The sequence below is a fragment of the Hyperolius riggenbachi genome, chromosome 2 (genome assembly GCF_040937935.1).
Source record: "Hyperolius riggenbachi isolate aHypRig1 chromosome 2, aHypRig1.pri, whole genome shotgun sequence".
Classification (NCBI taxonomy): Eukaryota; Metazoa; Chordata; class Amphibia; order Anura; family Hyperoliidae; genus Hyperolius; species Hyperolius riggenbachi.
The window spans coordinates 484961119-485188420 of record NC_090647.1 but is presented as its reverse complement, the minus strand read 5'-3'; the positions used below and the strand labels follow the sequence as shown (position 1 = coordinate 485188420).

The window sequence follows — 227302 nt, the reverse complement described above, 5'->3', positions numbered from 1 at the left end:
TAGATTGTAAGCCTTTGGGCAGGGTCCTCCTCCTTTTGTGCCCTACCTGATCTTGCACCTCCATTACTGTGAACCCATGCTAGGCATCTGAGTGAACCTAACTTTGCCTAATCTCCATGCTCTATCCAGTGACTGACTAAGCATTACCTGGTACTCATACTATGCTGTGTGATCTGGTTTTCTTGTATTCCTGTATTGTCATATTGCTGTATGTCACCCCTAAATATTGTCTGTAACCTAAATGAATGTTCAGCGCTGCGTAATATGTTGGCGCTTTATAAATACAATAAATAATAATAATAATAATTGTATACATAATGCGGGGCTGTACTATGTGCACAATGCACACTACATAATTGTGTATGCGTAAGTACAGGAAAAATTGCCATGCACAGCTTGGACACAGCAGGGTGCCCACATCTGTCACCCTAAGGACTACAGTGCGATGTGAAAGTTTGGGCAACCTTGTTAATTGTCATGATTTTCCTGTATAAATCATTGGTTGTTACGATAAAAAATGACAATAAAATATATCATATAGGAGACACACACAGTGATATTTCAGAAATTAAGTTTATTGGATTTACAGAAAGTGTGCAATAATTGTTTAAACAAAATTAAGTAAGTGCATACATTTGGGCACTTGTCATTTTGTTGATTCCAAAACTTTTAGAACTAATTATTGGAACTCAAATTGCCTTGGTATGCTCAGCGACCACTGACCTACATACGCAGGTGAATCCAATTATGAGAAAGAGTATTTAAAGGGGTCAATTGTAAGTTTCCCTCCTCTTTTAATTTTCTCTGAAGAGTAGCAACATGGGGGTCTCAAAACAACTCTCAAATGACCTGAAGACAAAGATTGTTCATCATCATGGCTTAGGGGAAGAATACAGAAAGCTGTCTCAGAGATTTCAGCTGTCTTGTTTCCACAGTTCGGAACATATTGAGGAAATGGAAGACCACAGGCTCAGTTCAGTTCAAAATCTCGGATAAACAGAAGAGACGAATGGTGAGAACAGTCAACCCACAGACCAGCACCAAAGACCTACAACATCATCTTGCTGCAGATGGAGTCACTGTGCATTGTTCAACCATTCGGCACACTTTACACAAGGAGATGCTGTATGCAAGAGTTATGCAGAGGAATCCTTTTCTCCACCCACAGCACAAACAGAGCTACTTGAGGTATGCTAAAGCACATTGGGACAAGCCAGCTTTATTTTGGAATAAGGTGCTGTGGACTGATGAAACTAAAATTGAGTTATTTGGGCATAACAAGGGGCAAAATGCATGGAGGAAAAAACAACACAGCATTCCAAGAAAAACACCTGCTACCTACAGTAAAATATGCAGGTGGTTCCATCATGCTGTGCGGCCAGTGCAGGGACTGGGAATCTTGCCAAAGTTGAGGGACGCATGGATTCCACTCAGTATCAGCAGATTCTGGAGACCAATGTCCAGGAATCAGTGACAAAGCTGAAGCTGCGCCGGGGCTGGATCTTTCAACAAGACAACAACCATAAACACTGCTCAAAATCCACAAAGGCATTCATGCAGAGGAACAAGTACAACATACTGAAATTGCCATCTCAGTCCCCACACCTGAATATAATTGAAAATCTGTGGTGTGAGTTATAGAGAGCTGTCTATGCTCAGAAGCCATCAAACTTGAATGAACTAAAGATGTTTTGTAGAGAGGAGTAGTCAGAAATACCTTCAAGCAGAATCCAGGCCCTCATTGGAACCCACAGGAAGCGTTTAGAGGCTGTAATTTCTTCAAAAGGAGGATCTACTAAATATTGATTTCATTTCTTTTTTTGTGGTGCCCAAATTTATGCACCTGCCTAATTTAGTTTAAACAATTATTGCACACTTTCTGTAAAACCAATAAACTTAATTTCACTTCTCAAATATCACTGTGTGTGTCTCCTATATGCTATATTTATCTGACATTTTTTATCGTAACCACCAACAATTTATACAGGAAAATCATGATGATTAACAAGGTTGCCCAAACTTTCGCATCCCATTGTATAGCTCACATGTGGTACTTGTTATGTGGAGAGAAAAATGGGGAGATAAATTACTGGCAGTTAAACTCCTATGGTAAAAATCCTGTGGCAAGGCTGGTTGTCCTCTGTACACGCTTTCCCACGTCTTTATGCTCTGAAAAACATTCGAACACCAGCAGCATAATGTAAATTGCGGGAACACATTGGTATTAGTGCAATCTGGTGTTACCTCAAATACAAAGTGTGTGCTGCATATATAAAGCTATTGAGCATGTGAAAGTTAATAGAAGCTCAAGAAAACGTTATCCAAATGCAGCTACGCGATTCCATTGCATTTTTCCTATTTCTTTTTTTAAATTAATCAGCAGAAAAAAACACCAACACAATTGCATTGTATTATAAACAACTGATCGCACAAAATGTGCAGAAATACATGCAAAACACGCTTTGATGTAAAATGTTATTGTGATTGCCATTTGCGGTGGTAAACTAGCCTTACTGAGGTAGGTAGAGCTTACTGAATGGACTAAAAGAGCCATTTACAACATACAATAGGTAATTTACTGATCAAAAATACTGAAAGTGGAGTTTCCATAGCAACACCTCTGAATAGACAGAGCCAGAATCAGTAGAATATGGAGGGTATTGCCACAAGAAATGGTACAGTAAATGCCTTATTCAGTACAGTTTCATGAGTGCTGTCCTAAGGCTCCTGCCCTGAGCAGTTAATCACTTCTGTAATAAGTGAGTACAGTCCTGTTCAAAAGTGTTGAGACTGTCAAAAATATTGGACATTAGAAAAGTTGGTGCTTAAGTTTTTATAATAGCAATTTGCATATACTCCAGAATGTTATGAAGAGTGTTCAGATGAATTGCATAGTTCTTCTTTGCCATGGAAATTAACTGAACCCCCAAAAAACCTTTCCACTGCATTTCATTGCTGTCATTAAAGGACCTGCTGAGATCATTTCAGTAATCTTGTTGACTCAGGTGAGAATGTTGTTGAGCACAAGGCTGAAGATCATTATGTCAGGCTGATTGGGTTAGAATGTTGTTAACCATGGTGACCAGCAAAGAAACGCATGCAGCCATCATTGCGTTGCATAAAAATGGCTTCACAGGCAAGGCTATTGTGGCTACTAAGATTGCACCTAAATCAACAATTTATAGGATCATCAAAAACGTCAAGGAAAGAGGTTCAATTCTTGTTAGGAAGGCCTCAGGGCGTCCAAGTAAGTTCAGCAAGCGCCAGGATCATCTCTTAACCTCTTGCCGACCGCGTCACGCCAGTAGGCGTGGCCGCGGCGGCAGCCCCAGGACCGCCTAACGCCAATTGGCGTAAAGTCCTGGTGCTCTGTTTTGCAGGAGATCGCGCGCAGGCTGCGCGCGCATCTCCTGCTTGGGGGGCGGAGCTCCGCTATTGCCGCTCGGGAGACTGTTAGACGGCGTGATCGCCGTCTATTTACTCTGTGCAGCGCTGCGATCAGCAGCAGCGCTGTACTGGTGACAGCCGTGTGACACGGCTGTCCCCCTGGGGGACAAGAGAGCGATCGGCTCTCATAGGCAGAAGCCTATGACAGCCGATCGCCGTAATTGGCCGGCTGTGGGGAGGGAGGGAGCGAGGGAGGGAAGGGATTTAAAGGAAGAGGGTTTTTAAAAAAAAAAAACAGCAACACAAATATTTATTAAAAAAAAAATAAACATGGGGGGAGCGATCAGACCCCACCAACAGAGAGCTCTGTTGGTGGGGAGAAAAGGGGGGGAATCACTCGTGTGCTATGTTGTGCGGCCCTGCAGCTTGGCCTTAAAGCTGCAGTGGCCTTTTAAACTAAAAATTGCCTGGTCACTAGGGGGGTTTAGCCCTGCAGTCCTCAAGAGGTTAAAGAGGATTCAGCTGTGGGATCGGAGTGCAACCAGTGCAGAGGTTGCTCAGGAATGGCAGCAGGCAGGTGTGAGTGCATCTGTACACACAGTGAGGCGAAGACTTTTGGAAGATGGTCTGGTGTCAAGAAGGGCAGCAAAGAAGCCACCTCTCTCCCCCAAAAAATAAGGGGCAGATTGATCTTCTGTAGAAAGTATGGTGAATGGACTGCTGAGGACTGGGGCAAAGCCATATTCTCCGATGAAGCCCCTTTCCGATTGTTTGGGGCATCTGGAAATAGGCTTGTCAGGAGAAGAAAAGATGAGCGCTCTCATCAGTCCTGTGTCATGCCAACAGTAAAGCATACTGAGACCATTTATATATGGGGTTGCTTCTTATCCAAGGGGGTGGACTAACTCACAATTTTGCCAAAAAACACAGCATGAATAAAGAATGGTACCAAAACCCCCACCAACAGCAACTTCTTCCAACAATCCAACAACAGTTTGGTGAAGAACAATGCATTTTCCAGCACGATAGAGCACTGTGTCATAAGGCAAAAGTGATAACTAAGTGGCTCAGGGACCAAAATGTTGAAATTTTGGGTCTATGGCCTGAAAACTCCCCAGATCTTAATCCCATTGAGAACTTGTGGACATTCCTCAAGAGGCGGGTGGACAAACGAAAACCAACTAATTTTGAGAAACTCAAAGAAGTGAGTATGAAAGAATGGGTTGCTATCAGTCAGGATTTGGCCCAGAAGTTGATTGAGAGCATGCCCAGTCGAATTGCAGAGGTCCTGAAAAAGAAGGGCCAACACTGCAAATACTGACTCTTTGCATAAATCTCATGTAATTGTCGATAAAAGCCTTTAAAATGTATAAAGTGCTTATAATTATATTTCAGTACATCAAATAAACAACTGAAACTCAAATCTACAAGCAGTTTAGCAGCAAACTTTGTGAGAACTGATATTTTTGACAGTCTCAAAACTTTTGGCCAGGACTGTAGATCTGTTATGGACAAAACCTGAAGTCTGGTCACTTCGTGATCTGGCTGGCCAATCTGAGAAGTGGGCGGCAGCTGCTGCCAATACACACACAATGCTTCCTTTTTTAGACCTTGGCCAACCAAAAAAGCAAAATGACCGGACCTGGCCACTCTTTTTCTCATTCTTTTAAGTTAGCTATAGCTATACTCTTATTATTTTAAGTTAGCCAATAAATGGTATCATCCTGATTCAAAACTTCTTTCTTTTACTGATGGCTAACATGGTACAATACTCCACTGTTATGTTTATATGAGCAGCACTGATACATGTTTATGGCAAGTTTGTAAAACAAGTAGATTTTCCCTTTAAATGCTGTGCAGTGTAAATCAAAATGAGAATTAAAAGGTGCAATCCCACCACCTAGTGGCAAAACATGAGCGTACATGACATAGCAGAGTTCCACATATTTCAAAGATGGTTCAGTATCCCTCTCGCTTTATATACATCAGTACTACAGATGATCAATGAGATGCTTATAATTACAACTTGCATGGAAATTTAAACAAAAAGAAATAATAAGCTTTGAGCTTTTTCAACACTCTGTATCAGGTCTTGTGCATCATGTATGAAGTTTAAAATAAAGCTGTACTCTCCCAAAGAAAAATGGTTACTTGCATGTATGAGCTCCGTGTATGAGAGTGGCCACACTGCGCAGGCGCAAAGTACGGCCCACTCCTGTGCATGGCACAGCGCTGCTTGTGCACAGCTTTTGTCTTCATGCACAAGCGGATGCGAGCTACTGTGCAGTGCGCAGAGGGGAGTGAGGACACGAGGATGAAGATAGGTTGTGGATGATCTGGAAAGCCTCTGGAGCATGCAGAAGCTTCCCCCTACCGAGGTAAGTATCTAACGCTATAGCGTCTTTTTCTGATTGCAGGTTTTAACTGTGGCATAGCTAGAAATTATGTGGCCCCATAGCAAAGCTTTCATGGGGCACTCTTTATCTATACCTCAGTCCCCTACCCTATGGATATAAATTGATTGGCAATTTACATTCTCGTGCAATCCACACTGCATATAGTCCATGGCCACTGATAGTCAGAGGGTGGAGGAACACAAGAAAGTTAACAGTGAATACATCAAGTACCACCTGGGCCCCCTCTGCTCCATGGCCCCGTAGCAGTTGCTATGACTATTGCTACGCCTCTGCTTTATATCCAAAAATAGTGAAATGAAACTGCAGGAAAGTTCTATTAACAATCAGCTTTACAGATGCAATAACTTTTTTCATAAGTTCATTTTCACTTCAGGTTTGCTTTAACTTCTTGCCGATTGTCATGGACGCGGCAGCAGCCACAGGACCGCGCCACGCCTATTGGCGTGAACGGCCTTCTATGCGGCTAGCGGATCCCGTAACTTCCTCCAGTCAGGGTCAGTCTGCGCAAGAAAAGTGCACTCTCTACGTATCTTTGCAGCGGTGGCTGGAGAGATGCATAAAGAGCAGACTTCTCTTATGCCAGACTGGCCGTGACTGGAGAAAGTTACGGGACCCGGTAACGGAGCTGCGGGCGGCGGTGTGGGAGCGGTCTGAGCTTATGTGGCTGGAGGAAGCCCCACATACATATAAAACTTTTACCTTTCATCAGCCCTGGTACACTTTAATCAGTGTATACAGCTTGCAGACCCCCAAACCCTGCCACAGGCTGGGCAGAGGCCCCTGGTGTCTACCTGACTCGGTACTGTTGTGTGCTCCTATATTTTCATTGCCTGAGGAAGCGGGTTCATGCCTGTGAAACGCGTTGCAACCCACTTTGGAGTATACCAATAAATTGTTGTCTATTAAAACAGACAGTTTCCAGTGTGTGCTTGCAAGGGGTAAGTCCACCACTGCCTCCTAAGCAATTTTTAACCTTTTATTATTGTGCTTTTATTCTTCTGGCGCCTCTGTTCTCCTGCGTAGTTATTATTTGTTTGTCAGTCTAGAGAAAGTTTCCTTACTTCATGGCCTAACCGTAAATGACACAGAAATAAATGTAAAAATCAGTGTTTTATACAGTAGAGATGAGTTAGAATATCTGTCAAGTTTTTGTTGCTGATCTTAACTTCCTGATTCTAGATCCACAAAGGATCCCATTGGCGCCTCAGAGACAGATGAGGAAACACTTCCCTGGGGAAAACAGACAACTCTGGTCTCTGGTTAAGGGTGCTGCCTTCAATGTAGGGTTCAAGGCTTTAATGCTGGCTCAAGCCAGAACTAAAAACAGCAAGGAGTCTTTGGGCAACCCTGAAGTGCTTTGAGTCCACCAGGAGAAAAGTGTAATATTAATGTTATATGTCTTATCTACAAATAGTTATAAACCTTTTCCATCGACCAGCATTTTACACTCCTAGCATTTCAGTGCAATTACCATGTGTCTCTGGCATTTTCACTGTCCGCTATTTCCTGCAGGAACAAAAATGTGACCCATCGATTTGCAAACTCAGGAAAAATGCAGCATGCAGTGCGATTGATCAAAAATATAATCGCACCAGTGGAAAAACTGGCACTGCAATTAACATGTTAATCATGGTGCTTTTGCAATAGTCAAATCGCCTGCGATCCAAAAATGCAAAAGGTGGAGCAGAGCCCTAAAGGTAGCCATACACTGGTCGATTTGCCATCAGATTCGACCAACAGATAGATCCCTCTCTGATCGAATCTGATCAGAGAGGGATCGTATGGCTGCCTTTACTGCAAACAGATTGTGAACCGATTTCAGCCTGAAACCGATTCACCATCTGCTGAGCTGCCGCTGTCGCCCCCCAGGCCCCCGCATACATTACCTGAAGCCTGGTCCCGGGCATCTTCTCCGCATCGGCTCCCGGCGGCCGCGGCGGGCATCTTCTCCGCATCAGCTTCCGCATCCCGGCATCCGGCATAACTTTCTGTCACTCCAGTGACAGCGGAAGTTCAAATAGAGCGCCCTCTATTTGTACTCTCGCTGTCACTGCAGTGACACAGGAAGTTATGCTGGATGCCGGGATGCTGAAGCTGATGCGGAGAAGATGCCAGCCGGGAGCCGGGAGGTGATGCGGAGAAGATCCCGGGAGCCAGCTTCAGGTAATGTATACCTGCGTCGGTCGTACGCCGCTAGCGATGCGCTCCTTATCCGAGTCGATCGACTGTAATTTTCCGCACGTTAAGATCGACGGGACCGATCTATTTTGGGCTGAAATAGATCGAAAATTAGCGTGTTGCGTGAACGATTTGATAGTTTTGTCGATCGGCGGGTAATTGGCCTAGTGTATGGCCAGCTTAAATCTCTTACCAGCAGCAGAGAGGAGATGGGTGTGGTCAGGTGATCAGCTCTACGTTTGCATGGTAAGACTAGCTAATGTCCCTCCCAGCCACTACCATACTACCTCATGTGAGTGATGATAGTATAGAAGACTGCTGTTCAGTCTAACCAAGCAGTGCCTGACATTGGTACAGGAAAGCAGTTTTGTAAAAATAAATAAATAGTGCGAAAATGGTTTATGTGCAAATCAAAACATTTTTGTGCATTGCAAACTATGATATAATTCAGGAAATATATCATAATGCTTTAACGTGTACCTAAGTCGAATGGACAAAAGGATTTTTACATACCTGCTCCCCGATGTTCTCCCAGTCCCGTCTGTTGTGCTGCTGTCAGCCCCATAAAGTCAGCAACTTGGCTCAGGCATCGACTTCTGCACATGGCCAACAGTGTTCTGTGCATGCGCAGCTCGTTAAAACTCTAAGGGCTGGGACCCACTAGGGCAGTTTTGGCAGTGTTTTGGGATCGCTGACAATTGCCGGTGATTCCAAAAAAACGCTTTGCCAATCTATCTAAATCTAAATGGTTGGGAACCCACAAGTGCGATTGAGATTAGGGTTAATCGCAATCGCAGGACATGCAGCATTTTGAGTGCAGAAGAGGTCACAAGCGCTTCTCTGATTGGTCCTAGAGAAGCACCTATGACCTCTTCCTTAAGGGGGTACGGATGGGAGCTGGACAACAGGACACTTGGTAAGTATAATAAAGTTTATTTTAAAAAAAAAAGGAACTCTAAATGGAAGCGCTGTACAGTTCACTGGTTTACTGTACATCGCTTCAAAACGGAGCAAATCAAGATTGCCCTGGTGAGATTTAAAAGGGCTACTGCGATTCCTAGTGGGCTCCAGGCATAACTGTGCTTGCACAGTAAGCTCCCAAATACGGGAGCAAGATGGAGGAGGCCCGCAGCTCGGATAAACCCAGCTGGATCGCGTATTTTACAGTAGCACAGCGGTGGGGTCCAGAAGGTCATAAGGGCCCGTTCCCATTGTACGCAGTGCGATGCGGCTACATAGACGCATCGCACCGCGGCTGCACTGTAACCAATGCACAGCAATGGAACAGTTCCCATTGCGTGCTGGTTGTGTGGAGCGGAGCGATCCGAGAATATACAGAATGCTGCAGGTTCTCACACGGCCGCATCCACCCGCCGTCTCCTCATATACACTTCCGCATCTCCCGATGTACAAGTGAAGCGAATGGGAGCGGTAGTGATGGGTAGCCGCATCGGCTCCCATTTGCAAATGGAAACGGACCCTTAAGGGAGCAGATGGACTACAGCAGGCTGGAGGAGGCCCCAGGTACGTAAAAAATCGTTGTAAAAATCATTTGTAAAAGGTTTACTAGAAGAATGTAACCAACAACATATGTGATCTTCAGTGTTCAGTCTTGTTTCTGTTGGACCTTGTCTTTATTTCTGTTGGCAGTATCAACAGAATTACCTAAACAGCGGTATAGCAAAGCAACCACAAGATGTCACTGTAAAATGTAAAGTGCTGCAATGATCTCTATGGTATTATTTTCATGTGTTCATGCTGTGTGTTTCTCACTGTTCTAAGGCCTTGTTCACATTGCGTTCGGCTTGCATGTCTGTCCGTGGTGGGCTTTTTTTTCTGCGTTTTTTTTGTAAGCGTTTGCTGGCGATTTTCTGCGCGTTCGCTCGTTTTTGTGGGCATTTTTGTAAGCGCTTTTGCAGAGCGCTTCTGTTTTTTGATCTGGAAAAAATAAATACAATGTATTTTAAAAAAAAGACACGCTCACGCAATCGCTTGCCCAAGCGATTTTGTGAGCATTTTGTGTTTTTCTTATACCTTCCATTGAGGCAAATCGCCTCAAAAATGGCCCAAGTGGATCGCAAACAAACTGCTCAGATATGAACTCTCTCATAGAGAATCATTGCACAAGCTCTTTCAGGGCGATTTTGAAAATCGCCCACGCTTATAATTTAACAAAAACGCCTATAATGTGAACAAGGCCTTAGTAAGCTGCATTTCCTGTTGGTGGTGTATATTTTACCTCTGCCTGTTTTTCTTCAGTAAAGAGTTCTCATTTGTTATACTGGTTGCCTATCTGCGTTTACAGACCACTCTTCTCCATCAATTTCTATGTCCAGATTGTTCTTAGGCAGCCTCACCATGCGTCTTACAGTCACGTCCCTCAGGTTCAGCTGTAGTCTCGCTACCCGTGTCTACAGTCCCGAGGTTTTTCCAAATACATTCAACACAGTTTAAAATACATTTAATAAAAACAAACCGATTCACAGTTGAGTTGTTACAGTTTTTATTTTTCGCCATGGAGGGCCAGCAGCACATGCTTTTGCAAGTAAAAAAAAAAGTTCAACTGGCAGCCATGTTTGTTATGCTACATTAGTCAGTGCACAAAGATTCACAGCGAACAACATAAAACGCCGCAGTTCTGTCACGTACGGGCAGTTTGATATGAGAGGATATAGACACTGAACAATATTTAAAAATATCTGTCTATTTTCATGTAAGGCAAATGTATAGATCAATAAGAAAATATAAACTATGTAAATGGGCCACAAAGTGCAATTGCTTATAGAGGATGATATAACATGGCATGAATGTCTGAGGTAAAATGGCAATCCCTTCGTTGTGTAACCTGACAAAGAAAATAACAGAATGCCAATAATGATAAAGTAATGATAGTCACAGAATATGAACCATGTCCGATTCCCATCAGCAGATTATCCTTATTTCTTAAAGGGAACCTAAACTGAGAGGGATATGGTGGCTGCCATATTTATTTATTTTTTGAATAAAACCGGTTGCCTGGCAGTCCTGCTGATCTCTTTGGCTGCAGTAGTGTCTGGATTCTTGATCACACCCCTGAAACAAGCATGTGGCTAATCCAGACTTCAGTCAGAGCACCTGACCTGCATGCTTCTTTAGGGTCTATGGCTAAATGTATTAGAGGCAGAAGCTAGGCAGAATAGCCATGCTATCAGTATTGTTTAAAATGATATAAATATACCAGCCTCCATATTGCTCTCAGTTCAGATGTGCTTTCAGTACCATTACATGTCCCTATGATAAGAAACTGGCATCCACCTGGACTTCCCACTACTTAGCATCAGTTATAGAATGGTTTGTGGGCACTGGTGCAACAATTTATATCTACTCCCTGTGGACATTACAGCCTGGAAGGTTCCATAGGGCCATGCTGAGCATGTCAATAATTCTGACATGCAAACTGTATGCAGTTTAGAACAGTGCCAATAAATATTGACAGGAAGTGGATTTGATTGGTTCAATTCCAAGCTGCATACAGCTTGCATTAGACCTGCGTGCAAGTTAGAATTATTTATGTCTGCAAAACAGTATTCCTGCAGTTCACACTGGAAGGTGTGTTAGTAAGGATGAGCAGACAAAAGTAAAATTCAGTTTTGCCTGAGCGTTGGTGAATGTGGACCACGACAGAGAGGAACTCATTTTGGTCACTGTCTCTGGCCACAGCGCTCCATGCCCCCTCTACATCCTCCCGATACTTCCTCTTTCATAGCCGGAAGTGTGGAGTGTTGCAGCTAGAGGCGGCGACCAAGGTGAGTCAACTCGCTCTGCTGCGGCCTGTGTCCAACGCTCATTTCTGCTTTCGCCTAGTCAACCTCAGTTGTGAGCTTCTGCTTACCTATCCTTCTATATTCTAACTTAGTTATCGGGACTGGTGTAAGAGGTATCCAACAAAGAGAGTTGCTACAAGGCTCTGTATATAATGCTGATTACAGGAAAGATATTGCAGTTTTAGAGCAGGTGCAGAGACGAGCAACTAAACTGATGTGAGGGATAGAAGGTCTCACTTACCAAGTAAGGTTACATAAACTGGCTTTTAAGGGCTTGCTCACACTAAGAGCGATTTCGCTCTTTTTTTAGCGCTGGCGATTTTAAAAATTGCCTTAAAAGCGCTAGTGCAATGTTAGCTTATGTGAGTGTTCTCACATAAGCAATGAGCTTTCTATCCAATCGCAAACGCGACTCCTGCACCATTCTCTGAGCGTTCAATAGAAAGTATAGGGAAATCGCATGAAAAAGCTATTTGAATTGCGATTTTCCACTCGCTTTTAATGAATAAATACATTGTATTTATTCATTACTGGGTCAGAGCGTTCACTTCCTGATTGATGTCAGGAAGTGAAAAAAAAGCCACTTAAAAGCGCTAAGAAAAGCAATTTTCTAACCGAAAATCGATTGGAAAGCGCTTGTAAAAGCGCTTCAAAAAAACCCTATAAATCGCTCAGCACTTGCGATTTATAATGTGAACTAGGCCTGAGTCTGGAGAAAAGACGCATTAAACCTTTGCTAGTTTAAAGGATACCCGAGGTGACATGTGAAATGATGAGATAGACGTGTATGTACTGTGCCTAGCACACAAATACCTATGCTGTGTTCCTTTTTTTCTTTCTCTGCCTGAAAGAGTTAAACATCAGGTATGTAAGTGACAGTTCCTTTTTGAGTCAGGACTGAGTCAGACTACAGTGTAACCCTCACTGATAAGAAATTACAACTATAAAACACTTTCCTAGCAGAAAATGGCTTCTGAGAGAAGGAAAGAGATAACAAGGGTCAATAATTCATAGATTTTAGCTCTGGCATACTTCAATGAATGTGTCATTGAGCAAAAACAATAAAACAGTAAACACTTAAAAAGTAGATTTAAAGATAAAATAAAACGGTGGAATATCTTAAAAAGTAATTTTTTTAGGAGAAGGAGGATAAATACATGTGTTATTTAATTCATTTATTTTCACCTCGGGTATCCTTTAACCTCAGCCAAGGCAGCTGATAACAACCAGGTCTGCCAAGAATCTAGCGCCTGAGCTAGCAATCAGCCAGGTGGATCGACTGGGCGGAGCACTGGCCAAGAGCACTGTTCTCACTCACTCACTCCGCCCACTGTGTGATGTTCCTCAAGTGCTGCTCCATCGGCCCCCCACCCCCGCATAGCAAACAACGCATTGCTTCAAGTCTGTACAGCCTCCTCCCTGCTCTGTCACCAAGGGATTGAAGCCAATACAAAAGCTTGTTCCTAGGTTATCCCGACATGATTTGAGTATGTCAGTTTAGTCGTATTAAAGGTAAAAAGGTAAAACTACTCCAGTTGAGAAAATGCACTTAAATCCCATTTAACTACTTGAGGACCCTGGGCTTACACCCCCTTAGTGACCAGGCTATTTTTTGTAAATTAGGCCACTGCAGCTTTAAGGCCTTGCTGCAGGGCTGTACAACTCAGCACACAAGTGACAACCCCCCCTTTTCTGCCCACCAACAGAGCTTTCTGCTGGTGGGGTCTGAACCCCGCCGGCATGTTTATTTAATTTTTTTATTTACTTATGTTTTTTTTTTTTTTTTTATAAATTGCTCTATTTTTTTTAATTTTTATTTAGTACTAGACCTGCCCTCCCTCCCCCCGCCAGCCTATGACAGCCGATCACTCCTGAGCCTGCAGCGTGCGCATTGGTACGCCTGACCTCCTGCACATCCCCACCCAAGGACTTGACGCCATATGGCATTAAGCAGTCCTGGGGCTTCCGGCGTGAGGCGGTCATTTACCGGTTAAACCCAAAACTAAGTGGTTAACTTCTGGAAGTTTACATTGTATTACTTATGGCACTGCATTTTCTAATTTAAAATGATTTTCATAGCTCTGCTTGCAGGTGCATAACTAGAGTTATTTTTCCTGCCTAGATTGGGACTGTGCTCTCGTCTCATAGCCGTCTATTCCAGCATCGGACAACTTTGCACAATCACAGGTCACTCCCCCAGCTTTGGGCCCTTGGACATGGGGTTGAGAGACCTGACTACCACAAGGAGCTAACTGGACTCCGTTTCCCACATCAGGATTGGGTATAGTATGGCTTTTTGCTGTGTGCCCTCTGCTTATATTGAGCTGGCTGCAACTTTCATTTGATGTACAAATGCTTGCTACAATATCCGATTGAACTGCCTGCTGGCGGCTGCTGCACTAACTCTCCTTGGCCTTGCTGGACATACTGATCCACCCTGCTTTACTAATCCATACTGACTTGCTGATTGTTATTATACAATTGATTCTATTTCCATCATTTACCTCGTCTGTCCAGACATTTTCTTGGCAGGTTGCTTTGGGATCCCTGATCACATTAGGTGATCTTAGGTAGTGGTATGATTGGATGTATGGATGGTTGTCGTATGAGGCCTGTTGGCAGTACATACTGGTGCTTTTTTTAAACTAACATTGCTTGATTACATTAATAAATTTTGAACTTTTTCACTTTATTATGAATTTTTGTGATCTGTGACATATGCCCTCCCAAACCCCCTATTTCCTTCATTTTTACGCATAACTAGAGTGGATGCCCCCCACCCCTGTGAAAACTTTGTGGGGCTCTATTCTTCAGGGCCGGTGCTACAATAGAGGCAAAAGGGGCAATTTCCCCAGAGCCTGTAGGGCCCCCAAGGTGTCTCCCCCCAACTTAACTGTTGCTACCCAGGAACCCTGCAGAGTCTTCAGCAGAACCATGGGGTGTCAACCCATGGCTCAGGGGTCCTGGGAAAAATTTGACTGCAACAAAGGGTCCCTACTGCCGATTTTTGGTTGGGGAGGTGTCTACTGGGGGGCGCCTTTGGTAATTTTGCCCAGGGGCCCCAATGTTACTAGAACCGGTCCTGCCATTCTTAACAAAACCTGCCCCCCCAAGTGTGACCTACTCCCGCGGCCCCCGGGCCTTCCTTAAAGGGACTCCGAGCAGTGCAGAAACTATGGAAAGATGCACATCATTTTAAAGCTCTCTTTCTCCTCTTTCCAATGATATATAAACCGCCGCCCTACGCCTTTTAGTTTTCGCTATTTTCGCGATTGAAATTGCCGCGGCCGCGATTTCGATCGATGTAGGTGTCGTCAGAAAGAGGAGAAAGAGAGCTTTAAAATGATATCCATCAAGCCATAGTTATATTGTATTACACAGGACGACTTTTTGTCAAAGTCAGCAGCTGCATTCAGCAGAATGGAGCTGCTGACACTGGGGAAAGTGTCGTCCTCTGTAATACAATATAACTATGGCTTGATGGATATCATTTTAAAGCTCTCTTTCTCCTCTTTCTGGCGACACCTAAATCGTTGCCCTACACCTTTTAGTTTTCTCTATTTTCGCGATCGAAATCGCGGCCGCGACAATTTCAATCGCGAAAATAGCGAAAACTAAAAGGCGTAGGGTGGCGGTTTATATATCATTGGAAAGAGGAGAAAGAGAGCTTTAAAATGATGTGCATCTTCCCATAGTTTCTGCACTGCTCGGAGTCCCTTTAATGAGAGCGGTGCAGAGGGCACTTACTTGTGTTGCTGTGGCTCCCCTCCCTTCTCTTCACTCTGCGGCAGCACCAGCTTTCCTCCGTCAGGCCCCAATGTCACCAGTATCTGAGCCTTAAACGGGAACTGTCGCAAAAACCTTAAAATTTAAAACACATACAGATAAGAAGTACATTTCTCCCAGAGTAAAATGAGCCATAAATTACTTCTCTCCTATGTGGCTGTCACTTACAGTAGATAGTAGAAATCTGACATTACCGACAGGTTTTGGGCTAGTCCAACTCTGCATAGGGGATTCATAGCATGGCCTTTATTCTTTATAAAGACACTCACTGAAAAATATTTATACAAAGATGCTGGCCAGCCTCCCTGCTCGCTGCACACTTTTTGGCAGTTGGATGGAGCAACTGCCATTCCTTAAGTGCTTTTGAAAATACAGAAAACCCTGAACTTCCCCCCCCCCCCCAAGAGAAGATGGGCTAGTCCAAAATCTGTCGGTAATGTCAGATTTCTACTACTTACTGTATGTGACAGCAACATAGGAGAAAAGTGATTTATGGCTCATTTTACTCAAGGAAGAAACATACTTCTTATTTGTATATGTTTGCAAGTATTTTAAATTTTAAGATTTTTGCGACAGAGGTCCTTTAAGGAGGGATACTGGGAGACACAGACACACTGCAGAGCGAAGAGGAGGGAGCAGAGCCCCGGTGACACAAGTATGTGCATGCTAAGCTGCTCTCAATAAAGGGGAGGGGGAAGAGTAATGGGCCCCCTTAGCTCCTGCCTCCCCTCCCCCATGAGGGGCTGTTGTTTACATGTGCTTGATGTACACCTATCCGTATATTTGTAGGACCGCAGCACCGGGTAGCTTCCATAAAGTGGGGTCTTAAATGCTCATTTCCTGTAAACTACAAGACTGCATGCTGCCCTTTTGTCACTGCCTCTGTCACCTCCCTATGCAACCAGCTTCATCCACATTTTCTCCTGTAATGCTGAAAAATGTACTCTGGCCTCTATTGCTTTTCCTACTTTGGAAGTCACATGGTCACTTCTGATACACTTACCTACCAGTTAAATCTACAAAGTGCAGGACACTAGCTGTAGTGCACTTGCAAGCACATTTAAATCATAAAAAATATATTTTGTCTACAACTTTACTTCTATACATTGTTTATATTCACTTAAAGGGGAACTGAAGAGAGAGGTATATGGAGGCTGCCATGTTTATTTCCTTTTAAGCAATACCAGTTGCCTGGCAGCCCTGCTGATCCTCTGCCTCTAATACTATTAGCCATAGCCCCTGAACAAGCATGCAGCAGATCAGGTGTTTCAGACTTTAAAGTCAGATCTGACAAGATTAGCTGCATGCTTGTTTCTGATGTTATTCAGATACTACTGCAGAGAAATAGACCAGCAGGGCTGCCAGGCAACTGGTATTGATTAAAAGGAAATAAATATGGCAGCCTCCGTATACCTCTTACTTCAGTTCCCCTTTAACAACTCAATTATTACCTATTACAGTTCGACTTGTTAAATTTTGAGTGCAATTAGGCTTTCAGCTCTGTGAACTACAAGGGTTAATGGAAAACACTTAATTTTTAAGCTTGGTTAGCTTGTTTCTATGTGTGTACAATTACATGGTGCTACTAAAGGAAACTGGCAGGCGTGTCAAAATGTGCTGCCAGTCAATAGATTAGTACAGGTGTTAACAGTGAGTAAGAGATCTGCTGCTCTGTGTTCGTAATTATTGTTTTCCTTGCAGCAAGATGAGAGTTTATGGGCAACTTAACGTAAACTTAAAGAGGAACTCCAGTGAAAATAATGTAATAAAAAAGTGCTTAATTTTTACAATAATTATGTATAAGGCCCGGTTCACATTAGCGGTGGCCGTCCGTAATCGCCGTGCCGGAGCCGGACCGCTTGCAGAATGGACGGAACGGACGCACGGCAATAGCAATGAAAGCCTATGCGTCCGTTCACATACGTCCGTTCTGCCGGACCGGATCCGGACCGGATCCGGACTCCGGCGTCCGTTCCAACATGCGCTATTTTTTGGTCCGGCTCCTCCGGCAGCCGTATCCGGGGCGGAGCCGGACTGCACCATCCGGCCAATGGAAACCAATGAGAACCGGAGAGCGCACAACACACTGGCTACAAAAACCGGACGTTCTACCCCACTTCCTATGCATTTTGGATGGGGACCACATGGGCCCAGCGTTCAGGTGGGGCAGCAGCGATTTCATGCTGGAGCTCTAGGCAGCAACATGTCTGATTAGTCTGATAACGAGGAGGCGAACAACAGAGAATTCCCAGGTATACGAGTAAAAAATGCCTGGATCCATGGTCCCAACTGCAGTCTCTGTATCCACGGATGGTCTCCACACGTCCACCTGTCTCCAACAATGACCCCAGACCCTTCTGCTGACCTCCCAGACCCCAGGTAATAACAGGTTGTTATCTCCTTAAGAAACCGGATCCGGACCGCAACCGTGTTCACACCGCACGGAAACCGGATGCAAACGGACCGGATCCGGACCGGATCCGGATAGGAACCGTACGGATCAGGTCCGGTCCGGATACGGTGCGGTCCGGACATCCGGTGCGGTTTTGACAAAACCGCAAGTGTGAACGGGGCCTTAATGATTTAGTCAGTGTTTGCCCATTGTACAATATTTCAAATCCCTGATTTATATTCTGACATTGATAACATGGTGACATTTTTACTGCTGGCAAGTGATGTAGCTGCTGCTTGCTGTTTTGGCAGTTGGAAACAGCTGTAAACAGCTATTTCCCACAATGCAACAGGGTTCACAGACAGGAAACTGCCAAGAGTACGTACTCAGAATTTCTTTGTGGGAGGGGTTTCACCCCAATATCAGCCATACAGCGCCCCCTGATGGTCTGTTTGTGAAAAGAATTAGATTTCTCATGCAATAGGGGGTATCAGCTACTGATTAGGATAACGTTCAATTCTTGGTCGGAGTTTCTCTATAAATAAATAATAAGAAGTTGAAATTACTGTCAGTGTTTCTGTTTTGGAATCTTTTCAACTGGGTACAAACCAAGATGGAAAGTTAAAGCGGACACAAACTCTTGCACAGCACACAATGAAAAGTCTTTATTCCACATACAGTTGCGGAAGAAATTCATTTGTTCAAGCAAATTAAGGTGTCTAATTAGTTCTTCTCAGCAACTGTGAATAGACTGCAGGAGAACCTAGGCAGCTTTGAGATGTAACCCTTTGAGTGCTTTTGCAAAGGTGAAACCAATTAAAACTTCAGGTTTTTAGGGAATTTCCATAAATTGTAATGAAGGTTTTTGTTTTCCATAGCTTTCCAAGCTTATTATGCTGTGGCTTATATTTTAGAGCAGAAAGGAAGTTCTGAGTTCAGTTCCACATTAATTTCAGTAACATCACATTACAGCAAGACCTGTGCAGCACTGGTATAGGTGTGTACATTTGCATCGACTTCAATTTAAAATGTAATTGCCCAATAAAGGCGTACATAGGCTATGCTTCTTTTCAGGGGCGTAGCAATAGGGGGTGCAGCGGTAGCGACCGCATCGGGGCCCTTGGGCCAGAGGGGCCCCGAAGGGCCCTCCCTCAACTACAGTATTAGCTCTCTATTGGTCCTGTGCTGGTAATAATCACTTCTATAGATGCTTTAAATAGTGGTAATCATTAACAAGCTGTTCCCCATCCCCTTCTAGCACCTCAGACACTGTAGTTGCCATTGGCAGGTTTTGGTGCGCCGTATCAATTGCTATGTATAGAGTGCCTGGGGGGCCCCATTGTAAAACTTGCATCGGGGCCCACAGCTCCTTAGCTACGCCACTGCTTCTTTTGCCATTCATTGGGGGGGGGGGGGGGGGGGTTTATACCTGAATTATTTGTACAGATTTTTATTGTTTACAACAATGTTTACTGTAGTTTTAATCTTATAATGCAGCGTAAAATTTACGGCAGATTTTACCGTATGGGTCTGCAGAGTTCCCAAACGCTTGTTTGTCTTTCTAGTATTGCTGTCAGATTTTGTAAATTCATGGCGCATACATTAAAGATGTATCATAAATTCACTGTGCAGCAATATTTGTTACAGATCTCTGAGAAGATATTATTGTTGTAGCTGATAACGGTTACATACGCAGCACCTCACATTATAATCACTGAGCACATACTGTTTTTGCTGTCTTTTGTCAGGGATCCAAAATACTGTATACTGACATCACTGGGGCCCACTGCCAGCTAAAGGCCGCAGTTTAGGTTATGCATTCAGCATAACTTAACAATCTCATTAAAGTTAAAGTTTACTTTGAAAGCACTCTGCGAAGTACCCTCCGATCAACAGTGCAAATAGTTTGTGTGATTGATGTCACCCTTTCTAGCAGTTTCCTCAGAGCAGTGTGGCAGGGCTAATGTTTACATTGCACTGACAGAACTGGAGGCATTGCCAGTGTCTTTATCTTTATGTCATTGCATTAAATTAAAAAAACGGCTATGTCGGCTAGCAGATTTGTAAAAGAGGCCTTTCTTCTGTTTACTGGAAAGTACCTTCACCTCCTGCTTCTCTCTGGTCTGCCCACAGCGGATCTGCCAGTACCAGGTTGCTGGAGCTGCACAAACGGCTCCCAGAACTCAGTAGCAGACAGATGGGGTTTCTTGGTAATTTAGCGGTGAAGCAGCAAGTAGACAAGTGCATTGTGCCAGAGCCGGGCTGTGTGTCTGGCCACCTTTCTGTGAACAGTGACAGGAGAACGGAGACACTGACTGGCAGCCACAAGCCACAGTTTTGCCAGCCATATGTAAACAATTAGCCTTACTCTACCCAACAAGACTGCTGTCATATATAGTCACCAGGATGAGTTAGTGACTCACAGGATGCTTTAAAGTAACCTTTATCAATAATGCAGATACAGTAGCGTAGAGTCCAAAAAAGAAGTACAGCCCCTAAAAACAGGTGGGGATTGCCTGAAGCCGGATAAGTGTGCTTTCCAAAAATAGCACAAACCACCCCCCATGCAGCAGAAACTACTTACCGATCCCCCGGGAGCCATCGTCTACACTTCCTGTCGCTCCCAGCGGCTTTTCAACATCCTCTGTGTACAGCTCCCATATGTCACTCACCTGACCCGCATTGGGTCAGGTGACACACCAGGAGCCATGAAAGGATGCCAAAAAGCCGCTGGGACCTGCAGAATGTGTAGAAGACTGCACCTATATATACTATAGTTTATGCCCTACAAACCCCTAAAAGTTCTGTCCCTGCTATTCCCCTCAGGCATGCCAGCTAGATGAGACTTCTGGTTGCGAGTTCCAAATAACAGGGACTTTGCTGTAGTTTGCTTAATGGAGTTTGTTATCTCGGGGTGAACGCGTGTCAGACAAGACACTATATCCAAAATGGGCAAAGCTTACCACCCTCCGCATTACTAGTCTAGTACTCTAAAGTTTTCTGGAAATAATAAAAGGTGAACTTGCACTTTTTGTGAAGCAAGTCATTTCATAGAAGGGGTCACCAACCAGTGATGAGTGAAAATGTCAATATTCTTTTCACACGAATTTTCACGATTATAATGGAAACTTTGATTTTTGAAACAGGAATCAAATTCGAAAATCTTTTTGCTTGGTTGACAGAGATGAGGTTCCTGGATCAATAGGCATTGCATGGAATCATGGTAGTCCTAATATGGAGTAAAAGGAAATTAGGTTCATATTTATTTTTGCATTAGCAAGCACATTTTAAATACACCCTTATTTTCATAAACGAAAATTTGCATTTTTCCCGTTACTTTCTTATATGTATTTTAAGTGACCATATTGCAAAACTACATTGCATACAAATATAATTTTTTTAAAATTAAAAATAGCATTTTCAGTGGGAAAATGACTTCACTGACTCAACATTGTCACCACATAAGAATCCAGTACAAATGATGTAGACTCCTGTGTGGGATGTCCGTTTCACTGCTTGTATACGGTTCAGGCAGACATCCCTTCCTCAGGTGCTCTGTTACTGAGCCTGTAAAGGTGTGTATAAGCAATGAATGGGAGATGGCACACTGGATTCAGTCTACAGTGTTGGAAATATTTCAGATTAGGAGACCCGATGGTGAATTATTCTTACTGATGGTGACTGTGCCGCATAATTATGGAATTACGCTGGCTCATGTGCAATGGGACAGAGCTACAGCATTAAAGCTGGAAACCCTCCGGATCCCCGCTGCTGCAGCACTCAATAGAGCATCCACGTTCCCCCTCCCCAGCACACCAGAAAACAGGTAACGTGCTGGGGGGCATGGGTGATCCCAAAAAGGATTGGAAAGGGTTAATAGAGGCCTGCAGATAATGTTTGCTACAACTCCATAACATTTTTAGGAATATAGCCATAGCAGAGCATAGAACCTTTTCCTTCATCAGCCAAGTGTGATATTAGTACACGTCAGTCCTACTGACAAAGCTACCAGAAAGCTCTGCAAAGCTCTACAGCTTTTATTCAGCCAACCATGAAACACAATAGGCCGCACCTGTCGTTCGCTCTCAGTGGGGCTACCAATTAGTGGACTGAATCATCATTTATAAGGAGACTCATCTGTTGGCCAGCAGCTAGTAATGCCTGTGAATGAATTGGCAGCTTCCCCCCCAGGGGTTTATGTGACCAGAACATAGCAGATGGGAGACGCCACATGTATGACAAGTGTATTTTACAATCACTGCATATATAATGTTTCTATGGAGAGATTTGCAATGAGACCACCAGAGTAAAATAGGATATGAGATTTTCCACGATTACGAGGCTTAAGTTGCTTTCAGACCAGGTTCTAAGTAGGTCTAAAATTGAATTCTACGTGTATCTAAAATGTCTTGCGTCAGCCAAGCTAGCCTGTTTCCCCATTGAGTCTGCACTTGAGTCTGCACTTTCATTCACAATATCTGAAAATAATAAAAGCAGGATATAGAACAGAGTGACTCCTATGTGCTTCTAATTGGCCAGAAGTACTTTGTCCATTGTAACAATTTATACAATCTTGCAAGCTATAGGCATTGGCTGTGATGTCGGGCTGCCACGTCGCCTGGTGATCAGTCATAGCATCCTGATGACCTCTCTGCGTGGATGAAGATGTAGGAATCCTTTAGCACTTTGGAATAAAGTAGTCTTTATCTCGAGTCCCTCAGAAATAGCTTTTTCCTGGGTAAAGGGCCTCTGCAGACTCCTCTGACAATGAAGAGCGTGGATCGGGGGCCATTCTTTAGGAGTCCGTGTACTGGCTCCAGCCCCTCCGGTAAAACGTAATCAGGTTTGCTTGCTAGGAAACAGGGCATGTCATTCTTGAAGTGCATTCTGGGTCAGGTGACGGAATCTCAGTCAAGATCAGGCAGTGCCATTGGACAGTACGTGCAATTGGTTTTCCAAATTTGATATACGCTTCTCTTGAGACTCGACAGTGGCTCGCAAGCACTTGATTTCTTCAAGAAGATCGTCTAAGGTAACTCGCTAGTGGAAATAAAGAACAATTATTAGCGCCTCAAAGAGTTAAGTCTATAGTGCGTAAAGCAATAGTTTCTGTGAGGGGCTGAAATATGCCCACATGGGAACAGCTCCATAAATCACAACACAATATTCTATCATTGCCTCATCTCACACAGCAGAACAAAGCTTCGAGAGACAAAAGCCACCACACGGCTTGCAATAAAGGCAATCACTGAACTAAGACCTGCAACAGAGAGTGTCAAGAGAAGAGCGCCAAAGGGCTATTGCCTGAAGGAGGATGTAGCTTCACATAAATCCCTCAGTATCGCGTACAATACAGTAAATCGATGTTCAGCAGAAAGAAGGCCGCTGTTGAACAGGAGGTGAATTTTAAAATGCAAACAAACACAAAAAGTGCCCCTAACTGGGCCGAATCTTCAGTGTTAAATATAAATGTGCTAACACAAACATAGAGAATCTGCAGGGCAAAGTGAGATTAAAACATTGTGAAGATGGAGTACCAGTGCCACTCTTCCTCTTGTGGGTATGCTGTCTTCTCAGACTGCTGCAAGCTCACCCTGCCCTAGATTGTGTGAGTGCGTAATAACACATCCGTGTTAAACAAACCTGAAGTGAAAATAAACTTATGATATAATGAATTGTATGCATAGTATGGATAAGGAATAGAACATTAGTAGCAAAAAAAGGTATAATATTTTTATTTTCAGTTATATAGCTTTTTTTTTTTTAACATTGCATCACTCTACTAATGCTCTATTTCTTAGCTGTACTACAAGTACAATTCATTATCTCATAAGTTTATTTTTGCTTCACGTTTGCTTTAAAGAGACACTGAAGCGAAAAAAAAATTATGATATAATGAATTGGTTGTGTAGTACGGATAATTACTAGAACATAGTAAGCATAGTAAGCAAAGAAAATATTCTCATATTTTTATTTTCAGTTATATAGTGTTTTTTATAACATTCTCTAATATTTGCAGTTTACACACTACTCAGCATTCTAAATGATTTTACAGAGCAGCCCAATGAACTATTGAATTGTCCTCTGTAAAGAAAAAGAAGATACAGTGACTGACAGCTGACATAATAAGCTTCAGAATATAGAGCTCTCTGTGACTTTGAAAGTCGTGGAGCTCAATGGCTCTTTTGCATAGATAACAACTGGAGTTTCTTAACTTTTCCTGTACTGTAAACAATATTAGACTTAGGTCTCTGCTCCTAATGTTTTATTTCTTAGCTGTACTACACATACAAATCATTATATCATAATTTTTTTCAGTGTCTCTTTAAACAATATTAAACAGCAATGCCTAGAGGCACATTTGTCTTTGTTTATTTGTTTAATAGCCAACCTAAGTCCAATGTCACATGGGGGTGAGTCCTACACTAGAGACATGAATGCCAGTGAAAAATCACTGACCTCTGCATTGCTAGTAGCATTTTATTTGTAGCAATGTAGCAGTGCAGTGCTCCATCCATTGCTCAAAAACTGGCATTCAGTCACTGAGCAAACTAAAGGTGACCACTAATGATTCAATTTGCTGAACGATCCTTTGCGAACACTCTACAGAAGGAAAGGCATCAGGTAATTAGAGACAGTGCGCTGTAATTTTAGCAGTGTTTCCGCATAGCATGGGTTTCATAGATGGCACAACTTGGGCTTGATTCACAAAGAAGAGTGCAGAGAGTGTAATGCCCTGTGCATGCTATGCAGCCATAGCGTTCGCAGTAAAATTACACTGTGATTAGCTATTGTAAAGGGCGCTTCATTACTCTTAATGAGCGCTCCACTGAACCCGTCCGGAGCCCGGCGGGTCCTGTAGCTTCAAAGTACGAGATTCCTGCACTTTGATTGGCCCTATAGGCTGCCTGTCAACTGTAGGCTGTGCTGTAGCAGCACAGTTTTGTGAATCAAGCCACTTGTGTTATGTGCACAACATAAGCATTGTGCTGTGTAATGTGCGTTGTAGCAGCAACGTAGACATTGTGTACATAATGCAGGTTGCGCTGTGTTTTACAATGCATGCTACGCTACTTCCATAAACAGCTGTAACATTGCAGTTCACAGCAATGTTATCATTGTTTAGTTAATAGCCCTCTACAGGGGCGTCGCTAGCCCTGTTTTGGGGGGGCACGTGCCCCCAATCTATCCTGGGGTGCTACGGATCTCCGCCCGGCCCCCTCTGGCAGCGGCTCCCTCCAGCCGCCGCCGCCGCGTCACTCAGACCTCAGGATCAGGCGGCGAGCCGGCGACCAATCGTGCGGGCGCTAGGACCCAGCGCCCGCACTGATATGCGGAAGTGACATCACTTCCGCATATCGAGCGGGTGCGTCCAGCGCCCGCTCTTACTGGTCGGGTCGCCGCTGATCCTGAGGTCTGCTACAAGGTAAGGGGGGTGAGGGGAGCAGCGGCGGCGGCGGCGGGGGGCCTCCCTGGCACTCACTCACTCCCTAAAGGGGCTCCCTGGCACTCACTCACTCCCTAAAGGGGCTCCCTGGCACTCACTCACTCCCTAAAGGGGCTCCCTGGCACTCACTCACTCACTCCATAAAGGGGCTCCCTGGCACTCACTCACTCCCTAAAGGGGCTCACTCACTCCCTAAAGGGGCTCCCCCTGGCACTCACTCACTCCTTAAAGGGGCTCCCTGGCACTCACTCACTCCCTAAAGGGGCTCCCCCTGGCACTCACTCACTCCCTAAAGGGGCTCCCTGGCACTCACTCACTCCCTAAAGGGGCTCCCCCTGGCACTCACTCACTCCCTAAAGGGGCTCCCTGGCACTCACTCCCTAAAGGGGCTCCCTGGCACTCACTCACTCCCTAAAGGGGCTCCCCCTGGCACTCACTCACTCCCTAAAGGGGCTCCCTGGCACTCACTCACTCCCTAAAGGGGCTCCCCCTGGCACTCACTCCCTAAAGGGGCTCCCTGGCACTCACTCACTCCCTAAAGGGGCTCCCTGGCACTCACTCACTCCCTAAAGGGGCTCCCTGGCACTCACTCACTCCCTAAAGGGGCTCCCCCTGGCACTCACTGACTCCCTAAAGGGCCTCCCTGTCACTCACTGACTCCCTAAGGGCCTCCCTGTCACTCACTCACTCCCTAAAGGCCCTTCCTGTCACTCACTCACTCCCTAAAGGGCCTCCCTGTCACTCACTCATTCACTCCCTAAAGGGCCTCCCTGTCACTCACTCACTCACTCCCTAAAGGTCCTCCCTGTCACTCACTCACTCCCTAAAGGGGCTCCCTGGCACTCACTCACTACCTAAAGGTCCTCCCTGTCACTCACTCACTCCCTAAAGGGCCTCCCTGGCACTCACTCACTGCCTGAAGGTCCTCCCTGGCACTCACTCACTGCCTGAAGGGGCTCCCTGGCACTCACTCACTGCCTGAAGGGGCTCCCTGGCACTCACTCACTGCCTGAAGGGGCTCCCTGGCACTCACTCACTGCCTGAAGGGGCTCCCTGGCACTCACTCACTGCCTGAAGGGGCTCCCTGGCACTCACTCACTGCCTGAAGGGGCTCCCTGGCACTCACTCACTGCCTGAAGGGGCTCCCTGGCACTCACTCACTGCCTGATGGGGCTCCCTGGCACTCACTCACTGCCTGAAGGGGCTCCCTGGCACTCACTCACTGCCTGAAGGGGCTCCCTGGCACTCACTCACTGCCTGAAGGGGCTCCCTGGCATTAACTCACTGCCTGAAGGGGCTCCCTGGCACTCACTCACTGCCTAAAGGGGCTCCCTGGCACTCACTCACTGCCTAAAGGGGCTCCCTGGCACTCACTCACTCCCTAAAGGGGCTCACCCTGGCACTCACTCACTCCCTAAAGGGACTCCCTAAAGGGGCTCCCCCTGGCGCTCACTCACTCCCTAAAGGGGCTCCCTGGCACTCACTCCCTAAAGGGGCTCCCCCTGGCACTCACTCACTCCCTAAAGGGGCTCCCTGGCACTCACTCACTCCCTAAAGGGGCTCCCCCTGGCACTCACTCACTCCCTAAAGGGGCTCCCTGGCACTCACTCACTCCCTAAAGGGGCTCCCCCTGGCACTCACTCACTCCCTAAAGGCCCTTCCTGTCACTCACTCACTCCCTAAAGGGCCTCCCTGTCACTCACTCATTCACTCCCTAAAGGGCCTCCCTGTCACTCACTCACTCACTCACTCACTCACTCACTCACTCCCTAAAGGTCCTCCCTGTCACTCACTCACTCCCTAAAGGGGCTCCCTGGCACTCACTCACTACCTAAAGGTCCTCCCTGTCACTCACTCCCTAAAGGGCCTCCCTGGCACTCACTCACTGCCTGATAGTCCTCCCTGGCACTCACTCACTGCCTGAAGGGGCTCCCTGGCACTCACTCACTGCCTGAAGGGGCTCCCTGGCACTCACTCACTGCCTGAAGGGGCTCCCTGGCACTCACTCACTGCCTGAAGGGGCTCCCTGGCACTCACTCACTGCCTGAAGGGGCTCCCTGGCACTCACTCACTGCCTGAAGGGGCTCCCTGGCACTCACTCACTGCCTGAAGGGGCTCCCTGGCACTCACTCACTGCCTGAAGGGGCTCCCTGGCACTCACTCACTGCCTGAAGGGGCTCCCTGGCACTCACTCACTGCCTAAAGGGGCTCCCTGGCACTCACTCACTGCCTAAAGGGGCTCCCTGGCACTCACTCACTGCCTAAAGGGGCTCCCTGGCACTCACTCACTGCCTAAAGGGGCTCACTGGCACTCACTCACTGCCTAAAGGGGCTCCCTGGCACTCACTCACTGCCTAAAGGGGCTCCCTGGCACTCACTCACTGCCTAAAGGGGCTCCCTGGCACTCACTTACTACCTGAAGGGGCTCCCTGGCACTCACTCACTACCTAAAGGAGCTCCCTGTCACTCACTACCTAACTGGAGGCGCCTGTCACTCACTAGCTAACCTGGGGGTCCCTGTCACTCACTACCTAACGTGGGGGCTACCATATTAAGGGGGGATTCTGCCTATTTATGTGAAATGCTGTCTATTTATGTGCCTCATGACTGCTGAATTTGTCTTGTTGGGAGCCTTATGATTTGTTGGGGGCCTCAAGATTGCTGAATTTGTCTTGTTGGGGGCCTCATGATTTGTTGGGGGCCTCATGATTGCTGAATTTCTTGTTGGGGGCCTCATGATTTGTTGGAGGCCCCATGATTGCTGAATTTGTCTTGTTGGGGGTCTCATGATTTGTTGGGGGCCTCATGATTGCTGAATTTGTCTTGTTGGGGGTCACATGATTGCTAACTGCGAGACTATGGGAAAAGCTGAATCCTTATCATATGAGACAATAGCATTAAACCTACTTTTTTAGCTTTTTAAAACAGAAAATAAAACTGGGAGGTTCTAAAAAATTGAATACATTTTTCAGGAGTAGGATGGATGAAATTGTTTATCTTCACAGTTTATTTTCAACTTGGATTTTCCATAATGTTCATGTATGAGTTAAAACGTTTGTACAGTATTTAGTTTAAATTGCGGTTGCCACTTTGCGATAGATAAGTGACTTTTGGGTTGCAGTTTGGGCACTCGGCCTCCAAAAGGTTCGCCACCACTGTCATAATCTAATATCCCACCATTGCTAGGTTCATGTAAATTTGTTTCCACCCGGCCGTTACCACACCTATATTCTGGTCCATGGCCCACCCATTTTTCGGTGCGGCACGATAAGCATGCCGCACAACGTGATCCTCATATTTTTGGCACGCTAGCTGCAGTGTGCTGAATTCTGCTGCCTACAGTATGTACAGTATATGCTGTTCTCTAGTTGCTGCACTCTGTGCTGATTTACCTCCAGTGTGTACAGTGTAAGGTGTTACTCTGTGCCTTTACTGATTGTAAACCAGCTATATTGTATGCTGATCCCTGCTACTTTCAGTATGTACAGTATTAGCTGTAAAGCCTGGTACACACATACAATTTTGATTAGCCAATTTTAGCTCTGTTCATAAAATTCATTGTCTGTTGGCCCACTTACTGCATGGGGGTGGTAAAATAGGGGATCAGTAATTGACCAATCAAAATTGTATGTGCGTATACATCTTTGATCTATGCCTATACTGATTGTAAATTATCCAAATAAAGGACAGGGGGCTCCATCCAATATTTCGATGGGCAGGCCCGTTATCTGTAGCTTACACCACTACTAAGTTCATGTACATTTGGCCCCACCCATGGCCACGCCCACTCACCGCATGGCTACGCCTATTTTTTGCCGCGGCGCATACAACTCCCCGCCTGGTGCCCACAGGTGCCCCCGATCTCCAAGGACCCTAGAAACGCCCCTGGCCCTCTACATGGCCACATTTCAGGTTTGGTTTTAAGCCTTTTGAAGGAATTTGTACATAGACTGCACAGCGTGTTTCTCCGTTGCCCTTCAGCCATTTTCTGCTGACACAGAGAAGACGCTAAATAATCCAGTACATGCTCTAACTTACTGTGAAGCCGGAGTCACAGGAGGAGTAGCTTCTACGGGGCCCAGTTGGAGGTTTGTTATCCAGAATGTTTTTCTTGGTGACTTTCAGCTCCCTGTTTTTGACAGGAACATATCCTTCCCTTAGTGATACTAATATAGGGTCAGCGGTCTCCCCTGCAAACCATTCCTCTGCATCCAGAGCAGGCTCAGGTCCTGGGGTGTCTGGGTAGAGATCATCCTGGAAAAGGTCCGACTGTAAGAAAGAGAATATTCAATCATTGCACTGGATGGTGATCAGTAAATGGTCATTCCTATCCTATCACACAAAGGGATCAGCATATGACACTGCTAAGAGGCCCAGTCTGTGGCAAGAACTGGACCTATAGGCATAGTCAGAGCTCCTTTTTAGATATACAAGTATTACTGTTACTTGTAACTTTATGAAGTGAGGGTTATTGGTTGGGCTGGGATATGTATGCTTCAGTGAAGCAGTAGCGGCTATTGGTTTTATAGGGTACAGCGTGCTTAGTCTGGCTATAGAATAACCTACTGCTGAGGCATAAACCCAGCACCTCAAAAGGTGAATTGACTCTAGGGTTATAGGTTTAGGCATTGTTTGAGTGGGTTAGTGTTAGGGGAAAGGTTAGGGAGAGGTTTAGAGTTGACAAGATTAGAAAAGGTTAGGTGCTTAGGAAAGAGTTTGGTTTGACGGGGATTAGGGTTAGGCACCAGGCAGGAATTAACATTAGGGGCAGGCCCAGATTTACATCACAGGAGCCTATAGGCACAGATATCCTGGCACTATAGACTTCGCCCTCCATCAAACTGCACCCCAAGTGTACTGGCTGGCCCCGCTGTCACTTCTCCTTTATTTAACTTGCCAGACATAGGTAGCTACAGGTGCCCCTTAGTATTAGGTAGCCTGAGTTATGTTTGGTATTAAGTAGCTACAGTTGCCCCGACTGAGGGGGGATTTACTCAGTGGAATGCCGAGACCCAGATGAGTAACCTCTTGTTTACACTATCATCACATCACGTCTGGACTACTGCAATGCCCTTTATGTTGGCCTCCCCAAAAAGGACCTGCGTCGCCTGCAATTAGTGCAGAATTCTGCTGCCAGATTGCTAACAAACCAGCCTCGCCACTGTCACATTACACCGATCCTTCGCTCACTGCACTGGCTACCAGTAGAATGGAGAATACTCTTCAAGATTGGACTGCTGACATTCAAATCCCTGCACAATCTGGGCCCTGGATACATGAAGGACTTGCTGAAGCTGCACCACACCTCTGACAACCTCAGATCAGCAAGTTCTGTAAACTTGGTCACTCCCAGAGTGCACCTCAAAAAATCTGGAGATAGAGCCTTCTGCCATGCTGCCCCTACTCTCTGGAACTCCCTACCACACCCAGTAAAGACAGCACCATCCCTGGAGCTATTCAAATCCAGACTGAAAAGCCACCTGTTTAGCCTGGCATTTCCAGATTTATAAAATGTCTTCCTCTGTACTACGATGGTCTGAGCCATGCTTATGCGCTTTGAGTCCCACGGGAGAAAAGCGCTTTACAAATGTTATTTGTTGTTGTTGTTGTTGCTGTCACTTCTCCTTTATTTAACTTGCCAGACATAGGTAGCTACAGGTGCCCCTTAGTATTAGGTAGCCTGAGTTATGTTTGGTATTAAGTAGCTACAGTTGCCCCGACTGAGGGGGGATCTACTCAGTGGAATGCCGAGACCCGGATGAGTAACCTCTTGTTTACACTATCATCAGGACTCTGCATAGGGAAGGAGGGAGAGAGGCACTAAGGGAGGGGAGTGAGCCGGACTTTCCACTATCATGCGCCTGTAGGCATGTGCCTACAGTGCCTTATGGTAAATCCGGGAAGATGTTACAGTGGGAGGAGGGTAGGGTAATGTATTAGGCATTAGAAGAGCCAAGGCCGGATTTATACCTGTTTGTGCCTCTAGGACATGTATGTTGTGGCTTCCCATTCCATGTGCAGACCCCTCTTCTATGTATATCATCCATGCCCCCCTCTTTTATGAACAGCTCCTTTGAGCATCAGTTTCCTTTTTCATGTGTTGCTCCCCATTTTCAGCCCCCTCTTTATGTAGAAACCCCTCCTTCATGCCCAGGTGCTCCCTTGGACTAGAGCGGCCCAAGGCCCTGGCCTGTGTGGCCTTTTTAGAAATCCGGCCCTGACAAACACTTACACAAAAGCCCTGTTACAAAGCTGCTTGTAGACTTCTGAAAACAGCACATTACCAATATTCTATCGGCATCATACAGCGCTCAAAATAACAGAACCTCTTATAAACATATGCACTGTCCTATATGCTGGTCTACTTTCTTTATTTGGCTTTAGCTCTGCCTTACAGTCAGTAGATTGTGATGCATGTTAAGGCTCCATTTGATGTTTGCATAAACCACTCTGCATTTAAAAAGCAATAAATCTAACAGGGATTTGCTCACACTAATAGACTGGAGCCAGAATACATGATGGACTGCTCTCTACGCTACAAGTTTAATGTGTTGGCAGTCTTGTTTATATAACTATTATAAACTGAAACATCAGAGCAACATTAGTACTTTGCTGGGGCATCAACACTTTCATAAGTAATGACAGCCGTCGAGGTATACAGTATTTATTACGTATTTAACCACTTCCTGACCGCCCATAGGCGGCAGAAAGTGCGCATGCACATGTGTCCCCCCTCCCCCTGTGGCACCTGCAGGTACCTCCCAATACTCTGATCTGCAAAACAGATTTTTTAAAACATCTGTTTTGCACAAAAAAGTGCCAAAAACATTTTAAAGTGTTCGTTTTGCAGGAAGTGGTTGATTTGTAAATGCACACAGAATTTGCACCATATGATTTTGCACATATTTACAAAGCGTGCTTTGAGGCACTTTAGAAATGCACAAGAATACAACAAACCGGGGTGACATGTGACATGATGAGATAAACGTGTATGTACAGTGCAAAATATATTACCGTAATAATCAGGCTGTTTATCTTTTTTTAGTTTGCTGCCTGACAGTTTTAATTTTCAGGCACGCAAGTGACAGGTTCTGTCTTGTTGGTATCATTCATGTTAGGAGTATAGCAAACCTCGTTAATAAGCAAATTACAGCCATAAACGTTTCCTCCTTGGCAGAATACAATTTCTGAGGGCGGGGAAATATAGAAAAAGGTCAACAGTTCACGTATTTTAACTCTGATACACTTAATGAGACACTGAAGCAAAAAAAAAAAAAAAATTATGATATAATGATTTGTATGTGTAGTACAGCTAAGAAATAAAACATTATCAGCAGAGATATGAGTCTAATATTGTTTCCAGTACAGGAAGAGTTAAGAAATTCCAGTTGTTATCTATACAAAAGAGCCACTGAGCTCCACGACTTTAAAGGTCGCAGATAGCCTGTCTTCTGAAGCTTGTTATCTCAACTATCAGTCACTGTATTGTTTTTTCTTCAGCAGAGGACAGGTCATTAGTTCACTGGCCTGCTCTGTAAAATCATTTAGAATGCTAAGTTGTGTGTAAACTGCAAATATTAGAAAATGATGCAATATAATTGAAAATAAAAATGTGAGAATATTTTATTGCTACTAATTGCTACTAATATTCTAGTAATTATCCATACTACACAACTAATTCATTATATCATAATTTTTTTTTTCCGCTTCAGTGTCTCTTTAATAGGCTGTCACTAAGCAGAGATAATAAAACATTTATTCTACTTTGAAAATGTTTAAATATAAAATACAACCATGGGATATCTAGAAAAAAAAGTTATCTTTAGGAGTAGGAGGATAAATACAATTGTTTATCTCATCATTTTCACCTTGGGTTCACTGTAAGGGCTACAAGCTGGCTAAAAATCTCATGGTGTATTCCCAGCATAAATTACAATTTTTAGCTGTTACTTACAGAAAACAAAATTAAATCATTGCATATGTATTGACCTGTAATGCTGGGGGGTCATACTTTCTGAAAACCCAGCGCAACAAGTCTAAGTAGCTGGATAATGGAAGAGGCTCCACAGATGGACACAGGAGTAATGAACAAGGGAGCAAGATTGCCCAGAGCAACTGCAGCTCTGGGCCGCCTATCAGGCTAGATGCTATGTGATACAATACACAACAGACATAGTCGGTAACAGGCTTGGGTCATACACGTTATTTCAGATGTCAGTCGTATTGAAAGGATTAGGCAGATTCGTAGTCAAGAGGCAGGCAAAGGTCGGTACACAATACAATATTACAATAAAACAATACTGACTGACTAGAGTACATATATATTGTGCTGATGCGCAATATACAGTATGTAATGTAGCTCTCAAATAACTCACTAGCTAAGGCACAAGTAATGACAATTAACAAGACAGACAACAGACAGACAGACGGAATGCTCAGCCAATCTAGTCGCTGTTTCAGCGACAGCAACATTCACACTGAGATAGACAAGACTAACAGGTTCGGAGCGAACTAATGGCATCCGCTGCTATAGTTCGTCCTCAAGAACAAGGCTAGAAGGAATACTACCAGTCACCAACGTGGTGCTAGCAGAATCTAACTATCAGGATCAGAAGGACTTCCCTGACCCCCGCAGGTCAGCAAACGTCCAGCAGACATGACAATACAGAGAAAGGCATTATACATTTACAATAACAACTTTCACAGCATAGACCCAATGACAACTCAGAGAGCTGAACGCTATGTCGGGCGGGGTCTGAAATGGGAGGCAGACTTTTATGCTGTCATCAGCCAATGGATGCAGGTATGCAAATCTCCACACAGCTGAATGGTGGTCATTCAATCCTGAGCTGGTTTGATTACCATTTGCTAGCTGAAAGACTAATATAACAAATGCATGCAGTGCTATGCAACAACATGTAGGCAGAAAATCCAGGGCTATCTGGCTGGAGTTCAACTGCAGCAAACCATAGGAGGAATCCTGACAGCATCCTGAACTGCAGAGTGATTGCAAATGGCAATAAGACTCACTGCAGATGCGCAACCAAATGCAAGAAGACAAGTCAGAACTGCCCAGTTGCAGCTCCACTGCAAGCGACAGAACATGCTACAGGAGAGATCTTGACATGACCATTGGTATTCCACTGATGTCTATGGCACATTGCAGTAGGACACACAGTACAGTGGATGGAGGCATTGGCTGAGTGCAAACTCTCCAGCAGCTCTCTACTATCCCAAGATTCCTGGGGCTCCCTCCCCACGTCATTGGCTACTCTGCATCATGTGATACAGAGAGCCAAGAAGTGGGTTCTTTCAGAGCCAAATACATTATGTGTAGCAATCATAGCTACTTGATGTATGGATTGAAGATTTCCATTTGCACTCAGGTTGAAGTGAGACATTTCTGGAAGTCAATGCTAGACACACCTACTAAATTTAAAGCTTAACATACCTACTGAAAGGTGATATGCCGGGATGTGATGACACGGCTTACCTTTCTTGGTACTGTCATGACAATAGGTTCACACTTCCTCTCATGCAGCTTGTAAAACCTGTAAAAATGTATAAAGCTTTAGTATTAGCCAGTGAAGCAGTCAAACCACTTGAAGTACAGCATTCCCCTTTCCCCCGCAGACAAGGCGTAGAGGGATGTATGGAGGACACCGAGGTTCAGCACCTGCGTTACTGACAGGAGGCTGGACATATGTCTGGAGCAGAGCCGGATTAAGGCTAAATGGGGCCCTAAGCAAAGTAACTGATTTGGGCCCCCCATCATGTCGTAATAGAATCAGAAGATGCAGCTGCACAGCAATATGTCGCACACACCGGGCAGCCGAGCTACTGGTTGCTATGGGCAACAGCATGCTTTCCTCTGTGGGTGCACAATGCAGGGAATAGCAGCGGCAAAATGCAGAGTGAGAGATGAATGGCTGGGACATTTGCACTCAGGGGCTGGGGCACCCCTGTGAAGAGGGCGCCAGATATCACAGCAGCAGCACTTTCCCCCTGCATCTCCAGCCTGGCAATAGCAGAAAGCTCTGGACACCGCCAAACCAGAAGCCGTTCCCCAGACAGAATTACATAACCACTCCCACCACCGAACAACCAATTTCCTCCCAAACTAGACAGCCACCATGCAGCCTCCATCCCAGTGAATACGATAGTCCAGCAGAGAAGGCAGCCGCAGTGGGGGAGAATGACAGCACCAGATGAATCACATTCACCTATTGCGATCCAAGCAATAGAGGTCCCGTCATCCGGAGCCCATCTGTCTCCTCTAGAGTGCTGCCGCTCTGTTACTACAACTATTACTACTTCCTACTTCATGTCTGATCTGAGAATCAGGAAGTTCAGAGCGAGCGGCTGCACTGTAGAAGAGACAGATGGGTTTCAGATGACGGGATCTCTATTGCTTGGATCATGGATAGGTGAGTGAGCGTTTGCCATCTGCTGCTATCATTCTTGCTGCAGCTGTGGTTCTCTGTGGGAAGGGAGGGTGGAGTGGGCAGCGGCAGAGTGGACAGTAGCAGGAGGGGGACCTAGGAGGAGAGCCTGGCTCTGAAGACAATCAGCAGCGCACGGCATCATTTGACAAGACAAATAACATTTATATCGCGCTTTTCTCCTGGTGGACTCAAAGCGCCAGAGCTGCAGCCACTAGGACGCGCCCTATAGGCAGTAGCAGTGTTAGAGAGACTTGCCTACGGTCTCCTACTGAATAGGTGCTGGCTTACTGAACAGGCAGAGCTGAGATTCGAACCCTGGTCTCCTGTGTCAGCGGCAGAGCCCTTAAAGGGACTCCAAGCAGTGCCTGTGGATATGCCTTTAAGCATACCCACAACTAATTCATTACATCCTCACACCTACCAGCATGATGTTTGTAATTATATCCCCCTGGGTTCCTTATATTTCATTGCATTGTGCTGAATCGAGCTGCCAACTTTGGAGAAAAGTCATCCTGTGGCCGTGATTTCGATTGTGAAAATATCAAAAACTAAAAGGCATAGAGCAGCCGTTTATATATCTTTGGAAAGAGGAGAAAAAGAGCTTTAAAATGATATGCATCTTTCCATAGTTACTGCACTGCTCAGAGTCCCTTTAACCATTATACCATCCAGCCACCGCTGACTTTGGAGAAAAGTCGTCCTGTGGCCGCGATTTCGATCGCGAAAATATCGAAAACTAAAAGGCATAGAGCAGCTGTTTATATATCATTGGAAAGAGGAGAAAGAGAGCTTTAAAATGATATGAATCTTTCCATAGTTACTGCACTGCTCAGAGTCCCTTTAACCATTATACCATCCAGCCACCGCTGACTTTGGAGAAAAAACGTCCTGTGGCCGCAATTTCAATCGCGAAAATATCGAAAACTAAAAGGCATAGAGCAGCTGTTTATATATCATTGGAAAGAGGAGAAAGAGAGCTTTAAAATGATATGCATCTTTCCATAGTTACTGCACTGCTCAGAGTCCCTTTAACCATTATACCATCCAGCCACCGCTGACAGGATGGCAAGGGCTGGTTTATGTGCTAATGGGGCCCCTTTGACTCTGAATGGGGCCCCAAGCGACTGCTTTTGTTGCCTGGTCGGTAATCCGGCCCTGGTCTGGAGAAAGTGGCTGCACAATGCTGAGAAGGAATAACAGCAAGCTCATGAATAATCAGAACTCCTAGGAGTGTGTATCTATTTTAAGAAAATATTCATGAAAATACTTTGTCTTTCTGCAATATGGTCAAAGGAAACAAATTTTATTTCCCATGAGAAAAATCGCGAGAAGGCAAAAATCTGTTATTTTAGAGAGTAAATTCATGAAAAAAATGCAAAAAATTACAGGTGTATTACAAAATTATTTGCAATGGTATTTTACCTTGAAAGTTGAATTTTACATTATTTTCATGAAAATAAATGCAAAAACAATATCGGCTTTTTCGCTCATCCTAAAAAAACAAAAAGCTGTCTTACTAATAACAGAGATCACCCACTATTACTATAAAGCAAGCTAGCCAAGTTATATGTGGGCTTCAAGAACATGATGACCCAAACCAGAAATTACATTAAAATACATTTTTATTTTATTTTTTACAGAAAAAAGGTTCTATTGACAATAAATTACATTTGGTCAGGGAAATCTGATTCTCTGCCATAGATCATCAACCAAGACTAATTACCGCTTATCCACCTTTCACGTTCCACAGCCAAGACAGAGGAGCACACAAACATGGAGCACACAAACATGGAGCTGCCTCCTACAGCCTTCTCTACTCAACCCAAGGCTAAAATAGACATTTTACCTGGAGTTTGGATTAAGTAACATACTGTCAAATGTAGAGTATTGTTTAATGATGTTATGCCTTCTAATATTAATTCAAGTATTTCTCTTTTAAGATGAAAAGGTGGGATGCAGGTGTTGGCCAGATTAAATACATACAATGATGATTAGATGACCATTTACCAAAACCGTGTTGAATAGAAGAGCCCTGGATGTAGAACGGGTCACACGGTAGATGAGCAGCGGGACAGAAGCCAAGGACAGTTTAGCCATTCAAATTTCCTTACTCTATGCCAACCAGAACCAATAAATATTTAGTCCATCCTGTGAAAGAGGATTCCCTGAAGACCTTTAAGTAGAAGCACAGCTTTGATCTTTAGCTTGTTTCCAAATTAAAATGGCACCTGCATTCATCCCTTTCTTGGACATTACATAACTTAAATTAAGCAGATGATCTTATTCAAACCTGCCCTGTACGGTCAAGCAGTGAATTGACTGGCATCACTTCATTCTCCCCTCCATCCTGAACTCTGTAGCTCAACTCATTACCCATTTCCCTCACTACTAAAAAGCTTTTCCTCTGTTCTACCTCTAACAGCCCATCACAAAGATGGTACAATCCATACGTCTAACCTGAACTCTGTCACTCAACCCATTTCTTATTTTTTTGACTACTAAAAAGCGATTCCACTCCACCGGTCCTACCAGTGACTGTCCATCGCAAAGATGGAAAAGTTCACATTTACAACTCTAGCCTACAAAGGTCTCTCCAAACCGCTCCCTCCATACCCTGCTTACTACTTCCAGATACTATTTAAATATGAGCTCTGTACATAGGTTTGTCCTCTCCTCCACTCCACTAATACCAGTGCCACCTCTCTGATGTACATGTCTATTCACAGGTGCCTGTTTTAGAACTCACCCGAGAACGCCAGAGGCCCTTGGAAGTTTCAGATAAAATGTTTAAACTTACCTCTTCAGGCAAGCACATAATGACCTGGGATATTTTATATATATATTATTATAATCCTACATAATAAAACCCTAATTGTCTCTGCGTCACTGCACGTGTGCAGCAGGGCAGCGTTGGGACAGGAGGAGGGAGCCTGCGGGCGTGTGTGCGGCGGACGCATGTACACTAACGTGGCGGTGTCACAGAGACCTAGAGTCCGTTTTTTTAATGGGCTTAGGTCTACTAGTAGTATATAATAGTCTTCACATTGACCATCTCTGGTGCAGATGTTATAGTCACATACCACTGAAATCTGGTGTAACACAAACTAGTGGATATGAAGTAATATCTGCAATTTTCATTAATCAGAAGGAATTTAGAGAACCACATCTGTCCTTTTACCTATATACAGTATCATTACCTACCATCAATACAAAAAAGGTAGCTTCACCCGGACACCTTGGTCCATTCTAGAAGATGTCTCATCAAACTTATGGAGCACCTTCTTCAAGTGAAATAAGGTTGAGAAGATTCCTCAACCTTAGAGATGAAAGTTCTGTTACAAGGAATCAAGTATATTCTAGACCAGAAATACATTATTTACACCATAACCTGGGTGCAGGGTACCCTCCACAGAAATCTTTCCTGCCACCTATGATCTTCTCATCTTACCTGGCGATTTCACATTTACTGACATCCAGGCCTCTCTTTGGCATGAACCCCATTCCTCTCTGAGGTTCCTTACTGCTAAAAGTACTCAAATAATGGACAAAGGGAGCTTCAGAAGTAATTTCAAAGTAACGAATGCTGCTGTCACCCTGTAACAAGAAAATTGACCTTTTTAATAATACAGTATACAAGAATTGTTGCCACACAGTCACTTGTGGTGGTATACAATTAGTTACTATGGCCCTCATTTACTACGGTTGGACAAAAAGTGGTAAAAAAAAATAAAATAATTTAGCAGATATGGATTTGTTTTTACTTTTTTTTTTAATCATTGGTTTTATAGTTAGTTTTAGGCACTTACTGTGGGTGGAAAAAAATACTCTGCCACAGAGACCAAACCTCCATCCACCCAACTGCCATGAATACAGAAGCCACCGAGGCAAGACAGAGGTGTAACTACTGGGGAGAACCTGCCGAAGCCACACAGGTTAAGACTGATGTTACAACTGATGACAGACTGAAGTGAAAGTAACTCTAAGGCACAGGCTATGATGGGCAGATTGACCATTGACTTCTCTGATTGAAGAGAGATCTGTTGCCAGCCCATATACCGCAGGCCAATTCCTGATCAATTTCAGCATGAAATCTCTTGGAAATCAGCCTTCCCTACCTTGCAGGCCACTGGTGCTGTCCCTCCTATTGTAAAATGTGCCCCCCGATGCCTCATGCATGCATACTCTACCTGTCGTGCCCACTGCTGGCTCTGTCTCTGCATTCTTCCTCCCATACATGCGCCCCACGTGGTTGCCAGTGCAACGTGAATGCGTGGTCACACACGCACCTACGTAGACGCCGGCAACCACGTGGGGCGCATGTATGGGAGGAAGAATGCAGAGACGGAGCCAGCAGGGGCACGACAGGTAAAGTATGCAAGCACAAGGCCCCTTTTTTTCATTAGGGGGACAGCGCCAGGGGTTCCGTGGCTTTTGTTGTCATATTTTGTCCCGATATAGCACACCGTTACCACCATGCACCCGATTGAGCAGATCGGCTGTACATCTTATAGAATGTCCGCTCAATACATGCGACCAATTTGTTGATCGGGCAAGTTTTCTGTAGTTAGAATAGTTGAGTTGGAGGCTTGATCGCCGGCCAAGCTTCCTGATGTATGGCCACCTTTAGTTTAGTCACTTTTTCTGAAATAAAATATTCACTTAAAATAGAAAGTTTGAAAAGGGACAAAGAAACAACAAATCTGGATATATTTGATGAAGCAACACTTACCTTTCCACACAAGTAAACTACACTGGAGTCGGGGTCATAGAAAGGAAGCAGCACCCCATTACTGGTATCCATTTCCTGCAATGCTATTGGCTCTTCAAAGTTACTCTGTGCGCAACAGACACAAGAATGATGTCAGTGCAAAATGTAAAGAAAAACTTTCTGCTTCTACTGGAAAGCACTCAGAGTTAGTCGGACACCAGTCACCAAACAATGGGCATTCTTTAGTTACACAATATTCCACAGGTGTCATTCTAATAAACAATGTTCAATGTTAATGTGGAAATTGAACACTACAATCCCTTTAGTATGAAAATGTAAATAAACTTAACCCAGCAACATAAACATCTGTAGTAATATCCACGGCTGTTTTTAGGCATAGGCAACCAAGGAAGAAGCCTAGGTTGACAATGAAGCCTGGGAATTATTTTTAGCAAACTGTGTTTTATAACATTCTAATACAAACTGCCCGCTCCATTAAGACAGGGTTAGATGTTAATATTAACTAAATAGACACTGCTGATTAGGATGACAAAGGAGGCCTGAATCCATAACCGTGATATGACAGGTGCTATGAATGTCGTTATTAAGCTGAAATTATTATAAATATTGGTCCATACTAATTTTTGTGACTCTTCTGGACTTGTAAAGACCCAGACTGTACACATAAACAGAATGTTTGTCTTATAAAGTGGCTACACTTCCCTCATAGCAATTATATAAAGGGCTTGTTACGTGAGTGTACCCTTCATAGGCCTATAATTTATGCGTATAACCTATCAATTTCTTATTGGTGCTTTACAAGATGAGGTGGCATAAAAATTGCCAGAAATGGCCAAATGGTCACAGCTATTGCTATCTGTTACCTGATCTATGTTAAAGTGTGACACACCTTTGATGGATGTCGCCCGATGGGCATCGGGATCCGATCCCCTTGGGTGACATCGCTGGGCTGCACAGAAGTGAAGCTGTGTAGCTGATGATGCGTTCTGTTGCTATGCGGGGGAGGATGGGTGATGTAGAGTGACATCACGTGGCTGGTGGGGGAGTGGCTTCTTCAAAGCAGTCGGCCATTGCATGGGTGAGTTGATCTGCTGGGCAGATTATTTGCGGGTCAGATGTCGGGGCCTCTGTACACACACCTAATTATCTGCCGAGGCAGGCGTTATCGACTGCCTCAAGTGTGTGTACAAAGCTTTAGGCACCATTTACACTTAATCAGTTGCTCTCAGTTATAACTGAAAGGACAACTGATTTTCATAGTAATATCCATGTTTCCCTATGGCTCAGTTCCCACCATACAAAGATTTTTCATAATGCACTGCTATGGAGAAGAAAAAAATGTGTACTAACTGATTAAGTGTAAATGGGGCCTTAGGCTCAGTCCACACTTGTTAGGTTGCAGATCGGATCCTGTTTCAAACGGAACCATTTTTCGGAAAAAAATTCTTCTCCGTTCTTCAAAAAAAGGGGCAAGAGCTGGAGGGGGTAGCAGCCAGGAAGGGGCATTGCGGGAAGTCATGCCGTGAGCAGAGGAAGGAAGGTAATGCTTCCCTGCTCCCTCGCTTAGTATTCCTTTTACATGTGACTGTTACCTATATTTTGAGAAGAACAATTGTAACGCCAGACTGGACTGGTGTCGGACACGCACATGATCAGCTTGAGGTGGTGAGAAGAAGGCTATGATACCACCAATTCATGCCACCAGCCAACCAACCAAGGCACTCCTATGGTGGCCATACACAGAATAATTTAGGTGAAAGGTGTATCTGATCAGTTAAAGTGGAACTAAAATTAGATCTTCCTCTCTGCTGTAAAAGATAAGCCACAGCATTTGTGGGGGAAAAAAAATCTTCATTAAATTTTATGAAAACCCTAAAAAAAAAACCTAAAGCTTAGGATTTGGTTTCACTTTGCAGGGAGCACTGAAGGATCAAGCCTCAGTGTTTACTGAATAGGAAGAGCTGCCTAGGCAGTGCTCCTCTGCAGTCTATTCAAAGCTGCTGATAAGAACTTATTAGACACTTTAATCTGGCTAAACAAAGAACACAAAGCAGTGAATTTCTTTAGCAACTATATGTGGAATAAAGACTTTTCACTGTGTGCTGTGCAAGAGTTTAGGTCTGATCTAAGTAGATCTAATCAGCACTAACCAAACAAAGCAACAATTACATCTAAATTTGGAGAGATCAAAATAGCATAGAGTTCATTTTAATAATTCAGTGCATGACAACCATTAGACATATGCAGGGGCATCTTAAAATCATTGCTTTATAAGCACATTTAAAGGGAATCTGAAGTGAAAATAAACTTATGATATAATGAATTGTATGTGTAGTACAGCTAAGAAATAGAACATCAGTAGCATAGATATAAGTCTCATATTGTTTACAGTAAAGGAAGAGTTAAAACACGTCAGTTGTTATCTATGCAAAGACAACATCAGATAAGATTTTACTGCAGGGAGGTTTTACGGGGTCATTAGCTCTGCTCTGTTTCATAGTTAAAAATGCAGAGTGTAATTTGTGAACTGCAAATATTACATAATGATGCAATGTTATAAAAAAGCTATATAACTGAAAATAAAAATATGAAACTCTTTTCTTTGCTGCTAATGTTCTATTAATTATCCAAACTACGCATACAATTAATTATATCATAAGTTGTTTTTTTTCCGGTTCAGTGTCACTTTAAGGTAGTGGAAGTTTTACACTTATTTTCAAAATTCATTGTAATCGTGGATGCACATAAAGCTGGTATTCCTCTTTAAATTGTGTTATTCTCTAGATGGCGTAACACAGGTCAGCGTTCAGATGGACTCTTTGATGTTTCAGGCATGAGGGGTTATATTACAAATTGGCACTAGAAAAGCTGTAACAAGTGCGCTAAGATCAGCAACAAAAAATCAGCATACAAGAAGATTAAAATAAACGATTTTATTTTGGTGACATGGTGTGGGTCTGAGTCACTGCATTCCTATTTCCTTACACAGTTGCAGATTTGAACATTACATTGGCGATATATTCGGGGATGAGCGGCCCATGGAATGTTCCCTGCAGGACATCTCCACAGATGAAGATGATTTAATTTAAGGAGCCATGGAGGGAAATAGAAAGGCTATTTTGACATATTCTATTTATGTTCTGCAACGGGACATGACAGCATGATTTTTGGATACGCAAGTCAGTTTGTCACAATATTAGAAAGCGTTTGACACAATAATCATGTTTCCTTTGGCTGAGTTAGGAGAACATCCTTCTGTGCAACAAGTCCACAATATACTTCTGCTCACAGCCTTCTCATTTCTATAGAAGTTATTGTATTGTTTTATTGTGACACTTTGTAACCAATAGAATAGAGTAAAAAATATTTTCAAAAATCACACATTTTCAACTTCACACTAGGTTATTTTTTAGCTTATTTGTCACTCAACACAGTTTGTTTCAGCTGTTAACTTGGTTAATGTTGGCATACCCATCATGCATTGCTGCATGTTCAGAGATGTCTGTAAAACACCATGCTAGCACACTGCGGTCTAAACCTAGAAATTGCACTGCTATTGTACACTGTAAACATGAGGACCTCTGTAGAAAAGGTAATGTCCAACAATGTCAGGAACAAAAAAACAAAAAAAAACTTTGTCAGGGCCAGTGCTAAAATGGAGTTAGTCTGGACAACTGCCCTGGACCCCGAACTCTCTAGGGACGCTGAAACCAGGACTTACGAAGGTCAAAACATTTTCACTCTGAGTACAGTATTAATATATTAGGGCCCACATTCATTTTCTCCCAGGGCCCCATTTTAACTAAAATTGTTCCTAAATAGTAATGGTCATGTCTAGGAGGATTCATGTAGTAGCATGTGGTAAGGTGATAGATATATAAGTATCTGATTTGCTAGTCGTGATCATGTGCTAAAACAGGATGTCAGCATGACAGCAAATCAGAGCTTTGCAAATCTATCAGGTGATCGAACAAAGCACAAGTTTCTCTCACATAACCATCACTATTCCTAAGCCTTGTATATTTGTCCAATTAAAGGGGCACTGTAGTGAAAAATTGTAACATTTTAAATATGTGCAAACATAAACAAATAAGAAATATTTTTTTTCCAGAGTAAAATGAGCCATAAATTACTTTTCTCCTATGTTGCTGTCACTTACAGTAGGTAGTAGAAATCTGACAGAAGCTAAAGGTTTTGGACTAGTCCATCTCTTCATGGGGGGGGGGGGGGGGATTCTCAGGGATTTATTTATTTTCAAAGCACTTAGTGAATGGCAGTTGGTCTGTCCAACTGCCAAAAAACTGTGTAGTGAGCAGGGAAGCTGGCCAGCATCATTGTTTAAATCCTTTTTGGGGAATATCTTTATTAAGAGATGAGCTAGTCCAAAACCTGTCACTTCTGTCAGATTTCTACTACCTATTGTAAGTGACAGCAACATATGAGAAAAGTAATTTATGGCTCATTTTACTTTGGAAAAAAAAGTACTTATTTGTCTATGTTTGCACATATTTTAAATTTTTTGCCATAGTGCCCCTTTAACAGCAAGATATCTTCCATTCACATTCCTTTTATCATTGCATTCTGACCAATAAGTGGTAATAAATTAACTTATTTATTAGAATATTATTAGGTACACACAGACATTAGCGTCACCAACAAAGGCCAACATATTTTGGACTTTATAGTCCTGAATGATGGCTGAGGATACAGAAGCAGGCTGAGATCTAAGGTAATGATACAAAAAAGTTGTTGTTTTAAGTAGTTGGTCATAAAAACCTGACCCAACCGGCAAGAAACGTTTTGGACTGCGACCTTATTCAACAGACCAAGACACCCAACACTCTTAATTTGAAAATGCATGAAATAATTGAGTAAGCCATGGCCCTGAAACTGGCTCGATACAGTCAAGGGCTGACCGTTACATCACCTAACATAAACAATTGCTTCTGAAGTGTACCAGCAACACCACCATCAATTAGCTTTTTCTCTGATGTTTCTAATCAGCTAGTTAAGGTTTCAATGTGATCATAATATTAAGTGATAAATGACAACAACCTCAATACCACCAGTTTAATTCTTCCCACCAAGTGTTTGGCTTCACCCTCTGCTCCATATTAAAGTTTAGAGGAGGCCACTGAGCAAAAGCCAGATACTGATTATCCTGGAGCAAGGTGTGGACCATGTCCCCCTCTGCCAGCATAATATCAGGAGAACCTCCATTGTGATGGTATGGATGATCTCCACCCTGGATCATATTCAGATGTGACGGATTCCTCACAGTATATCAGGATAGCAAATCTTTCCTGATTGCTCCTACAAAGTGCTTTGCATCATACATTTCCTATAATTAGAAGCGTTCCTCACCAAGTGACTGAGATTCCAGCAGATCTCCAGGTACAGATCTGATGACCAGCCCTTTATAGCTACATTAACAAACTGGTGATCTTGGCCCTGTGCTCTGGAAACAGTGACAATAGCAATGACATTCTCTGGGTTTAGAAAGCCTGCTGTCATTACCGGGTCCCATAAGCCCAGTTCTCTCTGACTCATCCGTGTAAAGCCAGTTGTAAAGATATTTCCATCTCTGGTAAAGATGGCTCGCATGGGTCTCATCCCCTCGTGGGGTCCAATCTTCTCCTGTAATGGTGAGGGGGTAGGAAGGAAAACAAATTGGTCACAACATGTTTATATACACAAAAGCTCATTGTCCTGGCAGGAGACATAAGACAGCGTGTTACTGCCTCTTAATCCTCTGGAGTTACAGTTACCAAGGTGACCCTGGATGGAGAATTAACGCCGACCTGTCAAGGACCCAGAAAATGCCGGTCTCTCTGCCAATATGTTCTGCTCATTGTGTTCAAACTGCAAAGACAGCTAAAATTAACTGATCCATTGCTGCTATTCTATAATAACCTCATAGAACCATGAACAGAAAATGCCCATTGCCAGAAACGGAGATTAAGCATGCAGTGGTCGTGAAGCAGGCTTGGCGTGTGAAACCAGAAGGCCCCTTTCAGTGCATTGCGGTACCCATTTTTAACACAGGGTAACGCTGAAGAAATGAAAGTTTATGGAACATTTCATACCTGATGCGATACGCTGGAAGTATTCTATGTTTTAATATAATCCTTTAGGAAATCTGATGCAGTGCAACCCTATGGGCTGTCAATCTAACACCGCTAATGCCCTGCCCTTGATCGACCTAGATATATCATCCTGTCCAATCACTACTTTCGAACAATATTTCAAATTGGTCAAAAGTCAATTGATTGGACATTTTGGGGGAATTGATTCCCAGTAGATCGATTGCATCTGCCAGGAATCGACTAGTAAAATCGATAAGTGTATGGGCACATTATTTATGTAAACTACTGGAATAGCTTCATAAGATTTCACTTTCACAAGGAATAGATAGTTAAGCTCATCATACAGCAGCAACTGTGAAAATGTGTTCATTTTAAAGGGAACCTAAACTAAGAAGGATATGGATTTTTCCTTTTAAAATAATACCAGTTGCCTGACTCTCCTGCTGAATACTTTTAGCCACAGCCCCTCAACAGATCAGGTGCTCTGACTGAAGTCAGACTGGATTAGCTACATGCTTGTTTCAGGTGTGTGATTAGCACTCCTGCAGCTAAATAGATCAGCAGGACTGCCAAGCAAATGGTATTGTTTAAAAGGAAACATCAATAAGCCTCTCAGTTTAGGTTCCCTTTAAACATCCAACTACATACAGTGGAGTTGAAAGTCCTAGCCTCCTATTTTTAGTGCATAGGATACTGATTTACATCAATTAGCAACACAAAATGGTTCCTATCTATGCCAGCCCCATTTTCGTGGGGCTGGAAGAAGCTCCAGGTAAGTAAATGAGAACTTTTTCTATTTCTCTTTAAGGCCCTATTTACACTTAATGCGTTGCATTGGGTTACAATGAATTGCATCACGTTGCGTCGCTTCCCATTTTGGCGATGGGATGCAACACTACACAACGCTCCGCAGCTCCGCAACGTATTAAGTGTAAATAGGGTACTATATTGGTACATGTTTCAGTCATCAAATTAAACTCATTGTTTCATACACTCTGCCCATCATTGTTGGACGCCAGAAACATGTTCCATACTCAGCTGTGTTCACAAAGGAATTTGGGCAGATTAACTTGGGTACGATAGTTTAAAGGAAACCAGAGACGTCCTAAAAGAAAGATCTTCTGGGCATGCACGGACTTGCACATGCACAGATGAACCCGGCTGATGCAATTAGCCAGTTACTGGGGCTAATTGTGGCTGAACGGCAGACCATGGGCGGACGGTGAGAGACTCAGGAGTTCTTATGGGGCAAAAGGAAGCCCCAGGTAAGTATCAAATCTTTCTTTTAGGACGTCTCTGGTACTCTTTAAAGAGAATCTGTATTGTTAAAATCGCACAAAAGTAAACATACCAGTGCGTTAGGGGACATCTCCTATTACCCTCTGACACAATTTCGCCGCTCCTCGCCGCATTAAAAGTGGTTAAAAACAGTTTTAAAAAGTTTGTTTATAAACAAACAAAATGGCCACCAAAACAGGAAGTAGGTTGATGTACAGTATGTCCACACATAGAAAATACATCCATACACAAGCAGGCTGTATACAGCCTTCCTTTTGTATCTCAAGAGATCATTATACACAGGCAGTGTGCATAGAGGGGCCAGGAAAGGGAAGATGCATCACAGAACCACAACACTGAAGAACTTGGCAGCCTTCCAGACACAGGCTGACAAGTCTGACAAGAGAGAGATAAGTTGATTTATTACAGAGACAGTGATAGTATAAAGTGCTGCAGTAAGCCAGAACACATTAGAATAGCTTTTGGAACTTGTAGGATGATAAAAAACAGGATGTAGTTTTTGTTACGGAGTCTCTTTAAGGTACAAGGGAGATTCTGTTACTCAAGGCCTGTACACACGGGCTGATATTAACCGTCAGGATCAGATCCTGATCCTTCAGGTGATATTGCTGGCAGTGGCGGCTCCAGCTTCAGATTTTTTGGGGGGCTCAAAGGGGGCACGAGGGCTGGCAGCCTGGGCTTGGGGGGGGGGAATTTGCGCGGCGATAATTTGGCCGTGGTCATGATGTCATGTGGGCGGGGCTAACTGTAATGTAGTTGTACCAGCTAACGTAGTTACATGAAAAAAAAATTAAGTAAACGCACATAATGACAGGTAGCCTTTCACCAGTAAATGCACATAAGAATCAGCTTTTCAGCAGTTAATGCACGTAATGACAGACAGCGTTTCCTCATTAAATGCACATAAGAGACAGCTTTTCACCAGTTAATGCACATAATGACAGACTGCGTTTCTGCAGTAAATGCACATAAAGGGACAGCTTTTCACCAGTTAATGCACGTAATGACAGACTGCGTTTCCGCAGTAAATGCAAATAAGAGCCTGCTTTTCACCAGTTAATGCACGTAATGACAGACAGTTTCCCCATTAAATGCACATAAGAGCCTGCTTTTCACCAGTTAATGCATGTAATGACAGACAGTTTCCCCATTAAATGCACATAAGAGCCTGCTTTTCACCAGTTAATGCATGTAATGACAGACAGTTTCCCCATTAAATGCACATAAGAGACAGCTTTTCACCAGTTAATGCATATAATGACAGACAGTTTCCCCATTAAATGCACATAAGAGACAGCTTTTCACCAGTTAATGCATGTAATGACAGACAGTTTCCCCATTAAATGCACATAAGAGACAGCTTTTCACCAGTTAATTCACATAATGACGGACTGCGTTTCCGCAGTAAATGCACATAAGGGACAGCTTTTCACCAGTTCATGCACATAATGACAGACTGCGTTTCCGCAGTAAATGCACATAAGGGACAACTTTTCACCAGTTCATGCACATAATGACAGACAGCATTTCCCCAGTAAATGCACATAAGAGACAGCTTTTCACCAGTTAATTCACATAATGACAGACTGCGTTTCCGCAGTAAATGCACATAAGGGACAACTTTTCACCAGTAAATGCACATAATGACAGACAGACAGTGTCCCCAGCATAGGTAGCCAGGTGTATAGATGTCCCCAGTATATGTAGCCAGGCGTATAGCTGTCCCCAGTATATGTAGTCAGGCTGGTGGTGGTGGTGGGCTGGGGGCCCCAGGGCACCTCAAGCCTGACTGGTGGTGGGCTGGAGGCCTCATGCCTGCGTGGCTGGTGGGCTGGGGTCCCAGGGAAGCTCAGGCCTGGCTAGTGGTGGTGGGCTGGGGGCCCCAGGGCAGCTCAGGCCTGGCTGGTGGTGGTGGGCTGGGGGCCCCAGGGCAGCTCAGGCCTGGCTGGTGGTGGTGGGCTGGGGGCCCCAGGGCAGCTCAGGCCTGGCTGGTGGTGGTGGGCTGGGTGGAAGGGCTCAGGCCTGGCTGGTGATGGTGGGCTGGGGGCCCCAGGTCAGCTCAGGCCTGGCTGGTGGTGGTGGGCTGGGGGTACACTGAGTGGGGAGGAGGGTACCTGTGGGTGGGGAGGAGGGTGCCACTGGGTGGGGAGGAGGGTGCCAGTGGGTAGGAGGAGGGTGTCAGTGGGTAGAAAGAGGGTGCCAGTGGGTGGGGAGGAGGGTACCTGTGGGTGGAAAGGAGGGTGACACTGGGTGGGGGAGAAAGGTGCCAGTGGGTAGGAGGATAGTCTCAGTGGGTAGGAGGAGGGTGCCAGTGGGTGGGGAAGAGGGTGCCAGTGGGTAGGGGGGTCGTCAGTGGAGGGGGGAGAATGCCCGTGGGTGGGGAGGAAGGTGCCCCTGTGTGTGAGGAGATTGCCCTGGGGAGAGAAGACAGGAAGAAAATGATCGAGGCGCCAGCCGAGCTAATAAGGGATTCGGAAGCCTGCTTTATTCCTCCCTCCCTCCTCCCTTCCTATGAATGCCCCCACCTGCTGTGAATGTCCCCCCCCCCCCCCGTAGGCAGTGTGTGCGGAGCAGAGCGGTGCGGTAGGTCCTCTTACCGCAATCCATGCTCACCGGCAACTAGTCTCTTGCTTCCTGTTTACCATGACGTCACAGAAAGCAGGCGACTAGTTGCCGGTGAGCATGGATTGCTGTAAGAGGACCTACCGCTCCGCTCTGCTCCGTCCGCACACACTGCCTACGAAGGGGGGGGGACATTCACAGCAGGTGGGGGCATTCAGAGGAAGGGAGGAGGGAGGGAGGAATAAAGCAGGCTCCCGCATCCCTTATTAGCGCGGCTGGCTAACAGACTTGCGGTGGCCACGGCCAGCGGGGGGGGGGCTTTAAGAGGGGCTAGCAAGTTGCCAGCTGGGGCTGAAGCCTGGGCAAGCCCCAGTGTAGCGCCGCCACTGATTGCTGGGCTGGGCTGTACAGATCAGGAGTAAGCTGTACAGCTGACAACACATTCTGTTGCTATGCGGGGAGGTGCAGATGTGACATCACTTGGGGGGCAGGGCGAACAGCATGCCCAAAGCTCGGATGAGTTGATCTGCCGTACTGATCACTAGCCGAGAGGCGATCGCTTGTCGGATGCTGCTGTGCACACACTGGATTATCGGCTGTGGCGATCCTTATCGACCACCGCAGCCGACGTGTGCCCAGAACGTCACATGTACCCATCAAGAAGCATCAGATCAGTTTGAATGCGTGATAAGATGTGTAAAGCTTTGATTTGCTGATCCTGATCATGTACTAAATCAGGATATGATCACAGCAAATCAGAGCCGTACAATTCTATCAGCTGATAAAACTGATCACATGCTTCTGGGAGAGTTCTACCACACATGAGCAACTCTACCTCTAACCTGCTCCATTCAGAGGCTATCTAAGCAGCCATCAGGATCAGACAAGCACAGTTGCAAAGCAATTGGCAGAGAACAGTATCAAAAATAATGACATTTTTTGTTTAACTAGAAAAGGCTATTGGGTCTCAACCTGGCAGCTCTTGTGGCTGCCTCGCAAGCGCTTTGAGTCCGACAGGAGAAAGGCGCTATACAAAAAAAGGAATTATTAAAGGAATTATCAAGTTTTTATGAAAAAGCATGTTGCACTTTAAGTGAAAAGATATTCTTTTGTGTCATGGATTGGTAGGCATTATGGGTCACCTTGGTATGTCTGCACAGCTCAGGAAATCAGTACACATATATACACATGTATTGGTAGGTAAAGTAAATAAACATGCAGAACACCTTCTCATACCGGATCCCACAGTGCCAGCTGCCGCTCACTCATCCTGCTGAAGCCGGTGGTGAATATTTTGCCGTCAGACATGAAAATGGCCTTGACCGGACGAGCACCTTCGTGTGGCCCGCTTTTCTCCTAGTTTTTTATTTTTTGGGTTAGTGGGTTAGGTTCAACACAGCAAATCAAAAACGCAAACATGCATGGAAATTAGAGTCATATTAACAAGCACATCACAATTACAATTTAGTTATACACTCAATTTAATCTCTAAAATTATTCTTCAAAGTTTCTAACAAAACAATTTCATCAACCAACCTATTATAAGGCCTTTAAATAAAAGAAAGAGGTTAAGACCATCAAAAGATAACAAGCTACTGTTGGAAGAGATCACATGGAATAACAGGTTTAGAATCCTATTAGGAAGCTTCCTCCATTCATAGCTTTGGCCTGATCTAAGTGTTAAAGCTTTGGGAAGAAGCAACCAACCAGGAGATGGGGTGATCTGAAAGTGAAGGTCTGGCCGGCAAATCGGTGAGATCCAGCGCTGAGACGGTTTTCTCACCAGATCAGTGTTGGACAGTGGTGTAGCTAAGGAGCTAGGGGCCCCGATGCAAGTTTTACATTGGGGCCCCCTAAGCACTCTATACATAACAATTGATATGGCGCACCAAAACCTGCCAATGGCAACTACAGTGTCAGAGGTGCAAGAAGGGGATGGGGAGCAGTTTGTTAGTGATTACCACTATTCAAAGTATCTATAGAAGTGATCATTATGAGCACAGGACCAATAGAATGCTAATACTGCAGCTGAGGGAGGGCCTCTCAGGGCCCTTCTAGCCCAAGGGCCCCGATGCGGTCGCAATCTCTGCACCACCTATTGCTACGCCCCTGGTGTTGGACACTGGGGGCTTCATTCATTTTAATATTGTATTGAAGAAAGTTGTGCCAAAACTATCTTGGAAGTGAACTAACGAGCTCTGGGACTGGCTCATCATCAAAGAACAAAGTGTTGACATAGTCTGTGTAATCCTGTCCCACCTAATTTTGGCTTATATAGGGGTATCATACTAAAAACTTGTACAGGGTGCCATGTTGCAGCACATACTATCATTTAACGGGAATCTAAACTGAACCTAAAAAAAAGCCCCCAGCAGCCGCCCTGGAAAGATCCTCTGGTCCACTGCAGAGGCTCAGTTTTGTTTTCAGCGACTGGGGTAGTTGATAGCCACTGCACATAACGCTCGCGGCGTTAGCGTGATCAAGGACGCGCATGGCCAGGGGCGCAGTGGCCACTGATTGGGCCAGTCGTCGAACATGAAACCGAGCAGCTGCGGGGGCCCGGAGGATCGTACCGTGACAGCACAGAACTGGCTGGGCTGAATACATTTCTTTTGACAAATCAGACATTTTATGAATACCAGTGTTTCTTAACATTACTACAGAATGTTATCCTCCATGAAAAATGCCCAAAGTTTATTTCTGCAGCTGAAGCCTTTTCACATAAAATGGCCTGTATACTGGCACTTTAGATCAGTGCTAGGCAAACTTTACGCAGCCCTGGCCGCATTCTGCGGAATGCGGGCCACATTCCTGAAACTCCCTCCCTCCTTCCTCCCTGGTTATACGCTGGCATGTCCCGACGTAGTGTCATGTGACGCCCTGTTGCCATGGAGATGCCACGCAGGATTCGGCAATCAGGTGAGTTTCAAGTTCCCACTTACTGCCTGCTCGCGACTCTGCAGGGTGGGAGGGGAGAAGGAGAGGAATCTGGCTTGCCTGTTGGTGAACCGGAGTTACAGCACATGCCATGCGGGCCGGAGTTTGCCCAGAGCTGGCCTAGATGGACTCACCAAATGTTCAGACATATGGTCACGGTCACTGAGAGTATAAAATGACATCACTTCTACGAATATGCATAATTAAATTTGTTACAGCATGTTTGTTGACGTAGGATGTTTAAAGTGAACCTGAGGTGAGAGACATATGGAGGCTGCTATATTTCTTTAATTTTTCATTTTAAACAATGCACTTTACCTGGCCGTCCTGTTGATCCAGGGTCTCTAATATTTTTAGCCATAGACCCTAAACAAGCATGCAGATCAGACGTCTCTGACTCAAGTCTGACTGGATTTGCTGCATGACTGTTTCAGTTTTGTGATATAGACACTACTGCAGCTAAATAGATCAGCAGGACTGCCCAGCAACTAGTATTGTTTAAAAGGCAACAAACATGGCAGCCTCTATATACTGTATCTCTCACCTCAGGATCCCTTTAATGCTGTACATTTCAACTAAGCAGCTATCTATCTACATGGGACTTTTGCTGAAATGCTTGTCTAAAACTCCACTCTCCTATTGAGCTATTTTTATACAATAATGACTTGTATGCTAAACAATGGTGTTTCGGCTCACAGTGCAATTGTTTGCGCAACCCATCCTTTCCAATGTTTTGAAAAGGATGTGTTTTATAGACCCGGTTCTCAACACATAGTACAGGGAGTACTTCTATTGGGCACAGGGAGTACTTGTACTTGTTGCAGCCAATTCATTATAGTAAGATGTAAAATAAAAAAAAATGATAAAACCTAAATAAACAAACCTGAATACATATTTTAGTTAATTTAAATCTAACCTGTGATTTAAGAAAAAAGTTAGATACTTACATTAGTTAAGGGAAGCCTCTGGATCAAAGGCTTCTCCAATCCTTTTTTTAGCCCACCGCAGCTCGCAGGACCCTCTTCTTCACAACAAGCATGGCCACACTGTGCAGGCGCACTGACAGCCCATGCATGCGCAATAGCTTGGAGTCACTTGTGCACTATTACTACACAGGCTGTTGTGCAGCTCCGCTTATACACAGACGGGAACGTGAACGCACAAACCTATCGACTAGCCCTTGTCGAATACGTTCAGGTTCAGATAGTCCTAGCACTGAAATGGCGAGCTGGAGGCTTCCCTCTACTAGAGTATCTCGGGACCGCGAAAGTGAGAATCTACACCACATCTACAGCTCTCTATCTCTGATATGCCGTATGGTGTAGATTCTTACCGCAGTCCCAAGCTGATTACTGCTTGCTGCGGCCTCGGTTGGCATGTGACACTCAAGCTTTCCTCCTAGGGGTAAGGAGCCAGTTTCTTTGGCTCCTTACCAGGTGATCACTCTGAGCCAATAAGGGGCCAGAGCGATGCGGTCCAAAAAGAGTTAATGCATCAGGATGTGTTAGAGAAAAATCAAATGTGTCAATAGTTTTAAAAAAGAGAGGATGGATCTACAAAATGTCTAAAATATATCTTTATTGAAATACATTTGACTTGAACTGACTATAAGACTAGTGGCCCTGTGGTTCTGCACTGCCTGTACCAGGTAATGCAGACATGTTTTTTGTTTTTATGTATCATGGGGTACTTCAGATGGTGTTATCCAAAAAAGGACACGTGCTATGATAATGTTTGGAAACACTGGTATAGAACTGGTCTTCTGCAGGTAGTAAACTACAGCAGGTTAGATAACTACTTCTTAGAAAATTTGGGGTCTGGACTGCATGAGACCCCCAAAGTGAATGTGTTGGCATAAAAGGGCTCCAGAGGCCCCTCCCCTTGGGAGAAGGGTGCTACATTTGGCTACCTATACACCTTTGCCCTGAGTGTTATCTAGCCAAAAAACTGCCCTGTTTTTTGTACATCCGTTTCATCCAGAATTCTGAATTCTGATCACTCTCGTCATGAAACGCATGCAAATCATGCACTCCACATAAAGATTTCAGCTTTCATTACACAGAAAAGAACAGAACATTAAAGTGCAGGAAAGGAATAAAAACATAACAATATAGCAGAAAAAGAGAGGAACATCTGCCATCTAATCACAAGCATCTAATGATAGCCAATTGACATACCAACAGTAGTAGTTAAAAAAAGATTAATTCAGTGATCAACAGAACTAAAACATATTTAAAAGGAATTGCAGAATTTAATTTAGAGAATATGAAAGTATATGATAAGCTAATTAAGTGACATTTAGTGAAGTAAGTTGCCGATAAAATTACAGGGCAAATCAATCAGGAGCAATAGGGCAAGAGTCTCCATCTTAAACCTTAGCTCACAATTTGATCTAACCTCTAGTTCCCCAAATAATCTTTGAAACTAAAATCATTCACATATCTGGGATGTATAAACTGAGCTAATTATGAAAAATATGGAATAAAAGTTACAGCTAAAATTATGTATTTATATGATGATTTAACTGCTGCCACGCTTTACACAGTTTATAGTCATGTGGGTAACTGTTGCCCACTATCATAGTCTAATTTATCTAGGGGCTTGGATGCTTTCCTTGCATTGAACAGCATCCATGGCAATACAGTAATTACTAGGTAATTCCCGGCAAGTGTCAATCCAGGGATTTTATCAGATTGACATCTGGCGTCGGAAAGGATTTTTTTTCCTTTTAGGGCTAATTGATCCAAGGATTGTAAGGGTTTTCCGCCTTCCTCTGGATCAACTGAGATATGTGAGGGTGCAAGTTAGTGTTGTAACATATTTTCTAGTTGAACTCAATGGACGTACTGTTTTTTTTTAACCAACCCAACTAACTAACTATTAAAACTTCAGCACCCCCCACCCACCTGATCTGAAGCCACCGATGTCCCCTACGTCACAGCTGCAACTGACACATGTAAGGGTGCGGGCTAGTGTTAGTATTGTGCTAGTACCATACTACTGGTTGAACTTGATGGACAAATGTCTTTTTTCAACCCGACTATGTAACATGTTTTTTGAATCCATTCACTAGTTCCAGATATGTACGATCTGGTTTTCTAAGGACTGCAGGTTACTGGAGAGTCTACGTGACCTGAAACACGTGGCTGTATTAAAAGTGATCTGTTATTCGAGGACAATAGTTTGCCACCCTTTTCTAGGTCTTAGCATTCCACAAGGTGGAGAAATTAAGAAAGAGGTGCACAAGGAATCTGGAGAGCAGAACAATGTATAAGAGACCCTCTTGTCATACAGCTTAGTCACCTCCTCTCACTCCTGCTTCCAGGACTTCTCACGTGCCTCACCTTTCTTTTGGAACTTTCTCCCACAGCCTGTCCATCATGCTCCAAGCCTGGAAATTTAAATGTACTTCAAGACACACCTCTGCGACAAGCCTATAACTAACTCTCTTCCTACTCTGTCTACATGCTGTTAGTGTAAACACAGTATAAATATGCTGCCCCTGTAATCTCTGCGCCTAATGCAAATGTTTCACCTCGTTTCATGAGAGAACCGGCCATACTTCCAAGGCCTGCTGCGGTGGCACAGAGCAGTATTTGACTGCTACTGCGGGTGGGGGGAAGGGGACAGCACTGGAACAAGGGGACTGTAAGAGGGGTAGGAAGGCTCTATAGGGCCTTCCCTCTCCATAGGTGAGTCTCTGTTTTGTTTTGTTTTTCCAGTTAACATTCACTTTAAGGCACCTGACCTATTTTGTGAATAGTTATTTGTCTAATAGTCATTGGTCTACGGCGAGGGATACTGAAAGGCTGAGATTTTTCACTTGTGAACGCGTGCATAAAAACAACATACAATGCATTGACTTGAATTTAACGTACAGCTACTATTTCTTGCTTCCTAGGATCAATGACTCGCAGTTTCTTATCCTTGCAGGTGGTGGCGATGAGGCTCCCGTTGTAGTTCCAGCAGATGCTGTAGATGAGGTCACTGTGCACTTCGTCTAAGGTAATGAGAGCCTCACCAGTTCCAACATTCCAGATAATGATAACATTATCGCTACCTAACAGGAGAGGAACAGATTCATAAGCTTCACCAGTATCCAATTTGTCATGCAAGATGGTACATTCAGCTAATGCCGGCTGCTGCCCCAGTTCAGCTGGGGAAACATCTGAGAGAAGGCTTAGAGGAAGCCATCATTATTAGCTGCAGCCCTAGATAGGCAGTAAGGTCTATAAAAAATAGTAGCAAAATTCCACATATTCCCACTAGTCCTCAGAACTAAAAATTGTGTCGTGACATAAAGGTTCAAACACCTATCAACTATCTTTTAAAGCACTGAAATTTCTATAAAGTGGTTTATATTTAGTAATGCATATCTCATGGAATATATATTGGAATAACACTGTACCTGAAGATACATCCCAAAACAGGAAACATTCAGTAACTAATAAACAGTTGTAGCACATAAAGAAATATGATGAAAATCTATTGAAAAAGGCATGTTACCATAACAACGCAGGCTTTACCATGGCACTAATGCGTTACTGCCATTCAGTGATAAGGAATACCTAGACAGCTGATAGTGACCCAGAACCACCTGGCAGGTTTTATAGTATAGTGCCCAGTATGGGTAAGTAGTGCCCCAGTATAGCTAGTATAGTGCCCAGTATAGCTAGTATAGCACCCTAGTATGGGTAGGTAGTGAAGCCCCCCCCCCCCCCCCCCCCCCACGGCCGCCGCTCTCGTCTTCGCAGCATCTTCTATTACAGCAGTAAGCAGCGCGCCTTTGCTTAAAGAGAACCTGAGACAGATGGAAAGAAAAGATATACCTGTGGCTTCCTCCAGCCCCTTCCAAACTTATTGTTCTTGTGGGAGAGCTGGCAGGCACTCGGGAAAAACTGTAGTTAACTGGAATAAAAACACCCAGTAAACCATGTGCTCAAGACGTAAGCAAAGTGGATGCAAGCAAACTGGAAGACAAAGAAAGTCTGGCACTATGGTTTATTCGTGCAGCAGGTGGCAAAATAGGTGATGTAACATACATTCAAAATGCAGCATATGTGGCTAGGTAAGTATCATAAAAAACATCACAAAGTGTTGCGCTGTACCTGGGTGTGGAGGAGGTAGCAGGTGTGGGCGCCAAGAAGGTGCACGGTCCTTACGACCGTTTCGCTAGGCGGCTGCCGAGCTTCATCTGAGGTGTGCACAAGTGACTGGAATGACAGTGGGGCTTTAAATGCGCGTTTGTTACAAATACGCGCTTCCGTGACGCTGGGAGGACCCACCCTCGATGAGTGATTGGTCCAGTGTACTGCTCCAATGAATGGTAAGTGGGAGGTGCTCAGCTACGGAGGAGAGGTCGCGTACATGCGTCATGCAAGACGCAACAAACAGCGGCCAATAGCTGAGCATCTGGGAGGCGCCCAGCTACGGGAAGAAGGTCGCGTACATGCGTCACACAGGACGCAACGAACAGCGGCCAATAGCTGGGCATCTCAGCCCACGAAAAAGTAAACAAAGGCTGCAATGGCTTAACATCAGGCTGACAGTCGCCGTGGCAATCTGAGCGGCCCCGACCACATAAACAAAGTGGTTAGACACGAACAGAGAGCCACAGCGAGCGCAGACCTGATGACAAGCAAGGAGTGAGCCAATCAGTTGCCGCAGCCAACAAAAGGTAGCGTGGCAACCCGCATTGGTCACTAGGAGTGTGGAATGATTTCGCACACTGGGGCTTATTAGCTAATAATTAGGATGCAGCAAAGGGGCAGAAAAATATACCTACCTCCTCCACATCCAGGTACAGCGCAACACTTTGTGATGTTTTTTATGATGCTTATCTAGCCACACATGCTGCATTTTGAATGTATGTTACATCACCCATTTTGCCACCTGCTGCACAAACTTATTGTTCCTTTGCCGTCATCCACCGCTTCCTGGATCTTCTCAAATTGACCATGGAAAGTCCTCCGGTTTGCGGCAAAATGCGTATGCTCATCCCCGCCACACGCATGCTCCTGTGGCCGGGAGCATTCTGTGCCTGCGCTGTACTACTGATGGACTGCGCTTGCACCGACTGGAGGACTTTTCGGGGCCAGTTTCAGAAGATCCAGGAGTCGAAGGAGGGCGGCGAGGAAGCAACAAGCCTGGAGCCGCAGTGGCCATCAACTTGCGGTAATGAAACTGAGCTGCGGCAGGGGACCAGAGGATCGTTCAAATATGGCACGGGCACAGGGAGGCTGCAGGGGGCTGGCAGAAGCCCCAGGTAAATGAAACTCTTTTTTTGGGGGGACATTACAGTTTCCTTTAAAAAGACCAAAAAGCCCTCTATTAAAAAGCAACACTAAATGTAATTTTGCCTTCTTAAAAAAGAAGGTATTTGCAATAACTCAGCTGTAAGTGAGGAACTGTGGTTTCCCATAATACATCACTCCCGTATATGTAAATCATCTCTTTCTGCCCTTGAAGGCAAGGCTGCACACCCAGAGCCGCTGGTATATAGTGAGCCTGTCCAAAACTGGTTGTATGTATGTTGGATTGGTGTGGCTCTATTAAATGTACTAGCAGCTACAGGTTCACTATGATGATTTGCATGTGTTGCATCATGGGAGATCACAGTTGCTCTCCTACAGCTGAATTATCACAAATACCTTCTGTTTTAATATAAAAATGTAAGATAAAAATTACTTATGCCAGTCAGTATGTGCTTTTAAAAATAAAGAAAACCCTGAGAATCCCACATGAAGAGATGGATTAGTTCAAAACCAGTGAGATCTGTCAGATTTTTACTACCTGCATTAAGTGACAGCGAAATAGGAGAAAAGTAGTTTATAGGTAATTTTACTCATATTAATATGCACAAACATATATTTTTTACAATAGTGGAATCACACTTGCCCTCTTTCTGCGTCATGCAGCTGCAGCATATGAAAAAAGACGCAAGTTGTCCATCTTCTAGACACGAGCACAAAAACACAGACAATGAGAACCGCCCATTGAATTGCAAAGGATGCCCATGTGAGCACAATCCCCACAGTGCTGAAAACACATACATAGGTGACAAATGTGCTCCGTGCCTGGCTCACTTCTCTTACTGTACTAAACTTTACATAGACAGAAATGTTTAATTTTGTATTTTTCTTCATACATTGACCCATATGCCATTCACTTTTTCTTCTGAGTTTTCTCAATACAATACAATACAATACAATAACATTTCTATAGCGCTTTTCTTCCATAGGACTCAAAGCACTTAGGCTCTCTCAGATTCAGTAGTTGATAGTAGGATGAAGTATTTACACAACACAAGTTATATTTCTGCAAATGCCAAACTGAACAGGTGGGTTTTCAGTCTGGATTTAAACATGTCCAGGGATGGAGCTGTCCTGATCTGCTGAGGTAAGGAGTTCCAAAACGTAGGAGCAGCATGACAGAAGGCTCTGGGACCAAAAGTTTCCAAGCGGACTCTGGGTATGACTAGATTATTAGAACCTGTGGATCTGAGATTGCAGGGATTGCTACGCAGCTGCAACATATCTTTCATGTATTCAGGGCCCAGATTATTTAGTGATTTAAATGTCAGTACGCCGATCTTGAATAGGACCCTCCATTCTATAGGTAGCCAGTGAAGGGAGTGCAGGACTGGCGTTATGTGGCAGTGACGGGGTTGGTTAGTTAGCAGTCTGGCAGCAGTATTCTGTATCAGCTGTAGGCGGTACAAGTCCTTTTTTGGAAGGCCAGTGTAGAGAGCATTGCAGTAGTCCAGTCGGGATGTGATGAAGGCGTGGACTAAGGTTGGTAGATCTTCTGGCTGCTATGTGTTATTTTCATAACTCCTATGTGCATATTCACAGTGGGACGCTGCGGTTTAATGCGATGTTAAAGTCGCAACGCGTCTGCGTTTAGAGGTAATGCACTGCAAGCAGTGAGTTACCATAACGCAACATTTGTCAAGGCGACGTTAACGCCGCACTGTGTACGGCCCATAGGATTATCATTGCAGTGCGGTAAACTGCGCTATGAGACTTTATAAGTAACGCAACTTCACAACGTGCCCCTGTGAGTGCGACCTAAAGCCACCATCAAGCAAGAAAATACTCAGAATAATTTTGATAGTACTTTTTCACCAATGTTTGGGTAGTTTTTTAATTGTAAAATGCTGAAAATGTAATTTAAAGAGAAGATGAAAATTACTAGATAACTCAGGTGAAAAAGTGAATTACATATGGCCCATTGTCTTTTATTAGCCAAGCTTGTGCAAAGTATTACTGTACCTGCGCTGAGCAGCACATTGCGGGCTGATGGATGCCAGGAGATAATGCCCACTCTCTTTGAGTGACCTTCTAGTGTCACAATGGGTTCTGTTATCGACCGAACTGGAGTATAATCTGGAATCTGCCAAACCTGAAGTCAGAAGAATTAAGAAAAAGAGGTTGATACAGACATAAACATTATTATTACAATGCTAAGTGTAAGAAAATCAATATCTTTTTGTTAATTTGTTGTACAAAGTTAATATGCGATCATATTCCATTGGATGTATTGTACACCATATACTACCAGGCGTATGGTCAACTTTGTTATTTACCTGATTTAAAATATATCATACAATACTGACTATTTAGTCTGTAAATGCTCAATATTGATCATATTTTATCAAAAATCTAATAACATACGGATTGGAATGTTCATTTTTTTTTTCAAAAACAGATGCACTGCAGACAGTAAATTTACATAACTTTCAGCAATCTTGTCCTGTAGTTGCATATGACTCCAAGGCAGAAAATCCTAACCAAATCCTAACCACTTTATAGCAAACAGTGTCTAATTGATCCAGTCCATATCTACTGCAACACTTATGATGGCCTTAGAGGGAACCTGAAGTGAGAGTCATATGGTGGCCATCATATTCATTTACTTTGAAAATGATACCAGTTGCCTGGCAGTCCTGCTTATCTTTTGGGCAGCTGTAGTGTCTACGAAACACTAACAAGTATGCAGCTAACTGTGAGGAAACGTGGAAAAGCCGCCGCAAGTACTCAGAGTGAGGCGGCTGTTTCCGCGTCCAACATGGCGGCACAACGCGGAGAAATCGCCGCATGCCGCATGGGCAGAGCGGTGGAGTCCGCGTTGGATGCGGCAGATTGCGCGCATGACAATGTTAATGACAGTGTGGTTGGATGCGGGGAGGCCGCCGCTTGCTTGGAGAGCAGCGCGGCGGGTCCCGCGCCCAAGTCAGCAGATACATTGCAAAACATGTCTGGTGTGGCTGGGACTGATAGTCCACACAGGTTCAGAAGGACGCGCGCGCGCGCTGAGAGGCAGAGCTTATATGACAGCCAGAGGAGAGTCAGCTGACCAAGCTGGTCAGCTGACATTTTCACCAGTTTTCATTGGTCCAGCACTTAAGGGTGGCGCTGGAGAGCGCTATAGTATATATACTGGGTGCTGGTCATTTCTCTGGTGTCTGGCGTTGCGATCACTACGTGGTAGCACTCAGACCTTGTCAGTATCTGTGTTCTAGATCAGTTTCCAAAGGTGTTGATGATCACGGAGCTCACACCTTAGCTTAGGAATATTGTATTGTATTATTTGTTATGACCTTCTGCCTGCCTGACAATTCCTCTGATCTCTGATTCTGTATCTTGCTATTCTGATATCCTGTTGCCAAACTCTGCTCGTTCCTGGACTCTGTATCTGCCTCCTGATTCTGTACCTTGCTATTCTGATACTCCGTTGCCAAACTCTGCCTGTCCATTGGATTCCGTATCTGTCTCCTGAATCTGTACCTTATCTGTCTGTGTGTTAACAACCTGGCTTGCCCGACCTCGAGAACTGGCCTTACTGTTAGAGGCAGTTACCAGACCTGTTAGTGTCACCCTCACTGGTGTCACTCACTCTCTGTCCTTCCTACTCTCAGCCTAGCTCCTCCCCCGGGAGAGTCTAGGCTAATGGAAGGAACATACTTCTGTGCAGTATTCCTTACTGCTTCTGTACCTACTTCTGAGGTGCAGTCCTCAAAGTATTACTGTCGCACCTAAAACTCTCTTGTCTCAGGTGTCCAGAGTTTAGAGATATATCTGATTATCGGTGATACTGCAGATCATCAATAATCGGGTATATATCTGCATTCTCGGTGATACTGCAGATCACCGGTAATCAGACCCTCTCTGTGTTACACCGATCGTTACACTAATCTAGTCAGACTTCAGTCAGAGTAGCTGATGTTCATTCTTGTTCCGGGCCTATGGCTAAATATATTAATGGCAAATGATCAAGAGGACAGCTGGACAATTTGTATTGTTTAAAGAGTTAAACTGTTAGGCATAAAATAAAAAATCAATTCTCTATTATTATATGGTAAACAAATAAGGATGCTAACCAGGCAATTCAAAAGTTAAAAACCACTCTCTTTTCTTCTCAATGGAATATCATTTATCAGGTCCCCTGGCAAAAGAGAAGTTGCAGTGCATGCTGGTTTTTTTCTTCTTAACTTTCCTCCCTTTTTCTCCTCAGACATAACTAATGCAGCCTGAATGGCTGAAGTTTCTTTAACGCCGATTGTCCCCTCCCACAGCTCTTTTTCTCTCTGATTGGCCAATATTTGTGCTAAAAAGCTGAGAAAGTGATTCAGCTGAAATCCGATCCATACATATAGGGATCTGTATGGTCTGCAAAGTCACACAATGATTTGCGACGATGCACTTCTTACTGCAGAGCTGTGTGGGAGTGTCTGAAGACAGGGAAGGGGACAGGCAAGCATACTATATCAGAAAGAGGAGAGGAAACAGAGTAAGGGAGGAAATGACATCAGGATTGGCTTCAAACACAGGGATTCCAAAATGGAAACGGACAGAAACAGAATTCTCTTTATATAAGTTATAAATTTACTGAACTCAAAATGTGGTCAGTGCAATACATATTTTATGTAAGTAGAGCAAAGAGCAAGTATTTATCTACTAATATATGTGGTTTTTTTTCTGAGATAGTATAGCTAACAGCTCCTCTTTAAAGGTAAATAAATATGTCAGCCTCCATGTTTTCCTCACTTCAGGTGCGCTTTAAGACTAATTCACAAGCATGACTGAACTATTATATATTCAGCTCACTTTGGTTCCCTGTAATAGCAGAATTTGGAACCATGCAGTTGACCCAAGGGGATTTTACTGCATATCACAAAAGGGATGCTCCGATGTACAGGAAATGGATGGAAGCCACCCACTGTCCAAACTGAACACTTGCCGCTGCCTGCAAGTACCCAGCAGATCCTTAGGAGCAGCTTACGCACTGTGTATGCACCATGGTCAACTGCCCCGTGAGCCAGCCTGTAGTTTGGATTTGTAAGTCAGACACTGCATGTCAGGCGTACAAGCAAAAAGGGCGCCTGGAAAATTGGGAGCCAGAAAAAAACACTAGTAGAATATCAGTAAATGTACCAATAGCAGTGGTGTAGCTAAGGAGCTATGGGCCCTTGTGCAAGTTTTACATGGGGCCCCCCAAGCACTCCTTACATAACAATTGATACGGCGCACCAAAACCTGCCAAGGGCAACCACAGTGTCAGAGGTGTAAGAAGGGGATGGGGAACAGTTTGTTAATGATTACCACTATTCAAAGTATCTATAGAAGTGATTATTATGAGCACAGGACCAATAGAGAGCTAATACTGTGTTTGAGGGAGGGCCCCATTGCCCAAGGGCCCCGATGCGGTCGCTACCTCTGCAACCCCTATTGCTACGCCGCTGACCAATAGTCTACTATTTTGCCGTGTAAATTCATAGTAGATAGTAGAGTTGATAGTACAATATCAATTAATGATACCGATATTTTACTACAGATAAACTTAACCCTAATCTCCAACAGGACCCACCTCCGATGCCTAACCCTAACCCCCCTCCCTGATGCATAACCCTAAGCAACCCCTCCCCCCGTGATGCTTAATCTTAAAAGACCCCCCCACACCCCCACAGGACTAACCTAAAAAGTCCCCCACTGCTGCCTAACCTTAACTGACCCCGGCCAACCCCCCTCCTGCAACAAAAAAACTAACATATTAAAGGCATCCATAGTAATTTCAGTTCTAGGGGGAAATTGTGCCCCAATACAATAGCTGGCACCAGGTTATTTCATTTGTCTTGAGTATTACAAAAGTCACTGGCTTCAGGGTAAAGTTCCTTACAGGTAATTTTACTTTAAAACTATGGGGAACAATAGACACTCTCTCCCTCTACACTCTATGGATGGTTATCACTCTTTTTTTTATAAATTCATAGTGCAATGATCTACTCATGATTTGTCTCAGTACTTTCTCCTGTGTGACATTTTTATAGCTACTCCTAGCCTTTGTTTAATTCCCGTACAATCCAAACGATATAAAACATTTAATAACTCTCAGAGATCAGAAGACATATAATACATCGTCATAGCGGTTGTCCTTCTTTGGTCAACAAAGGGGGAAAAAATCCTAACAGACATTGTACATGCCTCAGGTATGTCCATAAAAAAGGCTTTTTTTCCATGCTATGAAGACAGTTCCACTGCAGGGGGGATTGTGGGTAAAGAATGGTATGCAAATGAGGATACTATGCACACTATTGTTAATCAAAAGTGCTTTTTAACGAGTTTTGTCATCCATCAGAGATGAGCTATTTTTCTGGCATGTGGCGCGCTCCCAAGTTTATTCTGCAGAGTTCACAATAAGAAGCAATGGAGAGAAAAGCCCAGCTGTAAGTGTGTGGATTTACCAGGTCCCAGTCCAGACCATGCGAGTCATGGGAGATGTACCACTGCAATGCAGACTTGCTGTCTATGTAATTCAATAAACTTAAATGACAGAGGTGGGGAAAGTACTGCTGTCTTAATTACTTTGCCTGCAGTCCCCCTATAAAGTATCCTCACTAATGAGATGGCTGATTAGAAACTATATAAAAGCAAGAGAATATGAACCTTTATTTGAAGGTCCCCCAGTGGGAAATCAGTTACTTCTCTAAGTGTTTCCATATGTTGGGCCCCACTGGTAGACAAACAATTGTTTCCCCAGCCAAGCTGATCTCTCATGGATTAAAGGTACACATACATCACGCGATGTATGGAGGGATCCAATATGATCAGAAAGGGATTTTTTGCCTGCCCATACACTGCACGCCAATTTTAAATAGATTTCTCCACCGGCTCGACTCCTGGCCTCCTTCGTTGTCCGGTGTCACCGCGAGGGCCTGCACCACAAAACATGTAGGACGTCACTATATGCACCAGTCACCTGTTACAGATGCTCGCTGTGATGCCAGGCACTGGAGAAGGCCAGGAGTCCCACTAGTAGAGAGGGGAGTCTTTATACACTGCACACGGCACAAGGGGCATAGATACACTTGGGAGGACACAGCCCAGGGGTTCATCGGTTGTCAGGGTATCGAATGCTGTTACCACCGTGCATCTGATCGAGCCCTGCAACCGAAATTTTACAGCATGGCCTATCGATCCTGTTGACCCATATCAGCTCGAAATCAATTGAAAAATCAATTGTTTGGCCATATTGCAGCACTGATGTTTCTCCAATTTAATAGCAATATTGATACGGGAGGTCGTTCGGCCTTCAAAACCGAGTAATGTATACAAACTTTTAATGACCATTATCTAATGTATGTGGGGGAATTGAAGATATGAGTTTGTTGCTTAAACGTTTGATATACTGTGTATGTGCAGTGCATTCATGGCCCTTTTTGGAAATGCTACCGCCCTGGCTGCTGAGATGACCATCTGCCTCTAATACTTTCTCAGTAACAGGCTCAAAACTAGTATGCAGATGCAGCAATGTAGCTAGAGAGCTCTGGGCCATCCTAAAGCACTCTATACATTACAAGTGGTACTGAGCACCACAATCCTGCCCAGGACAGCAGCAGTGTCAGTGAGGTGTAAGCAGGGGAGGGGAACAGTTTGTTAATTGTTACTGTTATTCAGAGCACATACAGAGGTGATCATACCAGCATAGCTCCAGTAAAGAGCTACCTCAGCATTTGAAGGCCGGCCTAGTGAGTCCTTCAGATCCAGGGGCCTCCGGTGCAGTCCCAAACCCTGCATCAGCTATTACTATTCCACTTTGCAGTTCAAGTGTTCTTTCTGTACTGGCTGCATGCTGGTTCCAGATGCAGAAACCCACAAACCACTGAAGCAAAACATGCAGTAGCTTTATAAAAGTAGACTTGACTGCAGGGCCACTGACAACTGCCGGGGACCCCCCACGCCGCTGGACCCCACATCTGTCATGACAGAATGCAACTGACTCGGCTTCTCCAGTAGGGAGGGGAGCTGCTGGGTCAGGTGGTGAAAAACCACCATTGGCAGTGGCATGTTGCATTGGTCCGAGCGGATGGGCACCGTGACATGCACCATGCACGCGAATACAGGCGGAAGTGCACGTGGCCAGTTCTGGAAGACAGCAGTGGCCAAGAGCTGCATGCGGCCCTACTAGAGGCGGCAAGCCGATACAAGCAGCGATTGGTGGATGAAGCCCATCCTTTCCTGTTGTGAAGTGCGGCAGCCATCTTTGGGGGGGGGGGGCATCGGGGGCTGACTTTGCTAGAGGAGAGGGCCCCAAGGTACCTTTGCCCTGGTTAAACCGGCCCTGCTTGACTGACCCTAATTACTTCTATGAAAACTTAATTACATAGCTGGTTTAATTTCTGAAAGAGCCCCTACAACACAGGAGTTCCATAAATGTATTCACTAGATAGGTATCCGCTCCAGAACAAAAAACATGATTTAGGATCACTTGAGGGAAGAAAGAGAAATGAGCTCAATAAAACCATAATGACTTCAGATGTCACACTGACTAGGCAACATGAATATACCGTATTATGATGTGTAATGATGCCAACCATGTCCAGCCCCAGTAATATACATACCACTTGTGAAACAGCAATGTGTTTATGGATGAAGTACTGACTATGCTGGATTTTGTCCATTACGGTATATGAGAAGAGTATGTATTATGTATTACTTTTACTCAAATATAAAATATGTACTTTATACGGTTTAGTGATGGTAATGGAAACACACACGCCTTTCTACACAGCTCTTTAGTGATGATAATCCCCAGTATGCTGGCTCTCTTCTTCTCCAGCCTTATGCCTTGAGCATGCTCTGAAATAGCCCAAGCTGTGGTGAGTGTGCTATTTTTTAAACTTTTGCGAAGTTACACATTGGGGCAAACACAAATTACACACTGGGGATTGGTGTTTGGGGGGAAAGAAAGGGGGAGCAGAGTTGAGGGCCAGGACAGCTTGGGGGAGAAAAAGAGTTTCTGTGCCTGGAAGTCCTATTGGCGATAGACCTGAAGCGGCCACTGGATGGCAGTTGCTGGGGTAGGACGGGTCTTTTGCGATCCTCATGGCCCTGGATCACAGTCTGGAGGAGTAAATGAGGTATATAGATGGGAGGTAGGTCCCGATAATCTACTCTGTGGCTTTGATAATTCTCGGTAGCTTGTCACGGAGGCGCCTGCGAACCATACAATGATAGAGAAGCATAGATGTAGATCCCACATTTGAAAGCCCAGCCTAAGACACTCTCAAATGTTTTATTCCCAGTGAGAAAAAACACAACACTATTCTTATGCAGGCCGAACAGGTATGGAAGTGTGTAAATAAAATATACAGTGACAAAGGCACCGGGAATCACAGCCCTTTATGGAATAACCCCCATTTACCAGAATTTTGCTCTGTGCCCGATCCCTCCTTTTGGATATCCAAAGGTGTGGTCTTCCTTGGTCATATCACCTCAAAAGGTCAGATCCTCTCATTTTCCACGATTGCAACTATACATTCCATTCCCCTGATTCAAGAGTTCAGATACTGGCAACTGAGACACGCTTTTCAGAAACAATTTCGTACAACCCCTGTCCAGTTATACAACTCCCTTATCATATAAATGATTAAAAATGGGCCTATTAGACATATGGTTGGTGAAATATATAAAATAATTGAAATATATAAAACACTCTTATAGATTATGGTGCAGAGGAACTTACTACACCCTCACAGAATAAATGGGAGGCCTGCGGATTAGACATCGAAGATGATGACTGGGATGATACACTTTTTGCTCCCAAAAAGGTCTCCCCCTGTATTTGAGAACGCATTTCGCAAATTTATATACTCCACCAAACCCCTAAGCAAGTAGCTAAATATAACACATAGCAACCTGACACATGTCCCAAATGTCAAGCTAATTCCCCTAGCTTTTTTCATCTAATTTGGGAATGTCTATCTGTTTCATCCTTCTGGGCTCAAATCATTAAATTTCTACATGATAAGATAGGCTGCCCCATGAACTCTGACCCCATTCTCTGCCTCCTTGGTGTAATACAAGATGAAGCCCTTGATAATTCTTTAAAAACCTTTCTATCCGAAGTCCTGTTTATGGCCAGACAAGAAGTGGCCTTTATCACCCACGTCACCTTCTTTTGAAAACTGGATTAAAAGAGTCAGTACTGACTTACCATATAAAAAAACTTGTATACCTACATAGAGGCTCAAGTAAGAAATTTCATTTATTTTGGGACAGATGGAAAAATCGGTAACTCATATTTCCCCTCATAATCATAGAAATTAGAGTTTTTGGATACATCTTTGCCCATCCCAAATCGTTATCAGATCTATATTCACCTGCCTTGACCTATCATTCCTTATAATGTATACACCTGCTGCCATGCTCTTCCACGTGTACAACTACAGCTGGAGCTGTTTTGCAAAGAAGAATGGGCAAGGATTTCAGTCTCTAGATGTGCAAAGCTGGTAGAGACATACCCTAAAAGACTGGGAGCTGTAATTGCAGGAAAAGGTGGTTCTACAAAGTATTGACTCAGGGGGCCGAATAATTACGCACACCCCACTTGATAGTTATTTATTTGTAAAAAATGTTTGGAATGATGTATGATTTTCGATCCACTTCTCACGTGTACACCACTTTGTATTGGTCTTTCACGTGGAATTCCAATAAAATTGATGCATGTTTGTGGCAGTAGTGTGACAAAATGTGGAAAAGTGGAAAACTTCAAGGGGGTCGAATACTTTTGCAACCCACTGTATAAATATCATATATATATATATATATATATATATATATATATATATATATATATATATATATATATATATATATATATATATATCATGTTACAGTATACTACATGTTTTTATTACAGAGTGAATTATCTTCACCCCAGTTACAGTTTCTCAGCATGTGACAGGTAGCTCCCTCCCCCCTCAGCCTCACAGGCTGCATCACAGACAAGCTGAAGCTGAGAGTAGAGACGCTGTCTGTGAGAAATAAAGCACACAGAGCCTGCAGGGGGCCTGCATAACTTGAATTCATTAGAGGCAGCCCATTCCTCCCTGGGTCAACAAAGCTAATTATATACATATATATAATTTTTTTTATTCCTAGTTTAGTTTGAGTCTTATGACCAAGCTTGTTAGTTTGTGTGGTTAAACTTTGGTTTTATTAAAGTTAATAATTTATGGTCATTTACCAATTAATTTAAACTATAATAAAAGTGTCTGCGGCCATTTGATGGCCATTGTTTGCCTGATACGTTTATTAATAAATTAAGTTATGTAATAACTATGTTTCAGGTAGTTGCTGGCTGCACTCCCATGACTCTGGTCTCTATAGGGAAGAAATGTAAAGGCTAACTCACTGCTTAACCTTGCAGTGTCAATATTTTCACTCTCAGAGGAGCTAAGAGTGAGGAATAACCCTTTGCTTTCTGAAGGAAGTGTCAAAATCTAGTTACAATCACGAGCTACAATTATGAGCTTTGTAAAAAAATAATTAATTTTCAGAATTTCCAGAAAACAATATGGCAGCCTGCGTGAAACAGTGACAGCACGTTATGCAACTGTGGACAGAGTGGTGAAAGGACACTGTACATCTGTAAAACTGTTATTTGGTATGTAGAACATAGCAGAGATTAAATGAAATGTTGGCTTCAATGGTAAATGGAATGAGTAAAAATAAATGAAGTGGCCATACCTGGGGCTTTTTTATTAGTGCCCCCCCCCCCCCCCCCTGCCCAAACATAGCTGAAATAGTACTTCTTACCATGTGAACTTATGACTGTGCCTGTGAGCAGATCATCAGACTTCCCCTGCACAAGACCAAGCTAATACTGCACCCAAACCCCCCTGCCTCCACTGTACAAAACAGGGTGCAGGTGACTGACAAGCCTCTCTCACAAATGCTCATTCCACATCCTAGATTCCGCCAACGGCTGCAGAACGGTTTGATGAAGCCATGGCAAGGCTGGTTCTAGACTTTTTGCTGCCTGAGGCAAACTTATGAGGATGGAATAAATTAAAACTCTGGCATAATATTCAATAAAAATGTGTTGTCTTACTTTTTTTATCCATACAGTTATGATATTTTCTTTTGTGCACAAGTAATATTGTCTGTTTACAAATGACAAGGTCCCAAAGTACATTTTATCTCGCCTGAAAGCTGCCATCACATTTTTTTGCATAGCTGCTATAATTATACTGTATATTACAAAGTATCAAGTGACCATTTCTCCCCTCTCTCTGTTTCTGCTATCCGTACAGCTGAGTTTCAGCTCTGCTAAGAACGTTTACTAATCGTGGCTGATGTGGCTGAAACAAAAGACAATGTAATCACTACCTCAGCATTGGAAATAAGCTTTCCACTGAAGATGAATGCGCTGCGTTTTAAATGTTTGAATGCTATTCTGCTACCAATTTTCCCTTGTAGTAGATTTTATGCTGTAAATAATATTTTAGAGCAAAGAAGTGATACATTTTATACCACTTTAAGAAATGTATTTTAAGTTTACTTTATCTACTAGACAGATTGCAAAGGGCCATAAAATGGACTGAAATGGAAAGTTCCAATCCTTTGAAGTTTTTTGTTTCGGGCACCCATATGTTGGTACAGGTAACCCCTGTGAAGGGTTGTATCATCTCTAGAGGACCAATAGCAGAACACTTTTTTCCCCATGCTCTTTTTTTCTTTGGCTCATTCTACAGCTTAAATCCCTCTCTTGTTCTTCTTTCCCAAACAATCCCAGCAATTGCCTGGTCTGGATTACTGAAAAATCCACAAAGGCCTAGGCCTTGATCGGATGGATATGTTAGAGGGGTCTCTAAATACAAAAGAGAAGGCTGCAAATGGAATGGGATGTTGCAAATGGGGAGCAACACACTGAAAAGAGAAGCTGCTGCCCAAGAGACATTATACATTAAAGAGTGGGGCTGCAGTACACGGATGTTACATATGGAAGAGGGGAATAGACATAGAATGGGAGGGTGGCTGCTGCACATGGAAAGAAAGCTGTACCGGGGCAGACAAATTGTATATCTGGCATTGGCTATTGAGGAGCTAATCAGGCCTGTACATTCATACAGTGGCTGAATAGTGTCCTGGTTAAGGGCACCGCCTTTGGCATGGGAGACTAGAGTTCAAATCCTGCTAGGGTCAGTACCTATTCAGTGAGGAGCCCTTATGCAAGACTCCCTAACACCGTAGGGTGGCCTCTTGAGCATGTCCCAGTGGCTGCAGCTCTTGAGCGCTTTGAGTCCAACAGGAGAAAAGCGCTATACAAATGTTTGGATTATTATTATCGAATTAAACCATTTTCTTTGCATTTTGCTGACTTAATGGAATAATTTCTCTGCTAATTTCACAATCATTGGAAAACATGCATAAATGGTAATAGGGCATGTTATTCGCATTATGAACTGCAGACTCATGTTTTCCTGCTGTTCAGTTACCCTATTCCTTTGTTTTTGACCATTTGGGTTGAGTAATACTTTAAAATGCCATCTCATTAGCATGGCGCAGCTCAAGCTAAGGATTGCACATTCTGTCCCCTACTAGCAGACACTATTTTCCATAAATCTAGGCTAGGTTGCAGGATCACTGTGTTTTCTGGTGTTCTCCACCTCAGTGCAACCTAAGTAAATTAGCCCTATTGTTTTCCCACATCCTGAAAAACAGAGTCTATTATTTTAATGCTGACCCTGCCTAGGCGAGGTGGAGTTAGTGTAAAGCTATATGGTGATTGCTGCAGTGTGTGCTGAGCAGAATTTCTCCATGTGGAGGAGACCAGCATGCCATTTCCATACACTGGAAAAACTGTCCAATGGCAGCCACAACCTAAGGAATTAATAAAGATTAATAATAGAACACTATTGGCCCCTCCACTAGGCTCAGAACAGCCTAAAGAGGAATTAGCATAGGCGCAGCCATGCATAGTCATGAGAAGAAAGTAAGAACAACCCAAAGGTGAATAAATAAAACAAATACCTTGCACAAATTTCATCTTGAATTCAACTGTGAAATTTCATTTCATAATGTTTTATTAAAATAACTCCTCCCTCTAGTTACAAAAGTTATGTTTTATTCATTAAAAATGTTGCCATATGCCTTATTTACAAGAAAACTTATTGTCACCTTTATAGTACAAGAGCCTGCCATCCTAACTTCACACCTACCTGTGCACACCATCCCCACCATACTGCTGGCCATGCCCCCTTACATGAAGGTTGTCTGGGTGACAACCGGGGTTTGGGAGTATACCCAGCATACTACCGTATTGGCTCATGATATTGTCTGTCATCATGTTTATTGAGGTCCTAGGCCTACACTTCTCTTGGTGCATTACTTTTTCATGCAGGTTTACTATATATTATTTGAAGTAGTATTAAAGGAAAACTTAAGTGTCCTAAAAAAAATGACTTGTACTCACCCGGGGCTCTCCTCAGCCCCCTGCAGCTGAACGGTGCCCTCGCCGTGTCTCTCCGATGCAGCTGGACTCGCCGGCGGCCACTTCCGGTTTCGCCGTCACCGGCCGACAGGCTGGGAACGCGGCTGGTTAGCCGCGTTCCCTTCCGCAATAGCATTAAAGAAGGCGCTATTGCGTCCGGGAACGCGGCTAATCAGCCGCGTTCCCAGCCTGTCGGCCGGTGACGGCGAATCCGAAAGTGGCCGCCGGCGAGTCCAGCTGCATTGGAGAGACACGGCGAGGGCACCGTTCAGCTGCAGGGGGCTGAGGGGAGCCCCGGGTGAGTACAAGTCATTTTTTTTTAGGACACTTAAGTATTCCTTTAAACTCAGCATTTAAAGGTATTACCAGACAAAATCAGTGTGGTAGCAGAGCAGCATTCAAACAGTTGAATACAGTACTTTCTTCTTCAATAGGAAGCTTAGTGCGTTGCCGAACTTGAAGAAGTGATTAAAATAGTAGCTGATAAGAAAACAATTTTATAATAATAATATTATATATTAATATAAACACTGCAAGCATTGTCTCAGCTAAATACAAGCCAAAAATGAAGACAAATGTTTACTAAATACATTGTAATATATAAATACAGCAGCTATGCAATAAATTACAAAGGCAGCTGTCAATGCAGATAAACTGTACTTTGGGAACTTGTAATTTGTAGACAGGCAATAATACTTGTGCAAAAAAGCAAATATGATAATTATGCAAAAAAGCAAATATGATAATAAAAGGTAGGAAAACATATTTTTATTGAATGTTAAGTCAGAGTTTAATCTGTATTTAAATTAAACCACCTTGACTAAAAATGTGTAATTAGTAATAACAGCTCTTTTTTTTATTTATAGCTCTTTAAAATCACAGCAGACAGTGACATGGGTGGCATGTAGGTACAGAGAGTAACCCCTTTATCAAGCTGTGCTATCATACAGGTAAAAGCACAATAAATCAGTAAAGCTTAACCACTTAAGGACCAGGGGATTTTTCAGTGATCGGTGCTGCGTGGGCTGTACAGCCTGCAGCACCGATCAGGAGTGCAGCAGGGCGATCAGACTACCCCCATTTTTTCCCCACTAGGGGGATGTCCTGCTGGGGGGGGTCTGATCGCCGCCGGCTGCATTTGCTTAGCGGGGGGGGGGGGGGCTCTTCAAAGCCCCCCTCCGCAGTGTTCTGCGCCCTCTCGCCCGTTCCCTCCCTCTCCCTTCCGCTCTGAGCGGCGCAGGACGGATATCCGTCCTGCGCCTGATAGGATAGGCTTCTGCCTATCAGATGCCGGCGATCCCCGGCCATTCAGAGGCCGGGGATCGCCGATCTACGTCACGGCGCTGCTGCGCAGCAGCGCCGTATTGATGTAAACAGCGGGGATTTCTTCCCCGCATGTTTACATTATGCGTGCGAGCCGCGATCGGCGGCTCGCACACTGTTCACGGAGGCATCGAGGATCGAGCGGCCGTTTCCATGCTATACCACTAACGACCCGCCGACGCCTATCGGAGTTAGCTGGTCGTTAATGCAAATGCAGAGAGAAACCTGGCCAATCAATGCAGTCTTCAGCTCCATTAGACCTAATGCAGTACATGATTCCAAAATATTGCTATATTTATCAGTGCTGCACAAAATGTTTTTTTGCAATAAACTGGTATTAAATATTATCTTTCCACTTTAATTCCAAAGTCAGTTCTATCATAAACTGAAGTTTTCTAGCTTGGAAGCTGTACTCTGTGTTAGAATAGCGAACTCAAGTATTTCCTTTACCTGCATGAGTAATCAGCTGCACAAAGAAGGAAGTCAGCAGCCATGGATAGTCATGTGAAACAACCAATGGATAGAAATGTTTGATTGTTTTACATTATGGTATATAAACATGCAGATATTTATCTTAGTTTTAACAATGATGGATTAGACTGATAAAATATAAGTATAATATGCGTTTATATTTTGTAGTCCAAAATGCCCACACATTTATAAACAATGCAATGGAATGTTTGCGCAGGCTGTGCTGTTAATTCAAGAAGTGGTAACATACTGTTTTCAATTTGTTGTCAAGCAGCTGTATTCCAGTAAGTACCTTTCTCTAACCTTCTCTATCCTCCCTACTACCTAACTCTAACCCTCCTACTGATAGGCCTACCACTTTCCCTCCTACAGATATTCCTACCACTAACCATTAGGGATGGTTGGAATGCCAATTTCCAATTCCGCGGTAAATCCGCATTCCGTCATGTACCAATTAACGATTCCGCTTTCCGCTACCAATTTCCGCATTCCAGGCAAAACAGGCAGATGCAGATTTTCTGCCGATCACTGCATACAAAGTGTATAATACACTTTGTAATGTTTACAAAGTGTATTATACAGGCTGCCTCCTGCCCTGGTGGTCCCAGTGTCCGAGGGACCACCAGGGCAGGCTGCAGCCACCCTAGTCTGCACCAAGCACACTGATTTCCCCCCCCCCCTGCCCCCTGATCGCCCACAGCACCCCTCAGACCCCCACCCCCCCCTGCCCACCCCCCAGACCCATGTTTACACCCAATCACCCCCCTAATCACCCATCAATCACTCCCTGTCACTATCTGTCAACGCTATTTTTTTTTACCCCCCCCCCCTGCCCCCTGCTCCCTCCTGATCACCCCCCCACCCCTCAGATTCTCCCCAGACCCCCCCCCCCATGTACTGTATGCATCTATCCCCCCTGATCACCTGTCAATCACCTGTCAATAACCTGTCAATCACCCATCAATCACCCCCTGTCACTGCCACCCATCAATCAGCCCCTAACCTGCCCCTTGCGGGCAATCTGATCACCCACCCACACCAATAATGATCGCCCGCAGATCCGACATCAGATCACCACCCAAGCGCAGTGTTTACATCTATTCTCTCCTCTAAACACCCACTAATTACCCATCAATCACCCTCTATCACCACCTGTCACTGTTACCCATCAGATTAGACCCTAATCTGCCCCTTGCGGACACCCAATCACCCGCCTACACGCTCAGATTGCCCTCAGACCCCCCCTTATCAATTCGTCAGTGCAATATTTACATCTGTTCTCCCCTGTAATAACCCACTGATTACCTGTCAATCACCTATCAATCACCCATCAATTACCCCCTGTCACTGCCACCCATCAATCACCCGCTGTCACTGCCACCCATCAATCAGCCCCTAACCTGCCCCTTGCGGGCAATCTGATCACCCACCCACACCAATAGATCGCCTGCAGATCCGACGTCCGATCACCTCCCAAGTGCAGTGTTTACATCTGTTCTCTACCCTAAACACCCACTAATTACCCATCAATCACCCCCTGTCACTGCTACCTATTAGATTAAACCCCTATCTGCCCCTAGGGCACTCAATCACCCGCCCACACCCTCAGAACACCCTCAGACCCCAGCCCTGATCACCTCGCCAGTGCATTGCTTGCATCTATTCCCCCCTCTAATCACACCTTGAGACACCCATCAATCACCTCCTGTCACCCCCTAGCACACCTACCCATCAGATCAGGCCCTAATTTGCCCCGTGTGGGCTCCTGATCACTCGGCCAAACCCTCAGATCCCCCTCAGACCCCCTTCCGATCACCTCCCCAGTGCATTAATTGCATCTATTTTCCCCTCTAACCACCCCCTGAGACACGCATCAATCACCTCCTGTCACCCCCCTAGCACTCCTATCCATCAGATCAGGCCCAATACAACCTGTCATCTAAAAGGCCACCCTGCTTATGACCGGTTCCACAAAATTCGCCCCCTCATAGACCACCTGTCATCAAAATTTGCAGATGCTTATACCCCTGAACAGTCATTTTGAGACATTTGGTTTCCAGACTACTCACGGTTTTGGGCCCGTAAAATGCCAGGGCGGTATAGGAACCCCACAAGTGACCCCATTTTAGAAAAAAAGACACCCCAAGGTATTCTGTTAGGTGTATGACGAGTTCATAGAAGATTTTATTTTTTGTCAAAAGTTAGCGGAAATTGATTTTTATTGTTTTTTTTCACAAAGTGTCATTTTTCACTAACTTGTGACAGAAAATAAAATCTTCTATGAACTCGCCATACACCTAACCGAATACCTTGGGGTGTCTTCTTTCTAAAATGGGGTCACTTGTGGGGTTCCTATACTGCCCTGGCATTTTAGGGGCCCTAAACCGCGAGGAGTAGTCTAGAAAACAAATGCCTCAAAATGACCTGTGAATAGGACGTTGGGCCCCTTAGCGCACCTAGGCTGCAAAAAAGTGTCACACATGTGGTACCGCCATACTCAGGAAAAGTAGTATAATGTGTTTTGGGGTGTATCTTTACACATACCCATGCTGGGTGGGAGAAATCTCTCTGTAAATGGACAATTGTGTGTAAAAAAAATCAAACAATTGTCATTTACAGAGATATTTCTCCCACTTAGCATGGGTATGTGTAAAAAGACACCCCAAAACACATTATACTACTTCTCCTGAGTACGGTGGTACCACATGTGTGGCACTTTTTTACACCCTAAGTACGCTAAGCGGCCCAAAGTCCAATGAGTACCTTTAGGATTTCACAGGTCATTTTGCGACATTTGGTTTCAAGACTACTCCTCACGGTTTAGGGCCCCTAAAATGCCAGGGCAGTATAGGAACCCCACAAATGACCCCATTCTAGAAAGAAGACACCCAAAGGTATTCCGTTAGGAGTATGGTGAGTTCATAGAAGATTTTATTTTTTGTCACAAGTTAGCGGAAAATGACACTTTGTGAAAAAAAACAATTAAAATCAATTTCCGCTAACTTGTGACAAAAAAATAAAAACTTCTATGAACTCACCATACTCTTAACGGAATACCTTGGGATGTCTTCTTTCTAAAATGGGGTCATTAGTGGGGTTCCTATACTGCCCTGGCATTTTAGGGGCCCTAAACCGTGAGGAGTAGTCTTGAAATGAAATTTCTCAAAATGACCTGTGAAATCCTAAAGGTACTCATTGGACTTTGGGCCCCTTAGCGCATTTAGGGTGCAACAAAGTGCCACACATGTGGTATCGCCGTACTCAGGAGAAGTAGTATAATGTGTTTTGGGGTGTATTTTTACACATACCCATGCTGAGTAGGAGAAAGATCTCTGTAAATGGACAATTGTGTGTAAAAAAAAATGAAAAAATTGTCATTTACAGAGATATTTCTCCCACCCAGCATCGGTATGTGTAAAAATACACCCCAAAACACATAATACTATTTCTACTGAGTACGGCAATACCACATGTGTGGCACTTTTTTGCAGCCTAACTGCGCTAAAGGGCCCAAAGTCCAATGAGCACCTTTAGGCTTTACAGGGGTGCTTACAAATTAGCACACCCCAAAATGCGAGGACAGTAAACACACCCCACAAATGACCCCATTTTGGAAAGTAGACACTTCACGGTATTCAGAGAGGAGCATGGTGAGTCCGTGGCAGATTTCATTTTTTTTTGACGCAAGTCAGAAAAAATGGAAACTTTTTTTTTTTTGTCACAAAGTGTCATTTTCCGCTTACTTGTGACAAAAAATAATATCTTCTATGAACTCACTATGCCTCTCAGTGAATACTTTGGGATGTCTTCTTTCCAAAATGGGGTAATTTGGGGGGTATTTATACTATCCTGGAATTCTAGCCCCTCATGAAACATGACAGGGGGTCAGAAAAGTCATAGATGCTTGAAAACGCTATAGCTTTTACCCAAACCAATAAATATACACTGAATGGGTTTTTTTTAATCAAAAACATGTTTGTCCACATTTTTCGCGCTGCATGTATACAGAAATTTTACTTTATTTGAAAAATGTCAGCACAGAAAGTAAAAAAAATCATTTTTTGCCAAAATTCATGTGTTTTTTGATGAATATAATAAAAAGTAAAAATCGCAGCAGCAATCAAATAGCACCAAAAGAAAGCTGTATTAGTGACAAGAAAAGGAGCCAAAATTCATTTAGGTGGTAGGTTGTATGAGCGAGCAATAAACCGTGAAAGCTGCAGTGGTCTGAATGGAAAAAAAGTGCCTGGTCCAAGCGGGTTAAAGCCCACGGTCCTCAAGTGGTTAAACTGACTCTTGTGAACAAGATGCAAAAAAAAGTTTTCAAAAAGACCTTATAGTTTTTGAGAAAATCAATGTTAAAGTCGGGTGGAATTTCCGGCGGAAATCCGCCTACGGCACTTGCATTACCGATTTCCGCATTCCGATGCGGGAATGCAATTTCCGATCGGAATTTCGGAAATTGCATTTCCGGGGAATCCGAATGAGTATCCCTACTAACCATTCTACCAGTACACCTAGCACTAACCTTAGGTGTCCCACTGAATACTAGGTGTTGGCTTACTGAACAGGAAAAGCTGAGATTCAAATCCTGGTCTTGTTCTGTGTCAGAGGCCAAGCCTTTAACCAGTACACTATCAAGCCAGATCTACCGAACCCAGCAGGAAACCTCATAGGGGAATTCCGCTAACATGATTGGGTGGATGGCACCCTCTTAAACTGCTAGGATTAAGATAGGTTGTAGTAAACTACACCCACACTATTCGGCCAATCACAACGCTTCGTGCTGTAGAGGGTGCTGTGATTGGAGAACTGCTCCCTACAAGGTTTCCTGCTGGGTGCCCTAAACTAAACTAGCACCCATCTAACTACTGGCCAGTTGTCATTCATTCCACTGTCTAGGGAATCAGCTATAAGTAAGGAGCTTCTGTGCTCACAATGACGGTACGCAAGTTGGAATAACATCTGAGCTGGTATTACTTCTACCAATTTATGTATCCGTATTGCTTAATTTTAAATGAGAGTGTAGTTTCACCTTTGGCTGATCGTGTTTATCCGAAAATATGCAAAAATAAAGTGCAGATAAGTTTTCTCAGAGAAAAGGAAGGACCATACGTACTCCATGGAGGAATCATACAATGTTCAGTGTATGTCCATGTTTAATGCAAAACTGATTGTTCCAGGATCTATACTCAATAGTTAGATCATAAACTCCTGTTTGCACGAACAACTAGACCTCTATGTGCAGTGATCGCCGCATCACAATCAATTCATACGCCACTCGCAGAACCGCACACTTCCGTAGTCATGGGAAACTATCATTTTCTGCTAGAAAATAAAGTCCTTTGTTATTAGGCGGAAGCACAGACTCCCATGCAAGACAGTACTAAGCGATCCTCTGACTGTGATTCCTGTTCAAATTACTATGAAAACCAACTTCCATGGCTTCACATGACTGCACTAAACCTCAAGTGAAAATGTAAAAAGCAAAAAACATGAATGTGTTATTGTACACGCACGTACATTATATGAAAGTGGAGCTCTGATCAATAATGCCAAGTACGTACAATATTTATTTTACCGTCATTCAAATAGATTCAATTTAAGGCCAGAATGTGCAGTATATCTGTTAGCTCTGTGCGTATACGGATAGTGAACTAGCTACAGTGTGTGCTGGTGTTTACTTGACAACCGCTTATACCAGTGCTTCTCAAACTAAGGCCCGCGGACCAAATGTGGCTCCCACACACAGAAAATGTATTACTTATAGATGCGGTCAGCTACATCTTTAATTATTGGTGGTCCGCATATGGAATAGCAGTGCTGGCACCACCCATCCACATGGAAGCAAGAAAGCAGTAATTTCGCTGGTTTTCAATCAAATTCCACATCAGGTGGCACTGCTGTCCAGTTGGACTGCAAGTTGTCACCTGAGTATACTTCACTGTCTGTCCTGCAAAGACTTCTACATCATCTTATGTATACTCCGGAGTCCGGCCCCCCAGCAGTCTGAAGTATGTTGACCCAGCCCTCATCCCAAAACGTTTGGGGACCCCTGGCTTATATAGTTGTAAACTGACTCACTGCACTCATTATTAAACGTCTATTTAACACAGTAGTAAAATAAGTAATGCAAGTGCGTTGCATTATTCATTAGGGCATCATTTAAAATCATTTTAAGGGTACATTTAAAGAGGCACTGTAGTGAAATATAGTGGAATGCAGTAATTTATTCAAGATAATCACTTTTACAAAATTTTTCCTAGTTTCAGCATCAAAAAAACACTTCATATACAGTGGGATGCGAAAGTTTGGGCAACCTTGTTAATTGTCATGATTTTCCTGTATAAATCGTTGGTTGTTACGATAAAAAATGTCAGTTAAATATATCATATAGGAGACACACACAGTGATATTTAAGAAGTGAAATGAAGTTTATTGGATTTACAGAAAGTGCACAATAATTGTTTAAACAAAATTAGGCAGGTGCATACATTTGGGCACCACAAAAAAGAAATTAAATCAATATTTAGTAGATCCTCCTTTTGCAGAAATTACAGCCTCTAAATGCTTCCTGTAGGTTCCAATGAAAGTCTGGATTCTGGTTGAAGGTATTTTGGACCATTCCTCTTTACAAAACATCTCTAGTTCATTCAGGTTTGATGACTTCCAAGCATGGACAGCTCTCTAACTCACACCACATATTTTTAAATTATATTCAGGTCTAGGGACTGAGATGGCCATTCCAGAACATTATAGTATGAGACTGAACAGAGGCGCCAAAAAGGTTAAAAACAATAATTAAAATGTTTAAAAGATGCTTAGGAGGCAGTGGTGGACTTACCTCCTTCAAGCAGACACAAAAACTGTGTATTTTTCAACAAAAATTAAATTTATTGGTACACTCCAGGATATTGCTTACAACGCGTTTCGCAGGTCTATACCCGCTTCATCAGGCAGTAGAGGTAGGAGTACACAGCAAAATGTCAGAGTTACACCTGGCGCCTTTGGTGTAACTCTGACATTTTGCTGTGTACTCCTACCTCTACTGCCTGATGAAGCGGGTATAGACCTGCGAAACGCGTTGTAAGCAATATCCTGGAGTGTACCAATAAATTTAATTTTTGTTGAAAAATACACAGTTCTTGTGTCTGCTTGAAGGAGGTAAGTCCACCACTGCCTCCTAAGCATCTTTTAAACATTTTAATTATTGTTTTTAACCTTTTTGGCGCCTCTGTTCAGTCTCATCCTATATCATATATCCACCCTTGGTGGAGGGGGATACCCCCTTTCTTTTCTTCACGTCTACAGAGAGCGACTTCTTAATCCTGAGTGGGGACAGGCTAATCTCCTCACCTGCTTATACAGTGGTTGCCTGGAGGTAACCCTGGTTTGTGAGTATACTTCTACTCCCTATATATTTCATTTGCCTTGACTTACTACACTATATTGGGCTCTCGGTTCTCCCTTCTTATATATTCCAGAACATTGTACTTGTTCCTCTGCATGAATGCCTTAGTGGATTTTGAGCAGTTCGTTGTCTTAAAGGATCCAGCCCCGGCGCGGCTCTCCAGAATCTGCTGATACTGAGTGGAATCCATGCGTCCCTCAACTTTGACAAGATTCCCAGTCCCTGCACTCAGGGCCGGCCTTTGCTATGAGCGACCTGTGCGGTCGCTCAGGGCGCCGTGCTCTCAAGGGCGCATGTGCCCTGTCGCCCCTTGCCGCCCCTCGCCGCCCCTCGCCGCCCCGCTGTCTCCCGGTGTCCTCTCAGTCTGTCTTTAGAGCAGGACTACAAGAAAATGGCCGCCGACGTCCACAAATGCAGACAAACGGCGGCCATTTTCTTGTAGCCTGCTCTAACTACAGATGGAGCAGGGAGAGAAGAGTGATGTCGGCGCTGGAGCTGGATGTCAGGTGAGTCAGTCTCTGCCCGGCCCGCTGACACATAAAGGAGGGGGCATACTGGGGCAAGCTACCTACGCTGGGGGCAAACTACTTACACTGGGGGCATACTGGGGCAAGCTACCTACGCTGGGGGCAAGCTACCTACGCTGGGGGCATACTGGGGCAAGCTACCTACGCTGGGGGCATACAGGGGCAAGCTACCTACGCTGGGGGCATACTGGGGCAAGCTACCTATGCTGGGGGCATACTGGGGCAAGCTACCTACGCTGGGGGCAAGCTACCTACACTGGGGGCAAGCTACCTACGCTGGGGGCATACTGGGGCAAGCTACCTACGCTGGGGGCATACTGGGGCAAGCTACCTACGCTGGGGGCATACTGGGGCAAGCTACCTATGCTGGGGGTATACTGGGGCAAGCTACCTATGCTGGGGGCAAGCTACCTACGCTGGGGTCATACTGGGGCAAGCTACCTACGTTGGGAGCATACTGGGGCAAGCTACCTACGCTGGGGGCATACTGGGGCAAGCTACCTACGCTGGGGGCATACTGGGGCAAGCTACCTACGCTGGGGGCATACTGGGGCAAGCTACCTACGCTGGGGGCATACTGGGGCAAGCTACCTACGCTGGGGGCATACAGGGGCAAGCTACCTACGCTGGGGGCATACTGGGGCAAGCTACCTATGCTGGGGGCAAGCTACCTACGCTGGGGGCATACTGGGGCAAGCTACCTACAGTGGTAGCATACTGGGGCAAGCTACCTATGCTGGGGGTATACTGGGGCAAGCTACCTATGCTGGGGGTATACTGGGGCAAGCTACCTACGCTGGGGGCAAGCTACCTACGCTGGGGGCATACTGGGGCAAGCTGCCTACGCTGGGGGCATACTGGGGCAAGCTACCTACGCTGGGGGCATACTGGGGCAAGCTACCTATGCTGGGGGCATACTGGGGCAAGCTACCTATGCTGGGGGCAAGCTACCTACACTGGGGGCAAGCTACCTACGCTGGGGGCATACTGGGGCAAGCTACCTACGCTGGGGGCATACTGGGGCAAGCTACCTACGCTGGGGGCATACTGGGGCAAGCTACCTACGCTGGGGGCATACTGGGGCAAGCTACCTACACTGGGGGCATACTGGGGCAAGCTACCTATGCTGGGGGTATACTGGGGCAAGCTACCTACGCTGGGGGCAAGCTACCTACGCTGGGGTCATACTGGGGCAAGCTACCTACGTTGGGGGCATACTGGGGCAAGCTACCTACGCTGGGGGCATACTGGGGCAAGCTACCTACGCTGGGGGCATACTGGGGCAAGCTACCTACGCTGGGGGCATACTGGGGCAAGCTACCTACGCTGGGGGCAAGCTACCTACGCTGGGGGCAAGCTACCTACGCTGGGGGCAAGCTACCTACACTGCTGGGGGCAAACTGGGGCAAACTACCTACACTGGGGGAAACCATGCTACTACACTAGGGGAAACTGTACTAGCTACACTGAGGGCAGCTATGCTACCTATATGGGGCAACTATACTACCTACACTGGCGGCAACTATGCTACCTATATGGGGACAACTATGCTACTTATGGGGGGGGCAACAAAATCCGGTTTCGCTCAGGGCGCTGTGAAACCTAAGGCCGGCCCTGCCTGCACTGGTCAAACAGCCCCACAGCATGATGGAACCACCACATTTTCCTGTAGGTAGCGGGTGTTTTCCTTGGAATGCTGTGTTGTTTTTCCTCCATGCATAACGCCCAAACAACTCAATTTTATTTTCATCAGTCCACAGCACCTTATTCCAAAATGAAGCTGGCTTATCCAAATGTGCTTTATTGGCTCTGTTTGTGCTGTGGGCGGAGAAAAGGCTTCCTCTGCATCACTCTTGCATATGGCATCTCCTTGTGTAAAGGGCGCCAAATGGTTGAGCAATGCATAGCGACTACATCTGCAGCAAGATTATGTTGTAGGTCTTTGGTGCTGGTCTGTGGGCTGACTCTGACTGTTCTCACCATTCGTCGCTTCTGTTAATCCAAGATTTTTCTTGGTCTGCCACTTCGAGCCTTAACTTGAACTGTGCCTATGGTCTTCCATTTCCTCAATTTGTTCCTTACTGTGGAAACAGACAGCTGAAATATCTGAGGCAGCTTTCTGTATCCTTCCCCTAAACCATGATGGTAAACAATCTTTGTCTTCAGGTCATTTGAGAGTTGTTTTGAGACCTCCATGTTGCTACTCTTCAGAGAAAATTAAAAGAGGAGGGAAACTTACAGTTGACCCCCTTAAATACTCTTTGTCATAATTGGATTCACCTGTGTATGTAGGTCAGGGGTCACTGAGCTTACCAAGCCAATTTGAGTTCTAATAATTAGTTTTAAAGGCTTTGGAATCAATAAAATGACATCAGTGCCCAAATTTATGCACGGCCTATTTTTATTTGAACAATTATTGCACACTTTTTGTAAATCCAATAAACTTAATTTCATTTCTCAAATATCACTGTGTGTGTTTCCTATATGATATATTTAACTGATATTTTTTATCACTACAACCAACGATTTATACAGGAAAATTATGACAATTAACAAGGTTGCCAAAACTTTCGCATCCAACTATCTATACACTGCTGTATATTGTTAGTTAACCTTGCCCTCCAAGTGATGTTTAGCTTATACTGATTAGACATGCAGAATTCTCTTCCCAGAGCATTCTGGGAGATCAGGTTTATTTTCTACTGGCTTTAGAACTCTCAGTAAACAAACTTTCCGCAGAGATTACCTGACAACACGAAAGATGTCACCACCTGTGATACATTTCAGAATGTAAATTGCCATGAGGAAAGATTTTACAATGGACAAACACTAAAGAAATAATTTATTAATGAATATTGTAAAAAATAAAAAAAATGTATTTGTTACGTTATTATCACTACAGTTCCTCTTTAAGCATAGATATACTAACATTTTAAACAACAACAAAATAGCATTGTTCCTGGCATTACGATGCTATTAAAATGGTCCACAGTGACTGCAATGCAAGATACACCCAGGTGAGGGAGGTGGGGGTCCAGACCCCCTCCCCGCCGCTTTCCCCGCCACCCCTCCTTTCCGTGTTGCTTTCCCCCTCCTGTCCGGCACAGGCCTCTGTGGGAGGCCTTGATGACACCCCCTGGGGCGCCCGACACCCGGAGCGGGGTGCCCCATGCCACCCTATTGTAGGAACGCCACTGCTGTATGGATTAATATACATAGGCTCTGAAGAGATAAAGTGTGCTGCTTGAAATAACATCTGGTGTTAATGCTACTAATTTGTAGAGTTAGGAGGTATTGTTTAATTTTCAAGAATAATAGAGTTTCAGGTTTTTCCTAAAAACAAGATATAGTCTTGCAAGGGCAGGGACCTCCTCCCACTATTTCTTCTTTCTGCTGTAGTTTATAATATGAGTATCTACACTTGGTGATATCTTAAACCACACATCATTTATTACCTTGCCTGAATTTTGTAATTATTTTGGCTGAAATCTAAAGTGTGTCCAAGTGGTCCTCAAATGCCACGGACCTACCCTTTCACAATCCGCTGGGTAGAACCCCCCCCCCCCCCCATGCCTGTTATTGTGTAAGCTTGTCCCGACCTTCCTTCTTCATTGGGTGAAACAGACAGTACAGCAATAAATCTGGGCCACCTACTGCTCTCTAGATATTCAACTAAACATCATGTTTAGCAGTGTATCTGTATTTTTTTTTCATCCTTTTCCTCTTTCCTATTTAATCAAGTGCTGTACTCCCACTCTCTAAGCCTCCCATATTAACTCAATCAGTCCTCAAGTTAAGGGTCCCATGATCCCACTGTCCGTTAAGACACCATAATTTCCTAAGCCACTCGGAGCCACCTCAGCTCAGTTTGCCATTGTCCTGTCTCCTTCCCCTCCTACAATCACCCAAACTGCATCACTGCACTCCTCCCACTATTCCACTACTGCCAAATCAGTTAATGAGATTAAACCCCTCCCCCCCAAAAAAACAAACAAACAATTTTTCCACCTCCCATAAGTTAGTCAGGAATGAGGTTGCAGCCTAGGGCTGCACGATTTTAGGGAAAAATCGAAATTGCGATTTTTCTCTCAGAAATTGCAATTTCGATTTTCCCTCGATTTTTTTCACATCCTGCTTTTTCGCACTTTGGGGCAGTGGTGGTGGTGGGGGGGTTGGGGGTGTGTTGGTTCACCACGATCCGCAATGTCCAGTCCGCACTGCCCGGTTTGCTGTGTGTAATACCGTGCTTCTGGCCCCGCTGTGCGCGGATTGGCCAGAAGCAGTGAATATGTATAAGTGTTAATGAGCGGGGGGGCGGACCCACTCGAGCGAGCAGCCGGGCACATTCAGCATTACCAATCACTAGCTAGCAATGGAATGACGGCAGCGGTAGGCGGAGCTGTACAGAGCATACAGCTCCGCCTACCGCTGCCGTCATTCCATTGCTAGCCAGTGATTGGTAATGCTGTATGTGCCCGGCCGCTCGCTCGAGAGGGTCCGCCCCCCGCTCATCAACACCTATACATATTCACTGCTTCTGGCCAATCCACGCACAGCGGGGCCAGAAGCACGGTGTTGGTTCACCACGGTCCGCAATGCCCAGTCCGCACTGCCCGTTTGCTGTATGTAATACCGTGCTTCTGGCCCCGCTGTGCGCGGATTGGCCAGAAGCAGTGAATATGTATAGGTGTTAATGAGCGGGGGGCGGACCCTCTCGAGCGAGCGGCCGGGCACATTCAGCATTACCAATCACTGGCTAGCAATGGAATGACGGCAGCGGTAGGCGGAGCTGTATGCTCTGTACAGCTCCGCCTACCACTGCCGTCATTCCATTGCTAGCCAGTGATCGGTAATGCTGTATGATGTGCCCGGCCGCTCGCTCTAGTGGATCCGCCCCCCCCCCCCCCCCCCCCCGCTCATTAACACTTATGCATATTCACTGCTTCTGGCCAATCCACGCACAGCGGAGCCAGAAGCAAGGCAGACAGCGGACCGAAAAACCGAAAGTACTGACAATCAGCAGATCGTCTTGCCACGAACCGCGGTTTCGGTTTTAAACCGAAAAACCGTGCAGCCCTATTGCAGCCTGCCCCTAGAAGATAGAGAACACCCAGCATGACATCATCACCCAGTGTGAAGATCCGCGTGGCTGCCTGCGCAGGCAGGCAGCCTTTTGACCACTGTTCAGGTCTGCATTCTGCAGGTCTCTGGAAGAGAGACCTTTTGTCAGTATTGCAACTTGCTGCTGAGGAATTTGCATATATTTGTCATGCAGATTGCCTAGACACATCCCTTGTGGGCTTGCTCTATAAATACTATGTGATACCACAGTAAGTGGCTGGTCATAAGGATTCTTCCTGTGAAACACTCTGGAGAGTGTCAGCCTTGCTCATTGTTTGAAAGATTAGCTTAAGAGTAATTCTTGGGACTGCACTCGGCAGGTTCCCTAGTGCAGTTAGGATTGCATATCTGTTTTGTCTGTCTGTTGCGATTGTCCTGTCCCTGCGGTGGTCGACAGGAGGTCGTTCTGATCTTGTTCTTGGAGTATAGCTGGAGCTATAGTTGCTACCAGCTATCTCCATCTCTCTGTCTGCCTGGATCGCACTCGCCTAGCGCCAGTGCTGTGGATCCGTCTAATCTCCATCTCTCTGTCTCCCTGGATCGCACTGGCCTCTTTTCGCTAGTGCTGTGGATCCTATCTCTCGCTTGTCCCTGTTTTCGTGTGTCTGTCTTGTCAGCTACGAACGCTTGCTGAAGGCTCGGTGAGGTAACCGTTAAGCAAGCGCTCGCGTCCTCTGTTTCATGTTTGTCTGTCAGTGGTTAGTTAGGCGTGCTTGTCTCTATTGTGCTTATCACGTGGAGACCGCGCATGTACGCGTGCACTGTTGCGAATGAGTGCGGTGTTCGCGTTCAGTTAGCGTTTGTTATTTTCCTTATCTCTTCATTGTATGATTTGCTGTGCCTTTGCTACTCTCGTCCTCCGCCTTGCTGTAGCCTTGCGTCACGTCTGGCGATCGCACCTCTCGCGATCGCGTTCCTACTTCATATCTGCTGTGGTGTAAGCACCGTCGCGGGTTGGCGACTAGTTTGGTGCACACACATACAATCTGTCTCTGTGCTCATTCTCAATCGCCTCTCTTGCGATTGCGTTTCTTCCCTTCATACAATTCCTGTCTGGCGTGTGTGGTAGGGCAGAGGAGCTGTTCCTCTGCACTCCACAGCTCCACCTGCCGACAGGAATTTCCCTCTACAGGTGCATTGCACCTTCTGCTGGGTTCCCGCAAATTATACGCTTGTGGAGGATTTCTGCAGTGTCAGCGCACATCCTGTGCGCTGATCACGGAGAGCATTCCACAATCGTTACACCCAGACTTTAAAGCGGATCTTCAGCCTAAAATTAAAATCTACAGCCTTCCTGTAAAAGAAAGTTATAATTACCTGCACTTGCCTTGTCCCTTGAAGCCGTACCAAAGACCCCAAATCACCCGACTTCCGGCACGTGGCCCTGCCTCCCCTCCGTAACGGGGGAGAAAACCACTAAGATGGTTAATGCAGTAAACTCCAGTCAACATCTTTTTGTTTTTGTCTTCAGGGAGGCGGAGCCACGTGCCGGAAGTCGAGTGATTCAGGGCAGTTTTGAGGGAAAAGGCAGTGCAGGTAACTATAACTTTCTTTTACAGGAAGGCTGCTATATTTTAATTTTCGGCTGGAGATCCATTTTAAGTGAAGGGGCTACCCTTAGGCTGTGTACACATTGAACTTTGACTGGCCACCTTCATGTAGTATAAGGGCAAAAAGACTTTTAATACTATGAATAGATAGTCTAGGTAAGCTATAATACTACATGGAAATTGGATGTGTGTACCATTACTGGCAGGGCCGGCCTTTGACCTGAGCGACCTGTGCGATCGCTCAGGGCGCTGGCTTCCAGGGGGCGCTCCTGCCGCATGGAAGCTCCGCCCCCTGGTGCCGTGATAGGCGCAAACATGATGCCCGTGCAGCCAGCCACCGTGATAGAGGGGGAGCCGCGGGGAGGGCAGCCCGACCTCTCCCTCCCTTCCTCTCCGGGCACTCTCCCTGCTCCCCCTCCGATGTACACTGCAGCAGAGCCAGACAGAACAACTCACCTCCCTGGTTCCGATCGCCGGCGCCTCTCACTTCCCGCTGGTCGCCTCTTCTACATTAGTTACTGATACACACTAAACTTCCTGTTAAGCAGGAAGTTTAGTGTGCATCAGTAACTAATGTAGAAGAGGCGACCAGCGGGAAGTGAGAGGCGCCGGCGATCGGAACCAGCGAGGGAGGTGAGTTGTTCTTCTCTGGCTCTGCTGCAGTGTACATCGGAGGGGGAGCAGGGAGAGTGCCCGGAGAGGAAGGGAGGGAGAGGTCGGGCTGCCCTCCCCGCGGCTCCCCCTCCAGTATGAGGGGGCACCTACCTACCTACCTACTCTATACTGGGGGCACCTACCTACCTACCTACTCTATACTGGGGGCACCTACCTACTCTATACTGGGGGCACCTACCTATCTAACCAATACTGGGGGGGGGGGGCAGCTACCTATCTAATCTATACTGGGGGCACCTACCTATCTAACCTATACTGGGGGGGGGCAGCTACCTATCTAATCTATACTGGGGGCACCTACCTATCTAACCTATACTGGGGGGGGGCAGCTACCTATCTAATCTATACTGGGGGCACCTACCTATCTAACCTATACTGGGGGGGGCAGCTACCTATGTAATCTATACTGGGGTCACCTACCTATCTAACCTATACTGGGGGGCAGCTACCTATCTAACCTATACTGGGGGGCAGCTACCTATCTAATCTATACTGGGGGGCAGCTACCTATCTAATCTATACTGGGGGCAGCTACCTATCTAATCTATACTGGGGGCAGCTACCTATCTAACCTATACTGGGGGCAGCTACCTATCTAATCTATACTGGGGGGCAGCTACCTATCTAATCTATACTGGGGGCAGCTATCTATCTAATCTATACTGGGGGCAGCTACCTATCTAACCTATACTGGGGGCAGCTACCTATCTAATCTATACTGGGGGGCAGCTACCTATCTAATCTATACGGGGGGGCAGCTACCTATCTAATCTATACTGGGGGCAGCTACCTATCTAACCTATACTGGGGGGAAGCTACCTATCTAACCTATACTGGGGGCAGCTACCTATCTAACCTATACTGGGGGCAGCTACCTAACCAACCTATACTGGGGGCAGCTACCTATCTAATTTATACTGCGGGCCACCTACCTATCTAATTTATACTGCGGGCCACCTACCTATCTAATCTATACTGCGGGCCACCTACCTATCTAATCTATACTGCGGGCCACCTACCTATCTAATTTATACTTGGGGCAGCAACCTATCTAATCTATACTGGGGGCAGTTACCTATCTAATCTATACTGGTGGCAGCTACCTATCTAACCTATATTGCAGGTACCTACCTATCTAACCTATACACTGGGGGCAGCTACCTATCTAACCTGTACTGTGGGCACCTACCTATCTAACCTATAGCTGGGACAAATGCCTATCTAGCCTATACTGGGGAAAGTATACTGGCTACCTATACTGGGGACACCTACCTGGCTAACCTATACTGGGAGGGATCTACAGCTGGCTACTTTTACTGGGTCACCTATGCCTGGCTACCTATACTGGGGGGGGGGGACTTATAGCTATATGTCAGGATTCAGGATGGACGGATATGCCCCCCCCCCCATTAGTGTATGTGTGTGGTGCGCTGAAACACGAAGAGGATGAATTGGGGGGGGGCACCAAAACCTGGTTACGCTCAGGGCGCTGTGAAACCTAAGGCCGGCCCTGATTACTGGTGCTAGTAAAATGGAGGTTTGGACCAGGTAACAGGCTGAGACATTGGAGAAACGTTGATGAAAGCACTCTTGGGAACTTCAGGAGCCAAAAAAAAAAACATTTTATAGTGTTAGTAAAAACAACAGTACATTTCATAATTTGGTTCTGGTCAAACTTGAGCAGATAACATCCAATGACAGGACAGTTCTGAAGTGCCTGTTCTCATTCATCCAATAACAGGACAATTCTGAAGTGCCTGTTCTCTCATTCATCAAATGACAGGACAGTTCTGAAGTGCCTGTTCTCATTCATCCAATAACAGGACAGTTCTGAAGTGCCTGTTCTCATTCATCCAATAACAGGACAGTTCTGAAGTGCCTGTTCTCATCCATCCAATAACAGGACAGTTCTGAGGTGCCTGTTCTCATTCATCCAATGATAGGACAGTTCTGAGGTGCCTGTTCTCATTCATCCAATGATAGGACAGTTCTGAAGTGCCTGTTCACATTCATCCAATGACAGGACTCTCTATTGTTCAGTGGTCCAGCTGCTATGGTCCCCACCCTGCTGTTTTCACTTCAGCAGAGAGAGCTGTGGACACCTATAAATCCTTTAGTGAGGTGTGTCTATATTGTGTTCTGCTGGCTCCCATCCCACAGTCCTTCACATTAGCCCAACAAAGGAGACGCCGCTCTTCCTGCATCTGAATAATAAACTGACCATGTGCTGATGCCTGGATAAGAGTTTACTGGAATCCCCCAGCCCTCGTCACACATTGGCCTGTGTTCCTGGCATCTGATAAGTCGCTTCCCTGTCCCCATCTCCTTCTAGCGAGGTATTATTAGAAGTGCTGTATCACAGTGTGAGATGCAGACACCACCAGAGCAAGACACGTGGCTGCTCTGTGTTCTATATATAATCCAACACTTTAGGATCAAGGTACTTTGCATAACTCATCCCCTAAAGCCCACCGGCATGCTCTAGTTTCATGCATGCTAAATTAGTTCAAAAGTGCCACTTTTATTAAAAAAATGTATATACAGTAAAACTTTGGATGGAGAGTAACTTGATTTAAGAGTAATTTGCAAGCCGAGCAAAAATGTAAAACACTTCCCTAGATAAGCAACGCCTTGATATACAAGCAAAAAACCCTTATACGTATCACATCATTACAACTAAGATGATGGTTCTTTTCTCTTTGATGCTGCAGAATTGTACTTTAACTTTGAAAGGATCTTTAACCCAGGATTAAACATCATTCCAATCAGTAGCCGATACCCCCTTTCCCATGAGAAATCTTTACCTTTTCTCAAATAGATCATCAGGGGGTCTGTGTGGCTGATATTGGGATGAAACCCCTCCCACAGTGTGATGTCATGTCTAAGGTCGTGACAGTTTGCTGTCTGCGAACCTCGTTGCATCATGGGAAATAACGGCTGTTTCCAACTGGCAAGCAAGCAGTTGCTCCCTCTGTGCATAGAACTCTAAGTAATGAACATTCCGTACACATCACTGGACAGAACTAAAGATGTCACCACCAGCGATACATTTTAGAGTGTAAATCAGGGTGAGGAAATATTTTACAATAGGCAAACACCAACTAAATAATTTATGAATGAATATTGTAAAAAAAAAAAAAAAGTAATTTTATTCATTATGTTATTTTCACTACAGTTCCAGACAGGGCTGGATTTCTGGAAAGACCACAAAGGTCTGGGCTTTGGGCAGCTGGATATGAAAGAGAACCCCTCTGTCATACATATTCTACATATGAAAGAGAAGGCTGAAAATGGGAAGCAACAGAAAAAGGGAAGCTGATTCCCAAGGAAGCTGTTCATGAAAGAGAGGGGCTGCTGTACATGGAGGAGGGGCTGCACATGTAGTGGGAGGGGCTGTTGTACATGGAGGAGGGGCTGCACATGGAGTGGGAGAGGCTGTTGTACATGGAGGAGGGGCTGCACATGTAGTGGGAGGGGCTGTTGTACATGGAGGAGGGGCTGCACATGGAGTGGGAGGGGCACTGCTGCACATGAAAACAGAGCCACAACATACTTGGCCTAGGGGCAGAAAAAGTATAAATCCAGCCTTGGTACCAGATAGCAATGATTCTGTTAGACATAGTAAAATTCATTTTTACTTTTTACAGTACAGAACTTTGTATTAAAACATTTTGCTTTGATATAAGAGTGCTTTGGATTAGAAGCATGTTTCTGGACCAAATAATGCTTGCAAATCAAGGTTTCACTGTATGTGTGTAGTTGTTTTATTGATGCAACACAAAGGCCATCTAAAGCAAAAGTAAAAAACAAAATATACCATTGAGGGTTGGTTCACACTGCATCAACCGTATTCTGCTGTAGCGCAACAGACACGCAAAAGACACGTCCATTGCAGTGTGACGCACAACACTGCAACACAGTGCACATTTTCCTGGACAGCAGATTTGCTGACATTCCTTTGATGAAAGGCACACATCTGCTCCTGGGCTGCAACAGGATGAAGTGTTGGAGCCATACTGGGTTGTGTTCATGCAAATGTCGGTGCAACATACAGTACCTGTGACTGGACCCTTACATTGCAATCCAGCTTCACCTGACCGCAAAGAAACTGTGATTTATAGACCTGGTTTATTAGCTAAGACTGCAAAGAAGAACACTTTGAGCTTAGGCCTGGTGCACACCAAAACCCGCTAGCAGATCCGCAAAATGCTAGCAGATTTTGAAACGCTTTTTTTTATTTTTCTGCAGCGTTTCAGCTAGCGTTTTGCGGTTTTGTGTAGCGGTTTTGGTGTAGTAGATTTCATGTATTGTTACAGTAAAGCTGCTACTGTAACAAAAAACGCCTGCAAAACCGCTCTGAAGTGCCGTTTTTCAGAGCGGTTTGCGGTTTTCCTATACTTAACATTGAGGCAGAAACGCATCCGCAATCCAAAATCTGCAGCAGCCCGGGAGTATGCGTTTCTGAAAAACGCCTCCCGCTCTGGTGTGCACCAGCCCATTTAAGTGCATTACCCTAGCGGATCCGCACCCGCAAGCAGATCGCAAACCGCAGCGGAAACGCTCCGGTGTGCACTAGGCCTTTCTGTCTGTTCTGGAAGTTCTTAGGTAGCTGCAGACTGAAATTTATAGATATATTTTTATAACACTAGCTGGATGCCCGGCGTTGCCCGGGTATGTATTTGGCTAGTGTTGGCTCTGCCCACTTTTCCTAACCCTAACACACAACTACTTAATGACCAAGTATGTGAGCTTTGCGGTCTTTGGCATCAATAATTTGCAATGAAATAAAATTAATCTGATTGGATGTGGCTCCACCCCTTTTATGAATTTGAACCGCAATTACCCAATGGCCAACTGTACCAGGTACAGGTGATTAACAGTGCAAGAATGGCAGCAATTAAATATTCCCCTTAAAATTCAATAGGTGGATTTTGATTGGCTTTTATAGGCTCCACCCACTTTTCTGAATATTAATCCCAGTCACCCAGTGACCAACTGTGCAAAGTTTGAGAACCCTACCATTAACAGTGTAAGAATGGCTGCAGTTTACATTTGCGCAATGAAATTTGTATTTTTCTTCACCCACTTATTTCCTAACATTGTTCAGGTATGTATTTGGCTGGTGTTGGCTCCGCCTACTATTTCTAACCATAACACACAATTACTCAATAACCAAGTTTGTGAGCTTTGCGGTCTTTGGCATCAATAATTTGCATTGGGATCAAACAAATCTAATTGGCTGTTTGTGGCTCCACCCCTTTGTCTGAATTTGAACCCCAGTCACCCAATGACCAACTGTACCAGGTTTAAGGCTTGTGCCATTAACAGTGCAAGAATGGTAGCAAATACATATTACCCTAGAAAATCAATAGGTGAATTTTGATTGGCTTTTGTAGGCTCCACCCACTTCTCTGAATATTAATCCCAGTCACCCAGTGACCAATTGTGCTAAGTTTGAGAACCCTGACATTGAAACTGTAAGAATTGCTGCAGTTTACATTTTCTCAGTGAAATTTGCATTTGTCTCCGCCTACTAATGACCCGCCATTGCCCTATTATGTATTTTGCAGGTGCTGGCTGCGCCCACTTTTCCTAACCCTAACACACAATTAATCAATTACTCAATGACCAAGTTTGTGAGCTCTGCGGTCTTTGGCATCAATAACCTGCATTAAAATGAAACAAATCATATTGGCTGTGTGTAGCTCCACCCTGTTTTATGAATGTAAACCCCAGTCACGCAATGATCAACTGTACCAGGTTTGAGGCTTGTGCCATTAACAGTGCAAGAATGGCAGCAATGAAATATTCCCCTGAAAAATCAATAGGTAATTTTTGATTGCCTTTTGTAGGCTCCACCCACTTTTCTGAATATTAACCCCAGTCACCCAGTAACCAACTGTGCAAAGTTTGAGAACCCTACCATTAACAGTGTAAGAATGGCTGCTGTTTACATTTTCCCAGTAAAATTTGTATTTGTCTCCGCCCACTTATGACCCGGTGTTGCCCGCTTATGTATTTGGCTGGTGTTGGCTGTGCCCACTTTTCTAACCCTAACGCACAATTAATCAATTACTCAATTACCAAGTTTGTGAGCTTTGCGGTGTTTTGGCATCAATAATTTGCATTGGAATGAATCAAATCTAATTGTCTGTTTGTGGCTCCACCCCCTTTCTGAAATTGAACCCTAGTCACCCAATGATCAACTGTACCAGGTTTGAGGCTTGTGCCATTAACAGTGCAAGAATGGCAGCAATGTAAATATTCCCCTTGAAAATCAATAGGTTAATTTTGATTGGCTTTTATAGATTCCACCCACTTTTCTGAATATTAATCCCAGTCACCCAGTAACCAACTGTCAAAAGTTTGAGAACCCTGCCACTAAAAGTGTAAAAATGGCTGCTGTTTACATTTTCCCAGTAAAATTTGTATTTGTCTCCGCCCACTTATGACCCGGCGTTGCCCGCTTATGTATTTGGCTGGTGTTGGCTGTGCCTACTTTTCTAACCCTAACACACAATTAATCAATTACCAAGTTTGTGATCTTTGCAGTGTTTGGCATCAATAATTTGCATTGAAATGAAACAAATCTAATTGGCTGTTTGTGGCTCCACACACTTTCTGAAATTGAACCCTAGTCACCCAATGATCAACTGTACCAGGCAGTGTTGCCAACCGTCCGTCTAAGGACGGGCAGTCCGTAATAAAGACATGAAATTTCCCCTGTCCGTACTGCCCGTCCTTTTGGGACAGGCGTCCGTTAAAATAGCTACTCTAGTGGCACTGCCGCTATTTTCTGTGCACACTGCTACAGGCAGCCAGGTCCCCCACGGCTGCACTCTTAGAAACGAAAGCTTTTTCCCTTTCCCTCCAATCAGGAGCTTCTTTTTCTCCTTACCTCCCGCCCTCCAATCAGGAGCTTTCTTTTTTATGCTGGTGCCTTCCTCCAGCCAATGAGAGAGGCAGTCAGCCGACAGAGCTCACCCCCCACGAACTCCGTCTACAGTAGCAGTAGCAAGCACAAGAGAGAGAACTGCTTTCTGTTCACAGTCGTGTTCTTCAGTTCTCAGCCAGCCAGCCAGCCAGGTTACAGGTATAAATCACCAGTGTAATTCATGTGAGATTGTGTCCTCTGCTCCGGGGGTATATGACCTCTGCAGCCAGGAGCAGACGACACAGAATTCCTCTGCTTACTGTGTGTGTGACATTATGCAGAGCCCTGACAGGCAAGGCAGGGCTGCATGTCACACACAATGCCAAATAATGTATAGAAATCTGCCCTAAAGTTATGCTGTGCAATTTACTATACTGTATTATTGTGGTCTAGTATTGCACACAAAAATGTTGTATTATTGTGAGCTGCATGTATTTTCTATTATAGTTTTATAATGGAGATCTATAAATTATATCAGTCATGCTTGTTTCTCAGTGAATTATATAACAGAAAATACATGCACCTCACAATAAAACCTCACTACACCACCAAGGCAAGATTTGGACGTATGAAAAATTTCATAATCTACCCCACTGAAGTAGATGGCTGCAGCTTGCAGCGGACTGGACTGTGGCTTATAAAAGGTGGTGAGCGCTGTATCGTTCATTTAATGAAGTAGATGGCTGACCAGGATTGCCAAGCATCCATATTTAGAGGGACCGTCTATCCAAATGCTCCCCAAAATCACTTGTCTGTTCTTGCCTGTATTGTGTGCTCCTGCTGTCCAAACAGTGCACTTTCCGACAGCTATACTATGCGCATGCGCTTGGCATGCGTGTTTCGCTGTCCTAGGAAGCTCAGGGAGTCGGGGCTCGAGTGGCAATGCATGTGGTCCTACCTGTGTCCCTCATCCAGGTTTCAATCCAATATCGCCTTTTTGGCTCTGGCCCTCTATCCTGCCAATAATGAGAGAAAGGTCTGTACCAGGAAAAGAAAAAGAACAGCAAAGGCAAACGTGCACATGCGCAGCTCAGCCATTCAGCCAGCCCGCATTACTGTGTGTCTTGCCTAAACAACACACCGGCACCACCGCCACGCACTGGCACCAGACCATGTGACCAGTAGCAGACTGAGACAGACACTGCGCTGACTGAGAGTGACAGTCACAGTGTCATGAGTGAGAGTGGCCCGCCCGCCCGGTGTCCACTGCAGCAGAGAGGAATAGCAATCCCTTTTAGCCAGGCCTACTGCCATGCAGTGCTGGCTGGCTGCGCTGGAGCCTGGACTGGTGCTGGAGCCTAGAGGAAGCCGAGGATAGGGAACAGTCTGTCCACTACTGGAGTCTGGCAGCCTGGCTCTCTCTGAAAAAAAAATTAAGTGGTAAGGACTATTAGAGGAATGCTTTCCATCCAATCTATATGTATATCGTGCTGTAGCTTGTAGGCCTGCTGCTGGTTAAAATGCGCTGTAAATTAGGTGGAAGGTGTTGTGTCCAACTGGGGAAACGCTGCGCCATTATGTGTATTTTCTGGTGAAACACTGCTGCATTACGTGTCTTGCTGTTTAAGGGGGTCTGCTTCCTGTCCCTGGGCCTTTGTTGTTTGTGGGTGTGGGAACATTGTCTAATTACCTTTAGGGTCACTTTGCCTGTGTTTTGGGAGAGAACTTGGGCCCACTGTATTTGCGTTACTTTGTTACATTACAGTTAGCGCCATGAACATCCTACAGTGGCCACACCATTTTTGTTTTACGGCGCCGCACTCCTATTCTGGTCCAACCCCCCAGTCAAACTTGAGAACCCAATGTGGCCCTTGAGTCAAAAAGTTGGCCCCCACCTGGATTAGAGTAGACTGTGATCTCCTCTGAGGACAGTCAGTGGCATGATAATTTACTCTATAAAGTGTTGCAGCAGATGTAAGTGCTATATAAATACTTAATGATATGGTAGGACATTAGACTATGACAGGATTAAATTGTGAGATCCTCTGAGGACTGAGTAACATGAGTATCTACTCTGTAAAGTGCTGCAGAAGATGTTATTGCTATATACAGGGCTGTGGAGTTGGTACAAAAGTCATCCAACTCCGATGCCTTTTATGAAACCACTGACTCCAGGTACCTAAATATTGCTCTGACTCCTCGACTCCACAGCCCTGGCTACATAAATATTAAAAATAATAATAATGGCCAGAACTTAGCACCACCCACAACTCCTTAAAAGTGCGCGTTTAACTCCGCCCCCAACTCCGCCCCCTGTCCGTCCAAAATTTTGGGTGTCCTGCTTTTTTGGGCCTTTTGTCCGTCAAAAAATAGAAAATAGGTTGGCAACCCTGGTACCAGGTTTGAGGCTTGTGCCATTAATAGTGCAAGAATGTCAGCAATGTAAATATTCCCCTTGAAAATCAATAGATTAATTTTGATTGGCTTTCATAGACTCCACCCACCTTTCTGAATATTAATCCCAGTCACCCAACGACCAACTGTGCAAAGTTTGAGAACCCTACTATTAACAGTGTAAGAATGGCTGCAGTTTACATTTTCCAGTGAAATTTGTATTTGTCTCCGCCCCCTTTTTGGTTATGGGAATTAAAAGTATCCTATATGTTATTTCAGGTAATGTACTATGTGTGTGCCAAATTTCATTTAAATCCGTTCAGCCATTTTTGCGTGATCGAGTAACAAACATCCAAACATCCGAACTTTCCCATTTATTATATTAGTAGGATTACAATGCAAAAGGTCACATGTAAGTTCATGGAACTTATTTTCCAAACAAAAGAGGAATTTGCTTTTATCTATCTGAGGGACCTTTTGGTAGTAAGGGGTACCTTGAAAAGTACGGGGAATATATTGCATCACTACTAGGGTGAGTGTATTGTCAATTGGTGTTGGCAAAATGGAAACGAATGATGGAATTTCATGTAAGTAGAATGTTGAGAGAGGTGAAGGAGATACAGAGGCAGCTTTACACACAACATTTATTTTGTAGGTGTAAAAAAGTCAATTTTTACTACCTCAATTTTTTTCCATAAAATTTGAACCTTTGCATTTTTTCTCAGTTAGCAGAACATGCATCATTACGACTATAGGTATCTTGTGGATCCATGAACAATGCATGTACAATGGTCCTCCAACCTTCTGGACCTCCATATAAGTCTAGGATCCCTGCATTGGCCCACCGTGTTGCCTCAAGCAAGGGCTGCAGAACAGGAGCTCTGTACCACACGACAATAAAAGCTACCAACAAAAGGCAGCATTTCAGCTGTCCCTTGTTTAGGCCATAAGGGTGTAGAGTTTGGCTCTCATTTCATGTAATGAAAGGTTAAAGCTGTCACTCTGTAAGGAAATGCAGGGTGAGTGGAAGGTGACCAGTCATGTGCAAGGTGTTTAAGTAGACACTTTTTAGGTTGATAGTAGGATGAGATATTTTGTTGAGGATAGAAGAGTTCAGCTGTCACTTTGAGAGATGAGAAGGCGTGAGCTGTATTGTCACAGGGTGAGTGTGAGGTATGCAGCCACTTCATGAAAGGGGGGCAGAGTGGTCACTTATTAAGATGATGAGGGATGGTGGAGTGGTGCCCAAAACTGTATCCCATACTCCAGATGTACCCTCACAAGTGATTTGTGCAGAAGGAGTTGTATACTAGCATCCCAGAGTACTCTATGTACAGTATTTCAACAAAGTTGAACATATACAACACAGTGAGGTGTGAACTCCCCAAAACCAAGTATCAGCCTACTGACACAAATACAAAATGATTCCCACAAGTATAACTATACAAAATAACAATTTACGCAAAAGTAGAGAAAAAATGTAGATAGCGCCAAATAAAGTAAGAAAAGAAAATATCATGCAACTTAAAAATATATCTAGAAGACAAAATGAAAAAATGAGGGACATAGTGAACATTTCTTTTATACTGTGTGTATGTAAAGTCATTGCCACTTACCATGATTGTGGTATCATCTGAAGCACTGGCTATGACATTATCATTGTGGGGGCACCAGTCAATGTCCAGTACAGGAGCTGTGTGACCGCTGACCGTCGGGTGATTTTTATCCACGCGTCCGGCCTGAAGAAGATATATAATAACGACATTATACTGGAGCGCACGTATAAACATATAATATGTACACACAGGATTTTGTGACTCACTGATATTTTGTTTGCTGTCATCAATCAATTAATTATGATAATCAATGGGCAAGATTCATGTTTAACCAGAACCAAGCTGAAACTTACTAACTTGCTGTATAAAATAGGCATGTTGGTAATTTACTTTGTAAAGTAGTAAAACACATGCAACTCCCTTGTTAGCATGCTTAGATACTTGGGAGAAGAAAGGATATTTCTAAATGTGACATAAGCTAAAAACCAATAGATTTATGTTTATTAAGAGAACCCTGAAGTGACATGTGGTATAATAAACATGTACATATAACACACACCAATCAGAGAAGTTAGACTGCATAGACAGCTCTCCAGAAAATAAATTAGTGGTCATACAACGTCTATGTAGCTGAGCAAACACTCGTTAGTGGGTCAGTGATGATAAGTTTAATAGCTCATCATTTCTCTGTGTGGGGGCTTCATGAAAAACAGCCAAGTCAGTGTGAGGTTAAATTTGCTTCAAACTACAAACCTAGATTTTTAACCCATAAAATCAAAAAAGAATCAAGGACTCCAGGAAAGTTCAAGTAGGATAACTTAAATGGATACAACTACTTATTTTATAAGCTTCTTTTTAGTTTCTTTTTTCTTCAAGTTTGTATTCAAACTCACAAACTGCCCATTTTCAGCCTGATGACCAACAACCTCATGTCAAACACAAAGGAAAGGGCAAGCACCATCTACCACTCAGTGTAATGTCACAGTAATGTATTATGAGTGTGCAGAAAGGAACTGAACATATATAATATAGCAGCTAACAAAGAACAGTAGTTCCCTTAATGACCGCACCACTCCATAAATAATCAATATTCATCATCTTTATTCAACCAAATACTCAAAACACTTAAAAACACATCTTAGACGCCATGTAAATACAATATATGTCTGTACATGATAATATAACAAAACTCCACAGTATACAAATTCATGTGCAGTGGAGAACAATAAAGAATAGTATGTTCCCCCTGCCAGTCAAGGACCTAATCAATGCAGAAAAATAGATATATAAATATATATAGGCAGCATCAGCAAAATGGAGGTAAAACTGCAAAAAACGTGAATACAATACTAAGGTACATTGGGTGAGGAAGTAAAAAGATGAGCATAAAGTGCAAAGTGCAAGAAGAACTGGCGTGGACACTGCCAGTAGAGAGGGTGCAAAAGAATAAAGTGATGAGTGCAGGACAACAGCGAGCAAACGAACGCAGTGAGCAAGGCTGATGCTTACTGGGAAAGAAATATGTGGAGCATGAAGGGCATGGTGTCCGCACACTGCCGTCGCGATTCGCCGCTACCAAAATACAGCGGCTTCCACTGGGCTTAAGCCGTACATGGCGTCTAAGATGTGTTTTTAAGTGTTTTTAGTATTTGGTTGAATAAAGATGATGAATATTGATTATTTATGGAGTGGTGCGGTCATTAAGGGAACTACTGTTCTTTGTTAGCTGCTAGACCAACAACCTAATTTCAATTATTATTTAATGGACGTAAAACCTGCACTTTGATTTGCCCAATAGGCTGCTTTTGGCAGGAAGCCTATTGGGCCAATCAAAGTGCGGGGATTACGTCCATTAAAGTCACCGGACCCGCCAGGGCTCAGGACAGGTTCAGTGGAGTGGCCATTACTTAGAAGGAGCACAAGTAAGTTACCAGCGCACGCTATCCTGCTCTACCACGCATAGCATGCGCATAACTTGCGCTCCTCTCATTGAGCTGAATCAACCCCCATGACAATTGATACATTAAACTACACTGTGGGTTGTGTAGTATGTTTTCTCTCCAATTATTAGAAAATATCAAATTCCACCTATAAGATTTCCCTAGTTGGAGATACATAGCAGCACTGGGAACCGTGACACATATTTTTGGGGAAAGGCATGCAGAATTGTCACTTCTGAACTGAGGTTCCAAATACCACCCAGGATGGCATTACTATCCTTCCAACCACTAAGAACGCTAAATAAGGGCTTACACTTAAGTGAGACCATTGAAATCATTCCCAGACAATGGAAATTCCCTGGATTACTCATATTAGCTGCAATGAGCACTGGGCTGTGCCAGATAATGATAGAGAGTCAAGCTGTCCAAACACAGTATAAGAATAAAACATTCTGAAATACAGGGTCTCCATGACATAGGTCTCTTTCCCACAGGCAACAGAATTGCTTGTTTGTTGGGCAGGTCAGCCTCCCGGCTGCTGGCTACTACAAGCACTATTCAGCTCCAATTATATGCAGCTGAATAGCAATGTTTGGTAACACCACGTGGTTCACGTGTGGCATGTTGCACCATTACCAGGCAGTCTCATATTGCGCCTGAGGATAGCAACCACTGTGCTTAGATGCAACTCCATGGAGGGGAGGGGGGGGGGGGCTGTCTACTGTCCATGCTGAGCACTAGCAAGCGGCCTACCGGTTGGCGGGAGCAGCTGACAGGTGGTGAAATCACTGCCTTCAGCTGCTTGTGGTAAGCATGGTGGGTCCACTACATGACTGGCAACTAGAATCCCCAGCCATTGCTTAGCATTACACATCGTAACCACAGGCTTCTGTGTAGCTGTTTAGAGGTAGAGACCCAGTTCTTGAGAGTGAGTCAGTGACATCACTATACGCTCCCTAAAGTGCTGTGGAAGATGTCAGCGTTATATGACTATATCAGTGGCTGAAGAGTATAATGATTTAGGGCTCTGCCTCTGACACAGGAGACCTGGGTTCAAATCTCGGCTCTGCCTGTTCAGTAAGCCAGCACCTATTCAGTAGGAAACCTTGGGCAAGACTTCCTACTGACTGCCCATAGAGCTCACCCGAGTGGCTGCAGCTCTTGCGCTTTGAGTCTGCCAGGAGAATAGTGCAATAAAAATGTTCTGTACCTGTGTGTCTATAGACAGTAATACTACTGCTAATATCTTAATGTCCTGCAATGCGGCTCAAAGTCTGATATTCCTAATAATGTTGCCTGTGGATATTCGCCAAAGTCATTTTCGCATCAAAAATAGCAATGTCACTGAAAACGAATGTAACAAATTAGCCACAAAAACACTGTCACACACGCTGGTGGGCTCCAAATGAACGGTTTGCGCTCTACTTCCACTTTGGCTTGGCAGGCAGTCAATCACGATCCATGACATTTTTTTTTTCGTTTTTTAAAGCGAAAACAAAAAAAGCAAACATATTAATGATTTTCGTAAGCATTTTCACTCAAAAGTCAAACTTTTCATTATTTTTGTGTAAATTAATGTGAAAGAGAAAAAAGGCATTTTCACTCATTACTGATTACTGATTACTGCCACATTCTTGTGCTGATTTAGGAAAAAAGCAAACTAACTCAGTGGCATGCCCTAAAAGGACTTCCGAGGCGAAAATGAAGAAGATTACATTATACCTTTTTATTAGCAGAATCCACGGAGGACGTCCTGCACGTCCCCCGCTCCGTTCCGCCGTCAATGCAGGCCTTTCCGTTCCCCCAGGGCATGGCCCGACCCCACTGAACGGGTCGCATCGATTCCACCTCAAAGATGGCCGCCGCCTTGATCCGCGGCTGCGCAGTACGCTTTGCAGCGAGTGCGACTGCGCAGTGATGTGAGCACGCCCGAAGTACGCTTGGGGACCCACTAGGCGGCGGGAGGTGGGCTAAAGGCTGCGCTGTCGCACTCGCGGCAAAGCGTACTGCGCAGCCGCGGATCAAGGCAGCGGCCATCTTAGAGGTGGAATCGATGCGACCAGTTCGGTGGGGTCGGGCCATGCCCTGGGGGAACGGAAAGGCCTGCATTGACGGCGGAACGGAGCGGGGGACGTGCAGGACGTCCTCCGTGGATTCTACTAATAAAAAGGTATAGTGTAATTTTCTTCATTTTGGCCTCGGAAGTCCTTTAAAACAGCAGGGACAGTCATACTATCCCAGGAAAAGAACAACACATAAAATAAGTAGATAAATACTTGTTCTACTTACATAACATATGTATTGTACTGTCCACATTTTGATTTCAACGAATTTTATATAATAAATAAAGAGAAACCCGTTTCAGGCATTTTCCATCTTTACTGCCTCTGAATTAAGCCAATCCTAATGTAATTTCCTGCCTTACTCTTTATTTTTCACTTAGAAACTGCACTGTCATATTTAGTTTTCTTTTATTCTTCATATTTCAGCAGCCTCTGCAGAGGAATGAGGTGTATTTCCCTTCTCAGCCTGTCACACTGAACTGCCATCAGCCAATCAGTGAGGAGCAGGAATGTGGGATGGGAGATAACAAGCTTCCCTCTCCTGGGCAATGAACCAGAAGAGAGCCAGGGTGACTGATATAAGATTAATTACAGCAGAAACATTTATGATTATATTGGAATGCTTGCAATGCAGACTACATAATAAACACAGAACAGTATGTAAATGGAATTTGATTTTGTGGCTGACAATCTCGCTTTAGGAACATGGTAGAAAACGAAGCAACAGGAGAAGACACAGGTAACGAGAGCATTCATACTCCATGCAAATAGTGTTCTTGGTGGAGATCAAACCTGGAGCCTACTAGTGTACAAGTCGTGTGACAGATCAAGCAGTTACAGAACACATGGAAGGTTCATGTGAGTAATCAGGTTGGTAATATACTACTTTGTGCGTGCCGCTATATATTTTTGGCAATAGCACCTGTGATGAGCAGTTAAAGAAAACAGGGGAGCCTCCATGCTAAATACAGCAGCACAACAAGGGCAAAGGAGTTCAGCGCATAACAAGACAGAAGAGGAAAGAGGAAGACAGAAGTGTCACCGGGCACAGAAAATGTTCCAGGACACGCAGGGGGCTGGCAGGGCGGTGCCTTGGATCCAGCAGTAAACTGAGCAAAACAACGGCCACTATGCGACACTCTGGAAACTCTGAGCTCGCTACAAAGCCCTTTTAGTGCTTCCTGTGACTATTGTTTGATACATGAGCTCATATTCATTGGAAGCGCAGCATCGGCAGAGAACTGCATCAGTCTAACTGGCTGCATTAAGAAGTTGGTCATTTGTTCCCTTGAGGTGGAATGCGGGATTACGAGGGGTTAAGGACACCGCTTGTGACCTCTACAGTAACTGAACCAAATAAAGACTCATGTTAAAGCAGCAGTACAGACAAATGAATACATAGTTCTGTCTTATCGCAGAATGCTCTAAGTTCAAAATATTATATTTTAAGATAACATAGTTTTGAAGATTCTGTCCCAAGAAATGTTGTGCATTTTTAGTTAGCCATACACTGTCTGATGTTTTTTAAAGTGGACCTGAACTCTTAAACAGGTCAAAAAGGAAATATATAGAAAAGCACCCTGCATGTATTTAGAGAGTTTAGCCTGTCTAATTCCCCCTCACCTGTGACTTATTACAACTGTCATTTAAACTCTCAGCTGTGTCAGCTGGCTGCCTGGCCAGAACAGCTAATTTGTAAACACAGGATGTCAACCCTATATCTGCTTCCATGAAAGCAGGACGTAGGCACACTGAAGATTTATTGCAGGATCTATATCAGCTGTAACAAATGAATGTTTTTCTTCAAATGTTATTATTCTGTTGCCTATCTTTTAGGACCGGGAGGAAGTTCTGAGTTCAAGTCTGCTTTAAACAGAAGCTGCCATATTTATTTCCTATTACTCAATACCAGTTGCCTGGCAGTCCTGTTGATCTTTTTGGTCAGTAGGGACTAAATCACACACCTGAAACAAGCTTGCAGCTAATCTGGTCAGGTTTGTCATAGACATCTGATCTGCATGCTTGTTCAGGGTCTATGGCTTAAAGTATTAGAGACATAGGATCAGCAGGACAGCCAGGCAACGTGCATTATTTAAAAAGTAATAAACATGTCAGCTTCCATATCCCTCTCCCCTCGGGTTCCCTTTAACTGATTAGGAGTTTAAGTCAATAAATATAATCCAATTGAACAAAAACTGATCAAAAACTAGTACCTCGCTCAAACCATTCTGATCAGACTACTGACTCAAACTACTGATTGGGAAAGGCGGTTGTTTTTATCAGCTGGGTGTGGTGAGAGGCTTGCCTAGGGCTTGACCTTCATATAGCTTTGTAAAACCTGGCAATGATGGTTGTAAACAGATTTCTGCTGAAACACATCTGAAGTGAACTGTTGCAAAGCAGTGACCAGATTACTCCTGAATAATGTATAGCCTGGTACACACTTTCAATTATTATTAGCAAGTCACTGACTAATTTTACCACCTCCATGTACCCAGTTTCCCCAAAACTAATATATCTCCTGAAAGTAAGCCCTAGCAAAAATTTCAAGCATGCTTGAAACAGAAGCCCTACCCCGAAAGTAAGCCCTAGCGGCAGAAACTTGTGTTATTACTGAAGCCCAAATACACAAGTTGCAATACTTCTTCCCCATAAGCTAAAGCTTGGGTACATAGCGGCATGGAGCTGGAGGAAAAGAAGATGCAGGGGGATATCGGAGGACATGGGGGACAGCAGAGGACATAGGGGACAGCAGAGGAGAGGGGGACAGCGGAGGACATGGGGGACAGCGGAGGACACAAGGGCACACAGGACAGAGGGATAGAGGAGGACACGGGTACAGAAGGGGTCACCAGGAAGACACTAAAGGTACAAGAGGGACACACAAGAGGTGGATCCAGCAGCGGAAGAATGGGGAAGGCAGGAGGACACACAGCAAGGGAAATTTTAAGTTCATAGAAATATAAGACATCCCCGATAATAAGCCCCAGCACATCTTTTGGTGCAAAAATTAATATGACACTGTTTTACAAACTTATCTGACGCTGCTGCCGGCAGCTCCTCTGGCCTTTCTGGGCAGTGGCGGAGGCCGCTTACTTCACCTCCATCTGGCGGCATCCCCGGCTCCCCTGTGCATGTGAGTCAGCGCGGCGGTTACGGCCGTGTCTCTAGGCGGGCGCGCACGATTCAGAGTAGCCTTTATAGGCTAAGGAGGCGGGTGTGAGGCGTGTCAGCTGACATAGTAGTCAGCTGACACTGAATTCCGCAGGAGCGCTGCTGATTGGCTGGAAGTTCCAGGGGTGTGGTTCTGTACTTACCTCGGTATTTAAAGAGCAACTCCGACCAAGAATTGAACTTTATCACAATCAGTAGCTGATACCCCCTTTTACATTAGAAATCTATTCTTTTTCACAAACAGACCATCAGGGGGTGCTGTATGGCTGATATTGTGGTGAAACCCCTCCCACAAAGAAATTCTGAGTACGTACTCTTGGCAGTTTCCTGTCTGTGAACCCTGTTGCATTGTGGGAAATAGCTGTTTCCAACTGCCAAAACAGCAAGCAGCAGCTACATCACTTGCCAGCAGTAAAAATGTCACCATGTGATAAATGGCAGAATATAAATCAGGGATTTAAAATAGTTTACAATGGGCAAACACTGACTAAATCATTTATTCATAATTATTGTAAAAATGAAGCACTTTTTTATTACATTATTTTCACTGGAGTTCCTCTTTAAATGGGCACTACAGCAAAAAACGGGAAAATTTAAAATATGTGCAAACATATACAAATAAGAAGTATGTTTCTTCCTGAGTAAAATGAGCCATAAATTACTTTTCTCCTATGTTGCTGTCACTTACAGTAGGCAGTAGAAATCTGACAGAATTGACAGGTTTTGGACTAGTCCATCCATTCATAGGGGATTCTCAGAAAGGCTTTTATTCTTCATAAAGATATTCCCTAAAGGATTTAAACAATGATGCTGGTCAGCTTCCCTGCTACCTACACAGTTTTTTGGCAGTTGGACAGAGCAACTTCCATTCATTAAGTGCTTTTGAAATTAAATATATCCCTGAGAATCCCCTGTAAAGAGATGGACTAGTCCAAAACCTGTCACTTCTGTCAGATTTCTACAACCTACTGTAAGTGACAGCAACATAGGAAAAAAGTAATTTATGGCTAATTTTACTCTGGAAAAAATGTACTTCTTATTTGTATATGTTTACACATTTTTTAAATTTTACAGTTTTTGGCTGTAGTGCCCCTTTAAGTCCTGACTTGTCAGTTGTCCAGTGACCGTTATAGCTATCAGTTCGCTGAACGCTGGACCTTGCTTTACTACTGTGCCTAGTCAACTAGCTTGCAGAGCAGACACTGCCGATATATATGTACTCTAGTTAGATCAGTATTGTATTTGTATTTTGAAATATCTGTTACCTACCTTATTCTTCTGACATATTATATTCTGTGTATGACCCGGCTTGCCCCTCACTTTGATTTTGTCTCATCCTTCTTGTACTGCAGTCATCTGATAATTGTTATGATCTCGGCCTGTTAAACGACTCTGTCTCTGCCTTATCCTTTGGTACCTCTGTTTCTGATACGGGTATGACCTTTGGCTATTCCCGACTTCCCGATATCTTACATTCCAAGTATCTAGTGTTTAGGCATTACACACTGTCTTATTTTCAAGGAAACACGGGTAATATGAGGGTTTACCTACACAATCTGCTAAATTTTTTACAAGTGTCATGTGGAAACATTTTTTACATTCCTGATTTGAAACACTAGTTGTTGAAAGGGTTTTATATGGTGTGAAGTGAGAAACATATAAGGCAGGAGAAGTGCTGAGAAAAATGAATGCGTCAGAGTCAATGATAAAAAAAAGAGGTTTAAAGACGTTACAACAGTGTCAGTTTGATGAAAACTCTCACAGGCCTGTACTTAGTTTGTGTCAGCCCCAAAGGAATACAACAATACAATGTCTCAGCTTTGTCCAGGAACGTTACTCTGCAACAAACAATGCTATAATTTATCTGTTTAAAATGCCTTTCCAGCATACATACTGCCAGATTCTGACTCTTGCACAGTCTCTATTAGTTATACACAAAACCAATAAGTTTTGTGCTATGTTTATTGGCAGTTTCCTGGGGAACCAGGAAAAATGATGACACCAAAAAGGAGAAACAATAACGTTCTATCTTTCTATGATTTTGTGTTTCCAACAAGTATAAGTTGAAACCAATCGTTATTTAGCAGACCCGAACTCTTGCACAGCACACAATGAAAAGTCTTTACTCCACATATAGTTGCTGAAGAAATTCACTGCTCTGGCTGGGTAGCTCTCCATATAGTAAACACTGAGACTTAACCCTTTCAATGCCTTTTGCAAAAGTTAAACAAAGTAAAACTTAATTGTTTTTATTTTTTTTAGTATTGCCATAAGTTGTAAAGATTTTATTTTCTATAAAGGTTATAATGGAAGATCTGAATTTAGTTTCACTTTAAAGAGAACCTGACTATTGCACATGACAGAAGGAAAACATAAAGAAATGCACCCTGTATGTATTTTGAGAGTTTAGCCTGTCTAATTCCTCTTCATCTGTGACTAATTAGAAATGTAATTTGATCTATCAGCCGTGTCGTCTGTCGTCTGGCTGCCTCAGCCGAGCAGCTAATCTGTAAACACAGGATGTTAACCCTTTGTCTGCTTCCAAAAAAGCAGGAAGTAGGCACACTGCAGATTTATTTCAGGATTTGTATCAGCTGTAACAAAGAAATATTCTTCTTTAAAGGTTTTTATGCTGTTGCTTAGCTTTTAGAGCAGAGAGGAAGTTCTGAGTTCAGGTCTGATTTAAATGGACAATAAAATTCTACCATTTATTCTTTGCCTGAGATGTCTGCAGATATCATTTTGATTTGAAATGAAGTGAAAGATTGGTCAGTAAGCCCCACATCATGGTAATAGGTTCTGACAAATAAGCCAGAAAATCGGAGGCTTGCTATAGGGAAAATACCGTAGTACACAGGCCTTGGAGGTAAGTTGAATTACGGTATGTCCTAAATAATACAGTTAAGTGATCCTGTAGTGCAGCAAGCTGGGTCGGATCAGCACAGCTGCACAGAATGCAGAATGAGGTCATAACTCACAGCCTTCAATGCAGAACCTCCGAACAAGAAACAGGATCCGGTAATCATGCCACAAAGACCATACAAGAGTGAATGTAACATGAGGCCCATAATGCCCGGCATTCCAGCCTGAGAATCAGAAGCCCCAGCACTGAGTCCTCTTCTTTCTCTTGCTGTGAAAGATACGTGCAAAGAGGAGGCAGATCCTCACAGTGGAAATCCTGTAAATCTCTTTGATTTATGAAGGCAATGCCGGTGTCTTCTATTGAATAAAGATAGTGTGAAGTCTTCCCTGTGTCATTTCCCGGTAAAAAGGCTATATATAGCTCAAGTTCAAGAAACCAGGCAAGAGGAAAACCCGCTTCGCGGCCCTTGAAGGTGAATGCATTTCTCCTTTAGTAAGGTGTGTGGTTGGTGGGCTGGGGCAGATGCTATTAAAATGTTTGGAACAAATTACCTACACATTTTATTATTCTTTAAAGAGACTGTGTAAGAAAAAAAACTCCTCTGGGGGATACTTATTTTGGGAGGGGGAATCCTCTGGATACTAATAAGGCTTTCCCCATCCTCCTAAGCCTCCGGGATCCAGCGCTTGCTCCTTAAAAACCACAGCCAACAAGGATGTCGGCTGTGGCGCTGGTGAGCGTGCAATATTTACCTACCGCGATCCAGTGTAGGCGCAGTAGCGGCTTTCCGATCGGGCTCAGGCGGAAATAGTTCAGCCCTTTTGGGTCCGCTCTACTGCGCGAGTCAGCTGTGCAGAAGAGCGGACCCCATTGGGCTCGGCTATTTCTGCCTGTGCTCTATCGGAAAGCTGCTACTGCGCCTGCGCTGGATTGCAGTTGGTAAATATTTACCTCGCCAGTGTTCGGGGACTTCCAGGGCTGGATTGCCGAGGTTTAGGAGATTGGGGGAAGCCTCATTAGGATCCAGAGGCTTCAGATTTTCAGATTTTCTTTAATAAAGGTGCTCATACAATTATCGATCTTCCCATTCACTTCCTTGCAGATTTGATCGAACTGTAGGAAATCGATTCCCTCAAAATGCCCAATTAATCTTTTGGTCAATTATGACCATAAATCGAGTGAAAGCATCGATCGTACAGGATGGAAAATCTAAGTTGATTGGGGGCAAGGCAGGAGTGGCAGCAGATTGATGGCCCATAGCGTTGCACTGGAATCTATTGAAAATTGATTTGCAATGTGTGGTAGCATTCAATTCCTTCCTGAATCAATTATTTTTAGAGTGGAATCATTTTGCCACATCAGGTGGAAATCTATAAGCGAATGGCCAACTTTACATAGCACTGCCACATTATCCCCATGCTTTAGGCCTCGTTTCCACTACATTTGAATTTATGCATTTTTGTGTGGTAAAAATTCACGTTAGTAAGAATCTATGGGTTCATTCCCATCGCATGCAAATGTTCCTTCTGTTTGCTTTGCAGAAAAATAAAGCTGACAGCCTGCTGCATTTTTTCACATGCCACACATGTTCGCATCAGAATCACACATGATTCTTAATGGCTTCAAATGTGAAAATTTGCATTAGAAAGGAAGCAAAGTGGGAGGAAGTTCGCATACATGCAGGGGCGTAGCAATAGGGGCTGCAGAGGTAGCGACCGCATCGGGGCCCTTGGGCCAGAGGGGCCCCGAAAGGGCCCTCCCTTAACTGCAGAATTAGCTCTCTATTGCTCCTGTGCTCATAATAATCACTTCTATAGATATTTTGAATAGTGGTAATCATTAACAAACTATTCCCCATCCCCTTCTTGCACCTCTGACACTGTAGTTGCCATTGGCAGGTTTTGGTGCGCCATATTAATTGTTATGTATAGAGTGCTTGGGGGGCCCCATTGTAAAACTTGCATCGGGGCCCACAGCTCCTTAGCTACGCCACTGCATACATGCTAGGCAAATGCAAACATTTGCTGAAAATTTGCACATCACGTGTAAAATACAAACCTCTAGTAGAAATAAGGCCTTACTATCTCTAAAAGGGTTTAAAACAATATATGCCTATCACACTTTAGGGCCAGTTTCTGCCAAAATATATTTACCTAGCCGTAGTTTTTGATTTCTGTAGGAAACTGAAGCACGCAAGCAAAAAAGGTGAGAACATACAAGCCCCATGCAGATAGTGTTCGTGATAACAAGTCACCCCAACATGCTAAAGCTGCGAGGTGAGAGGGATGATTGCTTTCAAATGTAAAAAACTGTCATTAGCACCAGCAACACTGAGGCACAACTACAAATCAAGTGGACCTCATGGTGTCCACTTAAAGAGACATTGAAGCGGAAAAAAATTATGAGATAATGATTTGTATTTGTAATAAAGCTAAGAAATAAAATATTAGGAGACGAGACATAAGTCTAATATTGTTTCCAGTACAAGAAAAAAAAAAAGGAACTCCAGTTGTTATGTATGCAAAAGAGCCATTGAGCTCCATGACTTTCAAAGTTGCAGAGAGCTCTGTCGTCTGAAGCTTGTTATCTCAATCTGTAAAAAGATTCTTTACTAGGGTACTATCTGCATGGAGTTTGTATGTCCTTCCCTGTGTTTTGTGTAGGTTTCATTCCACGCACCAAAAACATACTGGAAGGTTGATTGGCTCGCCATAAAATGTCCTTGGACTATGATAAGGATATATGACCATAGTGGGGCATAGATTGTAAGTTCCTTTGGGGGACAGTTACTAACATGAATGGTTTGACATAATCTCTACAGCTCTGCATAAAATGGCAGCACTCTATAAATGCATAATAATAATAATAATAATAATAATAATAATAATAATGGATTCACATAACAGAAGTTTAATGAGAAGCCCAATTCTAGACACTGGAGAAATGATGCCTTCTCTCTCTCTCTCTCTCCTCACCTACAGATATGTGTAGACAAATGTGCCATCATTCACAAACAAAGTACAGAGCCTGGGCATTGAGATTTGTATTTATACTGGTGGCTGGATCAATTGCTAATATATAAAGGCCAGATTATAAATATGTGTATTTTAAACCAGTACTGTATTATCAGTTCACCTATGACAATTTTGAACACAAAACATTTAACAGGTCTCCTAATGATATGTGTACCCTTGTCACTCACCTTGGCTAGCTGTAACACTATAAACGCCCCTCCACCACTAGACTCCACAATGATAGCTAAGAATTTAGGATTCACTGCACAGAAAGAGCTGTCCCAGGTTATCTTAGATACTCGGATATCATCATACGTTTGGTCAGCTTTCACTGGCTGGCCGAAAATGTGCCGGAACTTGCTCTGACGCACCACCCTTCGGCTCATTGCGGAAATCCTGTACAAAGAACAAAAAGAAACTTCATCAGGGTTTGAATAAATCTGAAAACAGTTCGCTAAAACCAATTGAAAAATGCATATTTTTGCAGAACATCTAGCCTGGGAGTTAGGTATCAGTTCAGGGCCAGGAAACACACCTGTACTGGAGACACTTCTGTTATTAATGTGCCCAGAAGGCAAAAATGCCTCCATGGTTTTTGCAGTTTTGGATGACTTATGTGTGAAACTCGGGACGTCAGGGAATGAAGAAGGCATGAGCTTTGCTGGCCGCTTATTCATCTCTTTATGTGTATCAGTTGGCCAGAATTCTTGCTTAATTTGCAGGAATATACATGACAGGAAAAACAGCTTCACTGTGTGCTACTGAGGGCATAAGTACAAGTAAAACCACCAAGAAGACTATGTGGATAAATGGAGGAGTAAAAGCAGAGTTGACCGGCATCATCCAAGTAAGTATAATGCTCTTTAATATCAAACTAGTGACCTTAGCCCATTTAGAAACGGGCTAGGTCTGTCACTGCGCATGCTCCCGCCGCGCACGCACGCGTCCGCCGCTCATGCGCACGCTAGCCGTGCACGCCCGCCCCTTGGCCCATCATCCCTTGCCGTGCGTCACTCCCCCTCAGTGTCTCTGCATCCCTGCACATGTGCAGAGCGCAAAAGGGACACACACACGGACATGGGACACAGAGACACTGCAATGATATCCTATGAGAGCGTTCACATATGAGCATTTAGATTTTATTAAAATCGCAAACGCTTTACCTGTACGATTTTGTAAGCGAATTGACTCAATGGAAGGTATAGGGAAATCGCAAAGCGCTTGAAAAAGCACTTTGAAAAGCACTATTCTGACAGCTTTTATGAATAAATAAATATGGATACAATGGATAAATAAATATAAATACAATGGGCTCCATTGAAAGACAAGGACAGATGTGAATGGTCCTCAGCACTTGTAAACTGAAACGGGATATACAGTGATGTGAAAAACTATTTGCCCCCTTCCTGATTTCTTATTCTTTTGCATGATTGTCACACTTAAATGTTTCTGCTCATCAAAAACCGTTAACTATTAGTCAAAGATAACATAATTGAACACAAAATGCAGTTTTAAATGATGGTTTTTATTATTTAGTGAGAAAAAAAACCTCAAAACCTACATGGCCCTGTGTGAAAAAGAAATTGCCCCCTGAACCTAATAACTGGTTAGGCTACCCTTAGCAGCAATAACTGCAATCAAGCGTTTGCGATAACTTGCAATGAGTCTTTTACAGCGCTCTGGAGGAATTTTGGCCCACTCATCTTTGCAGAATTGTTGTAATTCAGCTTTATTTGAGGGTTTTCTAGCATGAACTGCCTTTTTAAGGTCATGCCACAACATCTCAATAGGATTCAGGTCAGGACTTTGACTAGGCCACTCCAAAGTCTCCATTTTGTTTTTCTTCAACCATTCAGAGGTGGATTTTCTGGTGTGTTTTGGGTCATTGTCCTGCTGCAGTGCCCAAGATCACTTCAGCTTGAGTTGACGAACAAATGGCCGGACATTCTCCTTCAGGATTTTTTGGTAGGCAGTAGAATTCATGGTTCCATCTATCACAGCAAGCCTTCCAGGTCCTGAAGCAGCAAAACAACCCCAGACCATCACACTACCAGCACCATATTTTACTGTTGGTATGATGTTCTTTTGCTGAAATGCTGTGTTACTTCTACGCCAGATGTAACGGGACACGCACCTTCCAAAAAGTTCAACTTTTGTATCGTCGATCCACAAGGTATTTTCCCAAAAGTCTTGGCAATCATTGAGATGTTTTTTAGCTAAATTGAGACGAGCCTTAATGTTCTATTTGCTTAAAAGTTGTTTGAGCCTTGGATATCTGCCATGCAGGCCGTTTTTGCCCAGTCTCTTTCTTATGGTGGAGTCGTGAACACTGACCTTAATTGAGGCAAGTGAGGCCTGCAGTTCTTTAGATGTTGTCCTGTCTTTTGTGGCCTCTCGGATAAGTTTTCTCTGCACTCTTGGGGTAATTTTGGTCTGCCGGCCGGCCACTCCTGGGAAGGTTCATCACTGTTCCATGTTTTTGCCATTTGTGGATAATGGCTCTCACTGTGATTCGCTGGAGTCCCAAAGCTTCAGAAATAGCTTTATAACCTTTACCAGACTGATAGATCTCAATTACTTTTGTTCTCATTTGTTCCTGAATTTCTTTGGATCTTGGCATGATGTCTAGCTTTTGAGGTGCTTTTGGTCTACTTCTCTGTGTCAGATAGCTCCTATTTAAGTGATTTCTTGATTGAAACAGGTGTGGCAATAATCAGGCCTGGGGGTGACTACAGAAATTGAACTCAGGTGTGATAAACCACAGTTAAGTTATTTTTTAAAGGGGGGCAATCACTTTTTCACACAGGGCCATGTAGATTTGGAGTTTTTTCTCTCACTAAATAATAAAAACCATCATTTAAAACTGCATTTTGTGTTCAATTATGTTATCTTTGACTAATAGTTAACGTTTTTTGATGAGCAGAAACATTTAAGTGTAACAAACATGCAAAAGAATAAGAAATCAGGAAGGGGGCAAATAGTTTTTCACATCACTGTATCAGGGTTTAAAAAATGCAATCTCACTAATATTATAAATGCGAAAGTTTGGATGTTACTCAATCAAGCAACCATGGCTGAATGGATTTGAATAAAATTTGGCACACACATAGTACATTACCAGAAATAACATATAGGATACTTTTTATCCCCATAACCAAAAAGTAGGTGGAGACAAATACAAATTTAACTGGGAAAATGTAAACTGCAGCCATTCTTACACTGTTAATGGCAGGGTTCTCAAACTTCGCACAGTTGGTCACTGGGTGACTGTGATTAATATTCAGAAAAGTGGGTGGAGTCTGCAAAAGTCAATCAAAATTCACCTATTGATTTTAAATGGGAATATTTAATTGCTGCCATTATTGCACTGTTAATGGCACAAGTCTCAAACCTGGTGCAGTTGGTCTTTGGGTGGCTAGGGTTCAGATCCTGAAAAGGGGGTGGAGCCACAAACAGCCAATCAGATTTGTTTTATTTCAATGCAAATTATTGATGCCAAAGACCGCAAAGCTCACAAACTTGGTCATTGAGTAATTAAGTAATTGTGTGTTAGGGTTAAAAAAAGTGGGCGGAGCCAACACTAGTCAAATACATGCCCGTGCGACGCCGGGACATCAGCTAGTATATAAATAAAAAGGACTGCATTACTGACTCCTTATAGATGTACCCAGCTTCACAATGCCTCAGCCAGAGATCAGACAAAGCACACAGACCCTCAAGCTAAATAGAAATGACACCTGTTGAAGTATGTCAAGAATATTGTTTGGAAATCAGAGAGAAGGCAAACACAGGATTGAGATGATAGCTTTTTCAGCTGTGCCCTGTGACACAGCGCTGACCTATGGATGATTTCAGTTATGTCTTCAGAGCAGGCCTTCCTTATTAAAGAGGATCTGTAACCCAGGATTAAACTTCATCCCAATCAGTAGCTGATACCCCTTTTCCTATGAGAAATATTTACCTTTTCTTGAATAGGTCATCAGGGAGGTCTCTATGGCTGATATTGTGGCGAAACCCCTCACAGTGTGATGTCAGCCCCTCTGTCCTGACATCACACTGTTGGATTCAACAAGGAAGAAAGCTGGCACATCCAAAATTAATCATTATTGGTTCCATGCAGGGGCGTAGCTATAGGGGGTGCAGAGGTAGCAACCACATCGGGGCCCTAGAGCCAGAGGGGCCCTGAAGGGCCCTCCCTCAACTACAGTATTAGCTCTCTATTGGTCCTGTGCTCATAATAATCACTTCTATAGATACTTTGAATAGTGGTAATTATTAACAAACTGTTCCCCATCCCCTTCTTGCACATCTGACACTGTGGTTGCCATTGGCAGGTTTTGGTGCACTGTATCAATTGTTATGTATAGAGTGCTTGGGGGGCCCCATTGTAAAACTTGCTTCGGGGCCCACAGCTCCTTAGCTACGCCACTGGTTCCATGTAAAAATATGGCCAACCTTTCGGAGCCGCGTAGGACATCTTTATCAAGGCAATAGTTGCTCTGAGGCAAAGATCTGTCTGCTGCTGTGCAAAAAATTCTGCATAGGAAGTTGGGAGTCTAAAGGGGTCCTACGCGGGTCCTACGCGGCTCCGAAACGTTGGCCATATTTTTACATGGAACCCATAAAGATTAATTTTGGATGTGCCAGCTTTCTTCCTTGTTGAATACTGCATAGAGAACCCTCTTTTCAGCTGTTGCACTGCCCTTAACCCTCCTGGCGGTTTGGCAAAATCCGCCAGGGAGCAGCAAATACGTTTTTTCTTTTTTTTTTTTTCATGTAGCGAGACGAGGTCTCGCTACATGATACCCGCTGCTCAGCAGCATCCCCCCAGCCCCTCCGATCGCCGCCGGCGATCGGAGATCAGGAGATCCCGTTCAAAGAACGGGATCTCCTGGAGGGCTTCCCCCGTCGCCATGGCGACGGGGCAGGATGACGTCACCGACGTCGTGACGTCAAAGGGGACTCCGATCCACCCCACGGCGCTGCCTGGCACTGATTGGCCAGGCAGCGCACGGGGTCTGGGGGGGGGGGGGCGGCTGCGGCGACGCATATAGCGGCGGATCGGCGGCGATCGGGCACTGCACGCAGCTAAAACTGAGATAAACAATTGTATTTGTCCTACTCCTTGTAAAAATGATTTTTAAAGTTATCCCGCAGTTTTATTTTATATTTAAATCAACTTTTTAAGCTTTTACTGTTTCATGGCCTTTTCTCAATGACGCATTAATTGAAGTATGCCAGGTTAAATTATATGAACTATTGACCTTTTCATATCTCTTTCCTGCTCTTAGAAGCCATTTACTGCCACAAAAGTGTTTTATGGCTGCAATTCCTCATCAGTGAGGGTTACGCTAGAGTCCGATCCGGTCCCGACCCGGACAGGAACTGCCACTTACATACCTGATTTTTAACTTTTTCAGGCAGAGAAAGTAAAAAAGGAAGACAGCATAGTTATTGGTGTGCTAGGCACTGTACATGCACATGTCTATCTCATCATGTCACATGTCACCTCGTGAGTCCTTTAAAGACTATGGGTTTAATCCATCAGTGAGTGCGAGACAATACTACCAATGTGATCAAACTGTGGGAGCCGTGTTGCATTGTGAGAAATAACGGCTGTTTCCAACCATAGCCGGCCTTTGACCTGAGTGACCGGAGCGGTCGCTCAGGGCGCTGGCTTACAAGGGGGTGCCTATAGCTGGTTGCCTATACTAAGGGGAACCTACACCTGATTTCCTATACTGAGGGCACCTATAGCTGGCTACCTTTACTGAGGGCTCCAACACCTGGCTACCTATACTGGAGGCATCTACGCCTGGCTACCTATGGGGGGGATGGAGACCTTCAACTGACTTCCTATACTGGGGGCACCTATGCTTGGCAACCTATATTGAGGGAACCTACACAAGAGATCCTATACTGGGGGCACCTATACCTGGCTACCTACCTATACTGAGTCTGAGGGCATTTTTTTGGGGGGTGGCGCACTGCGGCTATAATGCGTGGTGCAAATTGTTGGTGCTGTGCTATCATTCTAAATGGGGGGGAGGCAGCAAACTGTCCCACTAATTGTTTGTATTAATATTCCTGAAAGGTTATCATTTTTAAGTGTATTCAGGATAAGGCACTCTTTCCATCCATTCGTGGTTATTAATAGTATTTTTTTCTATTATACATACGTGACGTGTCACAGAGATCTGAGCATTTGGTGTGATATGTCACAACATCAAAAAGGTTGGGAACCACTGTCCTAGGAGATATCTTAGGAGAAAAGGTGAATTGCATATGGGCATGTGTTTGTGTGTGCGCGAGCGCATGTATGCACGCAAGCGGGAGGAGGATGAAAGGGGGGGGAGGGCACAAAAATCAGGTTTCGCTCAGGGCACTGTGAAACCTAAGGCTGGCCCTGTTTCCAACTGCCTAGCAACCAGTATTTCGCTCTGTTCATATGTATATCAATAAAAAAAAAACTTTTAGTCTATCACATTATTAGTAAGTGTGGTTATAGATAATGGCAGTTGGTGCTGTCTGTTTATGTCTGCAAGTAGCAAAGATGATTATACGCAGGCTGAATCAAACAACGTGAACAAATTACATGGCGAATATCAATCATTTTTTGATCTCTCTTTTATTTTTCAACTTCTTACTTTGCAAAGCATTGATTTATTTAGTTTTCCCCTTTTCATTAAAATTCTTCTTAAAGGGATACTGTAGGGGGGAAAATGAGCTGAACTTACCCGGGGCTTCTAATGGTCCCCGCAGACATCCTGTGCCCGTGCAGCCACTCACCGGTGCTCCGGCCCCGCCTCCAGTTCACTTCTGGAATTTCTGACTTTAAAGTCAGAAAACCACTGCGCCTGCACGCCCGTGTCCTCGCTCCCGCTGATGTCACCAGGAGTGTACTGCGCAGACACAGACCATACTGGGCCTGCGCAGTACGCTCCTGGTGACATCAGCGGGATCAAGGACACGGCAACACAGGCGCAGTGGTTTTCAGACTTTAAAGTCTGAAATTCCAGAAGTGAACCGGAGGTGGGGCCGGAACATCGGTGAGTGGCTGCGCCAACACAGGATGTCTGCAGGGGGCTGTTAGAAGCCTTGGGTAAGTTCAACTCATTTTCCCCTGACCCCCCTACAGTATCCCTTTAAAGAACTTTTTTGAGAGGTAACAGAAGTTACAGGGATAGGCCGCTGAAGCTCATAATTTTATCTACTAGATATAAGCTATATAGCAAAACACCAATTACATTTCCTTTCTGAAAGGAACCCTTGTTAGTGTAATCTTCTGTGACAAGTTACATCATAAACTACTCCAGGAATGTTAACCATCACATGCTGTTCCCTGGAGCAGATATCATAGACACCAAACAACTTCTTCTTTGTGACCTCGGCTGGGTATATCTCATTAATGAATACACTGCTAGTGGGAGTTGAGTTTAGGTTTCATGTTATGATGTAGAGTAGGAAATAACAGAATACAATTAGCTTCGGAAAACAAATACCTGTGCATAAAACATGGGCAGCATGGTGGCACAGTGGTTAGCAGTCTCGCCTTGCAGTGCTGGGTCTCCGGTTTGAATCGCCAGAGCACTATCTGCATGGAGTTTCTTTGCTATCCCCTTGTCTATGTGAGTTTCCTCTGAGCACACTGGTTTCCTCCCACATCCCAAAAACATACAATTAAGTTAGTTGGCTACCCCACTAAACTACGATACATACACTCTATGATACATACATTAACATACGACTATGGTAGGGATTATATTGTGAGCCCCTCTGAGGGACAGTTAGTGACGACGAATCGACGATATGCTGTGTATAGCGCTGCGGAAGATGTCGGCCCTATATAAATACTAAATAATAACAATAAAACCTTTATTGAGGTACATACATGTAAAAAGACCGCTGTGGTAATTTTGGTGCCGGGGACAGCCACCAGTGGAATTATTCATATTCTACTACAGTAGAATCCCTTTATAGTAAACTCCAAGGAAAGAAAAAAAGTAATTTCAGAATTGGTCATCCTATATACTAAAACCCCCGTGTCCCTGCGTGTGCTGTCTCTGTGTAGCTGGGTCCGTGCTTTTTGCTATTGTGCATGTGTGCAGCACGGACCCAGCTACACAGGGGGACAGGAGGACAGGGACTGGGCCAGGGAGCCAGGCGGGCGTGCGGGCGGGCGGCCGGGTGTGCGGCGGGTGCGCGCGCGTGATCGTCGGGTGCTTGCGTGTGCACGTGCATGCGCAATACATGCAGCGGGCGGCGGCGAGAAACACAGACCCTAGAGCCCGTTTTTAAATGGGCTTGGGTCTGCTAGTACACTGTATATTTATACAGACGCATTTGCTGGGACCTAAGGACTGAGTTTACTATATCCAGAGGTTTAATTAACACTCATAATTTCTCATAAAGGCAGTTATCTAATCAACCAATCACATGGCAGATGCTTTAATGCATTTAGGGGTGTGGTCCTGGTAAAGACAATCTCCTGAACTCCAAACTCAAGGTCAGAATGGGGAAGAAAGGTGATTTAAGCAATTTTGAGCGTGGCATGGTTGTTGGTGCCAGGCGGGTCGATCTGAGTATTTTACATTCTGCTCAGTTACTGGGATTTTCATGCACAACCATTTCTAGGGTTTACAAAGAATGGTGTGAAAAGGGAAAAACATCCAGTATGCGGCAGTCCTGTGGGCGAAAATGCCTTGTTGATGCTAGAAGTCAGAGGTGAATGGGCCAACTGATTCAAGCTTATAGAAGAGCAACATTGACTGAAATAACCACTCGTTACAACTGAGGTATGCAGTAAAGCATTTGTGAAGCCACAACACGCACAACCTTGAGGCGGATGGGCTACAACAGCAGAAGACCCCACCGGGTACCACTTATCTCCACTACAAATAGGAAAAAGAGGCTACAATTTGCACGAGCTCACCAAAATTTGACAGTTGAAGACTGGAAAAATGTTGCCTGGTCTGATGAGTCTCGATAGAGTCAGAATTTGGCATAAACAGAATGAGAACATGGATCCATCATGCCTTGTTACCACTGTGCAGGCTGGTGGTGGTGGTGTAATGGTGTGGGGGATGTTTTCTTGGCACACTTTAGGCCCCTTAGTGCCAATTGGGCATCGCTTAAATGCCACGGGCTACCTGAGCATTGTTTCTGACCATGTCCATCCCTTCATGACCACCATGTACCCATCCTCTGATAGCTACTTCCAGCAGGATAATGCACCATGTCACAAAGCTCGAATCATTTCAAATTGGTTTCTTGAACATGACAATGAGTTCACTGTACTAAAATGGCCCCCACAGTCACCAGATCTCAACCCAATAGAGCATCTTTGGGATGTGATGGAATGGGAGCCTCGTGCCCTGGATGTTCATCCCACAAATCTCCATCACCTGCAAGGTGCTATCCTATCAATATGGGCCAACATTTCTAAAGAATGCTTTCAGCACCTTGTTGAATCAATGCCACATAGAATTAAGGCAGTTCTGAAGGTGAAAGGGGGTCAAACACCGTATTAGTATGGTGTTCCTAATAATCCTTTTGGTGAGTGTATATCAGAGTTTACTATAACGAGATTCTACTGTATATGGTAATGGGTAATGCAATAGTAGAATACTGGTAATTTTAACCAATATTTACCTATCATTAAACCTAACCCTATTCTCACTTGAACCCTACCTCTAGCGATGCCTAACTCTAACAACCCTCTCCCCCGCAATATCTGCTGATATCTGGACCGTTTTCACCTCTAAAGACCCCCTCCGCTGATATTCGCACTGCTGGCACCCAATTTGCCCCCTAGGTGCCGATATAGTCGCAATTAACATTGCGTTCTATGCATAAGCATAGAGAGGTTGCACTTTATATTCTATTTCCTATATTTATCAATCAATGAGCCTGAATAAGTATGCAGATATTCTGACTCCAACAGCTATATACAAGTTCAGGTGCTGCAGACACCACTTAAAGGACAACTGAAGTGAGAGGGATATGGAGGCTGCCATATTTATTTCCTTTTAAACAATACCAGTTGCCTGGCAGCCCTGCTGGTCTTTTTGGCTGCAGTGGTGTCAAAATCACCCCAGGAACAAGAATGCAGCTAATCTTGTCGGAACTGGCAATAATGTCAGAAACACCTGAGCTGCTGCATGCTTGTTCAGGGGCTATAGCTAGAAATATTAGAGGCAGAAGATCAGCAGGATAGCCACGCAACTGATATTGCTTAAAAGGAAATAAATATGGCAGCCTCCATATTCCTCTTTTAAGCCAAAAGATCATCACAGCACTCAGATAACTGGCATTGCTGAGAAGAGAATAACTATAGTGACATCCATGTTGCTTTAAGTTTTTGTTTTTATCTTCATTGTACAAAATAGCAGTCCTCATTTCCTCTGTGATTCAAACAAAACCACCAGGGGGCAGCCCTGAGGCAAGATTGGGTTGTGACGCCAAATAGAAGCAAATCAGCACTCAAAGGCATCCTTCAAATATTGAAAGTCAATCTTAATGCAAGCATGTTAACTTATAACTCCACAATGTATTAAATGACTATATTACCAATACCAAATTTAAATAAATGTTTTTCCTTGTTCATCACTTGTTTTAGAACATTACTAAAAATGTGCTCTGCACTTGTAGCGGCTCTTTGTGACATGGCAAGTTTAAAGGACAACTTTCTGGTGTGATTCAGACACTACTTCAGCCACAGAGATCAGCAGGACTGCCAGGCAACAGGTATTGTTTAAATGGAAATAAATATGAGAGCCTCCATATCCCTCTCATTTCAGGTGTCCTTTAATAGTCTTTGTTTTTGGCTCACCCCAAACGTCATGTTCCCAATCCCAGGAATTAAATGACACAGTGGATTGATCAGACAACTGAAAGGATTAATATAGAATAGAATTACTTTCATTTTCTCCTGTTAGCCTTACCAGTATACTGAGCCTCTCCAGGCTGCAAGAGGTTATTATTTTTTCTCTACAGATACAGGGATAATTTATAGCACAGAGCTTCCGTGTAAGATTGGAAGCTGTGGATTTGTAAGAATAGCAGAGTAATGCTTACACACTGGACTGTATATTACATTATCATGTAAAATGGCTGTTTCAAGTAATAACTGATTGCCAGCGTGGGCAAGGATGACATTATTTCGAGTCAAAGTCAGGTAGTAGTACTATATAGTCAGTAGGTTGTTGATTTTTAATCGTATGTGTTATATCTGATCTGAAGCATATAGAAAAAGTAATCGATGATCCATTTTTGCAGATACAGCTTGTCTGGCTCTCGCTCTGACCTTTTAAATTTTCTGAGGCCGGTTTCAATCGGCATTAGGGGACTGCTGCGGAGTCACGATCGCATCGCACAGCTAAAAATAGCCTTCGGGGATTTTCGGGGGCAATTTGCGGTAATCTCCTTTCTGGCTGCAGGCCAAGCAGGAAGTGAGGCTCTCCATAAAACAAAGCGAAAATAATTACCCTTTGAACTCTTCTGCAGTAAAACCTTATCTAAAACTGTCTCCATAGCCGGCCTTTGATATGAGCGACCGGAGCGGTCGCTCAGGGCGCCGGCTTCAAAGGGGGCGCCTATAGCTGGTTGCCTATACTGAGGGCACCTACACCTGATTTCCTATACTGGTGGCACCAACACCTGGCTACCAATATACTGGAGGTACCTACATCTGGCTACCTATGGGGAGGATGGAGACCTTCAACTGACTTCCTATACTGGGGGCACCTACACCTGATGTCCTATACTGGGGGCACCTATAGCTGGCTACCTTTACTAAGGGCTCCAACACCTGGCTACCTATACTGGAGGCACCTATGCCTGGCTACCTATGGGGGAATGGAGACCTTCAACTGACTTCCTATACTGGGGGCACCTATGCTTGGCAACCTATATTGAGGGGACCTACACATGAGATCCTATACAGGGGGCACCTATACCTGGCTACCTACCTATACTGAGTCTAAGGGCGTTTGGGGGGGGGCGCACTGCAGCTATAACGTGTGGTGCAAATTGTCAGTGCTGTGCTATCATTCTAAATGGGGGGGAGGCGGCTAACTGTCCCACTGATTGTTTTTATTAATATTCCTGAAAGGTTCTAGCCTTCATTTCTAAGTGTATTCGGGATAATGCACTCTTTCCATTCATTCGTGGTTATTAATAGTATTTTTTTTCTTTTATACATATGTGATGTGTCACAGAGATCTGAGCATTTGACGTGATGTGTTACAACATCAAAAAGGTTGGGAACCACTGTCCTAGGAGATATCTCAGGAAAAAAGGGGAATTGCATATAGGCCTGTGTGTGTGTGTGTGTGTGTGTGTGTGTGTGTGTGTGTGTGTGTGTGTGTGTGTGTGTGTGTGTATGTATATGCACATGGGGGCACAAAAATCAGTTTTCGCTCAGGGCGCTGTGAAACCTAAGGCCGGCCCTGACTGTCTCTCACTGTTTCTTGGCTGTTTACGTGCTTCAGAAGACAGAACTGTGTTCGCCCTAGTGTGTCGATCAGTACAGAGAAGCTCTTTTGCAGAGTTAACAACAGTTTTTTTAACTCTTCCTGTACTGGAAAACAAGATGAGACTCTTTTCTTTGCTACATATGTTCTTTTTCTTAGCTGTACTACTGTACTACACATACAATTCATTATCTTGTAAGTCTATTTTTGCTTCAGGTTTGCTTTAAAGTGAACCTTAAGTAAAAAATAAAAAATGAGTTTGACTCACCTGGGGCTTCCCTCAGCTCCCAGCAGCTGATCGGTGCCCACGTAGAGTCGCTTTGATGCTCCTGGACCCGCCAGCGGCTGTCAGGATGGGAATGCGAGTGATTCTTCGCGTTCCCAGCCACAATAGCACTCCCTATACTGCTATTGCGGGAAGGAAGAACGCAATAGCAGTATAGGGGGTGCTATTGTAGCTGGGAACGCGGAGAATCACTCGCATTCCCAGCCTGACGGCCGGTGACAGCGAAACCGGAAGTAACCGCTGGCGGGTCCAGGAGCATCAGAGCGACTCTACGTGGGCACCGATCAGCTGCTGGGAGTAAAACTCATTTTTTATTTTTGACTTAAGGTTCACTTTAACCTGTTGCCGACCGCTCCATGTTGATTGGGGTGAATGTGGCGGCAGCCTGAGGACCGCTCCACGCCGATTGGCGTGAACGCCTCTCTATGGGGCTAGCAGGAGATCGCGCATCTCCGCTTTGTTCAGTCTCCCATCGGCGATAGCCACTCGGAGAGTGTTAGGCGGCGAAACCGCTGTCTATTTAGTGTGTACAGCGCTGTGATCTGCAGCAGCGCTGTACTGGGGGCAGCCGTGTGACACGGCTGTCCCCTCCACAGGCTGGAAAGTGATCGGTTGTCATAGGCTGATCATGCTGATTGGCTGGCAGGGGTAGGGAGGGAGGGGGGGAGTATAAAATAAATAAAAATAGTAAAATGTATTCAAAAATTAATAAAAAAAAATGTATATAAAAAAAATAAAAAATAAACAACTGGGGAGCTCTGTTGGTGGCAAGAAATGGGGGGGAATCACTTATGTGCTGAGTTGTGCAGCTCCGCTGCTAGGCCTTAAAGCTGCAGTGGCCCAATTAGTAAAAAATGGCCTGGTAACTAGGGGGGGTTTAACACCGCGGTCCTCAAGTGGTTAAAGGGACCCTGCATACCCACGTATAATTAGTTATTCCCCCTCACTCAGTCCAACAGAACCTTTTTATATACAGCTCATCTTCAAAATTTGGTATTTGGTAAATATTCTTATGGCAAATATTTCCATATTTCAAAAACATCTTTAGAGTTTGTGCAGAGAATTTCAAGCTTTGCGATATTTCATATATTTGTCAAAGAGTTGCCACCAAATACTGCTGTCCATCTGCAATCTATTACCTATAATCATTGCTGGATTTATGGATATAAAAAAAACCTCACTTTCAGAGCCCTGTGACCCAGCATGTGGAAATGTATGAATATATGCAAATTGCAATGCATACAGTGATGACATTTTGAGTTTACTATGCACTCAATTAGCACTTTATTAGGAACAGATGTACACTGCTCATTTATGTAATTATCTAATCAGCCAATAATGTGACAGCGGTGCAACGCAGGTAATCCTGCAGATACAGATCAGGACCACCAGTAAAAGCCCAAGTTCAGGCACTTTTTTTTTCATAATATGCATTAAGGGCCGGTGCACACCAAAAACCGCTAGCAGATCCACAAAACGCTAAGGCCCCGTTCACACTGCACGCGTTTCCAGCCGCGTTTTGGAAACGCGTGCAGGTGGCCGACACGCACGACATCAGACATTGCATAGAGTGCAATGTCTGATGTTCACACTGCATGCGTTCCGGACCTGTGCGGTCCAGGAACACATGCTGCACGCATTTTTTGTAAAAACGCGTGGCTGTCCCATTCACTTTTCAGTGATGGGATCAGCCACGCAACGCACACAAACGCGGATGGCGTGCGTTTCCATGCATTGCGTTCCGCATGCGTGGCCATCCGCGTTTGTAATGTGAACGGGGCTTAAAGGTTTTTGAAGCAGATTTCAGAGCAATTCTAGGCATGTTTTCTAAACATGCCTAGCGTTTTTGGGAGTGCTTTTGTGAAGCAGATTACAAATATTGTTACAGTAAAAGCTGTTACTGAACAGCTTCTGTAACAAAAACGCCTGAAAAACCACTCTGATCTAGCGTTTTTCGGAGCAGTTTTCCACTTTTCTATACTTAACATTGAGGCAGAAACGCCTCAGAACTCTAAAAAATCCTTCAGCCCCCGAGTTTGCGTTTGTGGGAAAAAACGACCCGCTCTGGTGTTCACCATCCCATTCACTTTCATTAGCCAAGCTGTTTTCCCACTGCAAGCGTTTTAAAAAACTGCTTCAGAACCGCTCCCTGAATAGAATGTTGTATTATATCGAATATATATATATATATATATATATATATATATATATATATATATATATATATATACTTACTGTATATATGTATATATATATATTTGCAAAGTGAGATGTGCTGTGTTTATATTCATAGTATATGGAATGTTTTCGTGGGAAACATAAGTGTCAAAAGAAAGGAGAGGGGGGGGAGTAGCGGCCAGAATATTAACGGTTAACATTTTGTTACAGTTTATGTGTCCCCCGAGTAGCTTTATTTGTTACACTCTTAACAATTTCCCCAGGTTTCCCCTTGCCTACAATAATATATCTCAGTGATTAATTATTATTCATATATACTTTAAATAGCTTTAACACTGGGAGCGTCAGTGTGTCAACTATTATGTGCATCTTCCGTGAATAACGACTTCTTATGTCATAGAACAATAACCATTAATTTACCTCCTGCTAAGTAAGCAGCCACGCAGAGAATGGTAATATCTCTTCATTTCCTAGTGAACAATCCAATACTATAACACTTGGAAAAGTTGCTTATCGTTTTAGTTTTATTTAAGAGACTGAACAGTACAAAATGTAGATTTTACCAGGGAAGGTGATATATATTTCACTGCCTAGATACATTTCACACACATAATATCATCAACCCATCAACAGTAAGGTCACACTCACAGTGGCCATTGTGTTCCTCGTGACAGCAGGAAGAAAACGCAATCGATCAGGACAGCGGTGTTGTACCAAGTACAGTGAAGCGCACAGTCGATGAAAAGTATGCTTCACGGTTACCGGTAATGCACTCCATGCGTTGCGTTACCATACCGCAGCCCACTATACCTCACCACACCTGCCACACTGTGAACGTTGCAAAGGTGATGCATTGCAGTGGAGTAAGCCGCGTTACAAATCGGCCGTTACACTGCACCGCAAAGCACCACTGTAAACGTGGCCTAACTGATGCAATGTTTGCCTAAATACTGCAAAGGACAGAATATAACAATGAAATGGGAGAACAACCACACTGTCCACAAAAAAGGTCAAACATGAAAACAAAAATAGCTTATAACATGTAATCAGAATATTAAAGCAAAATTAAAGTGCATCGTATACAGCAAAAACCTATTTCCATAATGTTTATGGCCCTACCTGCCTTTATCTCAGAGTAATGTCATCTGTGTAAAAATCGCAAATCTCCTCCCCTCAGATGACAGCGCAAATGTGCTGGGAGCTGTCATTATGTAGACGTAAATTCAAAGCCTGCAGTCAGCAAGCTAGAATAACACGATCCCTTATAATGCAGGAGAACAGAGGCGTCAAAAGGATAAAAGGAAGCTAAATGAGCTTAAAAAAACGAATTCTTGGTAAATAGAGGAGGTAGTGGTGGACTTACCTCCTCCAAGTAGACACACAACGACTGTAGTAAAGACAGTCAATATATTTTATTTATGAACTCCAAATATGCAACGCGTTTCACAGGTTTGATCCCGCTTCATCAGGCAATAACAACGGAGCAATAGCATATGTGGTCAGTAGAAGAGCCAGGCAGAGAGGTAGAGATGTGAACAGCCCCGTAGAATGGACAGAATTATTCTGAAACGCAATTGATGCAGTGTGAAAGGAGCCTTATGATCTTGCTCTTTTGGACAAGTGGATGAAGTTATGACCTGCAATTACCTTCTGTCTTAAGAAATATCAGCAAATTAGTGCTGATTGGGCACGGGCTGGTAAAAGGATGGCAATGGGAACACAGTAGTAGGAGGGATATATATATATATATACAGAGAGAGAGAGAGAGTTGCAAAAGGATATTTTTAATTATTATTAGTATTCTTTTTTTATTTATATAGTGTTAACATATTCCGTGGCGCTGTACAAAATAGGAAAACAAACAAGGGATACATAATGATACAGACAAGGATATACATCAAATATGGACACTGGTACAAAATACAGAACTGGTGATTACAGTGACAGATGTAACATGTATAACAGAATGCAAGCTATTAAATACAATTCCAAGACACAAAAGGGTGAGAGAGCCCTGCCCTTGCTTACAATGATGAGATTTTTCTGCAGATTTACTGTCTGATCGTTTTTCTGTTCGATTTCCATTCACTTCTATGAGAAATCGATCAGAAAAGGAAATTATCTATCGAACCATCTATCTACCACAAAATCTCATGGTGTATTCCCAGCATAAGAATGATATATTGTATCATCCAATGCTCTAAAGCATGGGTGTCGAACTCAAATACAAAGTGGGCCGAACCTGAATACTGGGACCAAGTCGTGGGCCAACCTCAATGTCTACTGGCCATTGTCCTCCCTTATAAAGTTACCTGGTGTCTAATGGTCCCCTTCAACCCCTATAGAGTTCCCTAGTGTTCAGAGATTTCCCCATACCTCCCCCCATATGGTTTCCCTGGTGGTCTAGTGGGCCAAACATAATGCAAAGTGGGAAAACCACTTGGGGGCCAAATTTAATGGCTCTGAGGGCCAGATTTGGCACACTGGCTGGAGTTTGACATGTATGCTCTAAAGCATTAAAAATTGAAAAGATACTTTATTAGTGGGAAGCCTCTGCATAGCCTGTGCTATTTGCAGTCCTTCAGTATCTTCAGAGTGCGAGCATGTCCGTACTGAGCATGTGTGAGTATAATCCGTGCAGGCCCAGAAGAACTGTAACTAAGCTGTGCTTTATTCTGCTGGGCCTGCGCAAGCCACACACTTGTTTAAGGTCACTCTTAAACACTAAAGACACATATTTGTAAAAAAGCAGTGCACAATGGCCTTCATTCTACTGGGCCTGCATGAACTTCATGCCAGTAAAGTATGTTGTTGTATAAAAATACATCATGCAGAGTATCCATAAGGCTTCCCAATAACGATGTAAGAAGCTATCTTTTTTCAGGATTTCAGGATCGTTCTTAAAGCGGAATATAACCCTGCATTTCAACTTTGCTCTAAAACATTATTTACAGTATATTATATGCAACCAGCATTTTTTTTTTTTTTACTAGACCAGCATTGGAAGGGTTACACAGAGCTTTAAAGTTCCTGGAGATTTCTGCAGATGCATCCGAAGCTGACATAGATACATTTTGTTTACATAAATGTATCTAAGTGTTGAATGTGACTCACTCTCTCTGACTGAGAAGGAGCTGGAGGACAGCCAAAGAGTGTGTAACATTTCTCAATAGATACATTTAACTAAATAGAATGTAACAATCTGAACTTCTGCATATCTCTCCACGGAACTTTAAACCTCTGTGTTTAACCCTGCCAATGCTGGTCTAGTAAAAAAAATGTTTTTTGCATATAATATGCTGTAAATAATGTTTTAGAGCAAAGTTGAAATGCAGGGTTATATTCCGCTTTAAGAGAAACTTTATCACAGGATTGAACTTCATCCCAATCAATAGCTGGTACCCCCTTTCCCATGAGAAATGTTAACATTGTCTTGAATAGATCATTATGGGGGAGTGTGTGGCTGATATTGTGGTGACACCCCTCCCACAGTGTGATGTCTTTAGGTTATTTACGGTATTTTACAATATTTTACAAAATAAAAAACACTGATGGCTCTTCACAACTGGGGGGTTGAAAGAAAATGCTACAGAACAAGCTTCAGGCTGATTTTACACCTGGCCAGAGGGTTGCGATGCTCCGTCACCCTTGCATCGCAGCGCTAAAAAATAGATTAATTTGACCCTGTGGAAGATTGCACTGACAGAGTCATATGCATAGCACTAACACCCCCCCTCCCCCCTTGTTGCACACCCTTCCACAGCCGACGCCACCCCTCACCGAACAACCAATTTCCTCCCAAACTAGACAGCCACATCCACCATGCAGCCTCCACCCCTGTGAATACGACAGTCCCGCAGAGAAGGGCAGCTGCAGCGGGGGATAATTACAGCACCAGATGACTCACATTCACCTATTGCGATCCAAGCAATAGAGGTCCTGTCATCCAGAGCCCATCTGTCTCCTCTAGAGTGCTGCCTCTCTGTTACTACTACTATTACTACTTCCTGTCTGATCTGAGATTCAGGAAGTTCAGAGTGAGCAGCGGTACTGTAGAGGAGACAGATGGGTTTCGGATGACGGACCTTAATCGCTTAGATCACGGATAGGTGAGTGAGCGTTGTCATCTGCTGCTATCATTCTTGCCTGCTGCAGTTGTGGTTCTCTGTGGAAAGGGAGTGAGGAGCGGGCAGCAGCAGAGCGCACAGTAGCAGGAGGGGGACCCAGGAGGAGAGCCCGGCTCTGAAGACAATCAGCAGCGGGCGGCATCCTTTGACAGAATTGCGAGGGCTGGATTGTGTGCTGATGAGGCCCCTTTGACCCCGAATGGGGCCCCAATGGACTGCTTCTGTTGTCTGGTCAGTAATCCAGCCCTGCTTCCAGCGCTGGGCGACGCGGTTAGTCTACTCGGCCCCATAGACTTTCATTGCTGTTGCATTAACCTGCAGGCAGAAACGGTCACGCAATGCAAAGCAAGTGGCCTAGTGTGAAAGGGGCCTCATAGTAATCTTATCCGATGACAGACACACACCCACACATATATACATATAGCTGCATAGCTGAAATCTAAAACAGCTCCTGCTCTGCATGCTGATTATTCAGAAAGTAAACAGTCATGTGGATGCACGTCAAGTTACAGAAATAGCACTGTGATTAATAAGATATTACTCCTTCTGAGACAATAAATGCTGTGCTCAGTCAGGACTGGGATATGGAAATAATACATCTCTGACACCCTGTTGTAAATAGTTTGGCAAGCTAAGTGAGCATTGCATTATAGACTGTATTGCCTCCCGAATAGAAGTACCTATTCCCCATTCTCTCCATAAAACAATTACTTTCTTTGCCTGATATACACATCATAGCATGCAAACACTTACTATAATTTGCTCTGCACTATTACATAAGCGACTACTCCAGTCCAGCCAATAAAAACCTACTACCTAAGTGAGCAGCATCAATGTTCATACCAGAATCAGCATCTCCTTGCTTTAACTACTTCACGCCACAGGCTATTTTACCCTTACCACCAAGAGCCATTTTCCCCTGTCAGTGCTCCTCCCATTCATTTGGTGGTATCTTTATTACTGCTTATCACACCTAAATCATCATCTATAGCCTGTTTTGTTCAACACAAATTAGGCTTTTTGTGGTCAATGCTTGTTTTCAGTAATTACTTTTGTAGGGGAAAAAAAATTAAAAAAAAGACACTATTTCTCCAATTTCACCCATATAGTTTTAAAATAAACAATGCTACTGTAAATAAAACTCACACATTGTATTTGCACATTTGCCACAGTTATTACAATTATATCCTAAGTACAATGTATGGTGACAGTATAATATATGGAAACAAAGGTGTATTTTTTCTGTCGTGTGTTTTTTGTACCCATCAATAATTACAAGTCCATAGTAGTTAAAGTAACTGTAATACACTCTCTTTACATATTACATATATATATATAAATTTTTTATTTTTTTTTTAAAGTTCAGGCCCTAAGGTAACTATTTATGTTTTGGGCATGAGGCATGCTCATTCATTATTGGCACTTCAACTGGCTCGGGGGAATGCTTGTTCCCCTTCACCAATCCCCCCTCTCTTGTGGTCACCTGGTACAAGCGACGTGCGCACACACGTGTGCCCCCGCTGCGAAATGACAGGATGCACCTGTACGTCCTATTTGCTGTACACAGGCACAAACTGGACGCACATTTACTGTACGTTCAGTTTGTATGAAGAAGTTAAAATGCCAACATTTTGCTGAGCTTCAGAGCACCACTATCTGGTGTGTTGTCCTACAGCGCAGCAGACAACTGTAACAAATATGCCCAATGCTTCCATGCTTTCCTATGGGCTTTTTAACACATGTCTTGTGTTTCCGTCTGCTAGGTTACAATGCAGCACTGCACATTTTTAAGCTAAGTACACACATGCGAGAAGTGTCACTTTTTAGGGATGGAGAAATGATCCCTCAGGCAACAATTCAAGTACTGGTACTATACAGGTACATCGCTAGCCATCAGGCTAATTATGCGATCTGTTGCCCTAGAGGGGGGTGGAAGGATGCCGCATGGCGAATGACGGAGCAAATTCCCATGGGTGGGGGGAGCGGAAATAACATTGCGATCGCCCCTGCCCGGGCATATTGCCAGATCCTTAACGACACCCGTGCAGGATCGATCAGTGGCTGCTGTATACACAGAACGATTATCGGCTGAAATGGTCGTTATCTGCCATTCTGGACAGCGGTTATCACATGTGCGTACATAGCTTTACTTTTCATCAATTGAATGCAATGCATTCACACTGGACCTGCAACTGAATCTAAATGGAGAAATGTGTCAGATAGTAAATGCATGCTTTAGCGCAACACATCTATGTGAAAGAGCCCTTAGTACGCTATGTGTGATGCAAAACTTTAAAATGGATGGAGCAATGTGTTATTAGCATAAGAATTACAGACTCACCAGTGTACCATCATTGTTGTTTTTTAATGTACATGGGGTTCAATTCACAAAATTTCGGTAAAGCTGCAGTGCGCAGGCTGTGATACTTATGCAGTGTATCTTGTGCAAATAGCCTAAGGTAACGCATGGATTGCTAGCTATGTGCACATTACAATACCAACATCTTCAGCAGCACTTTACAGAGTATACAGTCTTGTCATTTAACTGTACCTCAGGCTGGGAACACAGAAGGCAGAAACGCTAGCGTTGCGGAAAACGCAGCGAAAAGCTCACATAATGCTAGTCAATGTACCGCATGAAAAAACGCATATGCTTGCGCTCTGCAATGTGCATTTTTAAAAACACTGGTTTTCTTGCATATTTTTCAAAAACGCATCAAAAACGCACATAATGAAAGTCAATGGTGATGCAGAGGTATTGCGCTTTCAGTGCATTTTGTATGCCTTTTGCATGCGTTTGATGATGTTTTTCCGCTTCCTGTTGACTTCCTAGTGATTTGCATAAAAAGCATGCAAAATGCATACAAAAAGCATATGCGATTTATATATGCGGACTGTAAATCCATTAAAATGCACGCAAAAAGCAAGAAAAATGCATGTGCAAGGAAAACAAGGCAACTAAAGCGCACTAACACATATGCAGCAAAATGCTACTTTTTCCGAACTGTCTAGTGTGTTCCCAGCCTGAGAGGGGCTCACAATCTAATCCCTACAATAGTCATATGTCTATGTATGTATGTATCATGTAGTGTATGTATCGGAGTCTAGGGCCAATTTATGGGGAAGCCAATCAACTTATCTGTGTGTTTTTGGGATGCATGAGGAAACTGGGGTGCCTGGAGGAAACCCACACATATATGGGGAGAACATACAAAATCTGTGCAGATAGTGAGATGCAAATAATTCTGGCTTGCATGCAAATAGAATGCCGATTGTATGCAGCTTGGAGAATTAGACCATCAAATGTAATTCCTGTTGATTTTGGCTCTTTACTAAGCCTTGGTTTACACTGAGGCTGGTACACACACTAGGCTGTGAGTGAAAGACTGCATTTTGCTGCATATGCGTTTGTGCGTTTTTTGTCATAATGAAGTACGTTTTGAGTGCATTTGAGTTTTGCACATAGGTTTCGCTTGCGTTTTACTGCATTTGCCTTTAGCCCATATGAAGTGCGTTTTTGTGCGTTTTGTATGCATTTCTGATAGGCATTTGATGCAAATTTTATGAAATGTGGCTAGTAAAAAAACACATTTTCAATGTCCCCTCTGGCTCATCACTAGGAAGTCAACAGGAAGCGGAAATGCATCATCAAACTTGTTTTTTATACAAAAACCCATAAAAAACGCTATACCTCTGCATATGCAATAAAATAAGCTGTCAGATATAACCCAACAGACAACTAATGAGAAGGAATTTTCCATGTTTCCCCATGGGTCAGTTTACATCTATGTTACAAGGAATAGATGTAAACTGACCCATAGGGAAACACTATGAATGAAGCCATTGATCTCATGCCACTGCTGCCGCACACCCATTACATGGAGATTTTTCTGCATGTCTGATCAAGCTCTCAGCCAATAAACCACTCAAAATCATCAACTGGAAGGGAATCAATTGCATATGTTGGGGCAATAGTTAATGGATCAGCTCATTTGTAAAGTGTACAGCTAGATTTAGTAAATTAGGCCCTTGGTAAAATATCCCCACTGTACAGAGGAGTCTATCTCCATAGAGGATGCCAGGTGTTCTGAACCCTTTCCTGAGAATAAGGTAGTTTGGAATATCTCTGTGTACTGTTCAGTTATACAGCATGACTACAAATCAGAGGGACCTAGGGCCTGCCCTACCACGGAGCCAAAAAGGCAAAATACAGGGGGCGGTGCCATCGATTGGCCTGAATAGCAGAGTGAGGAGCACAAATACCCAGAGCAGCAGTAAGCAGGGAACCGATCAACTTACTACTTCCTGGTTCCCGCTCTGTATGCCACTGCTCTGGTCTGGTCTTCTCTGTTGCACTGTCCAATGACGCTCTCACTGTGCTTCCTGTGAGAGCGTGATTGGACAGCACAGCAGAGAAGACCAGAGCAGCGGCAGGCAGAGCGGGATCATGCAGGAAATAGTAAGTAGAAAGTTTTTGCCCACTCACTGCCGCTGCACATTCTAGCCTGGAGGGAGGAGCGGCAAAGTGGGGGCCCCCAGGTGAGGGAGGGGGGATGCCCCCCTCCCCGCAGCTCTGTGCCTGCCGCTGCTCCTCCTTCCAGGTTACCTAGTCTGGGGACACTTATAGACCTGGCTAAAGTGGGGACACCTATAGACCTGGCTAAACTGGGGACACCTATAGACCTGGCTAAACTGGGGACACCCATAGACCTGGTTAAACTGGGGACACCTATAGAACTGGCTAAACTGGGGGCATCTATAGACCTGGCTAAACTGGGGACACCTATAGACCTGGCTAAACTGGGGACACCTATAGACCTGGCTAAACTGGGGGCATCTATAGACCTGGCTAAACTGGGGGTACCTATAGACCTGGCTACACTGGGGACACCTATAGACCTGGCTAAACTGGAGGCATCTATAGACCTGGCTAACTAAACTGGGGACACCTTTAGATCTGGCTACCTATACTAGGGACACCTATAGACCTGGCTAAGTACACTGGGGACACCTATAGACCTGACTAAACTGGCGACACCTATAGAACTGGCTACCTAAACTGATGACACCTATATACCTGCCTACCTAAACTAGGGACACCTATAGACCTGCCCGCCAGGCCCTCTCTTTTTTGGTGAATCTGCTGCCAATCTAATTGCATTTTGTGGGGAAATCTGCCGACAATCTGATTTCATTTTGTGGGGAAATCTGCCGACAATCTGGTTGCATTTTGTGGGGAAATCTGCCAACAATCTGATTGCATTTTGTGGGGAAATCTGCTGACAATCTGGTTGCATTTTGTGGGGAAATCTGCCAACAATCTGGTTGCATTTTGTGGAGAAATCTGCCGACAATCTGGTTGCATTTTGTGGGGAGGCTGCTGCTAGATTTTTTTTTTCCTTTGGGGAGGTCGGCCCTCCACCATGTGGTCTGGAAAAAAGATGGCCCTCCATACCCCAGAATTTGGACAGCACTGGACTACTTAATATTTTTATTTTGCGGCATTTTACTACTTAATGAATTATCATGAGGCATGTAACTACTTGATTATTTTATCTAAAATGTATCTGGTCGGACCCAATCTCTGTGAATAACATTGCTACTTATTTTGTGTATTTTATTGTTATTTTGTGTATTTTTAAGTCTGCCCATGACCCATCATGACCACGCCCATGTTCCAGTGCATGGTGACACCCATTTATTCATGCTTGTAGGGGACTGTCCTCAGAAGTGCTCACATTCTATTCCCTACTATAATCTAATATACTGTACATTGCAAAATTTCTAGAGTACACGCGTATGTGAGCCCAAAATGGGGGGGGGGGGGAGGCTAAAGATTTCCTGGTGAGCCCTTAGTGTCCCAGTCTGACCCTGACTACTACCACAGTTTATGTGCAGAAGTCTGCGGTCAAAAGATGGAGGAACATGCTGGTAATTAAATGACATAGGCAGTGAACTAGTTAAGTACCCTTTGACCATCTGACTCCTCTTCCCCACCCTACCAACACCTGAGCCCAGTAACAGCTGTTATGCGTACTATGGCTATTGCCATGATCCTGACACGCTGTCTAATAAATCAATGTCACAACAATAAAAGATACAACACAGAAGAATTATTTGTCCTGCATGACATCCAGCATGTCACACAACAGTCTCCAGGGAGGAGCAGGAATGGACATACTTAGTATCTAAACTGCTATTCCCCACCCCAAACCTCCCAGTAACATTGTCAATGTTTGGCTGAGTGCAGAGGTACAGGGAAAAATAAAGCATACACAGGATAATTTTTTGTTTTGTTTTTCTAGAGACTTTTTAGAACCAAATTGCTCAAAGATAGCTTTGGGTATCTAAATTCACAGTGAAATTTTGTCAAGGGGACAGACAAAATGTAAACAGGGATTCTGTTTTAATTTCTGTTCCTATGATGGAAATGTTGGCAAATAAAATGAGCTTAAGGTCATTTTTCACATTTTCCCCCAGCCCCCCCAAAAGTTGTTAGGGCTACATTATTTGGTTATTTAATTATCTAACCTCTTGAAGACCAGAGGATTATACCCCCTAGCGATTTTTTACAATTCAGCACTTAGCCACTTTAACCATTTATTGCTCGGTCATACAACTTACCACCCAAATTAATTTTACCTCATTTTCTTCCCACTAGTAGAGCAGTCGATTGGTGTTGTCCGATTGCTGCTGCGATTCTTAGGGGGGAAGGGGGGGGGGGGGTTATTTAAAAAAAGGTGATTTTTCTTTTGTATCCCTCCCTACCCCTCCCCCCCCCCCCCCCCATTCCTCCTAAATTAGCCCTAGACTGAGAGCCATACACTACACTACCCATACATAGACATAATTTTCCTATGTATGGGATCACGTTGTGAGCCAATCAGAGGGACAATTAAGTGACAGGGCTTCCCTCTGTACTGCGCTGCACTAGATCGCAGCGCTGTACAAATGTGAATTGCTTTTTTCCCATTAAATCAGCTCCAATCACGGCTGGCAGGCTGATCATGGATCCCTGCTGTGTGTCTCTGTAGGGAGTGAGCGAGCATGTGTTCCCTGCTAATCCTGCCCACCACACTTTGACGCCAATTGGCGTTAGGACAGAGGTCCCTGGGGAGCCAATCTCCCGAACCGCATCCGCCTGTGTGCTGGCTATCCCAGCTGTAACCTCTCCCTTACTTACCTTGCCCGTCATAGGTGTCCCTTAGCATGAATTAGCCAAAGGTACCCTCAGTATTAAGTAGCTAGTGGTGCCCCCAACTGAAGGGAGATCTTGTCAGTGTAATGCTGAGAGCTGAGCCTGGGTGAGTAACCTCTCATTTACGCTCTGCTCGGGACTCTGCATAGGGAAGGAGGGAGGAGACACTCGGGGAGGGAAGTGATCTGCCTTTCCATCATCAGGAGCCTGTAGGTACGTGCCTACAGTACCTTATGGTAAATCCGGCCCTGCTAACCGCTATGCCATCATGCTGCACATCTCTTTATGCCCCTGAATGCCAGTCACCCATCCAGAACTACTGGGGTATAGTGAGCCTATAGCTTATAAAGGATCACAGGCTACTTCAACAGTCACCAGAACTGCAGCGTCAAGGCTGAATGTATACAGTAATTATAACCTTCACTCTACACTTTACATGATATCTGTCATAGTTATTTGTATATTTTGGTGGTGTGCTTGGATGGAAAATGGAAACAAAAAATAATAAATAATAAATGAGCAGCCTCACGAATGACGTCCAGCCCCATACATCAATCAATGCACTACAATAATGCTTGACTACAGCTTAATAAAACATTAAACAGACTGATACAAGTAATTACATTCTCAAGGGAAGACTTCTTGGAAATGTGTATGCCAATTCTTCTGAGGTCATCACAGTCATTGTGGTGCTCCAGCTGGGTTATGTTGTCCTACTGCAACGTTTTACTATGGAGGACACGCTGTATGGGAGGGGTTTCAAACAGAGCAAACCTATCACATGACATAAGGAGTAAGCGTGCAACAATCAATAGAGCAGAACTACTACTGTTTTAGTGCCAAGTACTCCAGTGTCCAATGATTATAATTATTAATTGTTCATTGGAGTATCTGTGTCAGGATATTTGACTTGGGTAACATATCTCCAGCAATATATGTGCAGATGCTCCCTTGCCTTTTAACAAGCGGTATGTACTGTACCATGGAGAGGGGAGCAGGAAGTACAAGAAGGGTGTGTCCAATTGGCAGGGCTTTCCACATTGGCAGACTGCTGAAGAGTTAGCTGTACAGACAGTACACTTTAAACCAAAGCAATCACAAACTATCACATCAATTCACAAAAGCCTTAGGTCTTTACATAGCTTTGATGCCAGGTCACAGTTAGGCCTCGTTCACATCAGGGCCGTTTCTGTGCGCTTTCTACAGCGCACTGCCCTGTGCGATCAGCAAGGTATTGATTTGTCCATGTAACTAAATGTAGCTGGTTCACATCTATGCGCTGCGCTGAGCAGCGTTACAAAAACGTAGTGTTGCATGCATTTCTGTGCGCTGAGCTGTAAAGCGCACAGCAATGCAAGTGAATGGGTCCGCTTTTTTAGCGCATAGAAGCGCGTACAAGCGCATAGAAGCGCATGCGTTTTTTACCCCTAATTGGAGAAAAAAATACATTTACATACAAAAACAAAGTTTTATTGACAACTGCTGCTGCTACAGTAAGCAAAACGTGCTTTAAAGAAGCGCAGCGCAACGCACAGAAACGCGGACTAAAGCGCGCACAAGCGCATGCGTTTTTTACCACGCGCTTTCACACGTTTTTAAGCGCAGCAGATGTGAACGAGGCCTTAGTGTAAGGGTTTCGTTAAATTAGGGATTGGGTTTACTGTTAAGCACCATAATAGCTTTAGATAAGTATAAAGGTGGCCACTAATGGTCCAATTTCTAGCGAAAAATCGTTTGAGCGATCAGAAATTCTGACCGGAAGAAAAATTGTTCACTACACCATAAACGAACCAATCTTTGCTTCCTATCTATCACAACCAATCAAGAAAATCCAAATTTTGGTTTGACAAAAATCCAATCGGACGGCTATTTTTGTAATCGTTCATAATCGATTGTGCCCATCAACTGATATTATTTTCAAGCAATCCCATCAGGATTTCTCATCACTCGAACGAGTTTTCGCTAGAAATTGGACCATTAGTGGCCACCTTTAGGCTGCTTAGGGTTAATTATGATTAGTATTTACTTTAAAGAGAACCCGAGGTGGGATTTAATTATGCTAGTGGGGCACAGAGGCTGGTTGTGCACTAGCAAAATTAAATTCCACCTCGGATTCTCTTTAAGGTTAGTGTTTGGGTGTGTTGACCAGTGTTTGGCTTATGTTAGTGTGAGCCATATTTAGTTGAAGTGTTAGACATACTGTGGGTTAGGGAAGAGGATTAGTATTAAGGGGTCCATACCAGTGGTGCTCAGCAGAGCTCGAATATTCGAGTAGCTCGAATATTCGAGCTCTTTTTCAGCTATTCGAGCTCGGTATTCGAGCTCCGAATAGCTGGAGCTATTCGAATGGGCTATCCGAGTACACTCGAATAGCCCATTCACTATTCGAGCTATTCGAGCAACCCGGCGCTATTCGAGCTCGGTACCGAGCTCGAATAGCGTCATAGCCCAGATTGATGTCCTTAGAGCCAATCAGAGGGCTCCCAGGCCCTCTGACGGCAGCCAATCACAGAGGGGGACCCTTGCCAGCCCCTACCCTATAAATAGCGGCCGCCATGTTCCGTTTCTCCGTGCTTGCCTGAGACTTGTACAGAGAGAGAGTTGCTCCTTTGTGCTTTGGCTTAGCAAGAGCTCTATTGTGGTCATTTACCTAGCGTTTTTGCTCACATACACCTCCTATACACACCTATATTGTTGTTAGTTATTTAGACATTGTATTTTAGTTAGTAGCTTGTGTGTTACATTAGAGACAGGCAGCTGCTGCAAGCTTACAGGTTTAGGCCTCAGGGGGGCCTTGCCTCTGTGGGCAGCTGTCCTCTGTTTATTTCTCTCATCTATACCAGTATTTCTGCTGTCCTTTACTAATAGTATTGTAGTTATACTGTACTAGGAGTAGGACACTCACTGACTGTCACTGTTTATAGGCTACTAGCTAGCTCCTGCGTGTGTGCACTCACTCACTGTCTGTGTGTACACACACTCTATTTCCTTCTGATTACTGATAGATTATTGTTAGTTAGTTGTACTTACTTACTACTTACTCTTACTGTACCCGTAGGGACACTCACTGTCACTGTTCATATAGGCTACTAGCTCCTGCGTGTGCGCACTGCACTCACTGTCTGAGTGTACACACACAACACACACTCTATTTCCTTCTGATCGCTGATTGATTATCGTAATTAGTTAGTTGTACTTACTGTTACTACTTACTCTTACTGTACTAGGAGTCTAGGACACTCAGTCACTGTCCATAGGCTACTAGCTCCTGCGTGCGTGCACTCACTGTCTGAGTGTACACACACCCACACTCCATTTCCTTCTGATCGCTGATTGATTATCGTAATTAGTTAGTTGTACTTACTGTTACTACTTACTCTTACTGTACTAGGAGTCTAGGACACTCAGTCACTGTCCATAGGCTACTAGCTCCTGCGTGCCTGCACTCACTGTCTGAGTGTACACACACCACCCACACTCCATTTCCTTCTGATCGCTGATTGATTATTGTAATTAGTTAGTTCTACTTACTGTTACTACTTACTCTTACTGTACTAGGAGTCTAGGACACTCAGTCACTGTGTTCATAGGCTACTAGCTCCTGCGTGCGTGCACTCACTGTCTGAGTGTACACACACCACCCACACTCCATTTCCTTCTGATCGCTGATTGATTATTGTAATTAGTTAGTTCTACTTACTGTTACTACTTACTCTTACTGTACTAGGAGTCTAGGACACTCAGTCACTGTGTTCATAGGCTACTAGCTCCTGCGTGCGTGCACTCACTGTCTGAGTGTACACACACCCACACTCCATTTCCTTCTGATCGCTGATTGATTATTGTAATTAGTTAGTTCTACTTACTGTTACTACTTACTCTTACTGTACTAGGAGTCTAGGACACTCAGTCACTGTGTTCATAGGCTACTAGCTCCTGCGTGCGTGCACTCACTGTCTGAGTGTACACACACCCACACTCCATTTCCTTCTGATCGCTGATTGATTATTGTAATTAGTTAGTTCTACTTACTGTTACTACTTACTCTTACTGTACTAGGAGTCTAGGACACTCAGTCACTGTGTTCATAGGCTACTAGCTCCTGCGTGCGTGCACTCACTGTCTGAGTGTACACACACCACCCACACTCCATTTCCTTCTGATCGCTGATTGATTATTGTAATTAGTTAGTTCTACTTACTGTTACTACTTACTCTTACTGTACTAGGAGTCTAGGACACTCAGTCACTGTGTTCATAGGCTACTAGCTCCTGCGTGCGTGCACTCACTGTCTGAGTGTACACACACTAAATTTACTTGTGATTACTACTGATTATTGTAACTGCTAGTTGTACTTCCTGACTGTTACTACTTACTTACTGTACTAGGGGACACTCACTCAGTCACCTCACCAACCAACCCACTCCATTAAAGTACCCCACTTTTCACCCGCCCTTTTAAAAAACTTTTGTCTATACGCCCAAAACATTGAAGATGTCTGGAAGTGGCAGCCAGCGCGGTTTGGGCAAGGGGAAGGGCAGCAAGGGAATCAGGAGGAGAGGGAGCAGCATTGTGGCAAGCCGCGGCCGCGGGCGCGCCACCATGCACAGTTCCGCAGCAGCAGCAGCAGCGTCAGTGGCTAACATTCCTCCCATAGCCACTGGCCGTGGACGCCTTGGGCGCCGCCCAGCAGGAGCATCTGCAACTCACGCTGCAGAGACACAGCAGCAGCAGCGTGTAGCACCTGCTCCCATTTTCCTCCAGCCGGGTCGGAAACGTCCCATTGAGGAAAAGGATGCAGACACTGTGGTGCAACTCATGACGGAGGATGAGCAGCCCGCCATCAGCTCTGCATCCGAGGCCTCCACCCTCACCACCACCACCACCACCACCACCACCCCTGTTCGCAGCAGCCGCCCAGCAGGGTCTGGGGAGGAGGCCAGTTCACCGTCACTCGCCGACCTGTCATTCAGCAGTCTTTTGACCCCAGGCATCATGAGTAAATTGTCTGCTGTTGTTGGCGATCTTGAGGAGGAGATGCTGATGGGCACTTTGGGGGATGAGGGATTGGACAGCAAGACTGTGGCGACAGTCAAGCAGCCCATCCATGCATCAGGAGAGGAGTTTGGGGGGTCCTCATCCCAGCAGGACATGTTTCAGGAGGGGAAGGATGATGATGACCCGGTGACAGACAGAGACTGGGTGCCACCACCTCCAGGGGATGTCGTCCTCAGCAGCTCTGAGGAGGAGGAGGAGGATGCGCTTGTGGGCCTTGCAAGGTGGCGCATCATTGCAAGCATTGGCAGCGTCCCACAGCCTGCTGGTGTCTCAGGCTCAGCAGCAGCAGCAGCATCAGCCAGTACCACCACCAGCCGCACCCAAGCCCCCCCCCCAACCACCACAGGGAGACAGGCAGCAGCGCTTCCATGCCGTAGGGGGAAGTTTCTGTCACCAATCTGGCGGTTTTTCACCATGCCCACTGTGTACAGCAAGTACGCCACTTGCAACCACTGTCAGCGGAAGTTGAGCAGAGGTGCAGACCCCTTAAAGTTCAGCACCAGCTCGCTCATCAACCACCTTGCGGCTAAACATTTCCACCAGCATGAGGAGTTCCAGAGGCTGAAGGCATCTGCTGCTGGCAGTGGCACCACACCCATCACTGCACAGCCTTCAGCAGCAGCAGCAGCAACAGCAGCCACCCGCCCTCCTGCTCCTCCAGCAGCACCAGCAGGAGTGCGGAAACGCACTGCTCCTCCCCCCTCTGCAACTCCTGCCGCCGACACTGAGGCCTGTTCTGGCAGCCAGTCCTCAGTGGCCTCCTCTGCTGTGTCTGCTGATTCCCGTGTCAGCAAAAGGCCACGCCAGAGCCTTTTGAGCGAGTCCTTCCAGGGGGTGGTTAGGGCTCTGCCTCCCAGCAGCCGTCGCGTGCGGCAGCTGAACGGCTTGCTGGCACGGGCCATGTGCTCCCAACTCCTGCCGTACACGCTCGTGCAGGAGGGGAGCGACATTCGTGCGCTGCTTGCTTGCGCAGCCCCAGACTGGCAGCTCCCCAGCAGACACTTCTTTGCCCGCAAGGCCATTCCTGCACTGCACCGCTTTGTGATGGCCAATGTGGAGCGAGGGCTGGAGCACGCGGTTGGTGAAAGGGTCCACGTCACCATGGACTCCTGGAGCAGCCGCTTCGGGACAGGCCGCTACCTGTCCTTCACTGTCCACTGGGTCAGCTTGGTGGAAGGGGGTGAGGATGGGAGAGCAGCAGCGGGCACAGCAGCAGCAGCAACACAGTGGGTGGTGCCACCCCGCAGGGTCAGGGGAACTGCAGCAGGTTCCTCCGATCCTCTGCCATCCTCCGGCACACCTGGCCAAACCCCCCGCCTCAGCAGCAGCGTGAAGGCCCGCCACTGCCAAGCGCTGCTGCACTTGGTCAGCCTTGGGAAGACCAAGCTGACGGCAACCCATGTGTTGGCCAAACTCCAGGAGCAGGAGAGGATTTGGCTGACCCCCAGAGGCCTCAGAGTCGGAGAGGTGGTGGCCGACAATGGGGCCAATCTGGTTGCCGCAATAGACAGGGGAAACCTGACCCACATCCCCTGTCTTGCCCACGTGCTGAACCTGGTGGTGCAGAAGTTCCTGCGCACCTACCAGGGGATGGGCGAACTGCTGGAAACGGCAAGGAATGTTGTGCGTCACTTCCGGCGCTCGGCTGCAGCCTGTGCGAGCCTGGAAGACGTGCAAAAGGAGCTGGATCTGCCACGCCATCGGCTGATCCTTGACGTTCCGACTCGCTGGAACTCCACCCTGGCGATGTTGGAGCGTCTGGTTGAACAGAGGCACGCTGTCAAACAGTACCTTGCCCTGGCCACTGTTTCCGCAGCTCAGAGAAGGGACAAGACCAGCAACATCCCGTCCATCGTCCCCGATGATGACTGGAGGCACATGCAGCAGGTGTGCTTAGTGCTGGCTCCCTTCCTGCAGGCCACAAACATGGTGAGCAGGGACCATGCTATGGTCTGCGAGTGGGTGCCCCTGGTTTCTCTGCTGAACAGGGCCCTCGATGCTTTGCTGGAACAGGGAGCGGCAGCCTTGGACCAGCAGGAGCGGCAACCAGCTGCGCAGTCCACCTCTGAGGGGGAGGAGGAGGAGGACTTGGTGGAGGTCCCTGACCTGGCTGCTGATGAGGGGGATCAGCACAGCGCAGCTGAGTTGGTGCGGGGGTGGAGAGAGGATGAGGCGGCAGAGGAGGAGGATGAGGACAGCACTGACGTCGATGTGCCAGCAGACGTGGCCCGCCTCTTCCCAATGGCAGCGCACATGCTGACGTGCCTGCGCAGGGACCCCAGGGTGATCCAGATGAAGCAGAGGGAGGACATCTGGATCAGCATGATGTTGGACCCACGCCTCAAGGGGAAGTTGAGCCAGTTCCTGCCGCCTGCAGGAGGAGACCCAGCGCAACAAATAAGGAGCTTGCAGCAGGCCCTTGTTGAGCGCTTGGAGGAAGCCTTCCCCCAGCCTTCCACCCCCACTGTCCAGCAGCCAGCACAGAGGCAGCAGCAGGTGCCTGCATCCAGCAGCAGCAAGCGCCCCACAGACCTGCTGTCTCTCAGCCACGAGCTCTACAGGACTGTAGAGGCTCCGGCAGCAGTGACTAGAGAGGAGATGCATGCAGCAGCATCCTCCTCCGGTCACAGCCAGCGCCTGACCCGCATGGTGGCTGACTACATGGGGTCGTACAGCGGGCTTGACAGCGATGCCCCTGTTGATCCCATGGAGTATTGGGTCAAGCGCATGGAGATCTGGAGCGAGCTGGCGCAGTACGCCCTGGAAGTGCTGTCCTGCCCCCCTTCCAGCGTGCTGTCCGAGCGCTGCTTCAGTGCAGCTGGTGGCGTGGTCACCGAGAAACGCTCACGTCTGTCTCACAAGTCTGTGGACAGACTGACGTTTCTCAAGATGAACCAGGCGTGGGTGGAAGGCGAGTTCCTGGCCCCTGTTGTCGGCGAGAGGGGGACATGAACTGGCTGCCGGAACCATCGTTAATGTGCCTTACCACCCTTTACCACCTCCTGGCTCCTGCTCACTAAGCCAGCCTGGTTCACTTTGACTATTACGTCGCCTGCAGCCACACATTTTACACCTACAGTGGGCTGCTGTGTACTGCCCTTCTGCTGTCTGTCTGTGTTTCCCACTGCCAGGGTACACAGAATTACCTTCTTCTGCTGCCACTCTGCCACCAGCTATTACGTCAAACAATAGCTATATTGGTTGCAAAACCAAAACCAAACAAACCATTAAAAAAAAAAAAGGTTTAATTTTTCTGAGGTGCCCGGGTTGAAAACTGTGTTGTTCCAGTTGTGTATTGGACACAATGTGGGCTGCACGACCGCTGTCTGGGACCTCCTGTTGTGTTTATTTACAGCCCTGGTATCACCGCTAGGTACCAGGGCTATTATGTCACGCTGCCTACCTGCTGCCACACTCACACTGCTCCTCCATACCTCCTCCTGCTGCTGCTGCTGCTGTCTGTCTGTGTTTCCCACTGCCAGGGTACACAGATGATTTACCTTCTGCTGCCACTCTGCCACCAGCTATTACGTCAAACAATAGCTGCTCGCCTACTCCTCCATTCCTCCTCCTCCTGCTGCTGCTGTCTGTCTGTGTTTCCCACTGCCAGGGTACACAGATGATTTACCTTCTGCTGCCACTCTGCCACCAGCTATTACGTCAAACAATAGCTGCTCGCCTACTCCTCCATTCCTTCTCCTGCTGCTGCTGTCTGTCTGTGTTTCCCACTGCCAGGGTACACAGATGATTTACCTTCTGCTGCCACTCTGCCACCAGCTATTACGTCAAACAATAGCTGCTCGCCTACTCCTCCATTCCTCTTCCTGCTGCTGCTGTCTGTCTGTGTTTCCCACTGCCAGGGTACACAGAATTACCTTCTTCTGCTGCCACTCTGCCACCAGCTATTACGTCAAACAATAGCTATATTGGTTGTAAAACCAAAAACCAAAAAACCATAAAAAAAAAAAGGTTTAATTTTTCTGAGGTGCCCGGGTTGAAAACTGTGTTGTCCCAGTTGTGTATTGGACACAATGTGGGCTGCACGACCGCTGTCTGGGACCTCCTGTTGTGTTTATTTACAGCCCTGGTATCACCGCTAGGTACCAGGGCTATTATGTCACGCTGCCTACCTGCTGCCACACTCACACTGCTCCTCCATACCTCCTCCTGCTGCTGCTGCTGCTGTCTGTCTGTGTTTCCCACTGCCAGGGTACACTACACAGATGATTTACCTTCTGCTGCCACTCTGCCACCAGCTATTACGTCAAACAATAGCTGCTCGCCTACTCCTCCATTCCTCCTGCTGCTGTTGCTGTCTGTCTGTGTTTCCCACTGCCAGGGTACACAGAATTACCTTCTGCTGCCACTCTGCCACCAGCTATTACGTCAAACAATAGCTATATTGGTTGCAAAACCAAAACCAAACAAACCATTAAAAAAAAAAAAAAGGTTTAATTTTTCTGAGGTGCCCGGGTTGAAAACTGTGTTGTCCCAGTTGTGTATTGGACACAATGTGGGCTGCACGACCGCTGTCTGGGACCTCCTGTTGTGTTTATTTACAGCCCTGGTATCACCGCTAGGTACCAGGGCTATTATGTCACGCTGCCTACCTGCTGCCACACTCACACTGCTCCTCCATACCTCCTCCTGCTGCTGCTGCTGCTGTCTGTCTGTGTTTCCCACTGCCAGGGTACACAGATGATTTACCTTCTGCTGCCACTCTGCCACCAGCTATTACGTCAAACAATAGCTGCTCACATTACTCCTCCATTCCTCCTGCTGCTGTTGCTGTCTGTCTGTGTTTCCCACTGCCAGGGTACACAGAATTACCTTCTGCTGCCACTCTGCCACCAGCTATTACGTCAAACAATAGCTATATTGGTTGCAAAACCAAAACCAAACAAACCATTAAAAAAAAAAAAAAAAAGGTTTAATTTTTCTGAGGTGCCCGGGTTGAAAACTGTGTTGTCCCAGTTGTGTATTGGACACAATGTGGGCTGCACGACCGCTGTCTGGGACCTCCTGTTGTGTTTATTTACAGCCCTGGTATCACCGCTAGGTACCAGGGCTATTATGTCACGGCGAGCTGCCTGCCTCATTGACTGCCTGCTGCCACACACTCATCCTCCTCCTCCTGCTGCTGAATTTACCTCCTGCTGTCTTTGTGTTTCCACTGCCAGGGAGCACATACAATGGCGCTTCCAACATGCGTGCGCCCACCAGCTATTTGTTACGCTCAAAAATAGCTGCATTTCTTTAAAAAAAAAATTGAAAAGAGAAATACGTGAAGAAGAAGAAGACGATATTGAAAAAGAAGGAGAAGGAGAAGATGAAGATGAAGAAGAAGATGAAGAAGAAGATGAAGAAGATGATGAAGAAGATGAAAAAGAAGAAGAAGATGAAGAAGATGAAGAAGAAGAAGATGAAGAAGAAGAAGATGAAGATGAAGAAGAAGAAGAAGATGAAGAAGAAGAAGAAGAAGAAGATGAAGAAGATGAAGAAGAAGAAGAAGAAGAAGAAGATGAAGAAGATGAAGAAGAAGAAGAAGAAGAAGATGAAGAAGAAGAAGATGAAGAAGATGAAGATGAAGAAGAAGAAGAAGATGAAGAAGAAGAAGAAGATGAAGAAGATGAAGAAGATGAAGAAGAAGAAGATGATGAAGAAGAAGAAGAAGATGATGAAGAAGAAGAAGAAGAAGAAGAAGACAATATAGAAGAAGAAGAAGAAGATATAGAAGAAGAAGATCTAGAAGAAGAAGAAGAAAGATAAAGAAGAAGAAGAACAAGTATATACAGTAACACTACTGAACAAAATTAAGGACACAACTTCTCTTTCCACCTTTTTTTTTAAAGGAACATCCCCACATAATCACTTGCTGTTGTTACTTGGAAAAAAAGATGTTTCTTGCATCATTCACCCTCAAAACAAGTGTTGGAAGCTATTTAAGGCCAATTCGAATAGTCAGCTCGAATAGTGAGCTCGAATACCGACTCGAATAGTGAGCTCGAAGTCCGAGGTCGAATCGAATAGTAAAAATTATTCGACTCGAATATTCGACTGACCTCGAATAATTTACTATTCGAATTCGACCAAACTCGAATTTTAAAAAGGGGTATTTGAGCATCACTAGTCCATACACTCAGCCGATGTTCGCCCGATCAATTGATCAATTTTGATCAAAATTGATCAATCGCAAATCGATTGACCAATCGATCGATATGCGATCAATTTCAATTGATCTGACATGTTGGAAAATGTAGGCTTATCTCTTGAGATGGCTTATCATTTTGCATTGGGCCTAATGGAAATCTGATGGCAACAAAATGCTATCAGATCGATTTTAAATAAATTTCATACTGAAATCTATTGGAAATCTGTTCCTAGTAAAAAATGTTCCTAAACACATCAGATAGATCAGAAAATCTACTAATGATCTATCTGCTGCTAATCTAACGAGTGTATGGCCACCATTCGACATATCGTAGGGGTAAGATTAGTAGTAGGCACAGATAGGAGGTTAGTATGAGGTTAGGACACTCAGGGCATAGGCAAACGCAGAGGGGGATTACAGCTGCCCAGAATCCCCCCTCAGACCAGGGCCGGTACAGTGTCTGGGAACTGGCACAAGTTGAGACACCAGAATATCTGCAGGTATCCTGCAGCTCACAGCACTGCCCCCTTTCTTTCCCTGCTACAGTTGACTTTGGATGGAGCAGCAGCATGTGTACAGAGCATGGAGCAGCTCTGGTGTGTGAATGCTTCACTTTCCCCTTCATTACCAATGTCGGCTGTCCTCATTATTATCTGTATCCAAACTGCTTCTGATAGATCTTGTTGTTGGTCGGTCGGGAAATTGCATTATGTGTACCCAGCATGATGTCCTACCATATTATCATACTATATTGTGCGTGGCTGAGGGAGACCTTTCAGGAATCCCCCCCTTGAAAATCCTGGGTTTGCCCCTGCAGGGCTTATCAATATCATTGTTGGGTTTTGCAAAAAATGAATACTCACTGCTGATAACTCTGCACACATATGAATTAGTGACCAGCTGTCTGTAGCCTAAACAGACCCAGTAACTACCACATCCATTGAGTAAATGTAAAACGGTGGAGGCACCCAAAATGTTTAAAACCATTAAAGTGGACTTGAACTCTTGCACAGGACAGAAGAAAAACACAGAGAAATGCACCCTGTATGTATTTATAGAGTTTACCCTGTCTAATTCCCCCTTGTGACTGAGCACAAGTTGTAGTTTGATCCATTAACTTTGTCATCTGACCGCCACAGCAGAGAGCTCATTTGTAAACACAGAATGTTAACTCTATGGGCTTGATTCACAAAGCGGTGCTAACTGTTAGCACGCCTGTGAAAACCCCCTTAGCACATCTAAAGGAGATTTTCGCGCACAAAACTTTACGCGCGCAAAACTTTATGCGCGTAAAACTTTACGCGCGCACTGCACAGAGCGCAGGGCGCTCCGTGCGAAGTGCCCATTAAAGCCTATGGGACTTAGCGCGCGCATAGGACTTTGCTAACGCGCGATCTGATTGAGAAAACCGGTGCTAACCTACTTAGCACCCTGGTTAGCGCCCTAAAGACTTTAGACGTGCTAAGTAGGTTAGCACCGCATACTGAATCAAGCCCTATGTCTGCTTCCATGAAAGCAGGAAGTAGACACACTGCAGATTTACTGCAGGATTTATATCAGCTGTACCAAAGAAACTGTTTTCTATAAAGATTAGTATGCTGTTGCTTATCTTTTAGAGCAGAGAGGCAAGTATTGAGTTCAGGTCCGCTTTAATATTATTAAAACCAATATAAGGAGGAGAGGTATGGTAACATTACCATACCTCCAAAATGAACCTCCTCAGTACCCCATAACTGCAATTGACACTTCAGCCTATGGGCTAACAGCTAACTAAAAAATGCCAGTAAATGTGGCGCCAATATGAACTGCTTCGCATGTCTGGACCTAGATACAAAGCACTCAAAAGTCCCAAGTCTGAACTCATTGCAAACACGCTTATTCCAATTTATTCAAACTAACAGAACAGAAATACAGATGAAAGCAATGTGTTAATGGAACGTTCTTTAACCCACGGATGCTGCCAGTGCTGAGTAATCAGCCATTAAGGAAATCAGCAATTTTGTCACCTCTTATTTAATTCCGTCACCCGCAGCAAAAATAGTTGTATGAAATCTGGACTGTCCTGGCTTTCATAAAGAGCTGTGAGTATTGGAACACGCACACAGCTGTACAACCACTGCTTCACTTCCAACAAGCATTTCTACAGCATGCTAATACACCCAGGCCAGGTAACGCAGAGTCACTGGAGTTACAACCACTGCTTCACTTCCAACAAGCATTTCTACTGCATGCTAATACACCCGGGCCAGGTAACGCAGAGTCACTGGAGTTACAACCACTGCTTCACTTCCAACAAGCATTTCTACTGCATGCTAATACACCCAGGCCAGGTAACGCAGAGTCACTGGAGTTACAACCACTGCTTCACTTCCAACAAGCATTTCTACTGCATGCTAATACACCCCGGCCTGGTAACGCAGAATCGAGTTTTCCTCTTTTTTTCAACTTGGAAGTCCATTAGTAAATCAGACCAAGAGCATGATTCAATTACAGTTTGCACTGGTATTAAAGTGAAGTATATGGAGGCTGCCATATTTATTTCCTTTTACGCAATCCCAGTTGTCTGGCTATAGTGCTGATCCTTTGCCTCTAACACTTTTAGCCATAGACCCTGAACAAGCATGCAGCAGATCAGGTGTTTCTGACATTATTGTCATATCTGACAAGATTAGCTGCATGCTTGTTTCTGGTGTTATTCAGACACTACTACAGCCAAATAGATCAGAAGGGCTGCCAGGCAACTAGTATTGTTTAAAAGGAAATAAATATGGCAGCCGCCATATGCCTCTCTTTTCAGTTGTCCTTTAAGGACTAGCAAAAGCCTAACATAGCTCCCTACGCTGCATCAGGCTAGAACAGCCAAAAGGGCGGCATAGGATTTAATATAGGTGGTCCCCAAAAGGTTAAAGGACCACTGTCATGAAAAATCTTAAGATTCAAAATAAATGTAAACATATGCAGATAAGAAGTACTTTTCCTCCAGAGTAAAATGAGCCATAAATTACTTTTCTCCTATGTTGCTGTCACTTACAGTAAGTAGTAGAAATCTCACAGGTTTTGGACTAGGCCGTCTCCTCATGCGGGATTCTCAGGGTTTTCTTTATTTTCAAAAGCACTTAGTGAATAGCAGTTGCTCTGTCCAACTGCCAAATCAGTATGCAGCGAGCAGGGAAGCTGGCCAGCATCTTTTTACAAATCTTTTTCAAGGAGTGTCTTTATAAAGAATAAAAGCCATGCTCAGAATCCCCCATGAAGAAATGGACTAGTCCAAAACCTGTCGCTAATGTCAGACTTTTACTACATACTGTAAATGACAACCACATAGGAGAAAAGTAATTTATTGCTCATTTTACTCTGGAAGAAACATGCTTCTTATTTTTATACAAATCAGATGCAATCTATGCACTAAACCCTAATCTAGATAAATTGAATGCAAACTGATACACATGGATGCAGCTAGCCACAAGCAGACTTACATTTTTGTACAACAGGAGGAAATTGACAGCGCTTCCAAATGGAGGCTGCACCGGAATTAAGCAGCTGCATAGATGTGCAGAGCCCAAACATGGGCAACTTACACAACTTGCATTGAAAACAGATGCAGCAAATGCAGGACGTTAGCTTCCAGAAACAGTTTGTATGCAAATTGTTCAGTACTAGACTCTTCCACGACGTTGACGTGCCCTCACAAAAGAGACCTAACCACTAGCTAACAATTAAAACATACTGTAGTTTAAACCTGGGGCAGCTAGCAACAAATGGTCTACACATTTACTAAAGAACAGCAAAAAATTGGCTAATCGGGCTGCAACTGAAATGAAACCAACAGAGGTGTGCAGCGCCCCCCAGGGATTTAAATACACACCTTGAATGCAAATCAGATGCAATCTATGCACTAAAACCCTAATCTAGATAAATTGAATGCAACTGCTCCACATGGATGCAGCTAGCCACAAGTAGACTAGACTACATTGGGCTCTTTCACTTTATGTCACTTTATTTTTTTTTACTGTATGTCACTTGATTTTAATAAGACCAGGCAAGACTTGGGAGGATCCCGGACATCCTCTAATAATTTCCAGCCTGACGGAACCTTAGTAATGAAGCCCATAGATTGTAAGCAGTCATTAGATCTGACCTGACCTGAAGGGAAAACATTGCCAGTAAGTTTTCATATCCCTCTGTCTGGGCTGTTGACTTTAAATAGCACATTAGACTGAGGAGCTTAATCACCAGACATTAGGAGATGATGAGCTAACATGGTGTGAGAGAAAGCCTTGAAATATTAATAAGAGAGGTGAAATGGTACAGGGCAAACAATAATTTCCGGATAATTACAGAATAATGTTCTGGGATATACAGATACTCAAAGAGCTTTTGAATAAATAAGTAGGTGGCCAAAACTGGCTAAAAAATTTTTGTAAAGCTTTTGAATATCTGAATATCTAATGCTGGGAATACACGATGAGATTTCTCAGTCGATTTACTGTCCGATCTTATTTCAGATCGATTTTCTGATCGATTTTCTTATCTGTTCATGTCAATTACCATTCACTTCTATGAGAAATCGATTAGGAAAACTATCGAAAAAAAGATTGAACATGTCGGAAATTATCTATCAAACCATCTATCTAACACAAAATCTAATGGTGTATTCCCAGCATAAGAGTGATGCTGGGAATACACGGCTCGATTTTGCCGCTCGATCGATTCCCTGCTCGATTCTGCGGGCGATTCTCTTAGCTTCTGCTCGTTTTTCTTATCTTTTTCCATTGTCCTCGATGCAGAATCGATCGGCGAAACCATCGGGCGGGAGATCGGACGTGTCGGAAATTATCTATCGAGCCATCTAAATGACTCAGAATCGAGCCGTGTATTCCCAGCATAAGAATAGTTTTGATTTAGTTGCTCTTTGAGTCTTTATCCTTCAATGTAAACAATATTATCTTTGTCAAGCAACAAGCAATTTCAGTATTTTTGGAACATAATTAAGCGTATCCCCCCAAAAATATTGGTTCTTAAAGCGGACCTGAAGACAGCTTGAAGAAAAACAAAAGGAGTTTCACTTGCCTGGGGGTTCTGCCAGCCCCCTGCAGCCGTCCTGTGCCCTCGCATACCTGGAACGGTCCCCCGTCGTGGCTCATTTTCTCTTTCGCTGGTTGCCATCCACTGCGCCTGCATGGCCCTGAGCATGCGTGTCCTCGGTCGCGCACCCGTCGCTGGGATGAGGATGTGTGTGGCCCTGGTTGTGTAGACACAGTGGCCATCAACTTGTAAGTCGGCAGTGAAGAAACGGAGCTGCGGCGGGGGACCGGAGGATCTTTGAGTACCAGTGCTGGACAGGACGGCTGCAGGGGGCTGGCAGACGCCCCAGGTAAATGAATCTCTTTTTTTAAGTAATCTTCAGGTCCGCTTTAAAGGACCACTATAGCAAAAAAAAAAAAAGGAAGCAGTTAAAATCTGACAGAACCGACAGGTTTTGGACTGGTCCATCTCCTCATGGGGGATTCTCAGGGTTTTCTTTGTTCAAAAGCATATCCTGAACGGCAGTTTCTAAGTTTGCTGTGGTTGCCTATGATGACAATTGATCACTCCCCAATATGCAAATCATTACAAAGCCACATCAATCCAACATGCAGACAGCCTGTTTCAGACTAGCTGGTCCTCCTCAGTGCATGGCAGGGATTGATATGGCTCTATGGGATAGGGCTTAGATCAGTACAACAAAATACCCAAGTAGCTCATGGTGACCCAGGACTTCACACTAGGAAAGTATAGGGGACTAAAAGAGACTGAAAAACCATCCTACTAAAAAGCCTTCTTAAAGGGAAGGTTCAGGGAGGGTGGGTAAAAAATAAAAATCAATTTCCACTTACCTGGGGCTTCCTCCAGCCCGTGGCAGGCAGGAGGTGCCCTCGCCGCCGCTCCGCAGGCTCCCGGTGGTCTCCGGTGGCCGACTCGACCTGGCCAGGCCGGCTGCCAGGTCGGGCTCTTCTGCGCTCCAAGGCCCGGAACTTCTGCGTCCCACGCCGGCGCGCTGACGTCATCGGACGTCCTCCGGGCTCTACTGCGCATGCGCAGTAGTTCTGCGCCTGCGCAGTAGAGCCCGGAGGACGTCCGATGACGTCAGAGCGCCGGCGTGGGACGCAGAAGTTCCGGGCCTTGGAGCGCAGAAGAGCCCGACCTGGCAGCCGGCCTGGCCAGGTCGGGTCGGCCACCGGAGACCACCGGGAGCCTGCGGAGCGGCGGCGAGGGCACCTCCTGCCTGCCACGGGCTGGAGGAAGCCCCAGGTAAGTGGAAATTGATTTTTATTTTTTACCCACCCTCCCTGAACCTTCCCTTTAAAACAGAAGGTATTTGGGAGTCAACAACTCCAGCTGTGACCTGACTACTGCAGTGTAGTTAATTTTAACTTAAAAATGTCAGGGTAAGACGCAGCAATTGTGCTTTTATGATATAACGGTGTAATGATCCACTACAAGGCCACTTTTGATCACTGTTGCAAAAAGTTATGCGGCCTGGTGTTGCGCTGATCCACCTTTTGCGCAATTTTCAATTTTACTTGATTAGCCGCACCCAGGCTATGCATATACATAGGTTAGGATTTAGTTAGTGTTAGGCCCCTCCCATGGAGGATTGACTTCTTTGCAGTGGGAGGGACGAGTACTTAATAGGTTGCATGCAAGCTGTTACAGGAAACCAACATCCTCCAGTGGTAGACAGGTCATGTGTATGCTCGGTGTGTATTATATCCCACAAGTGGGGCTTGCACTCTTTTGCAGGTAGGCACTTGCCTGTTTTTAAGTAGCGCTATTCATTTACTTGCTATGTACTAATTTAATTCGTTTTTGGTCAGCTGCTCCCACTTAACAGCCATGCTTTTGGTATATATGCAGAGCTTCTGTTTGGGTTCAAGGTGCGTTTGTAGTTCCTGGGGGGGCTCAGCGCATCTCTGATGGAGGCCATTCGGAGGCGGCCTGGTGTTGCGCTGATCCACCTTTTGCGCAATTCCAAAACCTGCCAGATCTATCACCTATTTACTACCTACTGTAACTGACTTTGGAAAACATTTATAGGGCTTTTTATATATAAGCGTATGCGCATACACATGTATTTTATATTTTACAATTTTTTCCAATAGTGGTCCGTTAAAGTGGCATGACTGGAAAGTGTAGTTTTAATAGATATCAATTCAAAATATCATGTGGTGATGTCAGGGGCGGCACTTAGGGTCCTTTACATTTAAAAAGTCTAAATATGACTTATAAATAAGCCTGTGCAATTACACTTATTTAAATTCTTAAAACTTAATATGATTAAAACAGAACCAGGGCTGTGGAGTCAGAGTCATGGAGTTGGAGTAATTTTGGGTGCCTGGAATCGGGGGAAAAATGCACCAACTCCGACTCCTAATGAATTTAAACTGTAATTAAAATAGAAAATATGTTTATGAGAACAGGGGCTCTAAAAAGAAGACTGATGGGTTGCGGTTGGGGAGGGGTATGGGATGTTGTTTGTTCTGTATTGTTTTTCCTTGTTATAAAACAATAAAAAATTGTTTACTCGAAAATAGAAAATATGATAAAATGTTCTATTTCTCAGATAAAAGTCATCAGAAATAATTTATATATACAGTAATAGCTGTGCTTAGTCCACAAAAATTAAATAAACCAATCAAAAGTAATTACTTGTGCTGCTTCAGTAAAGCAGTCCCCGTATTTTTAAAGTCAGATATACATATCTGATTGTGACTGTATATATGAAGTGTACACAGGAATCTCTTATACAGTGGTTTGCAAAAGTATTCGGCCCCCTTGAAGTTTTCCACATTACTGCCACAAACATGAAGCAATTTTATTGGAATTCCACGTGAAAGACCAATACAAAGTGGTGTACACGTGAGAAGTGGTACAAAAATCATACATGATTCCAAACATTTTTTACAAATCAATAACTGCAAAGTGGGGTGTGCGTAATTATTCAGCCCCCTTTGGTCTGAGTGCAATCAGTTGCCCACAGACATTGCCTGATGAGTGCTAATGACTAAATAGAGTGCACCAGCGTGTAATCTAATGTCAGTACAAATACAGCTGCTCTGTGACGGCCTCAGAGGTTGTCTAAGAGAATATTGGGAGCAACAATACCATGAAGTCCAAAGAACACACCAGACAGGTCAGGGATAAAGTTATTGAGAAATATAAAGCAGGCTTAGGCTACAAAAAGATTTCCAAAGCCTTGAACATCCCACAGAGCACTGTTCAAGCGATCATTCAGAAATGGAAGGAGTATGGCGCAACTGTAAGCCTACCAAGACAAGGCCGTCCACCTAAACTCACAGGCGGAACAAGGAGAGCGCTGATCAGAAATGCAGTCAAGTGGTGACTCTGGACGAGCTGCAGAGATCTACAGCTCAAGTGGGGGAATCTGTCCATAGGACAACTATTAGTCGTGCACTGCACAAAGTTGGCCTTTATGGAAGAGTGGCAAGAAGAAAGGCATTGTTAACAGAAAAGCATAAGAAGTCCTGTTTGCAGTTTGCCACAAGCCATGTGGGGGACACAGCAAACATGTGGAAGAAGGTGCTCTGGTCAGATGAGACCAAAATAGAACTTTTTGGCCAAAATGCAAAACACTATGGCCCATATGCTATTCACTTTTTCTCCTGAGTTTTCTCCTAGGTGATATTTTTACAACTTGTAAATAAAATGCCTTTTAAGCCACCAGCAAGCAAACAAATACTCAAAATAATTTTGACAGTACTTTTTCACCAACCTTTTGGTACTTTCTCCATTGCAAAATGCTAAAAAGTTCATTTAAATTGAAGATGAAAACATATCTCCTAGGAGAAAACTCAGGAGAAAAAGTGAATTGCATATGGCCTTATGTGTGGCGGAAAACTAACACTGCACATCACTCAGAACACACCATCCCCACTGTCAAATATGGTGGTGGCAGGCTGGCAGCATCATGCTCTGGGGGTGTTTCTCTTAAGCAGGGACAGGGAAGCTGGTCAGAGTTGATAGGAAGATGGATGGAGCCAAATACAGGGCAATCTTGGAAGAAAACCTCTTGGAGTCTGAAAAAGAATTGAGACTGGGGTGGAGGTTCACCTTCCAGCAGGACAACGACCCTAAACATAAAACCAGGGCAACAATGGAATGGTTTAAAACAAAACATATCAATGTGTTAGAATGGCCCAGTCAAAGTCCAGATCTAAATCCAATCGAGAATCTGTGGCAAGATCTGAAAACTGCTGTTCACAAACACTGTCCATCTAATCTGACTGAGCTGGAGCTGCTTTGCAAAGAAGAATGGGCAAGGATTTCAGTCTCTAGATGTGCAAAGCTGGTAGAGACATACCCTAAAAGACTGGCAGCTGTAATTGCAGCAAAAGGTGGTTCTATTGACTCAGGGGGCTGAATAATTACACACACCCCACTTTGCAGTGATTGATTTGTAAAAAATGTTTGGAATCATGTATGATTTTCATTCCACATCTCACAAGTACACCACTTTGTATTGGTCTTTCACATGGAATTCCAATAAAATTGATTCATGTTTGTGGCAGTAATATGACAAAATGTGGAAAACTTCAAGGAGGCCAAATACTTTTGCAAACCACTGTATATACTAAATAACATCTATGCTGTAAGAATAAAGCCTGATGTGTAGCCGTGTCACTAATAGAGATGGTCAATGAGATGGAAATCATTCTGCGTTGATGCTGATTTATGCAAATGTATGCACTCTCTTTGCGCTTGAAATCAAATCATTTAATATGTTGTTAAAATTTTGTTTGGTGACTACGAATTAAAGGGTATTTGAGATAGATGAAAAGAAAAGTTTTATACATAACTGGGGTTTCCTCCAGCCCCCTTCAGGCCAATCAGTCCCTCCCTCGCTGTCCTCCTCCTCCACCTGGATCTTCTGCTATGAGTCCCGGTAATTCAGCCAATCAGCGCAGTCCAGCCGCGTGCAGCCAGGAGCATTCTGCACCTACCCAATAGTGCTGCGCAGGTGTAGTACGCTCCTGGTGGCGGAGTGTGTGCATGCGCACTACGCCAGACTGGCTCAAGTACCTGGACTCATAGCAGAAGAACCAGGTGGCGGAGGAGGACAGCGAGGGACTGATTAGCCTGAAGGAGGCTGGAGGAAGCCCCAGGTATGTATAAAACTTTAACTTCATCTGTCTCAGGTTTACTTTGTTACACAGTAGTACTATACTCTACATATGCACTCTCCAGAGCTGCAGGGAATCCACTAAGAATGTTGTGCACATTGAACACAGAGGTGTTGTCTATCACCCATAAACCTGGTTCAGATTGTGCATGAAGAATGTGTAATAGAGGAAGAATCTCCTCATTCCCCTGCAGAGTACCTGCACATCACTCGTACATGTATCAACAGTTACATTGCCTAGGGCCTGATAGATGTTCTTTGTTCCAGTCTGTACCTTTTTCAAGTACTCTTACCAAGGACTAGTTTTAGTCTATGACTAAAGGGAATAAATATGGCAGTCTACATATCCTTATCACTTCAGTTGTCTTTTAAAATTCCTAAGCGTTGGCAGTTAAAAGACGAATTTCATGTTACATACTTTCAATCAACAAGATTATATGTTGGCACTTTATAAATCAATAATCATAATAATAAAATGACCATTATCATGAAACATTGTCAAATTTAAACAACTTTGGGGTTGGAGCTGGCTTGATTGGGTGTGGGAAGGAGTTCCTAAGGGTAAAGGCATCATGACGAAAGACCTTGGTATAATGACAAAGTCATTAGGTTCTGCTGATCTGAGGGAGCGGGAGGAGTGGTGCAGTTACAGGGGTTGGACAAAATAATGGAAACACCTAACATCAAAACTTGACATTTGTTAATTTTTTTTTGTTTATTATTTTTGTTATTTGATATGTTTAATTAAAATAATAGTTTTTTACAGATATTTAAACCAAAGTTGGTTATAATTTATAAAAATGGCAGATCTCTCAGACTTTCAAGGAGGCCAAATTGTTGGTGCTCGTATGACAGGCGCTACTGTAACAGAAACTGCCCGAATGTTTGGCATTTCAAGAAGTACTGTCTCAAAAGTAATGACTGCCTTTGAAAGAGAAGGAAAAACGTCCTCAGCAAAGCACAGTTGTGGCCGAAAGTCGATGTTGTCTGTGAGAGACCGAATTGTTAGAAAAGACCTCGGCTCCTAAAATCACTGCAGAGCTGAATGAACACCTACAGAACCCAGTTTCCACCAAAACTGTTCGTCGGGAGCTGCACAAATCTAAATTCCACGGAAGAACTGCATGTCATGATCGCTGCTGCAGCAGGTATTGCTGGAAGTAGTAGTGCTGCAGCTCAGGTAGTTCTGATCTCTTTCCATGCAAGCTGCATAGCTTTGTCTGCCTTTCCCTGCTGTCAGCTTGTGACTGATTATCATTCACCTGTGTGGGAATCTGCATGTCTGCTCCCATTGGATGACCTCAGTATAAAGATCTGCTTCCTGCAGGACTCCTCGGGTTTTCATAGCTTCAGTTTAAGCCTGTCTTGCTGTTGCTTCAGCCCCCGATCGTGTTTCTTGTTCTAAAGATACTTTGCTGGTCTTTGCATCATATATTGGTTCATTGCCAATATATATGCATACCAGCACGTTTATTATTTTCCTTGTATTCGTGTTACGTGGATACATCAGTGTCGCTGATGTATACGTACACGAACTGTTTATATCCTGTGTGGAGTTAGTTACCCTGCTCCTGAATCTGTTTGTGGATTGCGTTCATCTCTGCGAAGAGATAACGAATCCTTCTGAATCCTGTTCTGTTACTGTTTGTGGATTGCGTTCATCTCTGCGAAGAGATAACGAATCCTTCTGAATCCTGTTCTGTTACCGTTTGTGGATTGCGTTCATCTCTGCGAAGAGATAGCGAATCCTTCTGAGTCCTGTTCCCTGTATTACTCCAGTCCTAGTCAGCGTTCCTGCTTATGTCATATATCGGTTCATTGCCGATATATACATATGTTAGTCAGACGTTACAAATAGTTTCATTGATAGCTGTAATTGTAATACGCTAGGAAAACATACTTATTGTATATTTGTCTGTGTTACGTTCATCTATCTTGATCCTGCTAATTCCTGACTATCCTGTCCTGTCTTTGGGAGGCATGCCATCGCCGCTATGCTTTAGCTGCCTCATTCCAGTCTGTCTTGTTGTGGACGCTTGCTGTCACTAAGTAGCGGCTAGCTAGCAAGCGTTCATTCTGTCTACCCGTTCTGATCTCCTCAGTTCTGGTTTATGCGCTCAGCGCTACTTTGCGCTGAGACGTTATAGCGAAAGCATTGTTTGTGGCTGTCGGATCTGCACCGGCTCTGTGCGCCACAATCTCCTTTTGGAGTCAGTCCTCCCCTCCACTATACTAGGGATAGCCTGTTTCCTTGTGCTAGTGTGTGTACCTCCTCCACGTCAGCTCATGCGTTGCATGCTGACTGTGGAGAATACACCACCAAGCCTTACATTATGAAAACGCCATTACCAATCCCCATTGTGGGGGGGATTCCCAGAAAGTATGACACTGTTAATTATGGTTCCCTTTAAGAAATTTGAAGAACTTTACTCTGAAACAGAAAATGAGTTTTTCTCTGAATGTGCCAGGTTCCTGGCCAATCCCGATCTCCAAGCGACTCCTGTTTCAACCTGGGCACTCCAGTTATAAGTTATATTTTGTTTAAAGGGCAATTGTTTCAGTGGGCATTTGATGTTCTCAATCATTCCGATTTGAAAGAAAGAGAGACCGCTGGAATTTCTAGCGTTTGTGATCCATAACTGGTTGCGCATAGATCCATTGCCTTTTCCTCTAAATGAACTCCTGGCAGCAGGCCAATCAGCTGCTCCTTCAATTGCTTGCAAAAATGATCAGCAAGCAGAGAGTGTTCCTGATAATTTTCCTGCAGCTTTGAATAAATCACCAAAGGCAGCAGGGTCTAAGGCCAAACGCAAACGCAAACGTTATAAGAAACGTGTCCGATCTGCAGAGTCGTTATCCTTAGCGACTGAGACCTATAATGAGATTCTGCCATTAACAGATAATGAAATGCAATTGTCTTTCAGGGGAGTTAAATGGACTTATGAAACTACTAATGAACTTTCATCACTGGCTAGGGAAAATAAAGATTTTTGTTTAAAAGAATTATCTGAGTATGATTATGAGGAGATATTACAGAGTATTGAACAAATCAACTTATTTGTGAAGCAAGGGAAGTTTGCATACACTACAGTTCAACACTTGCTACAGGTATTGGAGATTCTTAAGAATAAGGAATCTGCCAATCACCTGCTAATTAACCCAATACATGTCGCTGCCACAATCATATCTGCAAACTGTAATCAGCCTGAATGTTCAGCTAAGTATGCATGGGATCCTCCATTCGAGAAGGGAAAGATGGAAGCCCTGGTCTGTGAATGGAAGAATGATTCCAGTTCATTTTGTCAATTTTACAGTGCAAAAAGTGAAATGGTATTGAATGCATGCATTAAGTCGGCCTATAACCTAATAGAGACTGGTGTGTGTAGGTATGACTGTGTGGCTCCTTTGATTGATGTGTGGGAACTGATTTTGGATGATTTTTATGTGACTCCGAATTCGCAAATTTGGCGTTCTGACCCGCCTGCTTCAGCACCTTTGGCTGATTCAGCAGGTGATTCGGAGCTCTTTTTGTGTGAAATTGAAGTTCCTGCAATTCCACCTGTACCATGGATAACTCATTGTTACTTACCAGTAAAACAGAAGCCACTGATACATTCTTAACCTTGCCCTGCGCAAATTTCTCAGCAGAGAATCCAGAGGTCCTGCTGACTTCCGAGTCCAGCCTAGCCAGTACTCATGACTCTTTGTTCAGTGAAACAGACATCAGAAAAATCTTGCCTGCCTCTGCAAACACTTCTGCAGAAATTACCTGTGTTAATAAAGTTCAACTCCTGTCTGATCCAGCAGATGTCAATAGATGCATTACATTATCTTCTGAGTCCCAGCAATCCTGCCTAGAAACCTCAGAACCCCAGCATCTGAATTCCCCAATTTTACAAATGAATGGTGATTCAGATGCGCAAACATTGTGTCTTGATCTTCCTGTTTCTACACCTCACTCTAGTTTCGTGAATAGCTCAGAGCATCTGCTATGTGAACCTGAAATCGCAAAATTATTACCTTGTTCAGAAAATGTTCCAGTAAATTTGCCCTGTACCATGAATTGTGCAGTAGATCTCTCCAATGAAACTCAGGTCACAGAATCATTATGCTGTCCAGCAGGTGCTTCCATGGTTTTGCCCTGCAATATGGACTGTTCAGTGATCCTGTCCAGTGAAGCTGTGGTCGCAGAGTCTTATGCTTCACCCAGTACTTTGGATACTTCAAACCCTCTAGCAGAGGAGTCTGAGGCACTGCTTACCTCAGTTGGTGTTGCAGTAATATTCACTTGTCTAGCAGCTGTTTTGGAATTACAGTCTGCTCTAATAAAACTTGATGAATTTCTGCCCAGCAAAGCAGAAGCCATTGAAATATTGTCCTCATCAGCAAGTGTGTTAGATACCTTGCCCTGTACACAGTCTGATTTAACCAATGTTGTTGAGTCCCTCTCCAGTGTGGTAACAGCCGAGGAACTCCAGCCCTGTCCTCTGAATGTTTCAGAAGTCTTGCCCTGTAACATGGATAATTCTAATTCTCTGGTCAAAATAATAGAAATCTCAGAATTTCAGTCCGGTCTGATGAGTGTTCCTGAAACCCAGCCCTGTATCCTGAAAGATTCTGGTTCTCTGGCCGCTGTGGCAGAGGTTCCAGAGTCCCCTTCCTGTCCAGGGAATTCCTCAGTTTTGCCTAGTCCAGTGGGGGCTGCTGCAATACTGACTTGTTCTGCAGCGCCTCATGAGCTCCAATCCAGTGTATTAGATGAGTCTCTGTCCAGTCCAGAGGTAGTTGTGGAGTCCCTATCTGGTTCAGTGCATACATCAGAAGATTTGTCCTGTCTTGTTAGTGCCCCTGAATCTGATTTGTTACTGACTTTGCTGGAATCAGCGACATCTAAGTCTGATCCTGCATTCTCGTGTAAAAGTCCGGTAGTTGCGAAGTCTAGTCATGATGATTTTTTTTTGGCCAGTCCTGGTTTTGGTCCTGTCTTGGCTGACCCTGAGGCTCACAGTTCCTTGACATGCCCAGAGGTTTCTCTTGTGCCAGTGTGCCCAGATGTTCTTTGTGTGCCAGAATGCCCAAGTGTGTCTAAGGTGTTAGCGTGCTCTGATGCTTCCTTAGTGGGAACATGTTCTGATGTTGCCAGTCTGCCTGCATGCCCAGAGATGGTTCTGGTCCCTGAAAGCCCTGATCTTGATGTTTGTCCTTGTGGCCCTGACTCGGGAATTGCCCTAGGTTCCATAGGGGTTCTTGATAGTTCTCCATGTGAGCCAAAGGGGCGTTCTGACCTATGGGGATCTCTTTGGAGCTTCAAGGTGTTCTGGGAGGTCTCTGAGAAAACTTGTCCTGGTGCCTTGGACTGGTTCAACAGTGGGTTTTGTGTTGGTAAAGACAGTCCCGGTGGGCATTGCAAAGGCTTTGGCATTTTTGAACGGTTCCTGGAAGGCGGTGGGTATCGCTCAGGGAGTTTCGGAGGGCTTTCTTCTGGAAATCATGGTTCTGATGGGTGTCACACTGGGGCTTGTAGTACTGATGGGCATGGTTCTGTAGGTTCTGGTTCTGATGGGTCCAGTCTTGTGGGGACTGATTCTGGAATTCGGTCTTGCCGGGCTGTCCCGGTCATCATGAATTATCAGTCAGACTGTTTTGTTGGGAATTTCAGTTTTGAAAAGCGTCTGGAATCCGCTTTTAAGGGCGGGGGTACTGTCATGATCGCTGCTGCAGCAGGTATTGCTGGAAGTAGTAGTGCTGCAGCTCAGGTAGTTCTGATCTCTTTCCATGCAAGCTGCATAGCTTTGTCTGCCTTTCCCTGCTGTCAGCTTGTGACTGATTATCATTCACCTGTGTAGGAATCTGCATGTCTGCTCCCATTGGATGACCTCAGTATAAAGATCTGCTTCCTGCAGGACTCCTCGGGTTTTCATAGCTTCAGTTTAAGCCTGTCTTGCTGTTGCTTCAGCCCCCGATCGTGTTTCTTGTTCTAAAGATACGTTGCTGGTCTTTGCATCATATATTGGTTCATTGCCAATATATATGCATACCAGCACGTTTATTATTTTCCTTGTATTCGTGTTACGTGGATACATCAGTGTCGCTGATGTATACGTACACGAACTGTTTATATCCTGTGTGGAGTTAGTTACCCTGCTCCTGAATCTGTTTGTGGATTGCGTTCATCTCTGCGAAGAGATAACGAATCCTTCTGAATCCTGTTCTGTTACTGTTTGTGGATTGCGTTCATCTCTGCGAAGAGATAACGAATCCTTCTGAATCCTGTTCTGTTACCGTTTGTGGATTGCGTTCATCTCTGCGAAGAGATAGCGAATCCTTCTGAGTCCTGTTCCCTGTATTACTCCAGTCCTAGTCAGCGTTCCTGCTTATGTCATATATCGGTTCATTGCCGATATATACATATGTTAGTCAGACGTTACAAATAGTTTCATTGATAGCTGTAATTGTAATACGCTAGGAAAACATACTTATTGTATATTTGTCTGTGTTACGTTCATCTATCTTGATCCTGCTAATTCCTGACTATCCTGTCCTGTCTTTGTGAGGCACGCCATCGCCGCTACGCTTTGGCTGCCTCATTCCAGTCTGTCTTGTTGTGGACGCTTGCTGTCACTAAGTAGCGGCTAGCTAGCAAGCGTTCATTCTGTCTACCTGTTCTGATCTCCTCAGTTCTGGTTTATGCGCTCAGCGCTACTTTGCGCTGAGACGTTATAGCGAAAACATTGGTTGTGGCTGTCGGATCTGCACCGGCTCTGTGCGCCACAATCTCCTTTTGGAGTCAGTCCTCCCCTCCACTATACTAGGGATAGCCTGTTTCCTTGTGCTAGTGTGTGTACCTCCTCCACGTCAGCTCATGCGTTGCATGCTGACTGTGGAGAATACACCACCAAGCCTTACACTGCAATTAGAAAACCTCTGATCTCAAAGACAAATGTTTCAAAGTGTTTAGAGTGGTGTAGAAACCACCAGAATTGGTCCCTCGAGCAGTGGAAAAATGTGATTTTCTCTGACGAATCATCGTTTACCTTATTTCCGACCTCCAGCCGAGTGTACATTTGGAGACAGCAGAAAGAAGCATTTCATCCAGACTGCCTTCTCCCAACCGTAAAACATGGCGGAGGTTCTGTGATGATCTGGGGTGCTATTTCTTGGAAATTTGCCGGGCCAATGATTTCCCTACATGGAAGAATTAACAGTCGATACTATTTAGGAATTTTGGGCGACCAAGTTCAGCCTATGGTTCAAGAACTGTTTCCGGAGAGGAATTGCATCTTTCAAGATGATAATGCCCCAATCCATACAGCTGATATTGTTAAAGAATGGCATGAGGAACATTCTAATGAAGTTGAGCATCTCATCTGGCCACCACACCACACACCACAGACCTCAACATTATTGAGCATTTATGGTTGTTATTAGTGATTCAAGTAAGAAGTCGATTTCCGCCGCCATCGTCTCTAAAAGAACTGGAGGGTGTTTTAACTGAAGAATGGGCTAAAATTCCTTTGGAAACAATTCACAATTAGTATGAGTCAATACCTCGGAGAATTGAGGCTGTAATTGCCGCAAAAGGTGGATCTGCACCATATTAAAATATATTTAGTTCATTTTCAAGGTGTTTCCATTATTTCGTCCAACCCCTGTACATTCCCAGACCCCAGAGTGTTGAGCTGATCACTCTGTCAAAACTGTGATTACCATCAGATAGGGCTAATAAGCAATGAATGGGGATTGCATCGCATTAGGGCCTGTACACACTGAAAAACGCAAGCAAAATCGCAAGCGCATGCGTTTTTAAAAATCGCAAGTGCATGTAGTTTTAAAAACGCATTGTATGCGTTTTTAAAAACGCATGCGCTTTTGCCTGCGTTTTTGATGCGTTTGCGTTTTTCTAGTAATTGCTGATTGGCTAAAGAATCCTTTGCAATTTCCTGATTCCTGTTGAAATGTAAACTAGAAAAAAAAACAGAGACTTCTGGGATACTGACTTCTGAAAAACGCAGGCAAAAACGCAAGCGCATGCATTTTTAAAGCGCTGCGCTTAAAAAAGCGCAGCAGGCACTGCGATTGCGTTTTTCTAAAAACGCATCGCACCAGTGTGTACAAGTCATCATGATTTTCATTCTTTTTCAAAAGACCTTGCGATTTTAAAAACGCATGCGTTTTTAAAAACGCAAGCGCAGCAGTGTGTACAGGCCCTAAGATTAGATTGGGCAATTTACAAAAAGAATTGTGAAAGGGATCCTTTGGATGAAAGGCAGCGCACTAAATACTGCTATAAGTTGGAAGACTCCACTTTCCTGGAATGCATGTTCTGCCCCATACCCACGTCACATAGAGGGCTGTCTACAATGCAATAATTGTTAATACCAGATTGGAAGATGCATTTTAACCTTCACTGGTAAACTTACAGCAGGAAGAAGTATAAATTATGGAAAGCATGACCAGACTACTTTGGAATTCCTTCCATACATATCACAACTCCAGCTGGAGTAAAGCAAGTAGAATGCTTAATGTATTCTCACACTGTGCATAGGAACAGGTGCAGCCAATCAGGCAGCTGATTCCTAGAAGAGGACTGAGGTGGGGTTACAAGTTCTACCTTCCATCATGACAGGTGGAGTAATCTGGTTCTTTCCCAGCATGCCACTGAAGGTACATTTTGTGGGCAAGACTAGATTTTTTGGTTTGGTAAGGATCTTATCACATAATTGAAGCATAAGGCCCTCACAGGCTGGTGACAGTAGCCTTCAGAAACTCAGTGTTACTGTGGGATTCTTACAGGGCAGATAAAACTGGTTCCCAGCCAATACTTCACACCAAGTTCAGCCACACGAGCTTCTGGAATAAGCACATGTTCTAATTATGGGAGACAAGAATTCCCCACTGACGTTGCCCTCACACTAGAGACAGTTTACGCTGATTAGAGTTCATCGTATGGAGGAGGTTGTGCTATGCTCAGCCATCTCAACACGCCTGCAAAGCAGTTTAATGTGTGCGTCCATGGGTGTGTCATACAACATTCAATGTCCCTTCTCAATGGGACATATTTATGTAACTGCTGTAAAACTGCTGTGCACAGTAAGCACATGGCAATTTTAACAGTAGTTACACAAGTTGTGTAGAATGCATTGCAAAAATAGCACAACTGACATTATGCACACAGCATGCACATTGCTAGCATAGTGTGCATTATGCAAACGGCATGCTGTACAACCTGCATAAGTACCGGTAAAATTGCAGTGCTCTGCCTAAGCAAATTGTGAATATGTCCCAATGTGCTTTTTGTTTGTTATACCATTCTCTCGGAGAACACCTTTTTAAGAGTCAGTCCTTATCAGTTTAATGGTGTTCACTCTACATTACAATATAAACGTACAGTGTCACTAATTCGGGGATATATATGAAAGGCTGAAGGAAGGTGTACCGAGTACCTGGAGAGTGGCATAAAGTGTACCTAAACTCAGCAAAAGCCATATTTAAAGGTGTCCATACACTATGAGACATTCCTCAGCAGATCTGATTGTTGCCCCAACATGCTGCCAATCAGAATTATGATCGATTTCAAGCAGAAATCAGCTGACATTACCAATTGGACAGGAGGGTTCTTTGCTGGTCTAACAGGGGCATGGTGGGGGTGTGGTATTATGTATGCAAAGGGGGGGGAAGAGCTGTGATACGTTCGCCCCCCCCCCCCCTCCCCCGCTAATGCTGCTCTTTCCAAAGCCCGATGCAGAATATTATAGCAGTATGATTTGACTTACCTCTCCATCCAGCACCCTCCCCTCTGTGCTTATCTCCCGGCCCATAGTGATCCAGTGAACCGGTGGTGTACCAGGTCACTACTGGCACAGGATATGGCGGCAGCACAGAGGAAGCAGTGTGCCAGCTGGAGAGGTGAGTGAGTGCGCTAATACTCTGCATGGGGCCCATGGGAGAGCAGCATTAGCAGGAGGGGCACCTGTGGGTGTGGCACTAATTGGTTTTTAATAGAATTCATGCTGAGGTTTCTTTTTAAATATGCCAATTATACTCTTAAATACTAGCATCTGTTATAAGTCAATTGTACAGCAGTACTATAGAGCATAGCCAAGACCCCGAGCGTGGGAATATACTGGAGATTTTGATTTAATTTAAATGTAGTCATAAATGTTTTCACATTACAAAGCATCAGACTGTCCATTGATGCAGGTAACACTTCACATTAATCTTTCATAGGCGTCTAATCGTTCAGCAGGCAGTGTACTGCATCACTGTGCAGAGCAACACAACCATTTCCTACTCTGTGTGACCATGTGCAACCAGCATAAGCAAATCTGTTTACTTCATTAGGTGCAGTGCCTCAACAGTCCTACCGTACAATGTAAGGTGATCTCACTGAGATACAAGATACAATATACAAGACCTATTAGTCTACATTGTTTGGAGACCTGCCTGCTGGCAGCTCATGGTATGCTTGTAATATTCAAAGGCAATATTTCATATTAGCCTTATAAACAAAAATACAAATGTAAAAACAAATCAATTTTAGTACTACAAACTACAAACAAAATGACATGTGTACTGTATTTTTTTTAAAGGATGTCTCACTCTCAACTTTTGTATAGAAAAATAATAACTTCCTCTATTATAATATCATACAATAACATTTGTAAAACGCTTTTCTCTCATAGGAACAGGGCTGCAGGCTGGACTGTGTTACAGAGGAGATAGGAGTTCATAAATGCCAGACTGAGGAGGTGGGTTTTCATTTTAGACTTAAATGCTTCCAGGGATGGTGCTATCCTGATTGCGTGAGGCAGGGAGTTCCAAAGTCTAGGGGCAGCATGACAGAAGGCTCTGTCTCCAAAGGTTTTGAGGTGGACCCTGGGGGTGACCAAGGTGTTACATCCTTTTGTTCTAAGATTGTGTGTGTGTGTGTGTGTGTGTGTGTGTGTGGGGGGGGGGGGGGGGTGATGCAGTTGCAGCAAGTCCTTCAGGCATCCAGGGCCTGGATTGTGCAAGGATTTGAATGTCAGTAAGTCAATCATAAACAAAATTCTTCATTTTATCGGTAGCCAGTGGAGTGAACACAGGTTTGGTGTTATGTGGCAATGGCGGGGTTGGCTCGCTACCAGCCTTGCGGCGGCATTCTGTACTAATTGCAGACGGCGTAGGTCTTTCTTTCGAAGGCCTGGGTAGAGAGTATTGCAGTAGTACAACCTTGATGTGATGAAGGCATGGACTAGGGTTGGAAGATGCTCTTAAGGAATGAGGTGTTTAACCCTTGCAATATTCCTTAGGTGAAAGAAGGAATGTTTCACAACAGCTGAGATTTGATTCCTGAAGCTTAATTTCCCATCAATCAGTACTCCCAGGCTGCGCACGCAGTCTGAGTTGATCAGGTCTGAGCTCCCTATCCTCAGCGGTGTTGTTTGAGACTGGGGCTGCTTTGCTGTCGAGCCCTGACCTCTAGGACCAAGGTTCTCATCGTGGGGGTACTTCTGATGGTTCCAGGGGGTACTCGGGCTTGATATACTTAACCAAGAATAACAAATTTAGAGTTTTAGAAAATGATACATCTTAATTAAACCACACCAAATTAGTATTTTAGCTAATTAAAAGCAATAGTAAATGCTTGGAAATTGTATAATAAATATATTTGTCAAGGGGTACTTATGATAAATGGTTACTATGCTTGGGGGTACTTGGTGAGTACAGGGTTTTAAAAGGGGTACATACCAATAAAATGTTGAGAAACGCTGCCCTAGGACAACTTCATGTAATGTAATCTTAGCAATCATTACTGTACTCTTATCTCAGGCCTCAGGGCCGATTTGGGGGGCAGGACAGGTCGCAGCATTAGGGGAGAGCATTGGCCACCTACATTAGTGTGGAGTAGGAGCCACTCCCCCTCTCCCTCACATCGGGCTCTCCCCTCAGTGCTCCCCCTCCAGCATTAATAGGTGGCAGCAGCGGTGGGTAGGAACACAGGCATACTTTCATGTGTTCCACCGCGGAGGTCCGATCTCTAAGTGCCACACGCTACTTCCTGATAAACAGGAAGTAGCGTCAGATGCTTAGAGAAAGGTACCTCCGGTTCGTGCAACGCATATAGTTGTGTTCACAAAAATTCAGCAGTCCTCGGCTGACACAGCTAATATGTAAGCACAGGATGTTAATCCTTTCTCTGCTTCCATAAAAGCAGGAAGAAAACACACTGCAGATTTACTGCAGGAGTTCTGTAAGCTGTTACAAATAAATGATTTTCTGTAAAGGTTATTATACTGTTGCTTTTCTTTTAGAGCAGAGAGTTCAAGTCCACTTTAAAAATGTGGTTGTTGGCTCCGCCAACTTTTTCTAACCTGGACTTTTTCTAACCTGGACACACAGTCACTCAATGACCAAGTTTGTGAGCTTTTGGGTCCTTGGTACCAATAATGTGAGAATGGAAACAGTTTATCAATCAGACAAATCTGATTGGTTGTTTGTGGCTCCACCATCTTGTCTGATTTTATATATAGCTGTTCGTGGCTCTGTCCCCTTTTCGGAATTTTAATGTCAGTCACCCAATGACCGACTATAGCAGGTTTGAGGCCTCCGTCATTAACAGTGTAAGAATGGCAGCAATTAAAATATTCCCCTTGAAAATCAATAGATATATTTTGATTGTTTGTTGTTTGCTTCACCCATTCATCCCAGTCACTCAGCAACCAACTGTGCCTAGTTTGAGAACCCTGTAATTAACAGTCTAAAGGTGGCCACGCACCATACCATTTTTTAAATATCTGTTCAATTCAAGAATAGCAATCAATTTTTCTGACTGATTGTAACATTTCAAAAATCTGATCAATGTACCACATACACACATTTCAGCTTTTACCAAATTATGATAAAAATGATACAAAACTCTGAGAAAATTGCTTGGGTGTACATATTAATAAATTGACAATCTACCACACACCATTCAACTTTAGTAAAAATTGATCAGAAAAATCCACCATTCCTGATCAATTCTTATTGAATAAAACCGGGAAATCCATTCGGATTTCATGCTCGAATTAAAAAAAAAAAAAAAAAAAAAAAAGATTTCGATCTTTGGGAAATCTGACCTTTATTATTGAACTGCCTTAAAATCAGATCATTTTATTGTATCGTGTGTGGCCACCTTAAGCATGACTGCAGTTTACTTTACATTTTCACATTTACCCCCTGAGACATATGTTTCCAGATAGTAAGGGATATGCCCAAGTTTCATTGAAATCAGTCAAGGCGTTTTTGAGTGATGGCGGCACACACACACCGTCCGTTTATATATATATTGTACATAGAGGAAGATGGCAGCCTCCACATTCCTTTCACTTCAGGTTCCCTTTAATTTGGCCATTTGCTATCCTTCTGAACGAAGTAGGGCACAGACCACAGAACAGATGTACAGAGATCACACTGTTACCCAAAACTGTTACAATGGATTGTTATGGAAAGCAAAACATAATGTCTATTCAAAGGGTTCATTCAGATGTCATGTGCATGTGCTGGTTTTGCAAGGTATCTATGTTTTCATTCCTCTTCTGCAGTGCATCAAGCAAGAGAAATGAATGGAAAATTCAGCATGTCTGTTTCTTCTTAGGCTTTGCATTTTTAATATTCTTACACATAAATCAAAGTTAGCATGTTTGAGTTCCAGTGGTGCTTTCAACAATGGAATATATGGTCAACGGATATAAAATTACATGTAAAATGCATTTGATTGTCTATTACCATTCCTTGGCATCAATCAACTAATCTGGTATATATATAAAATCATCTAATCTTTTATACATATAAAATCGGGAGGGGGGAGTTTATGTGTGTGTATATGTATGTGCTGCCATCACTCAAAAATGCCTTGACCGATTTTTACGTGGAAGATATGTTCTGGGGGTCTCACGCACCCCCCTGCACACTTGGCTGGAACCACAAACAGCCTAACAGATTTCACCCATTCACACAGTAATATAGCCAGAGTCCCCAAAACTGGCAAAGTTGGTCACTTTGTATTCAGAAAAGTGGGTGGAGCCTACAACAGCCAATCATAATTCACCTATTGATTTTCAAGGGGAATATTTAAATTGCTGCAATTCTTACACTGTTAATGGCCGAGGTCTCAAACCTGCTACAGTCAGTCAATGGGTGATTTGGGTTTAAATTCAGAAAAGGGGGCAAAGACACAAACAGCCAATCAGATTTGTTTTATTGATAAGCTGCTACCATCCTCACATTATTGAGGCCAAGGTTCCCAAAGCTCACAAACTTGGTCATTGAGTGACAGTGTGTCAAGGTTAGAAAAACTGGACGGAGCCAACAACAACCAAACACTGTACATATCTGAGCAACGCCGGGTCTTCAGCTAGTACAGACTATAATCCTCAGACATTTAATGATGCGTTGTCTTACTAATAGCACTGTAATAGAAAATGATGCCACACTGATACAACTTACATGTAATAAAACGTACACGGAACAGTGATATGGACTGCAGGTATGTCTGTAGAAATATGATTGATTTCACTGGTGTATCTGACAATGGTGTGACTGACAATATTATGCCAAAGATAATGAGAAAAACACAGGGTTATATCAAATATCAAGGTGGCTTTCTCACTTTGGAGGACTTCTTAAAGAACAAGCGACACCCATGCTAACCTAGAAATAAAAAATACATATATAAGTAGATAAATACTACTTCTACTTACATAACAGATGTATTGTGCTATCCACGTAATGATTTCTGTGAATTTTACAAAGGAAAAGCAGAAAATCCTAGTCTAGGCAGGGACCATCTTGCCAAGCTAATGCTGACATCATATCCTCCCAGACTCTTGTTTTTCCCCACTCCATTCTCTTGCTCATTGTGTATTCATTAGCTGCCCTCCTCCCAGAGTCTTTTTTTTTATTTACACATCCAATCACTGAGTCACCTCAGCCTTGCTTGTAAACACAAGTGATCAGCTAGGCAGGGAAATAAATGGAAGAGGAGGAATATATTATAGATAAAAAGAACTCCCAGCATTCAAAAGAACTTCCAGCATTCAACTTTTTGGCACTGTTTGGCACTAGGGCCAGTGCTCCTATAGTATGTAATAACTCCAAAACATAACATCAGAAAAAAGTTTTGAATGCAAGATTAGCATCTTTATCACTTAATACACTCAGACCAGTTGCTGTTGAAATTTGATTTTTATGGTGACAATACCGCTTTAAGCCAATTTTGATTCATTCAGTATAGGACCAAAGATTTCTGGTCAATTGGGATGAGCAAGTGAGAATCATAAGTTTGATTTTGCTGCAAATCGGACCTTTCTTGCTTACCGAAGTTTCCCATGAGAAAAGCCTAGCGATTGACCATGTGGTAGAATCTCACCAAACGATTGCAATAAAAAGATAGGGACAGGCCAGTGCCAACATGTTGTCAGGAAGCACAGAATGAGCATCTGCTAAGTGAATTACTTGTTCCCAGGATGCACAGCAAGCCCCAGTAACCAATAACAACAGATTCCACCACAGGCAGATATAAAGGGGGTGGAGGGAGGAGTTTATCACTCCATCATGTGTTGTCTGTGTGATAGGAAGAAGTTTTAAATCAGGATGATACCATTTATTGGCTAACTAAAAATGAATAAAAATAAACAAGCTTTCGGCCTTGCAGCCTTCGTCAGGTTTACATCCTGTTAGTTTGCAAGCTGGTGGTACAGACAGCTTATATACATGCAACATCAAAAGGGAAAACAGATATTTTTTTCAAGCATAAATACATCATTAAGATGCCTTAATACAAACAGACCATCTAAATAGGGTAAGATAAGGATCCTTGTTTACTCCATTGCTCACAGACCTGGTGTTAGGATTGACCCAGAGGTATCGTAAATTCTTAGTTCACAAGTTCAGCTAGAGTGGCTGAGACAGTTCATATATCATCAAACTCATACCAATATAGAAAGTTGTCCTTATTCAAACCCTTCTGCACAGCTTTGAACCAATTTATAAATTTTGTTTCTGCTATTAATCGGTCATTTGACGTTTTGAAGCCGCCCTTCAGGGCAGTGACACGAAGATCATCCATGCTGTGTCCGTTGGACCGAAAGTGTGTAGCAACTGGGAGTACCGAAAGTGTGTAGCAACTGGGAGTACCGAAAGTGTGTAGCAACTGTCTCAGCAGCGCCGTATTGATGTAAACAGCGGGGATTTCTTCCCCGCGTGTTTACATTAGGCGTGCGAGCCGCGATCGGCGGCTCGCACACTGTTCACGGAGACAGTCTCCGTGAACTGACATGGAAAGGCCGCTCGAACGAGCGGCCGTTTCCATGTAATAACCACTTAAACCCGCCGCCGCCTATCGGCGTTAGGCGGTCCAATGTGAGTACAACATTTTTTTCAAACATATCAATTCAGTATGACAGTAAATGAAAACATAAACATCACACAGGAAAACACAAAAAACAACAAATGACCCTTTTATGGCTATAGTATATGCCACCTATCAAAAAAGGGAGAAAATTAGATATAGGAGACTATAGAAAATCTGCCTTTTTTAATTCCCACCACCCACTATGACACAAGCTGGATGTTTTTAGAAATACACCAATGACCAGGGCCATTTCTCTCATGAAGCAAAGTGAAAAACTTGCACCAGGTGCAGAGATCACACAGGCGGCATGTTTGTGCTGTTACAGTATGCAGTCAGAGTAGGAGCAGAAGCGAGAGGAGAGCGAGGTGAAGAGGTCATCATTGGGGAAAAGCAGCTTTTTGTGCTGTGTGAGAAGTCTGACAGTGAGTGAGGTGAGGGAAGGGGGAGCAGGAGTGTTTCATTTGATTTGCACCGCAGAAGGTGGCACTGCTGTCCTGACTGAAGAGGAATGGCGGACGGCCGACTGACTGAGGGTGAGCAGTGTGTTTGTCACAGATGTGCAGCCAGCCAGTCAACCAGCTAGTGTGTTATTGTGCTGAGCTGCCGCATGTCATGTTTCAAGTTGTTGCATGTGCTCCCTTGCTGACTGAGAACATTAAATGAAGCAGAGTAAATTGTCAGGGTGCTGAAGATCATTCAAAATCAGGGGGCAGGGAAGGGGGGACTTGGGCGCATCCTCACATGACTCAGGCAGCAAAAAGTCTAGAACTGGCCCTGCCATTGAGCTAAGATGGTAACCACCAGCACAGAAGCAAAGAATAAGGCAGGCAAGCACATTAGAGATGCTTTAAAGTGTACCAAAGCTTGGGTACAAAATGAGATACTTACCTAAAGAGAGGGAAGCCTCAGGATCCTATTGAGGTTTCCCTCGCTGCTGTGTTGTCCCCCATTGCGCAGCCCTTCTTTCTCCAGCGTGGACATGCAATAGCCAACCCAGGCTCATGCGGACCAGCTTCAGGAAGAAGAGATGTGCGGCCCGATATGGGGAGGGGCTGCGCTCAGCAACGGGGGGCTACAGATCAGCGAGGGAAGCCTCAGTAGGATCCAGAGGGTTCCCTCTCTTGAAGTATATCTCTGATTTTGATCCCAAGCTTCATCTCAGTATCATTTTAAATGTTTGTGGATACAGAGACTGAGCCTTTGTAAAAGAAACCACAGGGTCAAAAAGAAACCATCAGACCAAAGGAGCAGAGGACAGAATCAGGAATCACGGATGCAGCTTACAGATCCCATACATCAGAGGTACACACACCTTTACAGCTGGCAAGCTACTCCAAAAATTACGAATTGAAAATGATCTACCAGATAGAATCTACCTACAGATGCAAGGCAAAGCTGCAGCACATCACTCAGGCGGGAGGTGTGGGGTCTACCCAGAAGTCCTTTGCGATCTACTGGTAGAACGTGATCCCCTGTGCACCCCTGCTCTACATAAATAGATTGTCATAGAAACCCCAGTGTTCCCCAACCCTGTCCTCAAGGCCCACCAACACTGCATGTTTTGTATAAATCCACAGAGGTAGTTATTCAGCTCTGCTGATTGTGTGCGGTTTCATGCAAAACATGTACTGTTGGTGGGCCTTGAGGATAGGGTTGGGGAACTCTACCCTAGGGGATCTTTAGCAAACACCAAATCACTGCTTTTGTCAAAACCACTGAAAAAGAAGCTTTTGCATCCACCAACCAAAAACAAGAAAAGCAACTTGGTGTATGTAGTCCACTCTACTGAGCGATAGTGTGTGGAGGGATAAATGCTTTATTATAAACTGAGAAGTGAGTAGGAACTGGGCATTCCACCATTCGAGGGGTTTAGGAGCTGCTATACACACAACAGATTCTCAGCAGAGGTGGCCCTGACCAAACGTTTTGGCAAAGAACCACGCATATAAAGCTTGAGAATGGCCACAGCAAGAGAAGCAGAAGGACAGAGTAGGGCACAGCTTATCACTACCACTATAGCACCAATAAAGAGGCCATACAATGGTGTATGCAGGGCCTCACACAGACCCTTGGGAGCAGGGGCCTGGTTGTGGTCCCAACCTCAGTCATCCATTCTTATGCCACTGCATGTGACTCTCCTGCACGTTTGCGGTTTGCAAAAAAAACTCAAACCGCCGGTGTGCACCAGCCCATTCATTTACATTAGCCAAGTGGATGCTCAGGCGAATGCGGCAGGCGGATCGCATGCAAATCCGCTTATTGTGCACTGCCCCAAATATCTGCACTCCGCACCCAAAACCGCTAGCGTCTTGTGGATCTGCTAGCAGTTTTGGTGTGCACTGGGCCTCAGTCACTCTTCCTCTGAACTTGCTTTAGTGCATAAATCCATATTTGTCAAAAGCTGGTGCTGTTACTGGAAAATAGATTAGACCTAAAGTAAAAGTTCAAGATTTACAGAAGCCAATAATAATAATTTGAAATGCTGCTAAAACAGTGTTCGTTATTTCCCAGCAGAATTCAGTCTGCGCACGTTTTAAAATCGAGCCACACAGTTATAAAAATCTTGATGAATCAGTTTTAGAATTCACAATTCAGCAGAATACACTTCTCTCTGCTCTGAGAAAACATACAGGCGTATTGACTATGACAGAGGAAAAAGCAAAGTTTGCAATGACCCCCAGAACATTACATTTTGCATTGCAGCCACCTAGCATTGGAAGAGGACAAGAGATGATAGCTGATTGGCTGTTCTGAGCAATTGTACTTTTTACCTTTTAAATTGACACTGAAGTGGAAAAAAAAAAATGATGATATAATGAATTGGTTGTGTAGTACGGATAATTACTAGAACATTAGTAGCAAAGAAAATATTCTCATATTTTTATTTTCAGTTATATACGTTTTTTTTTTATAACATTGCATCATTCTCTAATATTTACAGTTTACACACTACTCAGCATTCTAAATGATTTTACAGAGCAGGCCAGTGAACTATTGACCTGTCCACTGCAGTAGAAAAAAACAATACAGTGACTGACAGTTGAGATAACAAGCTTCAGAAGACAGAGCTATCTGAGACTTTGAAAGTTGTGGAGCTCAATGGCTCTTTTGCATAGATAACAACTGGAGTTTCTTAACTCTTCCTGTACTGGAAACAATATTAGACTTATGTCTCTGCTGATAATGTTTTCTTTCTTAGCTGTACTACACATACAAATCATTATATCATCTTTTTTTTTTTTTTTGCTTCAGTGTCTCTTTAAAGGAATGTATGGTGATTGTCTCATTTTATTAATCAAGAAAATATTAAATGTCACAAATGAAAAGGTAATACTTATTTTTCATTCCTTTCATTAGGTAGTAGCAATGGTAACAGGTCTGGGGACTTTGCTATTATAATGGTAGATAAGCATTTACATTAACAGTGAGATTTTTCTGCTCACAAAACTCTACCATAACTTTCGAATGGTATTTATTGATTCTTTTTAAAATATATTTAGAGATAAACACAGCAAACCAGATAGTAAAAAAAGTATAAACAAACTATAAACCCCTTTAAATCAAGGCCACACAGTCTATGCAGTCCTAAGCTAATGACACACTCACATTTTCCAGTTAGATTTATTTCACACAGCCCAATTTCTGGCCTTTCCATATCTCTATCATTAGTGTCCACAGTGATTACGGTATAAAAGCGCACCTAGCGGATGCATTAGCTGCGTGCGTAAGCATCAATACAAAATCAAACAGCATGGCAGGAAATTAAATTACTCACATTGCCAGCCAGCCCTCATTGGAGAGAGAGAGAGAGAGAGAGTGTGTGTGTGTCATTGATAGGACAATATGGCTGCTTTCATTGAGTGACAGTCACACCACATGAGCAGACCTTTTTGGACAACATTAAAGCTGAATTCTAATCAATCTTGTTTTGTAAAGAGTATAATGAGCACTGCCATAGCCTAATGAGAGTGCAGGAGAGATAAAGTGATGTGATACAGCATAAACTTTACACAGCACAAAAATGAGAATAATATGGGGTACAGTGTCTCAATCTATCATGTAACAGATATGGTGATCAACCTCAAGGCAGGAATGCCTGGATCTAATAGAATAAAATCAGGTTTTGTAGCAGAGAATGTTGCAGCAGCTAAAGAAGGAGCCAGGCAGCTTACTGCAGAGAAGGGAGAGAGGTCACTTTCCAAATATAGCAATAGGAGAGCATTCCCTTGCAGGTCCTATGACCAGTGAGGCATTGAAAACTGTCAAAAAGCTGATTAATTCAACGCATAGCACTAAAATAGAGGTCATACGTGGAAATAGGTGATTTAAAAAAAGCTTTAAATGTGGCACCCTCTGCAGTCCGCAACACCTTCCAAATGTAAAAGCAGTGCTAGATTCTGAGTCTTATACTGTCCTGTTAAAAAGCATGACAACACACAAGAAAAAAATCTTCAGCATTTTGCAGGTTAATTGACAGGTTCCGTTACCTTGCTGAGGAGGGCAGATGACAGCTCCTGGTGGCACTTGAAGGATAACTGGTGAGAATATATTCCTTATAGGCTGTCCAGGAGGTGGATGTGGCTTATGCACTCCCCTTGCCCGTGTGTCTGGCTCTGTGCACTGCTAGCATGCACTCCCTCTGTCCAGTGCTGAGCTGCCTTGCTGTGTACTCTCAGTAGGAAATAGACGTAGGGGTCTAGTGTATGTGTGTGAGTGTGTATGTCTGTGTGTGTGATGCAGGAGGCTCCTGCTGCAGTAACAGCTGCTGCTATCAACATTGAAGCAAAATAACTCAACACCCAACAGCTGAAAGACAGAATGATGGGGTGAGGAGGGGAGATGTACAACAAAGGGAGGAGTTGTGCCTCCTCCTCTATGACTGATTGTATTGTCCCTTCAAAATATATATGTAAAGTATTTTTCACATGTGTGACACATGCTTCTAATAAGATGGCCCACTTATAACTAGTGATGGGATTTATTTATAAAAGAACAGTCAAAATCTGGCACTTGATTTGGAAGAACTGTGCAAGCATGTAACAGTTTTGCAGAGTAGTTTTCTGCTTAATCTGACAGGAAAAGCATCTTTGGCTCAAACTTTCCTGAAGTCTGCAAAATACACATGAAAGACCCTACAGTGGGGTCTGGCATAGCTTAAAGTGAACCTGAGGCAGCAGAAAAAAAGCCAGAAAATTTGTACTTACCTCTGTAATTTTCCTTTCCTGATATTACTCCATGTCGGCATACTTCCTGGGTTAGCTCCGCCCCCTTAACCCCTATAGGACCCATACAAACTATAAATAAAGGTCATGACCCCTGCAACCCTATTCTTGTCCCATAGTACTCAGACACGACAAGTAAAAGGGTGGGTCGTATGCCGACATGGAGTAATATCAGGAAAGGAAAATTACAGAGGTAAGTACAAATTTTCTGGCTTTCCTGATACCTCCATGTCGTCATACTTCCTGGGATATAACTAGCACTCAATAACCAGACGGGAGGGTACAATGCAAAATATTTATCAACAAGTTATTTATCAACAGCAGAAAGCACTTTTCTTCCAAATGCAACAGTAGTAAGTACAGACGGATCAATGCTATAATGTCTTATAAAAGTATTTGGTGTGGCCCAGTTTGCAGCTTTACAAATCGTGGTCAGAGATACTCCTGTAGTAGCTGCCCAAGATGCAGCCATGCTCCTGGTGGAATGGGCTGAAGTGGAAGGTACGTCCTCCGTACCCATGGACCTATAAGCTGCCTTGATAAGCCTCACTATCCATGTAGCGATAGTTCTGGCAGTCACCTCCTTACCCTTCCTCGGGCCCGAAGGACACACAAAGAGGTGCTCAGAGTTCCTAAATGATTCCGTAACCTGAATGTAATACTTTAATATTCTAGCAATGTCCAGAGGATGATTGCCTGGCCTCCCTTCCTCGTCCGGGAAAGAAGGCAAAGTCCACTCCTGATTAAGGTGTTTGACTGAAACCACTTTAGGCAAGAAAGTCATTACTGGCCTCAGAACTACTCTATCTGGAAAGAACACCACATGAGGTTCTAAAAAAACCTAGGGCCTGTATTTCTGATACCCTCCTACCTGATGAAATGGCTATCAGAAATGTAGTTTTTAGTGTTAAATTCCATATTGAACATGATTCCATTGGCTCGAAGATAGGAGAGGACAAATATTCCAAAACAAGAGGAAGATCCCAGGTAGGGAGAATCTTCTTGATAGGAGGCCTAATCTTCATAACTGCCTGGAAGAATAACTGAACCAGTCTATCTGAGGATAAAGTTTTTCCTATCAAGCTTGAAATAGCCGATGTCTGTCCTCTCAATGTACTTACGCTTAGACCTATATCCACTCCTGTTTGTAAAAACTCTAAGACATGTGGTATAGATGGATTGAGAAAGTCCACTTTTTTCAACTCTGAGAAGTGAATGAACTTTTTCCATACTCTGTGATAAGACTTATTCGTAGATAACTTCCTTGCTTTTAGAAGTGTCTGTACAACAGTCTCAGGAAACCCTGCTTCTAAAAGGACCTTCCTCTCAATTTCCATGCCGCTAAGGCGAGCACTTGAGGATTCTGATGATAAAGACCGTTCTGTGACAGTAGATTCGGTGCCGCCTGTAGCTTCAATGGCGGGCACTGCGACATGCTGAGTAACAGAGGGAACCATGGCCTCTTGGGCCAGAATGGTGCAATTACTATTGCTGAAACATCTTCCACCTGCAGTCTCTTCAGGAATCTCAACATCATTGGTATTGGTGGAAAAGCATAGACCAGGGAGGCTTGCCATGGACATATCAATGCATCCACTCCACTTGTACCCGGAACTGATCTCCTGGAGAGAAAGTTGGGCAGTTGGTTGTTGGTGTTCGAAGCAAACAGATCCAGCTGAGGCAAACCCCATAGTTGAATTATCTGCTTGAATACAGAGCTGTCCAATTTCCACTCGTTGTTGTCTATTTGCTTCCTGGATAATATATCCGCTTGGACATTCAGAGTCCCTGGTAAGTATACTGCTCTGATCGTCATCAGATTCGATTCTGCCCATTGCATCAATGGGGCTAATTCCTTCAACAAGGATAAACTCCTGGTTCCCCCTTGCTTCTGAACGTAGGCCACCGCTGCTCGATTGTCCATCTGGAGACATAGAGCCGAGTTCTTCACGAGATGAGCAAAGGCCTGAGTTCCCTTGAATGCCGCTCTTAGTTCCAGCACATTGGAGACAATCCTTTTCTGACCTATTGGCCATCGTCCTTTTGCTCACTTCTCCTTGAAATGAGCACCCCAACCAATCTGGCTGGCATCGGAAGTAATCGTGTTCCAGCAGTATGGTGCTAGTGAGTGTCCCCGGTTGAGATTCTCTGGAACCGTCCACCATTCGAGAGAGAGTCTGCATGACATCGACAGTTTTATTTTTTGATTCATTGAAGTTTGATTCCATTGGTTCAGAAAGTTGAGTTGGAATGGTCTCATATGCCATCTCGCCCACTTCACTATCGGTATCACGGAAGACATTATACCCAGTATTTGTAAACATTGTCTCGATGATATTACTGTGTACTTCATTACCTGCAGAATAATTCCCCTGATCCTGCATATTTTGTCTGTTGGGAGAGACACAGTCGCTGTTGAGGTATTGAAGGTTGCCCCCAAGTAGATCAGTTTCTTCGTTGGGGTAAGCTGACTCTTCTCCTGATTTATGATCCAACCTAGATCCATTAAGAAGCTCAATGTCCTGTCTCTGTGGGCAAGAAGATTGCCCTCCGAGTCTGCTATCATCAGGATATCGTCTAGATAATGATGTATTCTTATCCCTTCTGCTCTCAGTATCGCTATGGCTGCTATCAAAACTTTGGTAAACGTGCGGGGTGCTGTTGAGAGACCGAAGGGTAATGAAGTGAACTGGAGATGAACATCGTCTATTGAGAACCTGAGAAATTCTTGATACTTTTGATGTACTGGAATGTGCAGATACGCATCTTTCAAGTCTATCGATAGCAACCAATCGTTCGGCATTATTAATAGAATAATTGACTGTAGTGATTCCATCTTGAATTTTTGGCACCATGATGGCTTTGTTTAGGTATTTCAGGTCTATGACTGGCCTGAATCCCCCACTTTTCTTTTCTACTAGAAATAACTGGGAGTATATGCCTCTGTACCTCTCCTTTGTGGGAACTGGAATAATTGCATTTTGAGATTGTAATGAACTTACATATTCTAGTAATGTGGCTGCTTTGTGCGTATTCTTCGAAAGTTTTGTTTGAATAAATCTTTCTCGAGGCTTCCAACGGAATTTCCATCGATGACCTTTTGTTATTGTTGAAATCGCCCAGTGTTCTCGAACTTTCTCCACCCATCTGTCCTTGAATGTTCGAAGTCTCGAACCTACTTTGGGCAAATGAGTGGGCGTAATTTCAAAAGGACTGCTTTGATTGAGTAAGGTTCTGTGTATTGGACTTCAATGATCTCGCTAGGGATGCTTGCGACCTCTTCCAGTTTTTTCTGTACTGTCTTCCCGGCTTGTATGATCTGGCTTCATTAAACCTATTGGTTTGTTGTCGTTTTGGATTAGAGAAATTTTTTCTCTGTGGTCTGTTCTGCGGTATAAGACCCGATTTTCCTCCTGTTACTCTTGCTATTGCTTTATCCATTTCACTCCCGAATAATGTAGCTCCATCATATGGTATCTTGATCCAATTTTGTTTTGATCCTATATCTGCCAACCATGGCCTAAGCCATAAGGCCCTCTTTGCTGTAACTGCTGTTAACATTCCTCTGGAAGAATTTTTTAAAATGTCCATAGCAGCTTCTCCTATGAAGTCTGCCGTGATCTTGAGGTCCTCCATGGCAGAGATAATTTCTGACTTATCAGCATCTGCTAATATTGCTTGTTCAATGTTGCCAGTCCATATCTTCATTGCCTTCGCTACGGATGTTAATGCAATTGCTGGTTTACAAGAAGCGCCTGCCAACAAATATGATTTCCTGAGATCGTTATCTATACGTCTTTCCAAAACATCTTTAAAAATAGCAGAATCTTCTTTTGGTAATGTGACATGTTTCACGAGCCTAGAGAGTGATGCATCTACTGAAGGAGGGTTTTGAAGGAATGGAACTTCTTCTTCGTTCAATGGATATATCTTCTGCTTCTGCCGGTTCCTCCTGATATCCGGATGTAGAAGCATGAGCCATGACTTCATCTCTAACTACCTTACGGATAACTTCTGTAATATCTTCCGTTTTTTCCTCCTGCCCTTTTGCAAGTTGTGCGAAACATTCCTCGCATACCGTTTTGTCAGGTAATGCTTTTCTGGGACATGCCCAGCATTGTCCTTTATTTGGTAGCTGGTTAGTAGAAGGAATAGGAGATTTACTCCTTGATCTGTGATGATGGTGATGAGAAGATTTTGAAGAATCTCTCCGTCTTGGCGATCTTGACCGCGACCTTGAAGATTTATGATGATGCTTTTTTGATTTTTGTTTCTTATGCTTTGATTTTGAGCGTGATCTATTAGATCCTGATGCTTCCTGGGCTGTGCCGCATACACTGCAAGACATAAGCAATAATTTAATTGCTTTGTAAATGAGCCCCTTTATTTCTTTTCTTTTTTTTTTTTTTTTTTATTATCCCTTTAAAATAAGCCTTACCCAGAGGGACCAGCAGTATCACTTTGTGCGGCAGGATTTACTGTGGGGAACATAAAGAAACATATGACCTATATCAGTATGCATCTTTGAGAACCTTTTCAACAATGCCTCTCTACATCAGAGAACCACTTACTTGTTTTTAAATCATGTGCACATATATATATATATGCCTCTTGCACTCTCCCAGTATCAGTGGAGCAGCGGAACAGCAGAGCAGCACAGCAGCGAGGCAGTCTCCTTCCAGGCGAGCCACTGATCTGACAGTAGCTCGCCTGGTTTAAATAGACCGCCCTCCCTAGCGTGCGTAGCGTCGTTACGCTATGAGGGCATGTTTGCCCACGACAAACATGTCTGCCGCTTCTTTCCCCCGCTGTAACAAAGCGTCCTTTCGGACGCATGCGCAGACGCGTCCAAACGGACGCATGCGCAGAAACAACTTCCGGACGCCACCGGAAACCTTCGCCCAGAGCTTCAGAGAACCCGAAAAACCACGCTACTTGTCATGGCGGCGTGTTTTGAACATAACAACATGCGAGCGGCACCTCATACCAGTCCCTGTAAGTACTGCCATAACAAACCATACAAAATAACATAGCCTATAACTTAGTACAGAACTCCAGCAGAGTGAAAGCGCACCCAAATTTGTACACAGTGAATCCTTAAGGCATTTAGCCTGACAAGCCCAGTGATACATAGATCTCCCATATATGCACATTTAGTAGCTATGGGAAAGATCTCTTCCAGGAAAAGAATTTCTTAAAGAAAAACCTGGGCAGGATAAGGCACTCAATGAGTTTTCTAAAATACTTTAGCATGAATAAGAATAAAAGAAACTAGTTCAAAATATATATACTATACCGTCCTGGATCCTATAGTGTCTGAGGACAAAAAAGAGAATGGGGTTGCAGGGGTCATGACCTTTATTTATAGTTTGTATAGGTCCTATAGGGGTTAAGGGGGCGGAGCTAACCCAGGAAGTATGACGACATGGAGGTATCAGGAAAGTTAGATACTTATTTAGGTATAGGCTTCCCTTGTCCTGGCCCCCAACATTGCCACAGACTTAAAGGAATACTGTATTCCTTTATGCTCCTGGTGACATCAGCGGAAGCGAGGACACGGCAACGCAGGCGCAGTGGTTTTCAGATTTTAAAGTCTGAAATTCCAGAAGTGATTCGGAGGCGGGGCCAGAGCATCGGTGAGTGGCTGCGCGGGCACAGGATGTCTGGGGGGACCATTAAAAGCCCCGGGTAAGTTCAACTCATTTTCCCCCGACCACCCTACAGTATTCCTTTAACATATCCGACAAGAGCTTCCCAGGTATGTTATGGTGGCCACGCTACCTACCTTGTACTACACTGACAGCATAGGGGGACACAGGAACAGCCATTGGCTGTTCCTTCGTCCCCTTATGTGATCAGTGTAATGACTGGCTGTTCCCATGTCACCTGCCTGTGTACCCCTATGTGGTCAGTGTAATGTTTGGAGTGTAATGTACAAGCATGGCTGCACCTGTGTGAGTATGTATGGCTGAACCTTTGCAGTTACAAGCCGCTTGTTCACGGGTGGCTCCAGCCGCGCTTATGCATGAAATGGAGCATGCGCACAAACTAAAAGAGAAAGACGGCAGTGGCAGTGGGGTTGAGGAGGACATGGGAAGCCTCAGGAGGATCCAGAGCTTCTTAGGTAAGTATTTAACGTTTTTATTTCTGCCTACTTGAGGTTTCTTTAAAGGAAACCAGAAAGCAAAATATTGCTGCATTTATACTTACTTGGGGCTTCCTCCAGCCCTATGAGGACTGTGGGCTTCCTGGCTATCCTCCCCAGTTGCTCCGTTGTCCCGCGGTCACCTCCAGTATCTTCTTTTGTTGAATACTTCTGCGTATGCACGTCCTAGCTATATGCCTAACACCCCCCCCCCCCCCCATTGTGTTTCCACAGCCAGGAGCATTTTGCACCTGCACAGAACACTCCTGGACCCGGGAGCATGACGGGGGCTTGCGCAATCACAACTGGTCCTGACTGACTGGAGGCAAGCACAAGTTACCAGAAGGACGGCAAGGGGGCCCACGGTCCTCATGAGGATGGAGCAAGTCCCAGGTAAGTATAAATCTGGCACAGTGTACCGTCTCAGGTACACTTTAAAGAAGAACTCCAGTGAAAATAATATAATAAAAAAGTGCTTCATTTTTACAATAATTATGTATAAATGATTTAGTCGGTGTTTGCCCATTGTAAAATCTTTTAAATCCCCGATTTACATTCTGACATTTATCACATGGTGACATTTTTACTGTGGGCAGGTTATGTAGCTGCTGCTAGCTGTTTTGGCAGTTGGAAACAGCTGTAAACAGCTATTTCCCACAGGTTCAACAAGGTTCACAGACAGGAAATTGCCAGGAGTACCTCGGTACTCAGAGCTTCTTGTGGGAGGGGTTTCACCACAATATCAGTCATACAGCGGCCCCTGATGGTCTGTTTGTGAAAAGGAATACATTTCTCATGTAAAAGGGTGTATCAGCTACTGATTGGGAGAAAGTTCAATTCTTGGCCGGAGTTTCTCTTTAAGTCCACCTGGAGGAGTCTGGCATGCACCAGGTAAAGCCCACATCCAGACTATGTATCTCTGTCTTCTGAAACAATCCGTGGGTGATAACAGTGGCATATCAATAAAGGATGCAGAAGCTGTGACTGCACTGGGGCCCCGGGCCCTGAGGGGCCCACATAGGGTCTTCCTTCAGTCACTGCATTAACTCTTTATCGGTGCTGTAGTGGTAATGATCCCCTCTATATGTATGTATATAGAGGTAATCATTAACAAACCATTCCTCTATATAAGACTCTATCACACAATAATTGTCCTTAGAAAGTCGGTTTTGGTGGTCTGTACCATACCATTATCATATATACAGTGATGAAAGGGGAAGACGGGCTGTGTAAAATGTGCATCACCGGGTTACATTGTACAGTACCAGTGATTTTTGCTGGGCTGCACGCTCTGTCCTATGGAGTGGGGAGGGGATGGGTGAGCAGGCGACATCTTGTGGGGAAATAAAAAGAGCCGTTAGTAAAATACATTTTCTGTGGCTGATTTCTGAGAAGGCAATAGCAGATGATGGCAGACACCAGCCCAACTGACTGACAACACTTAGGGGTCATCCCTGCAGCCAGTAATCAGTAGATCCAGTGGACGTTTTTCGATTGGGGTGCAACCCAAGTCCGGAAGAGCAAACAATCCAGGGGGTCAAATAATTTACAAATCATGACATTTATGATTTGTGAATAAACAATGCTTTATTATATCTATGTGTGGATTGTTTGATTTTGTACTTTGGTCCAGCACCTCCAGAAGAGGACTTTCCATCCAAGTGGTGATGGATTTTCTCCACATCCTCAAACAGTGGTTGCCTAATGGCAATGTTTGTAAGTAGGACCGGATTTAGGCCAAGGCCGCTTAGACCATGGCCTAGGGCACTACAGGAGCAAAGGCGGCAACAAGATAAACTGGTCCAGCATTTTCAAGCTTGCAAATGCTACAGTGCAGGGAGATCAGGTGAGCTGACTGCGATACTCTTCTGCCAGCTGCCTGTGCAGCGGCCGCCCTGCTCTTTGTGCACTTTGGCATTGTGGCGGTTGGCTATGGATTCAAGCAGCATTGCAGAGTTGCAAGCGGAGGAAGTGGAATAGCAGCCGCCAGTCACTCATATCTCATCTCTTCTCCGGCGTAGAAGCTTCCTCTTCCCCTCCGTCTCCACTATCGCTGTGCAGCTGTCCCTCCAACCGGCATCTCTCACTTGTGAATCACTGGCACATTACCAGTAAGTCACTTGATTCCTGTCATGTGACTCGCTGGTAACATCCCGGCAAGTCACATGTGAGAGACACCAGTTGGAGGAACAGATGTCCAGTGGCGGCTGATGGAGACGGAGAGGAAAAGGGAGCTTCTGTGCTGGAGACGAGCGGAGAGGTGAGTGACATTGATAGTTGCTGCGGTGTGGAGGCGAGCTAGCTATCTATATCTATCTATCTATCTAGCTATCTATACCGACAGAGGGGGAATATGGGAAAAGGGAGGAAATAAGGGAGTCATCTGGCTACCTATACGAGATGGAAGGGGGGTCACATCTGGCTACCTATACTGGAGGGAAGGGGGGGGGGTCATCTTTCTACCAATAATGAAGGGGAGCGGCTGTTGACAGTGGCCTTGAGCACAAATCCGGCCCTGTTTGTAAGTAGTATTTTTTTGTGGAATAATTTCCCATTTGTGAAAATACTTCACTATTGGTGCTTCTAGTCTGTTGTCCCGGTCACTGGAGTTCCATCTTGATCTCATCACACCGGAAACCCCCATACTATTACCAGAATTAAGTTACGTACAAATGCTCGATAAACTTCATTCGGAAACGGAAGATCCCAGAGGATAATGCGACAACGACTAACGTCTAACGACAACATTACACATTTGAAGTCAACAAAAACATAATGACAATCTACTGATCGATCGTTAGCAGAAGTTCAAAACTCAGGATCCAGTAGTATGTAGCATGAAGGTTTTGAACTGCATGATCGTTTATCATCGTACCACTAATTATCAGCCAAACAGATCCGTCAGGATGGATCTGTAACGATTGGCGGTATATCTGATAATCAGAATGAGCTCTAACAGCACAATAGTCAGTATAATCAGAATGAGCCCTAACAGCACAATAATCAGTACTTTATTCAGAGTGTGATCACACGTGTATTTGGTGCACTGTAATACAGGAGTACTCCTGAGTGATAGTCCTTGAAGACTGGGACTATCACTCCTAAGTGATAGCCCTTGGTGACTGGGACTATCACTAAACAGAGAATGGTCGTACAAGCTAGGTCAGTATCAGGTCGGTCAGGCAGCGGTACAGAATCGTCAGGTTAATGCGTAGTAAGTATACAGGCCGAGGTCGGCAACAGGTCAGAATGGCAAAGGTACAGAATCAGAAGGCTTAATCAGAGTAGGAGGTCGGGCCAACGTCGGCAACAGATCAGATTGGCAAGGTACAGAATCGAGAGGCAGAGAGAGTAATCAGAGGTTCAAGCAAGAGGTCATACACAATAAATCAATATACAGTATAGGTAATATAATTCCTAAGCTATGTGTGAATCCCCGGGGTCCTGCCGGATCAGACACACTCGGATCTGACTAAGGTCTGAAAGCTTAACCGCAAAGTTTCAGCAACAGCAGACAACGAGCTACTGACAGCTCAGGCCTTAAATACAACCAGGTAATCCAAGAGTTCCGCCCAGTGAACTCCAGCCAATCAGCGGCGAGAGTCAGCCCACAGCTGTCAGCTGACCGGCAAATCAGCTGACCCGCCTTCTCAATGCACAAAGGTCCTGTCTCCTGGTGCGCGCATGCGCTGCCCTGCTTTGATGCACCCTGTAGAGACCTGTTCTATCGGAAGGAGATGATGCGGCGAGATCCGCGGGGGAGTCAAGACGCGGGAGCAGCGGCCGCACCGCTCCCTGCTGCAGAGGTAACCACATCAATCCTGACAGGATCTGTCTACATGCAATATAATCAAGACAAGACAAATGACATTTATATTTCCCTTTTCTCCTGGCGCCATAGCTGCAGCCACTAGAGCGCGCTAAGTAGGCAGTAGCAATGTTGGGGAGTCCAGCCCTCCTTACTGAATAGGTGCTGACTTACTGAACAGGAAGAGCCGAGACTTAAACCCAAGTCGCCTGTGTCCGAGGCAGAGCCCTTAACCAGTGCATTATCCAGCCACACTGGATCGCGGTATGTCTGTGTTTGTCTAATTTTGCAATGACATTTGAACGATTAATATTCGCTCGTCACTCATTGTTCAACTATTATCTTCGAACCTGTGTACGGGCGCACAGAGACCAGTTCCTGTGTTTATCTGTATCCTCCTACATATGATCAATTGTATAAACCAAACGTAACTTTTTTTATCAAGCATGATCGATTGAATTTCCCAAATTTTCAATCTTTTGATATATTGGCTGTGGTGGTAAATTCTGATCAATGTTTTGGAAAAAAAAACTGGATTGCGCATGGTGGATTGGTTTGATTTTCAAACAATACAACGAAGAAATCAATCAGTACTGGAAAAATCAAAGAGTTGTACGGCATATGGGGTCACTTGCAAGGGTCATAAAACAAGTGTGGCCATCAGGATCGTCACACCAATAAAATGTGTAGCCATAACAACACCTGGAGTATCAGAGAACAGGAAGGTTAGTAGTTCGGGCCCCCACACACCTCTGGGCCCCCTGTAGTCACTGAGGTTGCTCCCCCCAGTTACGTCCCTGGCTAGGATTAAAACCTTGCTACCGATATGCAGCAGCAGCCTTCTCTATTCTCTCATTTGCAAGTAGTGCTGACAAGCAGCATAATAGAGATAAAGTGGTGGGCACAGATACAGACATTCTTTGGTTGTCAGACACAGGAACACAGGTTGATGTATCTCCAGTTTATAACGCTACAGGAAGACAAAAGTATTAAAGGAAACCTGAAGTGAACCTAAAGGCTTGATATTTACCTATGTGGAGTGAAGGCTCTGGACCAGGGACGTAACTAGAAATCCCTGGGCCCCCCTGCAAGTTTTGGATGGGGGTACCCTTCCTGAATAGGGACTGTCTGCAAATCTTTGTCTACAAAACTTGTTTTGTTATCAGTGGCTGAGCAGATGCAGTCATTAGAACAATTGTGCAGAGAGCAGAAAGTTTTTTTCTCCCCTTGCCCTTAGTTGTCAGACTCTCAGGACGCCCCCCCCCCCATGGCTTCTGGGGCCCCCTGCAGCTGCCTCCCTTGCAGGGTCTATTGTTACACCCCTGCTCTGGACACCATAGAGCCTTCCCGGTCTGCTCTGTCATTGTTGCTATTATGTTTGACATTATGTGACCTGCTAAGTTGAAAAGCTCTTTGGTACTCCTTAGGGAGCCTTTGAACTACTTACCGCCAGTAGTTACAAGAAGAGTGCATTCATACTGTAGGAGTCTGGCCTTGTGCATGTGCAGTACGCATGTGTTCATCTTTGGAACTATGGGCTTGATTCATACAGGCAGGGGCTTGACTAGAAATCATTGCCCCCCCCCCCTGCAAAACTTTGGGTGGGGCCCCCTCCCCCTGCTTTCTGCACAGGTAAACTGAGAACCAATTTTATCCAATTGACTAGTGTGCACGTGAATGTGTTTTCCCCCTTACAGTTAAAAACAGACAGCAGTGAAGCACTGAATGCATTTTCTCTATCAATTACATTAGCTTCTGTGATAAAACGTGCATATTTGCACACATACAGACACACAGTCGAGTGTGCTCCCAGCCTCAGCTTATTACACTCACTCTGTCCACCTCCCATGGAGGAGAACTGACTCTGCCGACTTCTCCATCATCACTACAGTACAGAGCACTTGTGCAGTGGTAGAGAGGTTGGAGGCTGGGCGCTATACACAAGACTCTGCTTAACACTGAATAGAGACTGTCTACAAATCTTTGTCTACATACTTTGTATGATTCCTTGTGCAGTCATTAGAACAATTTTGCAGAGAGCAGAAAGTTTTTTTTTCTCTCCGTGCCCTTAGTTGTCAGTTTCTCGGGACAGGGAAAAGAAACTTCTCCGCCATGGGGCCCCCTGTGGCTTCTGGACGCCCCTGCGGCTGCACCCCTTGGTGAGTCTATTGTTACGCCCCTGCATAGAGGAACATAGAAGAACTATGTTAATTGACATAGTAGTGGCCGCTAGTGAAGTATCGGGGTAGCGATACGTCACAGGACCGCCCGCATTTAAAGTTACGCACGTTGCCATGTAAGCAAGGCGTGTAACTAAGGAAGGCATGCTCATTACATAGCAACAAGCGCTGCTATGTAAAGCGTGCATTAGCGGTTGCTCCTTCACAGTAAGCTGCGCTGCTTTAGCTTAATGAATCAAGCCCTATGTATCCAAAAATGAAGGTTTTTTTGCAAATCATCATTGACAGAAAGGCTTACATGTTTCAGCCACAGTCCAGCCCTTAGTCATAGCCTATGACTTAGAAAAGTACGTCTGCACCACCTGCATCTGAATCCTGGGAGCTGGGAGAATGGTAGCGGTTTTTTCACTTAAAGAAAACCTGAACTGAAAATTAAAGGTCAAAATAAACATACACAAGTCATACTTACCTCCTGTGTAGTCTACTCCTCAATCTATTTTTCCTCTCCTACGTCCTGTTTGTCCACTGTGATCAATGGAATTCTCCGTCCTCCATTTTGAAAATGGCCATTACCCCATAACAGCTTCCTGGTCAGCACACCGTTAAACTGTAACTTCGCCCACTTGAGCCATAGGAAAACATGGACACATCAGTTCTCCTCTCAGCTGTAACTGACAGCAACTGATATATAACTGACAGCAACTGATATATTTCAGTTCTGACAAAATGTTGTCAGAACTGGAAGGGATCACTGTAAGAAGAAAATGGTGAGCTTTTGAGAGGAACTGATGGCAAGGTAACTATGTTCATTTGACGTTACCTCATGTGTTTATTTTAAATAATTTTACTCAGTACAGGTTCTCTTTAAGGCTGCTTTCAGACTTAGGATTGGCAGTAGCGGTAGCCTTCGAGGGCCGTCGGAGATTATCGCATTAGTACGGGGTAATCCCAGTCTGGCAGCCGGCCAAGCAGGAAGTGACGCTCACTTCCTGTGCCCGAAGCAATCACGTGTGCAAAGCGTATTGCTAAAATATACTTCCGCGCATGCGTGACGGGAATACTTGTGGTGGGCATTTTAAAATATACACGTCGCCATAGACTTACATGACCTCTAGTCCGCTGCAGGTCGACGCAGAACCTCATGGTAATTTAGGTCTTCCCTCGTGTTGGGGATGTGGCAAAAATGCTTCACTTCCATTGCATCGCGACGTACTGCATCGGTATGAAAGTCCCCTTAGACTTTCATTGCCCTGCGGTGTGGTGCAGTAAAAATATCGAACCCACCAGTGTAAAAGGCCGCTAAAGCAACAACTTTGGAACTACTTGGGAACGAGAATAGCACCAAAGGTTGCCCGGGAAGACCTAGCAGTTTGAATAATTTACTGGAGACAATGCAGGAATGATGGGGCGGGCCAAGGACCAGGAAGGCTCTATGGTATCCATAGAGCCTTCTCTCTACTTAGTTATGTATCTAACCTGAAGTGAGGTTTGCTTTAATCTCTTTTCTGTCCGTGAATATGTTCCCTGGCTAGCTGATGGCAAAAAAATAGTTATAATACAATAATACAATACAATAACATTTCTATAGCGCTTTTCTTAACATCTGCTATGGCGTTTTTTTTACTAGTCACTTCCTGTACCACAGACTTCCACAGCTACAGATATCCTCAGGCCTCTTTCACATCAGACAACGCGTGCAGGAGCTGTTTCCTGCATGCCTTGAATAGCCTGCGGCGTGTCATTGGGAGTCTGCGGTGCAACGCAATCAGCGGCAGTAGTAATTAATTAACCTGACGTGAAAACGCCAGCTCCCGATGATGAAAAGCTCCCGGGTGCGTCGTACCGCAACGCATCAAAACGCAGCGGCGGGTGTGAAACGTAATATTTCGTTGAAACGCAGAAAAAGGGCTCTAGTGTGAAAGAGCCCTCAGAGAGAACTGTTTCTGCCCCACCTCTTGCAGAATACAGCAGATGGTTTTTTTAGATCTTGATCTGACGTTAGACTTTCCAACTTCATTACAGCTCCTAGCAGAACCGGGACCACGTCCCCCAGCACCCAAGGGTGAGACACCAAAGTGCGCCCCTCCATCCCACCTACCCCAGCCGTCACACACTGATTGCTATTAGACTAAAGGTGGGCACTAACGGTCCAATTTCTAACGAAAAATCGCTCGAGCGATCAGAAATTCTGATCGGATTGGTTGTAAATAATCTCTGTTAATGGGCACAATCAATTGCAGACGATTATCCAATTGGATTTCCATCAAACCAAAATTTGAATTTTCTTGTTGGTTGTGATAGATAGGAAGCAAAGATTGGTTTCTGATCGCTCGAACGATTTTTCGCTAGAATTTGGATAATTAATGGCCACCTTAAAGCTAATGTAACCCCGTTTTTTTAAAAAAAGGCAGATAATCACCTAAGGAGAGGGAAGGCTCGGTCATAATGAGCCATCCCTCTCCTCTCCAGGTGCCCCCGGTGCTGCGCTGGCTCCTCTGTTCGTATCCCCCGCCGAGGGGACTTCGGAAGTCTTCGGGAGCCGAGTCCTCCTGAAGACAGGCGGCGCACACGCGAGTGCGTCATAGAGGGCGCGCGCGTGCGCAGTGTAGACCGGCCCGTCTTCGGGAGCACTCGGGCTCCCGAAGCATTTCCAAAGTCGAATACTGCTACGGGGCAGCCAGGACAGCAGCGAGCACCGGGAGAGGAGAGGGAATGCTCTATGGGACCCAGAGCCTCCTTAGGTAAGTATCTGACTTTAAAAAAAAAACGGTTCCCTTTAGCTTTAAGAGGCGCCCCAGGGCCCCCAACACCTTCATCTCTAGTTATCTGGCTTGCAGTCACTGCCATTTATCCCCTTTTCTTATTTCTCTCTGCTTCAAACACAATAGGGAATGATAGCTGAGGTAGTTGTGCACCCCCTCCTACACTGCGCCCTGAGGCTGGAGCCTCTCTCACCTCTGCCTCGGCCCAGCCCTGGCTCCTCGTTGGATACAAATTTTATTAAGGTAATGGGTCAATCCAGCTACAGTAGCAGCAGTGCACATGACTGCCAATGACCCTTGTAGTCGCCCAATAATGACCTGGAAGCTGTCATAGAGCCAGCGCCATTTCAAAAATGGAGGAGCCGGTTATTCACAAGGAAAGGCAGACAAATGTGACACTGCAAGACATAGTATATAAGTATATAAGCTATATGTTTATTTGGTCAGGGTTTTGTGTCTGCTTTAAAAGTGCTTTTATTACCCCTCCGCTAGTCATGCCTTAAGGTGCCCATACAGTCGTCAGATTGGCAGAAGATAGATAAGAAATGCATCTGATGATCTATCTGATGCGTTTTTAGAACATTTTTTACCAGGATAGAATTCCAATAGATTTGAGTTTGAAATCTATTGAAATTCGATCTGATGGCATTTTTTTGCCATCAGATTTCCATTAAGGTCAATGCAAACTGATAAGCAATCTCATCAGATCGACCTAAATTTTCCACCCTGCCAGTTCGATGGAAATCCATCGAAATCGATCGAAATCGGCCATCGATCGGTCGATTGGCCAACCGATTTGCAAACGATCAATCGGCTGAGTGTATGGGCCCCTTTAGTAACTGCCCTCTTTCTCTCTTTCTACATGAGTACTTAGTTGCACAAAGCAGGAGGCACTAACTCTGAAGGAGAAATAAAAGGCACTAATCAAAACTAGGCACCAATGTGCAAAGTGCTGTTAGCAAGGCTGTGGTATGGCTGCATATGGATATGTTTCTTTTTGCAGATAAACAATAAGGTAAAGAATAAGAGATATTTGCAGAAAACCTTGTAATGAAGGAGGGTGCTGTTTTTATATCAACAAGAGTGCAGTGTCACTTTAAGAAAAATTCTGTTTTCCATTACATTGGGATTCTTCAGGACAGTCCATGGAACTGATTTGTAAAAACAAAAATAAACCATAAAGATTTTCTGTTTTGTCAACATATGTTGTATAGCAGACATCCGGCATCTTTGCCACAGAATAATTACTGTAATATCGCCACATCTCTTTCAGATTTACTAGCGGCAGCAAACTAACGCTGTTCCTTTGTAGCCAGTGACAGAAGGAGTTAATGTGCTGTAATTACTAATCATCAAGATCTGTAATTTAATGGATAAATTTAGAACCACATCACAAACAGCATCCTTCTCCATAGAAAATGATACGTGTCACTTGCAGAGTCTCATGAGGCGCGCGCTGGGGGAGGGGCTGTCACACATTCCCCAGGTGTACAATCTTCTGATGGCTTAATTTCGTTACACGTACGTAGGTCTGCTCGGAGCACAAAGACTAGTACAATTATTCCTCTTTTTACACAACACACTGGAAGGGAAGAGGCGCCCTAAGGAGAAAATAATATTACACAGCCAAAATCCATATATGGGATAAAAGACGACATATGACTTGCATGAGGCCATTGGCAAACAGGTTTTTAAGAGAGCACTTTAAAACAAAGCGTTTCTTGGTTTTCTGCCCACTTCTTCAGGTTAAAGGGAAGGTCCAAGCAAAATAAAAAAATGAGTTTCACTTACCTGGGGCTTCTACCAGCCCCATGCAACCATCCTGTGCCCTCGTAGTCACTCACTGCTGCTCCAGTCCCCCGCTGGCAGCTTGCCGACCTCGGAGGTCGGCGGGCCGCATTGAGTACATTTTTACGCGTTCCCGCTAGTGCAGGAACATTAACACATACGTTTTTACGCGTTAATGGTTTAATGTGTACATTTTTACGCATTGAACCAGTGATGCGTAAAAATGTATGTGTTAATGTCCCTGCACTAGCGGGAATGCATAAAAATGTACGCAATGCGGCCCGCCGACCTCCGAGGTCGGCAAGCTGCCAGCGAGGGACTGGAGCAGCAGTCAGTGACTACGAGGGCACAGGATGGCTGCATGGGTCTGGTAGAAGCCCCAGGTAAGTGAAACTCATTTTTTTTATTTTGCTTGGACCTCCCCTTTAAAGCACATCCTAGGTGACATGTGACATGATGAGATAGACATGTGTATGTACAGTGGCAAGCACACAATTGACTATGAACTGTTCCTTTTTTTCTTTTTCTGGCTGAAAGAGTTAAACATCAGGTATGCAAGTGACAGTTACTGTCCGTGTTGGGACTGGGTCTGACAGGAAAAAGATAAAAGGGGTCATTAGTTCATAGATTTTAGCTCTGCCATACTTCATTTAATGTGTAATTGAGCAGAGATGATCAAACAATACATACTGAAAAAACTAGATTTAAAGCAATCCCGAGCCAAAGCTCAGATTCAAAATAAGATACTGACTTGAAGAGAGGGAAGCCTCAGGATCCTATTGAGGCTTCCCTCGGTAGTCTAATTGCCCCTGTTGATGCGGCCCCCCTCACCATCAGTGCCGTGCAGCTCTCTTCATGCATTGTGGCCATGCAGAAGCCACGTGAGCCCACCTGCACATGTGCAGTAGCCCTGAGCATGCGCCTCTGTCTTACTGTGCATGCGCGTGCTGACGCAGCTACTGCGCAGCCACGATGCACGAAGTGGAACTGTATGGCCCCGATATGATTAGCGACAATGCCTTGTCACAAATTTTCTGGGGGGCCGCGTTCAGCGACAGGGGACATCAGAGCAGGGAGGAAAGCCTCAATAGGATCCTGAGGCTTCCCTTTCAAAAGGTAAGTATACCATTTTGTACCCGAGCTTCGGCTGAGGTATACTTTAAATATAAAACTGGGGGATATTAAAAAAAAAGTCATTTTTAGTAGAAGGGGAATTTATACAATTGTTTATCTCAACTGTTTATTTTTACCTTGTATGTCCTTTAACCACTTAAAGAGACACTGAAGAGAAACAAAATGATGATATTATGATTTGTATGTGTAGCACAGCTAAGAAATAAAACATTAAGATCAGATACATCAGTGTAATTGTTTCCAGTACAGGAAAGGTAGCCATACACTGGTCGATTTGCCATCAGATTCGACCAACAGACAGATCCCTATCTGATCGAATCTGATCAGAGAGGGATCGTATGGCTACCTTTACTGCAAACAGATTGTGAACCGATTTCAGCCTGAAACCGTTCACAATCTGTGGTGGTGGTGGTGCTGCCGCCGCTTCCCCCCATCCCGCATACATTACCTGCTCCGCCGGCGCGACTCCCGGGTCTCCGCTCTTTTTCTCCGCTCTGGTCTGGTCTCCGGCATGCTTCCCTTCTTCCTGTCTGGGGGAAGTTTAAACAGTAGAGCGCCCTCTACTGTTTAAACTTCCTGCCGGGACAGGAAGAAGGGAAGTATGCCGGAGAAAAGACATGACCAGAGCGGAGAAAAAGAGCGGAGTCGCGCCGGCGGAGCAGGTAATGTATTGCGGCTCTATTGCGTCGGTCGTCGGGCACTCGAACGCCGCTAGCGATGCGCTCTTTACCCGCGGGCGATCGACGGTTATTTTACGCACGGCGCGATCGACGGGATCGGACGGAATGGATCGAAATTCGGCGTGTAGCGCGAACGATTGGCAGCAGATTCGATCCCAGTGAGCGAATCTGCTGTCGAAACGGCGGCAAATCGGGCCAGTGTACGGCCAGCTGAAGAGTTGAGAAACTCCAGTTGTTATCTCTATGCAAACAAGCCATTAAGCTCTCCGACTAAGTTAGTCGTGGAGAGGGTTGTTATCTGACTTTTATTATCTCAACTGTTCCTGGACTATTTACTTTTCCTCTGCTAGAGGAGAGGTCATTACTTCACAGACTGCTCTGAAAGACTCATTTTGAATGCTGAGTGTTGTGTAATCTGCACATACTGTATTATAGAATGATGCAATGTTAGAAAAAACACTATATACCTGAAAATAAAAGTATGAGAATATTTTTTTTGCTGCTAATCTTCTAGTAATTATTTATAGTACACAACCAATTCACTATATCATATTTTTTTTTCGCTTCAGTGTCTCTTTAAGGACCGGGCTCACTTTCAGCTTTCTGTGCTGAGTGGACTCTACAGCCCACAGCACAGATCGTAATTGAGCCAGGGCGACCAGACTTCCCCCCCCTTTTTTCCCCACTAGGGGGATGTCCTGCAGGGGGGGGGTTTGATCGCCGCCGGCTATTATGGTTCAGCGGGGGGGCTCCTCAAAGCCCCCCTCCGCAGCGATTTCCGCCCTCCCTCTACTTCCCTACCTCTCCCGTGGCTTGTGGGCTGCGCAGGACGGATATCCGTGTAGTATAGGCTTCAGCCTATCAGAATGTGGCGATCCCCAGCCAATCAGAGGCCGGGGATCGCCGATCTCTTTCTTCCCCACGTGTTTACATTACGCATGCGAACCGCGATCGGCGGCTCGCACACTGTTCACGGAGACACCCTCCGTGAACTAGCATGGAAAGGCCGCTCGAACGAGTGGCCGTTTCCATGGGAAACCACTAACGACCCGCCGACGCCTATTGGCGTTAGGCAGTCGTTAAGTGGTTTTAAAGAAAACCTGAACTGAAAATTAAAAGTCAAAATAAACATGCACAAGTCATACTTACCTCCCGTGTAGTCTACTCCTCAATCTCTTTCTCCTTTCCCGCATCCTGTTTGTCCACTGTGATCAATGGAATTCTCCGTCCTCCATTTTGAAAATAGCCATTACCTCATAACAGCTTTCTGGTCAGCACACTGTTAAACTGTAACATTGCCCACGTGAGCCATAGGGATACATGGACATTACCTGGCACATCAGTTGTCCTCTCAGCTATAACTGACAGCAACTGATATATAACTGACAGCAACTGATATATTTCAGTTCTAACAACATGTTGTCAGAACTGGAAGGGATCACTGTCAGAAGAAAATGGTGAGCTTTTGAGAGGAACTGATGGCAAGGCAACTATGTAATGTTCATTGTAAGTTTCCTCATGTGTTTATTTTAAATAATTTTACTCAGTTCAGGTTCCCTTTAAGTAACAGTGTAGTTTAGAGAAAAACTGTCAGGCGCTTCAAGCTGCTGACACTGTTATTTAACCTGAAGAAGTAGACAGAGACCCAGGAAATGTGTTGTTTTAACGTGTACTATTAAAAACCTTGTGTGCCTCATATAATCCATATGTTGTCTTTTGAGGTAAGCATATTCTTTTATCCCAAATACGGATTATGACCGTGTAATTTTTTTTATACCTTTAGGCGCCTCTTCCCTCCCAGTGTATTGGCCACCCTCCATTATCTTTATTAACTCAAAGTGCATACAGTATACACGCACAATGCTAGTCACTCAACTGGATCAGGACTTGATCCCTCAAGTGACAGGTCGGGAGCTGAGCACTGTACAGATGCCTCCCTCTGCTATAGCAGAGCGACGCATCTTCCGGCCTCCCTATTTATCAGTTGAAACGGTGCTTGAGCAAGTTTGAAGATCTCATACGAACAGGCAATGGAAGACCGCAATCTATTATACTGCATAGGCAGCCTAGCTTTATCTGCAGGTAGCAGACTACTGCATGGTCCCCAGACACTAGAATTAAGCGGCTGAGTTCCACATATACCAGGATTTAAGAGCCACTATGCACCCTCCCACCCAAGATAAATACATTAACACCTCCCTAGCGGTATTGACAGATATATCCGTCCATCCAAAACATGCTGTGAACAGTATAAACGTGCATATACATAAATACTCTCCTGCACTGTATACTAGACCCTTGCTTGACACATTTTGGCAAGTTATAGGAAAAAAAAAGTTATAAAAATTAATTTTATCACTTTTTGCACAGAAATCCTGGTGAAATTGAACGCCAGGGAGGTTAAGTAGCCATAACTCCCCTAAGATACAAACCCAATTCAAGATTGGCCAATTTTACCATTCCATGTAGTATAAGCGCTTTCCTATACAATCTGTTCATAATATTTAAAATCTATTGGCCCTTATATTATATGGAAGTGGTAAAATTGGCCAATCAAAATAGCACCCTATTGGTGCCCATACACGATACATAAAAACGTTCGATTTTCCAGTTTATTCTATCTAAATGATGGAATCAAATGAAAGTTTTTTTTTTTCGATCAAAAAATTCGAACGATTATCCAGTTTTTTTGAGAAAAATCTGGAAACATGCTGGAAAAATCTTTATACTCGATCTAACGGAATAATCGAACTAAATTATCTAATAGAAAAAAAATGAAAAATTGTATCATGTATGGGCACCTTTAGATTCAAGAATTAAGTGGTCAAGTACCTCCAGATACAAGACTCAAGTAGTCATATGCCGCCAGATAAAATAATCTAGTCACATGCCTTTGAGATAAAATAATCAAGTAGTTACATGCATCCAGTAAAAATAATGAATCCAGGTAAAATAATTAAGTAGTCGCATGCATTCAGGTAACAGGATTAAAACAGACCTGAACTGTAGCACATCATCCAATGACAAGTCTTTATTTCACACATGGTTGTTGAATAAATTCATTAGGCTGTGCTCTGTGCTTGTTTAGCTAGATCAGAGTGTCTTATCAGCCTGATCTCAAATAAAGTAATTAAGTAGACATGTGCCTCGGTTAACATTATCTTACGTTCCGCTATGATGAGCGGAACGCAGCAGCAGAAGCAATGCTTTCCCGATGGGAAAGTTCACATTGCTACGTTCCGCTTCGTTCCGCTCGTCGGAGCGGACGTTGCCGACCTGCACGACCCTTCCGCTCCAGCGCAGGAGCGGCGTGCTGCTCAATGTCAACCGAGCCTGACAGTAGCCAGATGCGATTCCTGCTACTTAGCAGTAGGGAGCCCTGTGAGTGCTCAGATAGCAGTATTAGGAAGTAAGTATTAGTATGACCCTTTCTCAAGATAGTAGTATTAGGTAGCCAGGTGTATACTATATATTAGTATATGTGTCCCCCAATTAGTATTAGATAGTCCTGTGAGTCCCCCAAGAAAGTACTAGGTAGACAGATGTGGCCCCCCTCTCCCAATTAGCAGTATTAGGTAGACAGATGTGCCCTCCAAATGTATTAGGCAGACAGATGTGACCACCAGCATGATGCAGCCAGAGCTGTCCCCAGTATTATATAGACAGGGGTGTTCCTCCAGTATAGGTAGTTCAAGGTGTTCCCCAATATAGGTAGCTAGAGATGTCCCCCAGTATAGGTAGCTAGAGATGTCCCCCAGTATAGGTAGCCAGAGATGTCCACTATTATAAGTAGCCAGATATGTTTCCTCAGTATAGGTATATGTTTCCTCAGTATAGGTAGCCAGGAAAATACAAATGACACACAAGGTCTCCAGTTCCTACTATGCATCCTTCGGGCACCGTCATTTTCACTTCTTGCAGCTCTGTTACTGTATGGCATCCTCATATGGCTCTTTGGGTTGTCACATGACCGACATCGGGCTATACATCGGGGCTGTCCACAGAGAATGCCGCACCTGCAGCTGGGAGCTGCAAGAAGTGGGAGCTGCAAGAAATTCTCAAGCAACCGGCAAGCACACATATCCGGCATCAGGCAATCCCTGGACAAATTGAATCATAGTCACATTTAAAGTAGAAAATATGTGCTATTTTATGGAACTTGATTAAAACTTTATATTTTTACCTTCCATTGAGGCAAAGTCAGCTCAAAAATGGCCCATGCACCGCTTTTCTGAGCGGATCGGAAACGAACCACTCAGATGTGAACTCTGTCATATAGAATCATTGCACAAGCGCTTTCAGGGCGATTTTGAAAATCGCCAGCGCTTAAAAAAATTGCAAAAATGCCTCTAGTGTGAAAGAGCCCTGATAGTGTATTTTACTCTGTAACAAATGTTCATACATATGCATTTTCATCTTTACCACTTTCCGCAATAGTGGTGCTTAAACGGTCGTCTTGGTGGCGTTTAATCCAGCATCTGTATGTCGTTTTAGTAAATCAGGCCTGATTTGCAATGATATGGAATTTTCATTTTACTTTGATGTTTCAATATAACAATATAAGCTCTTTGAGTGATTTTGTAGAGCCCTCTAGTGGACACCACACAGTACAGCAGCATTGCTGCTCAGCTGGTAAGCCTACCTACCATCTACCCGACTCTGTTCTGCTCTGTAGTTATTATTATTATTTAGTATTTATATAGCGCCGACATATTACGCAGCGCTGTACAGTGTATGTATATATCTTGTCATTAACTGTCCCTCAAAGGAGCTCACAATCTAATCCCTACCATTGCCATATGTCTATATATTATGTTGTGTAAGTACTGTAGTCTAGGGCCAATTTTTAGAGGGAGCCAATTAACTTATCTGTATGTTTTTGGAATGTGGGAGGAAACCGGAGTGCCAGGAGGAAACCCACGCAGACACGGAGAGAACATACAAACTCTTTGCAGATAGTGCCCTGGCTGGGATTCGAACCAGGGACTCAGCGCTGCAAGGCGAGAGAGCTTACCACTACGCCACCGTGCTGCCCCACGGTGAGAAGATATCTATCAGATTCAGCCTTGTATTCAGCAGCTTTCATTTCTCTGTAACCATCTGACTGCAACTGCTGGATATTAGACTATGCTCTGCAAGCAACAGTTATTTGTGAAACTTAAATAAACAATCTAGCACTGTGGTGTAGTGGTTAGCTTCCTCACCTTGCATTACTGGGTCCCTGGTTCAAATCCCAGCCAGGACACTATCTGCATGGCATTTGTATGTTCTCCCTGTGTCTGCGTAGGTTTCCTCTGGGCACTCCGGTTTCCTCCCACATCCCCAAATCCATACAGATAAGTTAATTGGCTTCCCCCTAAATTGGCCCTAGACAATGATGCATATATTACATGATATATAGACATAGGACTATGGTAGGGATTAGATTGTGAGCCCCTCTGAGGGACAGTTAGTGACAAGACGATATACTCTGTACAGCGCTGTGAAAGATATCAGCGCTATATAAATAATAAATAATAACAATAATATGACCCATGTGCTAATCACAATAACAAAACTGGAAGATTACACATGCAATACAGAGATTTAGCATGCACCTGAGCAAATATTTTATAAAGCCAACGTCGAGTAAAAAAGCCAAGAAAATATTTGCTTTTATATTAAATTCAATCATATAAATTGTGGCACGGGAGGAAAATATGTTTTCATATGAAAGCTATTTATTAGCTGAACACCCTGACTGAGCCTGAATGCCTTCCAAACATTCCATCATGTTTTTAATTAACTGAAGATATTTCCTCAGCTTTGTTATTATATGATTTATTACATTCTAAAACTCAAAAACTTGTTATGATGAATCATCTCTAAAAAGCAGAAGTGCCCACTGAGGTACCCCCCGGTACACGTACCCTGAGAGCCTGTGCTACACATGGCATGCATGTCTGGGCATTTTCCATTGCTTTTTTTTCCACAATGTATTTCACATCAAACTGAGAAGAAAATGTTTGAAAATGTGGCATTGTTTTATTCTGTTGCACAGAATTTCAATGCCACAAAATATAATCAAACATGTTGAAAGAGCAAAACTGAAAAAAAAAATGGAAATAGTTTTTGTTCAAATTTCAAACTGTTCAAAATTCTATTTGAAATATTTTTTGGGATTTCAAAACAGCAATATCCTGTGGCCCCTTGTAAGAAATCAACATTCATTGTATTTAAAATGTGTGAGTGAGTGTGTAAAGAAACCAGTGTGGGTATGTGTGCGCTTGGTGGCTTTGGCAGTGCTACTGTGGTAGACCAGTAGTGTCAGTAATGCTGCGATGGGGGGCCTCGGGCAATTCTGTAAATAAAATATAAGAAGATAGAAATCATAAGAAAAAGAATAACAGAAAACAAGGAGAAATGTGTGATGGAATATCACACGTTAGTTGGCACTGTTCAGGGAGAGGAGCCCCACGCTTCAAGGCTCAGCAATACCAGCTAGCTTGGTGGAGAAGGAGGTCACAAAGCCACAAGGGTGGACAAGGAGGGGGGGGGGGGGTGGAAATACTATTGATAAAAGTTGTTAAAAAAAGAACCACACTGAAATAAACATTGTCTTAAGGTGGCCATACACTGGTCGATTTGCCATCAGATCGACCAACAGATAGATCCTCTCTGATCGAATCTGATCAGAGAGGGATTGTATGGCTGCCTTTACTGCAAACAGATTCAGAATCAGAATCAGAAATGGTGCATTTCAGCATGAAATCGATTCACCATCTGTGAAGCTGCTGCTGCTGCCCCCGCCCCCCCCCCCCCCCACATACATTACCTGCTCCGGCCGGCACGAGTCTCCTGGTCTCCGCTGTCTTCTTCTCCGCGCTCGGCTCCAGCTTCACTCTACTTCCTGCCGGGGGAAGTTTAAACAGTAGAGGACGCTCTACTGTTTAAACTTCCTGCCGGGACAGGAAGAAGTGAAGCCTGCCGGACTCGGAGCCCAGCGGAGAAGAAGCAGTTGTGACAGCGGGGACTCGCGGCAGTCGTCGGGCATTCAAACGCCGCTATCGATGCACTCCCGACCCGCCGGCGATCTAGCGAAATCTTCCGCACGGACAGGAGCGTCGGGAACAATCGATTTCAGACGGAAATCGATCGTTTGGTCAGCGTTTGCGCGACAAATTTCCAAGCAAATTCGATCACAGTGATCGAATTGGCTGTATATTGGGGGGTAAATCGGTAAATGTATGGGCCCCTTTACAGCCTCCTGATAAGTTTAGCTCTCACCTGCCCTCATTTTTTACATTCAGGAATGCCTCCCCACACCTAATTCACTCATGATAAGAAAATAACCTGTTTCTCAACCTGCCAGGCAAGCTAATGTTCACCCAGCAGGCAGGGTAGTGTTAATCGTATCATGCAATTAACTATTGCGTGAGTTAAATAATTGCCATAATTGCAAGACCTATGCCCTTGAGCCATACTAACCCACTAATTTTTGATCAGTTGGATTGTGCACATTCATAATCTTTATGTTTATAGTGACTTATATGCAGTGAAGCTTTGCTAATAGGGCGATATTGTACCATACGAAGTGGATGGATCCTAGACATGTATGCTGGTGTGTGAAGGTTTGAAAGGGAGATCCAAGTGTGTTGGTGGAAATCCAGATGAGCCTTGATCCTGTGATTTTGGTGCTTTTAATTAGTGTGACTGGGTGTCTATGTTGAAGGTATCCCAAAAAAGTTTTTCTATCTTTGGATTTGAGGTCTTATGTCACCTTCTTTACTTCTCATATTAGTTCATATTACTAGCTGGAGACTCAACAATAACTAAAAATACACGGTGGTCAGAGGTGTGTGACTCCCGACGAACTGTGTGGATTTCCATTAAAGAGAGAGGACCCCCTTTCTTCTAAATTCGTTAATGTGAAAGAGGCCTCAAGGTTAGCGATAGCCCAAGCTATGCAAAATTTTCTTTCGCAAAATGCAATAATATAGCTGGGTGCAGAAATATTTTCAAATGCGCTACCATTAAAAGTATAGATAGTAAAAAATAATGGTAATTTCAATGGTCATCCCACTGTACTTATATTTTGCTGTTCATGCTTATCCATCAGCAATGGAGACCACTCAGACCGGTCTTCTGAAAGGGGTTGTGGTGGAAGATTTTATGCATGCCCCCTTGTAAAGCATCTTCCCCACATGGAAAAACCTGTGGGCTGGTTGGATTATATGGGGATTGGGCCACACGCCACATGCCACATGCTGCAGGTGGCATGCTAAGGATGGAGGAGTCCTGGTGCTGCTGAGCAGGTTGAAACCGCATTGGGGTCCTTTGGGCCAGAGGGGCCCCAAAGGACCCTCCCTTAACTTCAGTATTAGCTCTGTATTGCTCCTGTGCTCATAATAATCACTTCTATAGATACTTTGAATAGTGGTAATTATTAACAAACTGTTCCCCACCCCCTTCTTGCACCTCTGACACTGTTGTTGCCATTGGCAGGTTTTGGTGCTCCGTATCAATTATGTATAGAGTGCTTGGGGGAACCCCATTTTAAAACTTGCATCGGGGCCCACAGCTACTTAGCTACGCCACTGCTGCTGAGAATGAAGGACAGGAAGTGACTGACGTGATGGTGTCCCGCCCACCCAGTCCGACCGATAAGAAGAGAAGAAATGCTTCTGCTCAAGCTGCCAACTCCTGTGTCTGCAAGCTGGCCCTCCTTAGAGTAGGTTTACACTTGTTTTAAAAACAATTCCATGGCTCCGTTTTTTGGCCCTGATCAAAAACGGAGCCTCGGATACCAATGTTAAAAATAGCAGCCTTCTTCACTTAAAAAAAAAAACGTATCGCTCTGCGTTCGGGATGGTCCGTCTTGAAAACCTGAATGGATGGTCTGGATTTGTAGCATTTTCACGGACCCCACATGGATCTGGATACATGGAGGGGTAGTGGAGAGCAGTGTAAAACCGGATCTCCCTCTACACAGGTCTACACAGGCTATTCTTGCATACAAAATGGAGGGAGATCCGTAATGCCTACTGCCTGCTCCTCCCCTTCATGTCACCCCAACAGGTGTCCCCCCGGTAGCCTGAGCGGGTAGCAGCCAGGACGGGGGGGAGGGAGGGGGTAGCGGGCACAGCAGCGGGAAGGGGGTTCGACCCCCCCTCCCTCACCTGGGTCCCTCCAGCTATTTGCGGCAAAAGTAAAGAGCGAGCGGAAGGGGAAGTTTACCTCTCTTCCTCTGATCACATCATGACCGTCCCCACCGCTGTGCCCACTACCTCCGTCCTGGCTGCTACCCCCTCAGGCTACCTGGGGGACACCTATTGGGGTCCTGGCTGCCGCCATCCGTTTTTGGGGGAGGAAAAAATTCAAACAGATCAAAAACTTTTGCTGCAAAAGGGCAGCACGGATCCGTTTGCGCTCAGGTTTTCAATCCCAGGATCACGGACCGCAGGCTCTGTTCTGCAAACAGGCCTAGTGTGGACCTAGCCTAAGTAAGTATGAAGAATTGGGAGGGGGGAACTTGGCAAGGCACCCCCTTTTTTACTTTCAATAAACATTGCAGAAAAAAAATGATTAAAGCGTGGTATCATGTCAGTAAAACAATCTTTATTTTAGACTTAAGTTCCATGAAAATTTTAATTTATAATGAAAAAAGAATGCACTGTTTCAAGGTTTATTACCATTTTTTATCACCTGTAAGTACAAGGTGCTATTTTTCACTACACATCTAATTACCTTATATACTCACGCATAAGCCTAATTTTTGCAATGCAAAAAATGTGCTGAAAAGTTACTCCCTTGGCTTATATACGAGTCAGTGGAGCAGAACGGATGGTGGAGCAGGTTTTGTTACTGGCAGAGGAACGTAAGGATCTTCCACTAGTGATCCTGCTCTTGCCAGCTGGCTTCCTGCTGTGTCTGTGCCCCAAGACTATCTGTGTCCCCTGGCTTGTGGAACAGAGCATGCAAGCAATGTGTCAGCGGTGCAATGATCTGGGATTCTTCCTATGTGGCAAGTGCTGTGTCTCATAGCTTCTTGAGACAGACTGTATCCTTGGGGCACATCAGGCTATAGAGAGTGGGACTGACTTGTGCTGGAGACACGCCTGGCTACTATGGAGGGGGCTTATACACGAGTCAATCATTTTTTTCCCTGGTTTCTGAGGGAAAAGCTGGTACCTTGGCTTATACACGTGTTGGCTGCGAGTATACTGTATCCGGTACATGTAGTCTAGAGTCTTTTAAAGTGGAATATAACCCTGCATTTCAACTTTGCTCTAAAACATTATTTACAGTATATTATATGCAACCAGCATTTTTTTTTTTTTTACTAGACCAGCATTGGAAGGGTTACACAGGGCTTTAAAGTTCCTGGAGATTTCTGCAGACGCATCCGAAGCTGAAATAGATACATTTTGTTTACATAAATGTATCTAAGTGTTGAATGTGACTCACTCTCTCTCACTGAGAAGGAGCTTGGAGGACAGCCAAAGAATGTGTAACATTTATCAATAGATACATTCAACTAAATAGAATGTATCTATCTGAACTTCTGCATATCTCTCCACGGAACTTTAAACCTCTGTGTTTAACCCTTCCAATGCTGGTCTAGTAAAAAAAAATGCTTTTTGCATATAATATGCTGTAAATAATATTTTAGAGCAAAGTTGAAATGCAGGGTTATATTCCGCTTTAAGCTGTGTTTGATGAACTTTGGAATTTTTCCCAAAAAACTGTATTTTACACACTTATTCCCCATTTTTCTATATTTTAAATGTTTATTAGCATTTTCAAAAACAAACATTAACATTAACAGACAGTGACTGTAAAGGATTGCGGAGATGCCGCCGCGCAGTCTGGCAGCGGGGCGGCTGTCTCCGCGTTCAGACCGGCGGTTTCCGCACAGCAGCATGCGTCTGGTTTGTCTGAGCCTTCTAGTGCACACAGATGGAGAGCTATGCGCGCGCGCGCTGGGAGGCAGGACCTTTATGCCAGAACGTGAGGGATCAGCTGATCAGGTTGGTCAGCTGATCCCAGCGCAGACTGTCATTAGCTGAGTAGCGTTGGGTGGTGCTGAGGAACGCTGCACTATATATAGATCTCGCTGGTCAGTCTCAGGTTGTCTGTCGTTGCGAATACATACGTGTGAGCACTCAGACCATAGTCAGATCCCACAGTGTGTTAGAACCAGGTGGACCTGGGAATTCACACTTAGCCAGATTACGCTTGTGTCATTACTGTGTTATACTTTAGACCAGTTCCAGGGTGTTGTGACCAAGGACCTCACACCCAAGCTTAGGAATACTGTGTCATTGCTGTGTTATACTTTAGACCAGTTTCAGGGTGTTGTGACCAAGGACCTCACACCCAAGCTTAGGAATACTGTGTCATTGCTTTGTTATACTTTAGACCAGTTCCAGGGTTTTGTGACCAAGGACATCACACCCAAGCTTAGGAATACTGTGTCATTGCTGTGTTATACTTTAGACCAGTTCCAGGGTGTTGTGACCAAGGAACTCACACCCAAGCTTAGGAATACTGTGTCATTGCTGTGTTATACTTTAGACCAGTTCCAGGGTGTTGTGACCAAGGACCTCACACCCAAGCTTAGGAATACTGTGTCAGAGCTGTGTTATACTTTAGACCAGTTCCTGGGTGTTGAGACCACGGACCTCACACTCTAGACTAGGCCTCTGCTTTATCTGTTATGACCAATTGCTCTCTCGACCTCTTTTCTGCTTTCTGATTCAGTACCTATGCATATCTGCCTACCTGTTGCCAAACCCTGCCTGTACCTGGTTACCGAATCAGCCTTCTGTCTCTGTACTTTATCTGCTCGTGTGTTGCTGACCTGGCCTGGCCGACCCTTCTGGCTGTCACTCATACCTTGAGTGTTCAGTCTGTCTGTACTACCTGTGACACTACCCCGCCAAGTGTCAGGTAGCTGCAGAGACCTCCTGTTCCTCAGAGAGGCCTCTCGGCAGTCCAGTCAGGGGCTCTATCCCTTAGGAGTCCTTTGGCTGCAGTATAGTCTGATTCCCAGTATTGCAGGGAATCACTGGCTCGTAGGTTATCTCTATCCCCTTTCCTAGGAGATAGTTCACACACAGCCAAGGGCCACCTGCTCCTCAGGTGGTCCATGCTCATTGTTATCTGCGTCTCCCGCCCCACGGGAATCAGCCTACTGTTGCACCAAAACACTTACACTTTATCAGGTGTCCAGAGGTTAGTCATACTTGTATTATTGGTGATTCTGCAGATCATCAATAATCGGGTATATATCTGTAATTGTTGGTGATACTGCAGATCACTAATAATCAGATTCTCTCTGTGTGCTGACACCAATCGTTACAGTGACACAACGTAAAAATGAAGGAAAAAGGGGGTTTGGGAGGGCATATGTCACAGATCACAAAAATTCATAATAAAGTGGAAAAGTACAAAATGTATTAATGTAATCAAACGTTTTTTCTAAAAAAGCACCAGTATGTACTGCCAACAGGCCTCATTCAACAACCATCCATACATCCAATCATAACACTACCTAAGATCACCTAATGTGATCAGGGATCCCAAGGCAACCTGCCGAGAATATGTCTGGACAGACGTGGTAAATTGTAAAAATAAAGTTAATTGTGTAGTAGCAACCAGCAAGCCAGTATGGATTAGTAAAGCAGGGTAGATCAATGTGTCCAGCAAAGCCAAAGAGAGTTAGTGCAGCAGCCGCCAGCAGGCAGTTCAATCAGATATTGTAGCAAACATTTGTACATCAAATGGAAGTTGCAGTCAGCTCAATATAAGCAAAGGGCACACAGCAAAAAGCCATACTATACCCAATCCTGATGTGGGAAAACAACAACAACAAATAACATTTGTAAAGCGCTTTTCTCCCGTGGGACTCAAAGCGCATAAGCATGGCTCCGACCATCGTGGTACAGAGGAAGAATTTTATAAATCTGGAAATGCCAGGCTAAACAGGTGGCTTTTCAGTCTGGATTTGAATAGCTCCAGGGATGGTGCTGTCTTTACTGGGTGTGGTAGGGAGTTCCAAAGAGTAGGGGCAGCATGACAGAAGGCTCTGTCTCCAGATTTTTTGAGGTGCACTCTGGGAGTGACCAAGTTTATAGAACTTGCTGATCTGAGGTTGTGAGAGGTGTGGTGCAGCTTCAGCAAGTCCTTCATGTATCCAGGGCCCAGATTGTGCAGGGATTTGAATGTCAGCAGTCCAATCTTGAAGAGTATTCTCCATTCTACTGGTAGCCAGTGCAGTGAGCGAAGGATCGGTGTAATGTGACAGTGGCGAGGCTGGTTTGTTAGCAATCTGGCAGCAGCATTCTGCACTAATTGCAGGCGACGCAGGTCCTTTTTGGGGAGGCCAGCATAAAGGGCATTGCAGTAGTCCAGCCGTGATGTGATGAAGGTGTGGACTAGGGTTTGAAGATCCTCTGGGGGAATCAGATGTTTAATCTTTGCAATGTTCTTCAGATGAAAGAAGGAAGATTTAACTACAGATGAAATTTAGTTTCTGAAACTCAATTCCCCATCGATTAGTACGCCAAGGCTGCGCACAAGGTTGGAGCTGTTTATGTCTGAATTCCCAATCCTGATTGGTGTTGCTTTAGGATAGAGCTGTTTTGATGGCGAGCACTGGCTTTGGACAAACAGGACCTCAGTTTTGTCAGCATTCAGTTTCAACCAGTTATCATTCATCCATGCCTGAAGCTCAGCTAAGCAAGAGTTTATTTTTGGGGTAGGGTCTGTTCCACCAGGTTTGAAGGACAGGTATAGCTGTGTGTCATCGGCGTAGCAGTGGTACGTCAGGCCATGTCGTTGGATAAGTGTACCGATTGGCAACATGTAGATTGCAAACAGCAGAGGGGATAGGATTGATCCTTGTGGCACTCCGAATTGTAGAGGTGCAGGTTTGGACATTATAGGTCCTAGGGATACTCTCTGTGTTCTGTCAGTCAGGAATGATCTGAACCACTGGAGGACTGATCCACTGATGCCACAGTACTCCTGCAGTCTGTTAAGCAGGATTTTATGGTCAACTGTATCAAAAGCAGCTGAGAGATCCAACAGGATTAGGATGGAGCATTCCCCTCTGTCCCTTGCCATGAGCAGATCGTTGCAGACTTGGATGAGGGCTGTTTCACAGCTGTGGTGTTTCTTAAAGCCAGATTGTAGAGGGTCCAGGATGTTGTTTACTGACAGCCTGGTTTCAAGTTGCAGATAGACAGCCTTTTCAATAACCGGAGTCCAGTTAGCTCCTTGTAGTAGTCAGGTCTCTCAACCCCATGTCCAAGGGCCCAAAACTGGGGGAGTGACCTGTGATTGTGCAAAGTTGTCCGGACCAGTATGCTGAAATAGAAGGCTGTATGATGAGAGCACAGTCCCAGTTCAGGCAGGAAGCAAAGATGGCAGCTGGTGTATGTAAAAATAAAGTTCGTCCTCCGAGGCAGATGGGCTTGGGACAGTGTCCAATCATCGAAGGGTGGAAGTGGATGGGGGAAGGGCGGCCTGGGCAGAGGGGTGCTGTGGCCACACCGGCAGCCCTGACATGTTTCGCCGGGTCTACCGGCTTTTTCAAAGGGGGGGGGGGGGGGCGTGGCTACCAATCACGCACTACCCAGAGTCTCTTATGGAGCAGCGCGGCCTGGTCACGTGCGTGCACGCACGCGTCGCACGACGCGCACGCGTACGTCCGCGCAGCAACGCCAGCAACAGGCGCACAGCTCTACCCGCCCCCTCTGTGTCACCCAATCACACAGCCAGGCGCGGTAAGCCGGCACAAAGCGTGAGATGGCAAGCCGCAGGTGAGAGGATACAGAGGAGGCAGGAAACAAAGAGAGACCTCAGGGCAGCACACAAAAAAGTATTTTATGCAAGAAAAAATGTATATAAGACACATTCATGCAAAAGCATGCAACCATAACCATACATAGATAGTGTAGAAAATCCAATTCTAAAGGCTCAGAGAAAAAAAGTCAGTATCAATTTAAATAATAGGCATGGACAGTGAGGAGCTGCAAAAGAGCAGAATCATGTCCAAGCAAAGCGCAACCAAGGCGTATTCAAACAGCAACAATATAATAGGATAAGAGCCAGCGGCATATGTCAAGCTGTAGCGGCGAATCCGCGGGGAAGAAAACCTGAGGCGTCAGGTCAGAGAGCAACATAAATCGCAGACACAGGGGGTATTGGAGGAGACCGAAAAGCGGGGAAGGAAGGAGCGAAAGGCAAGACAGCAGAACAGGCCCGAAAAGCCAGAAATATTAGTTCGGTAGGAAAGCCGAAAAGCCGACCGCATCATTGAGACCAGGGTATTCAGTGGCCTCCAACTCGAAAATCCATCGGGTTTCTTTTTGTAAAAGTAGGCGATTAAAATTGCCGCCTCTAATGGTGGTATGTATCCGATCGAGGCCCACAAATCGTATACCTGAGACACTGCCGCCATGTTCCGACCTAAAATGCCTCGCAACCGGTGTGGTGGATGCAATGTTCTTAATGTTAGCAATGTGCTCGCCGATTCTAGATTTAAAGTCACGTCCAGTCTTGCCTACATAAAAGGCGCCACAAGGGCACAGTAAAAGGTAAACTACAAATTGAGTATTGCAGTTGACAAAATGTTGCAGGCGCCAATGGTGGCCATTGGGGAGGACGACTTCCCTCCCAATGTGCAAAACCGGCAAACAGTGCAACCACCACAACTGTATGCAGGGTCGGACTGGGACACTAAGGGCCCACCAAGGAAGTTTCAGCCTGGGCCCCCCCCCCCCCCCGATCCCACCTCCCCCCCCCCCCATTTTGGGCTCACATACACATGTACTCTAGAAATTTTGCATGAGTTTATGGTAGGGAAAAGATCGTGAGCACTTCTGAGGACAGTCTCCAGTAGGGATATGTCCACATGCGGCGCGCGCAGCGCGCCGCAGCGAAAGTAAATGGGTGTCACCACGCACTGGAACATCGGCGTGGTCACGATGAGTCATGGGCAGATTTAAAAAAAAAACAAACACAACATAAGTAGCGGTGTTATTCACAGAGATTAGGTCCGACCAGATACATTTTAGATAAAATATTCAAGTAGTTACATGCCTCATGATAATTCATCAAGTAGTCAAATCGCAGCAGATTTTCCGACAAAATGCAATCAGGTTGGCGGCAGATACCCCCACAACATGCAATCAGGTTGGTGGCAGATACCCCCACAAAATGCAATCAGGTTGGCGGCAGATACCCCCACAACATGCAATCAGGTTGGCAGCAGATACCCCCACAACATGCAATCAGGTTGGCGGCAGATACCCCCCCCCCCCAAAAGTGGGCAGCAGTGACCAGAAAATCGTAATGTGGGCAGCAGACACCTGAAAATCGCAATGTGGGCAGCAGTGACCAGAAAATCGTAATGTGGGCAGCAGACACCAGAAAATCGTAATGTGGGCAGCAGACACCAGAAAATCGTAATGTGGGCAGCAGACACCAGAAAATCGTAATGTGGGCAGCAGTCACCAGAAAATCGTAATGTGTGCAGCAGACACCTGAAAATCACAATGTGTGCAGCAGACACCTGAAAATCACAATGTGTGCAGCAGACACCTGAAAATCACAATGTGTGCAGCAGACACCTGAAAATCACAATGTGTGCAGCAGACACCAGAAAATCACAATGTGTGCAGCAGACACCAGAAAATCGCAATGTGGGCAGCAGACACCTGAAAATCGTAACGTGGGCAGCAGTTACCAGAAAATCACAATGTGGGCAGCAGACACCTGAAAATCGCAATGTGGGCAGCAGGCACCAGAAAATCGTAATGTGGGCAGCAGACACCAGAAAATCGTAATGTGGGCAGCAGACACCTGAAAATCGCAATGTGGGCAGCAGACACCTGAAAATCGTAATGTGGGCAGCAGGTTGGCAGCGGGCAAAGATCGGCGGGGTGGGACGGAAGCCACCCCCCTCCCTCACCTAGGGGCCCCCCCCTCCAGAATTGCAGCCAGCGGCAGCACCGGGGAAGAATTACTTACCAGCATAACGGAGATCCGTAGCTCTGCGTGCCGCTGGCTGGTCTCTGTCTCCTGAACTGACTGTCCAATCACTTCCTGCGAGAGCCAGTTATTACTGTCGTTCACTAACAGTTCTGAAAAACGAAAAAAGAAGTAAACCACAGACAAGAATAAAGAAACGAAAAATAGTGAAAATGAGGTAACACGAGTACACAGATCATTAATGATTCGCAACCTTCTGCACCCCCCACCCGCACCATAGACCCATCTATCCATTTTGACAATTCGTTCAAGACCTCCACGAACAGTTTAGGTCAGCAAGACTTACCCTTAATCCGAGAGCGCAAACACCTCCCATCTCAGCCATATTTGATCACATTTCTCCTCTCTATTGGTATGGTAGCCAGGTATATGATCTGTTCTGGATGTTTCATGGAATACAGTTCTGTCATCAGTCTTGGACCATAGGTTAGTAACTAGACCTCCAAAATGTTGGAATTCTAAGCCTTGCAGAAGTGAGGATGTCGGACCAAGGATTTTTAAAGTTTTAATAGGGCATTCCAAATTAAGCAATGAAAGGGAATGAGGCTCATTGGGCACCTTGATATTGCTAAGCACCTCAATGATCTTACAGATGGTTTCCCAAAAGGACCGTATTTTAGGACATACAGCCAGATATGTATGATATCTAGCACCTCAATACTGCAATGCCGAAACAGGAGGATAGAATCTGTGCAATTTGTCTGGAGTATGATACATGTCAGCTTGCATGCTGCCATATTTTGCTATTTTTCTATGATGTTCTAAATAAAAGGATTTATGTTTTTACTGTACGAAAGGAGTGCGGAGGAATTTGAATGAAAAATGGACAGAAATAAGACTGGACCTGATGGAACTTATTGATTTGACCTGTATATCTGACGGGAAATTACTTGGTGTGTACCAGACATAGAGATGCACATACACCTAGCGATGTATGTATGAGACAGATCGCTCTCTGACTCCGCTGAGGGCTTCCATGCAACCGAAAAGGAATGTTGTAATATTACTTGCATAGTAGTAGATAATGACAGTGTAAATGAAGAGACAGTACCTGGTACCAAATGCAGCAGGGCGAAACAACCGGAGCAGAGAAAGGAAGCGTGCACATCCAGATCCAGCACCACTTCTTTAAAATTCCTTTATTCCAGTTGGGAAAAGTAGGTACAGACAAGTGCCTAGAGGGTAGTAGATAATGACGCATTTATTATTCCGTATTTTTAATGAACGTTTGAAGACCTTTTTTTTCACTATTACCGCTATGTTACCGCATTATTTTACCAACCTTTAGTCACACTCTGAAAATTGTTAAAGAGTATCTGCATTGAAGAAATGTTATATAAATAAACATATCAGCCTGTTCGGGGACATCTCCTAGCCCCCTCTGTGACATTTTCTCTCCACCGCAATATTGGAGATAAAATAACAGTTTTATAAAATGTTTTGTAAACAGTAAAGATGTCCGCCGAAACAGGAAGTATACTGAAAAGAAACAGGATGTATACTGCCTTATGTCTGCATGACAAGTTTTATTATCCATTATTACACAGTGAATGCAGCCTTCAGATATTATATGCAAGTTTAGAAAAAGTTTTACCTTCTGCCTCTGCAGCTCTGTGCCACTGAAGCGTGACAACAATCCTCAGACTCCTTTATAAGCACAGCTGTTTCTTCTGATCCAGGAGTCTGGGCTCTGCACTTGTGTCTGGGTAACAAATTGTCAGCATGTGACAGGCAGCTCCCTCCTCCCACAGCCTCACAGACACAGCTGAGACTGAAAGCAGGGACCTGTCTGTGAGTGAGAAATAAACAAAGCACACAGGAGTGAGCCTGGAGGGGGTGTGCAGGGGGCGTGCATAATTTGTCCCTATCACAGCAGAGGCAGCTCTTTTCTCTCCGAGTCCACAAAGCTTGACAAAGAAAAGAAGATAAGATATATTAGAGAGACAGTGCAACTAGAAAAGGCTGCAATAAGCCAGAGCACATTAGAACAGGTATAGTAACTTGTAGGATAGGAGAAATAAGGCTAAACATTTTGTTACAGAGTCTCTTTAAGTGAATGGAGACAAAAAATGGTAATTATCACTGCTGAAAGTAGGCCATTGTGTTACAGCATTTCAGTCCCCATTACCATGTTTTCGCAAAAATAAGACAGGGTTTTATAATTTTGCTCCAAAAGATGCATTAGGGCTTATTTTCAGGGGATGTCTTAATGGAAACCTGAGACCAAAGAGGTCTCAGGTTTTATACTTACCTGGGGCTTCCTCCAGCCCCCTTGAGGCCGCTCTGCCCCTTACTGTCTCCCCGGGCTGCTCCTTTCTCCCGCTGGACAGCCCACTACTCTGGCCAAGTCGCGCTTCATTGTGTATGCGTGGCCCAGCCGTGTGTGCTCCCTTGTTGCGCTCCTGCTGCCAGAAGTGTTCTCTGCCTGCGCAGGTCAGAATTCCGGGCTTTCCATCAGGAGAAGGGAGACAGTGAGGGACCAAGCGGCCTTAAGGAGGCTGGAGGAAGCCCTAGGTAAGTATAAAACCTTAGACCTCTTTGGTCTTAGAAACACTTTAACCTCCCTGGCGGTAAGCCCGAGCTGAGCTCGGGCTATGCCGCGCAGGGGGAGATCTCAGCCCCTGGTGGAGCGATTTTCATTTTGTAAATTGCTGTGCGCGCAGCCAGCACTTTGCTAGCCGCGCGCACAGCTTGATCGCCGCCGCTCTGCGGCGATCGGCCGCACGCAGCAGCTGAAGAGGGCCCCCCCCCCGCCAGAGCCCTGCGCTGCCCGGATCAATGAGTTCCGGGCAGCGATATGGGCTGGATCGTGTGTCCCTGACGTCAGGACGTCGGCTGACGTCCATGACGTCATCCCGATCGTCGGCATGGCGACAGGAGAAGCCAAACAGGGGAACGCGTTATATACGACGATCGGACTAGAGGGCCACATGCGCCCTCTAGTGGTGTTTCATGTAGCTACCACTCTGGTAGCTTTACATGAAACATTAAAAAAAAAATAAAAAAAAATTGGAATTCTGCAATTTTTGCAGAAAAAATTAACCGCCAAGGAGGTTAATGTGGGCATACATCTAGCAACTTGGCAGCCGATTAACCATCCGATTCGGTTATTATAATTGGATCGGATGAAGATTGGTGCTGCCGAGAGCATGCCTGATCGACAATGCAACCAATTTCGGGCCGAAAGTAAACTGACATCCCAGGGAGCCTAGAAAGTAAAATGGCAGGATGTTCTGACTGTAAACTGATATCCCAGGGTGCTCTGACAGTAAACTGACATCCCAGAGTGCTCTGACAATAAACTGACATCCCAGGGTGCTCTGACAGTAAACTGACATCCCATGGTGCTCTGACAGTAAACTAATATCACAGTGTGCTATGACAGTAAACTGACATCCCAGGGAGCCCAGAAAGTAAACTGAGCACCCTAGGATGTCAGTTTACTTTCTGGGCTCCCTGGGATGTGAGTTGACTTTCAGAGCACCCTGGGATATCAGTTTAATTTCAGAGCACCCTGGGATGTCAGTTTAATTTCAGAGCACCCTGGGATGTCAGTTTCATTTCAGAGCATCCTGGGATGTCAGTTTACTGTCAGAGCATCCTGGGATGTCAGTTTACTGTCAGAGCACCCTGGGATGTCAGTTTACTTTCAGGACACCCTGGGATATCAGTTTACTTTGAGAGCACCCTGGGATGTCAGTTTACTTTCAGAGCACCCTGGGATGTCAGTTTACTTTCAGAGCACTCTGGGATGTCAGTTTACTTTGAGGGCTCCCTGGGATATCAGTTTACTTTCAGAGCACCCTGGGATGTCAGTTTACTGCCAGAGCACCCTGGGATGTCAGTTTACTTTCTAGGCTCGATTCATGTGAATTGAGGCGATGTATGGGCAGAATGACCAAGAGACAGCTCTCTCTCTGATCAAATCTGATCAGAGAGAAATCTGCTGTCTGCCCATACACCACAGGCCAATTCCCGATCGACTTCAGCATGAATTATCTCAGGAATCGGCCTTGTGACATGGCATCTGCTGACCCGACCCTGCCCCCTAATGTAAAATGTAAAATGCCCCCCCCCCCCCCCGGTGCCCTGTGGAGTATAGCTTACCTGTCTGTGTTCACCGCTGGCTTTGAGCTCTGTCCGCAATCCACATACTCGTACCCCAAGTGGTTGCCAGCATATACATGGGTAGGTGCGTGATGGCACACATGAGCCCAAGTTACAACAGCAACCAAGTGGGGCGAGTGCACGGGCGTCCACGCGTCGGGCAAATTGGGGCATCTGCCCTGCCCTGGCCGCCGCTACCCCCCCCCCCCCCCGGCCGCCGCTGCAACCCCCCGGCCGCTGCCTTCAGACCGCGATTAGCCGCCGGGCGACCAATAGTGCGGGCGCTAGGACGTAGCACACCGCACTGATATGCGGAAGTGACATCACTTCCACATATAGAGCGTGGTGCGTCCGTGCGCCCGCTCTAACTGGTCGGGTCGCCGGCTGAATCTGAGGTCTGACGACTGAACGGTGAGGGGGGCCCCTGTCACTTCCTAACCTGGAGGGGTCCCTGTCACTTTCTAACCTGGGAGGCACCTGTCGCTATCTAATCTGGGGGTCCCTGTCACTTCCTAACCTGTGGGGGCACCTGTCACTACCTAATCTGGGGGTCCCTGTCACTTTCTAACCTGGGGGGCACCTGTCACTACCTAACCTGGGGGTCCCTGTCACTTTCCAACCTGGGGGGCGCCTGTCACTACCTAACCTGGAGGGGTCCCTGTCACTTCCTAACCTGGGAGGCACCTGTCGCTACCTAATCTAGGGGTCCCTGTCACTTCCTAACCTGGGGGGGCACCTGTCGCTACCTAATCTGGGGGTCCCTGTCACTTCCTAACCTGGGGGTGCACCAGTCACTACCTAATCTGGGGGTCCCTGTCACTTTCTAACCTGGGGGGGGGCCTGTCACTACCTAATCTGTGGGTCCATATCCCTTCCTAATCTGGGGGGCACCTGTCACTACCTAACCTGGGGGTCCCTGTCACTTCCTAACCTGGGGGGGGGGGGGGGGGCGCCTGTCACTACCTAACCTGGGGGTCCCTGTCACTTCCTAAAATGGATGGGCGCCTGTCGCTACCTAATCAGTGGGTCCCTGTCACTACCTTACCTGGGGGGCACCTGTCGCTACCTAATCTGGGGGTCCCTGTCACTACCTAACCTGGGGGGACACCTGTCGCTACCTAATCTGGGGGTCCGTCACTATCTAACCTGGGGGGGGGCACCTGTCACTACCTAATCTGGGGGTCCCTGTCACTTCCTAACCTGGGGGGTACCTGTCGCAACCTAACCTGGAGGTCCCTGTCACTACCTAACCTGGGGGTCCCTGTCACTTCCTAACCTGAGGGGGCACCTGTCACTACCTAACCTGGGGGGGCTCTTGTCACTACCTAACCTGGGGGTCCCTTTTTACTACCTAACCTGGGGGTCCCTGTCACTACCTAACCTGGGGGTCCCTGTCACTACCTGAACTGGGGGGGCACCTGTCACTACTTGAACTGGGGAGCACCTGTCACTGCCTGAGCTGGGGGGCTCCTGTCACTGCCTGAGCTGGGGGGCTCCTGTCACTACGTAAACTATCCAGGCCAGCCAGCCCAGCATCACCACCAGCCAACCAGCCCAGAATCACTGTCAAAAAGGCCACAGCATCACCACCAGTCAGGCCAGCATTTACTTCAACCAGCCAAGCCCGGTCACAGCATCACCGCCAGCCACCCCAGTCACAGCATCACCGCCAGCCACCCCAGTCACAGCATCACCGTCAGCCTGGCCACAGCATCACCGCAAGGCATTTCAGCCCACACATCATCCCCAATCCAGCCAAAAACAGTATTGCCAGGCACAGCAGTCAATAGAGGAGAATTCAGATGCCAGGTGAGAGGTGTCTACCATATTAAGGGGGCATTCTGCCTATTTATGTGAAATGCTGTCTATTTATGTACCTCATGACTGCTGAATTTGTCTTGTTGGGGGCCTCATGATTGCTGAATTTGTCTTGTTGGGCGCCTCATGATTTGTTGGGGGCCTCAAGATTGCTGAATGTGTCTTGTTGGGGGCCTCATGATTTGTTGGGGGCCTCATGATTGCTGAATTTGTCTTGTTGGGGCCCTAATGATTGCTGAATTTGTCTTGTTGGGGGTCTCATGATTGCTGAATTTGTCTTGTTGGGAGCCTCATGATTGCTGAATTTGTCTGGTTGGGGGCATCATGATTGCTGAATTTGTCTTGTTGGGGTCCTCATGATTGCTGAATTTGTCTTGATGGGGGCCTCATGATTGCTGAATTTGTCTGGTTGGGGGCATCATGATTGCTGAATTTGTCTTGTTGGGGTCCTCATGATTGCTGAATTTGTCTTGATGGGGGCCTAATGATTGCTGAATTTGTCTTGTTGGGGTCGCATGATTGCTAATAGCGAGACTATGGGAAAAGCTGAATCATCATCACATGAGAAAATAGCAATAAACATACTTTTTTAGCTTTTTAAAACAGAAAATAAAACTGGGAGGTTCTAAAAAAAATGAATACATTTTTCAGGAGTAGGATGGATGAAATTGTTTATCTTCACAGTTTATTTTCAACTTGGATTTTCCATAATGTTCATGTATGAGTTAAAACGTTTGTATTTAGTTTAAATTGCTGTTGCCACTTTGCGGTAGATAAGTGACTTTTAGGTTGCAATTTGGGCACTCGGCCTCCAAAAGGTTTGCCACCACTGTCCTAATCTAATGTCCCATTGCTAAGTTCATGTAAATGTGTCTCCACCCGTGACCACACCCACATTCTGGGCCATGGCCACACCCATTTTTCGGTGCGGCGTACAACTCCACCCTAACATTTTTCGGCGTGCACAACTTCTCCTGAAATCATCGGAGTGGCACGCTACGCACACCACGCCACTTCTTCTTTGCCTTTTTGCCCCCCCTGGAAAATTTTCTACGGACATCCATGGGCGTGTGTATGCGGGCGGAGCCCGGAGCCAGTGGTGGACACGTAAAGTATACTGTATCGGGCACGAGGGGGGGGGGGGGGGGGGGGTCGGGGGAACATTTTACATTACAAGGGACAGCGACAGAGGTTCCGTCACTCGTCCCGATGCTGCTCATCCTTACCGCTGCGCACTCAATTGACCCATCTCGCAGCACATCCCATCGATACATGCGACAAATTTCAGCCAGAAATTGGTAGCGACAAATTTCAGCCAGTAATTGGTAGCACCGTCGATTGGGCATGCTCTAGGTGGTACCGATTCGATAATAATTATCGGGTGGTCGGGAAT

At 44.6% G+C, this 227302-nt stretch overlaps 1 protein-coding gene across 4 annotated transcripts; it reads right to left on the bottom strand.

The window, feature by feature from the left end:
- Positions 1-17837: 17837 nt before the first annotated feature.
- On the bottom strand, positions 17838-184018 carry CORO6 (coronin 6). Of its 4 annotated transcripts, none has more exons than XM_068270330.1 (11): positions 178190-178316; positions 115388-115595; positions 102206-102328; positions 61742-61871; positions 57347-57528; positions 51768-51887; positions 40585-40689; positions 39304-39449; positions 34904-34961; positions 29449-29679; positions 17841-23003 (listed from the first exon to the last, which is right to left on the bottom strand). In XM_068270330.1, the coding sequence occupies exons 1-11, from the start codon at positions 178309-178311 to the stop codon at positions 22881-22883; spliced, it is 1548 nt and encodes a 515-aa protein (XP_068126431.1). In that variant the 5' UTR covers positions 178312-178316; the 3' UTR covers positions 17841-22880. The 4 variants fall into 4 exon arrangements, with proteins under 4 accessions (XP_068126433.1, XP_068126431.1, XP_068126432.1 ...); XM_068270331.1 differs by lacking the exons at positions 51768-51887; positions 178190-178316 and adding exons at positions 46102-46221; positions 183713-184018 and having other exon boundaries at positions 17842-23003; XM_068270329.1 differs by lacking the exon at positions 51768-51887 and adding an exon at positions 46102-46221 and having other exon boundaries at positions 17842-23003; positions 178190-178314.
- Between the last annotated feature and the right edge of the window lie 43284 nt (positions 184019-227302).

Bases quoted from the DNA above. Each gene is read 5' to 3' on its own strand.
- CORO6 (XM_068270330.1), bottom strand. From the start codon at position 178,311: ATGCTCATTCTGTGCTTCCTGACAACATGTTGGCACTGGCCTGTCCCT. The intron at 40,690-51,767 runs GTATGAGAAGGT...TGTTGCGCACAG, and splicing joins AGCTGGCACTGTGGGATCCG to AGTAACTTTGAAGAGCCAAT. The intron at 29,680-34,903 runs GTAAGCCGTGTC...TCTTTCTTACAG, and splicing joins TCATGACAGTACCAAGAAAG to TCGGACCTTTTCCAGGATGA.